This window comes from Lithobates pipiens, unplaced genomic scaffold (assembly GCF_037356315.1).
Source record: "Lithobates pipiens isolate NorthernLeopardFrog02 unplaced genomic scaffold, aLitPip1_a1.2 Scaffold_28, whole genome shotgun sequence".
Classification (NCBI taxonomy): domain Eukaryota; kingdom Metazoa; phylum Chordata; class Amphibia; order Anura; family Ranidae; genus Lithobates; species Lithobates pipiens.
The window spans coordinates 230,136,549-230,344,186 of record NW_027507789.1 but is presented as its reverse complement, the minus strand read 5'-3'; the positions used below and the strand labels follow the sequence as shown (position 1 = coordinate 230,344,186).

Sequence of the window (207,638 nt, the reverse complement as noted above, 5' to 3'; positions counted from 1 at the left end):
GCAGTCGTGCGTTTACATTTCAGATGTCAGCAGGGAAACCCACTGAAGAGGAAGTAAAGTCTTCCTTTTAAAAATTGTAACTACAGGTAAGCCTGACCCCATCGCGGGCCGACACATGCGGCGGGCTCCCCTCTGACCCCATCGCGGGCCGACACATGCGGCGGGCTCCGCTCTGACCCCCATCGTGGGCCGACACAAGCGGCGGGCTCCGCTCTGACCCCCATCGCGGGCCGACACAAGCGACGGGCTCCGCTCTGACCCCACGGCGGGCCGACACAAGCGACGGGCTCCGCTCTGACCCCACGGCGGGCCGACACAAGCGACGGGCTCCGCTCTGACCCCACGGCGGGCCGACACAAGCGACGGGCTCCGCTCTGACCCCACGGCGGGCCGACACAAGCGACGGGCTGCGCTCTGACCCCACGGCGGGCAGACACAAGCGACGGGCTGCGCTCTGACCCCACGGCGGGCCGACACAAGCGACGGGCTGCGCTCTGACCCCACGGCGGGCCGACACAAGCGACGGGCTCCGCTCTGACCCCATCGCGGGCCAACACAAGCGACGGTCTCCGCTCTGACCCCATCACACTCACCCAGAAGCAGATATCTTATTTTCTAGCACTACAAATGAGAAGACGCCACCATTCAGAGTAGGTCTATCACACAGGAGGATTGAGGAGGGGGTCTCACCTGTCCAGCGCTGGGGAACAGTGGTTTGGGCACAGACTGCACAGCAGGGGAGGAGGTGCTGGGGGTGGGGACTCTGCTGACTCCCGGTGCAGAAACTTGCTGGGCCAGGGTGGTGGCCGGTATTCCAGGACGAGGTCCTACCATTGGAGGGACTCCTAGAGAAGACAAATCCATCGTTACACCGACACCCGAGGACTGGAGACAGAGCAGAGGAAGAGATCACCTACCTGGAGGTAAGCCGGCCATCATATGGGGGATTCCAGGGCCTGGGTGCATCATACCGCTCATTGGCAGCATCCTGAACAAAGACATGAGACAGGAGAGAGTTACAGTATCTGCCAGGAGCCCCCCAAGACACTACCGCCAAGAGCCCCCCCACTACTGCCAGGAGTGACCCCCCCGCCCAAGACCCCCACACATTACTGCCAGTTTCCCCCCCAACTACTGCCAGTTTCCTACCACCATTACACATGTGATGGGAGGGGGGCTTACATCTGTGGTTAGGGGAGGGGTGGGGGACTTACACCCTTACACAGGCAATATAAGTTAACACTGGCGGACATAAGCTGCACTTGTACTAGCTGTTCCATACAAAAACCCATTAATACGCCACCCTGGCTCCTGCCTACTCTGAGGGGTTCCCCTTGCCCATCCACCCTGAGCCCCTCCTTGTCACAGGGAGCCACCTTCAGAGGGTTGGTTACAATTTTGGACTCCGTCTGCTTCAGTTTATGAACTGAGTAGATTATGAAGAGGACAAGTACCCGCTGGGGGTGGAAAACCCAGGGGGTGGAATACAAGAACACCAAACAATGACATACTGACCCATGAGGCATCCCTGGTATGCCTGGGGGGATTCCAGGCATAATGGGGGGCACAGTTGGCATCAGAGGCGGTATTCCTGGAGATGAAAAAGGAATGACATGTCAGGACAATACACTGATAGGAAGAAATGACTCCTCTGAATAAAATACATTTTCTGTATACAGACCCCAGATCTCTCACCCAATCACTGCCCCACATACACCCATCACACCGGACACTGATCACATCTACACACAGATTTCCCCATCCCACCCATTTACCTGGAGCACCCACCATACCATGGAGGCCATGGGGGAGGGGGGGGGGGGTGTAGTTACCTGGGGGCATGCCTGGAGCACCAGTCAGACCATGGAGGCCGGGCTGAGCCATGGCCTGCATATAGCCTTGCTGTTGCTGCATCTGGGGAGGAAAGGAGGAGGAAGGGCCGGAGTCATCATCGTCATCATAATCCGAGTCATCCATCCTCTTCTTCTGTCCATCCACTGTGAAGGAGAAGACAGATCAGATCACAATACCGGCCTGACTGAGCGCACAAAGGGGGGGCAGACCGTAGGTTGCCAGGACTCACCCTGCGTCTTCTGTTCCAGCATGCGTCTGCGTTCCTCCATGTCTTTCTCTGGAATGCCCTCCATACCATAGATCTCCAGCTCTATGTCTGTGCGCCCCGGGATGGCATTGGGGACGGCGTCTATAGTCTCTTTATGAACCTGAAAGAAGAGAGAATTAGGCTCTGGCCATGACAGTACAGACCCACACAACCCCACCCGTATACAGGGAGTGGCCGGGACACAACCCCACCCGTATACAGGGAGTGGCCGGGACACAACCCCACCCGTATACAGGGAGTGGCCGGGACACAACCCCACCCGTATACAGGGAGTGGCCGGGACACAACCCCACCCGTATACAGGGAGTGGCCGGGACACAACCCCACCCGTATACAGGGAGTGGCCGGGACACAACCCCACCCGTATACAGGGAGTGGCCGGGACACAACCCCACCCGTATACAGGGAGTGGCCGGGACACAACCCCACCCGTATACAGGGAGTGGCCGGGACACAACCCCACCCGTATACAGGGAGTGGCCGGGACACAACCCCACCCGTATACAGGGAGTGGCCGGGACACAACCCCACCCGTATACAGGGAGTGGCCGGGACAGTATGTGGGAGGTACAGACCCTCAACCATCCTATATACAGGGAGTTGGCAGGACAGTATGGGGGAGGTACAGCAGAAGAACCTGCCTGCATACAGGGGGTGGTGAGGATAATACAGGGGTACACCTACCTGCATACAGTGGATGGCCAGGCCGGGCCCCGTGTACAGCTTCTTGTGACAGATGTGACATTTGAAGTGTTTGGCCTTCTGATGTTGGATGAGGATCTTCTCGTCATCAAAGTCTCTGTTACAATACCTGGAGGAGCGTTAAGGAGGAACACCGCACAGACTGCAACACTTCTACACATCAGAGAACTGACTGCATCAGGACTAATGTATGGGTGACAGTGGGGATCCCCCCCACACACAAATACATCTAGAAACCAAATTAGGAGCACCCATTTATTCCAAAAATACGGACTAGAAGCTGCTGACATGTAACACGGAGTCCACATCTACACAGAACAAGTTCTGAAAACCCCCAATGGACAGGCGGGGGGCCCTGAAAACCCCCAATGGGCGGTGAATGAAAAGATGACCCCGGGGGGTGGTAAGAGTTGGTATTGTGGCAGACAGGAAGGGACTTGAGAAGCAGAGAGGGGGGTCAGGTCCTGGTGGGGGGGGGGGGGTCAGGTCCTGGTGGGGGGGGGGGGGGGGTCGGGTCCAGAAGAGAACACACTAGTGAGGGCGCCACAGGAGGAAGACAAAGGGGATGTTTTATTCCCATGACCAGGAACTACACGCTCCCAGGTATACCCCTTCACATGATGCACCCCGCAAAACAAGTTTATATGGGAGGGGCAGGGGGAGGAGTCATCCATAATTACCACCCTCTGAAATCACGAAGCCATTATGCGACTCCTAACGAGCACAAATATCGATCACACATTGAAAAGCCACAAAAAGTTGTAAAATCCTCCGATCTGACCATAGAAAAGTAGAACGTATAGTATAGAGATCAATATATTGCTGATCGATGAGAATCTACAATATTAATAACGGGTATAAAATGAGAAAAAGACACCAGGGAAAGAAAACCCGGACAAAACCTACCTTAAAGGGTAACTCCACATTCATGGGAAATAAAAAAATGACACAATCACTACACAAGTCCGACTGTAATTGATTGAAATTCTCATTTCACTCGGCAGCCGCTGTCATTTTCTGTAAATTACAATATGGCCACCTGGAGGCGCTGTGTACACAGATGGTATACAGAACCCCGCCCCCCACCACGTGTCATTTCCTACGTGTGAATGGCTGCTTGATTTTCCCAGACGTCTGCACTGAGATACAAGTCAGATTTCGGGCATCCTCTGCAACACAAACATTTCTGGTGAGATCCTCCTGAAATCACGTCTAAAGGGATGCAGACCCTGCCACTCTAGATCCCTGCAGGTGCAGCAGGTGGCAATTATAAAGTCACTCCCATTCCATTAGAGTCACTGAGCACACGGACACAGAAACAAACCGCTATTTCCTTAGGAAAACAAAAGGGAGGAATCTGCTACAGAGTTACATTCCCTGCAATGTACAGAGATCACCTGGGGGGGGGGGGGGGGGGCGGGGTTCATTTCTCAACAAAAGTGGAGTTCTTCTTTAAAGTGGTTGTAAACCCTTACAAACCCCTTTGACCTACAGGTGAGCCTAGATTAAGGCCTTCCTGTAGGTCCAAGCAATATCTCCTAAAGCTATATGGTTTAGGACATATTTGCCCGAAAACGGGCACCGCTGTCTATGGCGCATGCGCCGTAGACAGCGGCGCGCAGGCGCACCGAGCGCGGCATTCTCAGCGACGGAGCTGCCGCGCGTGTCGGCCCCCGTGCGCATGCGCGAGAGTGACGTCATCACGGCTTCGCCGAATGACAGCAGCGGAGCTGCGAGACCCCACCAACAAGATGGAATGCGGCGGACTACAGGGGACAGCGTGACTTCGCTGGCTCCTGTGTCAGGTAAGTGACACATAATGGACTACTATGCGATGCGATGCGATGCGAGGCATAGTAGTCCATTATGCTTTGCCTTTGCAGGGAATGAAAGAGGAAGTAACACTCATCAGGGTTTACTTCCTCTAACCACTTCGTATTTTTGCTAGAAAAGGACTTTGAACCCCGAGAGATACAGAGGAGAGAGGGGCGACACAGGCGACACTAGATATCTATCTATATTAGAATTGCACAATTGTTAAAACTTGTGATGTGGATTCTACCCCTCTTCATAGAACAAGTGGAGAGACTTATCTGCTCACTCAGCTGTCAAGCGAAAACATGGGGCAGTCTGCCAAGTCTTTAAAATGAAACATTGTAACCGACTCTTCCTTCTTAGATGAAAGGGATAAACTTCTGTGTGTAAAGAAAACATTGGGGCAGTCTGCCAAGTTTTTAAACAGCCTGTAAATAGAAGTTTAACCTCTTAAAGTCTAAATCTTTTTCTGACATTTCTTTAAAGCGGAGGTCCACCCTAAAAATGGACCTCCGCTCATCGGATCCCCCCCCCCCCTCCGGCGCCACGATTGTCACCTTTCAGGGGGGAGGGGGGTGCAGTTACCTGGATAATCCAGGTAACTGCACCCACTTCCGGGATAGCTGTCTGCGGAAAGGGGCGTAGATTACGCCCCTTTCCGCAAGTGCCCGCCCCTTTGCGCAAGTGCCCCGCTGCCTGCTGGGAAACACACAGATCCCAGAGGCAGCGGGGGCCATCCTGATTGCGCCTCGCGCATGCGCAGTAGGGAACCGGGAAATGAAGCCGAAAGGCTCCACTTCCTGATTCCCATACCCAAGATGGCGGCGGCAGCACCCGAGTGACGATCTAGAGATCGGCTTCGGGTGCCGACATCGCGGGCGCGCTGGACAGGTAAGTGTCACTATTTTAAAAGTCAGCAGCTGCAGTATTTGTAGCTGCTGACTTTAACCACTTGCTTACTGGGCACTTAAACCCCCCTCAGTCCCAGACCAATTTTCAGCTTTCAGCGCTGATGCACTTTGAATGACAATTGCGCGGTCATACAACTCTGTACCCAAATGACATTTTTATCATTTTTTTCCCACAAATAGAGCTTTCTTTTGGTGGTATTTAGTTACAGCTCGGAGTTTTATTTTTTGCTAAACAAACAAAAAAAGATGCAAAAAAAAATAAAAATAAATCATGTTTTAATAGTTTGTTATAAAATTTTGCAAACGGGTCATTTTTCTCCTTCATTGAAGTGCGCTGATTAGGCGGCACTGATGGCTGCATTGGTGGGCACTGATGGGCTGCATTGGTGGGCATTGATAGGCACAGATAAGGCGGCACCGATGGGCACAGATAAGGCGGCACTGATGGGCACAGATAAGATGGCATGGATGGGTGGCACGGATGGGCACTGATAGGTACCACTGATAGGTGGCTCTGATAGGTGGCTCTGATAGGTGGCTCTGATAGGTGGCTCTGATAGGTGGCTCTGATAGGTGGCTCTGATAGGTGGCTCTGATAGGTGGCTCTGATAGGTGGCTCTGATAGGTGGCTCTGATAGGTGGCTCTGATAGGTGGCACTGCTGGGCGGCACTGGGTCGCAGCACCTTTGAGGCAGATTGTGGGCACTGTGGGTGGCACTGCTGGGGGGCACTGATGGGGGGCACTTTTATTCAGGATGGCACGGCGGTGGGCAGGTGGGCACTGGCAGGGGGCAGGTGGTCAGCTGTATTGCTGGCCGTGATCGGGACTGATGTCCCGATCACGGCCGCCGGTGATCGGCTTTTTTTTTTTCTCCTCGCGCTGTCAGCGTGAGGAGGAATAATAGCCGATTACCGGCTCCGTTCTATCACATGATCAGCTGTCATTGGCTGACAGCTGATCACGTGATAAGGGGTCGGGATCGACCCCTTACACGGATCGGTGATCAGGCGAGTCTCACGGACTCGCCGATCACAGAGCGCGCCGCACGCGCCCCTCAGGGGGCGCGCAGGCCGCTCGTATCCGGGACGACGTCAATAGACGTAGTCCCGGAAATGTGGGTCCGCGCTGATGCCGTCATTTGGCAATAGCGCGGATCTCAAGTGGTTAAAAAAAAAAACGCGGAGTCCCGGCGGACTCCCGCTTTAAGTTAAAATATTTTTTGCTAGAAAATGACTTGGGAGCCCCAAACACACACGTTAGCAGAGACCCTGGGGAATAAAACGCTGCGACATTTCGTGTCACTCTGTATTTGCCCCGGCGTTGTGTTTGCAACAATTTTTTGGGGGAAAAAAAATTCACTTCAATGAATAAAAAGAAGTAAAGTCGCCCAAATGTTTTGTTTTAATGTGTCAGACGATGTCACAAGAGAATCGCGATTCCTTCTAAGAAAAAACAAATGGTGATCCTCCTTTTATCCGGAATGGCGGAGCTCTCATATATATTAGAAGAGACCCCCCCCCAGAGCGGAGATCCCCCTCCCCCCACCAGGCCCGGTTTTCGGGTTTCTTTACCTCTTTCACCATCAATGACACGAAATAAAAGCAGTTATTTTATGGGAAGTTCCCAAAACTGAGGCCGAGAACCGCGCACCAGAGAATAAAATGGCGGGTGTGGCGAGTCACGTCTCACGCTATTTGCACCGCATTTTTTTTCAAACGCAATTTTTTGATGAATGAAAACATAAAACACAACCCATTGTTTGTATATGAAAGATGTTCTGGCGAGTAAATAGATACCAAACCCGCGTGATTGTGGAACGGCGCCAAACCACGGCGCTTCATCGCCATAACGGACGCTTTAAACATTTCTTCAGTTGAGTCAGGTGGCGTTCACACCCGAGCGTGGCGCCTTCAAGCAGAAAATCACGTGAATTTACCGCGATTTTGTGCAGGGCAAAAGATCACCAATGTTAAAGAAAAACGCCCAAATCTGTTCAATTCCAGCGACAAAAAAGGGTGCGGAACATATTTGGGCGTCAGGCGGCGCGGAGCGGAGGTGTGAACCGTCTCCATAGAGATATATGGGTGTGACCAATGCACTCACTACGCCACACGACGGGGAAATTAAAAAAAAATTTATATATATATATATATTCCATCCTCCCCGAAGTGTCCAGACTACAGGAAAATGGCCGCCATCTGGAAGTGACGATTTCCAGTGTCAGCGCCATCTTGGTACACCCCGCAGAGCCTCCAGGAGGAAAGAAGCATGCTTGTTGTGCAGGGTGCAGAGGACATTGATTGCGGCGGTAGCAGAGCGCGGACATTATCCACCCCAGGGATGAAAAGGAAAGAATGGAAGCAGTGAGACACCTACCCGCTGGGCAGACTGAGGATGGGGGTGAGGCCTCCATACACCCTCCACCTCAACTTCTGGAAAAAGAGCCCAGATGAGAAGCTGCAGCGAGTCCCTCCATCAGCATGGAGGAAACACCAGTGCACCGCTCCACACTGAGGGGGACCGCAGAGCCCTCTGTAGGGGGAAATCCCAGGCAGAGCAAGTTTGCTACTGGGGGGGGGGGGGAGAGACACTCAAGGGGGGTAAAACCCCGATGTGACACCCCAGGAGTGATCCTCCCCTCCCCCACATACAATGATCTCCTCTGTGTACATCTCCACCAGGAGGCGCCACAAGACACAGAGGAGCAGACACCCCACCCTCCCATCTCATCACCCCCCACCACTCCCCCCCATCATCATCACCCCCCCATCATCATCACCCCCCCATCATCTCCGGACTACACGGAGCACAATGAGGGGATCTGTGAGACATCATCATCCCCTCCCCCCTCACCCGCCATATTGTATGAGGAGATCTCCCCTCCCCCCAATATAATTATATACACACAAGGATACCAACACCACGGCTTCAGCTGCTTCTTCTTCTTCCGTCCCATTCTCCTCACCGAATACCGAGCGCCGCTCTACACCGACCGATACCGACCCGTACAGACCCCTCACCACACACAACAAGATGGCGGCCGTCCGTCCTCCTCACCTCCTACTGATATCACTTCATCACCGCCCCTCCCCTCTACGTCACCGCCACGCCCCACAACGTCCCCTCTACGTCCCCGTCCCGCCCCTTCTCTTTCTTCATCGCCGCCCCTCCCACACCTTCGACACGCCCATCTCACATCAACGCCCCTCCCACGTCTCCGACACGCCCATCTCACATCACCGCCCCTCCTACGTCACCGAGAATCTCCCCTCACCGCGCTACCAGGCGGGAGAATTCCTATCACGCCCATCGAACACACCAGGGCCGCCATTTTTAGTTCTGGCAAAATACTCCTCGTATTCTTATTATGGAGGAGCATGGCGGCGGGGTGTAGAAGCATGGCGGCGACAAACGTCACTTCCGTTACACATTCTAACGGGTCGCCAAAGCTGACGAAACACTTATCATCAACGTACGTCACATTCCCCATTATATATATATTACATTGTATCATATCATAGTATATAATATCCCATCCCCCCATTATATATTTATATTACATTGTATCATATCATAGTATATAATATCCCATCCCCCCATTATATATATATTACATTGTATCATATCATAGTATATAATATCACATCCCCCCATTATATATATATATTACATTGTATCATATCATAGTATATGTAACGGCGGCTCCTGATGTGTTTTTCAAAGTTAAGGCTTCACCCCGACTACGGGTTGTTTTGGGTTTATTTGTCTCAAGTCGGCTTCTGTGTCAGTCTGACTGGACTGTGAGATGTTCAGCCTGACCACAGGGGGCGCTGTCTCTGGTGGCAGGCGTGGAACTGTGGTCTGGTCAGGTCTTTAACCACTTGCAGACCGTACCATTTTGCTGGTCAAAGACCAGACCACTTTTTGCGATTCGGCGCTGCGTCGCTTTAACTGACAATTGCGACGTGGCTCCCAAACAAAATTGATGTCCTTTTTTCCCCACAAATAGAGCTTTCTTTTGGTGGTATTTGATCACCTCTGCGGTTTTTATTTTTTGCGCAATAAACAAAAATAGAGGGACAATTTTGAAAAAAACGCATTATTTTTTACTTTTTGTTATAATAAATATCCCCCAAAAATATATAAAAAAACATTTTTTTCCCTCAGTTTAGGCCGATACGTATTCTTCTACATATTTTTGGTAAAAAAATCGCAATAAGCGATTATTGATTGGTTTGCGCAAAAGTTATAGCGTTTACAAAATAGGGGATAGTTTTATAGCATTTTTATTAATAATTTTTTAGTATTTTTTTTTTTACTATTAATGGCGGCGATCAGCGATTTTTATTGTGACTGCGACATTGTGGGGGACACATCGGACATTTTTGACACATTTTTGGGACCATTGTCATTTATACAGCAATCAGTGCTATACAAATGCAGTGATTCCTGTGTAAATGACACTGGCAGTGAAGGGGTTAACCAGTGGGTGGCAGTGTAGGGGTTAAGTGTTCCTAGGGGTGTGTTACTAACTGTGGGGGGGTTGGGCTTTCATTTAGTGAACACTGGTCTCTGCTCCAATCACATGAAGCAGAGATCAGCGTCACTAGTTGCTAGGCAGAATGGAGAAATGTTGTTTACACAGCATTTCCTCCATTCGGCCGCTCCGTGAGACGATCGCGGGGATGCCCACGGCGATCGAGTCCGCAGGTCCCGCAACCGGACTCACGGGGGTCCCGACCAGCGCGGGAGCGTGCCGCCGGCGGCGCGCTCCCGATGGCAGGGCGGCATTGAATATTGGACATACCTGTACGCCAATATGCCTGCCCGTGCCATTCTGTCTACGTACATCGTCGTGCGCTGGTCAGGAAGTGGTTAAAGAGAAGCTGCACTTTAAAAAAAAATATTAAAAGCCAGGAGCTACAAATACTGCATCTGCTGACTTTTAATAAATGGACACTCACCTGTCCCAGGGTCCAGCGATGTCGGCGGCAGATGAGGATCGATCGCTCGTCTCTCCGCCGCCCCCGCCGCCATCCTCTGTCAGGGAATCGGGAAGTGAAGCGTTGCGGCATCACTGCCAGGTTCCCCACTGCGCTGTGCGTCTCCACTGGTCCCCGCTGTGTCCTGGGAACTGTGTGTTTCCCAGAACACAACGGGGGGGCGGGGCATCTGCAGCTAGCTTGTCCCCGGAAGTGGGTGCAGATACCTGGATTATCTAGGTACCTGCACCCCCTCCACCCTGAAAGGTGCCAATTGTGGAGGGATTGGGGAGGGATCAGATGAGCGGAACTTCCACTTCAGGGTGGAGGTCCACTTTAAGTTACGTTCGGAGCCCGCCCAGTGGGAGTGGCCCTCTTGCTGTGCCCTCTGGGAGAGGGTATTTAAGATGCGGACGTCACGTGGTTCCGGGTTTCCAGTCCAGTATGAAGTGCTGACTCCATGGTCCTGGTCCTCCTGACCAGCCCCCAGGAAGGCTATGGCCTGGGGTGCGGATCCACCCGACTTTAATGTCTCAGGGCTGGCTAGCCCAAGGCAAGGGAACTAAGGAAGGATTCCAAGGTGGATGGGTGCCGTCTCCAGTCTGGGAGAGACCCAGTGACTTCAAGCATTCCAGGGGAGGACTCTTTAGAAGAACACCACGTACGGGTCGGTTTTCTTAACAAGAGCCTGGAAGGGCTGAAGTAACCGAGAGAATCCGGTCTTGTGGATATCGCCAAGCCGGCTGAAAGATCCAGGAATCCTACAAGTGTTCTACAGCTTAGTTCCCTACATGTTCTACAACAACGTCTGTGATAAAGACTTTGTTCCTGAAGAAGCTCCTTGTTGGCTGCGAGACCTTGTGAGAGACGGACTGTCCAACCCGAGTGATCATCCAGCTGTGATTGGCTGTTCTCTGGATGCAGTCAAAGCAAGCAAGTTCTTTAAAGTTTATAGACTTTGACATTGAGAGAACCTGAATTCCTTCCCAACTCTCTGATCCCAAGTTAAAGACTGGTCAATGGTTGACGTTTGCAAATAAAATCCATTCAAGTGGATCTATTGTCAGTCTCAAGTTACTGGGCCACCTACCACGGGACATCCCCTAGATGTGTCACAAGGAGAATGGAGGGTAACGGGAAGCCCAAAAATAACCAGAAGCTCCTTCGGGGGTTAGTGCCACATGTGGGGGCTCGTAGTCCGGGATTTTACCGTTACCTCTCAAAGGAACTGTACACATGGTAAAGCAAGGACAGAGGGTTGTGTTTTGTGACTGCGCCATCGGCGCCATCTTTACTCGGACTTTCACTGAGGTACATAGGCCGGGGAGGAGCCCTTGCCAAAAAGCCTGCAAAGTTGCGTAACCTGAGCATCCCAGTGGGAGGAGTCTGAGTTGTTCTTTCCCGCACGAGGCACCGCGTGAGAATGTGTTGCGGAAGGAGGAAAGAAAAGTCCATATTTTTTCTCAGAGTTTGGAGAAAACGTTTTTGAGGATGTACCGTGCTCCGGGTGTGCAACCTGTGTCAGGACCCAGGATGCCTCTTGGAATGGGTCCCGCAGGAATACAGCTGCCTGGTACCATGCTCACAGACACGGGCATTTGCTTGCTGCCACAGGTGCGGTTCATACTCTACACTACTGAAGACATCGATGGCTTGGGTATGTTGTGCGGGAAGTGCGACGGCCTGGTCGCCAACCCTCGGCCTTTCTCCAGATGCAAGAAATGTGGAGAGGAGACTTTCAAAGTGGAGCAGTCACACTACCAAAGGCCTACCACGTGGACTGGACCACTGGTGTGACAACCGAGGAGTCAGCCATCTTCGCCCCTCCGGTAAAGCCTTCCACCGCGGTGACACCTGTTGTTGCCGTCATCCCAGAGAGAGATGCCGCTACGTCTGTTACTGAGACTGCTGAGGAAACCACTCTGGAGCAGATGGACACTGCTCCTACCACCGCTACGGAAATTACCATGCCTCCTTCGGAGAAAGTGAGACAAAGTCTCCCCGGAGTCAACGGAAAGTTCCGCCACCGAGTCCGGCTAAATCCAATCAGCAGAAGAAGGTTGCTTCGGAAAAAGAGTCTGACCGTGAGTACACTTTCAGTTGACTACTTACCGGCAGAGGAATACAGAGATTCAGAGTTATGCCGCGTACACACAAGCGGACTTTTCAACATCCAAAGTCCGACGGAATGATTCCGTCAGACTATTCGATCGTGTGGGGGCTGCAACAGACTTTTGATTCGCCAAAGTCTGACGGACTTTAGAATATGGAACATGCTTCAAATTTTTCCGACAGAACTGCGCCGGACCCGGTCCCTTCGAAAAATTTGCTCGTGTGTGTGCTATTCCGACGGACTAAAACCGATGCTAGGGCAGCTATTGGCTACTGGCTATGAACTTCCTTATTCGAGTCCAGTCGTACGTCATCACGTTCGAATCCGTCAGAGTTTAGTGTGATTGTGTGTGGCCAAGTCCGTTCAGTCGAAAAGTCCGTCAGAACTCTGTCGGAACTCCAGCAGAACTCCGGCAGAACTCCTTCGGAAGTCTGTCGGACATAAGTCCTCTCGTGTGTACGGGGCTTAAGAGTCTTTGTCAGATATGGAAGATGGACATTTTGGGGACTTTGTCTCAGGAGTTGTTGTGGGCTGGAGGGGATGGTGTAGCCGCCACTTGTACAGATGTTTCGGACTGGCTATCTCTAACCTCAGGGGATAGAACGCCGAGTGCGGAAAACCCCATCACGGTAAATGTGACTCTCCCTAAACCCATGAATTTTCCCACACTTAAAGGGGACTCTGCCACGTTGGTGCAGCGGTCCCCAAACTCCTGCATACCACCCGGGGAAGGAAGCGCCCACGCAATACAGAGACTTACAAGGTCACAGAGATTTCTTCATAAGAGAGTGGCCAATTAGTAAGGGTTGGAATTCCCCTATGCTCCAAGGGACATTATGACTGTCATTGAAGGGAACTGTGAGGCCTGGTACGAGGACGATGTTTGGAGCTATTTAAAAGTACCAAAGCCACTCCGGAAAAAGGCTTTCTCACCGGAGCTTTATGAACGGTTTGTTGGATGTCTACGGCATTGGAGTTACGGTCGGCACATCTATGAGGACAAAGTTGTGATCTGCAGACCGCATAAAGACAGTGCTGTGTACTTTGTTACCACTGTAGATGCACAGGGGAGAGACTTAACTTTGCCTGATCCCCGTTTCTACTGCTGAACTCTTCCCGAGTCAAGACTTTAAACTTTGCAGGGAGAGTTTCTCCGGGCCTTCACCTCCTTTGCATTTTTCTTCAAGCTACTGAACTTTGGGGTAATTAGTCAGTCAGTCACACAGAGAATGGAACATCCACCGTGTCAAGAATACTTAAACTGTTTTTAGGTTAAAGCCTGCACTTCAGCGACGCTACCACTAGGTGGCATGAGTCGGTGCAATTAGTATTGTTTTTCAGAATAGAAAAAAAAAAACAATGGTTTTAGACATTCAAGACGTTTTAAGGGTTAGAAAAGAGAAGTCCACGGAGATTGGTGGAATTCTGCTTTCTAACAGTTAGGTGTAAATTATTGTACATATGTTCTTTTCTTTTTCAGAATCCACTGGAGAACTTCTATCAAACCGCCGGAGAATGGGTGGGTTAGATAGACAGGCTTGAGTGGTAATTGTAAGATAATTCTGTGTTGCTGCAATGTGAAAGTTTTACTGCTGCTTTCCTTTCCCTTTTTTCCCTTTCCAACCCCCACTCAGGTACTCTAATTTTTTTTTGATAGGATTAGTTGTTAGCTCTGGGTTTCTTTTTCCTGTCTTTCCCAGACAATGGGGACATCGTCTGAATAAGTGGGGGGAGTGTGTAGCGGCGGGCTCCTGAAGAGCATGTTTTTCAAAGTTAAAGCTTTACCCAAACTACAGGTTTGGGCCTATTTGACTAAATTCGGCTTCCGTGTCAGTCTGACTGGACTGTGAGATGTTCAGCCTGGCCACAGGGGGCACTGTTTCTGGTGGCAGGCGTGGAACTATGGTCTGGTTAGGTGCTTGAATTATTCCCCCTCGGAGTCAGGTCAGTGGGAGTGCTCCTCCTGCTGTGTCCTCTGGGAGAGGGTATTTAATATGCGGACGTCATGTCGTTCGGGGGTTCCGGTCCAGTATGAAGTGCTGATTACATGGTCCTGATCCTCCTGACCAGCCCCCAGGAAGGCTATGGCCTGGGGTGCGGTTCCACCCGACTTTGATGCCTCAGGGCTGGCTAGCCCAAGGCATGGAAACTAAGGAAGGATTCTGAGGTGGATGGGTGCCGTCTCCGGTTCGGGAGAGACCCATTGGCCTTCAAGCATTCCAAGGGAGGACTCTTTAGAAGAAGACCATGTGTGAGGTTGGTTTTCTTAACAAGAGCTTGGAAGGGCTGAAGTAACCGAGAGAATCTGGTCTTGTGGATATTGCCAAGCAGGCTGAAAGATCCAGGAATCCTACAAGTGTTCTACAGATTAGTTTCCTACGTGTTCTGCAACAACGTCTGTGATGAAGACTTTGTTCCTGAAGAAGCTCCTTGTTGGCTGCGAGACCTTGTGAGAGACGGACTGTCCAACCCGAGTGATCCTCCAGCTGTGATTGGCTGTTCTCTGGATGCAGTCAAAGCAAGCAAGTTCTTTAACGTTTATAGACTTTGACATTGAGAGAACCTGAAATCCTTCCCAACCCTCTGATCCCAAGTTAAAGACTGGTCAATGGTTGACGTTTGCAAATAAAATCCATTCAAGCGGATCTATTGTCAGTCTCAAGTTACTGGGCCACCTACCACGGGACATCCCCTAGAGGTGCCGCAAGGAGAACGGAAGGTAACGGTAAGCCCAAAAATAACTAGCAGCTCCTTCGGGGGTCAGTGCCACATATATAATATCACATCTCCCCATTATATATATATATTACATCATAGTATATAATATCACATCTCCCCATTATATATATATATTACATTGTATCACATCATAGTATATAATATCCCATCCCCCCATTATATATATATTACATTGTATCATATTATAGTATATAATATCCCATCCCCCCATTATATATATATATTACATTGTATCATATCATAGTATATAATATCCCATCCCCCCATTATATATATATTACATTGTATCATATCATAGTATATAATATCACATCCCCCCATTATATATATATTACATTGTATCATATCATAGTATATAATATCACATCCCCCCATTATATATATATATTACATTATATATGTAGCACTGACCCCCGAAGGAGCTGCTGGTTTTATTGGGCTTACCGTTACTTTCTTGACCTCGTCTCCATCTAGGGTTTCCTGATGGCCCAAAGAAATGCAAAAACTGACACTGAATCTTCTTTTGGGTTATTTATTTGAAGCAGACGCTGAGTCTCTCAGGTTAGGGTGGAGGGTTAGGAGGAAGTTCAGGTACTTTAGATGGCAAAAATTCTCTTATAGGAAAAATCTGGAGAATAGTAACCGTTTCACAGCTGGATTTTACATCCCCCGGATAGACCTCTCTCACCAGGCCTAGCAGCCGGTAGGGTGCTGAGTAGGGATGAGCTTCGAGTTCGACTCAAACATTTCCTGTTCACTGAACAGTGAACAATTTGGGGTGTTCGTGGCAAATTCGAAAAGCCGCGGAACACCCTGTACAAGTCTATGGGAGAAATCTAAAGTGCTAATATTAACCACTTGCAGACCGGACCAATTTGCTGGTCAAAGACCAGACCAATTTTTGCGATTCGGCACTGCGTCGCTTTAACTGACAATTGCGCGGTCGTGCGACGTGGCTCCCAAACAAAATTGACGTCCTTTTTTTCCCACAAATAGAGCTTTCTTTTGGTGGTATTTGATCACCTCTGCGGTTTTTATTTTTTGCGTTATAAACAAAAATAGAGCGACAATTTTGAAAAAAACGCATTATTTTTTACTTTTTGTTATAATAAATATCCCCCAAAAATATATAAAAAAACATTTTTTCCCTCAGTTTAGGCCGATACGTATTCTTCTACATATTTTTGGTAAAAAAATCCGCAATAAGCGATTATTGATTGTTTTCCGCAAAAGTTATAGCGTTTACAAAATAGGGATAGTTTTATAGCATTTTTATTAATAATTTTTTATTATTTTTTTTTTTTACTAGTAATGGCGCGATCAGCGATTTTTATTGTGACTGCGAAATTGTGGGGGACCCATCGGACATTTTTGACACATTTTTGGGACCATTGTCATTTATACAGCAATCAGTGCTATATAAATGCAGTGATTCCTGTGTAAATGACACTGGCAGTGAAGGGGTTAACCAGTGGGTGGCAGTGTAGGGGTTAAGTGTTCCTAGGGGTGTGTTACTAACTGTGGGGGGATTGGGCTTTCATTTAGTGAACACTGATCTCTGCTCCAATCACATGGAGCAGAGATCAGCGTCACTAGTTGCTAGGCAGAATGGAGAAATGTTGTTTACAACGGCACTTCTCCATTCGGCCGCTGCGTGAGACGATCGCGGGGATGCCCGCGGCGATCGAGTCCGCGGGTCCCGCGACCGGACTCACGGGGGTTCCGGGGGTTTGCCGTTCTTTGGGCTCACGGGGGTTTGCCGTCCTGATGGCAGGGCGGCAAATTTAAAGGGACGTACATGTACGCCCATTTGCCTGCCCGTGCCATTCTGTCGAAGTACATCGTCGTGCGCTGGTCGGCAAGTGGTTAAAGGCTAATATGAAAGTTATTGTCATTGTCAGGGGAGTGTTTGGGGACCCGGGTCCTGCCCTGGGGGAGTGTTTTGGGACCCGGGTCCTGCCCCGGGGGAGTGTTTTGGGACCCGGGTCCTGCCCCTGGGGAGTGTTTTGGGACCCGGGTCCTGCCCCGGGGGGGGTGTTTTGGGACCCGGGTCCTGCCCCGGGGGAGTGTTTGGGGACCCGGGTCCTGCCCCGGGGGAGTGTTTGGGGACCCGGGTCCTGCCCCGGGGGAGTGTTTTGGGACCCGGGTCCTGCCCCGGGGGAGTGTTTTGGGACCCGGGTCCTGCCCCGGGGGAGTGTTTGGGGACCCGGATCCTGTCCCAGGGGACATGGATCAATGCAAAAAAAGTTTTAAAAACTAACGTTTTTTCGGGAGCAGTGATTTTAATAATGCTTAAAGTGAAACAATAAAAGTTTCATACCTGGGGGGTGTCTATAGTATGCCTGTGAAGGGGCGCATGTTTCCTGTGCTTAGAACTGTCCCTGCACAAAGTGTCATTTCTGCAGCAAAAAAAGTCATTTAAAATCACTCGCGGCTATAATGAATTGTCGGCTCCCCGTAATACAGAGAACAGTCATTGAAAGTCATTGATAAAAAAAAAAAGCGTGGGGTTCCCCCAAATTCAATTACCAGGCCCTTCAGGTCTGGTATGGATTTTAAGGGGAACTCCACGCCAAATTAAAAAAAAAATGACGTGGAATTCCCCCCAAAAATCCATACCAGATCCTTTATCCAAGCACGCAACCTGGCAAGCCACAGGAAAAAAGGGGGGGGGACGAGAGATCGCCCCCCCTCCTGAACCATACCAGGCCACATGCCCTCAACATTGGGAGGATGCTTTGAGGGGTCACAGATGTTGATGGGGACAAGGGCCTCATCCCCACAACCCTGGCCGGTGAGGTGGCTTATCAGAATCTGGAAGCCCCCTTTAACAAGGGGACCCCCAGATCCCGCCCCCCTCTGTTTTAAATGATAAGGGGGTACAAAAGTACCCCTACCATTTCACAAAGAAAGTGCAATTTTTTTTTAAAAAGACACACACACTGTTGGGAAAAATCGTTTATGTCAGGGCTGGCTCAGCCCTTCCTCCTCTGGGCTGGCCGCTCATCTGTCGGCTAATTGCCAGTTCTCTTCTCTTTCTACAGTTACCAGCTGTTCCCGATGATGCTCGTCTGACCTGCCTATTTAAAGCCTTCCAGCTCACTCTTTCCTTTGCCTTCGCATTGGTCACATCACAAGGAACCATCTCCTGCTGTTTGTTTCAAGACTGGCTTGCTGACATCCCTCTTGGCTTCTTATCCTGCTTGCGGTTGCTCTCCTTGGATTCCTGACCTCTGGCCTGGCTGACTACCCGATCTGGTAATTGAACTCTGGCTATGCTTGACTAGGCTTTTTTCTATTTACCTTTTTATTTTTATTAATAAACAAGTGTGATTTAATTGTACTTCTGTCTCGGTCTGATTCATGGTTCCTGGCAGTAGGCGAAGGCCATGAATTCAGAAGATACAGTCAATCCACTTGTTGGTGATATTTTTTCCAGATTGGATGAGCAAGATCACCGCATGGATCAGTTTGCCTTGGCGTTACAAATGCTCCTGAGTCGCACGGCTCACCTGGAATCCCCCATGGTGGCTGCTCCGGTACAACCTGAGTCGCAGGCCGTCCCTGCTGCTGCGCTAGTCTCTGTGCAGGCACCCGCCTCCAGTATTACCTCTATAAGATTCCGCTCCGCTTCCCCAGTGATTTGGGGGTGATCCAGTTCAATGCAGAGGGTTTCTCAATCAGGTTGAGATATACTTCGAGATGCTGCCCCAGGCGTTTCCCACGGACAAAAGCAAAGTAGGTTTCGTGATATCTTTGCTTTCTGAGAGAGCCTTGGCCTGGGCTAACCCTCTATGGGAGACGCAAAGACCTGTTGTCTGGAGTTCCCCTCTGTTTGTGGCCTCCTTTAAAAGGGTATTTGACGTTCCGCACACTCCGCTTCTGCTGCCAAGTGCCTCATGTCCATCAAACAGAGTACGAGAACTGTTCCCGACTACGCCATTGAATTCCGTACTCTGGCAGCAGAGGTTGCTTGGAACAATGAGGCCCTCCTGGCTGCTTTTTCTCATGGTCTCTCGGTTTCCATCAAGGATGAGATATCAGCTCGAGATATACCCACTGAGCTGGAGAGCTTCATCTCGTTTGCCATCCTCATTGACTCCAGACTCAGAGAAAGACTTTCTCTTAAGGAGCGCTTGTGGAAGCCTCCTGTACGTTTGCCTCCGAGCTCCGAGTCCCACCCATGCCTCCCTCACCTCCCATGCCCCCCTCATCTCCCATGCCTCCCTCACCTCCCTCACTTCCCATGCCTCCCTCACCTCCCATACCTCCCTCACCTCCCATGCCTCCCTCACCTCCCATGCCCCCCTCATCTCCCATGCCTCCCTCACCTCCCATGCCTCCCTCACCTCCCATGCCTCCCTCACCTCCCATGCCTCCCTCACCTCCCATACCACCCTCACCTCCCATGCCTCCCTCACCTCCCTCACTTCCCATGCCTCCCTCACCTCCCATGCCTCCCTCACCCCCCATACCACCCTCACCTCCCATGCCTCCCTCACTTCCCATGCCTCCCTCACCTCCCATGCCTCCCTCACCTCCCATGCCTCCCTCACCTCCCATACCACCCTCACCACCCATGCCTCCCTCACCTCCCATGCCTCCCTCACCACCCATGCCTCCCTCACCTCCCATGCCTCCCTCACCTCCCATGCCTCCCTCACCTCCCATGCCGCCCTCACCTCCCATGCCTCCCTCACCACCCGTGCCTCCCTCACCACCCGTGCCTCCCTCACTCCTGGTACCGAGTCGGTCAGTGAAGATGAACCCATGAACCTGGGCTTCACGCGTCTCTCTGCGGATGAGAGAGCTTTTAGGAGGAGGGAGAGATTGTGCCTTTATTGTGGCCAGGCAGGACACTTTTTGAAGTCTTGTCCTACCCATCCAGGGAACGCCCGAACCTTGAGGTCCTCACCCAGGTTTCCGCTGGTTATTGGTTATCCTTGGTTACAGAGGCACAACCCCTCTTTTGATTGGCTCTGTGCTGAGGTTCTCTCCTGGTCACCACAATGCAGTGAGACATGCTTCCTGAAGGTATCCAAGGTCCTGTGCACCGCTTCACTCCCCTCCCTGCCGGAGGAGTACCGCGATTTTGGCGATGTCTTTGATAAAGGTCAAGCCGGTAGTTTGCCTTCACACCGGCAAGGCGTGGGGGACCGTACTCCCGTCCCCCACGCCTTACTCCCGTCCCCCGCGCCTTACTCCCGTCCCCCGCACCGTACTCCCGTCCCCCGCACCGTACTCCCGTCCCTCGCACCGTACTCCCGTCCCCCGCACCGTACTCCCGTCCCCCGCACCGTACTCCCGTCCCCCGCACCGTACTCCCGTCCCCCGCACCGTACTCCCGTCCCCCGCACCGTACTCCCGTCCCTCGCACCGTACTCCCGTCCCTCGCACCGTACTCCCGTCCCCCGCACCGTACTCCCGTCCCCCGCACCGTACTGCCGTCCCTCGCACCGTACTCCTGTCCCCCGCACCGTACTCCCGTCCCTCGCACCGTACTCCCGTCCCCCGCACCGTACTCCCGTCCCCCGCACCGTACTCCCGTCCCCCGCACCGTACAACTCCCATCCCCCGCACCGTACAACTCCCATCCCCCGCACCGTACAACTCCCGTCCCCCGCACCGTACAACTCCCGTCCCCCACACCGTACTCCCGTCCCCCACACCGTACTCCCGTCCCCCACACCGTACTCCTGTCCCTCACACACATGCAGATCATATTGGCAGCAGATTTCCATTTAATTTTAGTCATATTTTAGTCGTCCTCTAAATTCCAATGGGTGTGGTTACATTGTAACACTTTATTTAAAGCGGAGCTCCACCCACTTTTGAAAGACGGTCTCATACTAAAGACCACCGCTTGTTTTTGGATATTTTAGTTTTATTGCTTTACTACCTTTTTTGAAGTACTTCTGTTCAGGCCGCGGCGCAGAACGTCATGTTCTCTTGTGCGGCGGCAGGCCCCCCTCCCCCCTCTGTGTCCCCCAGAAGACGAGCCGGCCAATCACACAGTGCCGTGCAACTCGCACATGAGCGGTAGGAATGTGGCAGTGAAGCCACAAGGCTTCCCTTAGTTGCAATGGTGGCACCTGCACCGATGCCATGGACTGATCGGCCTTGGGGGGAGGGGGGGGTAACATGGCGGGGGGCTCCCTGGACAGGTGTCAGGGAAATAGGCGCAATCTCACGAGGTACGTTCGTGTTAACGCGCGTCAGCGCCTACGGAAGCGTAAGGTAGTTTCAAGACGAACGGCCGACGCTACGTCTAACCAGGCTGGCATATGCGGTGATGATGCGAACGCACAACGTACTCGACGTAGCCGTATGATCGCCTCGACGCGCTCACGACGTGACCTGGGCACCTCGCCTATTTAAACGTTCGCCTGACAGTGCTGCATCACTGGATTATCGTCAGCTCCCCTGTGTACCTGTACCCGTGATTTCTGCTATACGATCTCCTGTGTACCGACCCGGCTTGCTCGACCTGCTCCTGTTGTTCTCCTGGCTCTTACTCCTGGCTTGTACCCGACGTTCCTTGTCTGCTCCCTGCACCCGATCCCGGCTTGGCTTGACTACTCTTCTGGACTTCTGCTGCTCCGCTCTTGGACTTCCTAGCACGGTTGCCCCCAGAGACTTGTTTACCCGGATCTTGTCCTCTGCTGCTGCTACCTGGCAACCTGTGCTACTGTGGGCACTGCATCCCTGTGTCATCTTCAGGGTTGTGCTGCACTCGGCCGCAAGGGGAGCCCTCTCAGCATCTCGGCCTCCCTCCTGATCGTGACAACAGGTAAATGTCCTTGTATTAAAAGTCGTCAGCTGCAGGATTTGTAACTGCGGACTCTAAAAAAAATGTGTTTGTGTCCGGAACTCCACTTTAACCACTTCCCGACCAGCGCACGACGATGCACGACGGCAGAATGGCACGGACAGGCAAACTGGCGTACAGGTACGTCCATTTAAAATTGCTGTCGTGCCATCGCATGCGCGTGCCGGTCGGGACCCTCGTGAGTCCGGTCGCGGGTCCCGCGGGCTCAATTGCTGCGTGGATACCCGCGATCGTCTCACGGGAAGGGAGAATGGGGAGATGCCGATGTAAACAGCATCTCCCCGTTCTGCCTAGCAACAAGTGACACTGATCTCTGCTCCCTGTGATTGAAGCAGAGATCAGTGATCTGGAAATCACAGCCACGCCCCCCCACAGTGAGAAACACGCCTCTAGGACAGACTTAACTCCTACACTGCCACCCACTGGTTAACCCCTTCACTACCAGTGTCATTTACACAGGAATCACTGCATTTGTATAGCACTGATTGTTGTATAACTGACAATGGTCCCAAAAATGTGTCAAAAATGTCCGATGTGTCCGCCACAATGTCGCCGTCACAATAAAAATCGCTGATCGCCGCCATTACTAGTAAAAACTGCCATAAAACTATCCCCTATTTTGTAAACGCTACAAATTTTGCACAAACCAATCAATAATCGCTAATTGCGATTTTTTTTTTTTACCAAAAATATGTAGAAGAATACGTATCGGCCTAAACTGAGGGAAAAATGTTTTTATATAATTTTTGGAGATATTTATTATAACAAAAAGTAAAAAATAATGCATTTTTTTCAAAATTGTCGCTCTATTTTGTTTATAGCGCAAAAAATAAAAACCGCAGAGGTGATCAAATACCACCAAAAGAAAGCTCTATTTGTGGGGGGAAAAGGACGTCAATTTTGTATGGCAGCCACGTCGCACGACCGCGCAATTGTCAATTAAAGCGACGCAGTGCCGAATCGCAAAAAGTGCTCTGGTCTTAAGCCAGAAAAATGTTCCGGGGCTGAAGGGGTTAAAGTAAACTCTTGGAAAAAATCTCCTTCTCCCTCCCCTGCAAAGTAAAGACATAATGAGCTAGTATGGATCGTTCACTGTACTAGCACATTATGCAACACTTATCTGAAAACAAAGCCCTTGTCATCCCTGCTAGAGGCCACGTCCATCTTCCCCCCGGGACTGCCGACTCGGGCTCTGTGATTGGCCAGAGCCGCCTGATATCATTCCCACAGCGATGTCTTCTGAAGAAACGGCATGAGTGCCCTTCCTCCACAGCCCAAATGTCAATGATGTCATTGGCACAGTATACAGTATTTATAGACTCCCCTATAGGTGATCCCCATCATAGACTCCTCTATAGGTGATCCCCATCATAGACTCCTCTACAGGTGATCCCCATCATAGACTCCTCTATAGGTGATCCCCATCATAGACTCCTCTATAGGTGATCCCCATCATATACTCCCATATAGGTGACCCCCATCATAGACTCATCTATAGGTGATCCCCATCATAGACTCCCCTATAGGTGATCCCCATCATAGACTCATCTATAGGTGATCCCCATCATATACTCCCCTATGGGTGATCCCCATCATAGACTCCTCTATAGGTGATCCCCATCATAGACTCCCCTATGGGTGATCCCCATCATAGACTCCTCTATAGGTGATCCCCATCATAGACTCCTCTATAGGTGATCCCCATCATAGACTCCCCTATGGGTGATCCCCATCATAGACTCCCCTATAGGTGATCCCCATCATAGACTCCCCTATAGGTGATCCCCATCATAGACTCCTCTATAGGTGATCCCCATCATAGACTCCTCTATAGGTGATCCCCATCATAGACTCCCCTATGGGTGATCCACATCATAGACTCCTCTATAGGTGATCCACATCATAGACTCCTCTATAGGTGATCCCCATCATAGACTCCCCTATGGGTGATCCCCATCATAGACTCCTCTATAGGTGATCCCCATCATAGACTCCTCTATAGGTGATCCCCATCATAGACTCCCCTATAGGTGATCCCCATCATAGACTCCTCTATAGGCGACCCCCATCATAGACTCCTCTATATCTTGCACACAGTTTGCTTGTAGAACTACAACTCCCATCACGAAATGTCCCTGACATGCACTATAGAGGAGAGGCAGTGCTGGGAACTTTCCTTCTCTAGGAACCTTCTTCACACCCTCTGTGTTTCCACAGGAAGGAAGAGAATGCGGACCGCTGACGTCATCAATACACAGCAGAGAGGAGAGGAGGATAGAGGGATAGAAGAGGAGGATGTTGGCAGCACAGAGTTCCCTGGCGGAGTCTATGGATGGAGATGAGATGAGGAGTGAGGAGGGGGAGGAGAGGAGGAGCGACAGACCCTCCCCCAATTATTACTGTCTGTACTTCTACCAACCTGGAGGGTGAGACCCCCCATACTACCCCCCTCCCCTTCATAATACCCCCCCATGTACTAACCCCCTTCCCCATATACTCCCTCCCATACTACCCCCCTCCATATATTACCCCCCTCCCCCATACATACTACCCCTCCCCCAACTATTACTGTCTGTACTTCTACCAACCTGGAGGGTGAGACCCCCATGTTACCCCCCTCCATACTACCCCTATGTACTACCCCTCCCCCATATATTACCCCCCCATATATTACCCCCCTCCCCCATATACCAACCCCCCTCCCCCATACATACTACCTCCCTTCCCCATATACTACCCCCCATGTACTACCCCGCCCTCCTCCATATACCATCCCCTTTACTACCTCCCTCCCATATACTCCCCCATATATACCGTTCCCTATACCACCCTTCAAGGGATTCTAAAGTAAATAAATAAATAACAAACATGTTATACTTCCCTCCACTGTGCGGCTGGTTTTGCACAGAGTGGCCCCCGATCCTCCTCTTCTGGGGTCCCTCGGCGGGTGTCTCTGCTTCCTCCCGCAGGTACTTCTCACGTTCATGCGAGCTCCCCCGTATGGTGAGAAGCACCTGCGGGCGCGCTCCCGTGATACAGCCGGCGGCTATAGCCGCTCGCTGCATCACACAGCCCGCCCCCGGCGCGCTGCGTCATTGGATGTGATTGACAGCAGCGCGAGCCAATGGCTGCGCTGCTTTCCATCCATCCACTCCAGCCAATCGGCGGCCAGGCTGAGCGGCGAAGAGGACGGCGGGGGCGAGCGCGGGATTTTCGGGGGGTCAGGTAATTAAAACGGGGGGGGGGGGGATTTGGGGGCGCAGGCAGTGTCAGATGTTTTTTCACCTTAATGCATAGAATGCAAAAAACATTTATCACACGACCCCTTTCACACACAGCGCCTGGAAAAAGTATTCATACCCCCTGACATTCCCCACATTTTGTTACATCCAGAAACATAAATGTATTTTATTGGGATTTTATGTGATGGACCAACACAAAGTGTCACATAATTGTGAAGTGGAAGGAAAATGATACATGATACAAATAAATATGTGAAAAGTGTGGGGGAGGGGCATTTGTATGGCGCCCCCCGGAGTCAATACTTTGTAGAACCCCCTTTCTCTCCAAGTCTTTTTTGGGGGTGTCTCTACCAGCTTTGCCCATCTAGAGAGGACATTTCTGCCCATTCTTCTTCTTTGTAAAATATCTCAAGCTCTGTCAGATTGGATGGAGAGCGTCTGTGATCAGCAATTTTATTTAAATAGAGCCCACCTGTGTGTCATTTAATCTCAGTATAAATACAGCTGTTCTGTGAAGCCCTCAGAGGTTTGTTAGAGATCCTTAGTGAACAAACAGCATCATGAAGGCCAAGGAACACACCAGGCAGGTCAGGGATAAAGTTGTGGAGAAGTATAAAGCAGGGTTGGGTTATAAATAAAATCTCCCAAGCTTTGACCATCTCACGGAGCTCTGTTCAATCCATCATCGGAAAATGGAAAGAGTATGACACAACCGCAAACCTACCAAGACATGGCCGTCCACCTAAACTGACCGGGCCGGGCAAGGAGAGCATTCATCAGAGAAGAGCCAAGAGGTCCATGGTAACTCTGGAGGAGCTGCAGAGATCCACAGCTCAGGGGGGAGAATCTGTCCACAGGACAACTATTAGTCGTCTCTCCACAAATCTGCCCTTTATGGAAGAGTGACAAGAAGAAAGACATTGGAGGAAGAAAGTCATAAGAAGTCCTGTTTGTAGTTTGTGAGAAGCCATGTGGGGGAGGGGGCAGCAAACATGTGGAAGAAGGTGATCTGGTCAGAGGAGACCAAAATTCTACTTTACGGCCTGAAAGCAAAACGCTATGTGTGGGGAAAACTAACACCGCCCATCCCCCTGAACACACCATCCCCACCGTGAGACATGGTGGTGGCAGCATCATGTGGTGGGGATGGTTTTCTTCAGCAGGGACAGGGAAGCTGGTCAGAGTTGATGGGAAGATGGATGGAGACAAATACAGAACAATCTTAGAAGAAAACCTGTTGGAGTCGCCAAAAGACTTGAGACCGGGGCGGAGGTTCCCCTTCCAGCAGGACAACGACCCGAAACATCCAGCCAGAGCTACAATGGAATGGTTTACATCAAAGCATATTCATGTGTTAGAATGGCCCAGTCACAGTCCAGACCTAAATCCCATTGAGAATCTGTGGCCAGACTTGAAAATTGCTGATCACAGACGCTCTCCATCCAATCTGACAGAACTTGAGATATTTTACAAAGAAGAAGAATGGGCAGAAATGTCCTCTCTAGATGGGCAAAGCTGGTAGAGACACCCCCAAAAAGACTTGTAGAGAAAGGGGGGCTCTACAAAGTATTGACTCCGGGGGGCGCCATACAAATGCCCCTCCCCCCACACTTTTCACATATTTATTTGTATCATTTATCATTTTCCTTCCACTTCACAATTATGTGACACTTTGTGTTGGTCCATCACAGAAAATCCCAATAAAATACATTTATGGTTTTGGGTGTAACAAAATGTGGGGAATGTCAGGGGGTATGAATACTTTTTCCAGGCGCTGTGTTGTGATGTTTTTCAGTCTTTGGTTCACTTTATACCTGAGAACTCCTCTGTTCTGTGTCACTGTGCCGAGACCCCGATCTATACTCTATACCCTATACTTCCCTCATATATACATGTGTACCAGACTGCAGGTGAGACCCCCGTACTACCTCCCCCCTCCCCCATATACCCCCCGTACCGCTACCACTGCCTTTATCTGTACCAAACTGAATGAGATCCCCGGACTACCATCATATATACTCCCACACTGCCTGTACCAAACTGGAGGATGGGAAACTCATCCCGCCCCCTATATACCCCCATCCTGCCCCCTATATACCCCCATCCTGCCCCTATATACCCTCATCCCGCCCCCTATATACCCTCATCCCGCCCCCTATATACCCTCATCCTGCCCCCTATATACCCTCATCCTGCCCCCTATATACCCTCATCCCGCCCCTATATACCCCCATCCCGCCCCCTATATACCCCCATCCCGCCCCCTATATACCCCCATCCCGCCCCCTATATACCCCCATCCCGCCCCCCATATACCCTCATCCCGCCCCCCATATACCCTCATCCTGCCCCCCATATACCCTCATCCTGCCCCCCATATACCCTCATCCTGCCCCCCATATACCCTCATCCTGCCCCCCATATACCCTCATCCGGCCCCCCATATACCCTCATCCTGCCCCCCATATACCCTCATCCTGCCCCCCATATACCCTCATCCTGCCCCCCATATACCCTCATCCGGCCCCCCATATACCCTCATCCGGCCCCCTATATACCCCCATCCCGCCCCCTATATACCCCCATCCCGCCCCCTATATACCCCCATCCTGCCCCCTATATACCCTCATCCTGCCCCCTATATACCCCCATACTACTACTGCCTGTTCCTGGTAGGACGGGTGTGACCCCCTGGTGTGTTTTGTCTCTCCAGGGTCCCCCCGGATTCTTCACATACAGATGAGGGGGACAGTCCAGGGAGCGGCACTACCGACACCCCACCAGGAGAAGACTTCAGGTGAGAGTTCCATGGAATGGATAATTGGGAGTACATTGTGTACAGGATATCGGATTGGTCGGTGTGTGTGTGTACAGGATATCGGATTGGTCGGTGTGTGTGTGTACAGGATATCGGATTGTATGGAGGATGTGGGATTGTATGGAGGATGTGGGATTGTATGGAGGATGTGGGATTGTATGGAGGATGTGGGATTGTATACGGGATATCGGATTGTATGGAGGATGTGGGATTGTATGGAGGATATCGGATTGTATGAAGGATATTGGATTGCATGGAGGATGTGGGATTGCATGGAGGGATGTGGGATTGCATGGAGGGATGTGGGATTGCATGGAGGGATGTGGGATTGCATGGAGGGATGTGGGATTGTATGGAGGGATGTGGGATTGCATGGAGGGATGTGGGATTGCATGGAGGGATGTGGGATTGTATGGAGGGATGTGGGATTGCATGGAGGGATGTGGGATTGCATGGAGGGATGTGGGATTGCATGGAGGATGTGGGATTGTATGGAGGGATGTGGGATTGCATGGAGGGATGTGGGCTTGCATGGAGGGATGTGGGATTGCATGGAGGGATGTGGGATTGCATGGAGGGATGTGGGATTGCATGGAGGGATGTGGGATTGTATGGAGGGATGTGGGATTGCATGGAGGGATGTGGGATTGCATGGAGGGATGTGGGATTGCATGGAGGGATGTGGGATTGCATGGAGGGATGTGGGATTGCATGGAGGGATGTGGGATTGTATGGAGGGATGTGGGATTGTATGGAGGGATGTGGGATTGTATGGAGGGATGTGGGATTGTATGGAGGGATGTGGGATTGTATGGAGGGATGTGGGATTGTATGGAGGGATGTGGGATTGTATGGAGGGATGTGGGATTGTATGGAGGGATGTGGGATTGTATGGAGGGATGTGGGATTGTATGGAGGGATGTGGGATTGTATGGAGGGATGTGGGATTGTATGGAGGATGTGGGATTGTATACGGGATATCGGATTGTATGGAGGGATGTGGGATTGTATGGAGGGATGTGGGATTGTATGGAGGATGTGGGATTGTATGGAGGATGTGGGATTGTATGGAGGATGTGGGATTGTATGGAGGATGTGGGATTGTATGGAGGATGTGGGATTGTATGGAGGATGTGGGATTGTATACGGGATATCGGATTGTATGGAGGGATGTGGGATTGTATGGAGGGATGTGGGATTGTATGGAGGGATGTGGGATTGCATGGAGGGATGTGGGATTGCATGGAGGGATGTGGGATTGCATGGAGGGATGTGGGATTGCATGGAGGGATGTGGGATTGCATGGAGGGATGTGGGATTGTATGGAGGATGTGGGATTGTATACGGGATATCGGATTGTATGGAGGGATGTGGGATTGTATGGAGGGATGTGGGATTGCATGGAGGGATGTGGGATTGCATGGAGGGATGTGGGATTGCATGGAGGGATGTGGGATTGCATGGAGGGATGTGGGATTGCATGGAGGGATGTGGGATTGCATGGAGGGATGTGGGATTGCATGGAGGATGTGGGATTGTATGGAGGATGTGGGATTGTATACGGGATATCGGATTGTATGGAGGGATGTGGGATTGTATGGAGGGATGTGGGATTGTATGGAGGGATGTGGGATTGCATGGAGGGATGTGGGATTGCATGGAGGGATGTGGGATTGCATGGAGGGATGTGGGATTGCATGGAGGGATGTGGGATTGTATGGAGGGATGTGGGATTGTATGGAGGGATGTGGGATTGTATGGAGGGATGTGGGATTGTATGGAGGGATGTGGGATTGTATGGAGGGATGTGGGATTGCATGGAGGGATGTGGGATTGTATGGAGGGATGTGGGATTGTATGGAGGGATGTGGGATTGTATAGAGGGATGTGGGATTGTATAGAGGGATGTGGGATTGTATAGAGGGATGTGGGATTGTATAGAGGGATGTGGGATTGTATAGAGGGATGTGGGATTGTATAGAGGGATGTGGGATTGTATAGAGGGATGTGGGATTGCATGGAGGATGTGGGATTGCATGGAGGATGTGGGATTGCATGGAGGATGTGGGATTGTATGGAGGGATGTGGGATTGTATGGAGGGATGTGGGATTGTATGGAGGGATGTGGGATTGTATGGAGGGATGTGGGATTGTATGGAGGGATGTGGGATTGTATAGAGGGATGTGGGATTGTATAGAGGGATGTGGGATTGTATAGAGGGATGTGGGATTGTATAGAGGGATGTGGGATTGTATAGAGGGATGTGGGATTGTATAGAGGGATGTGGGATTGTATAGAGGGATGTGGGATTGTATAGAGGGATGTGGGATTGTATAGAGGGATGTGGGATTGTATAGAGGGATGTGGGATTGCATGGAGGATGTGGGATTGCATGGAGGATGTGGGATTGCATGGAGGATGTGGGATTGCATGGAGGATGTGGGATTGCATGGAGGATGTGGGATTGCATGGAGGATGTGGGATTGTATACGGGATATCGGATTGCATGGAGGGATGTGGGATTGCATGGAGGGATGTGGGATTGCATGGAGGATGTGGGATTGTATACGGGATGTGGGATTGTATACGGGATGTGGGATTGTATACGGGATGTGGGATTGTATACGGGATGTGGGATTGTATACGGGATATGGGACGGGATATCGGATTGTATACGGGATGTGGGATTGTATACGGGAAGTGGGATTGTATACGGGATGTGGGATTGTATACGGGATATCGGATTGCTCTGTGTGTTTCCTCGTAGTCTGTCTTTGGTGGACACGAACCTTCCGGCTGAAGCGGAACCGGAGCTCCGGAACTTCATGGCGAAGCGTCTCTCCCGGGGCGCCATGTTTGAAGGGATGGGTAACGTGGGTTCCGTGGATCTCAGGTGAGACATTCAGTCGCCTCCATAGTTACCAATCTAGAACAAGTATCGGGATGCCGGTGTCACGTTCGGCTCCCCGCTGAGTGCGCATGCAGGAGGCCGCCATGTGCGTTCCATTCCAGGCCCCGCGGGATCGCTGCGCTTCACTCACCATAATTGTAACCTCTATGGCCACTTGGCGGGGCTTGTACCTGGACTCGGGTGGAACACACATGGCGCATGCGCAGTCTAGCGGGGGGCCAAATGTGAAGGGTCACCATATGTGACAAAACACCAGTGTCTGTTCTAGACCGGTGATAGATCCAGAACATTAATACCGGGATGTGTCTGGTCTAGACCGGTGAGAGACCCAGAACATGGGCCATCAGTGAAGCTCTAGTACTTCTGTCCTGGCGGGTCCTCTGTGAAGCGTGCCTAGTGCGGTTCCCAGTGTTCTTGGTCTGATGGTGGATCTAGATCTTCTTATGTTTTATATGAAATGTGTGACTTGTCCCGTTTTTGTTCTCAGCTCTCCGGAATGTTCTCTGGGCTGTTATTACTGCCTGATCCAGCAGATGGGAAATCCAGAGCCGGGACCGCTGTCCTCCGAGCACGTCGTCTGCTTCCTGGGGGGGTCAGAGAAAGGCCTGGATCTATATCCTTCCAGTGATTGGCTGATGGGGAATACAGAGGAGGAGATGTATGGGGGAGGAGGGAGAAAGAGATGTACAGGGGGAGATAGGGGGGGGCAGGAAGAGATGTACAGGGGGAGATGGGAGGGGGCAGGAGGAGATGTACGGGGGGAGATGGGAGGGGGCAGGAGGAGATGTACGGGGGGAGATGGGAGGGGGCAGGAGGAGATGTACGGGGGGAGATGGGAGGGGGCAGGAGGAGATGTACGGGGGGAGATGGGAGGGGGCAGGAGGAGATGTACGGGGGGAGATGGGAGGGGGCAGGAGGAGATGTACGGGGGGAGATGGGAGGGGGCAGGAGGAGATGTACGGGGGGAGATGGGAGGGGGCAGGAGGAGATGGGAGGGGGAGGAGGAGACGTACGGGAGGGGAGACGTACGGGAGGGGAGACGTAGGGGAGGGGAGATGGGAGGGGAGATGGGAGGAGGAGACGTAGGGGAGGGGAGATGGGAGGGGGGAGGAGGAGACGTACGGGAGGGGAGATGGGAGGGGGGAGGAGGAGACGTACGGGGGGGAGATGGGAGGAGGAGACGTACGGGGGGGAGATGGGAGGGGGGGAGGAGGAGACGTACGGGGGGGAGATGGGAGGGGGGAGGAGACGTACGGGGGGGAGATGGGAGGGGGGAGGAGGAGACGTACGGGGGGGAGGGGGAGGAGGAGACGTACGGGGGGGAGGGGGGAGGGGGGAGGAGGGGGGGAGGGGGGAGGAGGAGACGTACGGGGGGGGGAGATGGGAGGGGGAGGAGGAGACGTACGGGGAGAGATGGGAGGGGGGGGGGAAGAGATGTGCGGGGAAGGAGGAAGAAAGAGATGTATGGGGGAGGAGGAAGAGATGTATGGGGGGGGAGGAAGAGATGTACGGGGGGGGGAGGAGGAGCTGTACGGGGGGGAAGAGGTAGAAGATGTAGGGGGGGGAGGAGGAGATGTAGGGGGGGAGGAGGGAGGTAGAGATGTACGGGGGGAAGAGGGAGGAGATGTAGGGGGGGAGGAGGGAGGAGCAGATGTACGGGGGGGGAGGAGGAGATGTATAGGGAGGACGATGAATGGGAAGTGAGGAGCATGGTGATGGGCCTCTAGGGAGGCTGGTCAGTGAGGAGATTGATGATGGACCTCTAGGGAGGCTGGGAAGTGAGGAGGACGGTGATGGACAGAGGGGTGGTGGTGGACGTGGTATACTTGGACAGAGGGGTGGACGTGGTATACTTGGGACAGAGGGGTGGTGGTGGACGTGGTATACTTGGACAGAGGGGTGGCGGTGGACGTGGTATACTTGGACAGAGGGGTGGCGGTGGACGTGGTATACTTGGGACAGAGGGGTGGACGTGGTATACTTGGGACAGAGGGGTGGACGTGGTATACTTGGACAGAGGGGTGGCTGTGGACATGGTATACTTGGACAGAGGGGTGGCAGTGGACGTGGTATACTTGGACAGAGGGGTGGCGGTGGACGTGGTATACTTGGGACAGTGGGGTGGACGTGGTATACTTGGGACAGTGGGGTGGACGTGGTATACTTGGACAGAGGGGTGGCTGTGGACATGGTATACTTGGACAGAGGGGTGGCTGTGGACGTGGTATACTTGGACAGAGGAGTGGCTGTGGACGTGGTATACTTGGACAGAGTGGCTGTGGACATGGTATACTTGGACAGAGGGGTGGCGGTGGACGTGGTATACTTGGACAGAGGGGTGGCTGTGGACGTGGTATACTTGGACAGAGGGGTGGCGGTGGACGTGGTATACTTGGACAGAGGAGTGGCTGTGGACGTGGTATACTTGGACAGAGGGGTGGCGGTGGACGTGGTATACTTGGACAGAGGGGTGGCTGTGGACGTGGTATACTTGGACAGAGGGGTGGCTGTGGACGTGGTATACTTGGACAGAGGAGTGGCTGTGGACGTGGTATACTTGGACAGAGGAGTGGCTGTGGACGTGGTATACTTGGACAGAGGAGTGGCTGTGGACGTGGTATACTTGGACAGAGGAGTGGCTGTGGACATGGTATACTTGGACAGAGGAGTGGCTGTGGACGTGGTATACTTGGACAGAGGAGTGGCGGTGGACGTGGTATACTTGGGACAGAGGGGTGGACGTGGTATACTTGGACAGAGGAGTGGCTGTGGACATGGTATGCTTGGACAGAGGGGTGGCTGTGGACGTGGTATACTTGGACAGAGGGGTGGCTGTGGACGTGGTATACTTGGACAGAGGGGTGGCGTGGATGTGGTATACTTGGGACAGAGGGGTGGACGTGGTATACTTGGACAGAGGGGTGGCTGTGGATGTGGTATACTTGGACAGAGGGGTGGCGGTGGACGTGGTATACTTGGACAGAGGGGTGGCGGTGGACGTGGTATACTTGGACAGAGGGGTGGCGGTGGACGTGGTATACTTGGACAGAGGGGTGGCTGTGGACGTGGTATACTTGGACAGAGGGGTGGCTGTGGACGTGGTATACTTGGACAGAGGGGTGGCTGTGGACGTGGTATACTTGGACAGAGGGGTGGCGGTGGACGTGGTATACTTGGACAGAGGGGTGGCGGTGGACGTGGTATACTTGGACAGAGGGGTGGCGGCGGACGTGGTATACTTGGACAGAGGGGTGGCGGTGGACGTGGTATACTTGGGACAGAGGGGTGGACGTGGTATACTTGGACAGAGGGGTGGACGTGGTATACTTGGACAGAGGGGTGGACGTGGTATACTTGGACAGAGGGGTGGACGTGGTATACTTGGACAGAGGGGTGGCGGTGGACGTGGTATACTTGGACAGAGGGGTGGCGGTGGACGTGGTATACTTGGGACAGAGGGGTGGACGTGGTATACTTGGACAGAGGGGTGGACGTGGTATACTTGGACAGAGGGGTGGACGTGGTATACTTGGACAGAGGGGTGGCGGTGGATGTGGTATACTTGGGACAGAGGGGTGGACGTGGTATACTTGGACAGAGGGGTGGACGTGGTATACTTGGACAGAGGGGTGGCGGTGGATGTGGTATAATTGGACAGAGGGGTTGCGGTGGACGTGGTATACTTGGACAGAGGGGTGGCGGTGGACGTGGTATACTTGGACAGAGGGGTGGACGTGGTATACTTGGACAGAGGGGTGGCGGTGGACGTGGTATAATTGGACAGAGGGGTTGCGGTGGACGTGGTATACTTGGACAGAGGGGTGGCGGTGGACGTGGTATACTTGGATACAGTTCCGCACACACGGCTCATGTGTAAGGTAAAGTCTACAGGTTTGGAAATATCAGTTTGTAGATGGATAGAAAATTGGCTAAAAGACAGAATTCAGAGAGTCGTGGTTAATGATTCTTACTCTGAATGGTGTAAGGTTATTAGTGTTGTGCCCCGAGGTTCAGTGCTGGGACCCTTACTTTTTAATATCTTTATAAATGATATTGGGTCTGGGATCAAAAGTAACATTTCCGTCTTTGCAGATGACACAGAGCTATGCGGGGGAATAACGTCCTTACAGGATGTCTCCAACTTACAAGCCGACCTCAATGCTCTGTCTAATTGGGTGACTATGTGGCAGATGAGGTTTAATGTTGAGAAATGTAAAGTTATGCACTTGGGGGCTAAGAATATGCATGCATCGTACACGCTAGGGGGAGTACAACTGGGGGAATCCATAGTGGAGAAGGATCTGGGGGGATCCATAGTGGAGAAGGATCTGGGGGGCTCCATAGTGGAGAAGGATCTGGGGGGCTCCATAGTGGAGAAGGATCTGGGGGGCTCCATAGTGGAGAAGGATCTGGGGGGCTCCATAGTGGAGAAGGATCTGGGGGGGTCCATAGTAGAGAAGGATCTGGGGGGGTCCATAGTAGAGAAGGATCTGGGGGATCCATAGTGGAGAAGGATCTGGGGATTCATAGTGGAGAAGGATCTGGGGGGGTCCATAGTAGAGAAGGATCTGGGGGGGTCCATAGTAGAGAAGGATCTGGGGGGGTCCATAGTAGAGAAGGATCTGGGGGGGTCCATAGTAGAGAAGGATCTGGGGGATCCATAGTGGAGAAGGATCTGGGGATTCATAGTAGAGAAGGATCTGGGGGGGTCCATAGTAGAGAAGGATCTGGGGGGGTCCATAGTAGAGAAGGATCTGGGGGGGTCCATAGTAGAGAAGGATCTGGGGGGGTCCATAGTAGAGAAGGATCTGGGGGGTCCATAGTGGAGAAGGATCTGGGGGGGTCCATAGTAGAGAAGGATCTGGGGGGTCCATAGTGGAGAAGGATCTGGGGGGTCCATAGTAGAGAAGGATCTGGGGGGTCCATAGTAGAGAAGGATCTGGGGGGGTCCATAGTAGAGAAGGATCTGGGGGATCCATAGTAGAGAAGGATCTGGGGGGGTCCATAGTGGAGAAGGATCTGGGGGGCTCCATAGTGGAGAAGGATCTGGGGGGCTCCATAGTAGAGAAGGATCTGGGGGGCTCCATAGTGGAGAAGGATCTGGGGGGCTCCATAGTAGAGAAGGATCTGGGGGATCCATAGTGGAGAAGGATCTGGGGGGTCCATAGTAGAGAAGGATCTGGGGGATCCATAGTGGAGAAGGATCTGGGGGGATTCATAGTGGAGAAGGATCTGGGGGGATTCATAGTGGAGAAGGATCTGGGGGGATTCATAGTGGAGAAGGATCTGGGAGATCCATAGTGGAGAAGGATCTGGGGGGATCCATAGTGGAGAAGGATCTGGGGGAGATCCATAGTGGAGAAGGATCTGGGGGGATTCATAGTGGAGAAGGATCTGGGAGATCCATAGTGGAGAAGGATCTGGGGGTTTTGGTAGATCATAAGCTCAATAATAACATGCAATGCCAATCTGCGGTCTCTTTCCTGTATAAGAGAGGTATGGACTCCAGAGAGAGAGATATCATCTGTACAAATCATTAGTAAGACCTCATCTGGAATATGCCGTTCAGTTTTGGGCTCCAGTTCTCAAAAAGGATATCGGGGAACTGGAGAAAGTGCAGAGAAGGGCAACCAAACTGATAAGAGGCATGGAGGAACTCAGCTATGAGGAAAGATTAGAGGAACTGAATTTATTCTCTTGATAAGAGGAGATTAAGGGGGGATATGATCTCCATGTATAATATATAAGGGGTCCATATAGGGAACTTGGTGTCGAGTTCTTCACTTTACAGTCAACAAAGAGGACAAGGGGGCGCTCTTTACATCTAGAGGAGAAGAGATTTCATCTCCAAATACGGAAAGGTTTCTTCACAGTAAGAGGTGTGAAGATGTGGAATAGACTCCCTGCAGAGGTGGATCTGGTCGGCTCAGTGGATTGCTATAAGAAAGGTCGGGATTGTTTCCTAAGTGTACAGAATATAACGGGGTACTAAAATTTATAGGTAAAGTTGATCCGGGGAAAATTCGATCGCCTCTCGGGGGATCAGGAAGGAATTTTTTCCCCTGTGGGTATAGAATTGGGTATACGGGCTGGTATATTTATTATATATATATATATATATATAATATATATATATTTTTTTTTTGGTTGAACTGGATGGACTTGTGTCTTTTTTTCAACCTGACTAACTATGACCTCTAGGGAGGCTGGGAAGTGAGGAGGATGGTGATGGGCCTCTAGGGAGGCTGGGAAGTAAGGAGATTGGTGATGGGCCTCTAGGGAGGCTGGGAAGTGAGGAGGATGGTGATGGGCCTCTAGGGAGGCTGGGAAGTGAGGAGGATGGTGATGGGCCTCTAGGGAGGCTGGGAAGTGAGGAGGATGGTGATGGACCTCTAGGGAGGCTGGGAAGTAAGGAGATTGGTGATGGGCCTCTAGGGAGGCTGGGAAGTGAGGAGGATGGTGATGGGCCTCTAGGGAGGCTGGGAAGTGAGGAGGATGGTGATGGGCCTCTAGGGAGGCTGGGAAGTGAGGAGGATGGTGATGGACCTCTAGGGAGGCTGGGAAGTAAGGAGATTGGTGATGGGCCTCTAGGGAGGCTGGGAAGTGAGGAGGATGGTGATGGGCCTCTAGGGAGGCTGGGAAGTGAGGAGGATGGTGATGGGCCTCTAGGGAGGCTGGGAAGTGAGGAGGATGGTGATGGGCCTCTAGGGAGGCTGGGAAGTGAGGAGGATGGTGATGGGCCTCTAGGGAGGCTGGGAAGTGAGGAGATTGGTGATGGACCTCTAGGGAGGCTGGGAAGTGAGGAGGGTGGTGATGGACCTCTAGGGAGGCTGGGAAGTGAGGAGGGTGGTGATGGACCTCTAGGGAGGCTGGGAAGTGAGGAGGGTGGTGATGGGCCTCTAGGGAGGCTGGGAAGTGAGGAGATTGGTGATGGACCTCTAGGGAGGCTGGGAAGTGAGGAGGATGGTGATGGACCTCTAGGGAGGCTGGGAAGTGAGGAGATTGGTGATGGACCTCTAGGGAGGCTGGGAAGTGAGGAGGATGGTGATGGGCCTCTAGGGAGGCTGGGAAGTGAGGAGGATGGTGATGGACCTCTAGGGAGGCTGGGAAGTGAGGAGGGTGGTGATGGGCCTCTAGGGAGGCTGGGAAGTGAGGAGGATGGTGATGGACCTCTAGGGAGGCTGGGAAGTGAGGAGGATGGTGATGGACCTCTAGGGAGGCTGGGAAGTGAGGAGGGTGGTGATGGGAGGCTGGGAAGTGAGGAGATTGGTGATGGGCCTCTAGGGAGGCTGGGAAGTGAGGAGGATGGTGATGGACCTCTAGGGAGGCTGGGAAGTGAGGAGATTGGTGATGGGCCTCTAGGGAGGCTGGGAAGTGAGGAGGATGGTGATGGACCTCTAGGGAGGCTGGGAAGTGAGGAGATTGGTGATGGGCCTCTAGGGAGGCTGGGAAGTGAGGAGATTGGTGATGGGCCTCTAGGGAGGCTGGGAAGTGAGGAGGATGGTGATGGACCTCTAGGGAGGCTGGGAAGTGAGGAGATTGGTGATGGGCCTCTAGGGAGGCTGGGAAGTGAGGAGGATGGTGATGGACCTCTAGGGAGGCTGGGAAGTGAGGAGATTGGTGATGGGCCTCTAGGGAGGCTGGGAAGTGAGGAGGATGGTGATGGACCTCCTAGGGAGGTTGGGAAGTGAGGAGGATGGTGATGGACCTCTAGGGAGGCTGGGAAGTGAGGAGATTGGTGATGGGCCTCTAGGGAGGCTGGGAAGTGAGGAGGATGGTGATGGACCTCTAGGGAGGCTGGGAAGTGAGGAGATTGGTGATGGGCCTCTAGGGAGGCTGGGAAGTGAGGAGGATGGTGATGGACCTCTAGGGAGGCTGGGAAGTGAGGAGGATGGTGATGGGCCTCTAGGGAGGCTGGGAAGTGAGGAGGATGGTGATGGGCCTCTAGGAAGGCTGGGAAGTGAGGAGGATGGTGATGGACCTCTAGGGAGGCTGGGAAGTGAGGAGGATGGTGATGGACCTCTAGGGAGGCTGGGAAGTGAGGAGGATGGTGATGGACCTCTAGGGAGGCTGGGAAGTGAGGAGGATGGTGATGGACCTCTAGGGAGGCTGGGAAGTGAGGAGGATGGTGATGGACCTCTAGGGAGGCTGGGAAGTGAGGAGATTGGTGATGGGCCTCTAGGGAGGCTGGGAAGTGAGGAGGATGGTGATGGACCTCCTAGGGAGGTTGGGAAGTGAGGAGGATGGTGATGGACCTCTAGGGAGGCTGGGAAGTGAGGAGATTGGTGATGGGCCTCTAGGGAGGCTGGGAAGTGAGGAGGATGGTGATGGACCTCTAGGGAGGCTGGGAAGTGAGGAGATTGGTGATGGGCCTCTAGGAAGGCTGGGAAGTGAGGAGGATGGTGATGGGCCTCTTGGGAGGCTGGGAAGTGAGGAGATTGGTGGTCTCTTTGTGTTCCTTAAGATGAAACCTTCAGACTTGAGCTGGACAGGCACGTGGAGGAGCTGAAGACGAAGCTTCAGGTAGGGTGAGGCTGAGTCTGTATCGCGATCCATGCCGGACTCTTCATAGGGCACTGTGCTTATTGTTTGCTCTTCTCTAGACAGGTGACCTGGACTCCGACATCCGGCCTCACCTGAGCAGCTGGTTTGAGGACTCCATATTGCCGATCCAGCGGATAGTCGGCCTTTTCCAGGAGAAGATGGCCTACCTCTTACATGCGGTGAGCTTCCTTTTTATAGCGGGGGGGAGGGGAGGGAGGTGTTATCCTGGGTAGGGGGGAGAAGCTCTCCTCTCACCTCTCCTCTCTTCTGAGTTGTGGTGGGGGGGGGGGGGGGATGGGGAGAGGGGAGGGGGGTGTTATCCTGGGTAGGGGGGAGAAGCTCTCCTCTCCTCTGAGTTGTGGTTGGAGGTAGGTGCTCACATCCTCACTTACCTCTCGTCTCCTCCCAGGCACTCAGCTACACTACAGTGGAAGTGACAAACTCGGATGAGAGGACGAAGAATGACATCAGCAGGTACAGATGGGGCACACGCTCTGCCCGGGGGGCACAGTCTCTTCATGCGGAGGGGGGGGGGGCACAGTCTCTTCATGCGGAGGGGGGGCACAGTCTCTTCATGCGGAGGGGGGGGGCACAGTCTCTTCATGCGGAGGGGGGGCACAGTCTCTCCTTATGCGGAGGGGGGGGCACAGTCTCTTCATGCGGAGGGGGGGGGGCACAGTCTCTTCATGCGGAGGGGGGGGCACAGTCTCTTCATGCGGAGGGGGGGGGGCACAGTCTCTTCATGCGGAGGGGGGGGCACAGTCTCTTCATGCGGAGGGGGGGGGCACAGTCTCTTCATGCGGAGGGGGGGGCACAGTCTCTTCATGCGGAGGGGGGGGCACAGTCTCTTCATGCGGAGGGGGGGGGGGCACAGTCTCTTCATGCGGAGGGGGGGGGGCACAGTCTCTTCATGCGGAGGGGGGGGCACAGTCTCTTCATGCGGAGGGGGGGGCACAGTCTCTTCATGCGGAGGGGGGGGGCACAGTCTCTTCATGCGGAGGGGGGGGGCACAGTCTCTTCATGCGGAGGGGGGGGGGCACAGTCTCTTCATGCGGAGGGGGGGGGCACAGTCTCTTCATGCGGAGGGGGGGGCACAGTCTCTTCATGCGGAGGGGGGGGGGCACAGTCTCTTCATGCGGAGGGGGGGGGCACAGTCTCTTCATGCGGAGGGGGGGGGGCACAGTCTCTTCATGCGGAGGGGGGGGGCACAGTCTCTTCATGCGGAGGGGGGGGCACAGTCTCTTCATGCGGAGGGGGGGGGGCACAGTCTCTTCATGCGGAGGGGGGGGGCACAGTCTCTTCATGCGGAGGGGGGGGGGCACAGTCTCTTCATGCGGAGGGGGGGGGCACAGTCTCTTCATGCGGAGGGGGGGGGCACAGTCTCTTCATGCGGAGGGGGGGGGCACAGTCTCTTCATGCGGAGGGGGGGGGCACAGTCTCTTCATGCGGAGGGGGGGGGCACAGTCTCTTCATGCGGAGGGGGGGGGCACAGTCTCTTCATGCGGAGGGGGGGGGCACAGTCTCTTCATGCGGAGGGGGGGGGGCACAGTCTCTTCATGCGGAGGGGGGGGGGCACAGTCTCTTCATGCGGAGGGGGGGGGCACAGTCTCTTCATGCGGAGGGGGGGGCACAGTCTCTTCATGCGGAGGGGGGGGGCACAGTCTCTTCATGCGGAGGGGGGGGGCACAGTCTCTTCATGCGGAGGGGGGGGGGCACAGTCTCTTCATGCGGAGGGGGGGGGCACAGTCTCTTCATGCGGAGGGGGGGGGCACAGTCTCTTCATGCGGAGGGGGGGGGCACAGTCTCTTCATGCGGAGGGGGGGGGCACAGTCTCTTCATGCGGAGGGGGGGGGCACAGTCTCTTCATGCGGAGGGGGGGGCACAGTCTCTTCATGCGGAGGGGGGGGCACAGTCTCTTCATGCGGAGGGGGGGGCACAGTCTCTTCATGCGGAGGGGGGGGGGGCACAGTCTCTTCATGCGGAGGGGGGGGGGGCACAGTCTCTTCATGCGGAGGGGGGGGGCACAGTCTCTTCATGCGGAGGGGGGGGGGCACAGTCTCTTCATGCGGAGGGGGGGGGCACAGTCTCTTCATGCGGAGGGGGGGGGGGGGGCACAGTCTCTTCATGCGGAGGGGGGGGGGCACAGTCTCTTCATGCGGAGGGGGGGGGGCACAGTCTCTTCATGCGGAGGGGGGGGGGCACAGTCTCTTCATGCGGAGGGGGGGGCACAGTCTCTTCATGCGGAGGGGGGGGGCACAGTCTCTTCATGCGGAGGGGGGGGGCACAGTCTCTTCATGCGGAGGGGGGGGCACAGTCTCTTAATGCGGAGGGGGGGGGCACAGTCTCTTAATGCGGAGGGGGGGGGGCACAGTCTCTTCATGCGGAGGGGGGGGGGCACAGTCTCTTCATGCGGAGGGGGGGGGCACAGTCTCTTCATGCGGAGGGGGGGGGCACAGTCTCTTCATGCGGAGGGGGGGGGGCACAGTCTCTTCATGCGGAGGGGGGGGGGCACAGTCTCTTCATGCGGAGGGGGGGGGCACAGTCTCTTCATGCGGAGGGGGGGGGCACAGTCTCTTCATGCGGAGGGGGGGGCACAGTCTCTTCATGCGGAGGGGGGGGGGCACAGTCTCTTCATGCGGAGGGGGGGCACAGTCTCTTCATGCGAAGGGGGGGGCACAGTCTCTTCATGCGAAGGGGGGGGCACAGTCTCTTCATGCGAGGGGGGGGCACAGTCTCTTCATGCGGAGGGGGGACACAGTCTCTTCATGCGGGGGGGCAGCTATGTCTGTGTTGATGTAAATGAGAGTCCCATGAGAACAATGGGGGTAAAGGTAGGATTTTCCTTTTGCTTCTGGCAGGTTCCTGAGCTCAGCCAGTCTGCAGGGTCTGGTACAGGAGGGTACGATGGCATCGCTGTGCATCGCCATGACTGAGCGCCACCAATCCACCATCACTGTGGACTTCACAGAGGGTCAGCCAGAGCTGCGGAATGCAGGTGAGAGCTCGCTGCTTACCTCCCACCATCCTATAATTTTGTGACCTCCCCCCATCCTATAATTTTGTGACCTCCCCCTGTGCACATCCCGGAGGTGTGTGGGGGTCTCGGGGGCGGCCTGTAGTTTGAAGGGTGGGGGTCTCGGGGGCGGCCTGTAGTTTGAAGGGTGGGGGTCTCGGGGGCGGCCTGTAGTTTGAAGGGTGGGGGTCTCGGGGGCGGCCTGTAGTTTGTAGGGCGGGGGTCTCGGGAGCGGCCTGTAGGGCGGGTGTCTCAGGAGCGGCCTGTAGGGTGGGGGTCTCGGGGTGGCCTATAGTTTGTAGGGTGGGGGTCTCAGGGGCGGCCTGTAGGGTGGGGGTCTCGGGAGCGGCCTGCAGGGTGGGGGTCTCGGGAGCGGCCTGCAGGGTGGGGGTCTCGGGAGCGGCCTGCAGGGTGGGGGTCTCGGGAGCGGCCTGCAGGGTGGGGGTCTCGGGAGCGGCCTGCAGGGTGGGGGTCTCGGGAGCGGCCTGTAGGGTGGGGGTCTCGGGAGCGGCCTGCAGGGTGGGGGTCTCGGGAGCGGCCTGCAGGGTGGGGGTCTCGGGAGCGGCCTGCAGGGTGGGGGTCTCGGGAGCGGCCTGCAGGGTGGGGGTCTCGGGAGCGGCCTGCAGGGTGGGGGTCTCGGGAGCGGCCTGTAGGGTGGGGGTCTCGGGAGCGGCCTGTAGGGTGGGGGTCTCGGGAGCGGCCTGTAGGGTGGGGGTCTCGGGAGCGGCCTGTAGGGTGGGGGTCTCGGGGGCGGCCTGTAGTTTGCTGGGTTGGGGGTGTCGGGAGTGGCCTGTAGGGTTGTACTGCCCTCTATAGGTGGACTGGACCCCGGGCCCTTCACCCCTCATTCTCCCGGCATGCCCCCGTTTTGTAGTAAAGCAGTAACATTATATTGTCCATCATTGGGGGGGGTTGCTGAGATTTTCTTGCGGTCTTCCTATCTCACCTCTGCTCAGTGGCCGCTGACATCAGTAGGTGACCATCCCGACTCCTGTGGAGGGAAGATGTTACAAAGTTAAAGGGAAGCCTCAGTCATCCCCTGAAATTGCCCCCTACCTCGGTATAGTGTCCCCCGGGATTATCTGCCTCTTCCTTGTCCTGAGTAATCCATCTTCTTGGCTCCAGTGATGATATCACAGGGACTGAATATCCCTTCCCCTGTGTGAGCCGGGAGGGGGGGATCCGCATATCCCTTCCCCCGTGTGAGCCGGGAGGGGGGATCCGCATATCCCTTCCCCCCCGTGTGAGCCGGGAGGGGGGGATCCGCATATCCCTTCCCCCGTGTGAGCCGGGAGGGGGGGATCCGCATATCCCTTCCCCCGTGTGAGCCGGGAGGGGGGGATCCGCATATCCCTTCCCCCGTGTGAGCCGGGAGGGGGGGGGATCCGCATATCCCTTCCCCCGTGTGAGCCGGGAGGGGGGGATCCGCATATCCCTTCCCCCGTGTGAGCCGGGAGGGGGGATCCGCATATCCCTTCCCCCCGTGTGAGCCGGGAGGGGGGGATCCGCATATCCCTTCCCCCGTGTGAGCCGGGAGGGGGGGATCCGCATATCCCTTCCCCCGTGTGAGCCGGGAGGGGGGGATCCGCATATCCCTTCCCCCGTGTGAGCCGGGAGGGGGGGGGATCCGCATATCCCTTCCCCCGTGTGAGCCGGGAGGGGGGGATCCGCATATCCCTTCCCCCGTGTGAGCCGGGATGGGGGATCCGCATATCCCTTCTCCCGTGTGAGCCGGGAGGGGGGATCCGCATATCCCTTCTCCCGTGTGAGCCGGGAGGGGGGATCCGCATATCCCTTCCCCCCGTGTGAGCCGGGAGGGGGGATCCGCATATCCCTTCCCCCCCGTGTGAGCCGGGAGGGGGGATCCGCATATCCCTTCCCCCGTGTGAGCCGGGATGGGGGGATCCGCATATCCCTTCCCCCGTGTGAGCCGGGAGGGGGGGATCCGCATATCCCTTCCCCCGTGTGAGCCGGGAGGGGGGGATCCGCATATCCCTTCCCCCGTGTGAGCCGGGAGGGGGGGGGATCCGCATATCCCTTCCCCCGTGTGAGCCGGGAGGGGGTATCCGCATATCCCTTCCCCCCGTGTGAGCCGGGAGGGGGGATTCGCATATCCCTTCCCCCCGTGTGAGCCGGGAGGGGGGATCCGCATATCCCTTCCCCCCGTGTGAGCCGGGAGGGGGGGATCCGCATATCCCTTCCCCCGTGTGAGCCGGGAGGGGGGGATCCTCATATCCCTTCCCCCGTGTGAGCCGGGAGGGGGGGGGGATCCGCATATCCCTTCCCCCGTGTGAGCCGGGAGGGGGGGGGATCCGCATATCCCTTCCCCCGTGTGAGCCGGGAGGGGGGGATCCGCATATCCCTTCCCCCGTGTGAGCAGGGATGGGGGATCCGCATATCCCTTCTCCCGTGTGAGCCGGGAGGGGGGATCCGCATATCCCTTCTCCCGTGTGAGCCGGGAGGGGGGATCCGCATATCCCTTCCCCCCGTGTGAGACGGGAGGGGGGATTCGCATATCCCTTCCCCCCGTGTGAGACGGGAGGGGGGATTCGCATATCCCTTCCCCCCGTGTGAGCCGGGAGGGGGGATTCGCATATCCCTTCCCCCCGTGTGAGCCGGGAGGGGGGATCCGCATATCCCTTCCCCCCGTGTGAGCCGGGAGGGGGGGATCCGCATATCCCTTCCCCCCCGTGTGAGCCGGGAGGGGGGGATCCGCATATCCCTTCCCCCCGTGTGAGCCGGGAGGGGGGGATCCGCATATCCCTTCCCCCCCGTGTGAGCCGGGAGGGGGGGATCCGCATATCCCTTCCCCCCCCCCGTGTGAGCCGGGAGGGGGGCGGGATCCGCATATCCCTTCCCCCCCCCCGTGTGAGCCGGGAGGGGGGGGGGATCCGCATATCCCTTCCCCCCCGTGTGAGCCGGGAGGGGGGGGGATCCGCATATCCCTTCCCCCCCGTGTGAGCCGGGAGGGGGGGCGGGATCCGCATATCCCTTCCCCCCCGTGTGAGCCGGGAGGGGGGCGGGATCCGCATATCCCTTCCCCCCCCGTGTGAGCCAGGAGGGGGGGGGGATCCGCATATCCCTTCCCCCCCGTGTGAGCCGGGAGGGGGGGATCCGCATATCCCTTCCCCCCCCGTGTGAGCCGGGAGGGGGGGGGATCCGCATATCCCTTCCCCCGTGTGAGCCGGGAGGGGGGGGGGGATCCGCATATCCCTTCCCCCGTGTGAGCCGGGAGGGGGGGATCCGCATATCCCTTCCCCCCGTGTGAGCCGGGAGGGGGGGATCCGCATATCCCTTCCCCCCGTGTGAGCCGGGAGGGGGGGATCCGCATATCCCTTCCCCCCGTGTGAGCCGGGAGGGGGGGATCCGCATATCCCTTCCCCCCGTGTGAGCCGGGAGGGGGGATCCGCAGAAATTCCTTTCCCGTGACCCCTCTTCCTATGTAATGAACAGGCTGAGTTCTGGTATCCCATCACCCCCCATGTCTGGGAGATGGAAGGGGTCTCTCTCATCTGCATGGAGGAGGTAGATCTACAACATGGCCGGATCATGGAGTCCCTCCCCTTCCTCCGACTTACAGAACTTTATATGTGGGGGGGCCTCACATCTCACCCCCCGGCTTTTCTCATTGCAGTCAGCAATCGCTTCTGTGAGGACTGGATGCAATTCTTCATCAGCAGCTTTGATGGTGGAAGCCCCTTCCTATTCCGACAGAAACTGGAGAACTTCAAGCTGAAGGTGAGTGACCTGAGATGTGGGGGAGGAGGAGAGAAGGTATATATTGTATACAGGAGGACTGGGAGAAGGACGCATGAATCTCACCCCTTCTCTCATCATTTACTCCTCTTCTACTACATTAGAATCCTATTATCTTTTATGTCAGTGTTCCTCCATAGGTCGGAGCGCCGCTCCCCTCGGCCTTTCTTTATCTGTCATTGAAAGACGTGCCTAAACTTCATCCCGGATGGGTTTGATGGCACCATTTTCAGGAGCGGGACACGAGGTGCAACCTAAACTATAAGCACATCTAAGGGGCGGCCCTCTGGTGGCCAAACCCAACAGCTGCAATACAGTGTTCAGCTATTGCCTAGAGTAGGGTGCAGTTTTGTTCTCTAGTTGCTCCTGGCTGTTCCCAATTGTCTGGCAGTTTTTTGTTTGGACAATTTTCTGGCCTCTCCGTCTCTAGTTGGACTCGTCCTTGGTGGGCCGTTGTCACTTTGGTGCCCTAAGCTACAGTTCTGGGGTATATTCCTCACATCCAGCAGACCTCTAGGGATGCTGAGGATACCTACCTCCACATTCCCATTGGGCACAACCACCTATAATGCCTTCAAGTTGCTGTGGGAGAGCTACATTGCCGGTTCATAGCCATTCCCTTGATTTGGCATTGGCACCATCAATGTCCTGTTGGGTCTCTCTCCCTCTCTCCCTCTCTCCTCTGTGGGCTGTCACTCGGGGGGTCTCTGGACAACCTGTTCCTACGAGCAAGTCTGCATTGGACCACAAATGAAACCTTAGAGGGTCTCGGGTGCATTCCGCATCTGCACAGGTCCGGACTGGGAAAAAATTTCACACCAGCCCCACAGCATTGTTATACCAGCCCAACAGCTGAGGCTGCGTTGATGATGGGCGCTGAGGCTGCGTTGATGATGGGCCGCTGCGTTGATGATGGGCGCCGAGGCTGCGTTGATGATGGGCGCCGAGGCTGCGTTGATGATGGGCGCCGAGGCTGCGTTGATGATGGGCGCCGAGGCTGCGTTGATGATGGGCGCCGAGGCTGCGTTTGTGGACACAGTGAGGCTGAGGGAGATGTGTGCTGTGTGTTTGATACACAAGAGGAGGAGTAGAGAAGGAGGGAGGTGGAGCGCTGCAGCCACCGCTCAAAGCGGCCCCAGGTTAGGAGGCCCACTGAGCCATCGGCCCACCCAATGGCCAGTACATGCCCACATCTGCATGAGTCAGTCCTGGCTTCTACTTCTCTGATGGAATACCTGGAACTCTTCCTGGAACACTCGGTGGCCAGGGTTTTCTCCTGTAGGAGTAGCTATGAAATCTGCATCTCCGTATCCTTATAAAAAAATCAAATACAAGAGGGCGCCTCCATCTAGGTGTAGTGATTCATAAAAAAAAAAAAAAAAAAAAGTATAAATGACAATAAAAATGCACTCCCTAGATAAGTGTATGGGAGGCTTGTCATAGACCTCCTCCATAGGATCACCGTGAGGCGTCAGGGCTCAGCAGGCATGTGGCTGGGGGAAGCGGAGTTCTTGATGTTAGTGCGGCTGTCAGGCTCCGGGCCGGAACATGAACATCAGCAGCTTCCACAAGTGACAAGATGGCTGCGGCTCCAATCAGCACCTCTCTGGGCTGGGAGGCCCCCAAATCCTTGGAAAAAAATGTGCTAAATACCGCGCTGTCCAAAAAAAGGGGGAGGAGCTGCCAGCACCGCAAATTACAATTACAAAGAGTAAAAGTAATAAAGTGATGGTGCAGCGCTGGTAACAATATGAAATGGAAATAGGTGATGGAAGGATCAATAGATCATTTCCTTTCTGATTTTATACATATATTTTTCAATGTGGTTTTATGTGATTCATTGATATTTGTTTTTATCATAATTTTGAGGATTCAACCCAGTGAGGTACAAAATTGGGGGAAAAAATCCTACATTTTATTTTATTTTTTTATTATTATTATTATTTATTTTATGCAGATTTATATAAAACCCTTACTTTGCATCGACGTTTTGGGGGGTGCTTCGTACATATTTAGATTTTTAGTCTGTTTTTCATTAAATTGGTTGTATGGATTGTATGTTTATCATGAGACAATAATCAAACCCACCATTACTATTGAGTTCACACACAATTTATATTTCCATCTAGAAGTTGTTTTCCCTTGTGATGACCGTCACTCCAGTATTCTGATATATCACGTTTTTTGTTCTCTAATTTATTTTCCTTTTTCTAGTACATTTCTTACCGGGACGCATTTTTTGTTTGTTTGTTTATTTGTTTATTTTTCAATATAACAATTGGGTCTGCAGAAGCCTCGATCGATCAAAGCGCGGCTTGGAGTCTCTTGTCCTGCGTTCCCGGATATCACTTCCGCTCTTTTAAATCTCTTCCGATTTTTTTGCGCCTGCCTATCCCCAGCTATCTATAGCGAGGCTTGGCTTTCCCCCGGATGTGCGGCCCACCTGCGCACTTCCTATTTGTTTTAATATGTCACTCGTAAAAAAAAAATTGTATTCATTTTTTTTTTTTTTTTTTTAGTCCTGGCCTTTCTAGTGGGTCTATGTAGACCTGTCTTATTTAGTTCTAATATGTAATTTCATGTTTTCAGACATATTTTTTTGTTTCCAGTCAATTGATATGCTCCATCCTTACCCTCCGGAGCGAGGCTTGGAGTGGCGCCTGTAGTTTTCTTTTTCCATATGTTGTGATGATACCACAGTGAGGCTTGACACTCAAGCCATGCCGCCATCTTTGTCTATAGTGGATATACAGGAATAATTGGGACAAGCGCGCACAGGTTTGTTTTCTAAATTTATGGGATATTTATATATATATATATATATATATATATATATATATATATATATATATTAATTTTTTATTATACTCAGTGGGACAGGCCCAGACAATATCTTTATGGATGAAATGCGTCGGGCTGAGCCTGCTGTTCCCATTGTGTCATTTTATCGATTTAATAAGCGCTTGTTTTACTTCTTCCTAAATATGAGTGTAAATCTTTCATTTTTAATAACAAAATGTTGTGTTATGCGGATTCACGCTATGTGCGTTTGTCATTCCTTTTTGGCCCTATATCCATGTGACGTTTTTATATACCTTGGAGCTTCCTTTCTTATTGACCGGCGGTCCTTGTGAGGAGATTATTTTATCCAATCGTATCATCGCCTATATCCATCCAGGCTCTACTATTTTTGTTGAAGAATCACCGACAAGTTTGTTTGATTCATAGGGCGAATCCATACTTGGCGGTACGCCTCCGTGTCATTGGCGTGTCATTGGCGTGTCATTGCCGGTGCTCCACCTCCCCTTTTCATGCACGTTCAGCGGCTTAAAAATGACCATTTGGGGTGCCAAGATATTTATGTTTTGGACATTTCCATTTCATCTTTCGCACTCAGTGGACTTTTTCCTTTATTAATTTTTTCTATTATTGCTTTTGAGTTTATAAGTTCACTGTATTTATGTGTATTGTATATATTGGTTTACTCACCTGATATCTATAGATCTATATTGCACATTATACTGTTTGATATCTTCCCAATTATTTGAACTTTGATACATTTAGATTGCGGTTATCTCTGCACCTTCCATCACCTATTTACATTTCATATTGTTACTAGCGCTGCCCCATCGCTCTTTACTCCTTCACCTTTCTCTGTGGGCCCATTTTAGGCTTAACAGCGTCACACCCCCAAGCAGCCGCTTATGCCCAACGCCATTCCAGGACTCTGCATACAGAGCTTCTGATTGGATGGAACAGAGTTTCAGGCTTCTGGGGTCTGCTCATCTATTGCGCCCCCCACAAAGGCCTTCTTAACTTGCTGGCTTGGTCTCCTCTTCCAGCGGTCAGGTAACCCCTCCTTCTCTATACGTGATTGTAAAGTCATGTTCTGCTTGCCTCCTCTGTGCAGTTGGTTTTGCATAGAGCAGTCCGGATCCTCCTCTTCTCATGTCCCTCTTTGCTGCTCCTAGCCCCTCCCTCCTTTGAGTGCTCTACGGGGGGCACCCAAGCCATTCAGACACAGAATCCCAGTCTGGCCCCGCCTCCTCTCCCTGATTGGATGAGTGAGTGACTTTGACAGCTGTAGGAGCCAATGGCGCTGTTGCTCTGTCACAGCCAATCAGGAGGAGTGTCCTGGATGGCTGAGGGGAACGTGGACATTGCTGGAGAGAGAAGGCGCTCAGGTAGGTAATTAGCGGGGTGGGGGGGGGGAGTCTGCTACACACAGAAGGTTTTTTTTTTTTTTTTAATGCATAGACTGCACCTTCTGTCTTTACAACTCCTTTCATTTGACAGATCTTCACCACAGATACCCGTCTCTTCGGGTGAGGAGATGTAATTCATCGTTTCTCTGTTCCAGGCCATTGGTCTCAAGTGGAGATCAGTCTGCCCATCACCATCTTGGAACTTCGGGTCAGTCCTCTGCATCTCCCATTGGATGACTCTACTCCAGAGCTACCTGATCCGGGGTACATCCAGACAACATCTCGACGGTGGCATCAGGAGCTCAGCTTCATCTACCTCTGTCGACAGAATCTGGATCGGGGGATGGTCTCTACACTCTATAGTGTTCCTTCAGATTTGTCAGTGTTGGGCGCCACCAACGTTCACTTTCAGGTTTGTGGGCAGGTCCAGGGAACCATGGGTGGATGCTGTGGTGGTTCCTGGGCACAAATATCCCCCAATTTTGGGCATGTTTGCCCCTTAATCTGCTACAGATAGAGTGAAGGGTATTCTGTACCCTCTGGTGGCTCTGGATTGGCTACACAGGGCTTGGTTCATGGATCTTGGTGGCTGGTCACCTTGTTGTCTCCTGCTTCACTCAGCCTTCCTTTCTTAAGGCCTGAGCTGCCTCCTGCTTTACGGCTTGGATGAGAACCAGGTGCCAAAGGACCAGGGCCTGTCCCTGTTATTTCCCCTGATGCCAGGGGCTTGGAAGTCTACTTCTCCGTTTATCGGTTGTCACACCTGGAAGGCTTACTTCACTTTTTGCAAGTCTTTGGGGGTTCATCCCCACAAGTTTTTGGTCGCTCGCATTTTGGACTTTCTTCAGAAGGACATGGATTGCAGGTCAGCCCATAGTTCGGTTAAGGGCCGTTCTCTGCTTTGGCTGATTTATTTATTTCCCAGCGTCCCTTTGACTGGTTTGTAGCTTTTCATCCAGGGAGGTCTCTTGGGTGGCTCTTCTAGGCCTCCTTTACCACCTCGGGACTGGAAATTTGTCTTGTCTGCCTTACAAAAGCATCCTTTTGGAAACATCTGGGATGTTCCCCTCATGACTTTGTCACATAGGTTGGTCTTGGTGGTAATCATTTCAGGTCATTAGGTGTGTGAGATCATGGGTCTTTCTATTAGCAGCCCTTAGTAAGGTGGCATCTCTTTGTCAGGTGCATCTGCAGTGTGGCTTCATGATGGGACCACCCCACCTCTTTCTCCATCACCATCACAAAAGAAACGCACAGGTCTTACTGCCACCTACAGGAGGTCGGGCCACACATCTTTGATGGAGTGTCATACCATAGTTGTCCAGTGTTGGTAACTATTGGTCACCAGTGGGTGAGGCTGCTCAGTTCTGTTCTCAGTTCTTAAACCCCCCCCCCGCGAGATATATTTGAGGTGAGACATCCAGATGGCCCCTATGTACCAAGAAGTTGCCGGCATGATCCATCAGTCTTGGTGAGAATGGGATGGTCTCTTACCTTATTTTGGGCTATTCCACCAGCAGGATTGTCGCCTTACCTGGTTCTGTGGAGCAGATGGCCCTTGTCTCTCTGAAGGGTCCCTCTGTAAAGTTGGTTCCTTGGTTGGACATGACTTCTCCTCGGGGCAGGTTTGGGTGTTTTCCGGGTTACAGGATAAGTGACCTCTGCTGAATGACACGGAAAGTCCCACCCTGTACTGCATGGTCTCTCTTAGACATTGATTTATCATCTGCCTCTCCGGAGGGTGACGTTCGCACAGCTGGGTGCACATCTTGGATCCCCCCTCCGTTTTACTGCTATGGGATGTCTCATCTGTTTCTGGAATCCCTTGTGCTCCTCAATGGACGATGGAGAAAATAAGACTTCAGTACTTCCTGTAAAATCGTTTTCTTCCAGTGCATTGCGGGACACCGGCCATCCTCTCTGTGTATTGCTCTTTCGCAGACCTGAGGCATGCTGGGTAGAGGGGGCGATGTATAGCTGGCTCCTCTGTGTCCCGGTGTATGGAAGTATAACCCGGCTCTTTCTGGATTCCCGGATCTCTCAATGAATTTACAGATTTTATGGTAAGTGCAAAAATCTTATTTTATCCCCCCAGACCAGGAAGGTTCTCCACACTGATCCTGGTATGGGGGAGCCCTTTGGTGTTGGGGTACGATGATGGGTGGTGATCAGCAGAGACACATAAAGGATCCTCTGCTGCTCTCAGGTGGAGAAAATAATAAAGGATTGTATGTAATGATATCAGAAGCTTGTCTATGACAATGTCAGCGGAGTTCTTCCATTTATGGGGTGTGTTTGTCCCAACCACAGGCCATCCAGGACATGAACAACCTAAAGCGGCTGATCCGGCAGGCGGAGAGCAGCCATCACGCCCTCTTCCGCTGTTACAACTTCCTGAAGAATTGTGGCAATGGAGACCTCTTGTTACAGATGGTGAAGGTGGAGCACGCCGAGATGCCAGAAGCCAGCAGTGTGGTGACCGTTCTGGAGGAGTTTATCCAGGAGGAAGGTTTCTCTGTGCATAGCGCCTGAGCCACGTGTGCTGTGATTGGTTGTGAGCGAGGGCGTGCGGTCTATGGTGTGTGTGTTCCAGGGCGCGCGCCCCCCATGGTGTGTGTGTGTGTGTGTTCCAGGGCGCACGCCCCCCCCCCCCCCCATGCTATGCTTGTTCTAGGGCGCGCGCGCGCTCCAGCGGCGGCACAGGGGTGTAGTGGTTAGCACTCTCGCCTAGCAGTAAAAAAGTCACTGGTTTGAATCCCAACCACAACACTACCTGCCTGGAGTTTGCATGTTCTCCCTGTGTCTCCGTGGGTTTCCTCCGGGTACTCCGGTTTCCTCCCACACTCCAAAGACATGCAGGTAGGTTAATTGGCTTCTGTCCAAAATTGGCCCTAGTATATGAATGGGGACCTTGGATTGTGGCTCCTTGAGGGTAGAGACTGATGTGAGTGTACAATGTACAGGGATAGGGGCAATTGTAGACACTCAGGTTGAACTGGATGGACTGGTGTCTTTATTCAACCTTACTAACTATGTGTGGGTGTTCCAGGATGTGCGTTTGCATGGTGTGCGTGTTCTAGGGCGCGCGTTCCATGACGTGTACATGTTCCTGGGTGTATGTGTCTGGGTGCACATTCCAGGATCCACTTTCTAGGGCACATATGTAAACACAAGGCCCACCAGGCCTTGTCATGGTTTTTGCTCCCAGTTTTGTAGCTCAACCATGGCAGAACTCTATTGGGTTTGCACACTGTGCATAATGCACTCCTGAACCCTGCACTCTGTACACAGCACACCCCTGAACCCTGCACTCCTGTAAATAGTGCATCCCTTGAACTCTGTGCATAGCACACCCCTGGATTCTGCACTCCGAACACAGGGCTCCCCTGAACTCTACACTCTGTGCATAGGGCACCCCTGGAACTTCACTCTGTATGTAGCGCACCCCAGATACAACTATACTCCTGGTGCGGCCCACCATGAAATTGAGTCTGACACCCCTGCCCTGGGGCACTCTCAGGGGTTGTATGAGATTTGGACGATTGTAGAGTTTTAATTGTCCTTGGAATGTTTAATGTGCGTACATTCCATGACAGAGCGGATGTGGGTTGTGGTGTGTGCAGAAATAATATCTTCCCCACATTACAGGGGAGGAGAATCTTCATTCCTGACACTAATAGAGAGGATATACACTACACCGTCCTCATTGGCCTCTCACACACAGAACAAAGATATGATTGGCTCCTTGGAGGTCTGCTTACCAAATGTAATATAATAGGACGGTCTGTATTGCCCATAGCAACCAGACCTACATGGAAGGCTGTGGTTGCCATGGGCAGTAGAAGCGGTGTTCCCCCATCATGTGACTTTTTTGGGGTGACCGGAATATTGTGAATCCCCCCCCCCACTACTAGAGGAAAGGCCGGTGGAAATGAAGGAATACTGTATACATTTCATGTCACAGCGGAGCGCCCCCTGCAGGCAGGCTGACTGACCCCCGGGGGGGAGAGGAAGGAAGTGAGAATCTGTAACTCTGGGCATTGCACTATTTTATGTTTATTTTATTCCAGGTCACAGATCCCTCATTTATAGCCCCGGTACTCCTAATTATTTATGATATTTCGAAGGGGCGGGAGTCCGTGTGTTTCCTGCCCCCCCCCCCCGGTGTCCAGATTGGATATTATGTAGACAACACACAGACACATCCAATCAGACTGAAGGCTGATGCGACAGAGGCGGAGTCACTTATATTGTTAGAACTGGATGATTGCACTGTGTGCGGTGTACTTCATGGCTGAGGAGGTGATTGGACAGTGCGGGGTAGGGGGCGGGTTTATTATGCGGGTGGCGCCCTCTGCTGTTCGGAGTCCAACATTTCAGCTGCTCTGGTTGTCTCTTAGGCAGGCCATACATGGGAATTTTCCTTTTGAATTTTGCACCATTAGTGGGGCTGCAGCAACAGCCGATTTTTGTGCGGCCGTCGAATTTGAGTAACCGGGCATGTTGGAAATGTAAAAAATAAACGATTTTCTAATCAATGCTGGGAGACTCCTGCGAGAAATCGAAAAAAGGAATGTGAGAGAAAAGAAGATTCCTGGGAAGGAAATAATTTTCTGGAGCACCAGGAGGTGACATTGAAGACTTGGTTGGTCGAATTTCGAAAATCAATGATGGCGCCATCAGATCACAAAACGCACAAAATTGTCTGATTTTTTCCAAAGAAAATTCTTTTGCAATGTAACCATGTATGGCCGGCCTTAGAGCTAGTCTACACTGGCTTCAAAACCAGGCTTCGGACACGCTTTGTTCAAAGCTCCTGTCGCTGAATAAAGTGGGGCGCTCACAGGCCTGTTTACACCTTGTGTTTGCTTGGTGCTTCGATGATGCTTTTGCCAAAGACTTCTATAGAGGCTTTGAAGCACCACTAAAGCTACAGAAGGGAATAATTTTGGGTGAAGGTGTAAACAGGACTGTAAGCGATGCATTTTATTTAGTGACAGGAGCTTTGATTGGCGTTCAGAGAGCTTTAACAAATCATGTCTAAAGCTTTGTTTTGAAGTCGGTGTAAACTAGCCGTTCCACATCTCATTAGAGTGTGACGTCATTATGTAGATGATATATATATATATATACTGTATACTCTGTTATTGGTCTGCAGTGTCGGTCATGTTGTCATTTGACCATTTTCCAAATAAAGTTTCTGCTTTGTGGATGTTCCAGTCCTCCTGACTCTTCATATCCTCCATGTAATAGAGCACTTCTGTATAGCTCAGGCCATCTAGAACAATGATTGTCAACTTCCAAGGTAGGGTTTGGGGATGCGCTGTGGCAGACGGCCGTCGTCTGGGGGCGCGCTGCGGGAGAGAAGGTCGCAGACTGGGGGCGCGCTGCGGGAGAGAAGGTCGCAGACTGGGGGCGCGCTGCGGGAGAGAAGGTCGCAGACTGGGGGCGCGCTGCGGGAGAGAAGGTCGCAGACTGGGGGCGCGCTGCGGGAGAGAAGGTCGCAGACTGGGGGCGCGCTGCGGGAGAGAAGGTCGCAGACTGGGGGCGCGCTGCGGGAGAGAAGGTCGCAGACTGGGGGCGCGCTGCGGGAGAGAAGGTCGCAGACTGGGGGCGCGCTGCGGGAGAGAAGGTCGCAGACTGGGGGCGCGCTGCGGGAGAGAAGGTCGCAGACTGGGGGCGCGCTGGGGGCGAGAAGGTCGCAGACTGGGGGCGCGCTGGGGGCGAGAAGGTCGCAGACTGGGGGCGCGCTGGGGGCGAGAAGGTCGCAGACTGGGGGCGCGCTGGGGGCGAGAAGGTCGCAGACTGGGGGCGCGCTGGGGGCGAGAAGGTCGCAGACTGGGGGCGCGCTGGGGGCGAGAAGGTCGCAGACTGGGGGCGCGCTGCGGGAGAGAAGGTCGCAGACTGGGGGCGCGCTGCGGGAGACGGTCATAGATTGGGGATCTGTTAGAAGAGACCACTAACAATCACTGCTATTACAACCTTTGCAAAATCAACCCTCCCGCTGCTCATTGTGGGTCTAAGGCCCACAAGCAACAAACGGCCTCACCCTTGTTGCTGTAGCTCTCTGTATCCTGCATGAATGATTTCAATTTCATCTTTATCTTGTAACTGTCTTCAATCGCTTCCAATGCAAATGCCTATTCCTGCCCTCCCACTACAGTGCTCTATGCTGGGACCCGGCACCGGGGGTCCTCCCGCTGAGGAGTAAAGGGGGCCTGTCTGACCAGATCTGTTCCTGGGTTCTGATTACTAGAGAGCACCGGGTCCAACTCTGCGACCTTCTGGACTTCATAGTCCCATCTGGACAGCTGCTGGAACAGAGAAGTGAACATGGAGGATGGTAGAACATGGCCGATGGTAGAACATGGCCGTATCTAATTCTGTGACTTCAGCTGCACTTCATGAGTCTCTGGAAGCAAATAGAGGAAGAAAGTGTGGAAAGTCTTTATGTGAATGTTTGTTCTCAGGAAGCAACAACTAGACAGCCAGACAAGAAGCATTGGAAGGAAATGTTCCTTATTGTTCTTCTGGCAGTGATGGCTGATCGATTGTGTAGTTATTACGAATAAACCACCCCGGGGGGGGCTCCTTATTTTATTTATATATAAAAAAAAAAGTAATATACCACACTGGGGAGGGGGGCTTCTTATAAAATATCTATTTATTTAGCATATAGAAAAGGCTGGGCAATACCACAGAGCCGGCAGTGGGATTTGAACCCTCATCTCCAGACTGATTCAGGGGTCATGTCATGTAATAAGTCGGTGAGCCACAAGCAGGTTGGTGATCTCCTGGTAGGTTCTGGTCTCTATCTTTAGTATGGAGTGTTCTCTGTGTCCCCCTGAAATAGGAGAAGGAAGGGGTAGGTTGGTGAGCAGAGGTGAGTAGCTCAGTGGATATGAACAGTGACCAGGGAGGTGTAGACCCGAGTTCAAATCTCTGAGTGAATTGGGCGGACATGAATGGCTCAGAGAAGGATAATGTGATGAAGGGTGGAGATTTTTGAAGGTAAAAGTTTGACGCCTTTCAAAACAGAAGTGGAATACAGGGGACGAAGTGGGTGGATTATATAAGGGGTGTGGTTTATGAGAAGTGGGAGGGGTCAAAAATGATGGGTAGAGTCTGCCTCCCCCCCCTCCCCAATCCATAAATGTCACCAGCCGCCACTGGGGCCTACCATGGATCCATGGCCGCTATTGAAGGCCACTCCATGACTTGGCACACCATCAGCAGTAATTATAAGAACTCAGAGATCAACTGGTGTTTAAAGAGCTGGCTGGTGACCTCAGAGCCAGAACCTAACCTAGGACAAAAATAATATTCCAAGTCCCACTTCTCGTTCACTTGAGTTAGATAGCTTGTAAAAATATTGGTATGTATATCACAGACCTTTTTATTTCTTAGAAATCGGAGCTCACATTTTGTCTTGATTTACTAAGCCTTGATGTTCAGGGGCCGCCTGCTAACCTGCACAGTCCAAGCTTTGCTCTGGTGTAGGGGGTTTAGCAGGCATCTGAGAGGCCCAGAAATAATCTCAACGTTTCAGGTTCAAGTCTCGGCTCATGTTCGTTGCATTTTTTTTTATACTCCTTTGTGACTTTGTTTATTCTTGAAATAGTAGAACGAGCACAGAACACTCTGAGCAGAGGCGAGTAGCTCAGTGGATAAGAGCAACAACCAGCGCGCCATGGACTCAAGTTCAAATCCCATAGTCCCCAGGTCAAGTCTCTGAGTGAATTGGGCAGAAGGAATCACTGACAGAGGCAGCCTTGACTTGAGTTCAGATCTCTGAGTGAATTGGGCAGATGTGAATCACTCAGTGATGGAAGGACCGTAGACCCCCATCATATCCTGCAGACCCCATGCTCGAATTGCTGAGTGAAAGCTTGGAGGCCATGGACAACCCACCAGTCTGCTCCAGTCCCAGGTCCCCACAGGCCTGTAACATGTGTGGGCATCACGTTAGGTTGTGGACATCCCCTGCTTCTTCCGTCCATGGTCTGTGACATCACTACAACATATATAAATAGAATGGGCTGTCTTACCGGGGCAGCCCATTCCAAAAACCTATACTTAGCAGAAATTTTCACTTTTTCTTAAAAGCATCTCCCAATATCTGGGCCAACACTAAACCTTCTACTGGTGGGACATAGTAATGGTCTTGAAACATTACCACTACTCTCTTCCAACCAACAGAGGCACTCCACAGCACCTACACCAGAGGGATTTGAACTCACAGTCTCCATCACACCAGTCTGAATCCTTACTCTCTGAGCCATCACCTGCACTCAGACAGGAAGGTGTTCGTTCTCATAGTTCAGGTATTAATCTGCTACAAATACATAAAGAGAGACCAAGCCTTGAACCTGCAACTCCAAAACATCTGCTGGGTCACTGGCTGATGACTAACCCTCAGAGCCACCTACCTGGCTGGAGGAGAAGTCTGATTCAGATGGTTCTCAGTGTCATCACCCACATTGTACAATACAAAGGAAATAATGAGCTGCCAGCCCCGGGATTCCATTCCATTCCAATACAGGCGCACAAACTACCTGAGCCACGGGGATCTGCCAGCCAATGTTCTCATCCTCCTATTTCCTATACATCGGGTATGAGCAAAAACAGAGGACACACGCCAAGTCCCATCATCCAAAATTAGAGGAGAATATTCCCACCATGCAGAATAGAGAATACACTATATTGTCAAAAGCATTAGGACACCCTCCAAACCATTGTATTCAGGCGTTTGAATCCCTTCCATGGCCCCGGTGTAGAAAATCAGCACCTCGGCATGCAGACGGCTTCTACAGACATTTGTGGAGGAATGGGTCGCTCTCTGGAGCTCAGGGAACATAAGCTTGGTACTGTAATAGGTTGCCAAATGTGAAATTTTCCACAGTTTACTGATATTATAACAAAGCTGAAGGACATAGTGGTGGGCTTGAAACATCCCCCATCTACCACCAACAGGGGTCCATGGACTGCCCAACCCCTGGAACCTCCACCAGAGGGATTTGAACTCACATCTCCATCACACCAGTCTGAGGCCTTACTCTCTGAGCCATCACCTGCACTCAGACAGGAAGGTGCTCGTTCTCATAGTTCAGGTATTAATCTGCTACAAATAAATAAAGAAAGACCAAGCCTTGAACCTGCAACTCCAAAACATCTGCTGGGTCACTGGCTGATGACTAACCCTCAGAGCCACCTACCTGGCTGGAGGAGAAGTCTGATTCAGATGGTTCTCAGTGTCATCACCCACATTGTACAAAGCAAAGCAAATAATGAGCTGCCAGCCCCGGGATTCCATCACACATCTCCAGAATATAGGCGCACCAACCACCTGAGCCACGAGGTTCTACCAGTGTTCTTATCCTCCTATTTCCTATACATCGGGTATGAGCCAAAATACCGGAAATATTCCAAGTCCCATCATCCAAACTAGAGATAATAGGATATATATAGAGAGAGATATATTGTTAGAAGTTTTTGAGTTAATTAATATTTTAAGTGATAAAAGTTTCTGAAAATATATATATATATAAGTTATATGTATGGTAATAAGTGATGGTCTCTGAAGGTCACAGAGTACAGAGGGTAATGGTTTTGCTGAGTAGGTACTTCTATTTTTGAGTTACTATGTCAGGACAATGGGTGGAGTTATGCTACTTATCTATGGACTGAACCATATTAGGTATTTATGCAAATATGGGTGTTATTAGGATATGCTGACATAACATTATGAAACAGTATAAGAATGGAGATGGGTTATGGTAGAGAGGGAAGAGATGGGAAGAGAAAGAACTCTACACTTCGGAGAATGTAACATTGGATGTCAGTCCCTTCCTTCTGAAGCCATCACCATGCCAAATGTTACCAGATGTCAGTCTTGTCTTTACTTATCTTCTGAACAATAAACAATAGCTGAAAAATAGTCCATTAATATGGTCCAAATAGAAAACTTCTGAAGCGGGGGAAGAGAAGTCCTGGTACGGAGAGGTGGTGGTGGTGGCGGCAGCTAAGTGGATAGGTACTCTGCCTGAACAACAGAACCAACATGGGATAAAATCCCCAAGCCATCTGCTTCACCCCCCATATAGAGAAATAGTCCAAGTCCCACCATCCGGGATAGAGGAGAAATAAGGCCCACCTTCCAGAATATATTTTCCTCCATTCCAGATGATGGGGCTTAGAATATTATCTCTCTTAAGTGCCTCCATTGAGAATAGAGGAGAATTAAGTCCCACCAACAAGATAGTGGAGAGTATTCTAAATCCCGCCATCCAGAATAGAGAGAAATGTTCTAAATCCCGCCATCCAGAATAGAGAGAAATGTTCTAAGTCCCGCCATCCAGAATAGAGAGAAATATTCTAAGTCCCGCCATCCAGAATAGAGAGAAATATTCTAAGTCCCGCCATCCAGAATAGAGAGAAATATTCTAAGTCCCGCCATCCAGAATACAGAAGAGGCTCTGGAGACTCAGAAGGAGTCAGCCTTATGTTCATTAGCCCAGCTGGCCTCTGACGTCTATGTGATACCAGGGACCTGTGTCAGATGAGTAGCCGGAGACCGGGTCTAGGTTAGTAGATTGACATCTGAATGGGGGGGCTGGCAGTAGTGTATCCCCTGTATGTGGTGTGTAGCTGGGATTAGGAGGTTAGGTCCCAGCTATGAGAATGTGATGCCTGACCTGTAAGGTTCCATGCACACTGGCTTAAAAAAAAACGCTGCTTCTACAGGAGTTTCGTGTTCTGCCTGTAGAAGCAGCTCAATGTTCTCCCATGTGTCCATGCACATTCAATGTTCTCCCATGTGTCCATGCACATTCAATGTTCTCCCATGTGTCCATGCACATTCAATGTTCTCCCATGTGTCCATGCACATTCAATGTTCTCCCATGTGTCCATACACATTCAATGTTCTCCCATGTGTCCATGCACATTCAATGTTCTCCCATGTGTCCATACACATTCAATGTTCTCCCATGTGTCCATACACATTCAATGTTCTCCCATGTGTCCATGCACATTCAATGTTCTCCCATGTGTCCATGCACATTCAATGTTCTCCCATGTGTCCATACACATTCAATGTTCTCCCATGTGTCCATACACATTCCATGTTCTCCCATGTGTCCATGCACATTCAATGTTCTCCCATGTGTCCATACACATTCAATGTTCTCCCATGTGTCCATACACATTCAATGTTCTCCCATGTGTCCATACACATTCAATGTTCTCCCATGTGTCCATACACATTCAATGTTCTCCCATGTTTCCATACACATTCAATGTTCTCCCATGTGTCCATACACATTCAATGTTCTCCCATGTGTCCATGCACATTCAATGTTCTCCCATGTGTCCATACACATTCCATGTTCTCCCATGTGTCCATGCACATTCAATGTTCTCCCATGTTTCCATGCACATTCAATGTTCTCCCATGTGTCCATACACATTCAATGTTCTCCCATGTGTCCATGCACATTCAATGTTCTCCCATGTGTCCATGCACATTCAATGTTCTCCCATGTGTCCATGCACATTCAATGTTCTCCCATTTGTCCATGCACATTCAATGTTCTCCCATGTGTCCATGCACATTCAATGTTCTCCCATGTGTCCATGCACATTCAATGTTCTCCCATGTGTCCATACACATTCAATGTTCTCCCATGTGTCCATGCACATTCAATGTTCTCCCATGTGTCCATACACATTCAATGTTCTCCCATGTGTCCATACACATTCAATGTTCTCCCATGTGTCCATACACATTCAATGTTCTCCCATGTGTCCATACACATTCAATGTTCTCCCATGTGTCCATACACATTCAATGTTCTCCCATGTGTCCATACACATTCAATGTTCTCCCATGTGTCCATACACATTCAATGTTCTCCCATGTGTCCATACACATTCAATGTTCTCCCATGTGTCCATGCACATTCAATGTTCTCCCATGTGTCCATGCACATTCAATGTTCTCCCATGTGTCCATACACATTCAATGTTCTCCCATGTGTCCATGCACATTCAATGTTCTCCCATGTGTCCATGCACATTCAATGTTCTCCCATGTGTCCATACACATTCAATGTTCTCCCATGTGTCCATGCACATTCAATGTTCTCCCATGTGTCCATACACATTCAATGTTCTCCCATGTGTCCATACACATTCAATGTTCTCCCATGTGTCCATACACATTCAATGTTCTCCCATGTGTCCATACACATTCAATGTTCTCCCATGTGTCCATGCACATTCAATGTTCTCCCATGTGTCCATGCACATTCAATGTTCTCCCATGTGTCCATACACATTCAATGTTCTCCCATGTGTCCATGCACATTCAATGTTCTCCCATGTGTCCATGCACATTCAATGTTCTCCCATGTTTCCATACACATTCAATGTTCTCCCATGTGTCCATACACATTCAATGTTCTCCTATGTGTCCATGCACATTCAATGTTCTCCCATGTTTCCATACACATTCAATGTTCTCCCATGTGTCCATACACATTCAATGTTCTCCCATGTGTCCATACACATTCAATGTTCTCCTATGTGTCCATGCACATTCAATGTTCTCCCATGTGTCCATGCACATTCAATGTTCTCCCATGTGTCCATACACATTCAATGTTCTCCTATGTGTCCATGCACATTCAATGTTCTCCCATGTGTCCATACACATTCAATGTTCTCCTATGTGTCCATGCACATTCAATGTTCTCCCATGTGTCCATACACATTCAATGTTCTCCCATGTGTCCATACACATTCAATGTTCTCCCATGTGTCCATACACATTCAATGTTCTCCCATGTGTCCATACACATTCAATGTTCTCCCATGTGTCCATACACATTCAATGTTCTCCCATGTGTCCATACACATTCAATGTTCTCCCATGTGTCCATACACATTCAATGTTCTCCCATGTGTCCATGCACATTCAATGTTCTCCCATGTGTCCATACACATTCAATGTTCTCCCATGTGTCCATACACATTCAATGTTCTCCTATGTGTCCATGCACATTCAATGTTCTCCCATGTTTCCATACACATTCAATGTTCTCCCATGTGTCCATACACATTCAATGTTCTCCCATGTGTCCATACACATTCAATGTTCTCCTATGTGTCCATGCACATTCAATGTTCTCCCATGTGTCCATACACATTCAATGTTCTCCTATGTGTCCATGCACATGAGGATGATTAGAGGCATATTTTGAGCTCAACATTTGGAGGCAGGAAAAAACGCCTTCTATTTCTCATTTCTGGTTGGAGTTTTCTGGCAGAATCAGGGCCGCTGATAGAAATCATGGGGCCCCGTACAGCCTACCTGACGGGGCCCCCTTCAGCTCCACCCTGGTCCCTCCTCCAGCCCCACCCCTCGCCCCTCCCCAGATGGTCAGAGACTGCAGATATAGTACAGGAGATGGTCAGGGACTGCAGACATTCCACAGGAGATGGTCAGAGACTGCAGACATACTACGGGAGATGATCAGAGACTGCAGACATACTACGGGAGATGATCAGAGACTGCAGACATAACACAGGAGATGATCAGAGACTGCAGACATACTACAGGAGATGGTCAGAGACTGCAGACATACTACAGGAGATGGTCAGAGACTGCATACATAGTACAGGAGATGGTTAGGGATCGCAGACATGATTGATTCAGGAGATGGTCAGAGACTCCATTTATGGCTGAACCCAGTGTACAAGTATATAGTATCACAGGGCTGATCCACTCTATTTAAACCACCTCTGCAAAATCAAGTCAGTGATTTTTCTTTGAAAGTACAACCAAGTGACAGAAGACGGCTTCACATCCACTTTCCAAAATACAAATTTTCTTCCAAACAGTGAACTGGTCAGGATTACTGAGGACAGTAACCAGTTAATGGGTCTGTGAAGCTTCTAGCCTGATTCAGAAGTAAATCCTTCTCCAAAAAATAATTAAAATATCAAACAATCTGTGCAGCACACACAGAGCTCTGGCTAAATAGTTGATTATAAGCTGAAATGGTTAAAAGCTGCTGCAGAGTCTTCCAGGAATGTTATCAGTGTGATCAGACAATGTGCAGGTCAGGTTAGGCAGATAAAAAAAAAAGTAACCAGCAAGACAAGAGGGAGGGGAGGCTGATCGATAACCTGTACACTGGCTGATCACATAGATATCTGGAAGACACTGCAGCCGGCCAGTTACATGTAACTGTGCTCCAGATCCTGTTACCTGCAGAACTTGTATAGCTCTAGTCATATGTCCTTGTGTCTCCCTCCTGGCTCTCCCCCATTCAGCCCCACTCCAGCATTGTTTACAGTTAAAGGTGAGGCTGAAGAAAGGGAGGGCTACACTTTTTTTTTTTTTTTTTTTTAATTAGTTACTATGCATTCTTTCATCCCTGTTTATATTGCCTGGGCCCCCCCTGGTGGCTGGGCCCGGTACAACAGGGCCAGTCTTACTGGCTTATCAGCGGCCCTGGGCAGAATAAACGCAAAACTCTCCTAAACTCATCTATACTTTGTACAAAAAATTCTCTATATGAGTGTATTTTTTCCTGCCAAGTGAACTGCCATTTTGTTAAGGCCAACGTGCATTGCGCCTCAACGTTCCAAGTGACCAGACACAGTGCAATCTTCTGTTTTACAGTCTTTATTTTCATATGGCACTCTGTAGAAAAATACAAGTTTGTACATCTCCCCATCCAGTGCTGGCGATACATTACTCCCGTCCATTTCCAGGCTGCGGACAGGAAGACACGACATAGGAGACGTTCATGTAGAGGACGGTCACTTGTTCAGAACATTGAGCTGAAATGGAAATGTTAAATGACAGCAAATATTACACTTGAACAATAATTTCCAGCACCAGATTCTTTCCTCTCCTTCAATAAGCTGATTGAAGAGCGCCCTCATATGGAGGAGACTTGTAATGGAAAGGTCTGGATCAGACTGGTAGATGTATGGGCAACTAGAAAGAGAACCAGTCATGATGTGGCATGTGCAGGACTCTGCATATCCCACCTTACATTTGTACAGGACCTTTGTCTACTCTACTTCTACTTATTGCCTCATCACCAATGCTAAGTACCCACCTTGCCAGGGTCCCGTGTATGAAAGAGCCACCCCTCTTCTCCCCCTCGGCCACTGCCAACCCTCTTCTGCCCCCTGCCAATCCTCTTTTGCCCCTCGCCCACTGCCACCCCTCCTCTGCCCCCCCCCCCCCAACAACTGTCCCCACTCCTCTGCCCCCCCCCCCCCCAACAACTGTCCCCACTCCTCTACCCCCAGCCACTGTCACCACTCCACGCAACCCTCCTCTGCCCCCCCAGCAACTGCCTCCAGCCACTGTCACCACTGCTCTACCCCCAGCCACTGTCACCCCTCCTCTGCCTCCCCTGCCCTCAGCCACTGTCACCACTCCTCTGCCCCCCAGCCACTGTCACTCCTCTGCCCTCCCAGCCACTGTCACTCCTCCACTGTCCCCACTCCTCTGTCCCTTGCCACTGCTTGTATCCCACACTTCCAGGTGTGTAGAGTATCTGCTCCCCTCTGACCATGGTGGCTCCTTCCGCCAGCTTGTGTGTTTCTACAAGACGTGAGCTGGCAGGAGGAATCAAGTGGCTGGTGAGGGAATCAACCCGATGATGAAATACTTGTAGTGTTCGAGGAGCAGAGATGTGGCTCAACAGAAAGGCGGGTCAATAAAAACTTTTACAGTTGATGTAATATTTGGATTCTTGTGTCCATCATGGATAACAGATCATCACAGATACACAGAGAGTTGACGTGTCCGCTGGGATCTTCCATCAGAAGTGTCACACCTAGGTCTATGAAAAACACCAGATTCCACAACTATGACACGTACAGTGACACCTTTTCCTGTCTATAGAAGTCCAGCAGAAGACGGATGATGTGAATGAGCTGAGTGCCCCATACATCAGACATGTGACAGTCCCAACCTCCGCTCTGGATGGAGCTCATGGCCGTACATTCATCTCACATATAAAAATAAGCTTCCTCCGCAGATGCCAATGTGGATATAAAAATAAGTCCATGAGTCAATATTTGTAGATGTCATAGCACCTTGTTATCAGTATCTCCCTCCAAGCCATAATCAGGACACCGGACCCTCTGAGGTCGTCCAGTCAGTGAATATTGTAGAAGATGGCTTGTTGGTGGAAAGCAGCTCTAGATTCGGCTGACCAGCATGGTGGGACCTCGTGGCTGGAGGTGGTTGTACTGGTCGGGGGTCTCTATGGACCAGCTTGTCCTTTACTCCTAAGGCAGCGGCGGTAATCTCAGCCCCGACATGGAGAAGGCAAAGACATTCCATAATACGGCAAATGCCACGAACATGACGTAGCTGCTGAGAAAGATCCACCAGAGGGACTGGTCCTGGAGTCTCTGCTCAAAGTTCCTGAGAACGACCACACCCAGCGTAATGCCGACCAGCACCCCGCCAAGGTGGGCCACAAAACTGGGATGAGGGCATGGAGGATAAGCCGACGGGTAGAATCTCAGCCACACGGCTCTGCCAAACTCAAAACTCACTGTGGAGAGAAAGAAGGGTTACAAACTACACCTTAGAATGTCACTAAGCCCCATCATAAACATCTATCAATAACTGGTGTATTCCATCCTTTTCATACTCAATCATCATTATGACATTTCTTTTCTGTATGCTGCAAAAACGTGGCTATATCTCCCCCTCCTGTCCATGTCCCCAATGCAGCTAGGGATTTTACTGAGCAGTGGTGGCAGCTCTGCACATGCTCAGTTCTCAGCGAGTTTCTATGCTGAGCATTTCCTCCCTATCACATCTGAGCAGCCCATGTGACTATAGTCACACATGTGGGCGTATACACAGTGACAAGCCACTCCCCTCCCTCTTCCTCCACGCCTACTAATCAGCTAAACACAATGGGGTGCGGGGATATTACATGGAGCTTATTCTAAGACACGGGCGGGAGGGGCGTGACACAACCTGTGGCTGCCAGAAATCCGCCCACGCCACGTTATTGCCAGACATAACATTTCATTTCAAATATATATTTGTATGACAATTTAAAAGTTTATTGATATTAATTATTTTTACTCTGTATACCAAAGGTTTTTTTTTTTTTTTTTTTTTTTAATTGTTGAACATGTGACCAGCAGCAGAGGACTAGAAGCTCCTCCTACTTTTTTTACCTACAGACCCGGGTCATGTGACGGCTGTATATGGAGAGAGTCTGGTCATGTGACGGCTGTATATGGAGAGAGTCGGGTCACGTGACAGCTGTATATTGAGAGAGTCGGGTCACGTGACGGCTGTATATGGAGAGAGTCGGGTCACGTGACGGCTGTATATGGAGAGAGTCGGGTCACGTGACGGCTGTATATGGAGAGAGTCGGGTCACGTGACGGCTGTATATGGAGAGAGTCGGGTCACGTGACGGCTGTATATGGAGAGAGTCGGGTCACGTGACAGCTGTATATGGAGAGAGTCGGGTCACGTGACGGCTGTATATGGAGAGAGTCGGGTCACGTGACAGCTGTATATGGAGAGAGTCGGGTCACGTGACAGCTGTATATGGAGAGAGTCGGGTCACGTGACAGCTGTATATGGAGAGAGTCGGGTCACGTGACGGCTGTATATGGAGAGAGTCTGGTCATGTGACGGCTGTATATGGAGAGAGTCGGGTCACATGATGGCTGTATATGGAGAGAGTCGGGTCACGTGACGGCTGTATATGGAGAGAGTCGGGTCACATGACGGCTGTATATGGAGAGAGTCGGGTCACATGATGGCTGTATATGGAGAGAGTCGGGTCACATGACGGCTGTATATTGAGAGAGTCGGGTCACATGACGGCTGTATATGGAGAGAGTCGGGTCACGTGACGGCTGTATATTGAGAGAGTCGGGTCACATGACGGCTGTATATGGAGAGAGTCGGGTCACGTGACGGCTGTATATTGAGAGAGTCGGGTCACATGACGGCTGTATATGGAGAGAGTCGGGTCACATGACGGCTGTATATGGAGAGAGTCAGGTCACATGATGGCTGTATATGGAGAGAGTCGGGTCACGTGACGGCTGTATATGGAGAGAGTCGGGTCACATGACGGCTGTATATGGAGAGAGTCGGATCACGTGACGGAGGTCACCAGAGCTTCACAGGTCACCACTGGAGTCCTCTTACCCTCCCCCATGATGACATCACAGAGCTGGTGGATGTTGGAGACCTTCCCCTCCTCCACCTTCCGTCTGAGGATGTCCCACAGATGACCAATAGGGTTTAGGTCTGGAGACATGCTTGGCCAGTCCATCACCTTCACCCTCAGCTTCTTTAGCAAGGCAGTGGTGGTGTTGGAGGTGTGTTTGGGGTGGTTATCATGTTGGAATACTGCCCTGCGGTCCAGTCTCTGAAGGGAGGGGATCATGCTCTGCTTCAGTATGTCACAGTACATGTTGGCATTCATGGTCCCCTCAATGATCTGTAGCCCCCCAGTGCCGGCAGCACTCATGCAGCCCCAGACCATGACACCCCCACCACCATGCCTGACTGTAGACAAGACACACTTGTCTTTGTCCTCCTCACCTGGTTGCCCCCACACACGCTTGTCACCATCTGACACCAAATACCTTTATCTTGGTCTCATCAGACCACAGGACATGGTTCCAGTAATCCATCTCCTTAGTCTGCTTGTCTTCAGAAAACTGTTTGTGGTCTTTCTTGTGCATCATCTTTAGAAGAGGCTTCCTTCTGGGAGGACAGCCATGCAGACCAATTTGATGCAGTGTGCGGCGTATGGTCTGAGCACTGACAGGCTGACCCCCCCCCCCCCCCCTACAACCTCTGCAGCAATGCTGGCAGTACTCATACGTCTATTTCCCAAAGACAACCTCTGGATATGACGCTGATCACGTGACCTCAACTTCTTTGGTGGACCATGGCGAGGCCTGTTCTGAGGGGAACCTGTCCTGTTATACCGCTGTATGGTCTTGGCCACCGTGCTGCAGCTCAGTTTCAGGGTCTTGGCAATCTTTTTATAGCCTAGGCCATCTTTATGTAGAGCAACAATTCTTATCTTCAGATCCTCAGAGAGTTCTTTGCCATGAGGTGCCATGTTGTACTTCCAGTGACCAGTATGAGAGAGTGAGAGCGATAACACCAAATTTAACACACCTGCTCCCCATTCACACCTGAGACCTTGTAACACTAACGAGTCACATGACACCGGGGAGGGAAAATGGCTAATTGGGCCCAATTTGGAGATTTTCACTTAGGGGTGTACTGACTTTTGTTGCCAGCGGTTTAGACATTAATGGCTGTGTGTTGAGTTATTTTGAGGGGACAGGAAATTTACACTGTTATACAAGCTGTACACTCACTACTTTACATTGTAGACAAGTGTCATTTCTTCAGTGTTGTCACATGAAAAGATTTACACAAATGAGGGGTGTACTTACTTTTGTCACATACTGTATTTATACACGTTATATATAAAAGCTGCATTTAAAATGACTATTATTTACAATAAAAGTACAAAGTATTAATTGCTTTTATCTCCCCGGGTGATAAAGTCACTGTGAACTCCCAACATGCCATCAGTCTCCAGCAGGGGGCAGCCTCCACCTTCTGTGTGGATCCCAGTGACGGGATGATGTCATTGGGTGGATAATGTCCTTGCAGAGGGAGATGCGGCTCCTTCCCACAGACACACAAAACCCGCAGACATCCTCAGATCAGCTCGTTCCACCCCGAAATGCAGAACCCGGACTGAACATTGCCGCACCGGTGATATCTACTGCACCAGCGCAAGCTGCAACCACCCCCCCCCCCCCCCCCGTCACCAGCAAAACACCTCCAGAAACACCGGGGCAGGATGCTGGTATGACCCAGGGTGTATCTGAGGGGTTAAAGCGAGGAACCCCCCCTCTCCCCCCCCGCATAAACCAATGGGGGCCCAGAGGAGCTTCCCATCAATGGGACTGAGGACTTTCACCTCTCTACAATATACAGAGGAGCCGTATACTGCCAGTATATATATATATATATATATATGTGTGTGTTTATGCCTGACAGTCCTTGTCACGACGCGCTCTCTTACTCAGCGCCAGGCAGCCTGACTGTGTGGGCGAGGCGTGGGACGAAACACGTGAAAGGTGTTTACCACGGGGCATCTGCCAAGTGTGAATCGCACTCTTCTGGCTCTAACCTGACGCCACGTGTCTGATCATCAGAGGAGGAGATCAGCGCCCATCCCTGCAGACATCTCCCTCTATACACATTTCTACAGCCTCTATAGAAAAGGATTGCTAGCTCTTCAGGTCAGTGTCGGCAGTGACACAGGTGATTGTACTTACTGCATATTAAGGCAAAGGACATCCGAAGAAGCTTGAACTGACACTTCATCCCAGACCAATTCTAGGGGGGAAAAAAGAGTCACAGTCACTACGACCGCCCCAAATATATCTTCAAAGACCCCATAACACCAACAGGAGCGGTGCAACTCCCACCACATACATCTTCACTCATTCCAGAAGAGAAGAAGACCCCATCACACCAACAAGAGCGGTGCAACTCCCCCAACACCCATCATTCCCACCACATACATCTTCACCCATTCCAGAAGAGAAGAAGACCCCATCACACCAACAGGAGCGGTGCAACTCCCACCACATACATCTTCACCCATTCCAGAAGAGAAGAAGACCCCATCACACCAACAGGAGTGGTGCAACTCCCACCAAACCCGTCATTCCCACCACATACATCTTCACCCATTCCAGAAGAGAAGAAGACCCCATCACACCAACAGGAGCAGGGCAACTCCCACCAAACCTATCATTCCCACCACATACATCTTCACCCATTCCAGAAGAGAAGAAGACCCCATCACACCAACAGGAGCGGTGCAACTCCCACCAAACCCATCATTCCCACCACATACATCTTCACCCATTCCAGAAGGGAAGAAGACCCCATCACACCAACAGGTGCGGTGCAACTCTCACCACAACCACCATTCCCACCACATGCATCTTCACCCATTCCAGATGAGAAGAAGACCCCATCACACCAACAGGAGTGGTGCAACTCCCACCAAACCCATCATTCCCACCACATACATCTTCACCCATTCCAGAAGGGAAGAAGACCCCATCACATCAACAGAAGCGGTGCAACTCCCACCAAACACATCATTCCCACCACATACATCTTCACTCATTCCAGAAGGGAAGAAGACCCCATCACACCAACAGGAGCGGTGCAACTCTCACCACAACCACCATTCCCACCACATGCATCTTCACCCATTCCAGATGAGAAGAAGACCCCATCACACCAACAGGAGTGGTGCAACTCCCACCAAACCCATCATTCCCACCACATACATCTTCACCCATTCCAGAAGGGAAGAAGACCCCATCACATCAACAGAAGCGGTGCAACTCCCACCAAACACATCATTCCCACCACATACATCTTCACTCATTCCAGAAGGGAAGAAGACCCCATCACACCAACAGGAGCGGTGCAACTCTCACCACAACCACCATTCCCACCACATGCATCTTCACCCATTCCAGAAGAGAAGAAGACCCCATCACACCAACAGGAGAGGTGCAACTCCCACCAAACCCATCATTCCCACCACATACATCTTCACCCATTCCAGAAGGGAAGAAGACCCCATCACACCAACAGGAGCGGTGCAACTCCCACCAAACACATCATTCCCACCACATACATCTTCACTCATTCCAGAAGGGAAGAAGACCCCATCACACCAACAGGAGCGGTGCAACTCCCACCAAACACATCATTCCCACCACATACATCTTCACTCATTCCAGAAGGGAAGAAGACCCCATAACACCAACAAGAGCGGTGCAACTCCTACCAAACTCATCATTCCCACCACATAAATCTTCACCCATTCCAGAAGGGAAGAAGACCCCATCACACCAACAGGAGCGGTGCAACTCTCACCACAACCACCATTCCCACCACATGCATCTTCACCCATTCCAGATGAGAAGAAGACCCCATCACACCAACAGGAGTGGTGCAACTCCCACCAAACCCATCATTCCCACCACATACATCTTCACCCATTCCAGAAGGGAAGAAGACCCCATCACACCAACAGAAGCGGTGAAACTCCCACCAAACACATCATTCCCACCACATACATCTTCACTCATTCCAGAAGGGAAGAAGACCCCATCACACCAACAAGAGCGGTGCAACTCCTACCAAACCCATCATTCCCACCACATACATCTTCACCCATTCCAGAAGGGAAGAAGACCCCATCACACCAACAGGAGCGGTGCAACTCTCACCACAACCACCATTCCCACCACATGCATCTTCACCCATTCCAGATGAGAAGAAGACCCCATCACACCAACAGGAGAGGTGCAACTCCCACCAAACCCATCATTCCCACCACATACATCTTCACCCATTCCAGAAGGGAAGAAGACCCCATCACACCAACAGGAGCGGTGCAACTCTCACCACAACCACCATTCCCACCACATTCATCTTCACCCATTCCAGATGAGAAGAAGACCCCATCACACCAACAGGAGAGGTGCAACTCCCACCAAACCCATCATTCCCACCACATACATCTTCACCCATTCCAGAAGGGAAGAAGACCCCATCACACCAACAGAAGCGGTGCAACTCCCACCAAACACATCATTCCCACCACATACATCTTCACTCATTCCAGAAGGGAAGAAGACCCCATCACACCAACAGGAGCGGTGCAACTCCCACCAAACACATCATTCCCACCACATACATCTTCACTCATTCCAGAAGGGAAGAAGACCCCATCATACCAACAAGAGCGGTGCAACTCCCACCAAACCCATCATTCCCACCACATAAATCTTCACCCATTCCAGAAGGGAAGAAGACCCCATCACACCAACAGGAGCGGTACAACTCTCACCACAACCACCATTCCCACCACATGCATCTTCACCCATTCCAGATGAGAAGAAGACCCCATCACACCAACAGGAGAGGTGCAACTCCCACCAAACCCATCATTCCCACCACATACATCTTCACCCATTCCAGAAGGGAAGAAGACCCCATCACACCAACAGGAGCGGTGCAACTCTCACCACAACCACCATTCCCACCACATTCATCTTCACCCATTCCAAATGAGAAGAAGACCCCATCACACCAACAGGAGAGGTGCACCTACCGCCACACCTACCATTCCCACCACATACAGTTTCACTGATTCTAAAAGAGAAGAAGACCCCATAACACCAACAAGAGAGGGGCAACTCCCACCAAACCCGTCATTCCCACCACATACATCTTCACTCATTCCAGAAGACGAGCCCATCTGCAGCAGTCACCCCCCGGAGATGACTGCCGGGGTAATAGAACTACACTATATTACAAAAGTATTGGGACATCTGCATTTAAACGCACATCAGTTTAATGGCCTCCCAGTCTTAGTCCGGAGGGTTCAATATTGAGTTGGCCCACTCTTTGCAGATATAACAGCTTCACCTCTTCTGATAAGGCTGCCCACAAGGTTTAGGAGGGTGTCTATGGGAATGTTTGATCATTCTTCCAGAAGAGCATTTGTGAGGTCAGGCACTGATGTTGGATGAGAAGGCCTGGGTCTTAGTCTCCGCTCCAATTCATCCCAAAGGTTTTATATTGTGTTGAGATCAGAATGGTCAAACATTCCCATAGACACCCTCCTAAACCTTGTGGATGGTCTTCCCAGAATAGGTGAAGCTGTTATAGCTGCAAAGGGCCAACCCAATATTGAACCCTACAGACTACGCCTGGGAGGCCATTAATGTGTGGAAAGGCAGGCGTCCCAATACTTTTAACAATATAGTGTGTATGTATACAGTATATATATATATACCCACAGAGCCCACCAACATCATTCATGCAGTAGAAGGTGGAGCTCACCATCACAATATTGGCCAGATGAGCGGATATGATGGCGTACACTCCACCGGAAGATCCAACCACGGGTGCCGTCATGTCAGCCAGAGACACGGCCAGAGACCCTGAGAGACAGAACAATGAGCGGCACGTCATATCTGTTATCATTGGGGGCTGTGAAGGTGATGGATACAAGGAAAGGCTGAAGGCCTCTCGGAAAGCGATGGAGACATCAGACATAAATCTGCCATTGGGTGGGATCAGACGGGAAGGGAAGGGAAGGGGATCAGAAAGGAAGGGAAGGGGATCAGAAGGGAAGGGAAGGGGATCAGACGGGAAGGGAAGGGGATCAGACGGGAAGGGAAGGGGATCAGACGGGAAGGGGATCGGAAGGGAAGGAAAGGGGATCGGAAGGGAAGGGGAGGGGATCAGGCGGGAAGGGGAGGGGGATCAGGCGGGAAGGGGAGGGGATCAGGCAGGAAGGGGAGGGGATCAGACGGGAAGGGGAGGGGATCAGACGGGAAGGGAAGGGGATCGGAAGGGAAGGGGGGGGGATCAGACGGGAAGGGAAGGGGATCGGAAGGGAAGGGGATTGGAAGGGAAGGGGATCGGTAGGGAAGGGGATCAGACGGGAAGGGAAGGGGATCGGAAGGGAAGGGGATCAGACGGGAAGGGAAGGGGATCTGGCGGGAAGGGGAGGGGATCAGGCGGGAAGGGGAGGGGATCAGACGAGAAGGGGAGGGGATCAGACGGGAAGGGAAGAGGTTTACAAGGGAAGGGGATCAGACGGGAAGGGAAGAGGATCGGAAGGGAAGGGGATTAGACGGGTAGGGGATCAGACGGGAAGGGAAGGGGATCAGACGGGAAGGGAAGGGGAGGAAAGGGGATCGGAAGGGAAGGAAAGGGGATCGGAAGGGGAGGGGATCAGGCGGGAAGGGGAGGGGATCAGGCGGGAAGGGGAGGGGATCAGGCGGGAAGGGGAGGGGATCAGACGGGAAGGGAAGGGGATCAGACGGGAAGGGAAGGGGATCAGACGGGAAGGGAAGGGGATCAGACGGGAAGGGAAGGGGATCAGACAGGGAAGGGGAGGGGATCAGACGGGAAGGGGAGGGGATCAGACGGGAAGGGAAGGGGATCAGACGGGAAGGGAAGGGGATCAGACGGGAAGGGAAGGGGATCGGAAGGGAAGGGGATCGGTAGGGAAGGGGATCAGACGGGAAGGGAAGGGGATCGGACGGGAAGGGGATCAGACGGGAAGGGAAGGGGATCTGGCGGGAAGGGGAGGGGGATCAGGCGGGAAGGGGAGGGGATCAGACGGGGAGGGGATCAGACGAGAAGGGGAGGGGATCAGACGGGAAGGGAAGAGGATCAGAAGGGAAGGGGATCAGACGGGAAGGGAAGGGGATCAGACGGGAAGGGAAGGGGATAAGGACACGTCTCCATCTCATGGAATCATCACTAACCTGCCAGGACACCAGCAAAGTACACAAATCCAATCCTCAGAGTGCCGTGTACCATCTCCAGAGGGACCCCTACCAACAACTGCAGAGCCACGTTCACCCCCAAATGTTCTATCCTGAGAAAGTCAAAAGTGCAATTAGAGGTGAAACTCCGAGAACCCCCCAAACTCCCATTACTGCACCTCTATAATGAATAAACTGCCGGGGAAATGGGGGCAGAGAGAGGACAAAAACCTGGGAGGGGAGAATGAGGAGGGGTGAGAGAGAATGAGGAGTGAGGAAGAGAGAGGAGGGGAAGAGAATGAGGAGGAGTGAGAGAGAAGAGGAGCGAGGGAGATATAGGAGGGGAAGGAAATGAGGAGGAGTGAGAGAAGAGGAGAGAGGGAGAGGATAGAGGAGGGGAAAGAGAATGAGGAGGAGCGAGAGAGAAGAGGAGCGAGGGAGATAGAGGAGGGGAAGGGAATGAGGAGTGAGAGAGAAGAGGAGCGAGGGAGATAGAAAAGGGGAAGGATGAGGGGTGAAAGAAGAGGAGTGAGGGAGATAGAGGAAGTGGGAACAGGAAGCCAGGAATAGGGAGCAGGAAGCCAGTTAGTGGAAGCAGGTTCCAGGTCTCTGGATCAGGAAGAACTGGACCTCAGTTAAAAGGTGGTCTTAAATACCACCAGCAGTCCATATCAGGTGCAGCCTATTTGCCTGTATAGTCCATCTGCTGGGAGACACCGGAACTGCATACTATGGATCTGGGAGCCACAGTGCCACCAGCAGGCGAGTCCTTTCCTGACAAGGGGAGAAAGAAGAGTGGGGAAGAGAGGGGTGGAGGAGGGCAGAGAGAGGAGTAAGGAAGAGAGGAGTGAAGAAGGAGGGGAGGGAGAGGAAGGTGTAAGAGGAGGAGAGACGCACAGAGAGAGAGAGAGGGTGAGGAGGGAGAGAAAAGAATAGATTGGGGGTGAGGGGGGCAGTAGGGAGTGCAGTAGACACCCATGATGGGGGGGGTATAAATCACAGGGGAACCCTGTTGCTGGGTTCATTGTAGACATTTATGATGGTGGGGTTGGTATAAATCACGGAGGAACCCCGGTGCTGGGTTCATTGTAGACATTTATGATGGGGGGGGTATAAATCACGGGGGAACTCCGGTGCTGGGTTCATTGTAGACATTTATGATGGGGGGGGTATAAATCACGGGGGAACCCCGGTGCTGGGTTCATTGTAGACATTTATGATGGGGGGGGGTATAAATCACGGGGGAACCCCGGTGCTGAGTTCATTGTAGACATTTATGATGGGGGGGGTATAAATCACGGGGGAACCCCCGGTGCTGGGTTCATTGTAGACATTTATGATGGGGGGGGGGGTATAAATCACTGGGGAACCCCCGGTGCTGGGTTCATTGTAGACATTTATGATGGGGGGGGTATAAATCACGGGGGAACCCCCGGTGCTGGGTTCATTGTAGACATTTATGATGGGGGGGTATAAATCACGGGGGAACCCCCGGTGCTGGGTTCATTGTAGACATTTATGATGGGCGGGGGGGGGGGGAGTATAAATCACGGGGGAACCCCAGTGCTGGGCTCATTGTAGACATTTATGATGGGCGGGGGGGGGGGGGGGGGGAGTATAAATCACGGGGGAACCCCGGTGCTGGGCTCATTGTAGACATTTATGATGATAGAGAATTGCTCTGCAGTCACGTGATTTGGATGTGCAGAGGAGACGCCACACACCATCACTGCACAGCTGCAATGTCATCCAAGAACATCTACAGAGTCACCTTCCTGCAGATCAATGATGGTAATAAATACTGATGTGTCTTCCTAACGGAGTGATCAATAACAAGCTTTATATAGACAATATACAGGCGCCAGGAGATGGAGAAGGTTCTCCCATACATGGTGTGGGACTCACCCTGCATGCATGAAGATGTAGCTGAGGTACCGCCAGGCCTGGGAGCGGAGCTGGGGGTGGTACATGAGAGGGTTCTTCAGGTACTGGGGGTGGTTGACCTGCAACACAAAATCTGTCCAACACTAGCCCATAATACACGAAGATGGCCACCTGGAAGATGAAGAAAACGGGGGATTACCGATCAACAGAAGCCACAGTCCATACAAAGTTTCCTTTGTACCTTAGTAAAGCTTTGAACCTGGACCAGTACTTGGCCATATGGACCCACCTCCACAATGGTGATGGCAATCATGAACCAGGGTGGCGGACAGCCCGTGTAGTTGTCATAGAACCACTTCCTGTCAATCTCTCGGGGTAGAACCTCATAAGCCACATGGCGGATCAGCCTCTGCGCCAGACTTAGACCAGATTCCTCTATAAGAGCCTTATTACACAATCGTCTGTTCCCCTGCAAGATGGCACGTCGGAAGCTATTCGATCGCTTACTGCTCATCTGAGAAGAGAAAGCAAGAAGCATAAACGTGAGAGGGGTACATGGACCACCTACAGCCTGTGCCAGGCATCATTCAGAACTAACGTGTTCTGTAGACTGGTACCAGGAGGAGTCTTCTCCCTTCATCTGATGGGGGTCCAGTGTTATACCAGGGGGAGAATATAGAGAGCATTCCAAAGGCTGGACTCAGGCCTTCCCCCCCCCACACTTATATTAATTCAGTAATAAAACCCAATGAGTGTGTCTAATGCAGGCACAATAGGTGGAGAGCAGAGAGACAATAAACCCGCCGAGTGCCGAGAACGCGATGTTCCAGGAGGAGAGGAGATCAGACACACACAGACTACCGAAATCTCCATCCTCTGTGATCTGCCCGTTGTACCCCACCATCACCCTTTCCTCTCATGCCCAACCCTCCTTCCTACCCGTCTATCCATCCACACACTTTTCTCACCTCAACCCACCTTAGGAAGACCACTATCCTCAAACCACGTTCCATTGACCCCCCCAACCTTGCTCTCAGCCCCATGCCTGTCTCTTACCCCCATGCCATCCTCTACCCATCACCCCCATTTCTATCCTTCAGCCTGCATCCTCCACTGCTATCTCCTCCACTTACCCTCTTGCCACTCCACCTTCAACCCCCACCTCTTCTCTTCTCGCTCTCAGGTTTTATCATTTTTCTCAAACCCATACCCCTGGTCATTACCCCCCCCCCCCCCCCCATCTTCCCATATCCCTCACTCTGCCTCCCTTGCCTCTCTATTATACCTCCACCCTGTCTCTCCCTCCTCCATCTCACCCTGCATCGCTTCCCCCCTCCCAGACCTTCTACCCCTCCTCCATCTCACCCGCATCCCTTCACCCCCTCCCAGACCTTCCACCCCTCCTCCATCTCACCCTGCATCCCTTCACCCCTCCCAGACCTTCCACCCCTCCTCCATCTCACCTGCATCCCTTCACCCCCTCCCAGACCTTCTACCCTCCTCCATCTCACCCCGCATCCCTTCACCCCCTCCCAGACCTTCCACCCCTCCTCCATCTCACCCTGCATCCCTTCACCCCCTCCCAGACCTTCTACCCCTCCTCCATCTCACCCCGCATCCCTTCACCGCCTTCCAGATCTTCTACCCTCCTCCATCTCACCCTGCATCCATTCACCCCCTCCAGACCTTCTACCCCTCCTCAATCTCACCCCGCATCCCTTCACCCCCTCCCAGACCTTCCACCCCTCCTCCTTCTCACACGCATCCCTTCACCCCCTGCCAGACCTTCTACTCTTCCTCCATCTCACCCCGCATCCCTTCCCCCCTCCTCCATCTCACCCGCATCCCTTCACCCCCTGCCAGGCCTTCTTCCTCTGTCTTCTCGTCTCCTGTGCCTCTCTCCCCCCACTACCTTCCCTCTCTCTCTCTGGAGGATAAATGTGTTTTCCGGCTCATAAACTTGCAATGGAGCGGATGTCGTGCTGCTGCTATGACAGATATTTTCTATCCACAAACACAGAGTGAGTAAGGTGATAGAGACGTCAGATCTCACATGTAGACGATCGATGAAGGCCGAGTGCAGCTGGTGTCTCCATCATATGACCTTTCTGCATAGAAGACTCACCGGATCATAGTGACCACAGCATGAGGCTGCAGTGCCGCTGACCTACGACCTGTAAAGAGGGACACCGCACACAGCCTTCTAGGACGAGACTAAGGCTGGGAATTGGATGCGGTTTTCATTCGTATGACAGGCGAGTGTGACCGGCTCTCAATGGACCCGCTTCACACATGGACGGGGTGGTCGCAGTGCGGTTTCCACAAGGGCCCTGTGCGTGTTTGGGTTCGGTTTGGGCCAAATTTGAACCTGAATCGCACCTGAACCGGTAAACAGAAATGCAGCGGACCCCAGGCACGACCCCAGGCATGACCCCAGACAGGACCCCAGGCACGACCCCAGACATGGACCCCAGGGCAGGACCCTAGGTACGACCCCAGACACAACCCCAGGCAGGACCCCAGACAGGACACCAGGCACGACCCCAGACAGGACCCCAGGCAGGACCCCAGGCAGGACCCCAGACAGACCCCAGGCAGGACCCAGGCAGGACCCCAGACAGGACCCCAGACAGGACCCCAGACAGGACCCCAGGCAGGACCCCAGACAGGACCCCAGGCAGGACCCCAGACAGGACCCCAGGCAGGACCCCAGACAGGACCCCAGACAGGACCCCAGGCACGAGCCCAGACACGACACCAGGCGTGACCCCAGACAGGACCCCAGGCACGACCCCAGGCACGACCCCAGACACAACCCCAGGCAGGACCCCAGGGCAGGACCCCAGACAGAACACCAGGCACGACCCCAGACAGGACCCCAGGCAGGACCCCAGACACGACACCAGGCACGACCCAGGCCAGGACCCCAGGCCAGGACCCCATGTCCGCACATATGTGACCCCGGCCTAAGGCCTATTTCAAAAGAGCAGTGTGGTCAGTGAGCTTTGCTGAAGCTTTTAAAGTACCATTCAGCTACAGTTTGTAAATGTTGAACACATATCCTAATGGGACTGCAGATTGCCACTTTAAACAAGCGGCTAGCAAGCTTCAGAACCACTTGCCTACCGGACACATGTCCCCCCCCCCCCCCCTTTCCTGCCCAGGACAAATTCTCAGCTTTCAGCGCTGTCGCACTTTGAATGACAATTACGCGGTCATACAACACTGTACCCAAACTACATTTTATCACTTTCTTCCACAAATAGAGATTTCTTTTGGTGTGATTTCATCACCTCTGGGGGGGGGGGGGGGTTATTTTTTGCTAAACAAAATGAAAAAAAGACAGAAAATTTTGAAAATAAAAAGAAATCTTTTTCATAGTTCGTTATAAAATTTTGTAAACAGGTAATTTTCACCTTCACTGATGGGCACTGAAGAGGCTGCACTGATAGACAAGCACAGGCTGCACTGATGGACACTAATAGACTGCACTGAAGAGGGGGCACTGGTGGGCACTGATGAGGAGGAACTAATGGGTTGCACTGATGAGGGGGGAACTGATGGGCTGCACTGATGAGGTGGCACTGATGAAGAGGCACTGATGGGCAGCACTGGTGAGGTGGCATTGATGGGCACTGATGGGCTGCACTGATGAGGTGGCATTGATGGGCTGCACTGGTGAAGAGGCACTGATGAGGAATCACTGATGGGTGGCACAGATGGGCAGCACTGATGAGGAGGCAATAATAATCAGTGTAGATGCTAGTTACCGGCTCTCCTCTCCTCTGCTCTCAGCGTAAGGAAAGGAATGCCGATAACTGCCCATAGTCAGCTGTGATTGGACACATCTGATCACGTGGTAAAGGGTCCGCTGTTTACCCCGATCTGTGATCAGCTATGTCCTAAGGACGCAGCAATCACAGAGCGTGCCACCCATGCGCCTCAGGGATATGCGGGCAGCGCGATCACAGGAGGACCTCCATGGATGCCCTCCCAGCAAAATAAGCCCCTGCTGTAGCCGTCTTTAGGCCATAGCGAGGGTAGGAACTGGTTAAAGTGGCAATCAGCACTCCCATTAGGATCTCCGTGTTCAACATTTACAAACTGGAGCTGAATGAATGGTCCAATGAAAGCTTCATCACAAGCTCCCTGTTCACAGCGCTCTTCTGTAACAGGCCTTAGAGAAGAACTCATTAATGAAAGAGTAGTCCATGCATGGATCCGTTCCCCAGCAGAGATGGCAGCACTCCTTCTCCAGCCACTCACCAGGTTCACCACATCCCGGTAGCGGATTCGCCCATCAGAGTTGCGGTTTGCCAGGGCCAGCAGGACATCCAGCTTGTGGGGATCCAGCTCTGCGCCATGTTTCCGCAGAAGAGTCCAGAACTGCTTTGTGCTGATATAGCCGCTGCTGCCTGCATCCATCTGGGGGCACAAGATGGGGTTAGTCAGCCAATGCCAAGTACCCATGGGTTGTCTATACTGTAACATGGGGACCATTGGCTCTCGTGGCAGATGCGTTTGTTAGGGATTCAAGCCAGTCAGGAACTATATTTAAGGGCATGGTGGCCCATTTTTGTTAAAAAGGCAAATAAAAGTCTGTGACATAAAGGTTTCCCACACAGGGGTTCTTCTCCCGCAAATAAACACACAGAAAATGCTAGCCCACCTGGCTCTTTAGCAGTACCTCTGCTCTGTGTCCTGGTCACACAGACCACAGGATTCCTCAGTGTGGACGGCTTCTCCTTAGCGCCCACAGCTCCGCTCTGGCCTTAGTCCTCAGGCCGTTGCACTGCCCCCTCCTGCAACCCCTCTGACTCCTGGAGACCTCCTGCAACCCCTCTGACTCCTGGAGACCTCCTGCAACCCCTCTGACTCCTGGAGACCTCCTGCAACCTCACCGACTCCTGGAGACCTCCTGCAACCTCACTGACTCCTGGAGACCTCCTGCAACCCCCCTGACTCCTGGAGACCTCCTGCAACCCCTCTGACTCCTGGGACCTCCTGGCAACCCCTCTGACTCCTGGGGACCTCCTGCAACCTCTCTGACTCCTGGGGACCTCCTGCAACCTCACCGACTCCTGGAGACCTCCTGCAACCCTCTGACTCCTGGAGACCTCCTGCAACCCCTCTGACTCCTGGAGACCTCCTGCAACCCCTCTGACTCCTGGAGACCTCCTGCAACCTCTCTGAACTCCTGGGGACCTCCTGCAACCTCACCGACTCCTGGGGACCTCCTGCAACCCCTCTGACTCCTGGAGACCTCCTGAAACCTCACCGACTCCTGGAGACCTCCTGCAACCCCTCTGACTCCTGGGGACCTCCTGCAACCTCACCGACTCCTGGGGACCTCCTGCAACCCCTCTGACTCCTGGAGACCTCCTGAAACCTCACCGACTCCTGGAGACCTCCTGCAACCCCTCTGACTCCTGGGGACCTCCTGCAACCTCACCGACTCCTGGAGACCTCCTGCAACCCCTCTGACTCCTGGGGACCTCCTGCAACCTCACCGACTCCTGGGGACCTCCTGCAACCTCACCGACTCCTGGGGACCTCCTGCAACCTCACCAACTCCTGGGGACCTCCTGCAACCTCACCAACTCCTGGGGACCTCCTGCAACCTCACCGACTCCTGGGACCTCCCTGCACCTCACCGACTCCTGGGGACCTCCTGCAACCCCACCGGCTCCTGGAGACCTCCTGCAACCCCTCTGACTCCTGGGGATATCCTGCAACCTCACCGACTCCTGGAGACCTCCTGCAACCTCTCAGACTCCTGGAGACCCCTGCAACCTCTCAGACTCCTGGAGACCCCCTGCAACCTCTCCGACTCCTGGAGACCCCCTGCAACCTCTCCGACTCCTGGAGACCCCCTGCAACCTCTCCGACTCCTGGAGACCCCCTGCAACCTCTCCGACTCCTGGAGGACCCCCTGCAACCTCTCCGACTCCTGGAGACCCCCCTGCAACCCCTCTGACTCCTGGAGACCCCCCTGCAACCTCTCCGACTCCTGGAGACCTCGTGTCTCTCTGGGGGTGGAGCCGTGTCCAACTGGGAACCATGAGGTCTTCCCATGCCCTCATTATAAGTGCTGTGCTCACCTGCTGGTAATTTACAAAGTCTGGACACAGGGTTGGAGATCCCGTCCCACCCAAAACACTATGGAATCTCCAAACTACAGAGCCCCCGAATACCAAAACCTGGAGAAAGTCGTTTTCTCCAGTCCACATTTCTGCTCTGTAGCCTTGCACCAAGCAAATGTGCACCCCCCCCCCCATGTCCCCCAAACTATCAATGTTACCTTAACGGCATCTCCTACTGTCTCTATCTATCTATATATATATATATATATATATTACATATACACACACACACACACACTGACTGTTCATAGAAACACTGACCAACTCCGATAGGTGTTACAGAAGACTGGATACACCGGGATGGGCTGGGGCCCCAGGTGGACATATCTCAGATCAATACACAGAATATACAAGTAAATCTGCACAGACACCAGCAGGTGTAATCTGCCCTCGGGGGGGGGGGGGGGGGGGGGGGTAAACTGCGATGCCCCCATTTATCAGAGACTGGGAACGAGAGATTAGAGTGAATTACTCAGCCAGGCAGGATGAAGGATCCGGCCACCATGGGTTGGAGGACCCCCCCCCCCCCTGTGTCTCTGCATTCCTCAATAAGGCCGACGGAGAGTTGTGAAAGTGCCCCATCTCCATACATTTCCCTGACAAAGAGATCATTGTCTGCCCCCCGGACTCCAGCTGGGCCAGCCTGGTGAAGAGCCCAGACAAGGGGATCCCAGATGGCGGTGGGCACGCCGCGGCCGCAGTATGACCCATAATCCTCTTATGGGAAGGAGAGAGGAGAAATAGCTCTAATCTGGGCACAATGAGCCTTTGTGGGGCGACAAAAGCCGGCCACAGTCCCCGTGTATGGAGTGCGGGGCGGCAGCTGCAGCACAATACACACCAGATCTCTGTTTACAATCACTTCTGGTCTGGTGTCATTAATCTGGAACATTACCATCGCGGGGAGGCCGCGCGGCCATTCAATGTGAGGGTCCACCCAAAAACTGCCATACCGGTGCTGGCTCCGAGAGCCTGGGAAAGGCATGGCCGCCCCATCTTCAGCTCTTCCCTGGCTGTACACTCCTGTCCCCGAAATCCCCCGTCCTACAGCACCACCCAAATCCCAAAGACCCTATAGACCCAGAAGGTCCATCCCGTCCTCCCAGCTACATGAATGCCCGTGGTCAGAGGACCTGCACAGCCGTGGCCCAATGCCCGTGAGCAAAGAGGACCTGTACAGCCGTGGCCTAAAGGAATGACACAAATATTACTTTTCACTAATTCTGCTGCCTTGGTGTTTGTGGATCTTTTGGTCAGACGTTACTATGGGATACGGACGTACAATTACAAGAATTTCACAATTAGCAAAGGCTTTTTTTTTGACAATTACATGAAGTTTATGCAAAGAGTCATTATTTGCAGTGTTGACCCTTCTTCTTCAAGACCTCCGCAATTCTCCTTGGCGATTCTCCCTGGCAATTCTCCCTGGCAATCTCCCTGGCAATTCTAATTTGCAATTCTCCCTGGCAATCTCCCTGGCAATTCTCCCTGGCATGCTGTCACTCATCTTCTGCGTGAACTTTGTCAGAATTTGTGTGGGGTTTTTTTTTTCTTGAGGATTGACCACAAGTTTTCAATGGGATTAAGGTCTGGGGAGTTTTTCCTGGCCATGGACCCAAAGTTTTGAGGTTTTGTTCCCCAAGCCACTTAGTTATCACTTTTTCCTGATGGCAAGATGCTCCATCATGCAAGGCATTGTTCCTCACCAAACTCTTCTTGGATGGTTGGGAGAAGTTGCTCTCGGAGGATGTTTTTGTACCCTTCTTTATTCATGGAGGTGTTCTTTGGCAAAATTGTGAGTGAGCCCCTCCCCCCCACTCCCTGGGCTGAGAAGCCCCCCCACACATGAATGGTCTCAGGATGGATGACACAGGACTGATGGTAGCGCTCACCTATTCTTCTCTGGAGGTTTTTTTCTCTGGATGCCCCAACAATCAGGAAGAGGGTTCCTCAGAGAAAACGACTTTCCCCCAGTCCTCGGCAGTCCAATCCCGGGACCTTTTGCAGAGTATCAGTCTGTCCCGATGTTTTTTCTGGAGAGATGTCCTCACACCTGGCTGCTGCCATTCCTGAGCAAGCCCTGCACTGGTGGTGCCCCGACCCCCTGCACCGGTGGTGTCCCGACCCCCTGCAACGGTGGTGTCCCGACCCCCTGCAACGGTGGTGTCCCGACCCCCTGCACCGGTGGTGCCCCGACCCCCCTGCACCGGTGGTGTCCCGACCCCCCTGCACCGGTGGTGCCCCGACCCCCCTGCACCGGTGGTGCCCCGACCCCCCTGCACTGGTGGTGCCCCGACCCCGCAGCTCCATCACCTCTAGGAGATGCTCCTGGCACTTGCTGGACTTTCTTGGTTGCTCTGAAGCCTCCTTCACAAATGCAGTGGAAATGTTTTTTATGGGATTAAGTTCATTTTCATGGCAAAGAGGGACTTTGCAATTCATCTGATCGCTCTTCATAACATTGTGGAGTATCTGCAAATTGCCGTCACAAAAACGGAGGCAGCGTACTTTGTGAAAAATAATATTTGTGTTGGTCTCTAAACTTTTGGCCACGGCTGTACTCGAGTCCAGTGGTAACAGAAGGCCAACAGTCTTGTAGCTTTAAATAAAAGTACTAGAAGGGATAAAGTATCTTTCCCGGAGAGAATTCTTCTCCTGGCTCCCTCCAGTGCTGGTCACTGCCAAGACAATGGGGATCTCTTCCTAATCCATGAAGACATATGAGCAACGTCTTCAGCAATGAGAAAAGGCAGATGTTGAGGAACTCAGCCATTGGTCACCTTAGCCCCTGTACACACGGTCGGAGATTTCGACAACCAAATCCGTCAGATTTTGCCCGTCGGATCTTGTCCGAAACTGTTGCATACACACGGTCGGACAAAGTTGTCGAAAAATCCGATCATTCAGAACGTGATGATGTAATTTCGCTATGATGGGACTACATTCAGGCTAGTAGCCAATAGCTTTGATGTAGGAATTTGATCTGAGCATGCGTGGCACTTGGTCTGATCAAAATTCTTTACACATGATCGGAGTATGTCCGACCGGCCCAGTTGGTCAGAAAATATTTCCAACAAGTTGGAAAATTGGGTCCGACGGAATCAGTCCAATGCAGACCACACACAGTCAGATTATCCGACAACATGGTCCGATAGGACACATTCCGACGGATTCTCCGACCGTGTGTACAAGGGCTTAGAAGCACAGCAGAGAGCTTGGAGGAGCATTTTCTCTAAGAAGCACACACACATTTTACTCGGCTTCTTTATGGCCACGGATGAAGAGGGGTCTGCAGAACAGCAGATATTTTATTCTTCAGAATTTCTCATTCTTCACCTTTATGTTTCGGATAAAGCAGAGACAGAAGAGCTTCAGCTGTTTATGGCCCTCGGTGCTCCGTTTGGGGAGATTTTACATGACTTCCTGTCCTGACAGATCTCCACCAGGACCACAGACGGAATCCATCCTCTGCAGTCAGAAGGCTTAACATTAATGACAATGCTTTTATTGCCCTCAGCGCCCCCTGGGGGTTTGCAGTGAAAACTTGTGTCACAAGGACCAGAGGTCAGGAGAAATCTCCGAGCTGCAAGTCCCGGACAAATGTATACCGGATCTCAAAATTCGAATTTGTCTGGAATCGGGCTTTATTGTAGCTCTAAGATTGTGACATCCAGGTCCACTTTAATAGCTCCATCTACACCGGGGGGTCACACGCTTGCTGTAGGGGTGCAGTTCTTGGCATTTATTACAGGAAAGCCTCAGAGATGTGGCTGTGCTCCTACCTGGTAGAGGAGGAATCCTGCGCTGTCGCTGGGCCTCGGGGCTATATTAAGCTGTGTTGTTGAGGAATGATTTATCCCAGATTACAATCCGCTATACAGAGAATGGAGGGATCACAGATGTAGAGAGGATTTATATAACGGGATCATGTCTGCTCCCAGCAGACAGCCTGCGGGGGGGAGGGGGGGTCCCAGCTTCAGGATATGATGAATGTTCTGGGATCAGACAGCAGATATAATGAACGTATCTGTAATCATGTGACTTCCCTTCCCCCATATTGTTATGAATGTCCATACACAACAGGCCGGTGATTAATGTATCAAACACTATGAGCCATTCCATTCTGTCACATCGATCGATAGAAAACCTCAGCGGTGTCTTCCTATAATTCACATCTCTGACCTACAATGGAGTCCCCCCAACTCGGGAGGGTGGAGGAACTGCGGCCTTCAGGAAAGGACAGTCCAGCGGGGCAATTAGCCGCATCTGATCTGCAGGACCGGGAGAAGATAGATACCATCTTTATGGCACACGTGTGACCTGGAGGGCCCACCTGGAGGGCCCATCTGAAGGGCCCATCTGAAGGGCCCATCTGAAGGGCCCAGCGGATTTTGTCATAGCCATGAAGCAGTACTCCATCATTTCTTGCCAGAAAAATATAACAAAATCATCTTTTATGTGTTATTAGTGGTGGGAAAGTCCTCCAGTGATATTTAGATGTTCCCTTCACAGATTAACTTCACTGACTTTGTAGAGGATGAAATGTTCTTCTGATGCTCAGACATCATGGCGGAAGAGTGTGTGAAGGAAGACATCGTGGGGGAAGAGTGTGCGAAGGAAGACATCGTGGGGGAAGAGTGTGCGAAGGAAGACATCGTGGGGGAAGAGTGTGCGAAGGAAGACATCATGGGGGAAGAGTGTGTGAAAGAAGACATCATGGGGGAAGAGTGTGCGAAGGAAGACATCATGGGGGAAGAGTGTGCGAAGGAAGACATCATGGGGGAAGAGTGTGCGAAGGAAGACATCATGGGGGAAGAGTGTGCGAAGGAAGACATCATGGGGGAAGAGTGTGCGAAGGAAGACATCATGGGGGAAGAGTGTGCGAAGGAAGACATCATGGGGGAAGAGTGTGCGAAGGAAGACATCATGGGGGAAGAGTGTGCGAAGGAAGACATCATGGGGGAAGAGTGTGCGAAGGAAGACATCATGGGGGAAGAGTGTGCGAAAGAAGACATCATGGGGGAAGAGTGTGCGAAGGAAGACATCATGGGGGAAGAGTGTGCGAAGGAAGACATCATGGGGGAAGAGTGTGCGAAGGAAGACATCATGGGGGAAGAGTGTGCGAAGGAAGACATCATGGGGGAAGAGTGTGCGAAGGAAGACATCATGGGGGAAGAGTGTGCGAAGGAAGACATCATGGGGGAAGAGTGTGCGAAGGAAGACATCATGGGGGAAGAGTGTGCGAAGGAAGACATCATGGGGGAAGAGTGTGCGAAGGAAGACATCATGGGGGAAGAGTGTGCGAAGGAAGACATCATGGGGGAAGAGTGTGCGAAGGAAGACATCATGGGGGAAGAGTGTGCGAAGGAAGACATCATGGGGGAAGAGTGTGCGAAGGAAGACATCATGGGGGAAGAGTGTGCGAAGGAAGACATCATGGGGGAAGAGTGTGCGAAGGAAGACATCATGGGGGAAGAGTGTGCGAAGGAAGACATCATGGGGGAAGAGTGTGCGAAGGAAGACATCATGGGGGAAGAGTGTGCGAAGGAAGACATCATGGGGGAAGAGTGTGCGAAGGAAGACATCATGGGGGAAGAGTGTGTGAAGGAAGACATCATGGGGGAAGAGTGTGTGAAGGAAGACATCATGGAAGACGCATTAAAATGGTTGTCTTCAGGTCTGATCCATCCTCACTGCCACAAATCTACTCAATGTATGGCTGAGTTGTGTGAGAATTATGGCCCCGTCACTTTTCCCCACTTATCTCTGGCTGACACATTGCTCTTGGGACGGCACAGCAATAATATTGCATTAAAAAAAAGCATTATTTTTCCATATTCTTCACTCTCAGGACAGACACAGCATCATCATCATCATCCATGACTCTTCACTATCAGGATGGGCATGACATCACTATTCCTCACTCCTCACTCTCAGGACAGACAAAGAATCACAATTCCTATCAGGGAACTGGAGAAAGTGCAGAGAAGAGCAACCAAACTGATAAGCGGCACAGAGGAGCTCAGCTATGAGGAGAGATTAGATGATCACCATGTATAATATATAAGGGGGGATATGATCACCATGTATAATATATAAGGGGAGATATGATCTCCATGTATAATATATAAGGGGGGATATGATCACCATGTATAATATATAAGGGGGGATATGATCTCCATGTATAAATATATAAGGGGGGATATGATCACCATGTATAATATATAAGGGGGGATATGATCTCCATGTATAATATATAAGGGGGGATATGATCTCCATGTATAATATATAAGGGGGGATATGATCTCCATGTATAATATATAAGGGGGGATATGATCTCCATGTATAATATATAAGGGGGGATATGATCACCATGTATAATATATAAGGGGGGATATGATCTCCATGTATAATATATAAGGGGGGATATGATCTCCATGTATAATATATAAGGGGGGATATGATCTCCATGTATAATATATAAGGGGGGATATGATCTCCATGTATAATATATAAGGGGGGATATGATCACCATGTATAATATATAAGGGGGGATATGATCTCCATGTATAATATATAAGGGGGGATATGATCACCATGTATAATATATAAGGGGGGATATGATCACCATGTATAATATATAAGGGGGGATATGATCTCCATGTATAATATATAAGGGGGGATATGATCACCATGTATAATATATAAGGGGGGATATGATCACCATGTATAATATATAAGGGGGGATATGATCACCATGTATAATATATAAGGGGGGATATGATCACCATGTATAATATATAAGGGGGGATATGATCACCATGTATAATATATAAGGGGGGATATGATCACCATGTATAATATATAAGGGGGGATATGATCTCCATGTATAATATATAAGGGGGGATATGATCACCATGTATAATATATAAGGGGGGATATGATCACCATGTATAATATATAAGGGGGGATATGATCACCATGTATAATATATAAGGGGGGATATGATCTCCATGTATAATATATAAGGGGGGATATGATCTCCATGTATAATATATAAGGGGGGATATGATCACCATGTATAATATATAAGGGGGGATATGATCACCATGTATAATATATAAGGGGGGATATGATCACCATGTATAATATATAAGGGGTCCATATAGGGAACTTGGTGTCAAGTTCTTCACTTTACAGTCAACAAAGAGGACAAGGGGGACTCTTTACATCTAGAGGAGAAGAGATTTCATCTCCAAATACGGAAAGGTTTCTTCACAGTAAGAGCTGTGAAAATGTGGAATAGACTCCCTGCAGAGGTGGATCTGGTCGGCTCAGTGGATTGCTATAAGAAAGGTCGGGATTATTTCCTAAGTGTACAGAATATAATAATAATAATATAACTGGGTACTAAAATTTATAGGTAAAGTTGATCCGGGGAAAATCCGATTGCCTCTCGGGGGATCAGGACGGAATTTTTTCCCCTGCTGAAGCAGATTGGATGATGGCTCTGCTGGGGGTTTTCATTTTATTTTTTGGTTGAACTAGATGAACTTGTGTGTTTTTTAAACCTGACTAACTATATTCCGGACTCCTCACCATCAGGACAGACACAGAGCGGAACCTCAGGAATGGGGCGCAGAATAGGAAAACTCAGTTTATATGAGATGTATGTAGACAAAGATGTGCAGAAAGTCTGAGCTAAATCCACTGAATATCCCGATACAAACTCTAGTAGTCGGATCGCCCAACTCCTGCACTGACCATTCCCCTTCATTCTCCTCTGTACACCCGGCATTTCCAGGGTCCTCCTCCAAATCTAAAACCTCCAGGATCCTTCCCACACCTTGTCATCTCCGGGGTCCTCTCCCCACCCCGTCATCTCCGGGCTCCTCTCCCCACCCCGTCATCTCCGGGCTCCTCTCCCCACCCCGTCATCTCCGGGCTCCTCTCCCCACCCCGTCATCTCCGGGGTCCTCTCCCCACCCAGTCATCTCCGGGCTCCTCTCCCCACCCCGTCATCTCCGGGCTCCTCTCCCCACCCAGTCATCTCCGGGGTCCTCTCCCCACCCCGTCATCTCCGGGGTCCTCTCCCCACCCCGTCATCTCTGGGGTCCTCTCCCCACCCCGTCATCTCCGGGGTCCTCTCCCCCCCCCCCGTCATCTCCGGGGTCCTCTCCCCACCCCGTCATCTCCGGGGTCCTCTTCCCACCCTGTCATCTCCGGGGTCCTCTCCCCACCCTGTCATTTCTAGGATCCTCTCCCAAGCCTGTCATCCCCAGTGTCCTCTCCCCATTCTGTCATCTCCAGGGTGCTCTCGCCACACTGTCATCTCCAGGGTCCAGGGTCCTACACCACCCTGTCATCTCCGGGGTCCTCTCCACACCCCGTCATCTCCGGGGTCCTCTCCACACCCCGTCATCTCCGGGGTCCTCTCCCCACCCTGTCATCTCCAGGGTCCTCTCCCCACCCTATCATCTCCAGCATCCTCTCCCCACTAGGTCACCTCCAGGGTCTTCGTTCCACCCTGTCATTTCTAGCATCCTCTCCCCATTCTGTCATCTCCAGGGTCCTACACCACCCTGCAATCTCCAGGGTCCTCTCCCCACCATGTCACCTCCAGGATCTGCTCCCCATGTCGCCTCTAGGATCTTTTACTCTGTCTTCTACAGGGTCCCTTTCCCACCCTGTCATCTCCAAGGTCTTCCCCCCACCCAAATATCTCCAGGATCCTTCTCCCACAATGTCACCTCCAGGGTCCTCTCCCCGCCATGTCACCTCCAGGATCCTCTCCCCACAATGTCACCTACAGGGTCCCTTTTTTTCCCCATCAAGCAGATTCAAAACTATGGACAGCATCTGGGAGTCCTACCCTCCGCTCTGTTTCTGTATGAATGGGTTGAGCTCCTCATCTCATAGAAGTCACAGTTCACACAGGTTTTAGGAAATTACAGCCCAGATGATTTGACTCCACCAAGGAAAGAATTCAATATTCATATTTTTCCGCTAACACACTCATTGTACATGACTACAGAAGACAACAAGTGCAAATAGTAGCCGAGGTATCACTGCGTTTTCAGTGCTCAAGTGTTTGTCAAGGATGATTGAGCAACGAGAGATGTTGGGAAAAGTTTGAAGACGTTAGTCATGGTCTCGGGCCTCTCAATCCAATAAAAAGCAGGCAGGTGTCTAGGAAGGCCTTACATCCACAACGTTCCAGAGAAACAAAATACCAGATCAAAGAAGATCACATGGCACTAAACTGGCATCCTCAACGATAGTGTCAAGAAGGGCAAGCCAGCAACCAAGATGGCAGAAGAGCACCTGTGCGCAGGCCTCCCGCAAGAAGAGTTGTTTGGCGCAGGCGCGCGATAGACGGTGCGCAGACGTGCACGGGAGCGCACAAGCGCGTATTGTGACAACTCTTGGCGCCAGATGTGCTATTTAAAGGAGACTGATGCCCAGGCCCCTTGCTGTCCAGTCTACAGCGTTTTCTGGAAACCCCTGCTACCTGCTTGTTCCTGCTTACCTGTTCCTGTTTGACTCGCCTTGTTCCTGCCGATCCCTGCCGATCCCTGCCGATCCCCACATTCTGCCTGCCTTTGATCCCGGCTTGTCCTGACTATGCTTCTGCCTCTTCCTTGGTCTGCCTGCTGCCCACCTGCTACTGATCCGGCCCGTACCACGACTCTGCTTCTGCCTTGTACCCGACTCACCCGCCTGCTACCGACCCGGCCTGTCTTCACCTGCTAGTGCTCTGAGCTACAGGACACCTCCCTCTCTGAATGCGGTGTCCGGCTTCCAGTTGTTCCTGTCTTCAGCCAGTCTGCAACTCCAGCCATCTTCTGCACCGCCAGCATCTTCGCAGAGTCTTCGGAAGCACAGCTCAGCTCCAGCACCCGGGTTCCTGCCAGGCACTTGTGCCCCTCTGTACTCCCGAGCCTCCTGTCTGCCTTATCAGAGGTTCTCGAGTCAGAGTCGTAAGAGAGGCCTCTCCCTGCATCGGCCTCTCCCTGCATCGGCCTCTCCCTGCATCGGGCTCCCCTACCAGGTACGTGACTGCTAGAGATACGAATTGTGCCTCTATGCAAACTAAAATGGAGAGCCACAAACATGGCACCGAGGAAACTTTGAGTGTGCGACTAGGAAACCATTCCCCCTGTGTGCAGATAAAGAACACACTGGGCATGGCCAGACCTCTGTGAAAGGAGCTCGTGACACACCGAAGAGCCAAGAATAGTCGGGGGAGCTCCCAGAATAGGACAGAGCTGATAATTAGTGAATGAGAAGAGAGTCCCGCCTGGAGGAAGGTTGCTGTGATCTTGGATGACCATGAGAGTTCCTACGCTGGAAAGAAGCGCTTTCTTTAGTCAGCAACGGCTCCAAAGACCAGAAATGTATTCATGATAAGAGAGGCCAGTTAGCAACACAAATCTTACGGCCATCATTTCAGAGGAAAAATCTGTGAAAAATATGGATTTTCTCCTCAGAAATCAGCACCATGGAGAACATCACCAGAAAACGAATTCCAGATCCAACATATAAGTGAAAGTAACAGATTTACCACAGCGCTGCCTAATAATCAAATGTAACCATCATCATATCTCAATGTAAAGCCGGAACCTGCGCCGATGCAAAATCACAGTCCCAACAAGTGCTCAATAGTTCATAATAAAAAGTATTCGTCCATAAAGTGCTCCGTGTCTAAAATAGCTTCTCAGTGCTACATGCTGAACACCCCACACTCGCCAGACGCGTTTCCCCACACTCGCCAGACGCGTTTCCCCACACATTTCCACACACTCACCAGACGCGTTTCCATTTCAACACACTCACCAGATGCATTTCAACACACTCACCAGATGCATTTCAACACACTCACCAGATGCATTTCAACACACTCACCAGATGCATTTCAACACACTCACCAGATGCATTTCAACACACTCACCAGATGCGTTTCCGCACACTCACCAGATGCGTTTCCGCACACTCACCAGATGCGTTTCCGCACACTCACCAGATGCGTTTCCGCACACTCACCAGACGCGTTTCCATTTCAACACACTCACCAGATGCATTTCAACACACTCACCAGATGCATTTCAACACACTCACCAGATGCGTTTCCGCACACTCACCAGATGCATTTCAACACACTCACCAGATGCATTTCAACACACTCACCAGATGCGTTTCCGCACACTCACCAGATGCGTTTCCGCACACTCACCAGATGCGTTTCCGCACACTCACCAGATGCGTTTCCGCACACTCACCAGATGCGTTTCCGCACACTCACCAGATGCGTTTCCGCACACTCACCAGATGCGTTTCCGCACACTCACCAGACGCGTTTCCATTTCAACACACTCACCAGATGCATTTCAACACACTCACCAGATGCATTTCAACACACTCACCAGATGCATTTCAACACACTCACCAGATGCATTTCAACACACTCACCAGATGCATTTCAACACACTCACCAGATGCATTTCAACACACTCACCAGATGCATTTCAACACACTCACCAGATGCGTTTCCGCACACTCACCAGATGCGTTTCCGCACACTCACCAGACGCGTTTCCATTTCAACACACTCACCAGATGCATTTCAACACACTCACCAGATGCGTTTCAACACACTCACCAGATGCGTTTCAACACACTCACCAGATGCGTTTCAACACACTCACCAGATGCGTTTCAACACACTCACCAGATGCGTTTCAACACACTCACCAGATGCGTTTCAGCACACTCACCAGATGCGTTTCCGCACACTCACCAGATGCGTTTCCGCACACTCACCAGATGCGTTTCCGCACACTCACCAGACGCGTTTCCATTTCAACACACTCACCAGATGCATTTCAACACACTCACCAGATGCGTTTCAACACACTCACCAGATGCGTTTCCGCACACTCACCAGATGCATTTCAACACACTCGCCAGACGCGTTTCCCCACACTCGCCAGACGCGTTTCCCCACACTCGCCAGACGCGTTTCCCCACACTCGCCAGACGCGTTTCCCCACACTCGCCAGACGCGTTTCCCCACACTCGCCAGACGCGTTTCCCCACACTCGCCAGACGCGTTTCCCCACACTCGCCAGACGCGTTTCCCCACACTCGCCAGACGCGTTTCCCCACACTCGCCAGACGCGTTTCCCCACACTCGCCAGACGCGTTTCCCCACACTCGCCAGACGCGTTTCCCCACACTCGCCAGACGCGTTTCCCCACACTCGCCAGACGCGTTTCCCCACACTCGCCAGACGCGTTTCCCCACACTCGCCGGACGCGTTTCCCCACACTCACCGGACGCGTTTCCGCACACTCACCGGACGCGTCTCCGCACACTCACCGGACGCGTTTCCGCACACTCACCGGACGCGTTTCCGCACACTCACCGGACGCGTTTCCGCACACTCACCGGACGTGTCTCCGCACACTCACCGGACGCGTTTCCGCACACTCACCGGACGCGTTTCCGCACACTCACCGGACGCGTTTCCGCACACTCACCAGATGCGTTTCCGCACACTCACCAGACGCGTTTCCGCACACTCACCAGACGCGTTTCCGCACACTCACCAGACGCGTTTCCGCACACTCACCAGACGCGTTTCCGCACACTCACCAGATGCGTTTCCGCACACTCACCAGATGCGTTTCCACACACTCACCAGATGCGTTTCCACACACTCACCAGATGCGTTTCCGCACACTCAACAGATGTAAGTGACAAAAAAGTCACAGCAAGCATGCGGGAACCTTCCTGGGTATTTAAACAATGGAATCCAGCATTTCCATCTCCTTGGTTCTCCTCTCGCAGTATCCTTATATTTTTCCTATTCCTTGTTTACCTCCAAAAACACACTATATTGTCAAAAGTATTGGGACACCTGCCTTTGCATACACATGAACTTTAATGACATCCCAGTCTTAGTCCGGAGGGTTAAATATTGAGTTGGCACACCCTTTGCAGTTATAACAGCTTCAACTCTTCTGGGAAGGCCGTCCACAAGGTTTAGGAGGGTGTCTATGGGAATGTTTTACCATTCTTCCAGAAGCATATTTGTGAGATCAAGCACTGATGTTGGATGAGAAGGCCTGGCTCGCAATCTCTGCCCTAATTCATCCCAAAGGTGTTCTATTTGGCTTAAGGTAGGTTCCTCCACCCCAAACTCGCTCATCCATGTTTTTATGGACCTTAATTTGTGCACTGGTCTAAATCATTTGGTGGAGGGGGGGTTATGGTGTGGGGGGTGGAGGGGGGATTATGGTGTGGGGATTGTTTTTCAGGGGTTGGGTTTCTCCCCTTAGTTCCAGTGAAGGGAACTCTGAAGGCGTCAGCATACCAAAACATTTTGGACAATTTCATGCTCCCAACTTTGTGGGAACAGTTTGGGGACGGCTCCTTCCTGTTCCATCATGACTGCCCACCAGTGTACAAAGCAAGGTCCATAAAGACATGGATGAGCGAGTTTGGGGTGGAGGAACTTGACTGACCTGCACAGAGTCCTGACCTCATCCCCATAGAACACCTTTGGGATATATTAGAGTGGAGATTGCGAGCCAGGCCTTCTCATCCAACATCAGTGTCTGACCTCACGAATGCTCTTCTGGAAGAATGGTCAAACGTTCCCGTAGACACCCTCCTAAACCTTGTGGACGGCCTTCCCAGAAGAGGTGAAGATGTTATATCTGCAAAGGGCCAACTCAATATTGACCCTCCGGACTAAGACTGGGGGGGTCATTAAAGGTCAAGTATGTCGGATGCCTTTCCGGCTTGACTCTTGGAAAGTTCTCCAACTCAATCATTTTCTCAGATTCTCTCCCACCCCCGGGTCATATTTGCCAACCTCTTACGACTTTAGAGGAATAGCGCCCAGAGAAGGGCACAATGCCACAGGAATAGCGCCCAGAGAAGGGCACAATGCCACAGGAATAGCGCCCAGAGAAGGGCACAATGCCACATGTACTTCTGACCGTTTATAACCTGCTGATCCCCAGAGACTCCTCCATTCTGAGAACAAGACCTAAAATCTCACATTCAGCTCACAGCAAAGACGACAAATCCTCCGATTTACATATAAATCCTCCAGCTGTGCAAAAATCCAACTTTACAATCCTGAACAAGTGCTGCAGACGCATGGCGGCCTCAGTCACCCCCTCCCCCGGGGGGGTTCCGCCATCTCTGCTCCCGGGACTGTCAGTCAGGAAGGACGTTCTGCGACACTTTTTGGCGGTCGGTGTTGCCCAGACGTTGGAAGTGGACGGACGTGCCTTCCCTGGGGGATTGGGCAATTGAAGGGGACCGAATTAATAGCCTGGAAGGAATGTTGTCGCCGGAAACGGGGAGGAACAATCCTCCAAGACCCGGACCCGGACCTCGCGGTCGATGTCTCGATATTCCTCGGAATTTATCTGGTGGGCCACAGAGGATTCTACCGCCACACCGGTGTGACCAGCGTGGAATGTCTCCTGAACCCTAAAGATCTTTACTGTCCTGACCCCTCTTCCCTTACGCCCTTCCCCCTTTCTTCCCTCCCTTATACATGTTGCAAGAACGCCCGATTTATTCATGACCTCCAGTCTCATTGGACCAGGATGGTGGCACCTACAGAGCTACCCCCCAGAGGGGACGTGGCCAGAATAGGAACAACAGCCCCAGCCTACCTGTAATGAGCGGGCATCACCCGTTGAGAGGATAGTGGTGGGCACGTACCCGCTTTACCTTGGAATGGGCACTGTAGGCTCTTCTACCATACTACACAAACCGAACCTCAAGAACTCATATTAACCTGGAGATGGTTTCACCCCATTGGGGCAGACTTGGATTTTTCTGCTCAATGTAAAACAAATATGTTGGATTATTTTGTACTCCTTTCCTTTTTTTCTACCATGTCTTTTTCTTATCTCAATGAAATAAGATCGAATTAAAATCTTGAACATACAGAAGGCTCTGATGGCTGTTGGAGGTGGCCGGAGGAACGGGAGAAACCTTTACATATCTTCTGTACTTGCCCCAAGCTCCAACACTTTTGGAAAGAAGTCCATCGCATTGGCCAAAAATGTAGAGAATGTCCGATTCCGGAGGACCCGGCGTTTTCCCTCCTTCATGCCTCCAATACTCCCGAGAAAATCTACAAGACATTGGTTATTCGTCATCTCCTTGATGCCGCCAAGCCATGTCTCCACAGCCTCCGACCATTGGTCTACGGCTCAAGAAAATACAGAAGATTAAGAAAATGGAGGATCGGGTCCTCCCGACACGTCACCAACAGGAACACAACTCCAAACATGGATGTTATGGAAGATGTTGGTCTTCTCTGTACTGTAGACTGACTGCTCCGGTATGTCTGTAGGTGGAATGTGGTATCAACCACATCATTCGTGTGTTGCCTTTGTGGTACGCGAGTTCCCATCTCTCCTCCACTCCCTCCCTGCCCCCCCTCATCTGTCTCTCTCCTTCTCTCTCCATTCTTTTCTTTCCTTCCTCTCCACAGAGGGATGGGGGGGGGGGGGGTGGGGTATAACAGAAGGACAGAGGGGAGGATTGGGGTATAATAGAAGGACAGAGGGGGGATTGGGGTATAATAGAAGGACAGAGGGAGGATTGGGGTATAATAGAAGGACAGAGGGGGGGATTGGGGTATAATAGAAGGACAGAGGGGAGGATTGGGGTATAATAGAAGGACAGAGGGGGGGATTGGGGTATAATAGAAGGACAGAGGGAGGATTGGGGTATAATAGAAGGACAGAGGGAGGATTGGGGTATAATAGAAGGACAGAGGGGAGGATTGGGGTATAACAGAAGGACAGAGGGGGTGTTGGGGTATAACAGAAGGACAGAGGGGAGGATTGGGGTATAATAGAAGGACAGAGGGGGGATTGGGGTATAATAGAAGGACAGAGGGGAGGATTGGGGTATAATAGAAGGACAGAGGGGAGGATTGGGGTATAATAGAAGGACAGAGGGAGGATTGGGGTATAATAGAAGGACAGAGGGGAGGATTGGGGTATAATAGAAGGACAGAGGGGGGGTTGGGGTATAATAGAAGGACAGAGGGAGGATTGGGGTATAATAGAAGGGCATAGGGGGGGTTGGGGTATAACAGAAGGACAGAGGGGGGGTTGGGGTATAACAGAAGGACAGAGGGGGGATTGGGGTATAACAGAAGAAGGACAGAGGGGAGGATTGGGGTATAATAGAAGGACAGAGGGGAGGATTGGGGTATAATAGAAGGACAGAGGGGGGGGTTGGGGTATAATAGAAGGACAGAGGGAGGATTGGGGTATAATAGAAGGGCATAGGGGGGGTTGGGGTATAACAGAAGAAGGACAGAGGGGGGGTTGGGGTATAACAGAAGGACAGAGGGGGGATTGGAGTATAACAGAAGGACAGAGGGGAGGATTGGGGTATAATAGAAGGACAGAGGGGGGACTGGGGTATAATAGAAGGACAGAGGGGAGGATTGGGGTATAAAAGAAGGACAGAGGGGGGGTTGGGGTATAACAGAAGAAGGACAGAGGGGGGATTGGGGTATAACAGAAGGACAGAGGGGAGGATTGGGGTATAATAGAAGGACAGAGGGGAGGATTGGGGTATAATAGAAGGACAGAGGGGAGGATTGGGGTATAATAGAAGGACAGAGGGGAGGATTGGGGTATAATAGAAGGACAGAGGGGAGGATTGGGGTATAATAGAAGGACAGAGGGGGGATTGGGGTATAATAGAAGGACAGAGGGGAGGATTGGGGTATAATAGAAGGACAGAGGGGGGGGATTGGGGTATAATAGAAGGACAGAGGGGGGGATTGGGGTATAATAGAAGGACAGAGGGGGGGATTGGGGTATAATAGAAGGACAGAGGGGGGGATTGGGGTATAATAGAAGGACAGAGGGAGGATTGGGGTATAATAGAAGGACAGAGGGGGGGATTGGGGTATAATAGAAGGACAGAGGGGGGGGATTGGGGTATAATAGAAGGACAGAGGGGAGGATTGGGGTATAATAGAAGGACAGAGGGGGGATTGGGGTATAATAGAAGGACAGAGGGAGGATTGGGGTATAATAGAAGGACAGAGGGGAGGATTGGGGTATAATAGAAGGACAGAGGGGGGATTGGGGTATAATAGAAGGACAGAGGGAGGATTGGGGTATAACAGAAGGACAGAGGGGGTGTTGGGGTATAACAGAAGGACAGAGGGGAGGATTGGGGTATAATAGAAGGACAGAGGGGGGATTGGGGTATAATAGAAGGACAGAGGGGAGGATTGGGGTATAATAGAAGGACAGAGGGGAGGATTGGGGTATAATAGAAGGACAGAGGGAGGATTGGGGTATAATAGAAGGACAGAGGGGAGGATTGGGGTATAATAGAAGGACAGAGGGGGGGTTGGGGTATAATAGAAGGACAGAGGGAGGATTGGGGTATAATAGAAGGGCATAGGGGGGGTTGGGGTATAACAGAAGGACAGAGGGGGGGTTGGGGTATAACAGAAGGACAGAGGGGGGATTGGGGTATAACAGAAGAAGGACAGAGGGGAGGATTGGGGTATAATAGAAGGACAGAGTGTGGGTTGGGGTATAATAGAAGGACAGAGGGAGGATTGGGGTATAATAGAAGGGCATAGGGGGGGTTGGGGTATAACAGAAGGACAGAGGGGGGGTTGGGGTATAACAGAAGGACAGAGGGGAGGATTGGGGTATAATAGAAGGACAGAGGGGGGACTGGGGTATAATAGAAGGACAGAGGGGAGGATTGGGGTATAATAGAAGGACAGAGGGGGGGTTGGGGTATAACAGAAGAAGGACAGAGGGGGGATTGGGGTATAACAGAAGGACAGAGGGGAGGATTGGGGTATAATAGAAGGACAGAGGGGAGGATTGGGGTATAATAGAAGGACAGAGGGGGGATTGGGGTATAATAGAAGGACAGAGGGGGGATTGGGGTATAATAGAAGGACAGAGGGGAGGATTGGGGTATAATAGAAGGACAGAGGGGGGGGATTGGGGTATAATAGAAGGACAGAGGGGGGGATTGGGGTATAATAGAAGGACAGAGGGGGGGATTTGGGTATAATAGAAGGACAGAGGGGGGGATTGGGGTATAATAGAAGGACAGAGGGAGGATTGGGGTATAATAGAAGGACAGAGGGGGGGATTGGGGTATAATAGAAGGACAGAGGGGGGGGATTGGGGTATAATAGAAGGACAGAGGGGAGGATTGGGGTATAATAGAAGGACAGAGGGGGGGATTGGGGTATAATAGAAGGACAGAGGGAGGATTGGGGTATAATAGAAGGACAGAGGGGGGATTGGGGTATAATAGAAGGACAGAGGGGAGGATTGGGGTATAATAGAAGGACAGAGGGGAGGATTGGGGTATAATAGAAGGACAGAGGGGGGGGGATTGGGGTATAATAGAAGGACAGAGGGGGGATTGGGGTATAATAGAAGGACAGAGGGGAGGATTGGGGTATAATAGAAGGACAGAGGGGAGGATTGGGGTATAATAGAAGGACAGAGGGGGGATTGGGGTATAATAGAAGGACAGAGGGGGGATTGGGGTATAATAGAAGGACAGAGGGGGGGGGATTGGGGTATAATAGAAGGACAGAGGGGGGGATTGGGGTATAATAGAAGGACAGAGGGAGGATTGGGGTATAATAGAAGGACAGAGGGGGGATTGGGGTATAATAGAAGGACAGAGGGGGGGGGATTGGGGTATAATAGAAGGACAGAGGGGAGGATTGGGGTATAATAGAAGGACAGAGGGGGAGGATTGGGGTATAATAGAAGGACAGAGGGGGGATTGGGGTATAATAGAAGGACAGAGGGAGGATTGGGGTATAATAGAAGGACAGAGGGGGGATTGGGGTATAATAGAAGGACAGAGGGAGGATTGGGGGTATAATAGAAGGACAGAGGGAGGATTGGGGTATAATAGAAGGACAGAGGGGGGGGGGATTGGGGTATAATAGAAGGACAGAGGGGGGATTGGGGTATAATAGAAGGACAGAGGGAGGATTGGGGTATAATAGAAGGACAGAGGGGGGATTGGGGTATAATAGAAGGACAGAGGGAGGATTGGGGGTATAATAGAAGGACAGAGGGAGGATTGGGGTATAATAGAAGGACAGAGGGGAGGATTGGGGTATAATAGAAGGACAGAGGGGGGATTGGGGTATAATAGAAGGACAGAGGGGAGGATTGGGGTATAATAGAAGGACAGAGGGAGGATTGGGGTATAATAGAAGGACAGAGGGGAGGATTGGGGTATAATAGAAGGACAGAGGGGGGATTGGGGTATAATAGAAGGACAGAGGGGGGGATTGGGGTATAATAGAAGGACAGAGGGGGGGGATTGGGGTATAATAGAAGGACAGAGGGGGGGTTGGGGCACATTACTTGTAGTGAGGAGGCGGAGTTATGCAGACAATAATTATCCTGATTGGAAGGGGAAGCTCCGCCTGTCTGGGCAGGTAATGTCACCTGTATGACATCTTCTTGCTGATCATTAAACATGAACATGAAATCATGTGATGACAGTGTGCCCCAATGCAGGGAATGGAGCGCAATCTTTTACACCAGAGGATATTCATACAGTATGTGATAAAAGTAAGTACACCCCTCCACCAGCCCCGACATCATGGATGTTGCGGTCCAGTCTCTGAAGGGAGGGGATCATGCTCGGCTTCAGTAGGTCACAGTACATGTTGGCATTCATGGTCCCCTCAATGATTGGTGGACCATGGCGAGGCCTGTTCTGAGGGGAACCTGTCCTGTTACCCCCCTGTATGGTCTTGTCCACCGTGCTGCAGATCAGTTTCAGGGTCTTGGCAATCTTCTTATAGCCTAGGCCATCTTTATGTAGAGCGACAATTCTTATCTTCAGATCCTCAGAGAGTTCTTTGCCATGAGGAAGTTCTTTCCTTGGGGATTACCTTGCGGGCGCACTCCCGAGGCCAGCATTTGCGCCCATAGACACAGAATGCTGGACTTTGCCCCGCCTCCCACGTCATTGGATTTGATTGATAGCAGTGGGAGCCAATGGCTGCGCTGTTATCAATCTATCCAATTAACAGCCGTGACAACTGGCAGAGAGGGTGAGCCCATCTCCGGCATGGGAAATACGGGGCTCCGGTGAGTAAATGGGGGGGGGGGTCTTTTCACCTTAATGCATAGGATGTACGACCCCTTTAACGGCTGTGTGTTGAGTTATTTTGAGGGGACAGGAAATGTACACTGTTATACAAGCTGTACACTCACTACTTTACATTGTAGACAAGTGTCATTTCTTCAGTGTTGTCACATGAAAAGAGAGAAGGAATGTCACTGAGGGGTGTACTTACTTTTGTCACATACTGTATACAGGTAGGTGCATAGCGGGCCCATGGCAGAGTAAACTGCATTTCTGGTGTTTGGTCTCTCAGGAGAAGTCACCCAACAAGGGGAGCAATATAAAGAATCCTGATACTGGGGTGTGTAGGGTGAGGGGTTACCCGGGGTCAGGCATGCCGCACCAGACAACCTCCGCACCGACATCCCCTGACAGTCATGACCGGGATAAACCCATTATTCCTGACCTCACCCGTCACCAACCACATCACCCGTCACCAACCGCCTCACCCGTCACCAACCGCCTCACCCGTCACCAACCACCTCACCTGACCCGTCACCAACCGCCTCACCTCACCCGTCACCAACCACCTCACCTGACCCGTCACCAACCGCCTCACCTCACCCGTCACCAACCGCATCACCTCACCCGTCACCAACCGCATCACCTCACCCGTCACCAACCACATCACCCGTCACCAACCGCCTCACCCGTCACCAACCGCCTCACCTCACCCGTCACCAACCGCCTCACCCGTCACCAACCACCTCACCCGTCACCAACCACCTCACCCGTCACCAACCGCCTCACCCGTCACCAACCACCTCACCCATCACCAATCACCTCACCCGTCACCAACCACCTCACCCGTCACCAATCACCTCACCTGACCCGTCACCAACCACCTCACCCGTCACCAACCACCTCACCTCACCCATCACCAACCACCTCACCTCACCCGTCACCAACCACCTCACCTCACCCGTCACCAACCACCTCACCCGTCACCAACCACCTCACCCATCACCAACCTCCTCGCCTCACCAACCTCCTCGCCTCACCCGTCACCAACCTCCTCGCCTCACCCGTCACCAACCACCTCACCTCACCCGTCACCAACCACCTCACCCGTCACCAACCACCTCACCCGTCACCAACCTCCTCGCCTCACCAACCTCCTCGCCTCACCCGTCACCAACCTCCTCGCCTCACCCGTCACCAACCGCATCACCTCACCCGTCACCAACCGCATCACCTCACCCGTCACCAACCGCATCACCTGACCCGTCACCAACCGCCTCACCTGACCCGTCACCAACCGCATCACCTCACCCGTCACCAACCGCATCACCTCACCCGTCACCAACCGCATCACCTGACCCGTCACCAACCGCCTCACCTGACCCGTCACCAACCGCATCACCTGACCCGTCACCAACCGCCTCACCTGACCCGTCACCAACCGCATCACCTCACCCGTCACCAACCGCATCACCTCACCAGTCACCAACCACCTCACCTCACCAGTCACCAACCGCATCACCTCACCCGTCACCAACCGCATCACCTGACCCGTCACCAACCGCATCACCTGACCCGTCACCAACCGCCTCACCTGACCCGTCACCAACCGCATCACCTGACCCGTCACCAACCGCCTCACCTGACCCGTCACCAACCGCATCACCTCACCCGTCACCAACCGCATCACCTCACCAGTCACCAACCACCTCACCTCACCCGTCACCAACCGCATCACCTCACCCGTCACCAACCGCATCACCTCACCCGTCACCAACCGCATCACCTCACCCGTCACCAACCGCATCACCTGACCCGTCACCAACCGCATCACCTCACCCGTCACCAACCGCATCACCTCACCCGTCACCAACCGCATCACCTCACCCGTCACCAACCGCATCACCTCACCCGTCACCAACCGCATCACCTCACCCGTCACCAACCGCATCACCTCACCCGTCACCAACCGCATCACCTGACCCGTCACCAACCACATCACCTGACCCGTCACCAACCGCATCACCTCACCCGTCACCAACCGCCTCACCTCACCCGTCACCAACCGCATCACCTCACCCGTCACCAACCGCCTCACCTCACCCGTCACCAACCGCATCACCTGACCAGTCACCAACCGCATCACCTCACCCGTCACCAACCGCATCACCTCACCCGTCACCAACCGCCTCACCTGACCCGTCACCAACCGCATCACCTCACCCGTCACCAACCGCATCACCTCACCCGTCACCAACCACATCACCTCACCCGTCACCAACCGCATCACCTCACCCGTCACCAACCGCATCACCTCACCCGTCACCAACCGCATCACCTCACCCGTCACCAACCGCATCACCTGACCCGTCACCAACCGCATCACCTCACCCGTCACCAACCGCCTCACCTCACCCGTCACCAACCGCATCACCTCACCCGTCACCAACCGCATCACCTGACCCGTCACCAACCGCATCACCTCACCCGTCACCAACCGCATCACCTCACCCGTCACCAACCGCATCACCTCACCCGTCACCAACCGCATCACCTCACCCGTCACCAACCGCATCACCTCACCCGTCACCAACCGCATCACCTCACCCGTCACCAACCGCATCACCTGACCCGTCACCAACCGCATCACCTCACCAGTCACCAACAGCATCACCTCACCAGTCACCAACCGCATCACCTGACCCGTCACCAACCGCCTCACCTCACCCGTCACCAACCGCCTCACCTCACCCGTCACCAACCGCATCACCTCACCCGTCACCAACCGCATCACCTCACCCGTCACCAACCGCATCACCTCACCCGTCACCAACCGCCTCACCTCACCCGTCACCAACCGCCTCACCTCACCCGTCACCAACCGCCTCACCTCACCCGTCACCAACCGCATCACCTGACCCGTCACCAACCACCTCACCCGTCACCAACCACCTCACCTCACCAGTCCCCAACCTTCTCGCCTCACCCGTCACCAACCGCATCACCTGACCCGTCACCAACCACATCACCTCACCCGTCACCAACTGCCTCACCTCACCCGTCACCAACCGCATCACCTCACCCGTCACCAACCGCATCACCTCACCCGTCACCAACCGCATCACCTCACCCGTCACCAACCGCCTCACCTCACCCGTCACCAACCGCATCACCTGACCCGTCACCAACCACCTCACCCGTCACCAACCACCTCACCTCACCAGTCCCCAACCTTCTCGCCTCACCCGTCACCAACCGCATCACCTGACCCGTCACCAACCACATCACCTGACCCGTCACCAACCAAACCGCATCACCTCACCCGTCACCAACCGCATCACCTCACCCGTCACCAACCGCATCACCTCACCCGTCACCAACCGCCTCACCTCACCCGTCACCAACCGCATCACCTGACCCGTCACCAACCACCTCACCCGTCACCAACCACCTCACCTCACCAGTCCCCAACCTTCTCGCCTCACCCGTCACCAACCGCATCACCTGACCCGTCACCAACCACATCACCTGACCCGTCACCAACCACATCACCTCACCCGTCACCAACCGCATCACCTCACCCGTCACCAACCGCATCACCTGACCCCTCACCAACCGCATCACCTCACCCGTCACCAACCGCATCACCTCACCCGTCACCAACCGCATCACCTCACCCGTCACCAACCACATCACCTCACCCGTCACCAACCGCATCACCTCACCCGTCACCAACCGCATCACCTCACCCGTCACCAACCGCATCACCTCACCCGTCACCAACTGCCTCACCTCACCCGTCACCAACCGCATCACCTCACCCGTCACCAACCGCATCACCTCACCCGTCACCAACCGCATCACCTCACCCGTCACCAACCGCATCACCTCACCCGTCACCAACCGCATCACCTCACCCGTCACCAACCGCATCACCTCACCCGTCACCAACCGCATCACCTGACCCGTCACCAACCGCATCACCTCACCCGTCACCAACCGCATCACCTGACCCGTCACCAACCGCATCACCTCACCCGTCACCAACCGCATCACCTGACCCGTCACCAACCGCATCACCTCACCCGTCACCAACCGCATCACCTCACCCGTCACCAACCGCATCACCTCACCCGTCACCAACCGCATCACCTCACCCGTCACCAACCGCATCACCTCACCCGTCACCAACCGCCTCACCTCACCCGTCACCAACCGCATCACCTCACCCGTCACCAACCGCATCACCTCACCCGTCACCAACCGCATCACCTCACCCGTCACCAACCGCATCACCTCACCCGTCACCAACCGCCTCACCTCACCCGTCACCAACCGCATCACCTGACCCGTCACCAACCCCGTCACCAACCACCTCACCTCACCAGTCCCCAACCTTCTCGCCTCACCCGTCACCAACCACATCACCTCACCCGTCACCAACCGCATCACCTCACCCGTCACCAACCGCCTCACCTCACCCGTCACCAACCGCATCACCTGACCAGTCACCAACCGCATCACCTCACCCGTCACCAACCGCATCACCTCACCCGTCACCAACCGCATCACCTCACCCGTCACCAACCGCATCACCTCACCCGTCACCAACCGCATCACCTCACCCGTCACCAACCACATCACCTCACCCGTCACCAACCACATCACCTCACCCGTCACCAACCGCATCACCTCACCCGTCACCAACCGCATCACCTCACCCGTCACCAACCGCATCACCTCACCCGTCACCAACCGCATCACCTGACCCGTCACCAACCGCATCACCTCACCCGTCACCAACTGCCTCACCTCACCCGTCACCAACCGCATCACCTCACCCGTCACCAACCGCATCACCTCACCCGTCACCAACCGCATCACCTCACCCGTCACCAACCGCATCACCTGACCCGTCACCAACCGCATCACCTCACCCGTCACCAACCGCATCACCTCACCCGTCACCAACCGCATCACCTCACCCGTCACCAACCGCATCACCTCACCCGTCACCAACCGCATCACCTCACCCGTCACCAACCGCATCACCTCACCCGTCACCAACCGCATCACCTGACCCGTCACCAACCGCATCACCTCACCAGTCACCAACCGCATCACCTCACCCGTCACCAACCGCATCACCTCACCCGTCACCAACCGCATCACCTCACCCGTCACCAACCGCATCACCTCACCCGTCACCAACCGCATCACCTCACCCGTCACCAACCGCCTCACCTCACCCGTCACCAACCGCATCACCTCACCCGTCACCAACCGCATCACCTCACCCGTCACCAACCGCATCACCTCACCCGTCACCAACCGCATCACCTCACCCGTCACCAACCGCATCACCTGACCCGTCACCAACCGCATCACCTCACCCGTCACCAACCACCTCACCTCACCCGTCACCAACCACCTCACCTCACCCGTCACCAACCACCTCACCTCACCAGTCCCCAACCTTCTCGCCTCACCCGTCACCAACCGCATCACCTCACCCGTCACCAACCACATCACCTGACCCGTCACCAACCACATCACCTCACCCGTCACCAACCGCATCACCTGACCCGTCACCAACCACATCACCTGACCCGTCACCAACCACATCACCTCACCCGTCACCAACCACATCACCTGACCCGTCACCAACCGCATCACCTCACCCATCACCAACCGCATCACCTCACCCGTCACCAACCACATCACCTGACCCGTCACCAACCACATCACCTGACCCGTCACCAACCGCATCACCTGACCCGTCACCAACCGCCTCACCTCACCCGTCACCAACCACATCACCTGACCCGTCACCAACCGCCTCACCTGACCCGTCACCAACCGCCTCACCTGACCAGTCACCAACCCTCCACGTATCTACTACACAGAGCGGTACCAGTGTCTCTACCCTCTCCATGTATCTACTACACAGAGTTGTACCAGTGTCTCTACCCTCTCCATGTATCTATTACACAGAGCTGTACCAGTGTCTCTACCCCCTCCATGTATCTACTACACAGAGCTGTACCAGGTGTCCCTAGCCCCTCCATGTATCTACTATACAGTGCCTCTACTCCTTTCATGTATCTAGTACACAGAGTTGTACCAGTGTCTCTACCCCCTCCATGTATCTACTACACAGAGTTGTACCAGTGCCTCTACTTTCTGTTCAGAGATGTACCAGTTCCTCGCCTCATCCATGTATCTGGCCCCTGTCACACAGGAATATCACTCCACATGAAGGAACAGATATGGTCACAGACAGAGGGTGGTACTTACCTGCTGGAAAAGCCCTTTCCAGTGCTGAGTGAAGGAGCAGAGGAGAGACACAAACATATTTATCAGCCCAGCAATTCAACAGCAGAAATATTACCTGTATACTATCACTACGAACCCAAGGGAACCACACTGACTGTAGGGGTCCTAGAGATCAATCCCTGCACTGTCCCCTCTACACTGATCCCTGCACTGTCCCTCTACACTGATCCCTGCACTGTCCCTCTACACTGATCCATCTACACCAATCCCACCACTGTCCCTCTACACCAATCCCACCACTGTCCCTCTACACCAATCCCACCACTGTCCCTCTACACTGATCCCTCTACACCAATCCCACCACTGTCCCTCTACACCAATCCCACCACTGTCCCTCTACACTGATCCCTCTACACCAATCCCACCACTGTCCCTCTACATTGATCCCTCTACACCAATCCCACCACTGTCCCTCTACACTGATCCCTCTACACCAATCCCACCACTGTCCCTCTACACTGATCCCTCTACACCAATCCCACCACTGTCCCTCTACACTGATCAATCTACACTGATCCCACCACTGTCCCTCTGCACCAATCTCTTTGAACTCCACTCTGCAGTGTGATTATTTCCTTCTACCCCAAATAGTTAAAACATATCCCACCATGGAACCATGTCATACAAAAGTTTATACAAAGACATACCTCTTCATTGGCCGGCAGCTCCAGGGACCCAAGAACTTCAATCTGCTCCGTTTGGGAACCCTCATTCACCTGTTGCTCCATCTGGGAACCTCGTATTATCTGCTGCTCCACCTGGGAACCCTTGTCCCGCTGAAAACCCCCATCCAACTGCTGCTCCACCTGGGGACCTCTGTTCACCTGGAAACTCCCATTCAACCGCTGCTCCACCTGAGAACCCTCATCCATCTGCTGTTCCACCTGGGACCCCCTGTCCACCTGGGGACCCCCATCCACCTGGGGACCCCCATCCAGTTGCTGTCCCACCTGGGAACCCCCGTCCACCTGCTGTCCCACCTGGGGACCCCCATCCACCTGGGGACCCCCATCCAGTTGCTGTCCCACCTGGGGAACCCCATCCACCAGCTGTCCCACCTGGGGACCCCCATCCTCCTGGGGACCCCCATCCAGTTGCTGTCCCACCTGGGAACCCCCGTCCACCTGTTGCTGCACCTGGGAACCCCCGTCCACCTGTTGCTGCACCTGGGAACCCCCGTTCACCTGCTGTCCCACCTGGGAACCCCCGTCCACCTGTTGCTGCACCTGGGAACCCCCGTCCACCTGTTGCTCCCCCATCCTTGGGACGTCTTCGGAGGCTCAAAGCCCAGTGTGGCCCCCCAACCTCCTGGGGTTCCCTCGAAAGTGATCCCTTTAGAGGATTCCTCATCACAAACTGACATCATGTGTCCTCTGTCCTCAGTAAACAGAGCCCCTCCTCCCCTGCACCACCCCCACCGGAGTGAGAGTACGGAACACATTACCATCTCCCCTCCCATTCTATCATAACGCAAGCAATTCCCCTCCTCCCACCTGTATTATTATACTGCGCAGATCATTACCATCTACCCTCCCATATGCCCCCCACTGCCTGTATCATTATACTACACACAGATCAATAGCATTTCCCTGCAAACATCAGTCTAATAAAGAGCCCCCCCACCTGTACCATTATATGACAAAGTCCATCTACCCCCCCCCCCCCCGCCTTCTGCTCAGTAAAAAGTAGAAGAACTGTGCAGAGGGGGCTTGTGCTGTGCTGGACCCCCAGAGATCTTAACATTCAGCCAATATTCTGCCCACTCTGAGTATTGGAGGAGCACTGCGCATGCTCCAGACCCAGGATCATCTGCTGCAGCAAGTGCCAGTCTCTGTCGCCATCTAGTGGGCATTTTATAATTCACACCATTGTGGAGTATATTGGACCCAGAAATAGGAACATTACCTAGAAATGCAGTCATTCAGCATCTGGACCCCCCTCTATACCTCTACTGTACCCCAACTAGCCCTCGTCTCTGTATTGTAACCCAGTCCCCACTCTGTCCCTCTACAGTACCCTCAATCCTCTCGTACCACTCTCCTTCCTTATTGTACAGCAATCCCTACTCTCCCACTCTATTGCACCCCTTATTCCTCCTCTGTACTTCTATATCACCCCAATACCGCCTCTATCCCTCTGAACCCCAGTGCTACTATGTTCTTCCATTATATTCCAATTCTGACTCTGTCCCTCTATTATACCTCCAAATCCCCCCCCCCCACTCCCACTATTCTACCCAAATCCCCTTTCTACAATAGATAGACAAAAAGGGGGACAGAGGGGAGGATTGGGGTATAACAGAAGGACAGAGGGGAGGATTGGGGTATAACAGAAGGACAGAGGGGAGGATTGGGGTATAATAGAAGGACAGGGGAGGATTGGGGTATAATAGAAGGACAGCGGGGGGGAGGATTGGGGTATAATGGAAGGACAGAGGGGGGGGGGATTGGGGTATAATAGAAGGACAGAGGGAGGATCGGGGTATAATAGAAGGACAGAGGAAGGATCGGGGTATAATAGAAGGACAGAGGGGGTTGGGATATAATAGAGGGACGGGGGGATTGGGGTATAATAGAGAGGGGGGGTATCCAAATAAAGGACATCTGGAAGTTATGAAGATACAATCTTAATGTTTATTGAGTGAGGAGTATATAATATATAATACATGTGAAGTGAAAGTTGCTATTAAACAATAATACAATGAAATACCGATCTGCCTGGCTGCCCTTTCTATCCATCGATAGGTCTCATCCCTCTCCTGTGCCTCCCTCATAACCCGCCTCTGGATCTCTATGCCCTGTATATGACATGTACAGTAGATCCTCAGACAGGGGTATCTGGTGCTGAGGAGTTGGAGATATCACATGAGGACCCCTGAGCTCGGACAATGAGGGGGGGGGGATTATATGACATGAGGACCCCTGAGCTCGGACAATGAGGGGGGGGATTATATGACATGAGGACCCCTGAGCTCGGACAATGAGGGGGGGGGGAATTATATGACATGAGGACCCCTGAGCTCGGGCAATAGGGGGATTATATGACATGAGGACCCCTGAGCTCAGACAATGGGGGGGGATGACATGAGGACCCCTGAGCTCAGACAATGGGGGGGGGGATTATATGACATGAGGACCCCTGAGCTCGGACAATGGGGGGGATTATATGACATGGGGACCCCTGAGCTCGGACAATGGGGGGGGGGATTATATGACATGAGGACCCCTGAGCTCGGGCAATAGGGGGATTATATGACATGAGGACCACTGAGCTCGGACAATGGGGGGGAAATTATAGGACACGAGGACCCCTGAGCTCGGACAATGGGGGGGGGGGAAATTATATGACAGGAGGACCCCTGAGCTCGGACAATGGGGGGGGGGGGATTATAGGACATGAGGACCCCTGAGCTCGGGCAATAGGGGGATTATATGACATGAGGACCCCGGAACTCGGACAATGGGGGGGGAATTATAGGACATGAGCACTCCTGAGCTCGGACAACGGGGGGAATGGTATGGTGGAGAAGGTGCAGTCACAGGGGAGAGGACCTTTCTTGCAGCACTCGATTTATATGATGATCTCGAGGAGAAGATTTGTATCCTTTCTGGACGCTCTTTGTAGAAGAATGGAAATGCGTTTTTCCATGTTGGGGAGGCGGGGTTATAGGGATTGTAAAGAAAGAGGGGGGGGCTGGTCCGGGACAGTTTTTGGCCATCGTCACCCTCATTCATCTTCTTTTCTCGGCCAAACAGAAGACAGTTTATCGGTCATCGGGTTGTCGCTCGCTGTGCCAGTCTCAGTCAGGTGAGCTCTCCTCTGCAGGACTCTCCGGAACGCAGGCAGGCGAGGAAATGTCCGGAACTTCTGTAGATGCCTTCAACACCACTCCTGAAAGTTCAAGAGCACCAGTCACCACCACCTCAAACACCATGGTTCTGTGACATCATAATGACATAACCCACTACTGGCTGAGTGACCACATGATATTATAAAGTGGCAGTTTTCACTACACTGGCTGTGAGTGATCATGTGACAGCGGCAGCACTGTCACCACTAAAAGGAACACGCCAGCTAAGTGCTGCATTCAATTATGGTTAAAAAGCCAAATGCAAACTCACAGAAATATAAAATCAAAGCGCTCATCTGCAGCCAGGCCACGTTGGATGGAAGCCGACCACCACAAGAGCCGCTGGTGACAGCAAACCACGTGTTGTCGGCGAGGAAACCAAGTCCAGGAAATGAGGAGAGCCACTGGGGACACAGAGCAGGATGTGACATCACACCTGGGGCGGGTCAATTGCCACCACATCCTGCTCTGGGTCCCAAGAGAGTTGGGCCTTGCCCATCAACCAGGCTACCCGATTCTATTTGCGCCATCAATGGCATTGTGAAGATCTAGTCAGAATTATTGATTGAATGGGGTCTGTCCAATCGATTACTTCCCATCCAGCAACCTGGTGTAGTTGTGCTGCTAAAAAATACATTTTAGCATAGCAAGGCCCCCCCTCCCCCTCCTCTGGGAAGTTGTAATGTATGAAGTGTAATTCTAGCGTTTTGCCCCTTCCATAGCAAGATTCAAAACAGGGCGTCTATTTTTTTTAACCATTTAAGGGTGAATTGTGTAAGACTACTGTGGGGCCCACACCATTTGTTTATTAAATTTGCTCGCCCTACAACCTTAGTTTGGACCATACTTTACTCTTCATCTTATCTAATATGGGGGCTAGGTTATAATTAATATATTCCTTTAAATTTGAAGAGACCCTTATCCCTAAATATTTAAAGGATGTAACAACCTGTATCTTATGCTCTATTTGTGGTAAAGCCACTGTTAACTCATCAACGGGGAGTTGTACGGATTTCTCCCAATCAGGGGCGGACTGACCATTCGGGCACTGTCCGAGGGTCTCATGCCACTAAGGGGCCCCATCAGGGTTGCCAGCCTCAATAAAACAGGGAAAGTATGTAAAAATCAGAGTTTTTTAAAAAAAATCCCAAGATTATAGCTGCCCCGTGTGTGTGAGTGTGTGGTCCCATAATCTATTGCTCTGGGGCCCCATATTCTCCTATTGCCCGGGGGCCCTATGAGTTGTCAGTCCATCCCTTCTCCCAATTTATAACAACCCCCTACCAAAATTTTAATTCACCTTTATCACATATGTTAGGGATTGATCCGTCTCTCCCAAAAATAATAAGGCATCATCGGCGTATAATGACATTTTATTGGAATCTTCCTCCTCTCTCTCGAAGGCCCTGATAGCTGTGGTCTGTTCTATAGCCAATGGGAATAGTAACGGTGACAGCGGGCACCCCTGCCTGGTACCTCTGGTCAGAATAAAATGCTTTGATATTCCTCCATTTATCTGTATACATGCTCGTGGGGCTGTGTATAATAATTTGATCCACTTTACAAATCCTTTACCCAACCCGAATTTCTCCATAGCCTCCCATAGATATGCCCGCTTGATGCAATCAAATGCTTTGGCTGTGTCTAGCAATAATATGGCTCTGCTCCCTACATTATCTGATGGTATCTGTAGGTTTAAAAAAAAAAAAAAAAAAGGAGTCTTCTCCAGTTCGTGGTTGTGGGCCTACCCGGTATAAAACCCGGTTGGTCCACATGCACCAACTTATGTATGACCCTCTTTAGCCTATATGCCAAGATCTCAACATCAGAATTGAATAATGAAATTGGACGATAAGATTCTGGCAATAGATGGTCCTTGTCTGGCGTGGGTATTACTATGATGCAAATCATCATTCATGGTTCCAAGGAACTTAGATGCATGTGCGTGATCCGGTACATTCTGCAGTTCTGGCAACAAGACGTCCCCATGGCTTTTATAGATTTCTGATGGTAAGCCATCTAAGCCAGGTGCTTTCCCATTAGAGGAATCTGAAACTGCCCCAATTCATTCATCTAATGTTCAAGGTGCATCCATATATTCCCTTTCCTTATTTGAAATGGATGGTATTATAAAAGGATGCAAAAAAAATCTTTAAGTTCATTCTGATGATAAATGGCCTTACTCCGATATAGATCTCTATAAAAAGTAGTAAACGAGGATAGTATATCCTCTTGGCTATGGGAGATATTCCCATTTGATATGCGTATACAGGGTATGTCAGACTTAGCCGGGGATTTAGTAATATATGCTAACATTTTCCCCATTTTTCTCACCCGTCTCAAAATATTTACTCCTTGTTGAAGATTGTTCCCCTTCAGATTTTTCCATAGCTGGTCTTGTCTATAGAAGTTGTACATCTTTCCATATAGCTTGGTTTGCAGGTGTAGGATTCTGAACAAGGCCATTATTTTATGTCTGTCACCAAAAGGCAGCATTTTAACAATAAATGGGCGTATAAACTTTCCTGGAGGGGGGGTGGGGGACGGCATCCTATGAGCACGGTCGACAGAGAAGAAAGGGGAGAAATACTTTGTCAAAAATCCTCAACAGCCAATGTTTAATATTTTCTATAGCATTTCTTCCTTCCATCTGTTCTAGGAGGCCCAATATCCTGACATTATTTCTGCGTAACCCATTTTCTAAAGCATCCATGTAATTAGCGTGGTGTTTGGACTGTAAACCTTTTAGATCCCGTTGCATAAAGGTCAAAAGTATCTTCAACATTGCTTATTCTATCCTCCACAGAGGTTGTGCGTTCTCAAACTTTTTCCATATGGTGGTGTATAATGGTAACTTCCTCGCGTACATACTGAATTTGGTTTGATAGTGTGATTAATGTGGTATTGCATATCTGTACTGCTTGAAATACATCTTTTAAGGTTGGTTCTCCTCCCTGTGCATTTTGTATGCCATCTTTGATAACTGATTTACTTCCAGATCTCTTTTCCTCCTCTGTATAAACTTCCTTCCTCTAAACCACACAAACAACAAAGGACTCACGGTGAATTATCACAAAGCAATCTTCAAAGCTAAAAAGGATAATTTCTCAAATGCGATCTCAATGGCCTTAAACCGCCCTCGGAAACGGTTTAAAATAGTCGCTCAAATCGATGAACTTGGTATGCTTAGAGCCCCCAGAAAACAAAACCCAAGACTTCTGCAATGAATTATCAGATTTTTTCATCAACAAAATCGAAACCATGAGGAAAAGAATTCATCAGAAAAAAAAAATAAAAATAAAAATAAAAAATAAAACAAACACAGCCAAACTCAGTCAACAGAAGCAAAAAGATATCTACACCAACATCCCACAACCGCCGAAGTTTTCTCTGACCCCAATTACCGCGGACATTACTAAAAACCATCATCAAAAACTTTTGAGACAGTACATCACCAATTACCATCATCCCCACAAAACTCCTGAAAGAATGCTCAAACATCGTGGCTCCCACTATAACCCACCTCATAAATCAGTCGTTTAAAGAAGGGATTGTTCCGGGTGCCCGCAAACAAGGCATTGTCAAACCTCTGCTAAAGAAACCCAACCTCGACCCTCAGGACCCGAACAACCGCAGGCCGATAACAAGCCTCAACACCATCTCCAAGATCATGGAGAAAGCGGTAGTTCAACAGATACAACACCACCTGGATACACACAAACTCCTGGACCCGCTGCAATCAGGCTTCCGCCCGGGCCAATAAACAGAAACAGCACTCCTCAAGATATGGGACGACGCCCTCGAAGCAGCAGATGACGGAGATTCATGCCTCCTGGTACTGTTGGACCTCAGTGCAGTGTTTCATACAGTGGACCACAATACTCTACTCATCCGCCTCACATAAGTAGCAGGAGCCTTAGATTCAGATCTTCAATGGTTCGCATCCTTCCTAGGAAATCGTTCTACAGTGAAACTAGGAGAATTCACCTCTGAAACCCAGGCAGTCACTGCGGAGTCCTTCAAGGATCGCCCTTGTCGCCAGTGCTCTTCAACATATACATCCACCCACTCCTCAATATCATCAGATCATCAGACCTCTGCTTCCACTCATATGCTGACGACACGCAACTTTACTTTTGTATCACTGGACAAAAAGACCATCATCAGCAACTAGAAAATTGCCTCGCTCTGATTAAAGACTGAATGACCACCAACTCCCTCAAACTCAACAAATCAAAAACAGAGCTTCTCATCCTCCACGCAAACCATAATTCCCGAACCAAGATCTCCTGGACACCCCCCACCATTTTTGGGCAGACCATCTCCCCAAAGACCAAGGCAAAGAGTCTCGGGGTCACTTTTGACTTGCAAATGTCAATGGATGCCCAAATAGGAGCCATAGTCAGTGACTCTAACCATCTGCTCCGCCTGCTACGCAGACTCATCCCTTTCATCCCAAAGAAGCACAAAGCAGTGGTAGTTGGAACAATCATTAATTCACGACTGGACTACGCAAACTCGCTTTACATAGGATTACCAACTTGCGTGCTTTCAACTTATCCAAAACACGGCGGCAAGGCTGATAACAGGGAAAAAAACCCTGGGAATCCATCTCTCCTTCACTGAGGAACCTACACTGGCTAACCGTAACGAATCTGATCACATTCAAGACCCTCTGCCTCACCCACAAACGCATGCATGGAGACGCTCCTCAATACCTATTCGAGAAAATAAATCATTACACACCAAATCGCAGTCTTCAATCCTCTAACCAAGACCTCCTCCTCATTCCCAAATCTCGGTACAAATCAAAGGGGGAATGGAGATTCGCTGTCCAAGGACCACGGCTATGGAACGCTCTACCAACCAACATCCACATGGAAGAAAACCTCCAGGTCTTCAGGAAAAAACTCAAGACCTTCCTCTTCTAGAAGCTGGACAACAAAGCTCCGCACAGCGCCTTGATGCGATTCAGTTCGCATTGTGCGCTATACAAATTATTCATTCATTCATTGCTGTGTATTCCAGAGTCTGCTCCTGATGATCTTGCTTTTCCATTATGTGTACCAGTGATTGATGTGTGTGTTGTATTGCTGAAGCTTCGGTAGTCATTATTCCTGGAGGGTTTTTCTGCTTCTCCCCTGAATTTTTATCTTTTGGCAATATTTTTTGGGAGGAAGACTCATAACTGTCCTTGATATTCTGGGCCGTCATTATTCCCTCCCCCCGTGCCTTCTCTGCATAGCTCTATTAACCACTTGCCGACCACTGCACCCTGATATAAGTTGGCACAATGGCAGCAGTGGGCAAATGTACGTCCCCTTTAAGAGCCGGGGATAGCAGGTGCGTGCGCGCCACGTACAGCGTGACCACAATGTCCTCCGCTATCCCGGGGCAATCGTGTCACAGAGCCTCAAAACTGGATTTTTTTTTTTACCAAAAATGGGTAGAAGAATACATATCATCCTAAACTGAGGAAAAAAAAATGTTTTATATATTTTTGGGGGATATTTATTAGCGCAAAAAATATTGTTTTTTTTGAAAATTGTCGCTCTTTTTTTGTTTATAGCACAAAAATGAAAAACCACAAAAGGTGATCAAATACCACCAAAAGAAAGCTCTATTTGTGGGAAAAAATGGACATCAATTTTGCTTGGGTTCAACGTTGCACGACCGCGCAATTGTCCGTTAAATCGCCGCAGTGCCGAATCGCAAAAAGTGCTCTGGTCAGGCCGTTAATGATCCCTAGCCTAGTGGCTTGAAAATTTCAGGTACTGCAAATAATTCAAATATACAGATATTATAAGTGATTCAGATATTTCAAATTACGATGATATTTTAAGAACTTTCATATATTTCAGATATTTTTCCGGTATTTCAAATATTTCGGGAATTTCAGATCTCTGCGTTCTTTCAAATATTTTCTCACTTTTCAGGTATTTCTGCTACTTCAAATATCAAACTTTTCATATATTCCCGATACCCTCAGATACTTCCAGCATTTCAAATACTTCAAGCAGTGTGACCATCTTAAATGCTCCAAAATATTTTGCAAGAAAAAAATAAAAAATAGGTGCAAAGAAATGCAGTAGCAATGTTCCTGCATATAAATCAGCACAGTTCCACAGAGTTGTTCCTGCATATAAATCACCACATTTCCACAGAGTTGTTCCTGCATATAAATCACCACATTTCCACAGAGTTGTTCCTGCATATAAATCATCACATTTCCACAGAGTTTTTACAGAGAATTACACGGGTTCTGAGGCTGATTAAATGCAGATAAGACACCAAGTGGGTTTAATTACCATCTTATTCAGCCACAGAACCCGTGTAATTCATATGTGTTTGGGTTTAAAGGGATGAGGTGGTAACAATACTGAGAGTGCCAAGCGTACAAATCAGAGCTCAGGGCACGGGGCACAGAGCATGGGGTTGGGGTGTGGGAGACCCGCCAAATATTCACACTGGGATTTACAGCGACGTACAACAGCTCACTTCAGTCTCCCTCCGACTTATCACATCACACATCGCATATCGCATCATGCATCGCATCACATACCGCATCGCATCACACATTGCACCACATTGCATCGCATCACATCAAATCGCATCAGACATCACGCTCTTTCTCCCTCTATCCCCACAACGCTCCACGTCCCAGCCTCCAGCCCCCTGCACTGGTATACCTGCCCTCAGCTGATATCAGGCTAGCAATCAGCAGGTCGGGTCAGGAGCTAATCCAGCACACATCCGCTCACATTGAAGCACTCTTTAATTTGATGTTTGACCGCTGTCACCCCATATTGTTACATACAGGAAGGGGGCGCACTGTCTGTAGCATGCAGTGAAGAGAACCTGTCGTGTATTCTTTAGAAGTCTATCAATGTGACAGAATAATGAAAACAAAAAAGTTAGTTTGACACCCAAAGCGATGAGGAGACTTTCCGCATAGTGCTGTCCCTGTAGCATGTTATGGCGTACAGTTCAGTGATGTCACCAGGCAATCTGAGAAAAAAAAAAAAAAAAAGGTTCTCTATGGTAACAAACTGACCTGAGATGTCTGAGGTTGGGGGGTCGTACAATTGAAGGTGACTCAGGGTGGTGCGTTGCTGCTCCTCCTCCGCTGTGCATTGCTCCTCCTCCCCTGTCGCGGTGCGTTGCTGCTCCTTCTCCCCCGCTGTGCGTTGCTGCTCCTCCCCTGCCGCGGTGTATTGCTGCTCCTCCTCCCCCGCGGTGCATTGCTGCTCCTCCTCCACCGCGGTGCATTGCTGCTCCTCCTCCCCCGCGGTGCATTGCTGCTCCTCCTCCCCCGCGGTGCATTGCTGCTCCTCCTCCCCCGCGGTGCATTGCTGCTCCTCCTCCTCCTCCCCTGCCGCGGTGCATTGCTGCTCCTCCTCCCCTGCGGTGCATTGCTGCTCTTCCCCCACTGCGGTGCGCTCTGCAGACACCAGAGGGAACAACTTTAGTAAGGTCCCTTATCACCCTGAATACACGGCCATTGTTCTCTCATCATTTCCCCAATTCTGACACAACCAGAACAGGAGAGAAGGTGACCCGCATACACATCCAGGTCTTCCTAATTGTTTCATTGGGGATAGTAAAGGCAGGACTAATCACCGGACACGAGCAGGTTGTCTGCTCTATATACACCTTCATTGGTAGCCGATTATTGCTCCTGGATCAGTGCTGGGACAAGGTCAAACACAAAAAGGTTAAAGTGTACTGCACTCCTCCATAACTCGGTTTTTGTGCCCACTTCTGATGAAGTGCCCAAGGCAGCTGCCTGTCCTGCCTATCCCTCTGTCCAGCCCTGGTCTGGATATCTCTATACACAGCCCGGGGGAAGGTCTGTGCACCAGGTAGCAAATCCGAGTACAGGATGGGGATGGGGCTGGGGCACAGGGGTCTTCTGTATTACCTGAATAAACAGTTAAGTTCATGGCCTGTGGGCGAGGAACGTCATAGATGTCATCATCATCGGAACTCTGGTCGCTGTTCTCACCTAAGACAGAGAAAATATATATGATTCAGAGGGGTCTTCAGGTCCCATATTGCATCCCCCCCAGTCAAGACATATATGGATGTCTGGTAAAACCCATCTATGTTATTCCTCTTACCAGTGTAGAGTGGCTGCTCAGAGCAGAGGAATTGTAGAAGGACATTTGCTGCATCAGGACCACCACCATCAATCCCTACAGAGAGAGGAGAGCAGACATCATACACCGAACAGGGCCAATGTGGGGCTTCCTGAGAAAGGATCACTGGGGTTTATGGGGTCTGTACTTGGACCCATTGCACACTTTGTTGACAGCCGGTGATTATACTGATATGCACAGTGCGGTTTTATGTATAATAAACGTTCTAAATAATAAATGTTCAGTGATTTCTACACTTTGAGGAGCGTAGATTTGTTTACTTTTTGCATGATTTTTGAGATGGATCTGGAGGTGAGGAGCAGAGAGATGGGTCTGGAGGCGAGAAGCAGAGAGACGGGTCTGGAGGCGAGAAGCAGAGAGATGGGTCTGGAGGTGAGGTGAGTAGAGAGATGGGTCTGGAGGTGAGGTGAGTAGAGAGATGGGTCTGGAGGTGAGGTGAGTAGAGAGATGGGTCTGGAGGTGAGGTGAGTAGAGAGATGGGTCTGGAGGTGAGGTGAGTAGAGAGATGGGTCTGGAGGTGAGGTGAGTAGAGAGATGGGTCTGGAGGTGAGGTGAGTAGAGAGATGGGTCTGGAGGTGAGGTGAGTAGAGAGATGGATCTGGGGGTGAGGAGCAGAGAGATGGGTCTGGAGGTGAGGTGAGTAGAGAGATGGGTCTGGAGGTGAGGTGAGTAGAGAGATGGGTCTGGAGGTGAGGTGAGTAGAGAGATGGGTCTGGAGGTGAGGTGAGTAGAGAGATGGGTCTGGAGGTGAGGTGAGTAGAGAGATGGGTCTGGAGGTGAGGTGAGTAGAGAGATGGGTCTGGAGGTGAGGTGAGTAGAGAGATGGGTCTGGAGGTGAGGTGAGTAGAGAGATGGGTCTGGAGGTGAGGTGAGTAGAGAGATGGGTCTGGAGGTGAGGTGAGTAGAGAGATGGGTCTGGAGGTGAGGTGAGTAGAGAGATGGGTCTGGAGGTGAGGTGAGTAGAGAGATGGGTCTGGAGGTGAGGTGAGTAGAGAGATGGGTCTGGAGGTGAGGTGAGTAGAGAGATGGATCTGGAGGTGAGGTGAGTAGAGAGATGGGTCTGGAGGTGAGGTGAGTAGAGAGATGGGTCTGGAGGTGAGGTGAGTAGAGAGATGGGTCTGGAGGTGAGGTGAGTAGAGAGATGGGTCTGGAGGTGAGGTGAGTAGAGAGATGGGTCTGGAGGTGAGGTGAGTAGAGAGATGGGTCTGGAGGTGAGGCGAGTAGAGAGATGGGTCTGGAGGTGAGGTGAGTAGAGAGATGGGTCTGGAGGTGAGGTGAGTAGAGAGATGGGTCTGGAGGTGAGGTGAGTAGAGAGATGGGTCTGGAGGTGAGGTGAGTAGAGAGATGGATCTGGGGGTGAGGAGCAGAGAGATGGGTCTGGAGGTGAGGTGAGTAGAGAGATGGGTCTGGAGGTGAGGTGAGTAGAGAGATGGGTCTGGAGGTGAGGTGAGTAGAGAGATGGGTCTGGAGGTGAGGAGCAGAGAGATGGGTCTGGAGGTGAGGTGAGTAGAGAGATGGATCTGGAGGCGAGGTGAGTAGAGAGATGGATCTGGAGGTGAGGAGCAGAGAGATGGAGCTGGAGGTGAGGAGCAGAGAGATGGGTCTGGAGGTGAGGAGCAGAGATGGAGCTGGAGGTGAGGAGTAGAGAGATGGGTCTGGAGGTGAGGTGAGGAGCAGAGAGATGGGTCTGGAGGTGAGGAGCAGAGAGATGGGTCTGGAGGTGAGGAGCAGAGATGGAGCTGGAGGTGAGGAGTAGAGAGATGGGTCTGGAGGTGAGGCGAGTAGAGAGATGGATCTGGGTGTCATCAGCATAGAGATGCATTGAAAGGTTGGCCCAGGGAGGAGGTGTGCAGGTAGAATAAAAGGGTTCCAAGGATGGACACAGCCTGGGGGCCCCATACAAAGAAGAATAGAAGAGGAGGTGGTAGAGTTGTCGGTGACACGGATGCAGCTCTTAGGTAGGTAGGAGAACCAGCAGAGCAGAGTCTGGGAGGCCGAGAGAGACTACCCCTAGACTGATCAGTGAGCCGGAAGAGCGACTGACAGTTCTCCTGGCTCATTACTGGGAAAGAACCTCGGGACCCAAACAACGGGCCCTAGTGGGGGGTCAGCACTACATGTCTATGGAACAGAAGGAAGCAAAATGTAAATGCTACAATAACTTGGGATGGAGCCGATAGCGGTTATGTGTGCAGTGTTGGTGTAAACAGCAGTGCTGGACGTCCTCACTTATATGCTTACCAGCAGTCTGTTCTGCTCCTGGAGGCTGTTCAGAGATGTCATCGGTGACCACCACAGGCTGACCATCGTCTTTCATAGTGTTTCCATCGGTGACCACCACAGGCTGACCATCATCTTTCATAGTGTTTCCATCGGTGACCACCACAGGCTGACCATCGTCTTTCATAGTGTTTCCATTGGTGACCACCACAGGCTGACCATCATCTTTCATAGTGTTTCCATCGGTGACCACCACAGGCTGACCATCATCTTTCATAGTGTTTCCATCGGTGACCACCACAGGCTGACCATCGTCTTTCATAGTGTTTCCATTGGTGACCACCACAGGCTGACCATCATCTTTCATAGTGTTTCCATCGGTGACCACCACAGGCTGACCATCGTCTTTCATAGCGTTCTCATTGGTGACCACCACAGGCTGACCGTCGTCTTTCATAGCGTTCTCATTGGTGACCACCACAGGCTTATCGTCTTTGGAGGAGAAGCTGAACTTCTTGATCAGTTGTGGGATGTCGTACCTACAATGAGGCCTCATTGGTCAGTGCTGAGTCTATCAGGGAATGTGAGTGTTAGACTCAGAATTTATATCACTTTAAATGGTGAGCCAGAGCTCTCTTCCCCCCAAAATGATGGTATTACAGAAACACACTGACAGACCTAGCTGGGACCGAGGCTCTTGGAGGGGACAGAATGCGACCCTCTTGCCTTGTGATTATGGGCCCTGGCATTTGGGGGAAGGGTGCTCTTTGTGAGCCGTATGCCTGGGGACCCCTGAGGTGGTGTTACTTGGATTCAGATTCATGTCCCCCCCCCCCCCCCCCAAGACACACAGACTGTCTGGATATGTATTTGCCATGTTAGCAATAGACTGAATCATACTGTGGGGACACAAACTCTTAGATGCTAATATCATCAACTCCAGCCACCTGTCTGTCTTGTATAATGTAAATGAGTCTAGTCTGGCTTGACACAGATTCTAAAGAGTATTTCACCTATTGTTTTGTTGTTTGTGCTAATTAACCTGCAATTGAATTGTTAGTGAGCTAGGAGCCGAAAAGTCTTATCCCTCAGTCAACTAGCCTGAGTGTTGATTTAGATAATTAGCTCATGCTAATTAGGTTAGGTTTTAGTCACCCCGCTGTATATATTTTGTGTGAGATCTCAAATAAAGGTTATTTCTGGTGTACTTCAAGATTCTACAAGCTATTTTCGGCTAGACTTGTATTCATTGCAGCTATGAGAATATATCTCTCTGATAGTCAGATTGGAGGAAGGGGGATATACTGACGGAAGCACTCAATCGGAGTGTGGGATCGGATCCGTCACACACACATTGTACATTATATACTACTATAATAGAGTGGATTATACAAGCATTTTAGGGTAGGGCTTATATTGCAGCCCTCCTGGAAGATAACGCTAGGTCTTATTTTCAGGGTAGGTCATGGTATACAGCGGGTAAAATAAGTATTGAAGCCATCACCATTTCTCTAGGTAAATCTATTGCTAAAGGTGATGGTGACATGAAATGTTCCCCAAAAGTCGGGGACAACCTATCCAATCCATACAAAAAGACACCAAAACAAATCTGATCAGAAAAGTTGTGTAATAAAATGGAAGGACGCAGGGAAAGTATTGAACCCGCCATCTGAAATGTATTTAATACTTGGTACAAAGTCCTTTGTTGGTAATGACGGCTTCAAGACGCAGAGTCCTGTATGGACAAACGAGTCCCATGCGTTGCTCAGGTGTGATTTTGGACCATTCTTCAGATCTTGAAGGCTCCGTGGGCCTCTTCTATGAACTCTGATCTTTAGTGCTTTCCATAGACTTTCTATTGGATACAAATCAGGTGATTGGCTGGGCCGACCTAGCAACTTTATTTTCTTTCTCCTTGGCTTTGTTTGGGATCGATGTCCTCCTGGGATGTCCTCCTGGGGTGTCCTCCCGTGGTGTCCTCCTGGGGTGTCCTCCCGGGATGCCCTCCGGGGGTGTTCTCCCGGGGGTGTTCTCCGGGGGGTGTCCTCCCGGGGGTGTCCTCCCGGGGGTGTCCTCCCGGGATGCCATCCTGGGATGCCATCCTGGGGTGTCCTCCTGGGATGCCCGCTCTCGTTTCATCTTCATCATCCTGGTAGATGGCTGCATATTTTTATCACCATTCATCCTTCCTTCAATGATATGAAGTTTGCCAGTACCGTATGCTGAAAAAGCCCCGCCCACACCATGATGTTCCCGCCTCCAAACCTCACCGTTGGTATGGGGGGTGTTTATTTGGGGTGATGTGACCTCCAAACATGGGGTGTATTATTATTATGGCATCCAAAGAGTTCCATTTTGGTCTCCTCTGAGCTGACTATATTCTCCCCGTATTTCACAGCCTTGTCTAAATGTTGTGCAGCAAACTTTACCCGAGCTTCACCATGCTTCTTCAGCAATGGAGTGTTGTGTGGTGAACGTGACTACAGGCCTTGGCGGGTGAGGGCATTACTTATTGTGTACCTGCTAATTTCAGGTCTTTGTGAAGCTCTCCACAAGTGGCCCTTGGCTCAACTTTTCTGATAATTCTTTTCACTCCTCTGTCAGAAATATTGTGAGGAGCACCTGGCCGTGGCCGGTTTATGGTGAAATTTTGTTCTTTCCACTTCCAGATTATGGACCCAACAGTGCTCACTGGAACATTCAGTTTAGAAATCCTTCTGTAACCAATGCCATCAGTATGTTTTGCAACAATAAGGTTGCGAAGGTCTTGAGAGAGCCCTTTTCTTTTACCCATAATAAGATGTTTGTTGTGTGACACCTTGGTAATGAGACACCTTTTTATAGGCCATCAGGTGAGACTGAACCCGCTGATATTAATTTGCACAGACAAGGGGTAGGATTGCCAATTACTGATAGATTTCAGCTGGTGTCTTAGCTTTCCAAGCCTTTTTGCACCTCCCTTTCTTCACGTGTTCAATACTTTTTCTGTCTACTCGAATTTTATTACACACAACTTCATTTCTGATCGGATTTGTTTTGGTGTCTTTGTATGGATGGATTGGATGGGTTGTTCCCGACATGTCAACATCACCTTTACCAATAGATTTACCTAGAGAAATGGTGACGGATCAATACTTATTTTACCCGCTGTATATGACACTTTGGGGGAGATTTACTAAAACTGGAGAGTGAAAAGTCGAAAGTGAAAAGTCGCAACGTTACGCAAAAACCAATCAGCTTCCAGTATTTACTGTAAAGGCTCAACTGAACAGGCTGAAGTTAGAAGCTGATTGGCTCCCATGCAGAGCTGCCCCGGGTTCTGAGTGCTCCAGTGTTAGTAAATTCGGCCCTTTTTTTGTTCTCAGACATGAGATATGGAGACGTCCGGAACAATGACCTTTTATCTGGGTAACCCCTTCCGCACAAATACTGCGGCAGGGCGGCCCTCCTGCGTACGCACCTGTACGTGATTTCCTGCACCAGGTCTGGGGCACATGCGGCGACCCACTTCTGCTGTAATTGGACACATCGGGAGCCAATCAGCAGGTCTGGCAGACCCAATGTTCGCCGGCACCCAGTGATCGTTCTCAGGCCAGAGAGGAAAATTGAGATCTTGTGTTTCTGCTAAGCAGGAACACGGATCTCTGTCTTCCCACAGTTAAAGCACCTCCCCACAGGTGACAACCACTCCCCTAGGAGCACATTTATCCCTTTGATCGCCCCTGATGTTACCAGCAGGTAACTACCTACTTGGTAACATAAGTTTAGCAGCTCCCGCCCTCTGTCCCCATCTGCAACTCCATCCCCCACCCAGCTGATAGGATGACAGAGGTCTGGGGCGGGAGACCTGAGAGAATAGACACAGGCCGATAACCGTCTCTGCCATGCCGAAGGGGAAGCAGAGATTGGAAGGGGCTCTGTGTTGTTAAAGAGGAAATGGGACACAATGACTGCAAGGGGCACTGTGATGGGGGCAATGATTGCAAGGGGCACTGTGATGGGGGCAATGACTGCAAGGGGCACTGTGATGGGGGCAATGACTGCAAGGGGCACTGTGATGGGGGCAATGACTGCAAGGGGCACTGTGATGGGGGCAATCACTGCAAGGGGCACTGTGATGGGGGCCCACACTACCCTAACAATACAAACTGTAAACAGGACTAGAATTACCATAGCTAAGGAACAACCAACATACATAATGCTAATCCACACATAGCAACTAATAGTTGACAGTGATCTCATTATCACTAATTAACTAGTCACTTAAACCAGCCTATGTGCCCAGGCCATACAGCCCCCCACCCTGGATACAAAGTACATTACACATTATTATAAGAACACATAACATCCCACTATGCTTCCATAAGGTAAAGCGTTCACAGTATTAATCACATTTCCAAGAGATGAGCAGACAGGCAGGAACAATAGGTGACTCAATTAACAATGGGAATGCACACCTAGGAAGCACACAATGGGAGAGTACAAAAATCGTATTTCCTGCACAGGTCCACAGACTATATCAGGAGACCCTGGTATCAAGAGACCCCGGTATCAGGAGACCCCGGTATCAGGAGACCCCGGTATCAGGAGACCCCGGTATCAGGAGACCCCGGTATCAGAAGACCCCGGTATCAGGAGACCCCGGTATCAGGTTGCTCTGAGCTGATCATATTAACAGTCTCACAGACTATAGAAGTCATTGTTGGTTTGGGTATAGAGATCCCAAATTGGGAACTGGGGGACCCAGATACATGAGTGTGTGTGTTATGGGGAGACATGGACTTGAATCTAAAGCAAGACCACTCCAAGGGTCCCCCAGACACACCCCTCCCAAGAATAGAGCCCCCTTATAAGCCAGGGCCCATAGTCAGTATGCAAGCGGCCACCCTGCAGTCCCCTCCAAAAGCCCCTGTATTGGTTGGGTCTGTCAAAGGGGGGCCAATGACTTCAGTGGTCACTGTGATGGGGGCCCGTGACTGTGAAGGGTGGCTATGACTACAAGGATATACTGTGATATAAAGGGGACAACACTGTAAAGGGTCCCTATAATCATTAAAGTGTAGTTCCCTTTAGATCACAGTGCCCCTTTACCGCTTTAAAAAGGGGGACTGCGATATAAAAAGGGGGACTGCGATATAAAGGGGGACTGCGATATAAAGGGGAACTGCGATATAAAGGGGAACTGCGATATAAAGGGGGACTGCGATATAAAGGGGGACTGCGATATAAAGGGGGACTGCGATATAAAGGGGAACTGCGATATAAAGGGGGACTGCGATATAAAGGGGGACTGCGATATAAAGGGGGACAGTGGACATTGATATAAAGGGGGACTGTGATATAAAGGGGGACTGTGGACATTGATATAAAGGGGGACTGTGGACATTGATATAAAGGGGGACTGTGGACATTGATATAAAGGGGGACTGTGATATAAAGGGGGACAGTGGACATTGATATAAAGGGGGACTGTGATATAAAGGGGGACTGTGGACATTGATATAAAGGGGGACTGCGGACATTGATATAAAGGGGGACTGTGGACATTGATATAAAGGGGGGTGGTGAGACTCCATGAACAAGTCCTCCTCACCCCCCCTCAACTCCTCCAGTCCATGGAAAAATTGGCTACACCAAAAGCAGTCCCTGGTGCCAAAAAGGTTGGGGGCGGCTGGGTTATACAGTCGCCTACAGGAGGACTGAACTCTGATAAACAAAGCTCTGTAGGGCAGCCCAGGAGGAGGACGGCTCCTCCTACCAGCGTGCCTCAGTTGGTAGTAAAGCAGTATGGAAAGTATGATCACAAACACAGAGGGGTGGGACCAGAGCCCCTCAATGGGGCGGCTCCGGACAATTGTTTTTTTTTTTGGGGGGGGGGGGGATGTGCTTGGAGTATAAGTAGGGAAGCCCCTATATCTGAATCCTGATGTGCATTGCACGCTGCCTGCCATGGGCTTGTCGGCGTGGCCAGAAATGGGCGGTGGTCAACAAAGTGGGTGTTGCCTTACCAGGTGACGCCGAGCAGGACGGTCATCAATATTGGAAAGAGCAGAAATGATTTCTGTGGTTTGGGATATTTTATCTGCTCACATATGGATATAAAGGGATGAGTGTCGTGTGTGCCGTGTGTGTGTCATGTGTGCTGTGTCATGTGTGTCATGTGTGCTGTGTCATGTGTGTCATGTGTGTGTGTCATGTGTGTCATGTGTGTGTGTCATGTGTGTCATGTGTGTGTGTCATGTGTGTCATGTGTGTGTGTCATGTGTGTCATGTGTGTGTGTCATGTGTGTCATGTGTGTGTGTCATGTGTGTCATGTGTGTGTGTCATGTGTGTCATGTGTGTGTGTCATGTGTGTCATGTGTGTGTGTCATGTGTGTCATGTGTGTGTGTCATGTGTGTCATGTGTGTGTGTCATGTGTGTCATGTGTGCTGTGTCATGTGTGTCATGTGTGCTGTGTCATGTGTGTCATGTGTGCTGTGTCATGTGTGTCATGTGTGCTGTGTCATGTCTGTCATGTGTGCTGTGTCTGTCATGTGTGCTGTGTCTGTCATGTGTGCTGTGTCTGTCATGTGTGCTGTGTCTGTCATGTGTGCTGTGTCTGTCATGTGTGCTGTGTCTGTCATGTGTGCTGTGTCTGTCATGTGTGCTGTGTCTGTCATGTGTGCTGTGTCTGTCATGTGTGCTGTGTCATGTGCCATGTGCACCACGTATGTTATGTGTCCTGTGCGTCGTCCATCTTTGTTTCTGGCAGACGGATGAGGAAAGTCTCTCCCGGAGTTGCAGTCAATAAACTTTCATTGCAGTGATTGGACGGCTGTGATTGGCTGGGTGTTCTTTGTACTGCACACAGGACTATGTCAGAGCTATACAGAGGGATGATAAGAAGTGAAGAATGGGGTACCAGGTACAGGAGGATTTGTATCGGCCGGGTCCGGGCAGCTGCATGGATTTCCACAGGATTTGTACCCAAACGTCTCGCAGTTCTGCAGACTCAGCGCTCTGAAAGACATAAATATATATACCTGTATATAAGAACACAGCGTACACCCCTCCGCAGTACTGTATACAAGAACACAGCGTACACCCCTCCGCAGTACTGTATATAAGAACACAGCATACACCCCTCCGCAGTACTGTATACAAGAACACAGCGTACACCCCTCCGCAGTACTGTATATAAGAACACAGCATACACCCCTCCGCAGTACTGTACACAAGAACACAGCGTACACCCCTCCGCAGTACTGTATATAAGAACACAGCATACACCCCTCCGCAGTACTGTACACAAGAACACAGCATACACCCCTCCGCAGTACTGTATACAAGAACACAGCGTACACCCCTCCGCAGTACTGTATATAAGAACACAGCATACACCCCTCCGCAGTACTGTACACAAGAACACAGCGTACACCCCTCCGCAGTACTGTATATAAGAACACAGCATACACCCCTCCGCAGTACTGTATACAAGAACACAGCGTACACCCCTCCGCAGTACTGTATATAAGAACACAGCGTACACCCCTCCGCAGTACTGTATACAAGAACACAGCGTACACCCCTCCGCAGTACTGTATACAAGAACACAGCGTACACCCCTCCGCAGTACTGTATACAAGAACGCAGCGTACACCCCTCCGCAGTACTGTATACAAGAACGCAGCGTACACCCCTCCACAGTACTGTATACAAGAACACAGCATACACCCCTCCACAGTACTGTATACAAGAACGCAGCGTACACCCCTCCGCAGTACTGTATACAAGAACGCAGCGTACACCCCTCCGCAGTACTGTATACAAGAACACAGCGTACACCCCTCCGCAGTACTGTATACAAGAACACAGCATACACCCCTCCGCAGTACTGTATACAAGAACACAGCATACACCCCTCCACAGTACTGTATACAAGAACACAGCGTACACCCCTCCGCAGTACTGTATACAAGAACACAGCGTACACCCCTCCGCAGTACTGTATACAAGAACGCAGCGTACACCCCTCCGCAGTACTGTATACAAGAACACAGCATACACCCCTCCGCAGTACTGTATACAAGAACGCAGCGTACACCCCTCCGCAGTACTGTATACAAGAACGCAGCATACACCCCTCCACAGTACTGTATACAAGAACGCAGCGTACACCCCTCCGCAGTACTGTATATAAGAACGCAGCGTACACCCCTCCGCAGTACTGTATACAAGAACACAGCATACACCCCTCCACAGTACTGTATACAAGAACGCAGCGTACACCCCTCCGCAGTACTGTATACAAGAACACAGCATACACCCCTCCACAGTACTGTATACAAGAACGCAGCGTACACCCCTCCGCAGTACTGTATACAAGAACGCAGCATACACCCCTCCGCAGTACTGTATACAAGAACACAGCATACACCCCTCCGCAGTACTGTATATAAGAACACAGCGTACACCCCTCCGCAGTACTGTATACAAGAACACAGCGTACACCCCTCCGCAGTACTGTATATAAGTACACAGCGTACACCCCTCCGCAGTACTGTATATAAGAACACAGCGTACACCCCTCCGCATTACTGTATACAAGAACACAGCGTACACCCCTCCGCAGTACTGTATATAAGAACACAGCGTACACCCCTCCGCAGTACTGTATATAAGAACACAGCGTACACCCCTCCGCAGTACTGTATACAAGAACACAGCGTACACCCCTCCGCAGTACTGTATATAAGAACACAGCGTACACCCCTCCGCAGTACTGTATATAAGAACACAGCGTACACCCCTCCGCAGTACTGTATACAAGAACGCAGCATACACCCCTCCGCAGTACTGTATACAAGAACACAGCATACACCCCTCCGCAGTACTGTATATAAGAACACAGCGTACACCCCTCCGCAGTACTGTATACAAGAACACAGCGTACACCCCTCCGCAGTACTGTATATAAGTACACAGCGTACACCCCTCCGCAGTACTGTATATAAGAACACAGCGTACACCCCTCCGCATTACTGTATACAAGAACACAGCGTACACCCCTCCGCAGTACTGTATATAAGAACACAGCGTACACCCCTCCGCAGTACTGTATATAAGAACACAGCGTACACCCCTCCGCAGTACTGTATACAAGAACACAGCGTACACCCCTCCGCAGTACTGTATATAAGAACACAGCGTACACCCCTCCGCAGTACTGTATATAAGAACACAGCGTACACCCCTCCGCAGTACTGTATATAAGAACACAGCGTACACCCCTCCGCAGTACTGTATATAAGAACACAGCATACACCCCTCCGCAGTACTGTATATAAGAACACAGCATACACCCCTCCGCAGTACTGTATATAAGTACACAGCGTACACCCCTCCGCAGTACTGTATACAAGAACACAGCGTACACCCCTCCGCAGTACTGTATATAAGAACACAGCGTACACCCCTCCGCAGTACTGTATATAAGAACACAGCGTACACCCCTCCGCAGGTCTGCTCTGTGATTGGAGCACAGGCCTGGAGGGGACGTCTGGGAAGTCTCACCAGTAATTTCCGTTTGCCGTTCTTCATGACAATCTCAAAGGTGAAATCTCCATCTGCATCGCTCATACTTCTCACTGACTGCACCTGTAGGGAGGAGAAGTCATTTACCAGCAGGGGGCGCAGTAATGGGGAATATACACAGGTGCTGGGATATCAGTCCCTAAAAATGTATACCCCTCCCCCCTCTCTGGGACACCTCCCTGTCACCCTGCAGATGGCAACACTTCCTCCCCATCACCCCTCACACCTGGATACCTCACCTGGTCACCCTGTTATCACTCTATACTGGGGCCTAGTCACCTCCCATCATCCTTCACTCATCACCTTGGCTCATCTAGCCTTCCCTTTAACTCTCACATGGGTCTAGTCACCCCCCTCTTACTCCTCCCCTGGGTCTAGTCACCCCCCCTTACTCCTCCCCTGGGTCTAGTCACCCCCCCCTTACTCCTCCCCTGGGTCTAGTCACCCCCCCCTTACTCCTCCCCTGGGTCTAGTCACCCCCCTCTTACTCCACACCTGGGTCTAGTCACCCCCCCCTTACTCCTCCCCTGGGTCTAGTCACCCCCCCCTTACTCCTCCCCTGGGTCTAGTCACCCCCCTTTACTCCTCCCCTGGGTCTAGTCACCCCCCCTTACTCCTCCCCTGGGTCTAGTCACCCCCCTCTTACTCCTCCCCTGGGTCTAGTCACCCCCCCTTACTCCTCCCCTGGGTCTAGTCACCCCCCCTCTTACTCCTCCCCTGGGTCTAGTCACCCCCCTCTTACTCCACACCTGGGTCTAGTCACCCCCCCTCTTACTCCACACCTGGGTCTAGTCACCCCCCTCTTACTCCACACCTGGGTCTAGTCATCCCCCTCTTACTCCACACCTGGGTCTAGTCATCCCCCTCTTACTCCACACCTGGGTCTAGTCATCCCCCTCTTACTCCACACCTGGGTCTAGTCACCCCCCTCTTACTCCACACCTGGGTCTAGTCACCCCCCCCTCTTACCCCTCACCTGGGTCTAGTCACCCCCCCTCTTACTCCACACCTGGGTCTAGTCACCCCCCCTCTTACCCCTCACCTGGGTCTAGTCACCCCCCCACCTACCAAACACCTGGGTCTAGTCACCCCCCCCTCTTACTCCACACCTGGGTCTAGTCACCCCCCTCTTACTCCACACCTGGGTCTAGTCACCCCCCCCCTCTTACTCCACACCTGGGTCTAGTCACCCCCCTCTTACTCCACACATGGGTCTAGTCACCCCCCTCTTACTCCACACCTGGGTCTAGTCACCCCCCTCTTACTCCTCCCCTGGGTCTAGTCACCCCCCTCTTACTCCTCCCCTGGGTCTAGTCACCCCCCTCTTACTCCTCCCCTGGGTCTAGTCACCCCCCTCTTACTCCTCCCCTGGGTCTAGTCACCCCCCTCTTACTCCACACCTGGGTCTATTCACCCCCCTCTTACTCCACACCTGGGTCTAGTCACCCCCCTCTTACTCCACACCTGGGTCTAGTCACCCCCCTCTTACTCCACACCTGGGTCTAGTCCCCCCCCTCTTACTCCACACCTGGGTCTAGTCACCCCCCTCTTACTCCTCCCCTGGGTCTAGTCACCCCCCCTCTTACCCCTCACCTGGGTCTAGTCACCCCCCCTCTTACTCCACACCTGGGTCTAGTCACCCCCCCTCTTACCCCTCACCTGGGTCTAGTCACCCCCCCACCTACCAAACACCTGGGTCTAGTCACCCCCCCCTCTTACTCCACACCTGGGTCTAGTCACCACCCCCCCTCTTACTCCACACCTGGGTCTAGTCACCCCCCCTCTTACTCCACACCTGGGTCTAGTCACCCCCCCCTCTTACTCCACACCTGGGTCTAGTCACCCCCCCCTCTTACTCCACACCTGGGTCTAGTCACCCCCCCCTCTTACTCCACACCTGGGTCTAGTCACCCCCCCCTCTTACTCCACACCTGGGTCTAGTCACCCCCCCCCCTCTTACTCCACACCTGGGTCTAGTCACCCCCCTCTTACTCCACACCTGGGTCTAGTCACCCCCCTCTTACTCCACACCTGGGTCTAGTCACCCCCCTCTTACTCCACACCTGGGTCTAGTCACCCCCCTCTTACTCCACACCTGGGTCTAGTCACCCCCCTCTTACTCCACACCTGGGTCTAGTCACCCCCCTCTTACTCCACACCTGGGTCTAGTCACCCCCCTCTTACTCCACACCTGGGTCTAGTCACCCCCCTCTTACTCCACACCTGGGTCTAGTCACCCCCCTCTTACTCCACACCTGGGTCTAGTCACCCCCCTCTTACTCCTCCCCTGGGTCTAGTCACCCCCCTCTTACTCCTCCCCTGGGTCTAGTCACCCCCCTCTTACTCCTCCCCTGGGTCTAGTCACCCCCCTCTTACTCCTCACCTGGGTCTAGTACCCCCCCTCTTACTCCTCACCTGGGTCTAGTACCCCCCCTCTTACTCCTCACCTGGGTCTAGTCACCCCCCTCTTACTCCACACCTGGGTCTAGTCACCCCCCCTCTTACTCCACACCTGGGTCTAGTCACCCCCCTCTTACTCCTCCCCTGGGTCTAGTCACCCCCCTCTTACTCCTCCCCTGGGTCTAGTCACCCCCCTCTTACTCCTCCCCTGGGTCTAGTCACCCCCCTCTTACTCCTCCCCTGGGTCTAGTCACCTCCCTCTTACTCCTCCCCTGGGTCTAGTCACCCCCCTCTTACTCCTCCCCTGGGTCTAGTCACCCCCCTCTTACTCCTCCCCTGGGTCTAGTCACCCCCCTCTTACTCCTCCCCTGGGTCTAGTCACCCCCCTCTTACTCCACACCTGGGTCTAGTCACCCCCCTCTTACGCCACACCTGGGTCTAGTCACCCCCCTCTTACTCCACACCTGGGTCTAGTCACCCCCCTCTTACTCCACACCTGGGTCTAGTCACCCCCCTCTTACTCCTCCCCTGGGTCTAGTCACCCCCCTCTTACTCCACACCTGGGTCTAGTCATCCCCCTCTTACTCTTCCCCTGGGTCTAGTCATCTCCCCCTTACTCTTCCCTGGGTCTAGTCATCTCCCTCTTACTCCTCCCCTGGGTCTAGTCACCCCCCCCCCCCCTTACTCCTCACCTGGGTCTAGCCACCTCCCAGTTACTCCTTACCTGGGTCTAGTCACCCCCCTCTTACTCCTCCCCTGGGTCTAGTCACCCCCCTCTTACTCCTCCCCTGGGTCTAGTCACCCCCCTCTTACTCCTCCCCTGGGTCTAGTCACCCCCCTCTTACTCCTCCCCTGGGTCTAGTCACCTCCCTCTTACTCCTCCCCTGGGTCTAGTCACCCCCCTCTTACTCCTCCCCTGGGTCTAGTCACCCCCCTCTTACTCCACACCTGGGTCTAGTCACCCCCCTCTTACTCCACACCTGGGTCTAGTCACCCCCCTCTTACTCCACACCTGGGTCTAGTCACCCCCCTCTTACGCCACACCTGGGTCTAGTCACCCCCCTCTTACTCCACACCTGGGTCTAGTCACCCCCCTCTTACTCCACACCTGGGTCTAGTCACCCCCCTCTTACTCCTCCCCTGGGTCTAGTCACCCCCCTCTTACTCCACACCTGGGTCTAGTCATCCCCCTCTTACTCTTCCCCTGGGTCTAGTCATCTCCCCCTTACTCTTCCCTGGGTCTAGTCATCTCCCTCTTACTCCTCCCCTGGGTCTAGTCACCCCCCCCCCTTACTCCTCACCTGGGTCTAGCCACCTCCCAGTTACTCCTTACCTGGGTCTAGTCGCCCCCCTATTACTCCTCACCGGGCCTAATCATCTTTATAGAACACTTCAACTTCATTACCAGCTTGTCCTTTTTTATTACAGACAGATATCTGCATTACACAATCATCTAATCTACATGGCATTAGTGTTACTTACAGAGAACATGTAGTACTGACCACGCAGAGAAGTCTAAAACAGAAAGACAAAAATTGTGAGTCAGGAAAAGCACCCCAATGACAAGTCAGCCATTTCACCATACATTATAGACATACTCGCCGCTTGACCACTAAATCACTGTGCTGGGTATCATAAGTGTAGAGTACACAGTCCTGGGTACTCATTCCTGCCCCTGCACTTTGTTCATTCATTACTCCTGACCCTAGTCTCTGTTCATCACTTAGTCCTGACCCCATCGCTCAGTTCATTATTTAGTCCTGACCCCTGCACTCTGTTCATTGATTACTGCTGTGACAGATCCAGCCAGGACGGGGGCTTATGTAGAGGACTAGGGACAAGCCCCCTACCCACTGATTAGGGTCCATGGCGAGAGCAGATCATTCTCTAATGATGGACAACCACATAATGAATGCTGAGAATGAGGTTGATTACTTCTCTGAATAAGGACAATAAAGCTTCTGTTCTGGAGTGGATGGAAGGGTATAATATTAATCTTGTACAGGGTAATGGTCAGAGGGAACATGGTGGTCCTCCTGCAGATTGGGTCGGAGAGGGAACATGGTGGTCCTCCTGCAGACTGGGTCGGAGAGGGAACATGGTGGTCCTCCTGCAGACTGGGTCGGAGAGGGAACATGGTGGTCCTCCTGCAGACTGGGTCGGAGAGGGAACATGGTGGTCCTCCTGCAGACTGGGTCGGAGAGGGAACATGGTGGTCCTCCTGCAGACTGGGTCGGAGAGGGAACATGGTGGTCCTCCTGCAGACTGGGTCGGAGAGGGAACATGGTGGTCCTCCTGCAGACTGGGTTGGAGAGGCTCCTTTACTTGGGACAGAAATATTTAACAATATCCCTCAAGAGATCTATGAAGATAAATTATTTTCACTTTTTCAGACTGCTGGAATATTGTAGGAGTTTGTCTCAGACGGTTGCCGGATAGTCTGAGGTGGGGTGGGGTTTGTTATGTGTTTATTATTAAGTGGCTCTCTCCCGTGGTGTGAATTTCTAGTGTTTATTGGGTCACCTATTGTTTCTGTCTGTCTGTTAGTATTGTGTCAATTTATTGTGGGACGTTATATGTGTGTTGATTAATTTACTGTTTAATTAAGATAATGGTTAGCTGTTAATTGGATTGGTGTTTGAAGTTTGCATTGTCGTGCCAACATCCCTAGGAGGGGAATGTCCTCCTGTGGGGTATAAAGTATGTGCCGAGTCCTAATAAACAGTAATTCCTTTGGTTCCATCCTCACATTTTGTCCCCTGGAAGCTGTTCTGCCACATTTGGTTGGCAGCGGTGGGATCTGCTTCCTTCCTACGAGCAGTGCAACCAATAGGTCCCAGTGTTGGGCGATATCGAAGAAGTGTTCCAGAAGCCGGTCGCCATGGAAGTGGAATTCCAGTTGCCAAATGCAAAAAATGTTCACCCAGTAAGGAGAGTCTGGCTCTGCCCAGGATGCTCTGGATGGAGACTCTGCAAGTGGAGAAAAACTATTATGGAAAGGTCCTTCCAAATTCATGGAGTGGTTCTGGCTGCAGATGAAGTGCTGTACACCATTCCTTAGCCCTTGTACACACGGTCGGAGAATCCGTCGGAATGTGTCCTATCGGACCGTGTTGTCAGATAATCCGACTGTGTGTGGTCTGCATCGGACTGATTCCATCTCAATATCCGTCGGACCCAATTTTCCAACATGTTGGAAATATTTTCCGACCAACTGGGCCGGTCGGACATACTCCGATCATGTGTAGAGAATTTTGATCGGACCAAGTGCCACGCATGCTCAGATCAAATTCCTACATCAAAGCTATTGGCTACTAGCCTGAACGTAGTCCCATCGTAAAGAAATTACGTCATCACGTTCTGAAAGATCGGATTTTTCGACAACTTAGTCCGACCGTGTGTATGCAACAGTTTCGGACAAGATCCGATGGACAAAATCCAATGGATTTGGTTGGCAGAATGTCCGACCTTGTGTACAGGGGCTAAGAGAGCATCCTTGGGAGGAATGGCCGACGGAGCTGGAAAGGCTTGTCTAGACAAAACTGGTGCTGAACAATGGGTATCGGGAGCCCCAATGGTGTGCTACCCATGTGTGTCTGTAGATGAAGAACACTGATCCCATAGAAGGCTACCACTACCGCGGCCCAGGATGGATATTTGAGACACTTCAGGAGGATCCACATTTTGGTAGTGCAGTGGAATGGGGATGGGGGGGAGGACATCCAAAATTTTAGGGAGTTGGAACTTCCCAGTGAGCCTGGATTGAGAAAGGACTTGTATTTTATAGTAACACAAGAATGGGAGCTGGAACAAGCATATAAAAAAAAAAGGACTGTACAAAGCTCAACAATATGCCTGGGCACCCATGGATGTTATGGATTAGGATTCACCTGCCGAAGCGCTGGCACTGGCTCCAAGTACTGCCAGCCTATGGCCTGGATTTTCAGCAATTCCAGAGACTGGGGATTTAAGAGACTTTTTTGCTGAGGAGGAACAACCCAGTGAGCTTTCAGCAGCAGCACTGGCACCAATGCAGAGCGCTGCTGACCTCTGCCTGGACCAATCGGTGGTCCGGGAGGATTTGTGTAAGGCCACAAAACTTTTCATTTTGCTTCCCAGCGTAACAGCTGATATCAGAGCAGAGTGTTACAGACCTCGATCCCACACCCCTGGCCGTTCCGGAGGCCCGGGGCGAGAAGGTGTTGATTTTTCATCCCCGGCGGCAGATGCAGTTCAAGAGAGGAGGTGGTCATTCTTCCTCCTCAACAGTCAGCCAGAGTGGAGTAAATGGTCTTCCCTCCCCAGCAGGGATCCGTAGCGTTTAGGACTGCAAGCAGACACAAGGTGCCTTGAGGAGGCCTTGCAGCTTACGCACGCGTTTGCAAATGGATGCTAACTAAAACCCTCTTTTTAAACGCAGACTGTTGGACAAGTTAATCTGGTTGGTCAGCAGACTGGTTGGTGAGTTGAGCCATGGAATGTTCTGTTTTTGTCTTTTGTGTTGCATTTGCCCTTCCATGTGCTCCTTGCTATGAAGGCCAGTTATAGATGGGGACGGGGGCCATTTGTTTGTTACTGGTGTAAATATGGTCTGGGCAAACACTGGGCACCTTTGCTGCCACTGTGCTCCGTGCTGGGCATCCCATGTATGTTTAAGGGGTATTGGGCTGCCTCCAGGCCCACCTGCCCCTCATCTATCCATTGATTGCATGTCCTCCCACTGTGGAGATGCTCATAAATTCAGTAGAGTTTAGGACTGCAAGCGTACACAGGGTGCCGTGAAGAGGCCTTGCAGCTTATGCATGCGTTTGCAAATTTGTACTAACTAACCCCCTGTTTTTATTGCAGACAGTTGGACAGGTTAATCTGGTTGGTCAGCAGACTGGTTGGGGAGTTGAGCTTTGGAATGTTCTGTTTTTGTCTTTTATACATTTGCCCTTCAATGTGCTCCTTAAGTGACCTGAAGCGTGAACAGTATGTTGTCCACCGGGTGCTCTGGTTTAGCACATCACGGATCTGATGGACAGATTACTGGGAGGGGGTGGGGAAAACCCAGCTGTCATGGAGCACATTGGAACCAATGACAAAGTCAGAGGCAGATGGAGTGTCCTAAAGAACGATTTTAGGGACTTAGGAGCTAAATTGAGGAAAAGGACCTCAAAAGGTGGTATTCTCAGGAATACTGCCGGTACATGGAGCCACACCAGAGAGGCCGAGGGAGATTAAGGAAGTAAACAAGTGGCTGAGGGGCTGGTGTAGTAAGGAGGGGTTTGGGTTCCTGGAGGACTGGGACGACTGCCCAGTCGATCACCAGTACTATAGAAGGGACGGACTGCACCTAAATGAGGAGGGTGCAGATCAGCTGGGAATGAAGATGGCTCAAAAGTTAGAGGGGTTTTTAAATTAGGCGATGGGGGAGGGTCCAGAGGTAGAGATAGTCAGCGTGGAACATATTCCAGAGGGCAATATTGGGGGGGCATTAGTGGTAGGTTGATCAAAGCACATAAACCCGAGGTAAGTATAGTAGCAAGTCCTAGTTGCAATCTCAGAACACCCAATAAGAGGATAATATGCGACCGGTCTAAACTACGTGGCATGTTCACCAATGCCAGGAGCCTGGCGGACAAGATGGGTGAACTAGAGATACTGTTGTACGAGGGGGACTTGGATTTTTTGGAAATTTCTGAGGCCTGGTTTAACAGCTCTCATGATTGGCTGGCAACCATTCAGGGGTATACCCTTTATCGCAAGGATAGAGAGGGTAAAAAAGGGGGAGGGGTATGCCTATATATCAAGGATAATGTACAAGTGAATGTGAGAGATGACATCACTAAGGGAGCTAGGAAGGAGGTGGAATCCTTATGGGTTGAGCTCCAAAGGGATGAAGCTAAGGGGAAAATAATACTGGGAGTATACTATAGACCCCCTAACCTGAGGGAGGAGGGGAAGACTGATCTATCACAATTTGGATTAGCAGCATTCATCTAAGGCTTGCCAGTTCCTAAATGACTTGCAGGACAATTTTATGGATCAGATGGTAGATGCACCAACCAGAAATAAAGCGTTACTGGATCTACTGATTACCAACAATACAGACCTGATCACGGATCTGGAAATACGGGGCAATTTAGGGAACAGCGATCACAGGTCAATTGGCTTCAGTATAAGTCACACAAATAGGAAACATAAGGGGAATACAAAGACACTGAATTTCAAAAGAGCCAACTTCCCTAAACTATGAACCTTACTAGAAGGCATAAATTGGGATAAAATCTTAGCAACAAAGAACACGGAGGAGATATGGGTTTGCTTTAAGAGCATATTAAATAAGGGCATTAGCCAATACATCCCATTGGGTAATACATTTTAAAGAGCGAACAAAAGTCCTGGATTCCTTAACTCCAATGTAAAAATTTCTATAAAAGCAAAGGAGAAGGCCTTCAAAAAATACAAGGCTGAGGGATCATCATCAGCATTCAGACATTATAAAGAATGCAACAAGAAATGTAAGGGTGCAATAAGGACGACAGATAGAACATGAAAGACAAAGCGGAGGAGAGAAAAAAAAAAATCCCAAGAAATTCTTTAAGTATATAAACAGTAAAAAAAGGGAAGCAAAAAGGTATTGAATTTATTCTTCTCCTCAGTCTTCACGAGGGAATCGGGGGGCTTCAGTCACCAAAACTGCAGTGTTTATCCTCCATGACACATCACAGGAAGCACCTCCATGGTTATCAGAGGACAGAATTAGACTTGGGAAACTTAACATTAATAAATCACCGGGACCAGATGGCTTGCACCCGAGGGTACTTAGGGAACTCAGTCAAAGTAATTGCCAGACTATTGTTCCTAATTTTTACTGACTAGAATGGTACCAGCTGATTGGAGAAAAGCCAATGTAGCACCAATATTTAAAAAGGGCCCAAAATACATCCCTGGGAATTACAGACCAGTCAGCCTAACATCAATAGTATGTAAACTCTTGGAGGGGATGATAAAGGACTATATACAAGATTTTAGTAATGAGAACGGTATCATTAGTAGTAATCAGCATGGATTCATGAAGAATCGTTCTTGCCAAACCAATGTACTAACCTTCTATGAGGAGGCGAGTTGCCAGCTAGATAAAGGAAGGCCCGTAGACGGGGTGTATGTGGATAAAGGAAGGCCCATAGACGGGGTGTATGTGGATAAAGGAAGGCCCATAGACGTGGTGTATCTAGATAAAGGAAGGCCCATAGACGTGGTGTATCTAGATAAAGGAAGGCCCGTAGACGTGGTGTATCTAGATAAAGGAAGGCCCGTAGACGTGGTGTATCTAGATAAAGGAAGGCCCGTAGATGTGGTGTATCTAGATAAAGGATGGCCCGTAGACGTGGTGTATCTAGATAAAGGAAGGCCCGTAGACGTGGTGTATCTAGATAAAGGAAGGCCCGTAGACGTGGTGTATCTAGATAAAGGAAGGCCCGTAGACGTGGTGTATCTAGATAAAGGAAGATCCGTAGATGTGGTGTATCTAGATAAAGGATGGCCCGTAGACGTGGTGTATCTAGATAAAGGAAGGCCCGTAGACGTGGTGTATCTAGATAAAGGAAGGCCCGTAGACGTGGTGTATCTAGATAAAGGAAGGCCCGTAGACGTGGTGTATCTAGATAAAGGAAGGCCCGTAGACGTGGTGTATCTAGATAAAGGAAGGCCCGTAGACGTGGTGTATCTAGATAAAGGAAGGCCCGTAGACGTGGTGTATCTAGATAAAGGAAGATCCGTAGATGTGGTGTATCTAGATAAAGGATGGCCCGTAGACGTGGTGTATCTAGATAAAGGAAGGCCCGTAGACGTGGTGTATCTAGATAAAGGAAGGCCCGTAGACGTGGTGTATCTAGATAAAGGAAGGCCCGTAGACGTGGTGTATCTAGATAAAGGAAGGCCCGTAGACGTGGTGTATCTAGATAAAGGAAGGCCCGTAGACGTGGTGTATCTAGATAAAGGAAGGCCCGTAGACGTGGTGTATCTAGATAAAGGATGGCCCGTAGACGTGGTGTATCTAGATAAAGGAAGGCCCGTAGACGTGGTGTATCTAGATAAAGGAAGGCCCGTAGACGTGGTGTATCTAGATAAAGGAAGGCCCGTAGACGTGGTGTATCTGGATTTTACATTTGACTTCAACACAGTTCCCCATAAACGTTTACTGTATAAAATAAGGTTGGTTGGCATGGACCATAGGGTGAGTACATGGAGTGAAAACTGGCTACAAGGGCGAGTTCAGAGGGTGGTGATAAATGGGGAGTACTCGGAATGGTCGGGGGTGGGTAGTGGGGTCCCCCGGGGTTCTGTGCTGGGACCAATCCTATTTAATTTGTCCATAAATGACCTGGAGGATGGGGATGGAGGGAAACAGCTCAATCTCTGTATTTGCGGACGATACTAAGCTAATCAGGGCAATAACTTCTCCGCAGGATGTGGAAACCTTACAAGAAGATCTGAACAAATGAATGGGGGGGAGGGGCAACTACATGGCAAATGAGGATCAATGTAAAATAATGCATTTGGGTGGAAAAAATCTGAATGCAATCTATAGACTGGGGGGAGGGGAACCTCTGGGGGGTGTAGGATGGAGGAGGACCTGGGGGTCCTAGTAGATGATGGGCTCAGCAATGCTAACAAAGCAAACAGAATATTGGCATTAAAAAGGGGATCAACTCCAGAGATGAAAGGATAATTCTCCCCTCTACAAGACTCTGGTCCGGCCGCACCTGGAGTATACTGTCCAGTTCTGGGCACCAGTCCTCAGGAAGGATGTACTGGAAATGGGGCAACTACAAAGAAGGGCAACAAAGCTAATAAAGGGTCTGGAGGATATTAGATATGAGGAAAGGTTGTGAGCTCTGAACTTATTCTCTCTGGAGAAGAGACGCCTGAGTGGGGATATGATTTCATTATATAAATACCGGACTGGTGACCCCACAATATATAAATACCGGACTGGTGACCCCACAATATACAAATACCGGACTGGGGACCCCACAATATATAAATACCGGACTGGGGACCCCACAATATATAAATACCGGACTGGTGACCCCACAATATATAAATACTGGACTGGTGACCCCACAATAGGGAGAAAACTTTCGCTGAAGGGAGTTTAAGACTCGTGGCCACTCATTAAAATTAGAAGAAAAGGTTTAACGTTAACCACTTCCCTGCCTCGCATTGTGATATGACGGCGACAGGAACCCTTTTGTCCCTCTGGGTCGCCGTCATATGACGTCTTTTACTTTCTGAGCCTATAGGGGGCGCACCGCGTCACTAGGCGCCCAATGCACGTGCCCGGTGTTCGCTATGCCTGGTAACACAGCAGAACGTGGATCTGTGTGTGCAATGATGGGGTGTAAACATACAGATCCACGTCCTGTCAGAGGAGAGGAGACCGATCCCTGTGTTCCCAGTACAGAGGAACACCGATCTCCTCCCCTTGTGAGTCCCCGCCCCCTACAATTAGAATCACTCCCTAGGATACACATTTAACCCCTTCCTCGCCCATTTACACAGTAATCAATGTTTTTTTCATTTTATTTTTTTATTTTTTTTAATTTTAAAGAAATCTCTATTTGTGATAAAAAAAAAAAAAATCAAAATTTCATATGTGTACAGTGTTGTATGACCGCGTAATTGTCATTCAAAGTGTAACAGCGCTGAAAGCTGAGAATTGTCCTGGGCAGGAAAGGGGGGGGGGAGACGTTCGGTATTGAAGTGATTAAACTATGTATAGGGTTATTTACTGTAAGAGCGGCAAGGATGTGGAATTCCCTTCCACATGCGGTGGTCTCAGCGGGGGGGCATCGATAGTTTTCAAGAAACAAGAAACTATTAGAGAATCACCTGAAAGACCGCAACATACATGATATACAATGTAATACTGACATATAATCACACACATAGGTTGGACTTGTGTCTTTTTTAACCTCACATACTATGACCTCAGAATTATTTTCATTGATTTCTCCTGACCCCTGCGCTCAGTTCATTGGTTACTCCTGACCCCTGCGCTCAGTTCATTGGTTACTCCTGACCCCTGCACTCTGTTCATTGGTTACTCCTGACCCCTGCGCTCAGTTCATTGGTTACTCCTGAACCCTGCGCTCAGTTCATTGGTTACTCCTGAACCCTGCGCTCAGTTCATTGGTTACTCCTGAACCCTGCGCTCAGTTCATTGGTTACTCCTGAACCCTGCGCTCAGTTCATTGGTTACTCCTGAACCCTGCGCTCAGTTCATTGGTTACTCCTGAACCCTGCGCTCAGTTCATTGGTTACCCCTGACCCCTGCGCTCAGTTCATTGGTTACTCCTGACCCCTGCGCTCTGTGTGTCATGCACTCGATACCCGGAGCAGCGTAAGCTCAGTTGTCACCACCCCCCGGTTCTCAGGTGTCCCCGACAATAGAGAATACTAAGGTATGTTCCCTTTTCTCACCTCCTGCTGGTCCTTGTTGGTGTAGAAATACAGCGTCGTGTTCTGAAGTTTGAACCAATATTTCGCCCAATTAAATTTCTGTAAAAGAGAAAACTAAGCAATGAAGAAAAAAATAGTGCGGAGGGGGGAGGGGCGGGAAGAGGACTATTCCTCTGCTTCATCCATCCATCAGAGATCCGTTACCTAGGAGGCTTCAAGTCACAGATATGGCCCAGTGCTACGGGAGAGGACACGGGGCGCACAACACGGGGAGAGGACACGGGGCGCATAACACGGGGAGAGGACACGGGATGCACAACACGGGGCGCACAACACGGGGAGAGGACACGGGGCGCACAACACGGGGAGAGGACACGGAACCCACAACAAGGGGAGAGGACACGGGACGCACAACAGGGGACGCACAACACGGGGAGAGGACACGGGATGCACAACACGGGGCGCACAACATGGGACGCACAACACGAGGAGAGGACACGGGATGCACAACACGGGGCGCACAACACGGGACGCACAACATGGGGAGAGGACACGGGACGCACAACACGGGGAGAGGACACGGAACAGACAACACGCTCCCTCCCATCCCCCTCCTGATATATTCTGCAGATTATTCCATCACTGACCTCTCTACAGATCTGATTGGATGAATACCTCGTATAGAGCTACATATGTGAACTAAATCTCCTCAGGACACCTTTGCCCCAGTGTCATCTGGGTCTTCAGAAGAGATGGTCTTGGGCTTCTTCCTGAAGGTCAGATGGTTTTCCTCCGGGTGGATGTCCGTGGGTAGAACGTTCCATAGCCGTGGTCCTTTGACTGCGAACCTTCGTTCTCCTTTTCATTTATAACGGGTGTTGGGGATGTGGAGGAGGTTCTGGTTAGTTGATGGGGGGGGGGGTTGGGGGGGCTTTATTCTGTCACAGAGGGATTGCGGGGCTTTTCCTTGTGCACATTTATGAGGGAGGCAGAGGGTTGAATGGAACTCGGTCCTTCACGGCTACCAACCAATGGAGGGTCCTCAGGGACGGGGCGATTGATTCCCGTGGTTTTTTCCAGTTACCGGTCGGGCTGCTGTGTTCTGGACGGTTTGTAGACGTGAAATTTGGTATTTTGGAATTCCTCGGTGGAGGGAATTTGTGAAGTCGGATGATGGTTTTGGTGGTGTCCATGGTGATTGGGACCGGAGTGAATCTCGGTGGTTGTAGAAACTTTGTGTGTTTTTTTTCCTTCTTGTTCTGGCCGAGTGGGGTTACTTGCTATGATCGGCTGAATTATTTCCCGAATGGCTGCGATTTTGTCAAGTGGTGGGGTTCATAGTCTGGGCGACTAGTTTGAAGGGTGCTCGAGGGCGGTTTATGGCTTTTGAGATGATTTTGGAGAAATGTTCTTTCTTTGCTTATGAAGAAGGTGTCTTTGTGGTATCTTGTGGTGAGTGATTTGTAATTTGTGTGGTTTTCCATTGTTGGGTTCCTTCTCCTTCAGCTCTTTTATGTTCTTGTTTCAGTGATGTAAGAGAGTCATTGAACCAGCCGGAATAGTTTTTGCGGGTGGGTGGTCTGCGTATTGGTGTGACAATGTCTGCTGAGTAGTTTTGGGTTGACACCGATATTTTGTTGGATAGTGCAGTTCTGAAGAGTTGTATCGTTTCTTCTGTGATCTTGCCAGTGTGTTGTCGTTGAGTGTGTTGGTATTCGGCAAGTGATGTTTATTTTGAATTTGATCCCGTGGTGGTCAGTCCAAGGCAATGGCATGTTATCCAGTGTGTTAATATCCATGTTTTGTTTGAAGGTGAAGTCGAGGGTATGAAGCATGCGTGGGAGCATTTATCAGTTGCTGTGGGTCTACTGCTTCCAGTTGGTTGATGCAGGCGGTAGTGATGGTGTCCTGGGAGGCGTTTGCCCAGAGATTAATGTCCCCAAGTAGCAGGAGATTTTTGGTTTTCAAGGTGTCTGTAGAGATGAATTTCGATAATAGGTGTAATGAAAATGAAGGGTGTCCTTGGTCCCGGTGGTCTGTAGCACAGTAGTATGTGAAGGGTGTCTTTGGTCCCGGTGGTCTGTAGCACAGTAGTATGTGAAGGGTGTCTTTGGTCCCGGTGGTCTGTAGCACAGTAGTATGTGAAGGGTGTCTTTGGTCCCGGTGGTCTGTAGCACAGTAGTATGTGAAGGGTGTCTTTGGTCCCGGTGGTCTGTAGCACAGTAGTATGTGAAGGGTGTCTTTGGTCCCGGTGGTCTGTAGCACAGTAGTATGTGAAGGGTGTCTTTGGTCCCGGTGGTCTGTAGCACAGTAGTATGTGAAGGGTGTCTTTGGTCCCGGTGGTCTGTAGCACAGTAGTATGTGAAGGGTGTCTTTGGTCCCGGTGGTCTGTAGCACAGTAGTATGTGAAGGGTGTCTTTGGTCCCGGTGGTCTGTAGCACAGTAGTATGTGAAGGGTGTCTTTGGTCCCGGTGGTCTGTAGCACAGTAGTATGTGAAGGGTGTCCTTGGTCCCGGTGGTCTGTAGCACAGTAGTATGTGAAGGGTGTCTTTGGCCCCGGTGGTCTGTAGCACAGTAGTATGTGAAGGGTGTCATTGGTCCCGGTGGTCTGTAGCACAGTAGTATGTGAAGGGTGTCCTTGGTCCCGGTGGTCTGTAGCACAGTAGTATGTGAAGGGTGTCTTTGGTCCCGGTGGTCTGTAGCACAGTAGTATGTGAAGGGTGTCATTGGTCCCGGTGGTCTGTAGCACAGTAGTATGTGAAGGGTGTCTTTGGTCCCGGTGGTCTGTAGCACAGTAGTATGTGAAGGGTGTCCTTGGTCCCGGTGGTCTGTAGCACAGTAGTATGTGAAGGGTGTCTTTGGTCCCGGTGGTCTGTAGCACAGTAGTATGTGAAGGGTGTCTTTGGTCCCGGTGGTCTGTAGCACAGTAGTATGTGAAGGGTGTCTTTGGTCCCGGTGGTCTGTAGCACAGTAGTATGTGAAGGGTGTCTTTGGCCCCGGTGGTCTGTAGCACGGTAGTATGTGAAGGGTGTCTTTGGTTCCGGTGGTCTGTAGCACAGTAGTATGTGAAGGGTGTCTTTGGTCCCGGTGGTCTGTAGCACGGTAGTATGTGAAGGGTGTCTTTGGCCCCGGTGGTCTGTAGCACGGTAGTATGTGAAGGGTGTCTTTGGTTCCGGTGGTCTGTAGCACAGTAGTATGTGAAGGGTGTCTTTGGTCCCGGTGGTCTGTAGCACAGTAGTATGTGAAGGGTGTCTTTGGTCCCGGTGGTCTGTAGCACAGTAGTATGTGAAGGGGGTCTTTGGTCCCGGTGGTCTGTAGCACAGTAGTATGTGAAGGGTGTCTTTGGTCCCGGTGGTCTGTAGCACAGTAGTATGTGAAGGGTGTCTTTGGTCCCGGTGGTCTGTAGCACGGTAGTATGTGAAGGGTGTCTTTGGCCCCGGTGGTCTGTAGCACAGTAGTATGTGAAGGGTGTCTTTGGTTCCGGTGGTCTGTAGCACAGTAGTATGTGAAGGGTGTCTTTGGTCCCGGTGGTCTGTAGCACAGTAGTATGTGAAGGGTGTCTTTGGTCCCGGTGGTCTGTAGCACAGTAGTATGTGAAGGGTGTCTTTGGTCCCGGTGGTCTGTAGCACAGTAGTATGTGAAGGGTCTCTTTGGTCCCGGTGGTCTGTAGCACAGTAGTATGTGAAGGGTGTCTTTGGTCCCGGTGGTCTGTAGCACAGTAGTATGTGAAGGGTGTCTTTGGTCCCGGTGGTCTGTAGCACAGTAGTATGTGAAGGGTGTCTTTGGTCCCGGTGGTCTGTAGCACGGTAGTATGTGAAGGGTGTCTTTGGTTCCGGTGGTCTGTAGCACAGTAGTATGTGAAGGGTGTCTTTGGTCCCGGTGGTCTGTAGCACAGTAGTATGTGAAGGGTGTCCTTGGTCCCGGTGGTCTGTAGCACAGTAGTATGTGAAGGGTGTCTTTGGCCCCGGTGGTCTGTAGCACAGTAGTATGTGAAGGGTGTCTTTGGCCCCGGTGGTCTGTAGCACAGTAGTATGTGAAGGGTGTCCTTGGTCCCGGTGGTCTGTAGCACAGTAGTATGTGAAGGGTGTCTTTGGTCCCGGTGGTCTGTAGCACAGTAGTATGTGAAGGGTGTCCTTGGTCCCGGTGGTCTGTAGCACGGTAGTATGTGAAGGGTGTCTTTGGTTCCGGTGGTCTGTAGCACAGTAGTATGTGAAGGGTGTCTTTGGTCCCGGTGGTCTGTAGCACAGTAGTATGTGAAGGGTGTCCTTGGTCCCGGTGGTCTGTAGCACAGTAGTATGTGAAGGGTGTCTTTGGCCCCGGTGGTCTGTAGCACAGTAGTATGTGAAGGGTGTCTTTGGTCCCGGTGGTCTGTAGCACAGTAGTATGTGAAGGGTGTCTTTGGTCCCGGTGGTCTGTAGCACAGTAGTATGTGAAGGGTGTCTTTGGTCCCGGTGGTCTGTAGCACAGTAGTATGTGAAGGGTGTCTTTGGCCCCGGTGGTCTGTAGCACAGTAGTATGTGAAGGGTGTCTTTGGTCCCGGTGGTCTGTAGCACAGTAGTATGTGAAGGGTGTCTTTGGCCCCGGTGGTCTGTAGCACAGTAGTATGTGAAGGGTGTCCTGTGGTGTTTGACATTGAAGTGTTGGTGTTTCCATGAAGGGAAAGGAGCTCCGTAAAGTTGGTTTTGTGAGGTGAGATTTGTAGATCACGGCTAGGCCGCCGCCCCCTCGCTGACGGGCTCGGTGCTCCGCTAGGACGCGGTTCTCAGGCACCAACTCTGCTAGAATGGAGTTACAGTCGGCTGTTGGTCAGATTTCCAGCATGAAGAGACAGTCTGTGTTGTGTTATAAAATCATGAATTGTGCGCTTGTGCTTGACTGCTGATCTGCAGAGCATCGCTCCCTCCCCTCCCCCTTCCGACAGATCTATATTGATATATTCTGCAGATTATCCCATCACTGACCTCTCTGCAGATCATCGCTCCCTCCCCGCACCCTCCTGACAGATCCATATTGATATATTCTGCAGAGCATCGCTCCCTCCCCCTTCTGATAGATCCATATTGATATATTCTGCAGAGCATCGCTCCCTCCCCCTGCTGATGGATCCATATTGATATATTCTGCAGATTATCCCATCGCTGACCTCTCTACAGATCTGCAGATCATCGCTCCCTCCCCTCCTGACAGATCCATATTGATATATTCTGCAGATTATTCTATCACTCCCCAGAGATCTTCAGAGCATCGCTCTCTCCCTGCCCCCTCCTGACAGATCCATATTGATATATTCTGCAGATTATCCAATCACTGATCTCTCTACAGATCTGCAGAGCATCGCTCCCTCCCCTCCTGACAGATCCATATTGATATATTCTGCAGATTATCCCATCACTCCCCAGAGATCTGCAGAGCATGGCTCCGTAGAGATGGTCTTACCATGGTGTCCTTCCTCTTGCGGAGGTAGCTCTGGAAGGACAGGTTCTCTTGGACGGGGATCAGCGTATCGGGGGAGGTTTCTGCCGGGGGATCCTCCGAAGCCATTATCAGAAAAGTCTCTGAACTTCCTTGTAAATTTTAACTTCCCCATCTCCCTGTCCACATTCCTCAACACACCTGACGGCTCCAGCCCCGCCCACTATTAACCTCTTATTACCTCTGGACACCTGTAGCCATTAGGACGGCTTGTATACTGGAGTCACATGACTCTCCTGGACATCTCATCGGGAAGTTTCCTAAATATTTCTGTTAATGAATGTGAGAGGAATGGAAGGCACACAGCTGACCTTTATACCGACCGAGATCGGCCCCTCGGAATGGGTCAGGTGTGGGTGATCGGCCCCTCGGAATGGGTCAGGTGTTGTGTGATCAGCACCTCGGAATGGGTCAGGTGTGGGGGATCGGCCCCTCGGAATGGGTCAGGTGTTGTGTGATCAGCACCTCGGAATGGGTCAGGTGTGGGGGATCGGCCCCTCGGAATGGGTCAGGTGTGGGGGGTGGCACCTCGGAATGGGTCAGGTGTGGGGGATCAGCACCTCGGAATGGGTCAGGTGTGGGGGATCGGCCCCTCGGAATGGGTCAGGTGTTGTGTGATCAGCACCTCGGAATGGGTCAGGTGTGGGGGATCGGCCCCTCGGAATGGGTCAGGTGTTGTGTGATCAGCACCTCGGAATGGGTCAGGTGTGGGGGATCGGCCCCTCGGAATGGGTCAGGTGTGGGGGGTGGCACCTCGGAATGGGTCAGGTGTGGGGGATCAGCCCCTCGGAATGGGTCAGGTGTGGGATGATCGGCCCCTCGGAATGGGTCAGGTGTGGGGGATCGGCCCCTCGGAATGGGTCAGGTGTTGTGTGATCAGCACCTCGGAATGGGTCAGGTGTGGGCGGGTGGCACCTCGGAATGGGTCAGGTGTGGGGGATCAGCCCCTCGGAATGGGTCAGGTGTGGGGTGATCAGCCCCTCGGAATGGGTCAGCTGTGGGGTGATCAGCCCCTCGGAATGGGTTGGGTGTTGTGTGATCAGCCCCTCAGAATGGTACAGGTGTTGGGGGGGTGGCCCCTTGGAATGGGTCAGGTGTGGGGTGATCAGCACCTCGGAATGGGTCGGGTGTTGTGTGATCGGCCCCTCGGAATGGGTCAGGTGTGGGGGATCGGCCCCTCGGAATGGGTCAGGTGTGGGGGATCGGCCCCTCAGAATGGGCCAGGTGTGGGGGATCGGCCCCTCAGAATGGTACAGGTGTTGGGGGGGATGGCCCCTCGGAATGGGTCAGGTGTGGGGGATCGGCCCCTCGGAATGGGTCAGGTGTGGGGGATCGGCCCCTCGGAATGGGTCAGGTGTTGTGTGATCAGCACCTCGGAATGGGTCAGGTGTGGGGGATCGGCCCCTCGGAATGGGTCAGGTGTGGGGGATCGGCCCCTCGGAATGGGTCAGGTGTGGGGGATCGGCCCCTCGGAATGGGTCAGGTGTGGGGGGGTGGCACCTCGGAATGGGTCAGGTGTGGGGGGGTGGCACCTCGGAATGGGTCAGGTGTGGGGGATCGGACCCACGGAATGGGTCAGGTGTGGGTGATCAGCCTCTCAGAATGGTACAGGTGTTGGGGGGGATGGCCCCTCGGAATGGGTCAGGTGTTGGGGGGATGGCCCCTCGGAATAGGTCAGGTGTGGGGGGGTGGCCCCTTGGAATGGGTCAGGTGTGGGGTGATCAGCACCTCGGAATGGGTTGGGTGTTGTGTGATCGGCCCCTCGGAATGGGTCAGGTGTGGGGGATCGGCCCCTCGGAATGGGTCAGGTGTGGGGGATCGGCCCCTCGGAATGGGTCAGGTGTGGGGGGGTGGCACCTCGGAATGGGTCAGGTGTGGGGGATCGGACCCACGGAATGGGTCAGGTGTGGGTGATCAGCCTCTCAGAATGGTACAGGTGTTGGGGGGGATGGCCCCTCGGAATGGGTCAGGTGTTGGGGGGATGGCCCCTCGGAATAGGTCAGGTGTGGGGGGGTGGCCCCTTGGAATGGGTCAGGTGTGGGGTGATCAGCACCTCGGAATGGGTTGGGTGTTGTGTGATCGGCCCCTCGGAATGGGTCAGGTGTGGGGGATCGGCCCCTCGGAATGGGTCAGGTGTGGGGGATCGGCCCCTCAGAATGGTACAGGTGTTGGGGGGGATGGCCCCTCGGAATGGGTCAGGTGTGGGGGGGTGGCCCCTTGGAATGGGTCAGGTGTGGGGTGATCAGCACCTCGGAATGGGTTGGGTGTTGTGTGATCGGCCCCTCGGAATGGGTCAGGTGTGGGGGATCGGCCCCTCGGAATGGGTCAGGTGTGGGGGATCGGCCCCTCAGAATGGTACAGGTGTTGGGGGGGATGGCCCCTCGGAATGGGTCAGGTGTGGGGGGGTGGCCCCTTGGAATGGGTCAGGTGTTGTGTGATCGGCCCCTCGGAATGGGTCAGGTGTGGGGGATCGGCCCCTCGGAATGGGCCATGGGATCGGCACAGTCCTTTTGACATTCTGTACCCAATATCACCCTCCCTACACCATTGTCCATCCACTGTCACCCTTGTTACGCCATTCTCCACACAAAATCACCCTTGATATGCTATTTTGCACCCAACGTCCCCCTCTGTCATTCTCCGTGGAAAGTCATTCCCTTCTTTTCTGTGAGGTTTTTCTCTCCATTTGAAGACTTTCTCACTATTCCATAATCTGTGTGACGTCACCCTCGCTAGGTCTTCCCCTAGAGACCCCCCCCCCCCATGCCATTCCCCGTGTGATGTCAATTGCTATAATTTGTGTCAACACATGCAGGAAATGACCCAATCAGATATAATTGTCTGTAGTACTCTAATATCTGTCCTATGTGTGGTGCGCATTTTATGGCAGCAGATATATAAACTCTCAGGGAGATGAGCTGGAAATATTCAGCCATTCCCTGACACCTAACCATGCAGCCAATCATATCATTATTTAGCAATATACAGTGAGAAAAAAAAAGTATTTGATCCCCTGCTGCTTTTGTACGTTTGCCCACTGACAAAGAAACGGTATATTTTAATGGTGAGAGACAGAATAACAGAAATATCCAGAAAAAGTATCTAGGCCACCCCAGAACCTTAACCACTTGCTTACTGGCCACTTAAACCCCCCTCCTGCCCAGACCAATTTTCAGCTTTCAGCGCTGATGCACTTTGAATGACAATTACGCGGGCATACAACACTGTACCCAAATGACATTTTTATCATTTTTTCCCCACAAATAGAGCTTTCTTTTGGTGGTATTTAGTTACAGCTCGGAGTTTTATTTTTTGCTAAACAAACAAAAAAAGATGCAAAAAAAAAAAAAATCATGTTTAATAGTTTGTTATAAAATTTTGCAAACAGGTCATTTTTCTCCTTCATTGAAGTGCGCTGATGAGGCGGCACTGATAGGCTGCATTGGTGGGCACTGATAGGCTGCACTGGTGGGCACTGATAGGCTGCATTGGTGGGCACTGATAGGCTGCCCTGGTGGGCACTGATAGGCATAGTTAAGGCGGCACTAATAGGCACAGATAAGGCGGCACTGATGGGCAAAGATGGGCACAGATAAGATGGCATGGATGGGTGGCACCAAGGGGCACTGATAGGTACCACTGATAGATGGGACTGATGGGCACTGATAGGTGGCACTGTTGGGCGGCACTGCTGGGCACTGGTAGATGACACTGATGGGCACAGATATGTGGCACTGGGGTGCAGCACCTTAGTTGAGGCAGATTGTGGGCACTGCTGGGTGGCACTGCTGGTTGGCACTATGGGCACTGCTGGGTTGCACTGACAGGGGGAGACACATTTTTTATTGATGTGGCAAAGCAGGGGGCAGGTGGGCACTGGCAGGGCTGGCCGTGATCGGGACTGATGTCCCGATCATGGCCGCCGGTGATCGGCTCTTTTTTTTCTCCTCACGTTGTCAGCGCGAGGAGGAATAATAGCCAATTACCGACTCCGTTGTATCACATGATCAGCTGTCATTGGCTGACAGCTGATCACGTGATAAGGGGTGGGGATCGACCCCTTGCACGGATTGGTGATCAGGCGAGTCTCATAGACTCGCTGATCACAGAGCGCGCCGCACGCGCCCCTCAGGGGGCACGCAGGCTGCTCGTGCATGGGACGACATCAATAGACATAGTCCCGGCAAAGGAGAACCGCGCTGTAGCTGTCATTCGGCTATAGCGCGGGTCTCAAGTGGTTAATGTGCTTCTTCTTGAGCCACTCCTTTGTTGCCTTGGCTGTGTGTTTTGGGTCATTGTCATGCTGGAAGACCCATCCATGACCCATCTTCAATGCCCTGGCTGAGAGAAGGAGGGTCTCACCCAAGATTTGATGGTACATGACCCCGTCCATTGTCCTTTGATGAGGTGAAGTTGTCCTGTCCCCTTAGCAGAAAAACACCCTCAAAGCATAATGTTTCCACCTCCATGCATGACAGTGGGGGATGGTGTTCTTGGGGTCATAGGACCTCCATGTATGACGGTGGGGGATGGTGTTCTTGGGGTCATAGGTCCTCCCTGTATGACGGTGGGGGACGGTGTTCTTGGGGTCATAGGACCTCCATGTATGAAGGTGGGGGATGGTGTTCTTGGGGTCATAGGTCCTCCATGTATGATGGTGGTGGATGGTGTTCTTGGGGTCATAGGTCCTCCATGTATGACGGTGGGGGATGGTGTTCTTGGGGTCATAGGTCCTCCATGTATGAAGGTGGGGGATGGTGTTCTTGGGGTCATAGGACCTCCATGTATGACGGTGGGGGATGGTGTTCTTGGGGTCATAGGTCCTTCATGTATGACGGTGGGGGATGGTGTTCTTGGGGTCATAGGTCCTCCATGTATGACGGTGGGGGATGGTGTTCTTGGGGTCATAGGTCCTCCATGTATGAAGGTGGGGGATGGTGTTCTTGGGGTCATAGGACCTCCATGCATGACAGTGGGGGATGGTGTTCTTGGGGTCATAGGTCCTCCATGCATGATGGTGGGGGATGGTGTTCTTGGGGTCATAGGTCCTCCATGTATGACGGTGGGGGATGGTGTTCTTGGGGTCATAGGTCCTCCATGTATGACGGTGGGGGATGGTGTTCTTGGGGTCATAGGTCCTTCATGTATGACGGTGGGGGATGGTGTTCTTGGGGTCATAGGTCCTCCATGTATGAAGGTGGGGGATGGTGTTCTTGGGGTCATAGGACCTCCATGCATGACAGTGGGGGATGGTGTTCTTGGGGTCATAGGTCCTCCATGCATGATGGTGGGGGATGGTGTTCTTGGGGTCATAGGTCCTCCATGTATGACGGTGGGGGATGGTGTTCTTGGGGTCATAGGTCCTCCATGTATGACGGTGGGGGATGGTGTTCTTGGGGTCATAGGTCCTCCATGTATGACGGTGGGGGATGGTGTTCTTGGGGTCATAGGTCCTCCATGTATGACGGTGGGGGATGGTGTTCTTGGGGTCATAGGTCCTTCATGTATGACGGTGGGGGGTGGTGTTCTTGGGGTCATAGGTCCTCTCTGTATGACGGTGGGGGACGGTGTTCTTGGGGTCATAGGTCCTCCCTGTATGACGGTGGGGGACGGTGTTCTTGGGGTCATAGGTCCTCCATGTATGACGGTGGGGGGATGGTGTTCTTGGGGTCATAGGACCTCCATGTATGACGGTGGGGGATGGTGTTCTTGGGGTCATAGGACCTCCATGTATGACGGTGGGGGGTGGTTTTCTTGGGGTCATAGGACCTCCATGTATGACGGTGGGGGATGGTGTTCTTGGGGTCATAGGTCATCCATGTATGACGGTGGGGGATGGTGTTCTTGGGGTCATAGGACCTCCATGTATGACGGTGGGGGGTGGTGTTCTTGGGGTCATAGGACCTCCATGTATGATGGTGGGGGATGGTGTTCTTGGGGTCATAGGACCTCCATGTATGACGGTGGGGGATGGTGTTCTTGGGGTCATAGGTCCTCCATGTATGACGGTGGGGATGGTGTTCTTGGGGTCATAGGTCCTCCATGTATGACGGTGGGGGATGGTGTTCTTGGGGTCATAGGTCCTCCATGTATGACGGTGAGGGATGGTGTTCTTGGGGTCATAGGACCTCCATGTATGACGGTGGGGGATGGTGTTCTTGGGGTCATAGGTCCTCCATGTATGACGGTGGGGATGGTGTTCTTGGGGTCATAGGTCCTCCATGTATGACGGTGGGGGATGGTGTTCTTGGGGTCATAGGTCCTCCATGTATGACGGTGGGGATGGTGTTCTTGGGGTCATAGGTCCTCCATGTATGACGGTGGGGGATGGTGTTCTTGGGGTCATAGGTCCTCCATGTATGACGGTGGGGATGGTGTTCTTGGGGTCATAGGCAGCATTCCTCCTCCTCCATACACTGTGAGTTGAGTCGATAGCAAAGAACTCGATTTTGGCCTCCCCCCGGTTCTCCTCGGAATCATTCGATGTTCATTCGTGATCTTCAGACGGACCTGTACATGTGATTTCCTGAGCGGGGGGACCTGTACATGTGATTTCCTGAGCGGGGGGATCTTGCGGGGGCTGCAGGATTTCAGTCCCTCGCGGTGTAGTGTGTTACCGATTGTTCTCTTGGTGACTATGGTCCCAGCTGAGATCATGGAGAAGATTCTCCGGTGTAGTTCTGGGCGGATTCCTCACCGTTCTCCTGATCATTGATCCTCCACGAGGTGAGATCTTCCATGGAGCCCCAGACCGAGGAGATCCATCGTTATTTTGTGTCTCTTCCATTTGTGAATAATAATCCCACCAACTGTTGTCTCCTCTCACCAAGCTGCTTGGCGATGGTCTTGTAGCCCATTCCAGCCTTGTGTAGGTCTCCAATCTTCTCCCCGACATCCTTGGGCAGATCTTTGGTCTCCATGGTGGAGAGATTGGAATCTGATTGCTTCTGTGGACAGGTGTCTTTTATACAAGTAACAAGCTGAGATTAGGAGCACTCCCTTTAAGAGTTCTCATCTCAGCTTGTTACCTGTATAGAAGACACCTGGGAGCCAGAAATCTTGCTGATCAATAGGGGATCAAATACTTATTTCACTCATTAAAATGCAAATCAATTTATAACTTTTTTTGAAATGCATTTTTCTGGATATTTTTGTTGTTGTTCTGTCTCTCACTGTTGTAATAAACTGACCAATAAAATTATAGACCGATCATTTCTTTGGCAGTGGGCGAACGTACCAAATCAGCAGCTGATCCAATACTTTTTCCCCTCACTGTAGCACAATGACATGATTGCCTATTTGGAAATAGAGACATAAAGCAGCAAATGCTCTCATTAACTTCATTAGAAACTAGGAGTGAGAGAAGAGCAGCTGCCCCCCCCCCCCCCCCCTTTCCAAAAGGGCAGCAAATGAAATATTGTTCCATTGCTCTGTAGTACTATGTGGTGGTATGTGATTGGTGGGTGTTGGTTGCTGTACGTGGCATATCAGCATTCTTCTTTGCTGGGTTAGAGCACTTCCGGGCACTGTGCTGTTATATGGGGGGGGGGTCAGTGAGGACCGCTATGGGGGTATGTTGTGTCTAAGCACACTAGGTCACATGAAGAGTATCAAATAGTACACAATCCACACACAACAGGAAAGACCTGTTCCTCGCAAACAGAGGCCTATGCTGGAGCTGGCCACCAATCACATGCTGCATACTGGATCACACAAACACCTACACAGTACAGGATGATAGAAACACAATAGTCATTATCCAGGACTACAGCCCAGAGAAAGGTCTGATATCGGAGGAGAGAAAAAATTGCCTTTAATTACACTTTAAAGTGGTATTAAAGGTTCAGCTTTTTTTTTTTAAATACCTGCTCTATAAGGGTTTTGCACAGTGCTGCCTCGATCCTCCTCCTCGGGTCCTCCACTAGTGCTCCTCCCCCTTGACCATCGGAGGAGAGAATTATGACAGACACACAGTGGTAGGACATTACTCCAATCCCCTCGTGGATGACGACTCACCAGACCTACTCCAATCCCATCCTGCAACAACGATTCACCAATTCTACTCTATTGCCCTCCTTTACGATGACTCACCAGAGCTACTCCAATCCCCTCCTGTACGACGACTCCCCAGAGCTACTCCAATCCCCTCCCGTACGACAACTCACCAGAGCTATTCCAATCCCCTCCCGTACGACGACTCCGCAGAGCTACTCCAATCCCCTCCCGTACGACAACTCACCAGAGCTACTCCAATCCCCTCCCGTACGACGACTCACCAGGGCTACTCCAATCCCCTCCCGTACGACGACTCACCAGAGCTACTCCAATCCCCTCCCGTACGACGACTCACCAGGGCTACTCCAATCCCCTCCCGTACGACGACTCACCAGGGCTACTCCAATCCCCTCTTGTAAGACGACTCCCCAGAGCTACTCCAATCCCCTCCCGTACGACGACTCCCCAGAGCTACTCCAATCCCCTCTTGTACGACGACTCCCCAGAGCTACTCCAATCCCCTCCCGTACGACGACTCCCCAGAGCTACTCCAATCCCCTCCTGTACGACAACTCACCAGAGCTATTCCAATCCCCTCCCGTACGACGACTCCGCAGAGCTACTCCAATCCCCTCCCGTACGACAACTCACCAGAGCTACTCCAATCCCCTCCCGTACGACGACTCCCCAGAGCTACTCCAATCCCCTCCCGTACGACGACTCCCCAGAGCTACTCCAATCCCCTCCCGTACGACGACTCCCCAGAGCTACTCCAATCCCCTCCCGTACGACGACTCCCCAGAGCTACTCCAATCCCCTCCCGTACGACGACTCCCCAGAGCTACTCCAATCCCCTCCCGTACGACGACTCCCCAGAGCTACTCCAATCCCCTCCCGTACGACAACTCACTAGGGCTACTCCAATCCCCTCCCGTACGACGACGACTCACCAGAGCTACTCCAATCCCCTCCTGTACGACGACTCACCAGAGCTACTCCAATCCCCTCCCATACGACGACTCACCAGGGCTACTCCAATCCCCTCCCGTACGACGACTCACCAGGGCTACTCCAATCCCCTCCCGTACAACAACTCACCAGAGCTACTCCAATCCCCTCCCGTACGACGACTCACCAGATCTACTTCAATCCCCTCCTATATGACGACTCACCAAATCTACTCCAATCCCCTCCTGTATAACGACTCACCAGATATACAAACACAAACTAGAAAATGAACAAGAGGAATGACATCTGATTGCTGAACACAACTGAGAAATATTTCATAAAGGTAGTACAGCAACACAAGACATTTAAAGTGTAACCAAGGGAAAAACTTTTTTCTTTAGTGTTGGATGGAGTGGGGAGGTATTAGAACCTCTGTCGGGTTTTTATTTCTGTCTGTGTCACCATTAGGGAGATTCACCCTCTCTATTTGTCCTGTTTACAGTTATCACAAGTGAAAGTAAAAGAAAATCCCAAATTAGGGGTTGACATCAGAAATCCACTAGAGAGGAGCTACTCCAATCCCCTCCTGTACGACGAATCACCAGACCTACTCCAATCCCGTCCTGCAACAACGATTCACCAAATCCACTCTATTGCCCTCCTTTACGATGACTCACCAGAGCTACTCCAATCCCCTCGGGTACGATGACTCCCCAGAGTTACTCCAATCCCCTCCTGTACGATGACTCCCCAGAGTTACTCCAATCCCCTCCTGTACGACGACTCACCAGAGCTACTCCAATCCCCTCCTGTACGACGACTCACCAGAGCTACTCCAATCCCCTCCTGTACGACGACTCACCAGAGCTACTCCAATCCCCTCCTGTACGACGACTCACCAAAGCTACTCCAATCCCCTCCTGTACGACGACTCACCAGGGCTACTCCAATCCCCTCCGGTAAGACGACTCACCAGAGCTACTCCAATCCCCTCCTGTACGACAACTCACCAGAACTACTCCAATCCCCTCCTGTACGACGAATTACCAGAGCTACTCCAATCCCCCTCCTGTACGACGAATCACCAGAGCTACTCCAATCCCCTCCTGTATGACGAATCACCAGAGCTACTCCAATCCCCTCTGGTATGATGACTCCCCAGAGCTACTCCAATCCCCTCTGGTATGATGACTCCCCAGAGCTACTCCAATCCCCTCCCGTACGACAACTCACCAGAGCTACTCCAATCCCCTCCGGTAAGACGACTCACCAGAGCTACTCCAATCCCCTCCTGTATGACGAATCACCAGAGCTACTCTAATCCCCTCCTGTATGACGAATCACCAGAGCTACTCCAATCCCCTCCTGTACGACGACTCACCAGAGCTACTCCAATCCCCTCCTGTATGACGAATCACCAGAGCTACTCCAATCCCCTCCTGTATGACGAATCACCAGAGCTACTCCAATCCCCTCCTGTATGACGAATCACCAGAGCTACTCCAATCCCCTCAGGTACGATGACTCCCCAGAGCTACTCCAATCCCCTCTGGTATGATGACTCCCCAGAGCTACTCCAATCCCCTCTGGTATGATGACTCCCCAGAGCTACTCCAATCCCCTCCTGTACGACTAATCACCAGAGCTACTCCAATCCCCTCCAGTACGACAACTCACCAGAGCTACTCCAATCCCCTCCGGTAAGACGACTCACCAGAGCTACTCCAATCCCCTCCTGTATGACGAATCACCAGAGCTACTCTAATCCCCTCCTGTATGACGAATCACCAGAGCTACTCCAATCCCCTCAGGTACGATGACTCCCCCCTCTGGTATGACGACTCACCAGATATACAAACACAAACTAGAAAATTAACAAGAGGAATGACATCCGATTGCTGAACACAATTGAGAAATATTTCATAAAGGTAGTACAGCAACACAAGACATTTAAAGTGTAACCAAGGGAAAAACTTTTTTTTTTAGTGTTGGATGGAGTGGGGGGTATTAGAACCTCTGTCAGGTTTTTATTTCTGTCTGTGTCCCCATTAGGGAGATTCACCCTCTCTATTTGTCCTGTTTACAGTTATCACAAGTGAAAGTAAAAGAAAATCCCAAATTAGGGGTTGACATCAGAAATCCACTAGAGAGGAAATCTTCCTAAGGGGACACTAGTTCTGGTTACACACAGGTACTTTCCCACTATGGAGGGATTTTCTCTCACTTCCTGTTTCGGCTATTTTGAAATCTCACCAATGGGACACCTGACAGGGGTTATAACCCTCCCTTACTCTATCCAAAATGAAAAAAAAATTAAAGGTTCCGCTTTTTTTTTTTTTTTTTAAATACCTGCTCTATAAGGGTTTTGCACAGTGATGCCTCGATCCTCCTCCTCGGGTCCTCCGCTGGTGCTCCTCCCCCTTGACCAGTCCCCCCAATAGCAAGCCACTAGCTATGGGGGCACTGGTGAGTGTTTGCTCCCAATCCCTGCTGTGTGTATCCATAAGACACAAAGCTGTGGATTGGCCCCAGTCCCCTCATTGGCTCACTGGCTGTAATTGACAGTATTAGGAGCCAATGGCTCCCGCTGCTGTCTCCGCCAATGAGGAAAGGCAGTCCCAGGACAGCCAAGGCTCTCGTGCACATCGCTGGATTGAGAGGAGGCTCAGGTGAGTATGGGGGGGGGGGGGGGGGCAGCAAACAGAAGTGTAAAAAACCTTCAGCCTTTTCAACCACTTTAAGAAATGCCACTGTTGGCTATTATAAACAAATATTGCCCCATTCATGACTGGTTGTCTGTTACATCCTCTACATCCGGCCACCACATTTACAGAACGGTCATTCGAGGGCGAGTACTGAAACATCTCCACCGCCGCTGGTCACACTCAGATAATGCACCCCCACGTCACAGACTCGGAGAACGCACCCCCGACTCGGAAAATGCGCCCCGCGTCACGGACTCGGAGAACACGCCGCCGACTTGGAGAACCCGCCCCTGACTCGTGAAACGCGCCCCGCGTCACGGACTCGGAGAACGTGCCGCCGACTTGGAGAACCCACCCCTGACTCGGAAAACGCGCCCAGCGTCACAGACTCGGAGAACACGCCCCACGTCACAGACTCGGAGAACGCACCCCCGACTCGGAAAACGTGCCCCGCGTCACGGACTCGCAGAACGCGCCCCCGACTCGCAGAGCGCGCCCCGCGTCACGGACCCAGAACACGCCCCAGACACGGAAAATGCGCCCCGCGTTACAGACTCTGAGAACCCGCCCCCGACTCGGAAAACTTGCCCAGCGTCACAGACTGAGAACGCGCCCCGCGAACATGCCCCACGTCACAGACTCGGATCACGTGCCCCACGTCACACACTCGGAGAACACGCCTCATTTCACGGATTCAGAGAACACGCCTCACGTCACAGACTTGGAGAACACGCCTCACGTCACAGACTCGGAGAACACGCCTCACGTCACAGACTCGGAGAACACGCCTCACGTCACAGACTCGGAGAACACGCCTCACGTCACAGACTCGGAGAACACGCCTCACGTCACAGACTCGGAGAACACGCCTCACGTCACAGACTCGGAGAACACGCCTCACGTCACAGACTCGGAGAACACGCCTCACGTCACAGACTCTGAGAACACACCTCACGTCACGGACATACGACAGGCACTCCCAGCACGCAAATAACAGACAAGGCACAGTCCAGCTACACGGGGTCTCTTTTTTTTGTTTTGTTTTTTAATGAAATCCACACAAAGATTGGTGATAAAAAAAAAAAATAACTCTGGGATTAATATTGTGTTGTTGTTGTGGTGACTCGTGTTGCCCCGGCGAGGGAGCGTGAGGCGGTTTCACCTCTAGTTCCGGCGGATTGCTGTGACGTCACAGAATAAAAAGGAAATAAAATAGGATGTGCCCCGAACATAAGTGTGTAGATAACCAGGGAAATGAACGTGGAGGAGATTTATTCTGAAACTAAAAAAGGATGCCGGTCACCGGCATCGGACTTCGGGTTGTAGAACAGAATAAAATTCAAATAAATAAGAAGCGCACAATGTAAGACAAGTCTTCAGTCAGGTAATACAGGGCAGTACTGGGTAATACAGGGCAGTACTGGGCAGTACAGGGTAATACAGGGCAGTATTGGAGGTCATTGGGGTCTCCATTCCGTTCCTCAACGCTTGGCTAAGGGAGCGATCGATTGAGCCGACTACATGCACTCTTAAAAAAATAGCGAGGAAATTTTCTCTTGACATTCCGATGGACGCAACTTGACTCCACCGCAGTTGTTGGAGGAAGGTTATTCGGGGGGATGGAAGTCGGTTCATTCACACAAGAAAAGTATTGGGGGCTTGCCCGGGATTCAAGGCAAGTAGGAAGGCAGCTGGGACGATATATACATTATATACAGGGTGATGGTTCTGCTACACAAACACTGTGTGACCACGCAGCCAGGAAGGATCTCAAGAACACAATGGCTTGTTATGAGCCCGGGGGGGAGAAACCTTCTCGTGGTTGGTCATGTTGGGTCACGTTGGGTCATGTAGGTCACGTTGGGTGAGCCACTCATTGGATTTCTCTGTCTTTGGCACTTGCCAGCGTCCCACGAGAAAACGCCAAATGAAGTCAACAGATTTCAGTCTGCATTTGATCCGGTCGTCGATAATCCTTTACATTGAAACACAGGTGGTGGTGGGGTCCTCTCCAGATGGCCACATACCGTTCCCTCTTCCCAACCTCTGCCGCCATACAGTAATACTAACATCTCCATCAGAGGTGTCCCCGTCCACACCAGTGTGGTGGGATTTAATACTGCCGAAACGCTGAACTTTAGAACCAGATGTAGTGATCATTATGAAGAATAATAATATAAATAGCTGAGCGAGGGTTATATGGCGTTATAATGTACACGGGAAAGAGGGCGGGGCTTGTTTGGCGTCAGGAAGAAGCACAGGAGGGGGGGAGGGGGCAGTCTGTGTTGGATTATCGCTGTTTTAGCAAAGCTCTGTACATGGCAAATCCCAGGACGGCAAACACTGTGGCACCAAAACTTGCTCGTAACCAAAACGTGGAACCTTTCAGTTCGGCTTGTGACATGTGCCTGCGACGGGGGGAGAAAACAGAAAATAAAAGAAGTGGTTACTCTGTGTCCAGGGAAAAGGAGAAGAAGACCACCATTGTTAACAGAGACTAGTCCTCACCCCACATCACCCGCGAGGAGCAAGGGGCAAACTCACAATTCTGTGTATTCTGACCCGAAACCCCGTGTGACAGAACCAACCTCACACCCCGGAGGAAGAGACCACCCCTCGCACGGTATAGAAGGTAAGTCCTTCTGGTAGGACGACCTTTATGGGAAATGTATGCAGTACAATAATTCAATTTTAGGCTTTTGGTCCCTGATGATCAGAAGTGCTGTAGGTGGTAAGAGCAGAGGTAAGTACTGGTAAAGGAATAGAAGATATGGAGGGGAAGGCGGCTCCATCATCAGACCCCCCTCCCCCCAAGTCGTGTTTTGTGAGTTTGTCACAATGTTCTGTATTGGGAGTTCCTAAAGAAGGACGGGACTCATTCTACCCACAGCCGTCCTCTGTACATCAACCCGGCTGTGACACACACACCATGCCTCCTACCATCCAATATCTTTCATTGTGGAAAATGAACGACGTGACAGAAGCTGGGAAATACTGAGCAGCCATCTACGAGGCCAGGACCACCAACGTGCTGAACGTCAGCAGGGACAATAATATGGACAACATACGGCATCCCAGAGGTTATGGAACTACATTTCCCATGATGCTCCACTACGCCGCAGAGTGCATAAGGATCGGGGGTAATGTAGTTCCAAAACATCTGGCGTGCCAAGTTTTACCATCACTGACACATGGAGATACAGTAGCTCACAAAAGTAAGTACACCCCTCAGTGACATGTCTTCTGTCTTTTCATGTGACAACACTGAAGAAATGACACTTGTCTACAATGTAAAGTAGTGAGTGTACAGCTTGTATAACAGTGTAAATTTCCTGTCCCCTCAAAATAACTCAACACACAGCCATTAATGTCTAAACCGCTGGCAACAAAAGTCAGTACACCCCTAAGGGAAAGTGTCCAAATTGGGCCCAAAGGGTCAATATTTTGTGTGGCCGCCATTATTTTCCAGCTCTGCCTTCACCCTCTTGGGCATGGAGGTCACCAGAGCTTCACAGGTCACCACTGGAGTCATCTTCCCCTCCCCCATGATGACATCACGGAGCTGGTGGATGTTGGAGACCTTCCCCTCCTCCACCTTCCCTCTGGGGATCCCCCACAGATGATCAATAGGGTTGAGGTCTGGAGACATGCTTGGCCAGTCCATCACCTTTACCCTCAGCTTCTTTAGCAAGGCAGTGGTGGTGTTGGAGGTGTGTTTGGGGTGGTTATCATGTTGGAATACTGCCCTGCGGTCCAGTCTCTGAAGGGAGGGGATCATGCTCTGCTTCAGTATGTCACAGTACATGTTGGCATTCATGGTCCCCTCAATGATCTGTAGCCCCCCAGTGCCGGCAGCACTCATGCAGCCCCAGACCATGACACCCCCACCACCATGCCTGACTGTAGACAAGACACACTTGTCTTTGTCCTCCTCACCTGGTTGCCCCCACACACGCCTGACACCATCTGACACCAAATACATTTATCTTGGTCTCATCAGACCACAGGACATGGTTCCAGTAATCCATCTCCTTAGTCTGCTTGTCTTCAGCAAACTGTTTGTGGTCTTTCTTGTGCATCATCTTTAGAAGAGTCTTCCTTCTGGGATGACAGCCATGCAGACCAATTTGATGCAGTGTGCGGCGTATGGTCTGAGCACTGACAGGCTGACCCCCCCCACCCCTACAACCTCTGCAGCAATGCTGGCAGCACTCATATGTCTATTTCCCAAAGACAACCTCTGGATATGACGCTGAGCACGTGACCTCAACTTCTTTGGTGGACCATGGCGAGGCCTGTTCTGAGGGGAACCTGTCCTGTTATACCGCTGTATGGTCTTGGCCACCGTGCTGCAGATCAGTTTTAGGGTCTTGGCAATCTTCTTATAGCCGAGGCCATCTTTATGTAGAGCAACAATTCTTATCTTCAGATCCTCAGAGAGTTCTTTGCTATGAGGTGCCATGTTGTACTTCCAGTGACCAGTATGAGAGAGTGAGAGCGATAACACCAAATTTACCACACTTGCTCCCCATTCACACATGAGACCTTGTAACACTAACGAGTCACATGACACCAGGGAGGGAAAATGGCTAATTGGGCCCAATTTGGAGATTTTCACTTAGGGGTGTACTGACTTTTGTTGCCAGCGGTTTAGACATTAATGGCTGTGTGTTGAGTTATTTTGAGGGGACAGGAAATTTACACTGTTATACAAGCTGTACACTCACTACTTTACATTGTAGACAAGTGTCATTTCTTCAGTGTTGTCACATGAAAAGAGAGAAGAAAAGATTTACAACAAATGTGACGGGTGTACTTACTTTTGTCAGATACTGTATAGCAAACACTCTGCACCATTCTCGTCTCAGAGAGGAACATGGCAATCTAGAGTCATTCCATGCAAGGACTGTCTGTGAGAGTTATTGACTGCAATGAAGATATTTGCCAGCGCACCATGGAACGACGTCAATAGCGTCCAAACTGATAATTTATTGCATGATCACAAGTAGAGTGCCAAGTTTCGGAGTCACACCAGACCCCTTTGTCGGGTACGTGACATCACATGCCTGACGAAGGGGTCCTGCGTGACTCCGAAACGCTGCACTCTCCTTGTGTTGTGATCATGCAATAAATTATCCGTTTGGACGCCATTTACGTCGTTCCATGGTGGGCTGGCAAATATCTTCATTGGGACCTGAACCCGTATCCAGCTGGTTGTTGCTGCAGCACTCAAACTTGAGAGCTCATCCGGGAATGTGTGCGATGGGAATATGAAGTATTACTTATTGACTGCAAGACACAACAAAAGCAGAAAAACTCTATGCATAGCAAATAAGTCCGGCCATGCTTCTATATTGGGGGGTGGATGGAAAGAGATGGAGGAGGAAATGTAGGATGCCTCTCTACTCTTCTTGTTCTGACACGGGTCACGATCTGATAACAGTCCGCAGTGAACACGGTTGTGTTTTAGTACCACCTTAGTGAGGACAGGGAGGCCATCACATGTGGTGTAAATGGCACTGATGTCTCGTCATTGTCTGATGACTTCTGAGGGCCAATGACTGAGGAGGATCTCCTAGGAATGACCGTCCACCCGGACATCGGCCTAAATACTCCGACTCCTCCAAGGAATCAGGACAGAGGTGGAAGGACTGGTGACTACCGTAAGCAGCTCTATCGCTCCTCCACACATATTATTAGCACAGCTGCCCGATACCAGGAATATTCGGACATTCAGGAGCCAATCCTCAGGGGATCAGAGCATGCGTGGTTTAGTATGGGTTTCAGCAGAGGCAGTATTTCTAGGGTTAGTACTCAGCAGGATACACCCCTTAGAGGGCACACGTGGCAGGTACCTGGCAGGGGCTAGCGCTGGGTCAGCAGAGGTGTCCATGAAGATAGAATATTCCATGTGGGAGACGGGGTGGACTTGGTGTCCCAGGCTGCTATCTGCATCTGTAATCAGAGACTCCCCCAACACATCTAGCCAGGCTCTCAACCTTGTACACACACGGGGACGGGGAACAGGATCAGGGACGGCTCAGAAGCAACCCCACCCTGACAATACATCCTGCGTTCAACGTGCTGGATTGTGGCCTGCCAGTGAGCATCCGGTTCCTGAATGTTACCCATACCCAGCGTTGCCTGGGAATTTGTGGTGTCACTCTAACTTTCCGAGATAAACCAATCCCCACCCCCCACGGGGGTCTAAGGATCTGAGGTGTGGAAGGGGCACAACAGTATCTACAATCATCTACCCCATATACAGAGACTGGTACTGGACATACCACTCTACATTCTCCACTGGGCACAACTGATACCTGAAGAGCCTGTGCACACAGCCAGACAGATAATAAATAATGAAGGCACTCTGACTTGCAGCCCTCGTCAGAAACGTGGTTGAACGTTGGGCCTACACTTGGAGTCAAAGTCTATTAATCGCACCCCCAGCAGGCTGCCCCAGCACGTTGAACGCACCCAGAAGTTATTGCCATGACAGGTTTGGAGACTCTGGGACACATTGTGCCCCCAATATTCCCCCAAGTCACAGTATGCAGCCTGTGTTATATAGAAAATAATCTATAGCTCACTGTACACCCGAGACCGCTTATAAAACACCGACCCAGAGAATCCAAACCTCACAAACACAGCCACCCCTATAGAAGAACTACCAATCTGTGCTCCACTATGTCAGCAAACCTCCAAATTACACTCCAAAAAGTGGGAGGGGCAGGTGCGGTCAGTAGGGAGAATTAGTTCTTGCATGCACAGCTAAATTCTTTTACAATTACAGAACAGCTACAGCTGACCATTACACGCTACAGACTGACTACTACCGGAGGACAGCACCATACTGGAGAATAGTCTAAAGACCCAACGCGAGGCGGAAAAAGACCCAACGCGAGGCGGAAAAAGACCCAACGCGAGGCGGAAAAAGACCCAACGCGAGGCGGAAAAAGACCCAACGCGAGGCGGAAAAAGACCCAACGCGAGGCGGAAAAAGACCCAACGCGAGGCGGAAAAAGACCCAACGCGAGGCGGAAAAAGACCCAAACGCGAGGCGGAAAAAGACCCAACGCGAGGCGGAAAAAGACCCAACGCGAGGCGGAAAAAGACCCAACGCGAGGCGGAAAAAGACCCAACGCGAGGCGGAAAAAGACCCAACGCGAGGCGGAAAAAGACCCAACGCGAGGCGGAAAAAGACCCAACGCGAGGCGGAAAAAGACCCAACGCGAGGCGGAAAAAGACCCAACGCGAGGTGGAAAAAGACCCAACGCGAGGCGGAAAAAGACCCAACGCGAGGCGGAAAAAGACCCAACGCGAGGAGGAAAAAGACCCAACGCGAGGAGGAAAAAGACCCAACGCGAGGAGGAAAAAGACCCAACGCGAGGCGGAAAAAGACCCAACACAAGGATAAAGCTGTAACACCAGGGTAATACCCAGCAGTGACCTGAAGGGACACGACAGTATCTATTCACACTTCAATCATAAAATATAATGAATAAAGAAGATTTCTGTAGGGAATTTAGTGATGGTGGAAACCCTGAGCCCTGCAGAATATAGGCACAGATCTAAGGGGTGACACCGTGTACAGCATTGTGATACTGGTGACCTCTGGGGATCCCAGAAAACAATAAGCTCATTAGGACATGATCAGGAAGGGGGAAGTGCCTCCACCTCCTGGAGCACGGTGAATACAGAATGAGTGGCCCCCAGGGGACCTCTATGTCAGCTATTAGAGCGATTATACAACACAGTGCGAGGTGGTGACACAATCACCAGGCAGACCCTGGTCCTCCATTCCTGATCAGACTATAGGAGGGCATCGGTCAGGACAAACAGGGAATGTCATCCCTGACTTGGTTTAAAAGCTGCAGATTCCAGGGCTGTCATCCACATCCTTCCTTCAATAATTGCCAATTACACAGGACACACATGCCTTCTAGAGGCAGCAAGCAGGATGACCTAGAACAGTGATGGAGAACCTCGGCACCCCACATGTTTTGGAACTACATTTCCCATGATGCTCATGCACTCTGCAGTGTAGTTGAGCAGCATTGGAAATGTAGTTCCAAAACATCCGGTGTGCCGAGGTTCTCCATCACTGACCTAGAATACGCACCTTTAATGCAAGTAAAAACCAGCAGCTCCCTGACAGGGACTGAGGGTAACCAATTACAAAGCAGGAGCAGTTGTGACATCAGCATTGATCATACAGCAGGCAGACAAGGATTGGGAAAGGTGGGGGTGGAGGGGAATGGCGAAGGGACGGTTAGTTGAAGGTTAGAGGGGAGACGTGGTGCAGCAGCAGGACAGTGACAGTTGCCCAGACAAACTGAAGGGAACCCCTGCCGGGAGAGAAGAGAGACACAGGAACTGAACACAGGTGGAGCAGAGGATTCTGGGCAAGAAAACAATGAGGGGATGTGAGCAGTATAGGGAGTGGGGGTGGGGATTGGGGTCCCCCATGTGTGCAATACAAACAGGAACTAACATGGGTGCAGGGAACCCGCTTACTTCATGACTCTTTCTAGGTCACAGGGGTCTCCAAACTATGGCCCTCCAGTTGTTCAGGAACTACATTTCTCATCATGCCTAGTCATTTGTGTGATTGTCAGAGTCTTGCTATGCCTCATGGGACATGTAGTTCTGCAACAGCTGGAGGACCGTAGTTTGGAGATCCTCGTTGGGACATCATAACAGGAACGGAGGGGGGGGGGGGGGGATCCAGGGAATCAAGGCTTTCAACCCATGCACACTCCACCCAACACAAAAACTGTTTAGGCTGGAGATGGTCTGGAAGTATAAACTTTCTGGGCAGGTGCCTACATCCCGCCCCCACCCCAGATCTATCTGCCCCACACTTGTTTTATTACCCTGCTGTGCTGCAATCACAGGCTGAGCACAGAGCAGAGCGGTGTGAGGGGGACCTCCTCAGGTCTGGTGGGTGGAGAATCCAAAACCAGCAGCATGATTCCATTTCATTATAGGTGAAGCCCTTCTAAACAGTGGGACAAACTCAAAAATTGGATCTTTGGACTTACCGTAAAATACATTTGTTGTAGTACATTTAGGGACGCAGGAATCCGATAACTGTTGGTTTATACTGTCGCCTACATGAGAATTTGGACACTGGCAAACCAAAAATACAATGATCAGCTTGGTATAATCCCTACTCCCAGCATGCTTTAGTTTGGTGGAAAAGCAAGACACAGTAGAGGGACCAGTGTTCCCCAATGAACTACAAGACAGTTTACAGCAAGTACAAGAATTCTATACTCTTTAGTGTTCATTGAGGAACAAAGAAATTCTGGTGGGAGTCCCAAAAGTAGTGCAACAGGTCTGGGAAACAACAAAATGCTAGCAGCCCCCCCACATCAAAAAAAAAAAAAACACTAGATCTGCCTGAATGACCTCCCACCCAAAGCTGGTATCAGGGGAGGCTTGGACATCTACCTGATGGACCTTCCACCCAAAGTTGGCACTGGAGGAGGTCTGGACATCCACCTGAATCTGACATTAGAGGAGGTCTGGATATCCACCTGAAGGACCTTCCACCCAAAGCCGATATCAAAGGAGACCTGGACCTCCACCATAAGGACCTTCCACCCAAAGCTGGTATCAAATTAGGACCTCCACGGGAAGGACCTTACACTCAAAGCTGGTATCAGGAGGCCTGGACATCCACCTGGTAGAGCTCAGGGAACATGTAAATAGAAGACCAAGAATCAGCCTGGCAAACCTGGGAAACAGCTGATAGGGGCCCAAAAGCCCAAGAAGAACTTACAGATCTAGTAGAGTGCACCTTAAAAGGAAAGGGGCCCCAAGAATTGATGATACTTTGAGCCACCGAGAAATAGTGGACTGAGAAGTAGGTTCAGCAAAGAGAGGGTCAAGCAGACCTGCACAGCACAAACTATATCCAGGCAATGGAGGGAGATCTTTCTCTGGTTAAATGGAGTCAGACAAATAAATGGAAGAACAATTTTCTGGTTGAGGTCAAAGTCTGACCTTAGAAATAAAGCAAGTTCTGGGCCTTAGCACCACCCTCTCCCTGTGCAAGACCAGGAAGGATTCTTTACAGGGTAAAGCCACGAGTCTGCACACAAACTTTGCAGACGGAACGGCAACAAGGAATGCAGTCTTGTGCATGAGGGTGGAAAGAGGGAAAATACGGGACCAGTTCAAATGACATTTCTTGAAACGCTGAGATAACTAAATTCAGATCCTATGGAGTCACTGTGGATGTGATGGTAGACTTTATGGAAAGTAGAATTCCTAACCTTCAGTATCTGGGGATCACAGATTAGGATGTGTCTCAAAACTTGATTGAAGTAACATAATAAACTGGGCCAGTCCTGATCTATGAGGATCACACAAATGCCCTCTATTTCAATCAGGATCAGGAGAGAATTCCAAGGAGCCACCAGAACACTGACTGCTTCCAGAAGAATCCTGTACCTGGAGACAAATCTGACTAGTTTGTTATTGAACCTGGATAGGAGATCCAAATCCCCCCCCTACGACACAGGTCCTGCAGCACCTCCGAGGGGGGAGGGGTGAAGGGATCACTCCCCCAGGAAGGCACATCAAAGAGGGGCGTGGAAACAAAGTTCTAGCTTATAGTCTGTAGAAACTGTTTCCAACACTAAAGTATCTGAGATGCTGGCTGTTCAGATATCCTCAAAGGCCAACAGACATCCCCCCCATTGTGAGAAAATGGAGGCTCCCCTTCATGAAGGAGATTTTATGCAGGTTGGGGGGGGGGGGGGGGGGTCTGGAAGCCCAAGGTTTATGGTTAAACTGGGTGCCTGGCTTAGGTTTGGCTCTGGCGGTTGAGGCCCGAAATATCAACATGAACTCTTCTTGGCCCCTGATAAGTGGATGAATGTTCCCACCCCCAAGGTATTGGTTTCTTCTGCTGGGACAGATGAGACATTTTACCCCAGGTGACCTCCTTAATGAGGGTGTCCGAAGCAGCTCCAAAAAGATACCCTGTACCCATGAAAGATGGCTGGGAACAGGGGGTGCACCAGAAAGGTGTTGGTAGTCCTTGGGGGCTACACTTGTCTTAGGATGGCAGGGACTCAAGCAAAGGAAAACATGGTGAGGCTCTTAGGCCGTGCAATGGGTGCATGGCAATCAGCCTCTAGACCACTATTAGATGGGGGGCTGGTGGGAAGCAGTACAGCATGACTGCTCCTTGTGCATCTCGGATCCGAGGTGTTGAACTACAAAGCAGGGACAACGTAGCTCATGGTACAAAGGCCAAACAAGCTGCTGGTAGCAGGAGATGTTCAGGAGGTCACTGTACACGGGGGGGGGGGGGGGGGGGGGGGGGGGGGGGTGGGAGGAGGAAACGAACCTCCTGAGAATAATCCACATCACTTACTATCAGGAGCAACGGCGGGAAAGAGCTTCTTCAACGCCGGCTGCCAAGAACAGCATGGAGCACTCTACCTAGCAGATGACAATGTTGAGGGACTCAGTCCCCTCAACATTAACACTGTGAGGTAAACCAACAACCTGGGAACACCCAACATGGTGAGTCCTGATGGTCACATCTGAGGTTAGGTCACAGCTCTGGACCTGAAAAGTGCTCCACGGGTAACCTTTACCTGAATGCTTAGGTCTGGAAAGTGCCGCGATTCAGTGCCCCAAGGTCAGAATCAAGGTAAGACCTGTGATTGGCGGTCCAGTCCAGGAACACCTTTCAAAGCGTCTGTTGAGGATACACCGATTCAGATACATAAAGAGCTCAGCTCAAGCAAAGAATCAAAAGAATCTTTATTTCAAATAAAATAAAAACGGTTTTCTTAGCAGCCTAGAAGGCATCCATCCTCCCAGGACACTAGTAATAAAACTGAAGGCATGCTAGGAGTGGGAGGGGTTATACCACGCTGGTCCCTGTTTTTTTTACCAGTGTCCTCCTGTAGATGATTGAGGATGACCCCGGCGTGTTCGCAGCGCCACGTGCCGCCAGGAAGCTGACACTCCGCAGCGCTAAATCACAGGCAGTGAGACATTTCCTGATCCGCGGCTGCACAGTGCCTCACTGCCTGTGATTAGCGCGGCGGAGTGTCAGCTTCCTGGCGACACGTGGAGCTGCGAACACGCCGGGGGTCATCCTTATAGATGACAGTATAACCCCCAACAGTCACTGAATTCCTGGGCCTTTCAATGAAACGCACACAAGTTCTATAACAAGAGATTCTATTCACCAGACACATTCCCATACATTACAGGCTGGAGAACCGCCCCTCCCATGTGATCCCTGCCAGGAAGACAGCTGTGTGCCGGGAAATACCTTCCCCCGAGCCCTTCATGTATACATTGATGATCGTCAGACGAGTCGTGTAAATTACAGAGAGCACCCGGAGGGCATTTCTACCTCCGGACGTCCATTACAGAAAGGGATGTGCTCTACAACTGTACAGAGCGTATACTACCATCCATATCATATACACCTATACAGAGCGTATACTACCATCCATGTCATATACACCTGTACAGAGCGTATACTACCATCCATGTCATATACACCTATACAGAGCGTATCCAACCATCCATGTCATATACACCTGTACAGAGCGTATCCAACCATCCATGTCATATACACCTATACAGAGCGTATCCAACCATCCATGTCATATACACCTATACAGAGCGTATCCAACCATCCATGTCATATACACCTGTACAGAGCGTATCCAACCATCCATGTCATATACACCTGTACAGAGCGTATCCAACCATCCGTGTCATATACACCTATACAGAGCGTATCCAACCATCCATGTCATATACACCTGTACAGAGCGTATACTACCATCCATGTCATATACACCTATACAGAGCGTATCCAACCATCCATGTCATATATACCTGTACAGAGCGTATCCAACCATCCATGTCATATACACCTATACAGAGCGTATCCAACCATCCATGTCATATACACCTATACAGAGCGTATCCAACCATCCATGTCATATACACCTGTACAGAGCGTATCCAACCATCCATGTCATATACACCTGTACAGAGCGTATCCAACCATCCATGTCATATACACCTGTACAGAGCGTATCCAACCATCCATGTCATATACACCTGTACAGAGCGTATCCAACCATCCATGTCATATACACCTGTACAGAGCGTATCCAACCATCCATGTCATATACACCTGTACAGAGCGTATCCAACCATCCATGTCATATACACCTGTAGAGAGCGTATCCAACCATCCATGTCATATACACCTGTACAGAGCGTATCCAACCATCCATGTCATATACACCTGTACAGAGCGTATCCAACCATCCATGTCATATACACCTGTACAGAGCGTATCCAACCATCCATGTCATATACACCTGTACAGAGCGTATCCAACCATCCGTGTCATCTACACCTGTACAGAGCGCATCCAACCATCCATGTCATATACACCTGTACAGAGCGTATCCAACCAACCATGTCATCTACACCTGTACAGAGCGCATCCAACCATCCATGTCATATACACCTGTACAGAGCGTATCCAACCAACCATGTCATCTACACCTGTACAGAGCGCATCCAACCATCCATGTCATATACACCTGTACAGAGCGTATCCAACCATCCATGTCATCTACACCTGTACAGAGCGTATCCAACCATCCATGTCATCTACACCTGTACAGAGCGTATCCAACCATCCATGTCATATACACCTGTACAGAGCGTATCCAACCATCCATGTCATCTACACCTGTACAGAGCGCATCCAACCATCCATGTCATCTACACCTGTACAGAGCGTATACTACCATCCATGTCATCTACACCTGTACAGAGCGTATACTACCATCCATGTCATCTACACCTGTACAGAGCGTATCCAACCATCCATGTCATATACACCTGTACAGAGCGCATCCAACCATCCATGTCATATACACCTGTACAGAGCGTATACTACCATCCATGTCATCTACACCTGTACAGAGCGTATACTACCATCCATGTTATCTACACCTGTACAGAGCGTATCCAACCATCCATGTCATATACACCTGTACAGAGCGTATCCAACCATCCATGTCATCTACACCTGTACAGAGCGCATCCAACCATCCATGTCATCTACACCTGTACAGAGCGTATACTACCATCCATGTCATCTACACCTGTACAGAGCGTATACTACCATCCATGTCATCTACACCTGTACAGAGCGTATCCAACCATCCATGTCATATACACCTGTACAGAGCGCATCCAACCATCCATGTCATATACACCTGTACAGAGCGTATACTACCATCCATGTCATCTACACCTGTACAGAGCGTATACTACCATCCATGTTATCTACACCTGTACAGAGCGTATCCAACCATCCATGTCATATACACCTGTACAGAGCGCATCCAACCATCCGTGTCATATACACCTGTACAGAGCGTATCCAACCAACCATGTCATCTACACCTGTACAGAGCGTATCCAACCATCCGTGTCATATACACCTGTACAGAGCGTATCCAACCATCCGTGTCATCTACACCTGTACAGAGCGTATCCAACCATCCGTGTCATATACACCTGTACAGAGCGTATCCAACCAACCATGTCATCTACACCTGTACAGAGCGTATCCAACCATCCGTGTCATATACACCTGTACAGAGCGTATCCAACCATCCATATCATATACACCTGTACAGAGCGTATCCAACCATCCATGTCATATACACCTGTACAGAGCGTATCCAACCATCCATGTCATCTACACCTGTACAGAGCGTATCCAACCATCCGTGTCATATACACCTGTACAGAGCGTATCCAACCATCCGTGTCATCTACACCTGTACAGAGCGCATCCAACCATCCATGTCATATACACCTGTACAGAGCGTATCCAACCAACCATGTCATCTACACCTGTACAGAGCGCATCCAACCATCCATGTCATCTACACCTGTACAGAGCGTATCCAACCAACCATGTCATCTACACCTGTACAGAGCGCATCCAACCATCCATGTCATATACACCTGTACAGAGCGTATCCAACCATCCATGTCATCTACACCTGTACAGAGCGTATCCAACCATCCATGTCATCTACACCTGTACAGAGCGTATCCAACCATCCATGTCATATACACCTGTACAGAGCGTATCCAACCATCCATGTCATCTACACCTGTACAGAGCGCATCCAACCATCCATGTCATCTACACCTGTACAGAGCGTATACTACCATCCATGTCATCTACACCTGTACAGAGCGTATACTACCATCCATGTCATCTACACCTGTACAGAGCGTATCCAACCATCCATGTCATATACACCTGTACAGAGCGCATCCAACCATCCATGTCATATACACCTGTACAGAGCGTATACTACCATCCATGTCATCTACACCTGTACAGAGCGTATACTACCATCCATGTCATCTACACCTGTACAGAGCGTATCCAACCATCCATGTCATATACACCTGTACAGAGCGCATCCAACCATCCGTGTCATATACACCTGTACAGAGCGTATCCAACCATCCATGTCATATACACCTGTACAGAGCGTATCCAACCATCCGTGTCATCTACACCTGTACAGAGCGTATCCAACCATCCGTGTCATATACACCTGTACAGAGCGTATCCAACCAACCATGTCATCTACACCTGTACAGAGCGTATCCAACCATCCGTGTCATATACACCTGTACAGAGCGTATCCAACCATCCGTGTCATCTACACCTGTACAGAGCGTATCCAACCATCCGTGTCATATACACCTGTACAGAGCGTATCCAACCAACCATGTCATCTACACCTGTACAGAGCGTATCCAACCATCCGTGTCATATACACCTGTACAGAGCGTATCCAACCATCCATATCATATACACCTGTACAGAGCGTATCCAACCATCCATGTCATATACACCTGTACAGAGCGTATCCAACCATCCATGTCATCTACACCTGTACAGAGCGTATCCAACCATCCGTGTCATATACACCTGTACAGAGCGTATCCAACCATCCATATCATATACACCTGTACAGAGCGTATCCAACCATCCATGTCATCTACACCTGTACAGAGCGCATCCAACCATCCGTGTCATATACACCTGTACAGAGCGTATCCAACCATCCATATCATATACACCTGTACAGAGCGTATCCAACCATCCATGTCATCTACACCTGTACAGAGCGCATCCAACCATCCATGTCATCTACACCTGTACAGAGCGTATCCAACCATCCATGTCATATATACCTGTACAGAGCGTATCCAACCATCCATGTCATATATACCTGTACAGAGCGTATATAGGCATACATTCCTGTCCTCTCACCCCAGGCTGGACAATGACACATACACGCTCTCTGTAATAAGTATATTAGTGTATTAGATTGTCAGCACTTTGTACCACACAACTAAGCTGACATTAGTGTGTTAGGGCAATGTGACTTCTATAGATAGATGTATATATCACATGCTTTAGTGTTAGAGCGCCGTGTGCAGGCAGAGAATAAAATGAAAGACCTGTTAACAACGGCGGTGAAGAGTTTGTTCTTTACGGCCTGGAGGAGGTCAGAGTGGAGCAGATTCTGACACAGGCAGAACGTACACCTATTGCAGGTACAGAGGCAGCGTAACCGGGCGTGACTGCGGAGACACACAGAAGATAAAGGGTCAGATCCTGTGTACACCTACCACATACATGAGTACATGAGCACTGCGCTGACACAGGACACACCCCCTACACATCCCCCGCCATGGAAAACACGCAACGTGTCATGTGATCAATATTCCTGTCCAAAAATCATAGATCCCTCTGATTATAAGATATAAGGACCACCTCCCATCATATAATAGAACTACAACCTATAGACCTGTATAGGGTCCCCTCATTACAAGATCTAGGAGAACCCCCTATCATATAACAGAACTATAACCTATAGGCCTGTATAGGGTCCCCTGTTTATACAACCTTAAATTGCAAAAAAAAAAAAAAAAAAGAAGAAGTCGGGGCGCTGTGTAAAATCTACATAAAAACAAGATGTAATGATCTGTAAATCTCATAATTTTGTTCACAATAGAAAATAGACAACATGTCAGATGTTTAAACTGAGAAAATTTACCATTTTAAGGGAAAAGAAATCAGGTCATTGTGACACTGATGGCAGCAACAAGTCTCAAAAAAGTTGGGGCGGGGCCATGTTTAGCTCAGTGTAGCCCCCCCTCTTCTCCCAACACTCTGTAAAGGTCAGAGAACTGAAGGAGAACAGTTGCTGGAGATTTGGGAGAGGAATGTTGTCCCATTCTTGCCTCATATAGAGATTCTAACTGCTCAACACTCCTGGGTCTCATGTCATATTATTTGTTTCAATTTGTGAAAGGTCTGGACTGCAGGCATCCAGTGAAGCCCCCTGCACTCTTCTACTAGGAAGCCATGCTGGTGTCATAGATGCAGTATGCGGTTTAGCATTGTCCTGCTGAAATATGCAAGGGCTTCCCTGAAAAAAGCTGCCATCTGGATGGAATCATATGCTGCTCCAATACTTGGATATATCTTCCAGCATTGATGGTGCCTTTCCAGATGTACAAGCTGCCCAGTCCATACATACTAATGCCCCCCATACCGGCTTCTGAACTGAGCACTGATAAGAAGCTGGAAACATCCTCTCCTCTTTAGTTTGGAAGATGTGGCACCCATGGTTGCCAAAAAGAATGTCAAATTTTGATTCTTCTGACCACAGAACAGTTTTCCACTTTGAAACAGACCATTTATAATGAGCTTTGGCCCACAGAACAGTTTTTCACTTTGTAACAGACCATTTGCTCTTTGTTAGTTATCGTTACTGTATCAATGATGTTTGTGCACAACCTCATATGCTCGCAACTAAGTGCCTCAGGTATGTCTGGGAGTGGCAATTTTGAGGGAAAACTCTTCAGCCAACGTGGGTCTTTGGGCTATATGCCTTCTACCCCCCTTCCTTTGAATGATATATGAGCACTTCGGATTGTGTAAATTACTCAAATATCCATGATGGTATTTTTCTACCCTTTGTGAAGAACCTTTAAATTAAAAACATTGAAACCTCGTATTTTTGGATGGCACAGCAAGCAATGTTCACAAACAGTGATTCATGGAAGTATTCCTTAGCCCATGCAGTGATGTCCATTGCACAATCATGACTGTTTTAATGCAGTGCCGTCTGAGGGCCCGAAGATTACCGCCATCCAATATTAAGGGGGTGGTAAAGCTACGTGTTTTTTTTCACCTTAATGCATCCTATGCATTAAAGTGGTTGTATACCCACTTTTTTAACTTTTACCTACAGGTAAGCCTATAATAAGGCTTACCTGTAGGTAAAAAAAATATCTCCTAAACCTGTACGGTTTAGGAGATATTCCCCTCGGTATGCGCCGCTGACTGCAGCGGCGCATGCGCACAAGGGGTTTCTCGCCGTCAAAATCCGGCAGCGGCCGGACTGAAATCTCCCGCGCGCATGCGCGGGAGTGACGATATCGCGGCTCCGGCCACTCACAGCGCCGGAGCCGCGATACCCGGAAGAAACGCCGAGGGAGCATGTCAGCTCCCTCGGCGTGGATCGGGCCGGATGTCGGGGCCTCGTTCTAAGGTAAGTATTTCATAATGAGCTAGTATGCGGTGCATACTAGCTCATTATGCCTTTTGCTTTGCAGGTCAGAAAAAAAAAAAAAAAAAATGTGCGGGTTAACTACCGCTTTAAGGTGAAAAAGCACCTGCCAGTGACCGATTTACTTACCTGAGCCCTGGAACTTGACCCATGGGGACGCGCCGTCTCTCTGCCCAGGGTTCCCAGCTCTTTAATTATATGGCAAAATGATCTTCCAGCTCCTCATTGTTAGCATCACTTACTTTTCCAGCTATTTGCTGCCTTGAACCAACGTTTGAGACATGCTGCCGCCATCAATTCCACAATCACACTTACCTGATTGTTTGCTTCAGTCCATTTTCTCAGTTTAAACATTTGATACGTTTTCTATTGTGAATAAAATATGAGATTTGCAGGTTATTGCATTCTGTTTCTATAGAGATTTTGCACAGCGCCCCAACTTTTTTGGAAGTGGGATTGTAATATATAAGGAGGATCTCCCTTCATATAATAGAACTACAGGCTATAGACCTGTATAGGGTGCCCCTCGCTATAGCATCTACTAGGATCATAGGACAGACACTCCTATCTTCTGATTATAAGATACAAGGAGCGTCTTCCATCATATAAGAGAACTACAGACCATAGACCTCCGTAGGGTCCCTGTGGTAGAAGGGGCTCAGATATATACGTCACACACAAGGTAAGGCACACAGTATACAGCACAGCACAGCCGGGTAGAAGAAGCTTTTGCACAATCCTGCTCTGTCATGCTCACTGCAAAGGTTGCTGGGAAAAGATTTTCCATTAGCTGCTCCATTGCCAGAGATGTGCAAAAAGCTGCAAGCACATGTCACCAGTATGGGGATTCACTCAGAATTCAGCCACTGCTGGAACCGAATGGAGGGAGCAACCACCACCTCCCCCATAAGACCTCAGTGTACACGGGAACAGGCACACAACACAAGGCACAGAGTCACAGGACGGGATGGGGGGGGGGGGTGGGGGGAAGCGTCCACCTGACAGGACGGGAAGGAGGGAGGGGATGGAGGGAGGGGGGGTAGCCTCCACCTGACGGGACGGGAAGGAGGGGGGGGGGGGTAGCCTCCACCTGACGGGACGGGAAGGAGGGGGGGGGGGGTAGCCTCCACCTGACGGGACAGGGAGCGTCCACCTGACGGGGAGGGGGGGGGGGGGGGGGCATCCACCTGATGGGACGGGTAGGAGGGGGGGGGGGGGGGGGGGGAGGGGAGCATCCACCTGATGCAACAAGAAGGAGCAAAACCTGTTACCCCTGAACATCTCTCTGCACTGACTGATAAATGTTAGAGGATCCCATCCTTTAATGAAAGAGGCAGAACATTCCATTCCATCTCATAACCCTGCACAGAAAAGAGAAGACAGCATGGCTCAGAAGCTGCCTGTGTGCTCCTCCTAGGAATCAGCCCTCTGATTGGTTGCCGATAGTACCACAGACAGTCCATGATTCCTAGGAGGAGCACACAGGCAGCTTCTGATTCACAATCCCCAGACATGAGCTCTGCCATTCTCCAGCTCAAACCTCTTCTCTGGACCAGGGTCAGCGGGTGCACTGCTCAGGGACAGGGGTATATTAGTGACATAGAGAGACCAGTGCAGGAACATCCCCAATTCTAGTGATCATGGCGGCTGTAAGACTCTCCGCTTTGTCATGTGATCACATACAGGGAGACCTATGCATTCTCTGCAGGGTACACATGAGGAAATTGTGTAAAGGAAAGGCGCACATGGGGTACATAAACATGCTGTGGCCACATGACAGTGAGGACAGCTGAGCTCAGGTCACATGACAGCGAGGAGGACAGTCATAATCCGGCCACATCACAGCGAGGAGGACAGTCATAATCCGGTCACATCACAGCGAGGAGGACAGTCATAATCCGGTCACATCACAGCGAGGAGGACAGTCATAATCCGGTCACATGACAGCGAGGAGGACAGTCATAATCCGGCCACATCACAGCGAGGAGGACAGTAATAATCCGGTCACATCACAGCGAGGAAGACAGTCATAACCCGGTCACATCACAGCGAGGAGGACAGTCATAACCCGGTCACATCACAGCGAGGAGGACAGTCATAACCCGGTCACATCACAGCGAGGAGGACAGTCATAATCCGGTCACATCACAGCGAGGAGGACAGTCATAACCCGGTCACATCACAGCGAGGACGACAGTCATAACCCGGTCACATCACAGCGAGGAGGACAGTCATAATCCGGCCACATCACAGCGAGGAGGACAGTCATAACCCGGTCACATCACAGCGAGGAGGACAGTCATAATCCGGCCACATCACAGCGAGGAGGACAGTCATAATCCGGCCACATGACAGCGAGGAGGGCAGTCATAATCCGGCCACATGACAGCGAGGAGGACAGTCATAATCCGGCCACATCACAGCGAGGAGGACAGTCATAATCCGGTCACATCACAGCGAGGAGGACAGTCATAACCCGGTCACATCACAGCGAGGAGGACAGTCATAATCCGGCCACATCACAGCGAGGAGGACAGTCATAATCCGGCCACATGACAGCGAGGAGGACAGTCATAATCCGGCCACATGACAGCGAGGAGGACAGTCATAATCCGGCCACATGACAGCGAGGAGGACAGTCATAATCCGGCCACATCACAGCGAGGAGGACAGTCATAATCCGGCCACATCACAGCGAGGAGGACAGTCATAATCCGGTCACATGACTGAGGACAGCTGTACTCAGGTCACATGACAGCGAGGACAAAAGCCATGCGGAGGTCAGGTCACATCACAATGAGGATGACAGCCACGCTTAGGTCACATGGTGGAAGGGAGACAAGACAAGACGGGGTCACACAGACATGCAGACAATGCAACTCTGACAAAGGGCGGGGCAACCATCCTATGGTCACATGACAGTATGAAAAAAAGGCAGCACTGCTGTCACATGATGGATAAGTCATTAGTATATAGATAGTATACAGGCCGCCATGGTGGGCAGGAGGTGAGAGGGCTCGGCTACTCACGGATACATGGACATGGTGGTCATCTTGATGAAGATGTCTCTGCTGGGGCTGTCCGCCGTGTTACAGGTGAAGGCTTGAGGTGGAGGCATCTTGTGCTTTTTACAGAAGTCAGCGGGGGAAATGCTGCTCTCCTGCTTCACTTCCGGCAGGTCAGATTTGGCTGCAACAATGAGGCAGGGCGTCCGGCTGTCCATGAAATGTTGCTGCAGGAAGAGGGGGGCCCGTTAGTTACACCGCTTCTCTATAGACTTCTATATGATCCCGGGCAGGATTATCTCCTTTATTTAGGACTCTTCTAATGGGGTGTATGGGGGGAATACAATAGACAACACAATTGTCTAACCTTAAATATCCTGGCACAGTATTCAAAGGACTTGGGGTCAGTGATGTCATAGACCAGACAGGCGACGTCACAGACGGTATCGGCAGGAGATAAACCTTCGCACTCGGTGAGATGGTGCAGCTGAAAGATGACAAGGAAGGAAATGTGAGGAGGACACACCATACACACCCAATCCACACTCCCAGATTGTGTCATTGTATGTCCTGCAGGGACCGGTGACAATGCTGCGTCAGGGGAATCTATACCTACAGGGGAGAGATTTGTATGACGGGACCTACCAGCAGATACTTCTCCTGTCCGTACACATAGACCGTGTTTATTGCATAGTAGGACTTGTGTTCCGGCCGGATACTCTTCTGTTTCTGTGTGAGGAGAACAGCGGCAGATGTCAGAGATGCACCATAACGTCACACTATATCAATGCACTATAACGGCGCACCATAGAGAGGCACTATAACGGCGCACCATAGAGAGGCACTATAACGGCGCACCATAGAGAGGCACTATAACATCACACTATATCAATGCACTATAACGGCGCACCATAGAGAGGCACTATAACGGCGCACCATAGAGAGGCACTATAACGGCGCACCATAGAGAGGCACTATAACATCACACTATATCAATGCACTATAACGGCGCACCATAGAGAGGCACTATAACGGCGCACCATAGAGAGGCACTATAACGGCGCACCATAGAGAGGCACTATAACGGCGCACCATAGAGAGGCACTATAACGGCGCACCATAGACAGGCACTATAACGGCGCACCATAGACAGGCACTATAATGGCGCACCATAGACAAGCACTATAATGGCGCACCATAGACAAGCACTATAATGGCGTACCATAGACAAGCACTATAATGGCGTACCATAGACAAGCACTATAATGGCGCACCATAGACAGGCACTATAATGGCGCACCATAGAGAGGCACTATAATGGCTCACCATAGACAAGCACTATAATGGCGCACCATAGACAAGCACTATAATGGCGCACCATAGACAGGCACTATAATGGCGCACCATAGAGAGGCACTATAATGGCTCACCATAGACAAGCACTATAATGGCGTACCATAGACAAGCACTATAATGGCGTACCATAGAGAGGCACTATAATGGCTCACCATAGACAAGCACTATAATGGCGTACCATAGACAAGCACTATAATGGCGTACCATAGACAGGCACTATAATGGCGTACCATAGAGAGGCACTATAATGGCTCACCATAGACAAGCACTATAATGGCGCACCATAGACAAGCACTATAATGGCGTACCATAGAGAGGCACTATAATGGCTCACCATAGACAAGCACTATAATGGCGTACCATAGACAGGCACTATAATGGCGCACCATAGAGAGGCACTATAATGGCTCACCATAGACAAGCACTATAATGGCGTACCATAGACAAGCACTATAATGGCGCACCATAGACAGGCACTATAATGGCGCACCATAGACAAGCACTATAATGGCGCACCATAGACAAGCACTATAATGGCGCACCATAGACAGGCACTATAATGGCGCACCATAGAGAGGCACTATAATGGCTCACCATAGACAAGCACTATAATGGCGTACCATAGACAAGCACTATAATGGCGCACCATAGACAGGCACTATAATGGCGCACCATAGAGAGGCACTATAATGGCTCACCATAGACAAGCACTATAATGGCGTACCATAGACAGGCACTATAATGGCGCACCATAGACAAGCACTATAATGGCGTACCATAGACAAGCACTATAATGGCGTACCATAGACAGGCACTATAATGGCGCACCATAGACAAGCACTATAATGGCGCACCATAGACAAGCACTATAATGGCGCACCATAGACAAGCACTATAATGGCGCACCATAGACAAGCACTATAATGGCGCACCATAGACAAGCACTATAATGGCGCACCATAGACAAGCACTATAATGGCGCACCATAGACAAGCACTATAATGGCGCACCATAGACAGGCACTATAATGGCGCACCATAGACAGGCACTATAATGGCGCACCATAGAGAGGCACTATAATGGCGCACCATAGACAAGCACTCTAAGAAGACACTACCCCATTATCAGATTCACTTGCAGTACTTTGTACACAAACAGATCTTCTACAACAGACATAGAGAATTTATCCAGCACAGGACATGTCAGAGGGAACCGTACAGAACAAGACAGGGTCACTATAATATAACGTACCATCAGGTTCCTCCCCAGATGAGCCTGCAGAATACCGCTCTTCCCGCATCCCTTGGAGCCAATGACATTACACCGGAAGACGCTGCGCTGCGTCTGTCTCTTGTGTAGGTCGATCTTCTTGTCTCTGGTCACTGGAATTTCAGATAAGGAACACTATGAAGATGTGAAGGATGAGGATGACCCCAGATAGCGGGATGCTGCACTTTTAGTTACCTGTGATTGCAGTGGCCTGGGACTCCTGCTCGGTTAGTATGGAGTAACCCAAATATCCCAAATACTCCAGACACCTCTGGACATCCAGGTAAGTCGTCAGCCTGCAGGATGAGAAGGACGAACAAGGTGAGGAACAAGTCATGCTGATCCAGACATTTAAAAGAGTCACTGAGCCAGAACAAGAACGCCGATCAAGAGTTCTGATTAAAAACGCACTGCATGTCTGTCCTAAGTCAGTATTAGAATTACAAACATAGCCAGGAAACCAGCATTTTCTGAGGTAGGTCAGCAATGGCCACCCTCCTGCAGAACAGGCATCCTTTAACCACTTGAGGACCGCCGTATTGCCAATGTACGTCAGCACAATGGCACAGGCAGGCACAATCACGTACATCTACGTGATTGCCTTCCAGCGGGTGGGGGGTCCGTTCGGACCCCCTCCCGCTGGTTACGGCGGTCCGATTCGGTCCAGGAGCGCTCCGTGATGAGGGGATGGCCGTTGGTTTTCGGCCACCCCCTCTGGATCGCTCCTGGCCAATGAGAAGCTTCCTCCCCTGTGTATTGTTTACACAGGAAGGAGGAAGTGATGTCATTCTCCTCGGGGCGGTCTTTTTGACCGGACTACGAGGAGAAGACAGAAAGTAAGTCTGCACGAACACTACACTGACATGTAGGTACACACAGGCACACAAACCCCCCCCCCCCCCCGATCGCCCCCCGATCCCCCCCTCCCCCCCCAGTCACAGTGTCACTGATTGCATTGATCATTTCTTTACTGATCAATGCATTCAGTGTCAGTTGTGACAGTAAAAACTGTCAGGACAGTTAGTGTTAGGTCCAGGGTAGCCCCCTATCACCCCCCAATAAAGATTTAACCCCCTGATTGCCCCTAGAGTTAACCCTTTCACCCCCTTTTGCCAGTGTCACTAAGCGATCATTTTTCTGATCGCTGCATGTGTCGCTAGGTAGCTAGTTATTTTTTTAGGTTCACCGCCAGGTTTTTATATCGCTAGTTACCCCGATATACTACCCAATAATGGTTTTAACCCCCTGATTGCCGCTAGTTAACCCTTTCACCCCCTTTTGCCAGTGTCACTAAGCGATCGTTTTTCTGATCGCTGCATTAGTGTCGCTACAGTCGCTAGGTAGCTAGTTATTTTTTTAGGTTCACCGCCAGGTTTTTATAGCGCTAGGTACCCCGATATACTACCCAATAATGGTTTTAACCCCCTGATTTCTGCTAGTTAACCCTTTCACCCCCTTTCACCAGCGATCACAGTATAAGTGTCACTGGTGACGCTGGTTAGCCAGTTAGTTATTTAGGTTCCCCGTCAGGTTTTTATATAGCGCCAGGGACCCCCATATACTACCTAATAAAAATTTGAACCCCCTGATTGCTCCTAGTTAACCCTTTCACCACTGATCACCGTATAAGTGTTACGGGTGACTCTGGTTAGTTTGTTTTTTATAGCATCAGGGCACCCACCATTTATTACCCAATAAAGGTTTAACCCCCTGATCACCCGGCGGGTGATATCAATTAGGTTTTAGGGTCAGGGTCTGCGTCGCCCCAGGTTAGTGCCAGTACCGCTAACACCCACACACAAAGCATACACCTCCCGTAGTGGTATAGAATCTGAACAGATCAATATCTGATCTGATCAGATCTATACTAGCGTCCCCAGCAGTTTAGGGTTCCAAAAAAACGCATTGTTAGCGGGATCAGCCCAGATACCTGCTGGCACCTGCGTTTTGCCCCTCTGCCCAGCCCACCCAAGTGCAGTAACGATCGATCACTGTCACTTACAAAACACTAAACACATAACTGCAGCGATCGCAGAGTCAGGCCTGATCCCTGCCATCGCTAACAGGTTTTTTGGTAGCATTTTATATTCAAATCCGGAAGGCAGTGCTTGGTTTTCGGGGTCCCGTACGTGGCTAGGCTCCCAAAAAGTCCCCCACATGTGGTATCCCCGTACTCGGGAGAAGCAGCAGAATTTATTTTGGGGTGTAATTTGACTTCTGCCCATAGCATGTGTGAGCAATATATCATTTAGTGACAACTTTGTGCAAAAAAAAAAAAAGTTTGTAATATTCCCGCAACTTTTGGCAAAATATAAAATATTCCATGGACTCAACATGCCTCTCAGTAAATAGCTTGGGGTGTCTACTTTCCAAAATGGGGTCATTTTGGGGGGTTTTGTGCTATTTTGGCATTTTATGGCCTTCGAAACTGTGATAGGTAGTGAGGAGTTAAATCAAAAATTTGCACCCTTAGAAATCCTGAAGGTGGGGATTGGTTTTCGGGGTGCCGTGCGCGACTAGACTCCCAAAAAGTCCCACACACGTGGTATCCCCATACTCGGGAGAAGTAGCGGAATATATTTTGGGGTGCAATTCCACATATAACCATGGCATGTGTGAGCAATATATCATTTAGTGACAACTTTTTGTAAAAAAAATTTTTTTTTTTTTTTTTTGTCATTATTCAATCCCTTAGGACAAAAAAAATAAATATTCAATGGGCTCAACATACCCATCAGCAATTTCCTTGGGGTGTCTACTTTCCAAAATGGGGTCATTTGGGGGGGATTTGTACTGCCCTGCCATTTTAGCACCTCAAGAAATGAGATAGGCAGTCATAAATTAAAAGCTGTGTAAATTCCAGAAAATGTACTCTAGTTTGTAGACGCTATAACTTTTGCGCAAACCAAAAAATATACGCTTATTGACATTTTTTTTTACTAAAGACATGTGGCTGAATAAATTTTGCCCTCAATGTATGACTAAAATTTAGTTTATTCGATTTTTCTTATAACAAAAAGAAGAAAATATCTTTTTTTTTTCAAAATTTTCGCTCTTTTTCCATTTATATCGCAAAAAAAAAAAAAAAAAAAAAAAAAAATCGCAGAGGCAATCAAATACCATCAAAAGAAAGCTCTATTTGTGGGAAGAAAAGGACGCAAATTTCGTTTGGGTGCAATATTGCATGACCGCGCAATTACCAGTTAAAGCAGCGCAGTGCGAAATTGCAAAAAGACCTCTGGTCCTTAAGGTGTTTATTGGTCCGGAGCTGAAGTGGTTAAACTTCTACTTGGACTGGGGTATACCTTGGAAAGGCTGAGGACAGGAGGATCAGCGGACAGGGATCGCCGCAGGAGGATCAGCGGACAGGGATTACCCCTGGCAGAGCTCCTTTCCCACCCCAGCACTGTATACAGCTCCTCCCCCCCCCACACTACATAGGAGCTGAAATCACATCGCACACAGTCTGTCAGCCACAATCTTCACAGGGTGCATCTGGCTTTTATGTTGCCGTTCTGACCTGTGACATTCCCTGGTTGGAACAGCAGTGTAGTTGCAGTATGCAGATCATGGATGACTGGCTGTGTTGTAAAGGAATGCGATTTCAGCTCTGCGGAGGAGGAGCAGTATAGAGTGCTGTAATGGGAAAGGAGCCCATAAGACAGGCATAGCATGCAGGATGGAGAGGGTGGTCAGGGGGCTTCAGACGTGTGCTCCAACAATGGAAAATGTGGCTCACTCTGACAATGGAAATGTGACAGACCTAGCCGGGGCACAGGCTTTTTGAGAGGACTGAATGTGAGCCTCTTGCCGACTGATTATGGGCCCTGGATTTTAAGGGGCACAGGGTGAATGAGAACCCCACTATAATCTGTGCTAGTCAGATTCAATGCTGTATATATAATGTGTGTTGCCTCACACTGTTGGGACACACACTGTCAGATGATAATGTCATGAACTCCAGACACCTGTCTGTTGGCTTGTATAATGTAAATGAGTCTAGTCTGGCTTGTAGAGTATTCCACATGTTGTTTGGGCTAATTAACCTGTGTTGATGTTTATGGTAATGTTTATTGAATTGTGAGTGAGCTAGGAGCCGAAAAGTCTTATCCCTCAGTCAACTAGTCTGAGTGTTGATTTAGATAATTAGCTCATGCTAATTAGGTTAGGTTTTAGGCTTCTACTGTATTATAAATACTTTTCATTTTGGTTCTAATAAATCTATATCTATATTCAGATTCAGGAAGTAGTGCACTCAGAGTTTGGGATTGAAGTGAAAAAATGTAAGACCAATGACAAGGATCACTAGGAAAAGAAACGAAAAGTCCACCCATTTCATAAAATTAAATTTTAAAAAGGGAAACGGTTACCGTATATACTCGAGTATAAGCCGAGATTTTCAGCCTCTTTTTTGAGGCTGAAAGTGCCCCCTCGGCTTATACTCGAGTCGCCGCTGTCTGACTGCTCGATCAGCGTATCGAGCAGACAGACGGCGGACATTAATTTTCAAAAGCCGCGCCTCCTTCTCCGCCTCCGCCTGTGATAGGCGGAACACTGAATTTCCCAGCAGTCAGTGTTCCGCCTATCACGGACATCCGCTCATTCTCATACTACGGACGAGTATGAGAGGATGTCTGTGATAGGCGGAACACAGGCTGCTGGGAAATTGAGTGTTCCGCCTATCACAGGCGGAGGCGGAATTTTGAATTGTAGAATGGCCGCCGAGAAGAGCGGCGATCCATCGGCAAGGGACGGAGGAGGCACGGCAAGGCACGGGACGGAGGAGACACGGGACGGAGGAGGCACGGCACGGGGGAGGCACGGCACGGGGGAGGCACGGCACGGGACGGGGGAGGCTCGGGACGACGGCGGCTCGGGACGGAGGCTTGGGACACAGGTAGGCTGGACACACACACAAGGCTGCACGGACACACACACACACACACACAGGGATGGATGGATGGATGGATGGATACACACACACACACACACACACACACAGGGATGGATGGATGGATGGATGGATACACACACACACACACACACACACACACACACAGGGATGGATGGATGGATGGATGGATACACACACACACACACACACACACACACACACACACACACACACACACACAGGGATGGATGGATGGATGGATACACACACAGGGATGGATGGATGGATGGATGGACACACACACAGGGATGGATGGACGGACACACACACAGGGATGGACGGACACACAGGGATGGACGGACACACACACAGGGATGGACAGCCATGTCTCACCCTCGGCTTATACACGAGTCAATAAGTTTTCCAGTTTTTTGGGGGTAAATTGGGGGCCTCGGCTTATACTCGGGTCGGCCTATACTCGAGTATATACGGTACATATTTTCTGTGCTGATCTGATATTGAGAGTGCCCGATGCTTTACAATCTCACCCCTGATGGGAGCTTCCTGCCATTTTTTTATTTAAAAAAAAACCCCCAAAAAAAAAAACATTGAAAATTTAAGAGGGAAGCATTTCCGGGACCTTCACAGGTAGGGTCCCAGTTTCCTCATCAAGGATTAACTTATCAGGAGCAATGGGAAGGTCTTGGCAGCTCATTGGATGGCTAAAAAACAACCTCACCAGAGGAACACGGACAGCACTCGGAATCAGAGATGATAAAAGCCTGGGTATGAATTGGGGACACAGGGTGGTCAGAGATGAACTCTGCCAGAGACGGCACTGGGGAGCATGTAGAGCCCCTGCTAGATGACTGCTGTAGCCGTTAGTTACAGTCCGGAGTGAACAAGGAGGTCCCTGTGGACATGACGAGGCCCTGGCCTCCAGACAGAGCTGCAGAAGATAAGGACCCTACAATAGTAGGGGCCTCAGATTCATCTACACTGCAGATGTTGGTTCCTTGTGGGAACACTAGTAAGACACACCGCAGAACCAATGGGAGAGTATAGACGGAGAAAACCCGATCACGTCAGTTGCCATGTAGAGATCGGCTCAAGCAGTGACCTAACAAAGAATCTCCATTGAAGTCAATGGAGAGGAAAAATAATATCAAAGTGACGCACATAATAAGCACTGAAGTCAGAATGTACCACAAGAAAAAGTCTAGTAGCTATTAGGACAACCTTTGTTTAATGCAGAAGGGATTTCCAACCTCCCAGGAAACTGAGGCATGCTGGGGGGGGGGGGGGGGGGGGGGGTTCTGGGAGAGCTGGAATATAACATTTCTGATTGTCAGTGTCCCAACCTCCTGTAGACAGCAGTATAACCCGATTGTTCCTGAATATCTGTGTCCCCAAATGGACAATGGAGGACATCTGAATTTCCACACTTAAAATACTAGCATAGTAATGACTAGGTGTCCCAATGTCACACTCCTCCCCCTCAGAGATGTCCGTGTGTCCCGATGTCACACTCCTCCCCCTCAGAGATGTCCGTGTGTCCCGATGTCACACTCCTCCCCCTCAGAGATGTCCGTGTGTCCCGATGTCACACTCCTCCCCCTCAGAGATGTCCGTGTGTCCCGATGTCACACTCCTCCCCCTCAGAGATGTCCGTGTGTCCCGATGTCACACTCCTCCCTCTCAGAGATGTCCGTGTGTCCCGATGTCACACTCCTCCCCCTCAGAGATGTCCGTGTGTCCCGATGTCACACTCCTCCCTCTCAGAGATGTCCGTGTGTCCCGATGTCACACTCCTCCCTCCCAGAGATGTCCGTGTGTCCCGATGTCACACTCCTCCCTCCCAGAGATGTCCGTGTGTCCCGATGTCACACTCCTCCCTCCCAGAGATGTCCGTGTGTCCCGATGTCACACTTCTCCCTCTCAGAGATGTCCGTGTGTCCCGATGTCACACTCCTCCCTCTCCGAGATGTCCGTGTGTCCCGATGTCACACTTCTCCCTCTCAGAGATGTCCGTGTGTCCCGATGTCACACTCCTCCCCCTCAGAGATGTCCGTGTGTCCCGATGTCACACTCCTCCCCCTCAGAGATGTCCGTGTGTCCCGATGTCACACTCCTCCCTCCCAGAGATGTCCGTGTGTCCCGATGTCACACTCCTCCCTCTCAGAGATGTCCGTGTGTCCCGATGTCACACTCCTCCCTCTCAGAGATGTCCGTGTGTCCCGATGTCACACTTCTCCCTCTCAGAGATGTCCGCGTGTCCCGATGTCACACTCCTCCCTCTCAGAGATGTCCGTGTGTCCCGATGTCACACTCCTCCCTCTCAGAGATGTCCGTGTGTCCCGATGTCACACTCCTCCCTCCCAGAGATGTCCGTGTGTCCCGATGTCACACTCCTCCCTCCCAGAGATGTCCGTGTGTCCCGATGTCACACTCCTCCCTCCCAGAGATGTCCGTGTGTCCCGATGTCACACTTCTCCCTCTCAGAGATGTCCATGTGTCCCGATGTCACACTCCTCCCTCCCAGAGATGTCCGTGTGTCCCGATGTCACACTCCTCCCTCTCAGAGATGTCCGTGTGTCCCAATGTCACACTTCTCCCTCTCAGAGATGTCCGTGTGTCCCGATGTCACACTCCTCCCTCTCAGAGATGTCCGTGTGTCCCGATGTCACACTCCTCCCTCTCAGAGATGTCCGTGTGTCCCAATGTCACACTTCTCCCTCTCAGAGATGTCCATGTGTCCCGATGTCACACTCCTCCCTCCCAGAGATGTCCGTGTGTCCCGATGTCACACTCCTCCCTCTCAGAGATGTCCGTGTGTCCCAATGTCACACTCCTCCCTCTCAGAGATGTCCGTGTGTCCCGATGTCACACTCCTCCCTCTCAGAGATGTCCGTGTGTCCCGATGTCACACTCCTCCCTCTCAGAGATGTCCGTGTGTCCCGATGTCACACTCCTCTCTCCCTATTTGAAAGGCTCTGCTGTGCGTTTAGGACAAATGGCATCTCTGAGAGGTACGGATGGGTTGGAGAGTCAGATCATTGACAGTGGAGGATGATGACCGGTCCCCTTCATGAACCCTCAGATATGACATTTTACACTCACGTCCACTGGGAGAGGAAGCCCTGGTAAGTGATGCAGCCCTTGTCATTGGTGCAGACGGTGTTATTCACATCGGGGCCCCACGGCATGTAAGGGAAGACTTTGAATAAATCTTTCAGCTCCTCGGGAGATAAGGCGCAGTCTCTGTCCTGTACGGGGAGATCAGACAGACATATACAGGTTATATGGAACTTGCCCCCCGATGCAGAACAAAACAAAGAGAAAAAAAAAGAAAAAAAAATTAAAAAAGGCCCTGGTGCAAGATGGATGCCGCTTAGCCTGAGGAAGGAGCATGCATGCTCCACAAAAAGCATCACCACCCCTTCACTACGTAACGACGTCACGCCCTCTCCTCCATTGCACACAGGAGTCATTGGCCGGCCGTCTGAGAACTGAGAACACCCTTCCTCCCAGTACTGTCTATGTAAAAAACACACCCTTTTTTTTAAAGTTTTGGATGGAGTAGGGATCAGTGTATTTTTTGCTGTGTGTCCCTTTAAGAAGATTTTACTTCACTTCCTGCCCTAAAGACACAAATCTACCTAAGATGGGGGCACTCCTCTAATACAGTGCTCAGTGAACGCGTGTCCCTCTATGCCTGGGACTTTAGGAATGTCCCTCACTTTCAGTCAATGCTGAACAGGACCAGCAATGGGGAATCTTCCCATGTAGGGACACAAACAGCAGTTTAGGGTCACAGTCCCTAAACAAGAAAAGGGATGGTTGGCACTCAGGACGACATCTAAAACGTATTATTCTTGGTTTTCTTTATCAGCTATGACTGACTAACCCTCCGAAACGCGTAGGGTGTTTTACAGCATTGTACAGGTCTTCTCGTTACAAGAATACTATTATTTGGATGTCATCCTGAGTGCCAACCATCTCTTTACTTATTCTGAGCAGCGGGCGGAGCTGTTATGTGGGAAAGTTGTAGCGCCTGCACACCTGATTTTCCTTGGGCACAGTACCTACCTGGTCGTGCTTGTCAAAGATGCTCTGTAAGAATAGGTAAGCGTGATGGTTCAGCTCCGTTGTACAATCCACAGGAACCTTTAACCTGGAACATCAGAGGACAAAGATGACTATAGTGAGGAACGATCTCCATCATATCCCCTCCCCCTCCTCTCCATACACCACACCCCCTACCAGAGGACAAAGATGACTATAGTGAGGAACGATCTCCATCATACACTGTCCTCATATCCCCTCCCCCTCCTCTCCATACACCACACCCCCTACCAGAGGACAAAGATGACTATAGTGAGGAACGATCTCCATCATACACTGTCCTCATATCCCACCCCACTAAATTCCACTTCCTGGGCAATGCATGCCTTCAGCACTGGGAGACAGTAAGCCCCTCCCCCATTCTACAGAAGCCACACCCACTTCATAAGTACATGGTTCCCAATACTGAAGAGGGAAAGTTAAAGAGGAATTACTGAGGGAATAAATATTCAGGCGTCAGCTCCAGGTCATCATCATATCCGAATCTCCGCAGGACAGTCCATGTGGTCTCGTGTCTTCCCCTCTGGATAAAGAGTGTGTGCAGGAACAGGAACCCTGCAGGGAAGGGAGCTCAGTTACAGGGGGTACAATATGATGTCATACAGGAACTGAAAGTAAAGGGGGGACTCCAACATCATCCAATTCCCCCCCACTGCAGAACATTCTATTCATAACCTAAACAAAGGATGGCAGACATAGAATTCAGAATCGTTCCAACCGAGTGCTTCCCCGTAGAACAGCTAAGGTCAGGATCCAGCGGAAGCATTAGTGGTGCACCAAGGACTGAACCAAACTCACTCCAGTCTCACCTTTCAGGGTCAGCCCATTGTTGGACACTCCATCATGGACATTCTTACGAACGACATTCTTCACGTCTTCCAAGGCTTGTGGGGCAAGCGGAATATGGAAACAAGTTCTCTGGAAGAGATCAGACTAGGTCAATACATTGTGGAGGGAAAACTGGCAGGTCCTGCCCAGGGACAAAGGGTGACCCTTTCCAGGAAGGAGCGACCCAGGGACACAAAGGTGACCCTTTCCTGGATGGAGCGACCCAGGGACACAAAGGTGACCCTTTCCAGGAAGGAGCGACCCAGGGACAAAAGGTGACCCTTTCCTGGAAGGAGCGACCCAGGGGCAAAAAGGTGACCCTTTCCTGGAAGGAGCGATCCAGGGGCAAAAAGGTGACCCTTTCCAGGAAGGAGCGACCCAGGGACACAAAGGTGACCCTTTCCTGAATGGAGCGACCCAGGGACACAAAGGTGACCCTTTCCAGGAAGGAGCGACCCAGGGACAAAGGTGACCCTTTCCTGGAAGGAGCGACCCAGAGACACAAAGGTGACCCTTTCCAGGAAGGAGCGACCCAAGGACACAAAGGTGACCCTTTCCAGGAAGGAGCGACCCAGGGACAAAAGGTGACCCTTTCCTGGAAGGAGCGACCCAGGGGCAAAAAGGTGACCCTTTCCTGGAAGGAGCGATCCAGGGGCAAAAAGGTGACCCTTTCCAGGAAGGAGCGACCCAGGGACACAAAGGTGACCCTTTCCTGAATGGAGCGACCCAGGGACACAAAGGTGACCCTTTCCAGGAAGGAGCGACCCAGGGACACAAAGGTGACCCTTTCCTGGAAGGAGCGACCCAGAGACACAAAGGTGACCCTTTCCAGGAAGGAGCGACCCAAGGACACAAAGGTGACCCTTTCCAGGAAGGAGCGACCCAGGGACACAAAGGTGACCCTTTCCAGGAAGGAGCGACCCAGGGACACAAAGGTGACCCTTTCCTGGAAGGAGCGACCCAGAGACACAAAGGTGACCCTTTCCAGGAAGGAGCGACCCAAGGACACAAAGGTGACCCTTTCCAGGAAGGAGCGACCCAGGGACAAAAGGTGACCCTTTCCTGGAAGGAGCGACCCAGGGGCAAAAAGGTGACCCTTTCCTGGAAGGAGCGATCCAGGGGCAAAAAGGTGACCCTTTCCAGGAAGGAGCGACCCAGGGACACAAAGGTGACCCTTTCCTGAATGGAGCGACCCAGGGACACAAAGGTGACCCTTTCCAGGAAGGAGCGACCCAGGGACACAAAGGTGACCCTTTCCTGGAAGGAGCGACCCAGAGACACAAAGGTGACCCTTTCCAGGAAGGAGCGACCCAAGGACACAAAGGTGACCCTTTCCAGGAAGGAGCGACCCAGGGACACAAAGGTGACCCTTTCCAGGAAGGAGCGACCCAGGGACACAAAGGTGACCCTTTCCAGGAAGGAGCGACCCAGGGACACAAAGGTGACCCTTTCCAGGAAGGAGCGACCCAGGGACACAAAGGTGACCCTTTCCAGGAAGAAGCGACCCAGGGACACAAAGGTGACCCTTTCCAGGAAGGAGCGACCCAGGGACACAAAGGTGACCCTTTCCAGGAAGGAGCGACCCAGGGACACAAAGGTGACCCTTTCCAGGAAGGAGCGACCCAGGGACAAAAGGTGACCCTTTCCAGGAAGGAGCGACCCAGGGACAAAAGGTGACCCTTTCCTGGATGGAGCGACCCAGGGGCAAAAAGGTGACCCTTTCCTGGAAGGAGCAGTCAAGGAAGTAAAGGTGACTTGCGGAAGCACTAGCCAAGGAACAAAGGTGAATTTTACCTGGAAGAAGTTCAGCTCGCCATCATTTAATGTCCCGTCATTGTCCAAATCAGAAATCTTAAAGATGCGAGTCAGCGCTCGTATACAGGACGGCTTCAACTGGAAGACAACGAGAACAATTCTCAGGAACGATTACCTGGATATCAGAATATACACCCCAATCTCCCCCAAAAGTGACCCCTCACCTCCTTCTCCTCGGGGCAGTAAAGCGGCCCTGTCGGGTGCAAAACGGCTTTCTGGGCATAATAGAATAATTCAGAGATGTTCTTCAAGTTTTTGGCTGAACACTGTGGACAACGGAGAAGAATAAGTGACCATCCGGGATTTATAACACCCAACCGCTGAACACCGCCGCCCCCAACTCACCTCCACACACGTCTCTATCTCCGAATACTGGTTCATGATCGGGAGGACCGTGTCCATGCTGCTGTAATCTAACAGGTCCGACTTATTTCCCACCAAGATCAGAGGAACCCTGACACAAAGAGACAGCAAATTATTAGGAGGGGGAAAAGAAAAAGAAAGAAAGAGAGAAAGAGAGAAAGAGAGAAAGAGAGAAAGAGAGAAAGAGAGAAAGAAAGAAGAGGGTGAGGAAAGGAGCGGGTGAAGGAGATGAAAGGAGTGCAGAGGGATAGGTGAAGGTGGAAGTGGGGGAGGGGCACCTGTTATCTTTGTCCGTCCGCTCGTTAATTAGGGGGATCCAATGGTGGGTGACCTGAAGAGGATACAGTGTTGGTCATTGAGCAATCACTGCAGTTAGTGCAATATTCCATAGCAACCAATCAGCATTTATCTTTGCTGAAATCAGTGCACAGAAGATGGATTCTGATTGGCTCGTATGGGTGCTGCACGGTTTTAGTGAAGATGTTGGGAAAAGGATGGAGACGACTCCTCTCCGGGATCCCATACCTTGTCTATAGAGTTCTTGTTGTTGACGGCGTAGACTATACAGATGACATTGGCCTGGAAGTAGAGGGAGAGATGAGTACAAAGGAAGTGAGTCCGTCCGCAATAGTGACCCCTCCCCCACACCGCCATTCCTTACCCGGGAGATCTCACTGTACAGCTGCTCATCCGTCTGTTCTGACTCTGAGAAGAAAGATTACAGCATCATCCCCGCCCCCAGACACGTCATCCCCGCCCCCAGACACGTCATCCCCGTCCCCAGACACGTCATCCCCGTCCCCAGACACGTCATCCCCGTCCCCGGTACACACAGACAGGACATGTCATCCCCGGTACACACAGACTGTGACAGACCTACCCGGGACACAGGCTTTTTGAGAGGACTGAATGCGAGCCTCTTGCCGACTGATTATGGGCCCTGGATTTTAAGGGGCACAGGGGGGATGAGAACCCCACTATACTCTGTGCTAGTCAGATTCAATGCTGTATATATGTATATATAATGTGTGTTGTCTCATGCTGTTGGGACACACACTGTCAGATGATAATGTCATGAACTCCAGCCACCCGTCTGTTGTCTTGTATAATGTGAATGAGTCTAGTCTGGCTTGTAGAGTATTCCACATGTTGTTTGGGCTAATTAATCCTGTGTTGATGTTTATGGTAATGTTTATTGAATTGTTAGTGAGCTAGGAGCCGAAAAGTCTTATCCCTCAGGCAACTAGTCTGAGTGTTGATTTAGATAATTATCTCATGCTAATTGGGTTCGGTTTTAGTCTTCTACTGTATTATAAATACTTGGCATTTTGGGTCTAATAAATCAGTCCATGTTGAGCAGCTAAGCAAGTGTCGTCTTGTTTTGTGCTTGTAAGCGGTTGGAACATCTGATTGGAGTCAGATTGGAGAAGGCGGGATATACTGACGGAAGCACTCAATCGGAGTGTGGGATCGGTTTCGTCACATTGGTGGCAAGCAGTGGGATGCTTCCTGCAGTCTGGGACATCCAAACCTCCACTGGGATCCAAGATCAGGATAGCAGGCTTAAGTCACCCCAGCGGAGATGTGGACCTGGCATCAGAGTTCCGGGGCTGCTGCGGATCGTCCTTTCAGCATACACCAGGACTGTGTCTGAGGATGAATACCTGGAGCTCAGGCAGCGGATTCGGGTGGAGCTCTGGATTGGAGCCCTCCAGCTCGCTGGTATAAAACAGGGCAAGTGCTTTCCAACCCAAGAGCAAGGGGCCAGTGACCAACGGGCATTGAGGATGGCATTCCTGGGAGAGCAGCCCCAGGAGCAATGGGTGACTGAGTTGGACAGGCTGGTCCAGCAGGAGATAGAGCTGGACAATCATTATCGGGCTCTGCAATGGCGCGCAGAGCAGGGATATTTAGGGGAGACAACAGAATGCTCTCCGGAGGGATACGACTTTGGAGGCCCTGGATTGCTGTGGGAGAGACTTACAGATAGTTTTGTGTTTGGCGATGAAGGGGAACCTACCCTTGAGGACCTGCGAGAATATAGAGAGGCTATGCTCCGTCTTGCAGGGGTCTCAGAGCTTAAACCTGATCTGGACCATTTGCTAAGGAAGGAACAGCATCTGGAAAAGGCAAACAGGAAACTGCTAGAACACGCTCAGCAGCATGCCAGAGAATCGGCAGTGGAAACTCCGGAGATTGTCGTCCCCAAACCTGAAGTGCTGACAACAGAGCAGAGTTCTGATAACTTCTGCCCAACACCCACAGTGGCTTTGGCCTTCTTGAGAGAAGAGGTAGTCGGCCTTCATCCCACAACACTGACAGACAAGGGATTTTCTGCCAGCAGCATCAGGTAACTGAACAGAGGGTCCAAGACCTCTGCCCCACACTTCTAGCAATTCCAGAGACTGGGGATTTAATAGACGTTTCTGTAGAGGAGGAACCACCTAGCAAACCCCCAGCAAAAGTGCTGGCAGCCGGACAGAGGGTCCAAGACCTCTGCCCCACACCTGCCGCAATTCTGGAGGCCGAGGGTGAGGAGGTGGCAGTCTATCACGAGCTGCAGATCAGGATCCAAGGAGAGGATGCAGTCGTCACCTCACAACTGCAGCTTGATCTGGTGTCGGGGGGTGGGCCTGTGGTCTCCACTAACAGAAAACCAGCAGAAGTGCTGGCAACCGGGGAGAGTGCTACCAACCACTGCCCAGCACCGGCAACAACTGCGGAGTTCCAGGGAGCCGGGGCAGTCAGCCTCTCTACCGAACAGTTAGCTGGAGCAGATGATGCAGGGAAGCTCCTACACCCCGCTGAACTGCTGGCAATGGAACAGAGCGCTGCTGGCCTCTGCCCACCACAGACAGAGGACAGATTTCCTGTAAAGGTGGATGGGACTTCATTCTCCCCCTGTATACCCCGGGGATTCTAGGCAGTTGGCCCAGATGCCCAACAGCATGGCGGACTGAGCCCAACCACCGTCTTCTCTCCAGTGGCTGAAAGGACTCCAGGGGGAAGGGGCGGTCCACACCTCTCCCCAGCGTCAGGCATGTTCTCTGAGAAAGGCAGAGGTTGGCTGGGTGAGGAATACTCTGTTTGGGGCAATTTGTTTGGGGTACTGTGTGGATACCGGCATTAAAGGACTGGAACCCCTGAATAACTTCGGAGTCAACCCGTCTGGGGTCTCCTGTGTTGGTCTCCTGCCGAAAGGGGAGAAATGTGACAGACCTAGCCGGGACACAGGCTTTATGAGAGGACTGAATGTGAGCCTCTTGCCGACTGATTATGGGCCCTGGATTTTAAGGGGCACAGGGGGGGATGAGAACCCCACTATAATCTGTGCTAGTCAGATTCAATGCTGTATATATGTATATACAGTCAGGTCCATAAATATTGGGACAGTGACACAATTTTAATCTTTTTGGCTCTATACGCCACCACAATGGTTTTGAAATGAAACAAACAAGATGTACTTTAACTGCAGACTTTCAGCTTTAATTTGAGGGTATTTACATCCAAAGCAGGTGAATGGTGTAGGAATTACGACAGTTTGTATATGTGCCTCCTACTTTTTAAGGGACCAAAAGTAATGGGACAATTGGCTGCTCAGCCGTTCCATGGCCAGGTGTGTGTTATTCCCTCATTATCCTATTTACAAGGAGCAGACACAAGGTCCAGCATTCATTTTAAGTGTGCTATTTGCATTTGGAATCTGTTGCTCTCACTCTCTATGAGATCCAAAGAGATGTCACTATCAGTGAACAAATCCATCGTTAGGCTGAAAAAAAACAAAACAAACCCATCAGAGAGATAGCAAAAACATTAGGTGTGGCCAAATCAACTGTTTGGAACATGCTTAAAAAAAAAAAAAAAAAAAAAAAAAGAATTCAGCGGTGAGCTCAGCAACACAAAAAGACCCGGAAGACCATGGAAAACAACTGTGGTGGGCTGACCAAAGAATTCTTTCCCTGGTGAAGAAAACACCCTTCACAACCATTGGCCAGATCAGGAACCCTCTCCAGGAGGTAGGTGTATGTGTGTCAAAGTCCACAATCAGGAGAAGACTTCACCGGAGTGAATACAGAGGGGTCACCACAAGATGTAAACCATTGGTGAGCCTCAAAAACAGGAAGGCCAGATTAGAGTTTGCCAAACAACATCTAAAAAAGCCTTCACAGTTCTGGAACAACATCCTCTGGACAGAGGAGACCGAGATCAACTTGTACCAGAGTGATGGGAAGAGAAGAGCATGGAGAAGGAAAGGAACTGCTCATGATCCAAAGCATACCACCTCATCAGTGAAGCATGGTGGTGGTAATGTCATGGCGGGGGCATGTATGGCTGCCATTGGAACTGGTTCTCTTGTATTTATTGATGATGTGACTGCTGACAGAAGCAGCCGGATGAATTCTGAAGTGTTTCGGGGAATATTATCGGCTCATATTCAGGAAAATGCTTTAGAACTCATTGGATGGCAATTCACAGTGCAGATGGACAATGACCCGAAGCATACTGCGAAAGCAACCAAAGAGTTTTTTAAGAGAAAGAAGTGGAATGTTATGCAATGGCCGAGTCAATCACCTGACCTGAATCCGATTGAGCGTGCATTTCACTTGCTGAAGACAAAACTGAAGGGAAAATGCCCCAAGAACAAGCAGGATCTGAAGACAGTTGTAGTAGAGGCCTGGCAGAGCATCACCGGGGATGAAACCCAATGTTTGGTGATGTCTATGCATTCCAGACTTCAGGCTGTAATTGACTGCAAAGGATTTGCAACCAAGTATTAAAAAGTGAAAGTTTGATGGATGATTGTTAATCTGTCCCATTACTTTTGGTCCCTTAAAAAGTGGAAGGCACATATACAAAGTGTTGTAATTCCAACACCGTTCACCTGATTTGAATGTAAATACCCTCAAATTAAAGCTGAAAGTCTGCAGTTAACGCTCATCTTGTTCTTTTCATTTACAAATACATTGTGGTGGTGTATAGAGCCAAAACGTTTAGAATTGTGTCGATGTCCCAATATTTATGGACCTGACTGTATGATGTGTGTTGTCTCACGCTGTTGGGACACACACTGTCAGATGCGAATGTCATGAACTCCAGACACCTGTCTGTTGGCTTGTATAATGTGAACGAGTCTAGTCTGGCTTGTAGAGTATTCCACATGTTGTTTGGGCTAATTAACCTGTGTTGATGTTTATGGTAATGTTTATTGAATTGTTAGTGAGCTAGGAGCCGAAAAGTCTTATCCCTCAGTCAACTAGTCTGAGTGTTGATTTAGATAATTAGCTCATGCTAATTAGGTTAGGTTTTAGTCTTCGACTGTATTATAAATACTTGGCATTTTGGTTCTAATAAATCAGTCCATGTTGAGCAGCTAAGCAAGTGTCGTCTTGTTTTGTGCTTGTGAGCGGTTGGAATATCTGATTGGGGTCAGATTGGAGGAAGCGGGATATACTGACGGAAGCACTCAATCGGAGTGTGGGATCGGTTCCGTCACACAGACACGACACGTCACCCCCGATCCCCGGTACACAAAGGATGCGGCACGTCACCCACCGTCCCCGGTACACAAAGGACACGGCGCGTCACCCCACCGTCCCCGGTACACAAAGGACACGGCGCGTCACCCACCGTCCCGGTACACAAAGGACGCGGCACGTCACCCACCGTCCCCGGTACACACAGACACGACACGTCACCCCCGTCCCCGGTACACACAGACACGACACGTCACCCCGTCCCCGGTACACACAGACACGACACGTCACCCCCGTCCCCGGTACACACAGACACGACACGTCACCCCCGTCCCCGGTACACACAGACACGACACGTCACCCCCGTCCCCGGTACACACAGACACGACACGTCACCCCCGTCCCCGGTACACACAGACACGACACGTCACCCCCGTCCCCGATACACACAGACACGACACGTCACGTCACCCCCGTCCCCGATACACACAGACACGACACGTCCACGTCACCCCCGTCCCCGGTACACACAGACACGACACGTCACCCCCGTCCCCGGTACACACAGACAGGACAGTCCACGTCACCCCCGTCCCCGGTACACACAGACACGACACGTCACCCCCGTCCCCGGTACACACAGACACGACACGTCACCCCTGTCCCCGATACACACAGACAAGACACGGTGCATTATAGGGAAATCTTACCAGAATAATCCACAATGTGGGTGGGGACTCGCTCTGGGGTGAACCTCCTGGGATGGTGATCTCCTCTGCCCGAGCCGGGACCTGAAATACAATGCAGGTTACTAGAGGTCCCTTACATGACTCCACCCCCTCCCCTCAGACACGGCGCCCAGGGGACGCCACCCCCTCCCCCAGACACGCCGCCCAGGGGACGCCACCCCTCCCCCAGACACGCCGCCCAGGGACGCCACCCCCTCCCCCAGACACGCCGCCCAGGGGTAACCACCCCCTCCCCCAGACACGTCGCCCATGGGACGCCACCCCCTCCCCCAGACACGCCGCCCAGGGACGCCACCCTCCCCCAGACACGCCGCCCGGGGGACGCCACCCCCTCCCCAGACACGCCGCCCGGGGGACGCCACCCCCTCCCCCAGACACGCCGCCCGGGGGACGCCACCCCCTCCCCAGCAGCCTCAGGAGATAAGCCCTCTGTGTCTCACCTCCTCCGGGAACTCCTCGCTGACCAGAGACATGATGAGAGACGTCTTCCCCCACCCGGGCTGCAAACAGAGAAAGAAATGTTAGAGGACTGGGGGCCACCACTAATCCTAGAAGGGGGGCTGGGGACCCCTCAGACTCCGGAGGAAGGATATTACGGGGGGGGGGGGGGGGGGGG

General features: G+C 51.2%; 5 protein-coding genes across 7 annotated transcripts; 1 reads left to right on the top strand and 4 right to left on the bottom strand.

Annotated features, from left to right (window-relative positions):
- Nucleotides 1-690: 690 nt before the first annotated feature.
- ZNF207 (zinc finger protein 207) lies at nt 691-8,634 on the bottom strand (the record flags this gene model as incomplete). The annotated part of the gene is given in 7 exon segments (XM_077460701.1): nt 691-845; nt 918-988; nt 1,516-1,591; nt 1,833-1,997; nt 2,084-2,222; nt 2,807-2,933; nt 8,467-8,634. Coding segments are annotated over 7 exon segments (774 nt in total), but the record flags the coding sequence as incomplete, so codon positions are not given.
- Nucleotides 8,635-24,442: 15,808 nt separating this feature from the next.
- Nucleotides 24,443-55,916, top strand: CUNH17orf75 (chromosome unknown C17orf75 homolog). The gene is made up of 10 exons (XM_077460700.1): nt 24,443-24,640; nt 28,170-28,253; nt 31,043-31,168; nt 31,674-31,799; nt 39,658-39,709; nt 39,790-39,909; nt 40,140-40,204; nt 42,589-42,725; nt 46,378-46,481; nt 53,015-55,916. Exons 1-10 carry the CDS (start codon nt 24,510-24,512, stop codon nt 53,234-53,236), a joined length of 1,167 nt encoding a protein of 388 aa, XP_077316826.1. The 5' UTR covers nt 24,443-24,509; the 3' UTR covers nt 53,237-55,916.
- Nucleotides 55,917-66,028: 10,112 nt separating this feature from the next.
- On the bottom strand, nt 66,029-112,134 carry RHBDL3 (rhomboid like 3). Its single transcript, XM_077460688.1, is given in 10 exon segments — nt 66,029-67,296; nt 71,099-71,159; nt 74,706-74,806; nt 76,145-76,257; nt 78,050-78,159; nt 78,161-78,199; nt 78,318-78,542; nt 82,295-82,453; nt 110,635-110,658; nt 111,321-112,134. Coding segments are annotated over 10 exon segments (1,716 nt in total). The 5' UTR covers nt 111,933-112,134; the 3' UTR covers nt 66,029-67,024.
- A 1,149-nt stretch (nt 112,135-113,283) lies between these two features.
- LOC143936255 (uncharacterized) lies at nt 113,284-153,041 on the bottom strand. Of its 3 annotated transcripts, XM_077460691.1 has the most exons (10): nt 152,766-153,031; nt 147,351-147,428; nt 138,360-138,392; nt 134,457-134,540; nt 131,806-131,903; nt 124,924-125,441; nt 122,644-122,718; nt 122,445-122,528; nt 121,578-121,964; nt 113,284-114,564 (listed from the first exon to the last, which is right to left on the bottom strand). In XM_077460691.1, the coding sequence occupies exons 1-10, from the start codon at nt 152,868-152,870 to the stop codon at nt 114,473-114,475; spliced, it is 1,554 nt and encodes a 517-aa protein (XP_077316817.1). In that variant the 5' UTR covers nt 152,871-153,031; the 3' UTR covers nt 113,284-114,472. The 3 variants fall into 3 exon arrangements, with proteins under 3 accessions (XP_077316817.1, XP_077316818.1, XP_077316820.1); XM_077460692.1 differs by lacking the exon at nt 147,351-147,428 and having other exon boundaries at nt 152,766-153,041; XM_077460694.1 differs by lacking the exon at nt 121,578-121,964 and having other exon boundaries at nt 152,766-153,023.
- A 12,431-nt stretch (nt 153,042-165,472) lies between these two features.
- On the bottom strand, nt 165,473-207,510 carry RHOT1 (ras homolog family member T1). Its single transcript, XM_077460704.1, is given in 21 exon segments — nt 165,473-166,857; nt 170,305-170,448; nt 181,025-181,147; nt 186,174-186,376; nt 186,517-186,636; nt 186,795-186,878; nt 188,757-188,887; nt 188,970-189,070; nt 196,789-196,934; nt 197,758-197,842; nt 198,228-198,348; nt 198,603-198,711; nt 200,416-200,514; nt 200,601-200,702; nt 200,782-200,890; nt 201,078-201,130; nt 201,325-201,378; nt 201,461-201,504; nt 206,984-207,028; nt 207,031-207,064; nt 207,463-207,510. Coding segments are annotated over 21 exon segments (2,058 nt in total). The 5' UTR covers nt 207,496-207,510; the 3' UTR covers nt 165,473-166,739.
- Nucleotides 207,511-207,638: the final 128 nt, after the last annotated feature.

Excerpts from the sequence above, each read along its gene's own strand:
- LOC143936255 (XM_077460691.1), bottom strand. The coding sequence starts at position 152,870 with ATGGCTTCGGAGGATCCCCCGGCAGAAACCTCCCCCGATACGCTGATC. Across the intron at positions 134,541-138,359 it reads GTCAGTACTACATGTTCTCT|GTGCAGTCAGTGAGAAGTAT; the intron begins GTAAGTAACACT and ends TCCTCCCTACAG. Across the intron at positions 121,965-122,444 it reads GAACTTAACTGTTTATTCAG|AGCGCACCGCAGTGGGGGAA; the intron begins GTAATACAGAAG and ends TGGTGTCTGCAG.
- CUNH17orf75 (XM_077460700.1), top strand. The coding sequence starts at position 24,510 with ATGTTGGCAGCACAGAGTTCCCTGGCGGAGTCTATGGATGGAGATGAG. Across the intron at positions 39,710-39,789 it reads AGCTGAAGACGAAGCTTCAG|ACAGGTGACCTGGACTCCGA; the intron begins GTAGGGTGAGGC and ends GCTCTTCTCTAG. Across the intron at positions 46,482-53,014 it reads TGGAGAACTTCAAGCTGAAG|GCCATCCAGGACATGAACAA; the intron begins GTGAGTGACCTG and ends TCCCAACCACAG.